The sequence below is a fragment of the Chionomys nivalis genome, chromosome 23 (genome assembly GCF_950005125.1).
Source record: "Chionomys nivalis chromosome 23, mChiNiv1.1, whole genome shotgun sequence".
Taxonomy (NCBI): Eukaryota; Metazoa; Chordata; class Mammalia; order Rodentia; family Cricetidae; genus Chionomys; species Chionomys nivalis.
The window spans coordinates 25,137,907-25,413,223 of NC_080108.1; the positions used below are offsets into that span (position 1 = coordinate 25,137,907).

General features: G+C 41.9%; 3 protein-coding genes and 2 pseudogenes across 16 annotated transcripts in view; 3 read left to right on the forward strand and 2 right to left on the reverse strand.

The window, feature by feature from the left end:
* Positions 1-30,808: 30,808 nt before the first annotated feature.
* LOC130865596 (U2 spliceosomal RNA) lies at positions 30,809-30,975 on the forward strand (annotated as a pseudogene).
* A 33,392-nt stretch (positions 30,976-64,367) lies between these two features.
* Mef2a (myocyte enhancer factor 2A) lies at positions 64,368-187,002 on the forward strand. 5 transcript variants are annotated; one of them, XM_057756538.1, is made up of 12 exons: positions 64,368-64,520; positions 90,607-90,656; positions 116,180-116,370; positions 134,892-135,095; positions 149,879-150,010; positions 150,075-150,212; positions 152,181-152,400; positions 153,639-153,698; positions 165,073-165,260; positions 177,752-177,878; positions 181,510-181,636; positions 182,935-187,002. In XM_057756538.1, exons 3-12 carry the CDS (start codon positions 116,317-116,319, stop codon positions 183,296-183,298), a joined length of 1,614 nt encoding a protein of 537 aa, XP_057612521.1. In that variant the 5' UTR covers positions 64,368-64,520; positions 90,607-90,656; positions 116,180-116,316; the 3' UTR covers positions 183,299-187,002. The 5 variants fall into 5 exon arrangements, with proteins under 5 accessions (XP_057612521.1, XP_057612518.1, XP_057612517.1 ...); XM_057756535.1 differs by lacking the exon at positions 150,075-150,212 and adding an exon at positions 174,359-174,382; XM_057756534.1 differs by lacking the exon at positions 149,879-150,010 and adding an exon at positions 174,359-174,382.
* LOC130865524 (oligoribonuclease, mitochondrial-like) lies at positions 126,877-127,512 on the forward strand (annotated as a pseudogene).
* Positions 187,003-193,765: 6,763 nt separating the features above from the next.
* On the reverse strand, positions 193,766-199,822 carry Lysmd4 (LysM domain containing 4). 10 transcript variants are annotated; one of them, XM_057756465.1, is made up of 6 exons: positions 199,362-199,778; positions 199,122-199,244; positions 198,510-198,799; positions 198,359-198,421; positions 198,148-198,173; positions 196,376-196,487 (listed from the first exon to the last, which is right to left on the reverse strand). In XM_057756465.1, exons 3-5 carry the CDS (start codon positions 198,789-198,791, stop codon positions 198,162-198,164), a joined length of 357 nt encoding a protein of 118 aa, XP_057612448.1. In that variant the 5' UTR covers positions 198,792-198,799; positions 199,122-199,244; positions 199,362-199,778; the 3' UTR covers positions 196,376-196,487; positions 198,148-198,161. The 10 variants fall into 10 exon arrangements, with proteins under 10 accessions (XP_057612442.1, XP_057612443.1, XP_057612441.1 ...); XM_057756463.1 differs by having other exon boundaries at positions 196,384-196,487; positions 198,269-198,421; XM_057756459.1 differs by lacking the exons at positions 198,148-198,173; positions 198,359-198,421 and adding an exon at positions 199,788-199,822 and having other exon boundaries at positions 193,766-196,487; positions 199,362-199,551.
* Positions 199,823-260,424: 60,602 nt separating this feature from the next.
* Adamts17 (ADAM metallopeptidase with thrombospondin type 1 motif 17) overlaps positions 260,425-275,317 on the reverse strand; it is a 300,342-nt gene continuing 285,449 nt past the window's right edge. Inside the window, exons 22-23 of the mRNA XM_057756616.1 lie at positions 264,264-264,441; positions 260,425-263,030 (exon numbers count right to left, since the gene is read on the reverse strand). Coding sequence (XP_057612599.1) covers positions 262,864-263,030; positions 264,264-264,441 — 345 coding nt within the window. The 3' untranslated portion in view covers positions 260,425-262,863. The remainder of the gene's footprint in view (positions 263,031-264,263; positions 264,442-275,317) is intronic.

Below are 275,317 nucleotides of genomic sequence, written 5' to 3' on the forward strand. Positions count from 1 at the left end.
CTCTCAAAAAGTAACAGGATTTTTTTTTTTACAGAAAAAGCCAGGATTCCTAAGATTATTTTTCTCTTCTATGTTTTAAAAACCGAATTTGAAAATCCCAAGTCAAAAGTTGGAGTCATGGGTCTGTGTTTATATTTTACATCTCATTTGCAAGGAAAGGAGACTTTTGGAAGAATCAGAGCAATAAGGAAAGTTTGCAAGGGGTAGATGGAGAATCTTCAACATTTCTTCCTGAGTATGGTTATACATAAAGCTGGGAAACACTTGTTCATGCTGAGGTGTCTCACCTCACTCCCTACTCACAAACCCTTACGTAGAGGGAAAAAGGGCCTAGCTCAGGATCAAGGGCAATGCCTAGGCCTGGTGACTGTGGTCTCTCCCTAGAGCATATGTCAACACAGCTAGAAAAGGCAACTTCCAACTGCGTGGACCCAGAGCAAGCTGGGGTGAGTTCCGTGAGTGGACCAGGCCTAGCATAGAACCAGAGTGTTTATGAAGGGTCCCTGCTGCATATTCAAAAGGAGGGGTAAACACCAAGAGCATAGATACTGTTCTACTCTGGGCCACATCCCTGGGCCCTGGAACAATCTGGAAAATGAGGGAACGAAGAAGCACAAGTAGGCATGTTCTCAGAGAACTCATTGTGAGGCTAAGAAAATCCGTTTCACAAACAGGGAAAGTTGGGGATCAGATGAAGCGCTCACAGGACTCAGCAAGCAGGGTTGCAGAAAGGGAAGGTATCAGTCAGTGGGTGGGATCACCGTGATGTCTGAAGTGGCACCCAGCTGAGGTGTGTCAAGAGTGGCCTCTGTGTGGCTTCACAGACACCCTCATGCCTTCGAGCTCAATCTTCTGTAGCTGATGTGAGAACGGTTCAAGGCAAGACTGACTTATTTGGGGAAAATACATTTTGAAGAAAATTAGGACAAGGAGAGAGATTGAAGGGTGTGCTCAAATCACACGAGATTGTTGCCCCAGAAAGGGGATTGAGAATTTCCCAATGGAGAAAAACGAGACTCTGGTGGAGATTCAAGGCCCTTGTCAGAGGTGGAAACAAAAGCAGGACAGGGCAGCAGGCACCTTGGGGAAGAACTTTTGCCAAGTAATGTGCTCTGTATAATGGCCCTTCGCCAGGCACCACTGAAACCTCGGTGAGCCATAAAAGGTCCCGGGTAGAGTGGGCTTCCTGCGGCAGCACTGGAGGTTACAGAACTTCTCATTCCTGCTTAGAGGAAGCTGAAATGGTCAAACGTGTGGCGTACTTGGCACACGGAACCTGTCAAGCACACTGAAAAGCTGTTGAATCCGAAGGCGTTCTGGGTGGGAGGAGAGCTGGAGCAGGGGCACTTAGTCAGAGTCTAGATAAACGGGATTTTGTTTTGCATTCTAATCCTAGGCTGATTCAGCACAATCCTTTCACTTTACACAAGTGCGGGCGCACACCTCATCTAAAACGCTACCGAGTTACAAAATGCAAATCAAAGTTTATGGTACTGACTGCACAATAAAAGCAGAAAGAGGCAGAGACTAAATGTCAAGGTTAACCTGCAACATCACCATGGATGGCAGATGATAGCGGGGGTGGGGGTAGGTTCCACGAGGACCCTGTAGAACTGTCTCACCAATTTCAGAGAGAGACAGGGACGTGGGGATAGGGAAAGACAACCCTTTATGGGGCGGAGGAACCCTTCAAAAGGGTTTAACCCTAGAAGCTGAAGAGGGACTCAGTAGGGGACGTGGTCAGGTCTAACAGCACAGCACCTTGGTCCGCTTTCCGCAGATGGGGCACAGCAGCCGCAAGGGCACGGCCAGGTTGCCTGACTGGGTCCTAGGTCGTCTGTGGAAAACGGCATGCTGCCCACGCTGCCATATGGAGGCTTGCTTGTCCCAGCTGGCTCTGCTACCACCCAGACTCTCGAGAACTGGAAGGGGTGGACTTTCTAGCCAGAAAACTACAGGGCACATTCCTGAGTCAACAGTACCTCTGCAGCCAGACTCCTCCTGCAGAGGAAATATCTCCACTGCTCTCTTCAAAGCCTGCCCCGGGAAGGGATCCTTCCCTCCAAATCCTCCTCATTTTGGCTAGAGAAAGGACAAAACTGAGCCCGGGGAACATAAGTTACAGAGGTACGCATCAATGTCCCTGCTTGTGGGAAGGAGCTGGAACTGGAGGGGCTCTTGCGCTTCGGGGAGATCGGGAGATGGAGATCTCTTATGCATGGGGGTGCAGGCGCATTGGGAAGGAGACCTCCTTATCATATGTGCGGGTGACCCGCGCCACATGGGAAGCAGTAGAAGCGGTCTCCTGGGTGGGCTGAATCGCCAAGGGAGTGCCGGAGTCGGTGCGGGGGGGGGGGGGGCGACAAAGCAGTAGCCTGCTCCCTTGACCATCAATTGCCTTCCAGCCATGTGTTTCGGGTGACTTCTCCACTTCATCTGGGTTCTCGAATTCCACATATGCACAACCTTTGGAGAGATGAGGGTGCATCTTTTCTACAGGCATGCCAATCGCTTTTATCTTCCCGAAAGCATTTCCCTGGTATGAGCCTTGATCACATTCCTGGCGAGCCTCCCAGGGCACACTTTGGTGGGTTCAAGTGAAGGGCCCTTCCCTTTCCTCTCTCTTTCAGGTGGTTTAGATTTGGAGCCTGATGTCAGGCCTTGCTGAGAAGGGCCCAGGGAGCCTGAGGAACCGCTAGATCTGCGGCTTCGGGATGTGCTGGATCACAGCTGGAGCCTGTGCTGGAACCCAGCTGGAGGCTGAGCTGGGTGGAGACATCTTCCCGAGGCTTCTGCCTCCTCTGGCTGTCTCAGACCTGAAGGGCTGTGCAATCAGGGTGGGACTGACCACTGTTCTCCCGCACAGTATCTAACCTGTTGAGGCAAACTCATGGCATAGGGGATAAAATTCTCCCAGGCTGTACCCATAGCAGACATTGCCAATGGATTGCTACAGTCTTTCTCAGAGGCCAGACTCTGAAGTCTTCTCAACCTTGTTCCCCAAGCAGCCACAACCCATGGAACACTGGTTGAGATTAAACCCACCTTCCTTGGCCTTCACTAGAATGTCATGGACAGACCACCCCTGAGCTGGAGATGGCCTGGAGATAATGCTAGGTTGTTTTGTGTTTTCCTCACAGAAAGTTTGAAAAGGTTTGACATTTTAAAATTGGGAATGTTAAATAAACATCCAGATGGCCAACTTCTCCCGAAATATTGGGGTGTCTGATGTACTGAGGTCACGATTGTGTTCTATATAGCCCTTGCAGGCAGTTGAGGCTGGTTCCCATAGCTGTCTCTCTGCCTGAGCCGGCTGAACATAGCAGGAGCTCCCTGAAGTCTGCCGGAGTTAGGGCCCCACTTCTGCCACCTATGTGTCATGTGGCTTTGAAAACGCCCTGTGTGTCTTTCCCTGGCCTTAAGCTTGCTCCTCTGTACACATGGATAGAACAGAACTTACTTCCTCAGCAGATGCAAAGATTCAATTAGTTAGAACAGTGCCGCACACAGGAATCGTCCAAGTCAGTCCAACTAGCAGTGGTTGTTCCCATAAACATTCAAGACACTCTCTAGAATGACACTGTAAAAGCTGCCTCACAGGTAAGAGAATGAGGCACAGAAGGGGTAAGCCGTGTCTCCAAGGATCCGGACAGGCCCAGACACTGCGTAGCCCTTGCCGGGTGAGAATCTCTATGCCTCACCCAAAACTTCAAAGTGGACCAGAGATGAGCATCTCCAACCTCTTATATGCTGATGAAGGCAGAGATTTGATCTCTGGGGAAGGAAAGAAAATTCTTGTATGGACTTAACTGCTTCAAGAATTTAAAAGATGGAGCTAATCAGAGTAGGCACGCTACAGTTGCAGGGGCCAAGGCCTCTCTAATGATAATCAATCTTTCTCTCTCCTCCCTCCCCCATATTCTCAGGCATTCTAGGCTGGCCTCAAATTCAGGATATAGCCAAGGATGCTCTTGGACTTCTGATCCTTTTGTCCGCCTCCCAAATGCCAAGATCACAGATGCACACAGAACACTGACATATACAGTCTTCAAGATCAAACCCTGTGTCCCATGCTTGCTGTAAAGCACTCTACGGACCAAGGCAACCCATACGCCTCTAATGCCAGACTTTAAAGGGGGTAAGGTTTTAAAGACTTATATAAGTTACTTGTTGTGGTAGTCAAATGACTGACAAGAAGACCCTGAGAGGAAGGCTCCATTTAAAAGACACCACTGGACGGTGGTGGCACATGCCTTTAATCCCAGCACTCAGAGGCAGAGGCAGGCTGATCTCTCTGAGTTCAAGACCAGCCTGGTCTACAAGAGCTAGTCCCAGGACAGGTTCCAAAGCTACAGAGAAACCCTGTCTCAAAAAACAAAACAAAACGAAACAAAAAAAGAAGGGACACAATCTATCAATCACCCCAAGGGAGACATTGCAGCAGGCCTGTAAGGTGGCTGACCACATAACATCTATCACCAGAAAACAGAGAGAGGTCAAGGAGTGGGCCTGACGCCAAGGACCCATTTCCTTCAGCTAACTCCTGTCTCAAGGCCTGTGCCTTGAGATGTGCCCCCTGGAGATGGAGTGTTCAAACATATGAAACTCTAGAAGACACTGTACCTTCAAAGCACAACAGAAAAAAAAAAGTAAAAATAAACAATCAAAAGCCCCCAGCTACTTTAAATATCACAAACACCATCTACTTCCTCCCCATTCCCCAGGCCACTCAGCAGCTTCCTTGCCTTCCTAGTGACAGAGGCTAACGACATTCATATTGAATGCCCTCTTGACCCCTAAAGCGGCCTGTTGGAGGCCAAAATCCCCATCCAGGAATAATCAGCTCCCCCTATATGATTCCTGTCACTCCTAGGAAATCCATTGCTGGGACTCAGAGTGTCCATATTGACCCTAAAATCACAGCTGAGATTGTTGGTGGGGCTATACACAGGGCAAAGACATGGGGTCGGTGGCAAAGGGTGGAACATTGGGCAGGGCATTGGATGGACACGAGGGTCATAGAAAGGAAGGTGTGTTGGGAGGAAGGAGCAAACCTCCCTGCCTTAGTGACCCGAACCTGCCTACATCAGAACCGTGGGCACTGTTCCTCTCCTTTGTAGAGTCAAAGGTGTCACTTGTCAAAACTTGAGTCACCAGGTCTTCAGTCCCCCCTCCAGCATGTCCCACCATTTCTTAGCAAGAATGAGGGTGTGGCCTGGATACACCAGTGCCTCAATGATTTTGCCCAAATGTCCCCTTCCTGAAAAGGCTCTAAGGGCCGTTTCTGTACCATGAGTATATGGAAAGTCTGGAACCCAAGAAGTGAGGGGCAGAAACGAAGACAATGGCGGAGATTTAAAAAAAATGGAGTCAGCATGGAAGAGGGCATGGACTCCAGGAGAGAAGGACCTGGGGAAGGAGAGTCACCATTTTGTTCTTGCCATTTAGTTCTTTCTGCTTTGAGGGAGAAAAAAAGAGGGGCCAGCAGAAGTGTCACAGGGTCCAGGAGCATGTTTGTGTCTGAGATACTGGGAGGATGTGAGTGAAGAGGAATCCATCTCTGACTTAATTTCTGTCTGTTGAATTGTGTTTAATCAGTACTCCTAGCCTGAGCCATGTGAGCCTCTGGCCTCTGCAATATTGCTGAAGTCTGAAGGGAAGTAGAGAGACACTCGAGAAGGAAGGACAGCAAGAATGGACAAGATATGAGGACTCACACTAGCCCTACCCTGTCCAGCCTTCTAAAAGCCCCAGCTGGTCAAGAGAAGAGGAGTGTTGGGAACACGGATGTGAAGCCAACCCATAGATGCTCCGAGCTCTCAAATCCCTGGCACCGTACCCAGGTGCTGCAGGGGCTAGTTTCCTCAGATTGGCAGCCGACACCCAGTCCAAGCCCCCTCAGGGGCTGACTCTGAGGTCACCTAGGCAACCACAGACCCGCCCTCATTTTCTGTCCTGTTACTGGTGACTGGAGGAGTGTGTAATGTCCAAATATTTTTCCTGGAGCAGGAAAAAGTGGGTAAGTTGAGTAAAGGAGGGGGGCAGAGGGAGTGGACATCGGGAAGAAGTCTGGAGGTGAATGGCTCTCCAAGGCCCTGGGCGGGGCTGTCGGCAGTGACTACATGTGCGTGTGGCTCCGTGCCCAGGGAAGAAATCCGAAGGAGTTTCCTCCAGAGTTGTGACTACTCCTTCTGGGCCCCACCCAGAGCTGAAGCAAACAGCTCCAGGAGCCAAGAAAATCGTGCTGGCATTGACTCCCACAGGAGAATGAGACCAGACGAAATCTCTTAGGCCTAGGTATTGGTAGTGAGTATAAAACTCCCAAGACTCGGATGTACAGAAAATGTAACCTTCCTTAATTTCTCCTAAACTTCACTTGCTAAAGAGTCCTGCTTTGACTTGCCAGACTAGGAGGGCAGGTCACACCTTAGGTATAAGTTTGACCGCTGTGGGAAAACGGAGAGTCTTTTAAGAAATGTTGTCTCTCCATAGAGACATAGAGCAGTGCCCAGGTACCCATCTGAGAAAGGGGCTGGATACTCCATAGGATATCACATACTGGCCTTCTTTGGATGGTAGGGGTAAAAGTTAAGCACCTTGCATTCTGGATTCCCAACCTACTGAGGTGCCTATCCGCCGCCCCCAGTGGTAGAGGTACATAAGCTAGACACTCTAACTCTTTCATCTTAACCCCCCGTGGGCCCCAGAATCCACATGCCACCAATGTCTCAGTGTGTAACCACATGGTAGACAGGGGGTAAGGCAGCCCACAGGGCCTGTGTTAGCATGTGGGCTTAACCCTCACGGCCCAGTCACCTTCTGTTCTGCTTAAGATTTTGCCAACTTCATGTAAGTTAGAGTCATGTGGAAAGGAGTTGAAAAAAAAAAACGCCTTCATCAGACTGTGATAGAGACGTTTTCTTGATAATTATTCATGTGGAATGGCTCAGCCTACAAGGGGGTATATGCCAAACCTAAGGGTGTGGCCCTTGGGTAGTTTGAGAATGATAGCTGAGCAAAGTATGAGGAGCAAGCTAGTAAGTAGCATTCCACTATGACCTTGGCATCAGTTCCTGCCTCCAGGTTCCTGCCTGTGGTCCTGCCCTGACTTCCCCCAGTGATGGAGTGTTACCGGGACATGCAAGCCCAAATAGTCCCTTTTCTCCCCAAGTCATTTTGATCATGGCGTTTATCACAGCAAGAGAAAGAGAAACTGAGACACTTTCCGAAGTTTAGATTAAATGCCTCCACCATGGTTGTTGGGATCTCAACATATGAATTAAGGCATAGGATACAAACACCGGCTTTTATCCGCGGGCAATACCTTTTATAATACCAGAACTGAAGGTTTAGTGCTGAACTCAGTTCTGGAATTAGTGCACTTAAGCTATGGAGTAGGTCTCTCTGATAGAGGCAATTCATGGAGGGCTTTCTAAGCTACCCCAGTGTTGTAATATGAGCGGCGGGGCTGCGTCCCCGGCACCCAGCCGCCAGCATGGCTAGCTTATGCCCCGAAATAATTACACGGAGGCTGTATTCTTTTAATCACTGCCTGGCCCATTAGTTCCAGCCTCTTATTGGCTAGCTCTTACATATTGATCTAACCCATTTCTAATATTCTGTGTAATACCACGAGCTGACTTACCAGGAAAGATCTTAACCTGCGTCTGTCTGGAGTAGGAGAATCATGGCGACACACTGACTCGGCTTCTTTCTCCCAGCATTCTGTTCTGTTTACTCCACCCACCTAAGGGTTGGCCTATCAAATGGGCCTAGGCAGTTTCTTTATTAATTAACCAATGAAAGCAACAGCTTAATACAAGACCCACCTCCATCACCCCAGAACACCAAGGAAGAGGTTGACTGTGTGAGAATGTGGAGAGGAAAAGTACAGAGACAGGAGGATAGTCCCACTGTGCTGAATCTGCAGGGATTTTAGCCGGAGACTGTTCGTGAGTCAGGGAGTAGGACAGAAGAGCAGAAATGAAAGTGGGTGGAGCCTCAAAGAGGCTGAGAGTGAGGCAGGGCCAACATGACTGCCCACTGTCAGCTGCCACATAGGCAGAGCTAGAAGGCATAGGGCTGGGAGATAGGTCTTGAAATTCTAGTCCTTGACCCCATCCATAGCCATGGCCTGGTGATCATTCAGAAACCCAGCTCTCAGTTCCCATAAGCAGCCATGGACATCCCTTCACCATCTTTAAGGAAGAGGGCATGCCTTCTGGGTCTCTCTGCCTGCCTTCTCAGCCTCCTCTCTCATCAACCCACTTTGTTTTCATCCTACCTCCAGTATCACTGCATGGTTCTCCTGTGACACCTGATACTGGCCCCAGAGGGAGGGGTAGTCCAAGGCCAGCAGTTCTTGAGATAGAGGCTGGCCAAAGCAACCTTACAACATGAGTGAACCCAAGGCAGGGTCAGGTCGTATTCCAAGCTTTAACCCCACAGACAGGTTTGGGGTTGGGACTAAACAGACAGAGGGTCAGAGGAGGGATGGGTTAGGATGCTGTCAGCCTAGGAATGATCCCCCACCAGAGCATTCCTTTTACTATGCTGGACCACAGATGTAGTCACCACAGGCCTCCCTGCCCATAGACCATAAAGAATTAGCTTCCCCAGATCAATGAGACTTCCCTGGACTCATGGCTGGACCTGGGAGACAGCACCTCCATTCCCAATATGGCTCATCCTCTATGTGGCCTATATTCTTCTATGAAAAAATAACCTCCCTCCTCCCCAGGGGTCCTTTGTCTACCAAGAAGCTGTTGCTGCTGACCCTATGAGGATATCATGGCACCTCCTGGCATCACTTTTCAAAAATATGATGCCTTGATTAATTCTTTGAGAATTTCAGACATGTATACAAATGATTTATATCGTATTCATCTCCTATTCATCCTCACTAATTCTTCCCAGGTCCACCCCCACTTCCTCACCCCCATTCCACCTTTTGTCCTCATTATTAAAATACAATTTAATTAATTTTTTTAAATAATCTGTTGGACCCTATATAAGCAGGAGTACGAGGCCATCCCCTGAGATGTGATTGATCTACCAGGGTTACTCACTTAAAGAAAACTATCTCTCCTCCAATAGCCATCAATAGACAATAACTCTTCAGCCAGAGGTGGGGGCTCATGAGCCCCTCCCCCTCAGTGACATCATTTCCTAATGAACCAACCTCTGCCTTGCTCACTCTTTTACTATTAGCCCATGTGGGCTAATACACTGTGTGTATCTGAGAAAATGTGTCAACTTATAGAACTGGTTCTGGGGACCCTATGTACCTGTCACCAGCCTGACCTCTGACCCCAGTTGTCAGTGGGCTTCACTCACTGGCCTTTTTAGAGCTGGCGTCTCTCAGGAGTGGGCCTCCCTGATGTCGTTAACAGCTGGAAGCAGTTCAGAGAAGCTTTGATCTTCAAGGACCTGGGTTGGACTCCAGGACAGCCTTTGGTGCACTTAGGGGACAACCCGAGCACAGAGCTGAATGGATGGGACAAGGATGCTATCTGCTTCCCAAATGAGGCTAAGAAGAGCAATCTGGAGGAAGGACAGGAAGGTCCCAACCTCACTGAGGTCATCTGCAGAACTGGAGGCTTGGGTTTATAGACTTCCAGCTTTGCTGACCAGGGCCCGCTTCTTGTCTGGTCATTGTGGTGTTAAAAAGTATCTGGAGAGTATGACTTTTGGAATGCTTCCAATACAGCGAGCAAGGGTTCAAAACCATTGTGATTTAGAAACTGATGTTGGATGTATTGTCCTGGCTGCAGGGTATGTGCATAGGCCCTGTGGGAAGAGTATCTCCCAGGAGACCATTTACACAAAGGGACTTTCCTTATAGACTGTCAGATTGGAGCAAGGAGCCCAGCAGCCATCTGGCTTTGGCAAAAGAACTTAGAAGAGAGTGACACACCTCAGAAAATGTGCTAAGCCCCGAGTAGAGTGTCCTTTGGGTCGGGTGAGCTCTTAGTCAAGTGAAGGCAAGGGTGATTGCTAAACAAGAGGTCACTGGAAAGAGGAAGATGGACTGGAGAGAGAGAGAGCGAGAGAGCAAGAGAGAGAGAGAGAGAGAGAGAGAGAGAGAGAGAGAGAGAGAGCTGCATTTGTAACTGAGACAAGAGAGGGAACTGCATTATTTATGAAATGGCCAAGCATGGAGCTAACGAGGAAGGAGGAGGCCTTTAGAGGGGAAAGTGGTTTCAAAACATCCGTATTTTGCTGAAAAACACTCACACACATACTATGATTTAGAGCGCGTTGAGGTTTAGAAGCGGAGATGACTCTAGAGCAGTTAGAGATCATGGGAGAGAAGACAAGAGTGTGCAAGGGGCGGGCAGAGGAATGGAGCGGAGGGCTGAGGCCTTCCTGAAGGCTGTGACGGAGACGCGCCTACTACAAGAAATTGAGCCAAACCTCTAACTTTTTAAAAAAGATTAACATAATTTGTTTACAATAAAATGCATAGATCTGCAGTGTTTCATTGGATGGGGTGGGCCAATTGCATGTGCTTGTGTAACCATCACTGGAAACAAGGTACAGCATATATTTATTCTGGAACATTCCCCCATACACCAACTACTTTTGAACTTCTTCATGGCTCCCTTTTGCTTGTTCTGGATTTACAGAAGTGGGATCGTACAGTCTGTGTTTTTTTTTTTTTTCTTTTTTCTTTTTTGCATCTGGCCTCTTTACTCAGCATTGTTTTAGAGATTCCCTCTATGTGGTGGATATAATGACGAGTCTTGGCAACGCTGAGCAACATTCCATGGGACGGGCAAACCACTTTCAGTTCTCATTTGATTGCCAAGCCTTTGGGTGTGCATCAGGGTTTCTATTACTGCTATAGTAGAACCATGGCCCAAAGCAACGTGGGGAAGGAAGGGGTTCTCTCAGCTTGCAGTTGTCAGATCTCCATCACCGAAGGAAGTCAGAGAAAGCATCCAAGCAGGAACCTGGAGGCAAGAACAGACGCAGAGACCATGGAGGAAGGCTGCTTACTGGTTTTTTCCATGACTTGCTCAGCCTGCGTTCTCATAGCACTCTGGACCACCCGCTTGCACTACCCACAGTGAGCTGAGCCCTCCTCCGCCAATCATCAACCATGAGAAGGCCCCACAGGCTTGCCCACAAGCTTGCCCACAGGCCAGTCTGGAAGGGGCATTTTCTCACTTGAGGTTCCTCTTCTCAAATGACTCGCTTGTATCAAGTTGACAAAGGAAAAAAAAAAAAAAAACTAAGCGGGCCAGACTGTTCCCAGTGTCTGAGTATGATGCTATAAGCACTCTTTTTCTTATTTTTAAATTTTATCTATTATTAGCATGTGTACTTGTACCCCCACATGCAAATATGCACACCTGGGGACCCCATGGTCTGCATTTGACAGGCAGAAGACAACTTTTGAGAGTCAGTTCTCACCTTCCAGCATGGGATTCAGGGACCAAATCCATATCACTGGGTTTGCGTGGCCAGTGCTTTTTCTCACTGATCTATCTCTACAGCCCTTACATTTTTTTTAAAAAATAATTATTTATTTATGTATTTTTATGCTATGATGCTCTTGTATACACACACACACACACACACACACACACAACTTCTGATCCTTAAGGCTGGTCACTGAGAGAGGGAGGGTGGTATGATGTGGTTTCTCTGAGCTGACCCCTGAAAGGAGCTGTTCCGTGACTCTTTACAATGAACCCACATGTCTTATCCTCCTTGACTTCTCAGCCATTCCCGCACACTGGTCAGCATTCACCGTGATATATGTGAGCTGCGTTTTATCGCCCCTTTAGATTCCAATTCTCTAATGACTATAGATACCGTGCACAATTTTCATGTGCTTTTTGGCCAGTTGGTGCGTCATCTTTGTGAAACGCCAGTGGAGTTTCTTCATCCATAAAAAAAAAAAAAAATTAAGGCTGTTCTTATTTTTGCTGTAACAGTTTTTATATATTGTAGGCCCACCAGAGGGAGGTTCTCACTTATTGATTTAGAGTTTTAATTATATCTAATGGTGAGTTTCACTAGGACATGCTCTTGCATCTAGATAGTGTATTTTGATCATATTGGCACTTCGTTCCCTTCTCTTGGGTCCCTCCCATGGATCCCCTACCAATTAATTCCCAACTAGTCCTCGACTTTCTTGATTTCTTTTGGTGGGGGCAGGGGGTGAAGCGATTTAACTGGGGTTACTTACAGAAGCACCGGTAAGGGCTTATTTACAGGACCAAGGACACACACCCATGACTACACGCTGAAGAAAATGCCCCCTCCCAAGGCTTTTGAAAGTAAAATGACAGTCACTGATCCTGCTACCACTGTCCTTGAAGCTGACTCACGGCCACTTTATATCATATCCGCTTGGGTGGTGTACTAGGTTTCAGCTGCGTAGTGACCCAAATGGCTTGAAACTCTAAATTGTACTTAATCAAACTCATAAAGTTGTAGTTCTACTGAAATTAAAATAAAAAAACTAAACAAGTGAACAGATAAAAGAAGTGAATGTTATGGCTTCTAAGTAAATTCTCTCTCATTTAAAACCTTTCATCCCCTTGGTGTCATTGCTCAGGCAATCAAGAGTTTAATTGAGTTGATCAAGGTGGTAGAGCCCCTTTCAAAGCAGTTTTCCTGCCCCACAGCGTGGCCAGGAAGTGGGTTCCACTCCAGCAGAACAAACCCCCACTCCAGGCTTCCCCATTGTCCTGGAGTTTCCACTAAGCACAGGTGGGCGGTATCCAGAGATCACCCTGTGAGGTCCCATGATGGTCTCTTACATCCCAGGGTAACCTTGTCTCCTACCAGCCCCACTCAGTCTTCTCCCTCAGACATCTTAGCACCAGCCCCCCACCAGCTCTCTACCACCTGCCCACACAGGAAACTGTAAATCTCACCGGAGCCCCACACCCACCCCACCCAGGGGAATGGGCCCCCTGTATCTCAGATTTACTCTCTAGCTAAATGTGCCATACCACTATTTCTTGAAATCACTCGACCTGCAGGTGGATGCCCCGGCAAGGTGGGAACCTGCGTGGACTTCTAAACGGGAACTGAAGATACTTTCAGGTCCTTCCTCGGCATCTGAAATGTCCACACCTAGAATGTTCACACACGCTCTCTGCCCACTTTGTAGAGTGTCTTCTCTCAATCTCCTCCATCGAGAATGTCTCTTCTCTCTTACCCATTCCCCATGCCAGCACAAGGAAGACTGGTCCTCTCCTATGGAGTTTACTATGCTGGGCTGTGCACCCTTTCCTAGACGGTGGTTTGTAATAACAGCTCCATGCCCACCCTCCAAGATTTTCAGATTTGAGGGAAATCTACTTTAAGGCCAGAATCACTTTAGGGCCGATACCTCAAGCTTAAAGGCTTGCTTTCAGTTCTGCTCTTCAAGGGCTTGCTCTGTCAGCAACAGAATATTCTTATGGCTTCAGCGCCTCCTTCATTCCAGCCATTCCTCACAGACGGTGGCAATGGAGGTGGGGTGACTGGGACAAAACAATGAGTAAGGGGGGATGAAAAGGAGAAAGCACATTAATACAACTCAAGGTGTTAATCTCCAGGTAAGAACTTACTCCCCTCTGAAAAATTATATCCTTCTTTCCTTAGACATCTTAAAATTTTTATATGCATGGTTTGTTTGCTTGTTTTATTTATTTTATCTGTATATGAGTATTTTGCCTGCATGTTTGTATGTGCATCAGAGAGTTCAAGATCTCTACGGGGATCTCCACATGGATGCTGGAAATCGAAATCCAGTCCTCAGGAAGAACAATAAGGCTCTTGCCCATCTCTCCAGCCCCTTCCCTTTGAAATCTTGATGGAAGCTAATAAGCCCTCTGAATGAGGAGATAATAAAATGAAAAAAACTGGCATGGAACTGTCGGGGTGGGGTGAGCTGCCCACTGGGAGCTGGAACCACACAAGGACGGACGTACCTAAAGTAATGGAGATCATGGGGCTTCCTGGCTTTGAGGCTGACTGCTCAGGGAATATCTCAAATTCCCTACCTCTGGCTTGTGAGAGGCAAAGGAGTGTCTGTGGTCCGAGTCACAGTACAGAAAGCAACAAATGCATACTGGGCAGATGCGATCCTGGCTATTGTGGAATCCAAAGCTGTCGTGAAAACAAAGCGTGTCCGAAAGAGATGCTTCTGAAATAACACAGAGCCAAAGGGCTCAGGAAAAGGATGGGCAGGATGCATGGAATGGGCATAGGGGTGGGGGTGGATTTCAGGTCCAGCCTGGTAGTCCCAGAATGCTAATCTTTTGGGGACACTCTTAATAGGCACTCAACAACCTTTAAACCTGAACTTCCAAAGACAGAGTCTGAGGTAGCAAAGGCAGATGGAAATGTATTGATTCCTCCTCTTTGTTTTGTTTTTTTTTTCTTCTCACCTTGTTTTAATTAAATGCAGCATTTGTTTTCCTCCCAGGAAATAAGCGAATTTCCAAGAATAAGAATCTTGATTTTTCCATATGACCAATGGGCACACATCACTTTTCAAGGCCAGTTTGTGGAGACTTTCCTTGACAGTGAGTTCAGAGATTTAACCACACATGGCCCTGGGTGGTCTCCTAGAGCCCCCGTCAATCCAGGGTGGTACAGTCAATGTTTGCAGAGCAGCAAGAGAACACAGATGTGCTGTAAGTTCAGACAGCTGAAATTGTATATTGGGTGCCCGTGGGTATTGGGGTGAGGGCTGGGCCTAGAGAGAGCATGCTAAACAAGTGCTCTCCCATTAACTACCCCAGCCCCACCCCTGGGATGCTGAGTTGAATGAGAGATGGTTTCTAACCTCTTATCTTCACCCCTCCCAACCTAGCCCATATCAAATCTCGGGCCATCCCAAGAGGTAAAGAGGGCATACATTTTGCTGATTCATTCAAGGGAGTAACTCACTGAAAAAAATTTCCCCATTGAACTGAACTAAGCTCCAACCCTCTATCCACATTACATCACTACTAACTCCTTTCCAATATACTGGATAAAAGTGGAATCGCTGCATGATCTTTTTCATTATTCTTTTCTCCCCTTCTTTCCAGATGTCACATTTAGGTAGGATGCCTTCTGGACTGAGAGGAACGGTGTAACCGTGACAGAGATAGTCAGTGTTGGGAGCAGTGAGACCCCAGATCCTGAATTTCTTGTAATCCCCTGATCTGAGTGCCTACAGCTGCTCTGAGCACGAGACCTTCAGGAGTTCCTCATGGCAGGAGAGTGGTTTCTGGTGGGTTTTCCTGGGGCGTGGCTATCTCTATATAATCTGACCCTGAACACAATAAAGGGGGCATTCTTGGGGAATTCAAGGATGATCCGTGTTGCTGTCTGTCTGTGTGTGTCTGTGTATTTTAACCTCCAGCACCCTTGCCTGAAGCTCGTGAACTGGGTGCCAGCGCACAGAGTGCAGACACGGGGGCGCGGTGCGCGGCACTTCAGTGCTCATTGGCTCTCAGACATTGGTGCCCACAGCCCTGCACATTTGTCTGTGGTCTGCCTGGTAGCCAGGTCAAAGCAGGTGCCACTGTGTCCTCTTACTCCATTATCAAGGCTTCCCAGCACATCTGTGTTCCCTTGGTGCTATGCAAACCTTGGCTGTGCCACCCTGAGTTGATAGGGATTTCAGGAGACCACCCAGGACCATCTGCTGAAGTTCCTGCCAGGGTGGCTACTTTCACTATGGCTCTAGAATATGCGTGGGCTTCTCCAAGAGGCTTGCACCCTTGTGGCCAGATTTGCGCCCTTTAGCTTTGCTTATTTATTAAAGAAGCCAAAACATTGGGTTATCAATGACTATTATAATTACTATGTAGTTTTTCTAGCCCCTCAGGCATTCGAGTGGATTTCTCTCCCTATCCTTGTATAGAGGAAGCTTGGAGATCCACAAAGAAAACAGAATGAAGAGAAGGGACTGTGATGGGCTTTGCGGCAGGGGGAGACAGGTGTTGCTTGTAACGGTTTTGAAAAGCAAGCAAGAGACACCAATTTGGACTTAATTATGGCAAAGGGAATCTTTCAAGAGGACACTAGGCAGCCGAGAGAACCATTTGGAGGTCAACAGCACAAGCAAGGAATCCAAGTACAGCACAGACCTGGCCTAACTGGTACTTCAGTACATCCACTCAACATTCTCGCTTCTTCTGTCTCCAGAGCTGGACCCAGTGGCTGCACTGTCCCTGCCACCACTACCGTCCATTCTACCATCCATTTCTTTCCAAGTCGGTTGCTAAAGTTTGAGCCTGGATGCAAGGCATTCTGGGAGAAGAAAGTGTTGCTGGACATACTACCTCTTGGATGGTTGCTGTGACTCCACACTAAGACTGACACACATAGACACTTGCACCAGCACCAGCATCAGCACCAGCATTAGCACCAGCACCCTTGGTAGTGGTGGCAGCAGCCTGGTGATTCTCCAAGCAAAGCACAGGGTTCAAATGTTGAGAAATCAAATAATCGCAAGGTTTCTCTTTTCCCATAAGACACTTGGGATGTGGTTGCCAAGGAGGTTCTCTGGGAGTCTGCAAGATGCTCCACTCAAAGATCCAAACCAAGTGACAAGTGGGACCTGATGCAGTCACAGTGATTCAGTGACAAGGAGGAAGAACATAGGCATGACCAGGGTCAAAGGCAGCACGAGGAAAGAGCCTATTGAGGCGGCTGGAGTAAGTCTGAGGAGTCCTACCTCCAGCACTGTGACCAGTGTGCCCTCCTGCCTAACAACGGAGCTGCTGAGTGACAGCTGCTCTTCCCACCCTGCCTCCCATTTCCCCAGATGCTAAGCGACACAGACTAGATTCTGCCACACTCAGTTCACACCCAGAGGCAGCAAGAAGGAGCTCAACTCTCAGATGTGACTGTCAGTGCCAGGCAAGCTGCCATCCGTTGCACCAGGAAAGACAGGTAGGGAAAGCAAGGGCTGGCGAAGGGAAGAGCCCTGGGTGAACCATGAAGGCAGCCAGTGCCCTGTTAGTTCCCATCGAGACCTTTTAGCCTCTTTTGCACCTAACAGTCATGTCCCCCAGGGAAGCAATTAGTACTGTGTGTGTGCTGGGGGTGGGGGTGCCAGCCAGCAGATGTCAAAGTAGACACAGACAGGAAGAGAAGCGAGTATTTCCACAGGCCGTGCTTATGATTTCCTGTCATTGGGGTTGCTCCGGTCAGCCTGACTGGGTGGCTCTTCCTGCCCTTTCCTGAATCTTCAACCCTTCTGTGTCTCCTGTTACCCTGTTCATGGATGCCTCAGACTTCCTTGGATTAGAAACAAACGGCCACAACAATTTGGGTGATTGTTAGGAGCCATTCAAAGAGGTGTCCATTGCATTTAACACACAAACAGGGTCAAAGTAAAGGCCAGGTAAAAAGGTCCAGGATAGTCATCTGGAAATGACATCCCACCATGGAACACAAATGTCATGTGCCCCAGGCCCTGACACAGGCAAATCACCTCACAGCATTCACTCCCTGGAACTCCAAACTCCCCACACTCAGTGGCCAGCTATTGCCTCAGACACAACCCATGGCCCTTGGAAAGGGCAAACCATTCAGGAGACCAGAGTGTCACAAGTCAATGGGAAACACAGGGGCGGTATCATCGACCTAATCTCTTTGTCCTGAAGAGCAACTCAGATTAAAATGCATCATTTCTAAAGCCCCGAGAAGGACCTGCTCTGTGAATTCTTTCAAAAGTCACCTTAATAATCCAAACCAGCCACATAACCAAGAAAGTATTTTAGCCTGGGATGGTTACAAACACCCCCAGGCAGGTGCTGGCTGCTTGGGGTAAGGCACACAGTTTTAGTGCCTTAGTTTTGGCAGAGGCCACTTGTTTGTTCCTGGCTGCTTAGACTGGAAATAATCACACAGAAACTATATTATTTCCAATACTGTTTGGCCAATAGCTTAAGTGTATTGCTAGCTAGCTCTTATATCCTAAACTAACCCATCTTCATTAATCTGTGCATCACCACAAGGTTGTGGCCTACGGGCAAAGTTTCTGTGAGCTCCAGCGGAGGCTATGACTCTGACTCTGCCTTCTCTCAGTCTGGTTATATTCTGTTAAACCATTGGCCAAAAGCAGCTTCTTTACTAACTAATAAAAGCAACACATATACAGAAGGACTTCCCACACCACCTCAGTTCCCAATAATGGAGGGGTTCCCGTTTGTCCTTTCATGGCATGATAACCCGGAGTGTTCTAATGTTCACTCGCACCTTATATAAGATTGAACAGACCATAAACACAACACAAGAGAAATCTGCAGATGAATAAGGAGGGTGTTTCACTACTCGAGTATATCAAAATCAGGAATGCAGCACCCAAAGGATACACTTAGCTAATAAGAGGTCAGAAGAGAAAGGTAGCCTCTCTTCCAAGGATAAAGTCATCCCAGAGGGGGTAGTTGGTGCTCTCAGATTCCCTTTCTGGGGGTTTTCACATTAGTGGTTCCCTTGCCCCCCTCATTCACACCATTGCAGAGCGGAGGGTTCAAGTGATCTTCAGATTCACACACATTCAAATGTGAAGGGTCAGTATGAAGTGGAGAACCAGCAGAGTCTTAAAGTCAAAAGAAGACACTCAGTGGGACCAGAGATGCTTATAGGACTGTCTGGATGGGGCAGCGGTTCTTCATGGCCATCATTTCTGGGGAAGGAGAGCATGGCCATTCACTGAGTGTAAGTGCAAACTGAGCTGAGCTTTCTTACACTTGCCTTGTCCGTGAGAATTTCTGCTGGGGGATGAAATGGGATCCTATGTGTGAAGATATCCAGGCACATCAGATGTTCACAGTACTGAAGGGTCCATTCCAAAACCTATGAGACTAGAACGCTGGTTTCTCCTGGCTATCATCAGAGCCAGCCATGTTCCATAGAAAAACCTTGCTCTGGCCCAGAGTATCCAGAGGTATATATATAGAAAGCCATCCCTACTCAGCTTCCAGAGCACCCCAAAGTTGTCATGCAAGTGTCTTCGGCCTGCAGGGGTGCTGAATATCAGCCTTTTAACATAGTATTTCTTCATGGGCCTTCTGGAATCGTCCCTGGAGGCTTTGGCCTTGGAAAGCTTCACAGTACCTGACACTGACTCTTTATTTCAGAAGCTATACAGGACATGGAGTTCCCATGTAATTAGCTCAAAATTAATTTAGCCATAATGGCTTATTATTACATTTAATTATAAATGAACCGATTCACCAGGGATGTTTTACTTGGTAAACAAGCACCTTGGAGTCTGCAGGGAATTCAGATTTTTTTTTTTCTCTAGTCGCTAGTCTCTGCAGGGTTTTCACAAAATAGTAGCCACCCTCTGAAAATGTCAGTTGGATAGAGCTTCGGCGGAGAATCTTCTGGTGTCCTGGCCTGGGATGGGATACTCGGTTCCCAAGAAGCCTGGGGTGAGGGAAGGTGTTCTTTACTTTTAATCCATTGTCCGCAAATAACCCGACGCCTCTCTGCAATCACAGAGCTCATGCAGCTAAAGCAGCCATTGGAGCAGAAAAGTTCAAACACAAGGTTTGGATTTTATGGTTTCTCCCAAACCCTTGCAAGTGGTGTATCTCAGGCCATGGCGACGCCACACCTGTGCTGGACAAAAATGATCACATCTAAGATTTCCAGTTTAAATGCTTCTGCATTCACCTTAAGGTGGAATACAATAAAAAGCATTCATCACTGCTATGATTTCATAGCAGTACACACGCAACTAAGCTAAAGGTGGCTCATTGTGAAGAAAATTATAAAAGGTTTTGAGAAAGAAGATTTAAGGTAAATAAAAGTTCAACAGGAAGCTAGGGAGACAGCTCTGTGGATGAGGTGCCTGCCACACAGGCCAGGGGATCTGAGTCTGGATCTTCAGTACTCGTGTCAAAAACTCAGGTGTATCTGTGTGAACTGAGCACTGGGGAGACAGAGGCTGGAGACGGATTTCCAGAGCTTCCTGGCCAGGCTATCCAGTCCATCCGAGAGTAACAGGTTCATCAAGAGACCCTGTCTCAGGAAACAAGAAGAAGAGCAATACAGGAGGACAATAACATCAACCTGTGACCTACACACACACACACACACACACACACACACACATGCACTCACTCATGCACATACAAATGCATATACGCAGCTAAACAAAGTCAGGTATGGTGTTATACATTTGTGATCTCAGCATTTGAAAAGCTGAGGGTATGAAGATCGTGAGTTAGAAACCAGCCTGGGCCACATAGTGAGTTCAGGGCCCGCTTGAGTTACAATGAGGGCCTGTCTTATCAAAACAAAACAGAAAAAAAATTAGCAAAAAGATGACATGTGACAATAACCAAGACTAAAGTATGAGAGATGGTGTCTAGAGCCCAGCTCCTCAGAAATGTGTTACCAGCCAGGTCAGGAGCATCCCCTGCAACCTTAGTGGGACTTTTGGATCTCTGCCTCATTCCAGACTTCCTCAGGTGGAATTGGCATTTTAATCATGTTCCTAGGAGCTTGGCAGGCTCTTTAGAATTTCAGAAAAGTGTTTAAGAAAACCCTGGGGCAGAATCCCCTGGCACAGTTTGGATTGCTTAACAGGCCCAAAGCAGCTAGCTGAGTTCACTCTGGCAAAACCTGGTAACATTTTGATTGTCTGTGCCCGGTTTCCACTCTGTCAGGAGCTCGGCCACCTCAGTGACCTTCCCTTTCCTGTGCATGAGCTCATCTGGCCCTAGAGCAAAACCCTAAGTCGTCTCACCTATGAGAGAACGGAGGAGCGTTGGGCAGAAGCAGGCTTTGATGGCCCAGAATGGCTTCCCAGCAGCTCATGGCTGAGCCTAAGGAGAATGCTGGAAGGACCTGCAGGGAGGGCTGCCAGCTGCAGGGGCCAGAAGATAAGAGTGTTAATTTAGCTTGGCTGCCATCCAGTAAGCTGAGCAAAGCAAGGCCTCCAAGCTCAGAGTAAAAATAAATAAATAAATAAATAAAATAAAAATAAGTTGGCAGCTGTTTCAGCTCCCTCTGTAACACGAGCTGCCCGGATCCTGCGCATCGCCTGTACCCCTCAGGCGCTGTCTCCGAAGCCTGGCACAGACCTTCCCCTGTCCCTCAGCACAACCCCAGGCAGGTTCGAGATGTCACCTCCATTTCACGCGGAGGGTAAAGTGGCTCTGGTCATCGTGATTTGCCTGTGGTCACTCGGCCCTCCACTCAACCCCACTGTTTTCTGCAGCCCCTAGGCAGGAAGCGGAAACAGGCTGGTTGTTTTCTAGGCTGCAGCCGGACGGACCTCTAGCAGATTCAGGGTTGAAAGAGGTCTCGTGTATCCTAGTGAGGTTTCAGAACAGGAAGTAGTGTCTTCATCATCCTCAGCTTGTGGGCACCGTCCTGTCAATCCCCCCTGAACTCTGATGCATACCGAGATGCACTGTTAGCCACGTGGCAGACTGGAGACTAAGCAAGTTGCCAAAACACCCATCTTAGGGCCGGTGCACCTGTGACAGATAGCCTATGTGGCTGTCCCTCTCTGAGACACCACGAAAGATGAAATGAGGTCATTTAAAGAACGTGCATCCAGTGTGCCTGACCCACGACAGAGCCTTGGTCTGTCTCCCTCTCTTCCGCCCCCCTTCCCTGTCCTTCTCCCCCACCCTGAATGTTCCGGGGAACATTCCGAACCATTTCTTCCATTCATCCCACAGATACCTGAGGGGTCCAAGTCAAACTCGGTCCAGATTGGAATGGATTCTCCCACTGGTGAGGGAATTGAAGAAACTTTCCCTTAAACGCCGTGTCTCAACATTTTTAATTCATCTACTTTTTTTAAAAAGGAAACATTCTGGGTCCTTCCTCAATTTTATTGGAGATTTCTAGAGGAATTAAATACTATGATTCAAAGCCAAAGAAATGGATTCTATAAATTTAATATATTTTATAAAACTGTCCCCACCCCTTGAGATTCTGAGATGGCCTTCCAGTAAAGACAGCCTGTTGCTCCCAGGTGATTCCTACTAGATGAAGCCTCTGTGTGACCAAGAGGGCAGCATATGGACAGCAAGACAGAGCTCCACTTCTGTCAGGGACTCGGTACTCCACACTGCCCAGCACCCTGTGAAAGAGTTTCTATCTCCTCCCTCCACGGATAAGGGAATGGTCAAAGGTGGACTCATCGTAACCTTATCTGCCCTTGGACAAAGTGATAGGCTGGGAGGTGGGCACGTAACACATCTGGACTGATCACAGAGCCTTTCATCTGTCCCTGGTTGCTTCAGGAGGTTCATCACGTGATCTCATCCCGCCTGAACTTCTTGCATTGTTGGTGCCTGGGGTGGCTAAGGAAAAGAAGAGGGCTCTACTCTGGTCTAGAATCTACAGCGCTGCCGAGTGGAACAGGAAGGAGTGGTCTCCATTGGCCCAGTGGATGCTGCCAACCTCGCTTCCTCGTGGCTTATCCGCATGGAGCAATGATTTCTCTTATTTTTCACAGTGATTGTTTAGTTAAGCTTCCCTTCATGCCCTCAGCCATCAGCGGGAACAACCTGGCTAAAATAAGGATGCTGAGGTACTGGGTGGTGTCCCTTGGTGCAGTGTGATTGACCTTGATCATTCCTGGGCAGCTATGGTTTCCTTCCTCTGCCTTTTCTCTCTTGGTCTTTCCATCCTCACACTTAAGTTCTTTTTAAACACATCCTTTCGTCCATCAGCATCCTGGGCCGTGTGTGTCTTGGCTGCTGGTGGGCACTTCCCATGCTGCTTTTTCGTTTGGGAAACCACGGTGCCCACAAGTGCTCCGCCACCCCCACTCTCTGGGCTCTGTGAGCTCTGTCTGCTGACCTGGCTGGACTTGGCCCAACTGCTTGAGGCACCCACACTGGCCAGATGTTCCTTGGTGGGTGGAAGGACTAAAGCCACAGACAACTTGACATATGCGCACAGGAAGCGGCCCCACTTCCTCAGAAGCTGCCCAAACTGCTGCAATACAGTTTTAGCATCTGGCTATCCAAGCAAGTTGGGCCTGATACATTTATAAAAATCATTGGCTGAAGAAATCAGATTCCAAAATCCCATCTGGGAGATTTTTTTTTCCCTCTCTCTCTCTCTCTCTCTCTCTCTCTCTCTCTCATGCCGCACGTGTTTAGGAGAAGAAGTCAGTGAAAATCACCACATTTAATTTTAATTTTCACAGAGACATGATGAGTCCCAAAGATTCAGGTGACAAATGCAAGCGCATGCAATTGGCTATTGTGTCAACCAAGGAGCCAGTGAAGCAGGAATGGAGTCCCATTTAGCTGCATCAGCTTGGCTGAATTTTAAATTCTTTGAGCATCTCTTTCCCTATCCAGAACACAGAAGCAGTGGAGTGTAAATCTGCAGTGCAGTTGGTCAGGGATGCATTGCTACTCTGGTCTTCAGCTAGCTACCTTTGTGTGTTTGCACTGAGTAATTGGTCAGAGGCATTGAATTGTACCCACAGCTCGATTGCCAAGTTTGAGTGGGGCTTGCTGGGTTCAGAAATGTTATAGACAGGGTTAAGATCCCAGTTAATCATATTGTGTTAAGTTATATAATGTTTGTTAAAGCTTGAGGGAATAGAAAGTACTGCCTGCCACTGTCATTCAGGCTACAACCACCACATTTGAAATGAAGAACTTTCTGAACTACTGGCCATCCAAGACGCGTACGAGCTTCCCATTGTGTGGGTGCCTAAGAAGCACGCATTCCTTCTGGTTATCCACTGAAGTTTGTACTGTATTGCTTTGCATATTAATGGAAATGAGTTTTAGAGCATTCCCAGTTGTCTAGCCAGAAAGGTAAACCAACTAATTTTTCATGTTAAAATTTGACTAGAATAAAGGTAGATAGTAAGACTACACTTTTCACTATGGAGGAACAGAAGGAAACCTCTGTTTTGCCACGTTTCTATTTAAACTCTTCTCTTTATTACTGGCTTAAAAATGTAAGTCAATTTTCAAATCCCAAGGGTTAGAATCCATAAATATATTATTTTTTTAAAAAAATATAATTTTGTGGTAAAATGACCAAATAGTTTAGGAGGAGAGAAGAATATGATCTAGTGTAAAACACACACACACACGCACACGACTTTGCTAACTCTTCTGTAAGGTCCATTCAGATGACTGCCTTTTCATGAGATGTGAAATACTAACCCACCTATGTACATCCGGATTCTATAAATACACACAGCAAGCATACCTCTAAAAGGAGCCTGTGTGTAGTGGGGGAGATGGCGGAACGATGAAGTCCTGAGAGGGGTGTGTTTGCTCAGGCTATTAAAGAAAGGTGGCAAGCATTCCCGAGGATATGAGAATTTAACATCATCCGAGGAAACGCTTGAATATGGTTAATGCTGCTGCCAAAAATCTGAGCTATGTTATGTCAGAATGTTCAGTTTGCAAGCTTCACTTTAATGAATGGAAAGACAGGGAAATGGTGGGAAGTTCCTGCATCGACACACAGCAGCCTTAAACAATCCAATTCCCAGCATTGACTCAGCTCATTCATTCAGGGATTGCACTGCCCAGGTGTCCGATCTGTCGGCTAACAATTGGGTCAACCAGTTGCTTACAAATGGGGGCACTGCGGAAGATTGAAACAGCCTGGCTGTCTCCTCATTCTCCTACTTAACATATAGATGGAAAATCAACTTGTTTTGCTCTTTCTGAAAAAGTGGGGTTCTAAGAAGAGCCAGTCTCTTCTTAGTCGGAAAAGCGAAGAAGTCTCTGCCACCCCACGCTGTAGGCTCGACTCCCCTTCTTCCCCGTGCAGCCTGCTTTCTGAGTTACACTGCTATTTTTATCAGCTCTCTCCAACCCAGCTGTTGCTTCATGTTAGCATGGCGAACGGTGTGACAATCCCAGCAGAGGCGCGTGAATCCCAGAGGGACCTGTCTTCTGTCACTTCTAGAACAGATGAAATGTCATGCGCTTCATTGGGGGGTGGAGTAAGAACATTTTACCACAGAAGCAACAAGAACATAGCTGACATTTAAGTGACATGGAATCCAGGGCCAGATTCCCTCCTTATTTCCAACCAGAAGCATGCCTTTTTTTTTTTTTTTTTTTTCTCTAATGGCTGCTAAGGTCACACACAGATCTGCACAGAACAACTGGAAGCAGTAGTCTCTCCCCACTCCAGAGTCAACCATGGCTGTCTCAGGTGCTAGACTTTGTGGCATCATGAGGTTGAGACAACTGAGCGGAGTCCAGCTTGGAGGTGACCCCAGAAAAACCCACTCGCTCTTCCTGACTTTAAATGTGACTAGCAATTTTCAGGTCACTCTTTGTATTTCCTCCGGGAAAATAACAGCGTTTGGCCAGGCTGTATGCAGAGGGGAAAGTGCCACATAAAACTCAGATGATTTAAAAATACAGCTCCAATTGCAGGTTTGTTGTTCCATGGTTTGGCAAATTAGGGGGCAAATCGGAGGGGCACTCGCAACTTGCCCCAGGCATGACAAGGCTGCTCAGTTACACAGCTGCTTCTGTGTGTGTGTGGGGGGGGGGGGTGTAAACGCTTTCAATGCCTAGGAAAATATGATTTTAGCCACTTCCTCCCAGAATGGTGAGTGTTTCTATAAGGGTGTGTTTGTGCGTGCGTGCGTGCGTGCGTGTGTGTGTGTGTGTGTGTGTATGTGTTATTTGGTTGTGAGCGCTCGATGCTGAATTTGAACTCCCAGGACTCCTCTGAAGCTTTTCTTTCCCTAGTTTTTGTATGAGGACAAAGTGAATGTTCCCCGGTTCTAAAATCCTCAGAGTGTGTTAGGCCTGAATGGGAGCAATCCCTTTCAGGACTTGTACAGTCTTTAGGGGTAAGAGACAGGGTACGTTTAGGTACCAACTTGAAGATAATTTCAGCATTATTAAAAGGTTTCGTGGAGCTAGTGGTGGGAGCACATGCTTGTCATCTCAGAACTTGGAACTTGGGAGGTAGAGGCAAGAGAATCTTGAATTCAAGGTCAACCTGAGCTGCATTGTGAGACTCTATCTCATCCCCCCCCCAAAAAAAACCCAAACAACCAAACAACAACAATACCACAAAAAAAAAAAACCCAAAAAAACAAAAAAACAAATGCAATAGCAAAATGCGGAAGAGGAGAAAGAAGAAAAAGAATAGGTGGGTGGGAAGAAAAGGAGAAGAGCAAAAAGCCAGAGGGAAAGTTGAGTGGGTACTGAGCACTGACTCCATTTTGCCTTTCAGTTTCAATGTGTGTACACAAGACTAAAGGTTGTCAACTTTTATGACTGTCAAGATGGCTCAGGGGTAAAGGCTCCTGTGCTGCCAAGCCTGATGACCTGAGTTTAACCCTGGGATCCATGTGGTCAGAGAACATCAACGCCTGCAAATTGTCTTCTGCCCTCCACACACGGGTGCAGTAACATGTGAACACCCACCCCTCTGTAAGTGGTTTATTTTTAAAGTTAACTCTTCCAGGTTCCCTTGCAGCTCAACTTTTGGATGTCACTCCCTTTGATCTATTTAATGGCCTTGCATAGTTTGGAAGACAGACGGTGCAGACCACCCCCTGTTTCTACTGCTGACTAATGATACAGAGGATATTTTGGATTCGGCCTTACCCAGCCCAGTTTCAGTAATTTCCTGCTCTGTCAGGACAGAGGGGGCTCCTTAACCATTTTTGTCCTTTTGCTTGTAGGCCAAAATCTACCATTCAGGAGCCAGCAAAATGGTTTGTGGTTAGAGTGCTTGCTATCAAGCCTGGCAACCTGAGTCTGGTCCCCAGAAACTCTATAGTGGAAGGAAAGGAGAAACGGACTTTTGCAAGCTGTCCTCTCTCCACATGAGACTCCACTTCTGCAAGATGTCTCTTCTCTACATGTGCATTCGCTAAATCCACCAGTCAATCAATCAATCATCAATCAGTCAATCAAGTATTAAAGTGTTTCTTTTAAAACTCCCCCTTGGCTTGTTAGCTCAGGTTTCTGTACTGGTTCTTGGCTCATAGACTGCTGTCTGTAGGTGGCCTGTCTAGCACAGTTCCTGGGTCCCCCCACCCGTCAGCAGCAGCCCCCACAGCTGTATTCGCAGCTCTTCTTCACCATCCTGAGGTCTGCGCTTGGAGCCTTCCAATGCTTTCTAAAACACCCATCCTTGTATTAAATCCTTTTCTGTTCAAAATAGTGTGGTTTCTGGTGTTTACAGTCTCTACCCTGACCTAGAAAATGGAGACTAAACTGGCTTCTGGTCTGAGCTATTTCCTTAAGAACTGAGATGATTGCCCTTCCTTGGCTCTGTGTCCCTCCACAACCACAAAGATCATAGCCTCCATCTTCCTGGAGGAAATGGGAATATTAACTCCTTCAACTTCTAACTTTCACTTGTGTCTAGACGAGTTCCTTGCATAAACAAGGAAGCAAATATGCCCACTTTTGGAAATCTTTCTAAGAGCCTGGAGCATTCCTCGAGAGTTAAGCTTAGGGGTCTTTCCCAGCACACACCACAGTCAGCTTCCATAAACCCTATTCAGGCATCTCCTCTCCTCCGTGGCCCCTGTGGCTCTTCCCACCATGTTCCACCTTCTCCATATGGCTCCTCCTAGACTCCAGAGGATGGCAATCAATTCTTTAGGACACTTCATGACACTAGACACCCCACTCAGGGATGTTCAGATAGGCCCTGAGCTTGACAAGGGTTTCCTGTCATTCTAACTGCTGTTTGTAATGAGAAGGTGTCTGGCGAGTGACGTGCACCCCTCATATTGTGAGGAAAATATAAATAGTCCAAGCTGTTTGCAAAATGTATGAGTACATACCTGAGTGGTCCCTGGAAACAAGCAGAAGAAAAGCAAGAGGATCTATCTATCTATCTATCTATCTATCTATCTATCTATCTATCTATCTACCTATCATCTATCTATTATCTATCTATCTATCTACCTACCTACCTACCTACCTACCTATCATCTATCTATCATCTATCTATCTATCTATCTATCTATCTATCTATCTATCTCTATTTACCTATTTATCTCTATCTGTCTGTCTGTCTATTTCTAATAATACACACACACACACACATATATATATGTGTTTGTGTGTCGTGTACACCTTTAATCCCAGCACTTAGGAGGCAGAGGCAAGTAAATCTCTGTGAATTTGAGGCCAGCCTGGTCTACATAGTCAGTTCCAGGACAGCCAGAACTACACAACGAGACCCAAAACAAACAAAAAATAATATTGATATAAAACTCACAATATAAAATCAAACATTTTGTATGCTGGAGCATGTGTAGCCACTAGAGGCCATGTTGAGGCCCACGTCTGTGCAGACACCAAGAACCATGAGTCACCCATGGTCTTGATACGGCCAAGGACTGTGCTGATGTCTGTGGCCAGTGTTACCACAGAAGGCCTGCAGATGCATGTGGCCTGGGCTGCCATCTAAAGTCACGTTGATGTCTGTAGGCCATCCTGAGCTGGCCCCATCCCTCTTCAGCCACTACTATTAGAGCCAGCTGTGGTATGGACGCAGGAGAGCTGGCCCGGACTCTCTCCAGCAGCCGCTTCATGGAGGCACAGGCAGTGGAATGCGGTGCAAGAGAGTTGGTCCCGCCCCTTGCTGGCATGGCATGGGCATAGGGTAGAGACAGCTCAGTGCTTCACCAGCCTCTGTATGGCTCTCCACAGTAGATGGCTTCTGTCCAGTGTTCAGGTGGGAAAAGATACATCTTTCCTTGGGACTGGGTGCGCCAGCCACTAAGAGTTTGAACTGCTCCAGTGAGTATATGGACAACACAAAATGGACTTTTTTTGGGGGGGTGTCACAGTTGGAGTGGGGGATAGATCAGGGTGCATGATGTTAGGGTTCCAAATAATCAACAAAACATTAAACATTTTAAAGTGAACTCAGGGGCATTTTATTACGTTTTATTTATGTATACATGTCTTTTGTATGTGCACGTATGTGTGTGCACGCGCGCCATGGTGTGCATGTGGGAGTCAGAGGAGAACTGTTGGGAATCAGTTGTCTCTTTCCATCCCACGAATTTCAGTATTGAAGTCAGGTTGTCACTTTTGGTGGCATCTCAGCCAGCCCTCAGGTGGTTTTTGATGTGTTCACAACACTGTAACAACCATAGCTTCTGCCAAGTTCCAAGCATTTCCATCACCCTAATATATAATACCAATACCGGTTAAGCAATCACTCGCGATGTCCTCTTGCTCTCAGCGCTGCTAATCCCCAGTCTGATTTTCCTCTCTAGGAACTCATCTGTTCTAGACCTTCATAGGAATGGAGTCATTCCGTTTGTGATTTTTTTTTTATGTCCGAATTCCTTCACATAGAATAATAGTCTCAAGACTCATATCCAACACAACACATATTAAAATTGTATTCCTACAATCCAAGCACTCTGGATGCTAAGGCAGGAGGATTGCAAGTTTGAGGCCAGTTTGCTCTACACAGCAAGATACCACTTCATGAAAACAAAAACATAAAACTGTTTTCTTTTTACAACTGAATCATACTCCTTTGGGTACATCTACCACAATCTATTTACCCATCTGCTGGCAGACAGGCGTTTGGGTATTTGCAGCTATTTGAATACTGCCACTATGAACACTCCTGTGAGAGGGTTTGAGTATCTGTTTACAGGTGTTTTTGAGCATATATCTAGAATATTATTGTTGGATCATATAATGATCTTAACATTGAAATGTTTACATTTTCTATGATTTTTCACCATGGCAAAATCATTTTAAAGTTTCATTAGCAATGCACAAGGTTCCGATTCCTCCATATCACTGCTCAGGCTTATTTTGCATATTTTTGTTATAACTGTTCTTGTGTCGATTGGTACCCAACGTAGTTCCATTTTTGATTTTTATGGGGGCATCTTTTTATGTATTTCGCTTCTTTATCTACTTTGGGAAATTTTCCCATCCATTATTTTAAATCTGGATTTAATGACCCTTGGAACTACAGTGGCTTGAGCTTGGATAGTTTCAGCTGGTTTGAACTCATGGGAAAGCAGAGTGATTTAATCTGGCTGCCACCCTGACAACCTTCAGGTCTGAGTCGCAGGTGATTGGCTCAGACAGCTGCAATTTAAACTAGATTCAAGTGTTACTCCATTTCACAGGAGCAGTCCTTCCTTCCACGACCCTTGACGTGGTTTATTAAGGAGTTTGTGTTTATCACTTGTCTTGTTTATGTGATCATTTGGTCTTTGAGGTCAGAAGCCATTGATGATCTTGTTCATAGCCTTGTTTCCAGAGCAGTGGGCCATGGGATGCCCAGAAGGGGTGTGCTATTAGTATATAGGAAAAATCCATAAACTGTTAAACAATATCTGGAGTTAATGCTGCATTGTACCTGGGACATGTTAGTGGGGAAGTTGTGAACTTAGCATGTGGGGAGAGAATATGTTGTGGTTATTTCAAACTGGGAAAACAAGACTGGCATTAAGAGAGTCAAGCAAAGAGCCATTGGCAATGCAAAGAATTATCTTGAGTTCCACATACCTTTAGAATGTCCAATGAGCAATAGATGGGAGAATCTGTAATTATCGGCCTTCATGACACTGTTACGTCCATGTGAGCAGAGAGTAGCATTTGATGAGATTTCATATGTGCTGAACTTCCCAAGAATGCAACACTCTCGATATTTTAAAAATTGCCTCTTGTTGGAAACGTCACTGAGAGTTGTTCACTTTTCAGATAAAACATTCTGAATTAGCAGCATTGCTCATGGTCTTTGTATCCTCAGCACAATAGAAGTGGTACAGGCTATGCTTATGTGTGGGCCACAAACAGATTGGATCATAGTGTCTGGGAGTCTAGATATACATACGAAAATGTGCATTGAGGTACATGTTATTATCGCTTCTCGGCCTTTTGACTAAGATCAAGTGTGGAATCTGTTCTTATCAGTTTAATATATGTTATTTTATTGAAATTGATTTCTTCTTTGTTTATATTAAGAGCATGTGGTGTTTTGAAAGACTTTGGCCCCCAAAGGGAGTGGCACTATTAGGAGGTATAGCCTTGTTGGAGGAAGTGTGTCTCTGTGGGGGAGGGCTTTGAGGTCTCTTTTGCTCAAGCTTCCCTCAGTGTGACTTCCTGTTGCCTCTGAGTCAAGATGTAGGACTCTCGGCTCCAGCATCATGTCTGCCTGCATGCTGCCATGATGATAATGGACTGAACCTCTGAAACTGTAACGAGCCACCCCAATTAAATGTTTTCTGTATGAGAGTTGCTGTGACTGTGGTGTCTTCAGAACAATAAAAACCCTGACTAAGATAGCGCACTATATTAGTTATTTCAAAATTCTATCTACAGGTTACCTGTAAATTTTATTCTAGAATATTAGACATTAAGAAAGGCATAGTAGAGACTAAAACTGCTGCATTAGATCTGTATTTCTCATCATGGTAATACAAATCATAATATAAAATTACAGCGAAATAGCCAATGTCACAGTCTTGTCTGAGGTGAATGGCAAAGGAAATATGTTCTTTTTTAATTTTATTCCAACACCCAATTTTTTTATTCTTGTTGTCAAAATGTTCCACTACACACACGAAGGACAATTTTCAAACTATTTGGCTCAGCAAGAAGGGCACTTGCCACCAAGCCTGATCACGCGAGTTTAACCTGCAGCAGAACCCACATGGTGAAAGAAAAGCACCGAGTCCCCAACTTGCCCATTGTCCTCCGCATGCGCACTGCAGCACCTGTGTGTAGGCTCTCACGCTCAAAGAAATGAGCGTAATAAATTTACCAAAAAATGCGTGCGCAAAGCATTCGTGACTCAAAGTAAAAGGGGCGTCTGAGAGCCCGTTCCATTTCCACAGAGCGATGGGGACATGGTGGGAGCAGCTGTGGAGACGCAAAGGCAGGCCAGCACTCCACAGGTGTAGGGGACTGCAGCGTGCCCTGGAGCTGGCGTGCTGGCTAGACCTCAGCTGGGGTAAAGGCAGGCCAGCACTCCACAGATGTGGAAGACAGCAGCATGCTCTGGAGCTGGTGCGCTGGCCGGACCTCAGCAGGGGTTCTGGTTCCATTCCTTAGTATCCACATTGCCTCAGTCTTACTGTTTTGTTCTCTGAGCCCCAGGTCCTGTCTCTGAAGACTTGAGTCAAGACAGCTGCCCTTCAGAGATGCTTTACCGCTGAATGTGACCAAGTATAAGCAGGAGGCTGTGTAACAAATTACGTGCTGGGGACTTTGTATTAATTTCCTTTTCAGAGGTGATCCTTTACAGCTCCCAAATTGGCCAAATAGTTTTTCAGCATAAACAGATACTATCCAGCATCTCTAAAGATGAAATCCTAAAGCAGCTCATCACAGCTTGGATAAACCAAGCTTAAGTTTCTAGTACTTCCTATATATATTCTGCTCCATTTAAATCTTTGCCTGAGGTTCCCACCAGAATCTTTGGGTGTGAATTTTCCATATTGTCTCTAGCTTTTAGACAGTTAAGAACTGTTTTAGCTATGTTATGTTGTTGTATCATGTTCAAATCAATCTTTTCTTTAATTGTGTTTATTTCAGGAAGAACACATGTACCATCAATCAGGTCCATACAGCGATCAGAGGACAACTTATAGAAGTCGATTCTGTTTCTACTGTGTGGGTTCTTGAGATAGAACTTGGGTCACCAGGGTCATAGCAAGTGCCTTTACTGATTGAGCCATCTCACTGGCTCTCAGCTCAGTCTTCCTGATAGCGACTTAGTCACTTTAACAAAAAATTGAATCTCCTGCTCAACAAATACAGACTGAATTCCTGATGTGGGAAGCATTAGTAAGTAGGATGCCCAGATGAGCAAGCTGATGAAGATAGGCTGGGAGTGGAGGAGGGTGGAGGATGGTGGAGGAGGATGGAGGAGGGTGGAGGAGGGTGGTAGGCTGACACTGTGAAGTTCTAAATATACAGCCACCTCCTGCAATACTAGAAAGAACCAGGATCTAAGAACTCTAAGTGGGCCAGATCCAGTCTGGGAGGCCCAGAAAGACTGTCCTGAGTTCGTAGGAATTTGGCTTGGCTGAATTCTGGTGGAAGGAAAGAAGTCATCAAGATGAAGGGGAAAGGCAGACTCCTGGTAGAAACAAGAAGAGAAAGGTAAGGGAGGTTGTGTGACCGTCACCTTGACCTTATATCTTAAAAGTCTATAATGATGACTCCGGACAGCTCTGTGTATACTGTTTGTGTGATTCTACAAAATCTTTTCCAGTTTTCTATGGGAAGGCAATGACCCAAATATTTCTAAATACCACCCTAGGAACCAAAGGGAAACAATGGCCTAGAGTTCATGTAGTTCCAGGACGGATGGTCATCTACGGGAGTATCACGAAGGCTCAAGGTGTAAGGGGCTCACTACAGAGCCTGGTGACCCGGGATGAATCCCCGGTTCCCGTGTGGTGGAAACAGGGAGCCCACTCTTGTAGCACTTCACACAGGGCTGTGGCACACTCCTCTGCCCTAAAATAAATCAATAAATCTAATTTTATAAAGTAGACCAGCTGTTAGTCTAAGGTAAAGACAGGGATTGGGGAGAAGCCATGTGTTGGTGTTGGGCTGTAGGATGCAGTGCAGGAGGTTGTCACCATTCCCAGGTGCAGACGCTGGGCCTCCCAGCTCTGAGTTGTATCTAACTTCCGGGACCAGGGATTCATGGACGTTAGATCTGAAAGAAGCTTCGGAATATTTTTCTTCTATTGACTTCTCCTCTCAGACAGATTTTTGCCCTGCCACACCATCTGGCTAAGAACTTTTTGTTATAACTTTTAAAAAATTGATAAGAGCAGTGCAATTGTAAGTTTTCAAGTTGGAAATGGTGCAAATGAGTGAAGAAGGTGGAGAGCACAGGACCCTCCCCAGGTCAGATTTCTCCACGGGATGTGCATGGGAAAAGCGAGGTGTCTCCACTGACTGGGATTCAGAGCTTTCTAGTTCATTAGCTTATGGTTTGATAGCTACCCATCTCATGACATTAAAATTGAATGTAATTCATTTGCTTTCAAACACTGGCTTAGCAAGAATTTATTTACTTAGGGGCTGGCTGTACTAGCGGCTAAGTCTAGAGCCTTGAACACTGGGCAAACACTCCACTGAGCCAGGAATCAAGTCCATTAAAGCTGGATTTGAACTAGCTCTATAGCCTTGGTAGGCCTTAAACTTGTAATCCTCCTGCCTCAGCTTCCTGTATTATATAGATCCTATATATTATATATATCTTAGAATTAGAGGCCTATAAATTCTCCTGTATTATATATATATATCTTATATATTATAGATATAATCTTAGAATTAGAGGACTATAATTCTTCCTGTATTATATATATCCTATATATATATATATCTTAGAATTAGAGGACTATAATTCCTCCTGTGCCACCTTACATTTACCATATATAAAATATGATATTTTCCATTCAATTCTGAATATTTTCTGATTTATGATTATTTCTTGAATTTTAAAATATTTTATTTAATCCCTAAATGTTTGATGACTTCTCAAGTATTGACCTATTGATTTCTAATATTCAGATCGTTTTTCTATATACTTATATCCAATTATAGACAAACTGATGTTGAAATTTCAATCGACAAAATGCCATCATCTACTTTTTCCTTTCAGTTCCTTCGATTTTTGCCCCATTAGTTTTGAAGCGCTCTTAGTTGCATGCACATCTGGAATTGCCAGGCCCCTGATTCCTTTGATCCTGCCTTAATTTCTGCTGCTGTGATAAAACACCACAAAGCAACTCGGGGAGGAGGTTGTTTAATTTCAGCTTGTAGTCCATTGCTGGGAGAAGTCAGAGCAGGAACCTGGAAGCAAAAACTGAAGTAGAAGCCATGGAGGAATGTGCTTATTGGTTTGCTTTCCATGGCTTTCTTGGCCTGATTTTTTTTCCAGACATGGTTTCTCTGTGTAGCCCTGACTGTCCTGTAACTTGCACTATAGACCAGGCTGTCCTTGAACTCTTTTTATGAGGCTACAATTACCCTGATGCCAAAACCACACAAAGACTCAATCAAGAAAGGGAATTACAGACCAATCTCAGTCATGGACATGGATGCAAAAATAACCAATAAAATACTGGCAAACCTAATCCAAGAACACATAAAAAAAAATCATCCACCATGATCAAGTCGGCTTCATCCCAGAGATGCAGGGCTGGTTCAACATACAAAAATCTATCAATGTAATCCATAATATAAATAAACTGAAAAAAATATGATCAGTTCATTAGATGCTGAAAAAGAATTTGACAAAATCCAACACCCTGACATCACAATCCCTGACATCAAGCTCTATTACAGAGCTACAGTAATGAAAACAGCTTGGTATTGGCATAAAAACAGAGAGGTTGACCTATGGAATCAAATCAAAGACCCAGATATTAATCCACACACCTACGAACACTGGATTTTTGACAAAGAGTCTAAAGTTATAGAATGGGAAAAAAAGAAAGTATCTTCAACAAATGGTGCTGACATAACTGGATGTCAACATGTAGAATAATGAAAATAGACCCATATCTATCACCATGCACCAAACTCAAGCCCAAATGGATTAAAGACCTCAAAATAAATCCAACCACACTGAACCTGACAGAAGAGACCATGATGGATGGGTTCATCCACTGAAACAGTTTACCTGAGCTAATAGGAGCTCACCAACTCCAGCCAGACTGGGAAGGAACAAGCATAGGACCCAAGTAGTCCCTCTGAATGTGGGTGACAGTTGAATGGCTGGGGCAGACTGAAGGGCCACTGGCAGTGGCTCCAGGATTTATCTCTACTGCATGTACTGCTTTTTTGGGAACCCATTCTCTTTGAATGATACATTGCTCAGCCTAGACATAGTAGTGAGGACTCTGGACCTTCTCCAAAGCAATGTGTCAGAGGATTGGATGGGGGTAGGGTAGGAGGGTAAGTGGAGGGAATGGGAGGAGGGGAGGGAGTGGAAACTTGTTTTGGTATATATAATGAAAAAAGAGAGCTTGTTTTCTTTTTTTAAAAAAATAAAATTTAAATAAAAAAAATAAAACTCTTAGTCATTTTGACTAAATTGCCAGCAACTCTTCTGTTATTGAAATTAATACTGCCTATAGCAGTCAGTGTGTGCTAGGCAGACACTAGTTAGGACTCACTGTCACGTTTGTTTCTAGTTTCTAAATCTATGCAGTGACTTCAGCAAGTATCTAGTTTAAAAGCATTTATTTTCCATTGAAAGCTTTTTTTCCCAAAGACTGTCTCATTTTTACCCATTAATGTCCCCCAAAGTTTCTTACAAGAAATTGTTACCCATAAACTTCAAATGCCCAACGTTGAAAATTAGACCTTCATCCTTTATTGATGCCTGTAAAATTTCTCTAGTCTGAGTGCGAGAAATTAACTAAGGACTGCGCACTCAAGCTGAGTCAGCACAGCAATGCTTCCGGAATCTCCTTCACACTGGGCCAGCCAGCTCCTTAGATTAATTAAATATCTTTTCGATATTTGCATGGGAAACATGCTATTAAAAAATATTTAGAAAACAATCACCAAAATGACACCCTGTATTGTATTGACAAATCTTTGGGTTTTGCGGGAAGGCGAGAGTTGGGAAGGAAGATCTTCATCCATAAAAGAATCAGATAGGACACAAGACCTTTGGTCAGACCTTTCTCGCTGTGCTGAGACTGTACCACAATCCTGCTCTTACAGCTTCAGTGTTCCTACAAACCACTAACTTACTTCTGTTGAGCTTAAGTCACTTGAAATGAACATTTCCCCCATATGAACAAGTTATCAGCTGACTGTAGTGTTTGTAAATTCATGTTCTACTTACTTCCCCCTCATTTTGCTTCAATTTATGTATTACTTTTAAATATGGAAGATATTCATGTAGATCAAAACACTGGGCTACTAAAAAGGAGGAGGGCCTTCTCTTGAATATGCCTCCAGGTGGCCCTTTCTGAAACTTGTGCAGTGTTCTTTGGGAATTAAACAAAGACATATGTACATTTTAAATCTTCCTTCTTCATAACACAAAAGGTGGAGAGCTGTGCTCGCTCTCCGGTACTTGCTTCTCTCGGGAGCTATTATCTGTTGAGTTCCCTCATCTGTAACATGGAGAGAACACTATGTGAAGATACGCAACAATAAACGCATCAAGGAGCAATGAGGGAAGCAGGAATCAGTCAGGCATCCTGAGTACCACCTTCACCTGTGCCCACAGACTGTTCCTGCTGCCCCGACAGAAGCACGGTGGCGATAACCCTCCCACTGTGCCCCTCAGAACTGTAGCTGGCAAAGTCCTTGAAATACTTAAGATACACACAGCAAGTTACCCAGCAAGAATAGTGTTGAAGCTTCAAACATGTGTTAGCAACTCCAGCCAGCTCAATGTTTAAGACAAGCTCTGAGGTCTTCAAGCCGATTCCTGACCAGGCCTCCTGGTAGAGCCCTGCACTGTCTCCCACAAGCAGCCACGTATCCAACTAAATTGCAATATGGAAAGAAACCAACTTGTGGCCAGTTTGCAGGATAAAGATGTCTTAAGCACTCCCTATTTGTTCAAATGCTCACTATGCCCTGTGCACTCTCTTGCTTGGCGTAAGTGCACTGTTGCATCTGTATCTGTTTCCTTTTCCATGAAGAATTTGCCTCTTTATTAGCTGCCTGTCGACTAGGACTCTAGCCTCTTGGCGCTTATTGGACATTTTGCTGCCTTTATTGAAATCTCATTTTGCCGAGCATAGCATTCTGTACAGACAAGACTGGCATTCAGTACTTGTCTCATTTTATAACACTTTGCCTGGTCTGTGATTAAAATTTGTTTGTCATGCTTGTCCCAAATTATCTATATGCAGCATGTTTTCCCCTCTGCTTCCTGGGGAAGATTAGCCTTCCCTTTCAAAGCAGTTGTTAGTTATCTATAGTTCTTCATCTAAGCGCAGGGTTTCATGAGGTTTTCCAATCCACACTAGGAAACCAACAGGTATTGTCATTGTACAGATCTTGTTCAAATAGCCATATAATTAAGATTCCATGACATCTCAACAATATGGCCGCTTAATATTTAAGATTCCTATTAATATTATGGAACATATTTTCCTGGATCTTTCCACAACTGATAGCTTCCTGAACACTGAGAATTGTGTGTTGTATTTTCGAAATAATGTTCATCATTTTTTTCGGACATGCAGGTAAGCTGGTTGGGACAGCTGATCCTTTCAAGTTCAGTTTTAGGGCTCATTATGAAGATGACAAAGACTTAAGATAGCCCCGTTAATACCCATTGCTCTGTGTCCTAAACACCCTGGTGAGTGGTGAGATGGCAAACCAGCCCCACTACTGTGTGATCTCTGGAACTGTCTGGTGCACTGCTATACTAATCTGTTTATCACTGACATAGCAAAATACCACAGGCTTGGGGACTTAAATTGTAAAAGAATGTTTCTTCCAGTTCTGGAGACCAAAAGTCCCAGTGCACAGGCTCTCCTCTTCCTGGCTTGCAGATGGCTACCTTTGTACTACGTCTCCACATGGCCTTCCCATATTATATGGACAGGGTGTGTTAGGAGGGCTCCCTTATTTCTCTTCTTATAAGGACACTAACTCTAGAGGATGAGAATTGCATCGTTAACATCTTATTTAACCTTAATCACTTTCTTATTCATGTACAGCTAGCTACACTGCCGTTGACTAGGCCTTTAACATGGAAGATACAAACACTCAGCCTCTAACCAAGTAATTTTCCTTTTGGTCTTGAGTGGTTTCTTTTCACACATACACAGAGGAAAACTTAGCCAAACAGTCAAGGGCACCCCCTCCATATTCAGGGCCTTTTCTCTATGTCAGCTCTGGAGATTCTTCCTCTAACTCAGCGACACCACTTGGTTCTCTATGGATTCCCTACCTTCCTCACACTACAGCCTGAAACCGGCAGACTGGGACACATGTAAGTGCTCATTGCATTTGTTTATCTTGAGAATCACAAGTCCATATCGCCCACTGGTTAGATCTTAAAACTGCTATTTCACATATCTTGTCTGATTTTTTTTTTTTTTTTGGTCATTTATGTGCAAAGGATACAGTACCCACATAGTCATGACCTGGAGTAGAACTATGTATTTTGTATATTACTATCATTAATAATATAAAGTATTAGCCGGGCGATGGTGGCGCACGCCTTTAATCCCAGCACTCGGGAGGCAGAGGCAGGAGGATCTCTGTGAGTTCGAGACCAGCCTGGTCTACAGAGCTAGTTCCAGGACAGGAACCAAAGCCACAGAGAAACCCTGTCTCAAAAAACCAAAAAAAAAAAAAAAATCATAATATAAAGTATTATTTCATGAATGAAACATTGGGGCATCCAACTTTCCTATCTTCAAAATGCCAGTTGCTATATGAAAGCACGTGGAGAGTGTCAAAGTGTCTTTTACTCCTCTTCGTCTGGCAGAGCATAGAGAACAACAAGGAGAAAATCCAAATCCAGCGTATTTTAGAACCCTGAAGTTTTTGTTCCTCAGATTGTCATCCAGCTAAAAATTATTATGTCATAATTATACCCATTCCTCATTCACCCAAAGAACTGTTATTCTGGATTAGAAATATTTAATTTTGTGCATTTAAAACGTTCTTTTAATTTAATTTTACATATGGGTGTTTTGTTTGCTTGTATGTCTGTTCACCATATGAGTGTCTGGTGCCCACATGGGATTCCAGGGACTGGAGTTATAAATAGTTGTGAGCTGCCATGAGGGTGCTGGGAATCAACCAGGAGTCCTATGGAAGAGCAGTCAGTGCTCTAAACCACTGAGCCACCTCTCCAGCCACTGATTTCATGCATTTTATGTTGTCACTAGAATATTGTAATAATTGATCAAAGCCTGTTGCAAGCCCCATATATCATACAGACAGACACTCCTTGGTGTTCGGGAGGGTTGAGTCATGAGAGACCCAGGGCAAGAATATTGTAAGTTGAAATGCACTCACTAAATCTAGTGTCCTGAGTATCATAGCTGAGCCACCTTGCTAAGCATGTCCTGGACACTCACACTAACCTAAACATGGGCAAACTCATCTAACACAAAGCCTGTTTTATTATCAAATATTGACAACCTCATGACATGTATTAAATATCTGTCTAAAAGCGTGCAGGCAATGAAGTGCACTATAGTACTGCTGCTCACTGTTTGAGAGCCGCAGCCCTCTGCTCCCGCCGGCCGCTGTTAGAGCATGCCCATGCCCAGATCATCGGCCAAGGAAAAGGAAATCCAAACTATGATTTCTACTACTGTACACAGAGGACATGATCTTTCCACATCACCATGAAGTCAGTGATTGCAAACTGAACCATCAAAGGTGGAGACCATTTATTTATTTCTTCCCTCCCTCCCTCCCTCCCTCCCTCCCTCCCTCCCTTCTTCCTCTCTCTCTCTCTCTGTGTGAAGATGAAGCCTTTCTCGTTCAACCAAATTGAATGGAAAATATTTGAAAAATCAAGCTGGCATAAATCAAACAAAATATGAGCATTAGACTTTATCTGAGAAGCACTTTTCCTCTTTTGGGCTTCATCCTAAGAAGGCGCCTCTAGGGTAAAACAGTGTTTACGAATCCATAGGTCATGAAGGTTTGCTCTCCCACCTGTCTCTGATTTCAGATGAAGCTCTTTAACAATCACACTCCTCTCTAGGTCTTTGTGCTTGGAAGCAGGATTTGGCTTTCTGAAGTCTTGGCTACTTACTCGACATTGATCTTTATGTTGGCCTAACCCATTCCACACACTCAGGCTGAGCAGGTGGATGAGTGAACTTCTCTGGTTGATAGCAAGGACGTTTGTCAATAACAAAGCTCACGCCTTCTCTTGGTCTACAGAGAGGGTGGCAGGCACCCAGTTGATTTGCAAGGCAATAGGAGGTGTTAGAGGAAAGTCAGGTGAGCAGGATGATGGAGACAGTGCCTCCAAGGCCTTCTACAGAAGTCCCCCTGACCCAGGGGCTTGCTGTCAACAGTCCATCACCAGTGATCAACAACGAGAGGGGAAGCCAGTACAGGAAGATATTCCAGAGAGTGGCAGTGATATGGTTCAGTGGGCGAAGGCCTTTGCTGCTAAGCCTGAGGACCTGAACTCACTTCCCAGGGCCCACATGGCGGAAGGAGAATACAAGCTACTGTAAGTTTTCATCTGACCTCCACATGTGCACTGCGACATATTTTCAGAGAGAGAGAGAGAGAGAGAGAGAGAGCACATTTGCTTAACTTATTATAACTGTCCACTTTTTATTAGCTATTGTTAATCCCTTACTGTAATAATTTAAACTTGATTTTAGATGTGTTTGTATAGGAGAAAACACAGCATATACAGTCAGGCTTTCTATGTATAGGTTGCATCCATGCATCTACAGGTTCCAAATTTTTTAAAACATGTCTGTACTGAACATGTGCACAGCTTCTTCTTCTCACTGCTCCCTAAGAACACAGTATAACAGCAATGTGTGAGGCATTTCCTTTATATTTGGTGTTATTACATTCAATGTTATTATCATTCCCCTTATACGCAAGTATTAGAGATGATCTGAAGCTTATGGGAAGATGTGCAGAGATGAGCAGCCATGGCCATGCTTTCTGGTTTACACGGGGCATGTGGAACCCTTCTCCCACAGATACTGAGGGGCAACTCTATAGGCTCAGTTCAGGTCCTGCGGTCAGCTGCTGGCAGTCTTGAAAGCCCTGTGGCTAGGGATACACTGGATTCTGCGCAGGGTATGCTGGAGGGATGGCTCAGTAACGTTAGAGAAGGTGACTTTCTCAGAAGGTAATGTCTAATGCCTTGACAGGAGCTTTTAAGGAGACAGCTTTCCACCCTGCAGGTGGAGTGCGGGCATTCCTTAAGGAAAAGGAGAGGGATATTAAAAACACTGGAGCCAAACCCACTCCATGGGATTGTGACCTCAGGACTTACTTTCTCTAGTTTTCCTCTTGCTCACCTAGAAACGGGATGAACTGCTCCACCTCGAAGAGTTTCCATGGGGTTCAGAGGAGATATGGAGTAGTGCCCGTTCTGGGCTGTCTTTAGTGAAAGGGCTCAATAAACAACAGGAAGTGTCAACATCGCTGTTATCAATAAAGAACGTCGAACCAGCCCACTCTTCAAGTTGCTTTTACTGACTACAATTTTATTAAACATTTTCTAAATGGGTTCATGAGGGATTTGAGTTTCTAGATTCTTCCTGGTTAATGGTCTGTATTGGAATGAGGGTAATGCTGACTTTAGGAGTCAGGATGTATTTCCTCTTCATTTTTCTGCACCGCTCTGTAAAATCTGATGTATAGCTTCCCTCGATGTTTACCAAGCCACGCCAGTGAAGACATCTGAGCCCTCGGAGTTTTTGTGTATATTGAAAATTTTTTAGCTATAGATTTTCTGTGATACAAAGGCCTATTCAGGCTGCCATTTTTTCCATGAGTGACTTGTAGCCTTAAGACAGCTGTCCATTTCATTTCCTCTAAGTTGTGAAAAGCATCGTCACAAATGGATCCTAGCATTCTTACGATCTGTGCGTCTATGGGAATATAGCAAATATTGTTGGAAACTTTTCCCTGCCAGTTTATCAATAGTTATGAGTTTATTGATCATCTCTAAGAACTAGCTCGTGGGTTCTATCAGTTGCTTTATGACCTATGTGTCATTGACACCGTTCAGATTGCAATACTCCCTTTCTTTTCATGACTTGGGCTGTATTTGCCCCTCCTTTTCAAGTCTATTTACCCCAAATGACTAGTACTCATGGTACTGAAAGGTACTCTGCATGCTATCTGCTGAAAACCTTTTGATCTACAAAGATGATCTGATTGCATGATACACTGGCAAAACAGTTATGGGAGTTAGATTTAAGGCTCAGTATGTGACATGAAACCTGCGTGCAAACATTGCTTAGGTGATCAAGAATCTGAGGCTAGATAGGCAGACCATGGATCCAGGAGAAAACTAAATACTATCATTCTACTAAAGGAGCATAGCAATAAAATGACACCTAATGACATCCTGATATACTTTTAGATCAGTGTCTTACTTAGCCACCCTCAGAGATGCTTCCTCATGCCATATGTGGGAACTGATACAGAGACCCATGACTGGACAAAGTGTAGAGAGTGAGAGAGACCTTGGAATACTGAGTCCTAAATGGAAAGTCGTCATCAAAGCCCTCTCCTCAGGGCCCAGGGACCTGTTAGAAAGAGGAGGAGGAAAGACTGTAAGCACCAGTGAGACTGGAAGGTACCAAGGAAACAGTGCCTTACAGACACAACAAAACGGACACCCCTATGACGGCATAGAGACGGTGGCAGCATGTACAGGGTCTGCCCAGGCCCTAGATAAATGGGGGACCAGTGCTGAGAGGGGAACTGGACACAAACCTCCGTTCCTAGTCCAGAAACTATCTCTCATTGACAACAGTTTACAAAGGAAAAAGCGGTTGTCTCCAATGGAGTCTCGCTGAGTATATGAGTCATACTGAAAGACAGCCCATGTCCAGCAGTAGAAGGCCAACACGAAACAAACACAGTGGTATTTGGGGAGATGTTTCATCTCATAATGACTTGTTTGGGCAATTTTAAACCTTTACAGCTCTTTTGCTTGTATATTATGGTTTCTAATTATGTGGTTTTTAGTGTGTTTGTGTGTGTGTGTGTGTGTCTAAATGTACGTCTCTGAGTGTGTGTGTGTGTTTCTCATGTTTTTTTCTTTCTGTTTTGTTTTATTCTGGTTTCAATGGTTTTTTTATTTGCCTATTTGTTTTATAAAGAGAGAGAGTGTGGGGAGGTGGACAGGTGGGAGGTGGGGAGGATATGGGAGGGCATGAGATAGGGGACACTGTGATCAGAATATATTATATATAAAAATTATGTTGAGAAAAATTTTAAGAAAGATTGATTCTTCAGCCCATGGGTTCTACAGAAACATGTTGATTAGCTTCCAGACACTGAGCACAACATCCATGTATCTTCTAATTCCTGATTTCTAACTTAGCTCCAAATAGATCTAAATTGTACTTTGTATGACTCGGATTCTTTTAAACTTACTGAGACTTGTTGCGGCTAGAATAGTGTCTGTTTTGGTAAATAGTTGTGCTTGAAAAGAATGCATATTCTGTTGTCAGGTGGAGTTACTTCTACAAACATTAATCAACTCAATGTTTGGAAGTAATGTTAGTCAGCTTTTCATCACTACAATGAGAGAACTGAGATAATCAGCATATAAGGAGAAGAAGGTGGTTTTGATTTTTTGTTTGGTGTTGGTCATCAGTTCTAGAGGCTCCATTCCAAGATTGGGTGGACTCGTTGCCTTGGGCCTTGGTAGGCACGCTGATAGCACCTGCAGGGAGTGTTAGCTGGAACAAATTGCTCAGCACAACATCAAGAAGCAAAAGAGAAAAAGGAATTGGCCAGGGTCCCATTATTCCCTTGGGAGGTATTTCCCCAAGGATCTAAGGATGTCCCAAAGGCTCTTCTTTCTGGAGGTTCACAACACCCTTAATAGCGCCGTCCTGGGACCCAAGTCTTAAGCCGTGGTTTTTAGGGACACTCAACATTTGCCAATGACTGTAGTGTTTGATAACATTGCTCGATTTCCTGTGTGCTCCATCAGTTCTTGAGAAAGGAGTTTTGATTCTCCGAGTACAGCTTTTCACTGTGTCTTTTCATTTCTAGCCAGCCTCTGTTTAATGGTTCTGCTATTAGATAGTGCACATTCCTCATTGCTATGTCTTCTTGATGCTTGATGAGCCAATTACTGGATCATGAACCAGCGCTCCTTTTTCACAGTATAGTCTTATTTCTGAGATCCACTCTGAAAGTAGTAGAACTTATCCAGTTCTCCTTTAATTACTATCAGCATCTTGTATCTTTTTTTTTTTTTTTTTTAACCTTTGGTGTTATCCCATCTGCTTCTCATATTTGGCATATGTTTCTAATAGGCAGCCTGGACCCAGATCTTATAATTATATCCACTCTGACCACCATTAGTTTATATTTAGTACCCTTACATTTAATGTGAATTTTAATATGTTTAGGTTTAAATTTTACCATATAGTACTTTTTTTTCTTTTTCTCATCAATTTTATAGTCCTGTTTTAATTTGTCCCTTCACATTGTTTTGTAGGACAGGTCTGCTAGTGAAGAGTCATTCAACATTTGCATGTTCTAAATGCCTTTACTTTGTCTCCATTTGAGAAAGATTTTTTTTTTTCTGGGTAAAGGCATCTGTTTTGAGCTGGGCATATAGCATTTGCTTAGTGTGAGTGAGGCCTCGTATCTGATACATAGTACTGAAATAATAAAAGGTAGTTCTTTAAAAGAGACTTATGCCGATAAATTGGGTAAGCCAGAAAAAAATGGACAAATTCCTACCAAGACAGTAAGGCAGAAATAGAGAACCTGAAAAGATCAGTGTGAGTGGATACACTCCATCAAGAACCAAATAATAATAATAATAATAATCTCAAAATAAAAAAGCAACAGTTCAGGATTGGGTGGCTTTACTTAGGACTTCAATCAAACACTCAAAGAAGAATTAAAGCCAACACTTCTCAAACTACATAGCAAAAATATAAAATCAACGAGGGAAATTGAATAAAGTACAAATAGTACAGTTGTACACACACACAGACAAATATATTACAACTAATACAAGCATACAAATGGGATAACATCATGCATTCATGAGTTGGAAAGAATTGAAACTGTCATACTGTCTGCTGGGCTGTGAAAATGACTCGGTGGTTAAGAGAATGTCTTACTCTTGCGGAAGACCAAGACACTCACAGATGTCTCCCAACTGCCTGTAGCTCCAGCACCAGGGGATCTGATGCCCTATTTGGGCCTCTGAAGACAACACCACACACACACACACACACACACACACACACAAATAAACAAACCTTTAAAGCATCCACCTTACCTAAAGCCATCTAGATTACAATTTTGTCAAATTCCTTTCCCTCCACGTCTCCATCAGGTTCCAATCACACATCTACAGGCCACAGAAGATTGTCCTTCAACTCACTGGCTCTGTCCCAGGCCTGTGTTGGAGTTTCTATTGTTATGTCTTTGAGTTTACTGAACTTTTCTGAGATGATACCTGACCCATTCCATCTTCTGGAATCTTCGTCCAGTGTATTTTTAATCTTAGGTAGGATATGCATGTGGCTGCTAATTATGCCCACTATGCCATTTGGGGTCTATTTTTACTGGGCTTTTATCACTGTGGGTCATATTTTCCTGGTCCTTTGAGAGAATTTTTCTTAGGAAGCCAACAAGTGTAGATTTTACGGTTTGGACACTGGGAACTTCTGGACAGTTGTTCTAAAACTCAGTGAAGGGACTTAAGACTTTGGGTTTTGTTTGTTTTGAGGCAGGGTCAGATTTTATAACTTAGTCTTGCTTTGATTACGGTGTAGTCTCCTGCTCAAATTTGTGATCTTCCAGCCGTCACCTCCTGAGTGTTGGGATTATGGCTTATGCCACCATGTCCAGTCTAATGCCATTCTTAAGTTTTTAACACAAAATGTCCTCAGGATGTTCTGGAATGCACAAATTAAAATAAAGGGGGGACACATTTAGTAGATATAGTTATCATAATTTTACTGAGTTAAATTTTACTATTTTAATCAACATATTTCTTAGTGATTGTAATAAATGACAAGCTCTAGCAATTACTGTAATATCTTCCATGGCTTTTCAAGTAGTGATGAGGATAAGCATTCCTATGAGATAAACGCAGCAATGGCACTGGGATTTGAACATGCCCACGCCTTCTGTTGATGACAGTGTTGAGGTTCTGTCCTAAACGTGAAATTCGTTGTCAGCATACTTTATGGGAGGAAAGGCTAAATTTGAGTAAGATATTAGTAACTCATCTGAGTCCAGGGACTTCTAACTCTGTCTGTGGACCCCTCAGTGATATGATGGAAACTGGATTACCTGACTATTGTACATTTTTACCCTATTGCCTAAACTTGTAAACTGGCAAGGATTTGATTTTAATCTGATATGGCTTGAATCTGAAATGTGCCCTGTGTCCTAGGTTCCTGTATTGATCACATGTTCCCCAGCTGGTAGTGCTATGTTGGGAGGGCTGGGGAAACTCTAGGTAACAGTCACTTGCAGGGGTGGGAGAAGTGGGTCATTAAAGACAGGCCTTTGGGGGTTATCCCCAGCCGCTGGTTTTGACCTTGCTCTCTGCTCTCTGGTCTACAGGGATGTGAGCAGTCTCCGCTGCATGCTTCTGACACCATGAACAGAGCTGCTCCCCCATGGCAGACTAAAGCAACTATGGAGCTATGGTCCAAAACAAATCTTCACTTCCTTGTTCTGTCAGGTATTTTGATCACGACGATGCAAACATAACTAATATGCCTGATATTATCAGGTGTGGTGGGAGGAGTGTGGGTGCAGAGACCAGAAAACAGTATTTGCAAGATAAGAGAGAATGTTCGTCACACCAAGATGGGTCTTTCCAGGGTCCTGAGGCCGAAGTAGTTTTCCCTTGATGTTGAGGAATCCACCCATCAAGTGCCTTCTTGGTTAACTCCTATTCTAGATCTCAAGACATCACTGAAAACTGAGAAACAGCCCAAGTCTGCTGTTTATTTTTGCCTCTGGTTCCTTGGCCAGGCCATACACTGTTGAATTTGCACATACACAGTTCTTTTCCTATCCAGTGTGTCCCAACCAGAATTCACTGTAATTTTTGGGTTTGTTCCCATACTCCCCCCAGATGTCATTAGTCATACCCTCCTTCCCATTGCTGCCATGAATAGGCAATCATTATGATGAGGCCAGGCTTGTTTCAGACTTCCATGAGAACCACAGTGTCAGGTCATCACAACTCTGGGGCTGGAAATGGAAAAGGCTGCAATCCGGGCCTGGCTGGCACCGTCTCTGTGAGTCACCGTGGAAACACTGTCCCCGGATGCTGCTGAGAGGGCCGGGTTGCTGATGAGCTCATCTGTCAGATGAGATCCTGACCCCCTGACATCTTAAAATGTTCCATAACACGTGGGACATTACACCTTCCCTCTAGTGATGCTAAAATTTGGGTTGTTTTATTCTATTTTGGGGTCTTTCACAGTTCCAATGTGTTAAGAAAAACAAAATACATTTTTTAAGGTTACAAAGCAATACATATTCATTGTACAGAAATTGAAAGAATGCAGAAAAACACACAGAGCAAAATTTTACCACCCAGAGATCCAGATTTTTTAAAAATGTATTGCGGTTTCCTTTCTGGTGCCCTTGCATTGTAGAGGATATAATTCTTTGGTAAGTTGTGGGATTTTTTTCTAATGAAAACAGTGTGACTCCCACAGTCTACATTATAAAATACGCAGTATTATATCATTTTTGCCCAAGAGGAGACTATATAAAACCAGCGAGTCCAACACAAACTTTCTAAAAATGAAAAGGCAAAAATCCCAAGGGGCGTGTAATTGCCCATGGCTCCCAGCTCATGAGCCAGAGTCTGAAATGGAAGCCCGGCCTATTGCCTCAGCATCGCACTGTCTCATGACCATCCCATTTTCCATCCCTGCGGGTTCATCTTCAGACAAGAGCAGGAGGGGTCCTGGCCTCTCTGCCTCCTGACCCTGGAGAAACGGAGAGGAGTTCCCAGGCTTGCTGAGCAGGAAGTGTGCCTCCGCCTTCACGCTGAAGTTATTTAACATCTTTGAAATGTTTGTCCCCTGTGGGGAAGCTTGAAATGTGAAGAACAACAAACAGTTCTTTCCCATGTAAAAGTTGTTTCTCATTACCGTGTGGAAATTAGGACTAGCAAATGGGCATGACTAGCAGATTAAGGACTGTGCGTACTCAGCTCTTCGGTAAAGGGGAAGCTCTGGAGAATGTATCTTTTCAGGAGACGCAAACTCGCTCCAGACAATAAAGAGACTGCATGGTGTGGATAGCATGGTACAGCACGGTATCTTTGTCCTAGCGTGTCATATGTGAGTGTGATGTGTAGGAAGGGATACAGTGCAGTATCATGGTGTACGGGAGAGTACATTCTACGGTGTGTGTCATGTATGGATACCCAGTATAGTATCATGTAGTGTGTGATATATAGCATTGTGTAGAGTGGACTGTGATGCACAATACGGTGTGATATATAGTATTGTATGATGTACATACATTATATTGTGACACATAGTGTAACACAGTGTTTAGTATGAATGGTCTACACTACAGTATGACATTCAGTATAGAGTATATTCCATCATATAGTAAAATAAATGTGGGTTCATAGTTAGGCAATCTGGGATTTAAATCCTACCTTTTTAGTAATATTGGGAACTAAAATTTTTTATACAAGAAAGTGAATATGTTAATCACAGAAGGAAATCAGATGGGCAATAAATCTGTAAAAACTGTATTACCTGCTTATTGATTGGTTGTTTATTTTATTTAGGTATTGGGGCTTGAATCCAGGGTTGTATGCATCCTGGATTAGTACTTTATTACTGAGTTATAACGCCAGGCCTTTTTAGCTGTTCATATTGAGAAAGAGTCTATGTTGCCCAGGCTGTTTGTGAACTCTCTTTATACTGCAGGAAAGCATTGGGCTTGCTTTCCCCTTGCCTAAGCCTCCCAAGTAAATAGGATTATAGACCTGAGTCACCAGATCTGGCTTGCTTCCTTATTAACAAGGAAAGCACAAAATTAACTCAAGAAGAGGTCTTTTGAAGAAGTAGAGATGTTAGAGTTTATGAATACCCAGGGTTGATGAAAGTGAGGATAAATAGCTCTTCTTTGTCAGTGTAGGCAGGATTATACAGTATTGGCACAACCATTGTCCTCCACAATTTAGAAGTTCAATTAAAGCTTTCGATGTATGTAATCTTCTTCTAACAATTACTACATTTTATGGAATTTAATAATAATGGGAAAAGGCTCTTGTCCCACCAGAAAAGAGAGAGACACTGGGTTTGGCAACACTCTTCCCCCTAGGACACCCTTCTTTTAACAAAGCCACACCTACTTCAACAAGGCCACACCTCCTAATCCTTCTCCAACAGTTCCACTCTCTGATGACTAAGCATTCAAACATGTAGGTGGACTTTTTTGTCTATTCAGCCAGCTCCCCAAATAACGGCACAGAGACTTATTAATTATGAATGCCTGGCCCTGGTTAGGTTTGTTACTAACTAGCTCTTATAACTTAACTTAACCCTTATTTTTCATCTATTCTCTGTCACGTGGTAGTACTTTCTTTCAGCATGACATGATTATCTTACTTCTCTCTGCTCCTGAAGACTCCCCAGCCTCTGTCCTTCTTCTTCTCAGTGTCTTTATAGTCTGACTCTCCTGCCCAATCTTTTCTTGTCTAGCTATTGGCCAGCCAGCTCTTTTATTAAACCAATCAGGAGGTGCCCTGTCAAAGACACATCTTCACAGTGTACAGAAGGATTATTCTACAGCACAAACATATAAGTCTACGGGCTCTCATTTGAATTCTCATTCAAATCAACATAGGTAGTATCAACTCCTACAAGTATCTACACTCATGCTGTGATACATACAGCCCCCCAGTAAAAATAAAAGTACATAAATATAAAAATGTAATTAAAATATATTTAATTTTTAAAATTCACAGGCCAGTGTGGTAACTCATGCCTGTGATTCCAGCATTTAGCAAACTGAGTGAGGAAGATTACTGAGGATTGGGGTCCAGCCTGGGCTAACTAGTACAGTCTAGGACAGACTGAGATATAAAGTGAGACCCTGAATCAAAACAACAAAAACCTCAACTGTGCCGATTGTTTTTGTTTTAGTCAACTCGACACAAGCTAGAACTATTTGAGAAGAGGAAACCTTACCAGAGAAAATGCCTCCATAAGGCTGGCCTATAAGCAAACCTGTAGGACATTTTCCCAATTAGTGAGAGATGTGGGAGGAGCAAGCTCACTGTAGATGGTGGTCCCAGGTGTTATAGGATAGCAAGCTGAGAAGGTCAGTAAGCAGCACTCCTCTATGTCCTCTGCATCAATTCCTGCCTCCAGGCTCCTGCCCTGCCTTCCCTTCATGAAGGACTGCGATCAGCACATGTAAAACTGAGATAAACCCTTTCCTCCCCAAGCTGATTTTGGCCATGGTGTATTATCACTGTAATAGAAATCAAATGAAGGCAAAACAAAACAAAAAGTATGTACAGACCAGCTGATGCTACAGGGAGAATATGAGCTCTCATTGCTGGAGGGAACGTATGATAGTGCAACCGTCTTGGAAAACCGTTTTGACAATATCAACAAAAACTAAATGAAGATGTTTGTAAGAATACATTATACAGAAAGTGGTAGGTATCTGCATCGAAAGAAATACACATAACAGCATAAGCCTTAGGAACTTAGAAACCTAAGTTAGTTAATAAATTATAATCTATTCATGCAACAGAAAATTCTTCAGTTATGAAAATGAGTTACCTAGCAATACATATGATCATACATAGTCATTTCATAACTATATTGAGTAGAACAGATAGTGCAACTGGTAAGAAAACTCCCAAAATAATCCTGTTTATATAAATTTTTTCTGGTGCATGCCTTTAATCCCAGAGATAGGCAGATCTCTGAGTCTGAGGCCAACCTGGTCTATAGAGTGAGTTCCAAGACAGTCAGGTCTACACAGAGAAACCCTGTCTCAAAAAAACCAACCAACAACAAACACACAAAATTCATAGACTAGCTAAGGTAATCTTTCGTGTTAACAATCAAGAGAACGGTGGCAATGAAGGAGTGAGGGGGTGATGTGGGAGGGTTTCCCTGTGGTGTCCGTGTCTCACACCTTCTCACCTCGAGGCTGTCCATCATGGATCCAGCCCCCACACAGTACTACACAGAGGTTGAGATTTAACTCTTGCTGGCTCACTATCGACAAGACGCAGACATCAGAAAATTGTGAGTGTGGGAAACCTCAACATCTGAAACCATTTTGTCATTAGGTGAGTATGTCCCCAAGTACAGGCTTGTCCCAGCACCTAAGTGGACTAGTGAGTACGGTGTTTAAAACTAAGTAAATATGTGTATGTTGTATAATTTTATTATGTCTTATGTGTCCAAACTTAATATTTGTTCATTCTTTTTTCATCTTTGAGGCAAAAGAATGACGATTGGACCTTTGAGAAACACAAGTATTCACCTACATTATATCAAGCAAATGTTCTTTCTACACCCTCTCATTTAAAAAAAAATGTTTGTTTTGGTTACAAAATTTTAAAGAGATGAGCCTGGAGATATAGGATGATAATCCTAGCTGAGGCAGGAGAATTGCAAGTCTAAGGCCACCCTGAGTAAGTTAGTGAGACTCTGTCTCGAAGGAAAAAAGATGAAGAAACAAGAGAGCTGGGTAGTTAACTCAGCTTGCTTATCCTGTTTAAGGCTGTGGGTTTGATCTCCAATACTATTTTAACAAAGTAAAGATACAAAAAAAAAAAATACAAGTATATATCTGTGGAGCATCTACCACCCTGGTATAACAGTTCAGTTCTCTTTGTTTGCTTTTTCAATTAGTTAGTCAATGAATTAGTGTGTGTGTGGGGGGGGGGGGAGTCAGGAGACAGCCTTTGGGTATCCGTTCTCTCCTACCTTCTTTTTTTTTTATGTTTTTAAATAAGCATTTATTTAAAATATGGGTAGCAGCCTAGCTTGGCACATGGGCTTGGTTTGCTGGCTTTTGCCCTAGAGTGTTGTTCTATGTAGCAAAAGCTGGCTTCCTACCCCATAGGTATTTTATTCCTCTGAAAGGAAGAAAGAGAAACTAGGTGGCAGGGTGGTATTGATTAAAGATGAGGGGTATCATGATTCACAGGCTCACTGGTAAGATCTTAATCATGTTGAATAAGAGACACAGAAACATAGTCTGTGCTAGGACTCCTGGATCTTTCTAAAATACGAAGAGCAGAGGCCTGGTGTAATGTCAAAAGGAAGTAAAAGGGGTAGAGCTAAACCATGTGCTAAAGTAGATTTGTCCCTGAACATCTTGTGATTGGCCAACTGTTAAGAGTCAGCTAACCCAGTATCTGACACACACGCATATCTAGTCACACGCGTACACACCACTACAAGAATCAAGGTCAAGACTTTGATTTATGTTTGTTGAGTAGAACAGAAAAATAGAAGTAGAGTGAATGGGTCCTGAAGGCTAAATGTGCCTTCCCCAAGAAGACACGGGGTGGAAACCATTCCTCACAGAGAGGACTCTCCTCCCTTGCTAGATGGGCCTTCCTCAAGAAGACACGGGCTGGAAACCACTCCTCACAGAGAGGACTCTCCTCCCTTGCTAGATGGGCCTTCCTCAAGAAGACATGGTCTGGAAACTCTCCTCCCTTGCTGTTGAGTGAAGCAATGTCTTTCTTACGGTCTCTGCCACTGTGATGTGTACTCTGGTCTTGGCTCATCCACAAGCTTTTGAATGACGTCCTGTCTCTGCGTCCCATATCACCCTAGGAGAGCTGGGACTACAGACGTACACCACTGCATCTGACTTTTTAAGAGCTGTGGGTCTTTAACTCAGGCCACCAGACTTGTGAAGCAAGTACCACCACCTGCTAAGCCATCTTGCTGGCCCCTTTCTGTGTGGACTCTGCATAAACTGCTTCGCTGAGCCCCTCTTTCAGCTTCTCCTTCCTCCCCCTTTATCAGTCTCTGAGAGGGTTCCCTGAAGTGAGCTTACGTCATCCCTGTGCTTACTTTAAACGCAACAATGTGAAGACCCAATTTAATTTTTTAAGACATTGATTCAAATCTAAAGTTATAGGCAATCTTGATTGTCTTTAAAATGCCTTTAATGAGTCTTGAATAAAATACCTCTTAAAACAAGGAAATACCCATTCTAGAGAGATTTTGGGGAATCAAGGGGTCTTGTCACACATGCGGCATAGTGTCTGAAGCTATTTCCCATATAAATAAACTACCAAGACCATGGCCCATCTATAAACCGACCTCAACTTGTAGCATAGGCACCATTCTCTAAACAACACATGACATATGCCTCAAATAATGCTCAACAGCTGAACGATCAAGGATCAGCTTCTGGGCCACAGAGGCTATGGCAAGCACTTGCTAGAGGCTGCTGGCCTGCCTGCCTGATGCTAAGGACAGCTGTGACACGCAGTTGGGGCTCCTGGGGTTATGCAAACCAAATGGCTGACCTCAGATGTTTTTGTGATATATCCAGGAGCTTGTAGCAAGTACGGTGATGGAAGTCTGAGCACCTGTTGGACCAATGACTGGACTATTGTGTGTCACCTGGTATGAGGCATCAAGAGTTTCCCTCTCCACCAAAAGGATTCCTGTCTTCCTGGAGTGGATCCTAATTCTACCTCCAGCCCCCATAAAGAATCCTCAGTGGGCTGTGAATATCCTAGCATAGCAAGGGATCTGCTTACTGCCCAAAGGAGTATTTCTTAGGAGCTCCGTGTGCACACCCACAGTACTTGCTATGGGAACTCCATGCACCCTACTGTCCTGTAGAAAAATGAGAACAGCTGTTCCCACCATATAGGCATGAGATGTGCTGAAGGAATTCAGATGAAAGGCTTACTTCTAGCAGACTCTCAGTGGAACATTGCAAGTGACCTGATGATCTTGTTCTCTAGTCTCCCATCCCCCATCATCCATGCTGCCAAGTGGGTTCTGCTCCAGCAGCTCTTGAATGGCCTTGAGTCACTCATCTCAAAGGCCTCTCAGGTACTCTCTTCCTATGTAGTGGGCAGTTCTGGCCTGGAATCTGCTCCCAGGTGCTCAGAGACTTAATCTGTGCCTGGATTGTTCTAGGTGTAATGTGGGACTCCTCTCTGTATGCTGCAAATGTTTTATTATCATTTGTTAATAAAGAAACTGCTTCAGCCCATAGCAGGGCAGAATAAAGACAGGCAGGAAATCTGAACAGAGATATATAGTGAGAAGCAGAGTCAAAGAGATGCCACGTAGCTGCTGAAGGATAAAGACACTCAAAACCTTTACTGGTAGGCCACAGACTCATGGTGATACACAGATTAATAGAAATGGGTTAATTTAAGATATAAGAGTTAGCCAGGAACATGCTCAAGGTATTGGCTAAACAGCGTTGCAATTAATATAGCTTCTGTGTGATTATTTGGGTTTTGGTAGCCAGGAAACAAAACACAGTCTCTGCTAACATAAGTGCTGACTCCTTCCAAGGTAGTTCTGGAATACCCTGAGATCTCATTCAGTATGTCTTTCTCTGATTGTTACTAGAAACTTCCTGCTTTGTGTGAGCCATCATTTATTTGGGTATATACAAAACCACACTTGCTTAATCCAGAAATGATGCTCATGTCAGAGAGTAAAGAAGGTAGAGAAAGAGTAGAACTACCAATGCATCAAAAGATCTGACTAATAAAGAGCGGTGGTCTCTAACTAAAACCTCAGTTAGCTAATTGGGTTGCAAGAAGAAACTAGAGCAGTGGTTCTCATGGTTTAGTGCACATCAAAATCACCTAAGGACTTTTTAAATGATGCCAAGGCTGTGGCCAAGACCATTCTGACTGGGTCTCCAGGTTTTAAAGTCACTGCGAGGAAAGGCAGGCAGTCAGCAAAAATCTACATGCTTTTCTATATTTACTTTTGGAATGAACAAATTCATGATGGTGGTCCTCTCTCCAGGTGACAGAAATGGCCCAGAAATGTGTGAATTTCAAATAGGTTTTCTCAATTCCAACTCATTCCGTTTCTCTTTACTCTTAGCAAGGAGAGGATCTGAGGCAAGATAAACAAATGCTTGTTTATGGGGCCGGCTGCTTCCTGATATGTACGCAGCAGGAGAAAGCTCGAAAATGCGCATTTGAAAACTGCTTAACACTGACTTTAAAAACACATGCGGAGAACACGCACACATGAAACTCCACCAGGGTACAAGGGTCATAGCCAACTTCCCTTCTCTTTAGGGAACCTTGTGAAAGGTTCTGTTAGCCTGAGCACTGATGACATGTGCAGGATACCTCTTTTCTGTTACTGCGGAGAGGCTATTTTGTGCATTCTAGAATGTTCAATAGCATCTTGGGCACCACCCCAGCAGAAGCCCGATGTGCCTCCCAAAACGACCTTGTTGAGGAACACCACACACTCCCCCTCCATCATAAACCATAGTTCCCCCTTATCTGAAGTTTTACTTTCTGTGGTTTTAGTTACCCGTGGTCTGAAATAGAAGTGGAAATTTTCAGAAATACTCAAATCCATGATTTGTAAACTGTGTCTTATTATGAGTAACATGAAATCTTGACGTCTCATTTTGAGCAGCTCGGAATATGACTTGTCCGCTTGTCTAGCGTATCTACATGGTATACGCTACCCCCCTGTCAGTTGCTTGTGCAGTTTTCTCGGTTATCAGGCTCGCTGCCACCACACTTCAGTGCTCGTGTTCCAATAATCCTTATTTTACGTAAGTCTGGCCTCAGATAGCAAGAGCAGTGTTGTGAAGGAGGTTCCAGGACACAGCACGTGGAAAGGGCAGCTGACTCTGGAACTGTGCGGCAGTGCTGTGCAGTATGTAGGAAAAACAAAACATGGTATACCCAGAACTCAGAAACAAGCCACAGTTTTAGACATCCACGGGTGTCTTAGAATGGAACCCCTTGTGTGACAGGGACCCTTGAATGTATAAGAGAAATAGTATTCTCTTATGTGTTTATACTAAAAATTGTGTACTCATTCTCACTTGGACAGGCATTTGTTTTTTGATTTGGTTAGCTGTTGTAAATAATTCTGTGATAAATACAGATGCGTCCTATGGAGAACATTTTTTGGTAGGTCAAGGGGCTGTGCATTTAATATGATGGCAGATATTAACCGGATGTCTTCTAAAGAGATTGCACTAATTTTTACTTTCCCAACAATGCTGGTTTCTATATACCCTTGCCAACTCAGCGTGTTCAAAACCAACAACAACAAAAACCTTTTCATCTTTTTTTATCGGGAAAGATGAAAACTGCCGACTTCTGGTAACCTCAGTTCTGCCACTAAACAGGTTTCTGGAGAGAAGCTGCTCAAAATGCACTCTCTTAGAGATCTAAAGGTCAAGACAGGGAACTCTGATGAAGTACTCAGACAGGGCTCTTAGCCCCTTTTCCTTTCTGAGGAGAGGAACTTCTTTAAGCTTCTGGCGATTGTAAATGATTCTCCAGGAGAGGACCTAGCCCTTCAAGCAGTATGCTTACTGTGCAGAACGTGCCAGAGCACGGCGGCTGGAAAGCCCTTCACATTCCTGTAGATGCATGTACGATAAACATGTTGTCGTTTTCGGTGGCACTTGCCCCTCTTGGTGCTGAGAGGTGCTGTCTGCTTTCATCTGTGTGCTGACTTACAGATATACATGATCAAATGAAGCCAAGACAAGAATCAAGGCTCATAAAAAAAATCTTGCCTACGGCATGTACTGAGAAACATCAACCGTGCCAAGACTGCACTGGCTGAGTGAAGTCAGGGGTTGTGCAATTACCCAGCAGAGGTTGAGATTTCTGACAAAAACAGGAACCTCATCGAAAATCTAAACCCAAAATGTAGCTCATTCTTTTTAGAGGCCATTTTGATACGAACATTGAAAACCATGACTTTCTGACCTCTAGGCTTTATTTCCTCTGTACAGCCCAGCATGAAATAGATTTTCCAGTCCTGGGTTTTCTGATGGCTCCTTTAGGTTCTGAGTCAAACCGAGTTTTTAAATAAGACCAAGGTATGCTTCCACTGACTGCTTGAACACACAGACTTTTCCTTTTTTTTTTTTTATTGAAAGCCTCCTATGCGCCAGATTATAGCGAAAACATTAACGAGAAAGGCCCCATGATGGCTGGTTGGACTTCTGCTAAAGGAAAGGAGTTCCAAGGAGAGAGCCTGGAGTCAAGTGTGTGTGGTAGTCTCTATCCTCCTGGAACAGCCATAGAAAGCGGTGATCTGATTGCTTTCTAGCCATCCTATGCCCAAGAAGAGATTCCCCTATCTTAATTAATATAAGACAACCAAACACAAGACACTAGGCACTGGAAAGATGAGCCAAGCAGCAGTCTGCTAGCTACAAATACTCCCTGGTAGAGAGGACACCACATACCATGTAGGGCTACGCAGGGATGGCAAACAAGAGCATGACTCAGGAAGGCCTACGTGAGACAGTGTTGTTTAACAATAGGGTGCACTAGTCCCAGTTCCTGCCAGAGAAAAGAAGAGATAGATTTGTCTGAAAATATCGCAGGTTGCAAAGAATGTAAAAGCTATTAGGTTGAGGACTGGGTGGGAATAAGAGCAGTAGTCAGACTTAGGGTTCTGTGAAGGGCAAAGATGTTATGGCAACATCTGCTGGGTTTCTTTAGATTTTCCTGTCCCTTTCCCAACAGGAGCCCAGGGTTAATGTCAATGGCATGGATCACATTTCTGCCACTTATAACCTAACAAGAGCATGCAAGAAGCACTTGCTGATTGACTTTTGTGAGACCTGCGTTCTTCTTGACCATCTGGCAAGCAGGACCTCATCCTTTGGTAATACCATCCTAATCTGGTGAGAATAGTTTCTCTCTCTGTCAGTCTACTTGTCCCTGAGGTCTGGGTGAGTTTGAACCCTCTCAGGACTCCAGAGGGTTAGTTAGTGACCAGATTTGACCAATCGGATCAAGCTATTACCCTGGCTATCGTGGTTGGTTCAGAGACATGCAGCCGGACCAGGCTCAAGTGGAACTTTGCTAATAAAAAAAAAAAAAATGAAAACTCTTCTTCGTGAGGGAAATTGCTAAGTAAGAAATTCTAAGACTAGAGTTACGGCAGGATTATATGGACAGCATCCCTACCTGTGAGTGAGAGCAACATAAAGAGGTACAGAAAAAGAGTGGGGAGATGGAGACAAATGGAGGTGCCAGTTCAGCTTCCCACCAGAAACAGGGGAACTAGGATTATAGTGACCCTCTTTATCTACAGACCCTCAGTGGGAGCCTCAACTGCAGATACAGCCAAACCTTCTATATGCTATGTTTCCTCCTCATCTACATGGATATCCTTGACAAAGTTTAATTTATAAATAGGTCAAAGCAAAAGGTTAGAAACAGGGTCTGGCAAGATGTGGATGTGGTGGGGTGTCTGGTATCTAGCCTGATGCCTGGCGTTCCATCTGTGGGTTATGGTGGCTTATGTTGGTCTGACTTGAATTTCTTACATCTAAAATAAACAAATAAATAAAATAAATGACTAATGGTCCAATAGGCAGGTGCCAAGCCCATTTTGTACAGTAAGGAAGGAGTTTGTATTAACCTGCTGGCAGTTTTGTCTCATCTTTTCTTCATTTTTCTGCGTAAGTAAAGGTGATGAACCAGTCTTCCCTGGTGGCTTTAAACATGGCCCTGTCTTACCTTTCATGCTTTGAACAGACTAACCTTGTTTGCTCCAAACAATTCATCCTCACTTCTGTTTGAATCAGTCTTTCCAAACTCTTCCGTTGGCCAGGATTTTGGACACTTGGCTTAAATAGTGCTGCCTCAGAGAAACCTTCCCTGTACCCAAAGCTAAAGACTTGGCACAATTCCTCTATCGTGATCGGGAAGTTTGTTGTCTTTATCATAGCCCTTATTGACATATGACAGCTTTTATGTATCTTTTATGGGCTATCTTCGTGACAAGTTCTACGAGAACATGGGCCTTCTCTGTACTTTCAGTGCATAGAACAGGGTCTTTGGAGAAGACCACAAAATCTATCATGTACTCACACGGAGAATTGCTCTTGGGTGGGGTATGAATGTGAAGCTTATTTAAGCAATTTACACAGACCACTCAATCCTCAAAATAACCTCAAGTAAGAATCCCTATTGCCTTATACATGGGGAAATTTAGGTTGCAGTTGAGCGATTTACCCAATGTAACACACCTAGAAAAAGTTGGCAGAGGAGTGACATAAGCAAAGGACTATTTGATCCCAATTTTTTTGTTTACATTTTTGGTGACTCCCAAATTTGTTTCAGATTTCAACACCTTAAAATTCTTACAAACATAAATAGACTGTGATTTGAAGTTTGAGGACAATTTGCAAATGTGTCACAGAGAGAATCTATCATTTTCTCTGGATGAGATCTTTGGGGGACATCTAGACCCAGAAGGGGTCTAAGTGGACATCCTAGTAGACACAGCCGAGGTTCGTTATGCTGGAATGCACTGTGAAAGAAATTACTGAGGTGGGACCAGAGGACAGGGACAGCCTTCAGGGGAAACATCTGTGACAGGAGCACAAAGGCAGCGCGCAATCATGTGAGTTTCATACGCAAGCCGCTGATGTGCGTGGGATGCAGAGGAGTCTATGTGAGATACAGCCCCTCTCTGGAAGGATACAGAATGTGAAAAGATAATAAACTCAAAGTTTGGAATGACTGTAATTGACATGTGAATCTATTGCCGGTTGTTGGAGAGCATTGCAAAAACGTGAATAAACTCTGCACAGAAGGAAAAACTACAATATAGCAAGATGACAACATATAATAGGAATTGAAAGACTCATCTGAAGTTCGATAGTGTAAAACACCCAGCTGTCAGAGATTCCAGTTTTTGTGTTTTTCAAGTTTACTGGATCTTTATGCAGACTTTCACGTGGAAGAATATTAACTGAGCCAAGGAACGATCTTTTATCCCCTTTTCTGAGAGCCTGCATTCATCCTTTTCATCATCAGTCATAGAAGAATAAAAGCCCACGAGATAATAAACGAAGAAAAGTGAAAGCAGCACCTCTAATGCTTCAAAAGGATGCATCAGGCGATGTTAGACATCCTGCGTATGGACGTGCCGGGTTCTGGAGTTTAGGAACAAGTGCATGGTGGACATGGAACTCCACTGATTGGTGCTGTAATTAGAAGCATTTTTAACACAATTTCCTATATTTTTTCCCAAAATACTCATAAACATTTACCAGTAGTTTTAATATTGCTCAAACTGAAGTAGCTTTACAAGTATATTTTGTGATAAAAATACTTCATAAAACCAGCATGTCAGTTCTATTCACTCCAAGAGTTATAGCTGGGGAACTGGTAACCTATAAAATACCAAAATGTTATCTTGTTATTCCAAAATTATTTTGTGTTAAAATAATTTTAGACTGATAAAACTTTTCAAAACGGCATAGCAAATTTAATAAATTCTTCTTTGAAAGTCACTTTATTTAAAATAAAGATATGATGATAAAAACTAGGAGGTTAATACTGACACAGACCTTAGTTAAATTTCACCACTTTCCCACCTAGATCTCTTTTTTTAGTACAAGAATTGAGTGTAGGGCCCAGTACCCTTTGCATTTCATGGTCAGTTCTCCTTGGCCTCCTCTGATCTCTTGGGACAGCTTCTCTCTCTTGCACCCCAATATACCAAATAGACCAAGCTCTCCACCCACTTAATGTCTGTTGGTAGCTCCCCACTGGCTTCAGTGTAAGAAGCAAATAGACGGTATGTTCAGGTTCTGCATCACCTCACTACCAACCATACTTCCGGTCTCATGTACCACTGCTTGGTGGCCCTCCATCTGGAGGGTGTGCCAAGTCAGCCATGGATCCTCTCTTGTGGCATGTTCAAGCCCCTACCCCCACCCCCAGGAGAACACTGTCAGCTGAAAGGCTCCTAAACATAGAACAAGGATTTATTTAGTTGTACTCCATGCCAAGCACTGTGGGTATATGAAGTAAATCAGCTTTTTTTTTTCTTTATAGGGTGCACTCTCTAGAAGGGAGGAGACAGACAAGCATAAAGAACAGCCTGCGCTTTCACTGATGCGCTGTCTTAGAAGAGGGCCATCGTACAGAGGCTTACCAGATACAAAGCGATGTATTCTTCTGATGGGAAAACAGGCTGGTGTGCACAAAGCAGCCATTAGGTTTCCTGAGTGGCGACTGTTAGGTGACAGACAGAAAGACTGTGACCAGGTGACCAGGGATCCTGTTTCCTTTGCCTTCCTATTAAGAGCTAGCGAGAGGGCCCTTTTATTTTTCTAGATTCTCTATGGGCATGGTCCCCTGTAAGAAGCCTTCCTTAATGATCTTCCTTCTGTAGACACTCATCTGCTCTGTCGCAGGAGGAAGTCCCTTTCAAGGTGACTGAGAAGCTGGACTGTCTTAAGCTGGATCATTGCTCTAGCCTGGCAGCCTTTTCAAAGGAAGAAGGGCTGTTCTCTTCTCAAGTCCATTGCCCAGTGCAATTAATTGCTGAGCCTCTGTAGCCTGGTTACTGCGGCTTTAAGAAGGCCAGACAGAGTAGAGGGACCAAGAGCTGCTCCTCAAGAGTTCCCTTAGAGTCAGCAGCACACAGAAGTGCTGGGCATATGGTCCACGCCAAGCTAAGTGCTGGCCATTGCTGGCTACTGGACTTCAGGCACAGGTTTCTGAGGTCTGTAGAGGCTTCACTGCCTTCCTCCACATACCTGCTTTAACAGTTGCGTGTGCACTGCTAGCATATTTTTACAATAGCTGCATTCTTTTCCCTATCACCCTTTATCCTCTTAACGCTCCTAATTCTTAGGCAATGGCATTGTGATGCAGGAGCCGCACTGAAGAATGGCTCTCTAAAACCATGCAAACATTTTGGTCTTGGCTGCACTTCTGGCCAAGTTCTGCGCCTGGGTGACCAAAAGCAGGGCCATTAGGCTGTGGGTGGGCAGTCTGGGTTGAGTCTTGAATGTCCCAGGAGCATTGGACACGGAGGGCAGAGCTGGGGGAGCTTTGAGAGTCAAGAACCTTTTGAAACCATTTATCCTCATTGCCCTTCCTTCTCTTCCCGGGTGAAAAGCTGCTGAGGAGGAGCCATTCCTCACCGTCCTTCACCCTTGGTTTTGAAGGAAGTCGTCAAACAGTCTTGCTTTCCTGGAGGAGAGGTGTTAACACAGCTGCTGTAGCAGCTCCTGGCAGGTTAAAACACACGCGTTTTCATATATGTTGCTGGTTTCCACCAGATTTAGGGTGTTTTAAAATCCTCCCTGCAGTCTGGGCTTGGGCCTTTTTCCTTCAAAGGGTCTGCCAGGCCAGAGGGGAAGATAACGGTTCCCTGCCATCCTCCTCCCCCAAACTCCCCTGATCACTGAAGAGAGGCTCTGCGCTTATTTTCCAGTGTCTGGTATCTGGTATCTCTGTAGTGCCTTTGTGTTAGACTCGCCCCAGCACATTGCCTTGTTGTCCTTGAGGGAGGAAGCCAGCGAGCCTACAGTTTCCTTTGTAACTTCCCAGTTCTTCTGTATGTCTGTTCACCCACCCCAGTGACTTGTTTTAAAGTACCGAATACAGTATAGAATCGCTCATCTTCGAATGAAAATATACGGTTGGGCCTATGTGCATTGCATGGGCACCTCTGGGTTTGGATACAAGCAATCCAAAGCTAAGAGCCTCTACAGGGGTGGCAGCTTTTGCGATGAGGACCAGCAGAGATTCATTTCTAGAAGACTTCTCTGGACAAAATCAGTGACCTAACAAAAGACAGCCACTGTCTCAATGACATCTTTTTCCCTTAGAAAAATCTATTCGCCCAGTGGTTAGGAGTTCAAGTCTTCATTGCCCTTCTCTGACGCTGTGTGGCCCTGCTTGCTCAGAGTGCTTCTCGCACTTTAGGGGAATGTGAGGATTAAGTGAGATACAGTTTAGCGCTGAAGCTATACTATTAACAACAGCCCAGATAGGCAGGTTGCTTCATTCCCCAGGTGTCTTTTGCTTTCCAAGCCCCCGCTGGAAAGGAGTGGCCAGGGACGGGGCCCAGCGGGGGTGACTCGGTCGCTGTCCAGGCTCGGACACAGGTGTGGCCCTGACCACAGTGAGGGCGTGGCGAGCTGACGTCTGGGCAGGCCCAGCACGCACGAGGCCAAGCACCTGGCCTCGGCTCGGAGCGTCTGGGTCGTCCCGCGGTGCCCGGACTCAGCTGTGGCCGTGGACCAAGCGCGGGGACCGGTCACGCGCCGCGACACCGGAGCCCGGGGGCCCGGGCTGGTCCAGGAGGCGGTGGGGGCGCGACGCCGCCGGTCCGCCACGCCCAGGCCCTCATCAAGTGACCGGTATCCCTTCCAGGAGAACACGGTCCTTCAGAGGGAAGAGCGCTCCAGCCTGCAGCCCCGGCGCCAAGCCGCCGTCATCTCCTTCCTGTGCCGGGTGATCTGTCTCCTCACCCAGCCGGAAAAACATAGTCCGCCCCTCATGTCCTTGTGAAACAGCGATAGCTGTTCACACGGCGTGACTCTCTTGACCTGTCCCCTTGTCTCGCCCATGCCAAACCCTTCAGGACCCACCGAGAGAAGAAATCAGCCCTAAAAGGGGACCTCGAGAGAGAGAAGAAAGAGAGGAAGCCGATAGGAAGGGAGAGGCAAGGCCGGCGGAGGGACACCAAGGCGTCTCGCAGTGCGCACGCGCGCAGCGAAGAACGAGTTCCGGTCTGGCCGAGGCCTGACTCCTAAAAATAGCCCCGGTGTGGGGATCCGTGCGCGGATGTCCCGGCGAGTCCCGGGCTGAAGGAGGCGGCTCCGGGCGGCGCGGACTGCTGTGGCGGGCCGGGCCGGGGCTGCGGCTTGTGCGCGCCCGCCGGCTGTAGCGGAGACCCGGTGAGGGGCAGCGGGCTGCGGGGATGTGGCGGCGGCTGGGAAGGGGGTCGGACCGCGTTGAGGTGGGGGGGGCTCTGGAAGGGGGGGCGACGCGGCCGAGGAGGGGCGCCCGCGGGGCTGCGGGCACCCGGGCGAGGCTGGGCTCGGGGCGGCGGGGCCCTCGGGAAAACGGAGGGGCGCGGCGGCGCGCGGTGGGGGCGGGGTGCCCCGGGGCGGGCCCGGGGGCTGCGGGCGCGGCGGCGGCGGGGGGCCGTGGAGGGGGGTTAGACCGTCGTGGGCCGCCTCCCCGAGCGCGCCACCTCGGGGGCCCCCGCCGCGTCGCACCGCTCCTCCCTGAAAGTTGACAGAGTTCCCAGGGGGCCGCGGAGCCGCTCGGTCCATTTCTGTAGCTTCGCGAACCGCGGGGTCCTCCGGCGCTCCAGACCTCTGGTGCGGGGCGGGGTGGGGGGTGTCCGGCCCTGTGCTCGCACTTGAAGTTCCCCCACTTCTGCTTCGGGGAAAGGTTGGTTCGCTGGGGCGGAAGGTAGGGGGCTGAACTCCGCCGTGGGGATGTCCGTGGCAGGGTGTGTGTCGGGCTGGCCCGGGCGGCGGCCGGGCTCCCAGTACCTGCGGGTGCGGGGCAAGGTCTCGGGAAGTAGGGGCTGCAGAAGGGACCCGCTCCCTGCCCGCTGCGGTCGAGTAGATCTGCCGCGCAGGGGGCTCGTGGTGAGATGGAAACTTTGCCTTTGGGTTCTATATCATCTGTTTTTGGACAGTTGAGGATTAGAGAGATAGGTGATCACGCAGACAAGTTTGGGGAAGGTGAGCATTTCTGAATTAGCATTTCCTCCCCTCTCCCCGAGAAAGTGTAACTATCAAATTCTTGCTCAGACCTTAAATAGGTTCCTAGCCTACTGTCATGATCCAGTAGGGAACCGTGTGTAGATTGAATACACGTTAACGCTAGTTTACTATGAAATTGGGATTCCAGCAACTGCAATTAGAAGACCCGCTGCGATGTGTTGACAACGGTATACGTATTTTAAAACTAATATTGTATAACAGTTTTCAACTCTGTAGCGCGCTGTGTCTCCTTTATGTCTTGTATCATCCATTACTGTGTGACAGTGAGGTTCTCTAAAGCAGTAATTAGGTGTATATTACACAAGAGTACTTTCCCTTTAAGAATCCAGCTGCGTTGTTTTGGCAACTGCTAAGTAGTCTAGTCAGTTTTAAAATCTCTGTTACCTTGGCAGTGCTTGAACAGTCTGTGGAAAAGGTAAACAAAGTAGTTTTTTTCCCCAAACATACAAAAATGACATTTTTTAAAAATGTGGATTTAGAAAATGAGGATGAAGCAACTATTATGCTATTTGTGACACTTGTATATCCACTTTTGTCTTGTTTTTGTATATTTTTGTATCGTCAGAGCTCAGACTTTATTACTTTGCTTGTAAATGACAACTTTTAGGGAGACAAGTTCCCCCAAAGATGATTTAGATGACAGCAAATGCAGTGCAATACAAATGGAGTGTTTACTGGAACATATCTGTATGTCGTATAAGATAGTACAATTACTTTGTGTTGTGAATTTATTGAACTTGAATTACTTTTAATTCTCAGTACACATTGTTGCAAAGATTGAGAGTTAAATAATGTTAAAATGGTGGAAACTGGCTATTTTTGTGCTTGTAGACTCTAGATTAATAATTCTTGTTGCAACAGTGTTGTGAGAAATATGTGTGTACTAAAACTGTCAATGCTTGTGAAGAACAGTGACCTCTCCAAAGACAACCATACCTACCTATCACCTTCCATTCATACTGTTGTTAGACATAAAGTCAGAGTCTTTCATGAAGGTAAACTTGCTCTTTATTCTTCTAGTAAAATATTAAATTGAAAAGTTGGAGGGAGATCAAAGGAGGGAAGAGCTGAGGCTTAAAAATTATTGTAACGTTAGCATGGAGAATTATGCCTTGAGAGTAATTTAATTCTCTATGTAGTTTTTATGTTTCCGCAGCAGGTATATGTGACAAAGGTCTTTTTTTTTTGTAATTGGAAATGCAATTTTTCTGTATTTTTTTCACTGTAACTTTGGATTTGAAGGTGATGTTTGCTAAGTTAAATCTTAGTACATGGTGTTCTGATTTAGGAGGGGGTCCACAATCAAATTTGTTTTTGGAAAGTAGCATGCTTGGCAATCTACTTGGAAAACCATCAGTTTTCCTCTTTCATCTTTTAGTCTGGTAAGAAGACGAATTCATTGTAACATACAGTGATGAAAATCATGGATTTTCTGAGGTATTTAAATTTCTAACATTCTGTATTACCATATCATACTCCCCCTTTAAAGATAAACTCATGGTTCATAAGAATGTTACAAAGTATAGTGTAAACTTTTTGTCAGTGAAGGGGCAACGAGAATACTGCTTTGTGTATTGAAAATGACCACTGTTGCTTTTTTACAAGATTAAAAATACTCATAAATGTGTTATTCATAAATTGAGAAGTGGATGCCTTCTCCAGTTTAAGTAGTTAAAGAAGAGTAAATAGGGAAATTGAATGAAGTTCTAAGATAGATAAGCTCATGCAAAGATTCTGATTTGCAAGCCTTGAAGGAAGGCTCTTTTATTTTTTTTAGTCAGATCTTGATTTTGATGCCAACTTTACTACTGACAAAACTAATGAGCTAGCGTCAGTAAAGTGGTATTGTGCCACCTGTCCCATGGCATTAGACTTTAAATGAGATGAATTCTTAGCTCACTGCTTGAGCCTTGGTACACAAAAGCATGTTACCTTGTTTTCCTCTTTCCTTCCTTTCATGTATCTTTTCCTAGGAAGATTGTTTATGTATGTCAGTGTGAGGATGCTTAGTGTTTGTGACACAAGGACTTGGTATAGGAGAGTGTTCTGTGCATGCTGGAAAAATAATAGTCCAGTGCCAGTTTACTCTCAGGTCATATATAAAATGTTTTCATTGGCTGTTTTACTTTAGAGTTTTGATCTGTGGTTGTGACTTGATTCTAATCTCTACTTCAGTTGTTTTAGAATTAGATTTGAATATCTTCAGTGAATTATGTCTTATATTAGTTATGAGAGTACAAGATATGGCCTTTAACATTTGAATTTAGAAGAAAAACATTGTTGACCTACCTGGAATAAATATGCTTGAAATAGCTTTTCATTAGTAAGTAATCTCTGTTTTTTTCATACTTCATTTTGCCTGATCTGTGAAGCCAAATGACTTCATCTGCGTTTACTTTATCTGTGTACCATATGATAAGCACACCCTCTGTCCAGTTTATTATGATTAAATAGTACAAGCTCATTGGTTAATTTGAAAGTCTTATAGCATAGGATCTGTGCTGCTTTAATTTAATGAATACTTTTATATTAATTTTTTACAAACTTTTGGCAATATTTGTTTTAGCTGGATCTGGTTGATAAATATCACATTTAATTTTAATATTGAGTGTCTTAATAATGACTAAAGGTGAAATCACATCCAAGTTTCAATCATTAGACTGTGTGTGAGATGGCACATCATATTTATACAATGTTGTATATAGTATTAGGTAATTTACTTCCATTGGTTAGAACTTGGTGCAGAAACCAGAGTGCACTTTCTAACATAGGTAAAAATCAGACATTAATCATATTTCTAACAAATATCAAGGCTTATTTTTTCTTAGATGACTGGGGATCAAACCCAGGGTATCATTCATGCCCAGCCCTTCAAGGCACATCTTTTAATGACTGTTTTGGATTAATGTTAGTTTTATTTTCTATGCAGAAATAGAAAAATTCACAAAATTTTTATGCTTTGAGTAATGTTTGATGGTGACTTTGTTTTGTGAGCTGGTCCTTTTCTCCTTGTTGTTCTTGTCACTGGCAGCATTCATATGCAGTATGGCTTGGATTTGTTTGAGATAGAACTTCTGACTCTTGGAGCAAAGAGCTACTTTCTATTTGACCTAGTAAGATAACTGGTAAACTGAGTTTTTTTTTTTTTTTTTTTTTTTTTTTTTTTTAACAAGATGCTCTGTCATTGTATAACGCACTGTATCTGACTGTCTCACCTTTTTGGTCCTTACTCTTAGAAGTTTATCTACTATTTAAGGTTAGAATTGTATTTCTAAAATTCAGACCAATATTCCAGTTTTCTCTTTTTAAAAATTTCTTTTATGTGTGAGTGTTTTGCCTGCATATGTATGTATACCACATGTACCTTGTATCCTCAGAGGTTGAAGAGGGTGTCAGATCATCTGGAATTGGTGTTAAGGATGGTTGTGGGCCACTATGTAGATATTGGAAACAGGAACAGATCCTTTGCAAGAGCTGTAAGTGCGTTTAATAACTGAGCCATCTTCAGCCCTACATACCAGTTCATTTAAAACCAAAAAACAAAACAAAACAAAAAAAAAAAACTTTGAAGGCACATGGAAGATACATAGAGGGGCTGTAAGACAGGGTTAAGAAATAGCCCTCTAAAATCAGACTGTTAGTGAAAATAACAACTGTACATGTGTTCTTTGAGAAGTCTTCTATCTGTTTGAGGCTGGTTCATTGTTTAAAATACCAACTATAACATTGACTCCATAGAGTTGTGAAGAGATTTCGTAAAATGTGTGTGTATGCCATAGTAGAATGACTGATTGCATAGCATGCAGTAATGTTTCCTGTACTGTTGCTGTTTGTTACTGTGTCTGCAGTTAGCAATGGCTTCACCTCATAAGATCGTTCCATTTTGATCTTTCCAGACTCACTGTCAGCCATTAACCTTTGGTTTCTCTGCCTCAGCTTAGACCAGCTGTGTGCTCTTTATTGAAATAGCCCTGTGTTTTCAAGGTGATGACTCCTACTTTTTAACTTTCTAGATAAGAATTCTGAGCTTGCTGTCTACTTACACATCCATTTGGAATCTCAAACATAATATGGCAAGAATGGAGCTAGATTTTCCTCTCCACTATTCTTTTCTTTCTTCCTTCTACAATCTTGTGTTTCTACTGGCCTTTCTCACCTTAGTACATGACTTCATTCAAGCCAGAAATAAAATATTCTTGCTTTATTCTCAAATCTAATTCATTCACAAGTCCTGTTCTGAACAATTTATCTTCAGCACATCTTTTAGTCTCTATTGTTTCTTTATTTTAAGTTATCATTGTCTTTTTATGTAATTTACTTCAGTAACCTCCTGTGAGTTCTCCCACCTTTGCACCTGCTCTCTTTTATGAGACAAGCCTAGGGTGGTCTAGAACTTGCTGTGTAGCTGAGGATGACCTTGAATTCCTGATTCTCCAGCTTCCATCCCTCAAGTGCTTGGAACTCATGACAGGAACTTGGAAGCAGGAACTGAAGCAGAAGCCGTGGAGGAGTGCTGCTTACTGGCTTGCTGTTCATGGCTTGTGCAACCTGCTTTCTTACACAGTATTGGACCACCTACTCAGGGGTGTCACCACCTGCAGTGGGCTGGGCCCTCTTATGTTAACCATTAATCAAGCAAATACTTTACAGATTTGCCCATAAGAAATCTGATGGAGACATTTTCTCAGTGGAGGTTCTTTACAGAGAACAAGCTAGTGTCATATTGACCCCCCAAATCAACCAGGACACTCACACATGGATTATTTCCTTTAAGACACTTCTGCGTAGCCTGATTTGTTCAGTTTTTGCTATATTTGTGGTCTTTTTGCCCCATTATCTGAATATGAATTCCACAAAGGCAGCGAGATCTTGTCAGTCACTCACACTACACTGCCTGCACTTGAAGATATAGAGTATTGGAATGAGTGATTTTGTATTTTTGTTCATGTTTTCTCCCATGATTGAAACGTTCCCTTGCTCATAGACTTTCTGAACTACTTACCTTTTAAGTCCTAGTTCAGATGTTATCTTGTCCAAGATTCCAGCTTTACTCTCTCTTGATGAGTTTTTCTCTCTGTTCTTGTATGCCTTCCAAAGCTCTAGGTACGTAGATTATCTGTGGAATAAATCTCATTTTAGGGTATTGTGATTGATTCCATTCTCCTGCTAGATCAGAGACCAGCTCACCTATGGTCTGTATCTACCGTCCTGTTGATAAGGAGTGAATTCTGAGGAAATGTTGAAGTTGGTTCCTCTAGTCAACTGAAATAACTGACATCCCATTTTCTCAATTCAGATTTTTAAAATTTTATTTTCTAGATCATAAACCCTAACATGCACTTTCTGTAAGTAGTTTCATCATCATTATAAAGGGAGGAATCTGAGAGCTCTTAAGGACCAGTGGCATTTCCTGAGAGTTGGTTTGCCTTCTCATAGGGTGATGGTAGCCCTCCTGACTAAAGGGTGTATGTATTTCTGTTTTGGAATGTATAATCTTACTGCTCCTTACTCAACCAAATTCTCCCTGCTTCCATTCTCTCCTTTCAGTTTATCCAGCTAATTTTACCTATTATTTCAGAAAGGTTCCAGTTTAACACAGTATTCAAGAAACACACTACTAGTTTACTGTATTACTAAGGAAAAATTTGAAACTTGTGGCTAACACTAGGAACCTACCCATCATTTGTAATAGTGAAAATTATTCCATATTGATAGAGTTGATTTAGAGGTGGGTTTTTGCAAATTGGGTACTACTTTAATATATGGTTTGTTTTGATACTGAAGACCTTTTTGTTAATGATGGTAGATTTAATTTGATCACATGAATTATGAAAGGGAGCAAAGAAACTAGTAGTTATTTCTTTTCAGATATGACTTATTTTTCCAAAATGTAAAATTTTAGTTTTGACAGAGACTTGAAAAATAATTTTGGAAAAATTTCCAGCTTTGAGAAAGTACAAGAGTAATAAAGTGATCTATCATCTAGGCTGGCCAGGTGTCAACGTTTGCCACGTTTGCTTTATCACTTCCTTTTTTTGTCACTCTCTGTGTTTACAGAACAACCACAGATCCTAGAAACATTATTGCTTTATTTACAGTTTGAAACTCCCTGATTACATCTTCTGGAGAATGCTGGGGATGCATGTTTATTTGATTAAGATCAGAAACACAGCTAAGACCAAACATACAGGTGCCTGTATAATAATGGCTGGAAAAGCTGCATGAATGTGTGTGTACATTGCTAACCAGGAAAGCACATAACGAACATGTTCTTAACATACACTGTACTGTGATGCCATAAACCTGCTGTATAGCTCTCTTTTTCCCCTCCCTCCCTCCCTCCCTCCCTCCCTCCCTCCCTCCCTCCCTCCCTCCCTCCCTCCCTCCCTCCCTCCCTCTCTCTTGCTCCCTTTTCCATTATTTTTATGATTGAATTGTTTGAAATTAAGTTACGCACATTGTGATTCTTTTCTCCTAAGTACTTCATCTAGTACCTCTTACTAACTGGAACACATTCTTCCATAATCATTCTCTGGTAGGTGTAAGAAATTTAATGTTGATATTATTATTTGACACAAATCATATTCAAATAGTCTCCAACTGTGCCAGTAAAAATTTTAATAGCATTTTTCCTCTGATGTTATGTCTTGCATTTAGTTGTTACTGCTTTTGCATTGTTTAAATCTGAAAGTTCTTCCACCATTTTTGGTCTTTCTGAACATTAATAGTTTTAAAGAATGTAGGGCCTTTATTTTGATAGGGTTGTTGATCATTTAAAATTTCTTCGTTTGCTTCTTCATAATTACATTCAGGTAATGTCCTTCTGGCACAATTTCATGTTAAGTGATGACATGTGCTTCATCACATCAGAAGGTAATTGAATGTCAGCCTGATGATGATTGTGCTGCTTACTGTGATTGCTCAGTGAAAGTTTTGCCTGCCAGGGTTTTCTATTATAAAGGGTGTCCTTTGTTGTTGTTGAAGCATCTGTTTCAGTGTACCCAAAAATGTTCAGGTAATGGTTTTGGCGTTCCTTGGTGATTTTTGCTTGAGTCAGGTACACACATAGTGATGGCAGATGGGGTTTTTCTCTGACTTTTACACTGTTTGGTGGGTACTCCATTCTGTTGTGAAAGGATTTTCTTTCTCACCTGTTTCATTGGTATCAATATGAATTCATAGATTCTCTTTTAATCACATAGGTTATTCTCTATTAATTTTGGTCAGTGGTAACTATTTGGTTTCATTCATTGTTTTGACATGTTCTCATTATTTTTGGATCATTCCTTATTTTATAGAACAATAAGATAGTCTGGACTGATCTTAGGATTTTTCTTGCTGCTATTCTAGAGTTAGTTATAACATAATTTTGTGATTTTTTTTTTTTTATTAAAAAAGTATTTTGTATGTACGAATGTTTTGCTTTGTATAACTTTGAGTGCCTGATGCTCACAGAGGCCAGAAGAGGATTTTGGAACCTCTAGAACTGGAATTACAGACAGTTGTGAGCCACTGTGTTGTGAGTACTGAAGATTGAACTGTGGCCTCTGGAAGAGCAGCCAGTGCTGAGCCCTCTCCTCAGCTACACTTCCCATCCCTTTAAGTAAATATGAGTATAAAGAAATGGAGAACTGGACAGTAGATAATGTCATCGAAGTTATATTGTTTTAGGGTCCTTTCAACTTGTCAAACTAAGGAATGTCTAACTTACATTGGTTCCTCAGGGGGTAGATTGTAGTTTGTTTTTCTATTCCCAGAACTTGGGAGAAAAAGTTCCCCTCTCCACCATCAAATCTAGGGGCCTGTTTACACGCAGGCCATTGCTATCACTAAAGCTTACTCTCCAGCCCTTTGAAATGTTAACAGTTTCAAGTAATGCATGACTCTTTGCTCCTGATTCTTCTACTTAATTCTTCAGGGGTTGGTCCTTGTTTTCCAAATTGTATTTTGAGCTTCCTGGGAGTAGGATCCTATTTCGTATGTCTCTATATGCTCAATAAGTGTGTTTTATAATAATTTGAACATGGTAGTTAGCCATATGCTTTTAATATATAATCAAAATGATTCAATGTTGTTTCATATGAAAATTAATGCTCATGTTTGTTATGTTTTAATTTTGTAGAATCTGTTCTTTTAAGTGAATTACTAACTCATGTGTTTAGTTTTATAACTTTGCTATATCAGAGTAAATGATAGCCTAAATTTTTTTGCTTTTAAACAATCTAATTCTTGTGATTAAAATATGTAATTAATGAATATCAATGTGTAATCTTGATATTGTTGCTTTATAATTTTCTTACCAAATTATAAAATGGGATTACATCTAAATCTTTATTAATTTTGTCACATACTATATACCTAATTAACAGAAATTTTTTTATGGAAGTAAAATTAAGTGTCACAATGTATGGTGCAAAGAATATTTGCTCTTGAGTTAGGAATCAGAGTTAGAATTATTTTGCTAATCATTCTGTTACTTCAGTAATTTTACTTTAGTTTTCTGTACCTTATTTGTTTCATTGAAGTGCTGGGGAATATATGTGAGCAAGGCTTGGCTTTTATAGTTAGCTGAGAATGTTGGAGATAACGTGTTTGTATTCCGCTTTGGCTGGTTGCTTGGTTTTGATGTGTTGAAGGCATACAGTGTGAAATATTTTGGAAACACATAGAAGGTACCATTAAGCCAGTTTCAAAAGCCAGGAATATTTAGCTCCAAGGAATTGATATCTGAATTCAAGCCTAATTGATAGCTCCTGCACACCAAGGCTCAGGGAACATCTAGGAAGAGGAGGCAGAAAGTTTGTAAGAGCCAGAGAACAAGTCTGCTGCATGTCTCCAAGACATGACAGGGAAGCTATACCCATGATACCTTAACAACATGGCTACCTAAACAAGGTCCAAAGAAGTACAAAACCAATAGACATACTTAACATTTCACAGGGCCTTACCCATTATGAATCTTTTAAATAAAGATATACCATCCTTCAAGAAAAACAAAACAAAAAATGTGAATGGAACTTAGACTCGTAAAGAGGGAGAATTCAGTTTGCTTTAAAGAAACTTGAGAGCACCATAGACTCAGTAGTGCTCCTTGCAGCACCAAGCTACTTCAAGAGGATGATGGGCATTGAAGAGGCTCCTTATGGAGTTGGTTAGTCATTTGGGCAGGAGACTGCTCTTGCCTGGACTGCTTGATGACCTGGATATGTGGCACCCGCAGGGAAATGACTGCTGAACTTGCCTAAAGGTCAGACTATCCTTTCAGCAGGAAAGAGTCTGCTAGACATTCTGCAGGACACAGAAGAAAGTGACTGACAGATTGCCAATATAGGTGGAACTGTCTTTGAAATTTTCTGCTCCATGGACTGTGGGACTGTGGGCTGAAGATTGGATGCCCCAGCGGTACAGAAGAACCTTGGGTGACTGTCCAGGCAGCGATACGTCTCTGTCAATTCTAGAGTTTTGGAAGTTGGCTTAACAATGGATTTATTGTTTACTTAGCTAATATTATATCCTTCTGGAGACTTTGATGGAGTTGAAGAATAGATAGTTATAGTTTTGCTTAGATACGATAAAAGATTACGTAGATATAAATGTTGTAACTGTAATTCTTGCTTGATAACTGTTTTGTTATATGTAATCTTACTATGTTAAAGTTAAAACCTTCCTTTTTGTTTGAACAGAAAGGGGAAATGGTGTGGGAGGTCCTTTTGTCTTTGTGTGGATTTTATTGATTAAGAATAGAGGACTGTTTTGAGCCTATGGCAGGGAAGAACAGAACTAGGTTGTGAAAGCTAGGCTGTATGCTGGGAAAAAGATGGGCGGAGTCAGAGAGATGCCACGGAGCCGCTGCTGGAGATAGATGTGCTGAAACTTTGCTGGTAGGCCATGGCCTTGTGGTGATAAACAGATTAATAGAAGTGGGTTAAATTAATATATGAGAGTTAGCCAATAAGAAGCTAGAGCTAATGGGCCAAGCAGTGATTTAATTAATATAGTTTCTGTGTGGTTATTTTGGTCTAACCTAGCCAGGCAGCCGGGAACCAACAAGTTCCCTTCTTCCAACAACTGAGTAGGAAGTGTAAAAGAGGGCATGTACCTAATAATAGTGGAAGATAAGGTTAAATAGGGACCAGGTTATGAAAAATCTTTCAGCTTTGTTAAGGTATTTGTACTTTATCCAGTGAATTTGAAACATCTTAAGCCCAGGAAGAAATTAGTCAAAGAAACAGTGCTTATGGGGTGGGTCTAACTAGAGCTCTTTCCGAGTAGAGTGCGTGTAAAGCCCTGGGTTTGATTCCCAGCATGGGGCGTGGGGGTGACATGATGTGCTTGCACTGTGGAGATTTGTTTCAACATTTGGAATGGTTGAGTTTGATGGTCAGAGAGAATGATTAGGAGGTTTAAACTGGAAAAGTAACTTGGGAAACAGTAGGGAAAGGATTGAAGAAATAAATGTATTTGACATATAGAAATAGGACTAAAGGAATCGGTGATGTGGTGTATAGTTGGGCAATTGTAGAAGGAATGGACTGTTAACTGGTAGAGGAAGCGCAGAGGGAGAGATTGCAGATGTAGTCAGAGAGCATAGTGTGTAACTGTACTACTAGAGGTGCAACAGATCTTGGTAATGACAGGGCTTAGGAATTCTGCCCTCTAATGGGTGTTGAAAGAGGAATGGAAACAAAGATACTGAGAGGTTAGGGAAGTGAAAGGACTTAACCTATTAGGGGAGAAAATTCTGAGGATGTGTCTGCCCTAAGGCGGGAGACCTGTCTTAATAATTTCAAGATATTCAGTGTTTGGCTTTGGAAAATAGAAGTGAAAAATTTCAGATGCTGTATTTTCAGCTTTGCCTTCTAAAGTGAAAACAAAACACCCTTTCCAATAAAGACATTTCCCCCCCAAACAAAGCAGATTATTTAATGCTCCAGACATTAAACATGACTACCCAGTAGTAACTAAATTGCTTCAGCTATTAAAACTGATATTAAGTAGTGGCTAAAAATTGTGAAACATCAAATTTACAAATGATTGGGGTAAATGTTTTATATATTTACATGTGTATAATTTATGCACAATAATAAAAAAGAGACCATGACTCTGAGAGGAGAGGGAATACATGGAAAGGGCTAAAGGGAGGGGAAATGAGAGATGTTGAAGGGAGAAAAGAGAAGTGGGGGAAATGATGTATTTATATTTTAATTAAAATTTTAAAATGAGGCGAATAATGTAATGGATCAGTGGACATCTTAGTATTGTCCTAATCATTATTTATAGTCTGTATTTTTAACTTGGACTTTTAAAATGACATATATATTACCAGGTAGTACATGATATTGAACTCTGCAATACTCATTTATGTTCCACAAGTCATTCTGTGCGTATATATTTTATTCTTTCTAGTACAACATATTGGATGTTAATTGGAACAAAGTGATGGGGTGCTGTGCCATTGATACATCATTTTGAATTATCATAGGAATTTTCTTAGTTTACTTAGTCTTTGTATAAATTGGACCAATGTATGTATTTTTTTAAAAGTTCTTCACAGCAATAGACAACTTTGATTGACTGTGAAATATAGTTAGGGGGGATAAAACATGAAAAAAATAGTGTAGAATGCTTGTGTAAAATAAGTTCTGAAGCTTCCTTTAATGTTGGACGTCTTCTAAAACTATAGTTTATAGTGTAACTATTGAAACCAGGGACACAATCATGATATGGTACCATTAAACTGTTTTATCAATTTGTCTATTAAGAACTCTTTTCTGTTCTAGGATCCTTGTGTCTCTTTAGTCTCCTTAAGTCTCTTATCTTCAGTCTTTCCTTGTCCTTAAAGATGCTCTTAAGGAGTTCTGTCATTATTTTGTATATTGCCCTGCTGTGTAGATTTCACTGATGCTTCCCTCATGTTTGGGATTTGGCATTTTTAGCAATAGTCATTGAAGTAACAGTTGTATTCCATTAGGAGGTATGTTTTGAGTCCGGAGTATATAATGTCAGTGTCCTATTACTGATATTATCTGTTCACTTAATTAGGATGGTGTTTGCTGTCTTCTCTGTGAGGGATGTTTTCTCTTTATAATTGATATATTGAAGATATATCAGGAAGATATATTGAGGCTCTGCTAATTTCCAGTGTCTCTTCACACTCTCATCCATTCATTTTTACATCTATCACTGAGAATATTTACCTATTGCTAATTTTGTAGTTTCTTTCTACCATAATTATTTATTCATTGATAACTGATGAAGAGTGTTCCTTTTCATTCACTTACATTTGATTCATTATTATCAGTGCAGACTCAAAGATGCCCATGTTATTTTATAGATGTTAATCTGGTGTTGTAGATCATGTTGCTCAGATTGTTCTAGTTTGACCACTGAAAAGCTTCTCCCTTTCTCCTGTGTTCTTCTGACATAACGTGTATTCTTTCTGAACACTCTCTTACAAGAAACTCCAGGTTGTCTAGCTCTCCATCTCAACCCTACAATCATTTTTAGAGATACTTGGCTTCCTGTTTTGGAGGATGGTATTTAAAAACCCACGTCTGGATACTGATGTGTTCGTTGCTACAGTGAGATTTACTTATTTTCTTCGTCCCTCCTCCCTTCCTTCTTCTCTCCCTTCTTTCTTCAGTAGATGGTGCTAAAACCATGTGTTGTACTGACTCACATGTACACACACAGTTTTGTACACAGCACATGTGTTCCTATTAGAGAACCATATAGGTTCATAGATCAGTGAGGTTAGGGAAACAAGCTCAGAAACTTTGCCAGTGACACAGGAAAAGAAAGGGTGAGTAAATAATGTAATTTCAGCCATGTTCAGTTAAGTAATACATAAGTACGTAAAATGTGGCACCTTACAATGGAAACCATTTGCTCATATGAATGAATGTCTCGAGTATTCTGGCTTGTGAGTTATTTTGAAGCGGTAGGAGAATCACAGAAATCAAGTGAAACAACACTAGATATGGATGCATGCATGCGTCTAATAAGATGTGGGGTGAGCTGTTTTTACTCTGTTGAGTCAATTCTCCCTTTTATATCTTGCTATTTGTGCTGCATTTCTGAACTGATTTGTATTTCTTCCTTACTTTCATCTATGATTTAACTATCTCCTTGATTTCTGCATGTATTTTATATATTTTGTTTTTAATTTTAATTGATTTCTAATTCATGGTGACTTTCATATCCTCTAAAGCTTGTTTACATTATCTCAATCCTGTTTAGAATATCGGTCCAATCACTTTTACCTTCTCTGAGGTGATTGTTTTGGGTTGAGAAAGTATTTCCTCTTTGATATATATTTCCTGATTTTTCTGAATTTTATTTTTAAATTTTTCATGTTTTGAGGGACTGTACTGTGTTCATAAGGTGATAATTTCCTCTGCTGATAGTGTGGAACTATTTTGCTGCTTTCAGCAATTATTTTTTATTTTTGTCTGTTTTAATAGCTGGAAAAGGGTTGTATGATCCCAGTTTTATGATTCTTTCTTTCTTGTACAGCCATGATTTTTCCCATTTTTTCTTTTTCTTTATTATACAATTTCCTAAGATACTTTTTTTCTATCTTCATTTTTGGCCTTGTTCCTCTGGGAGTTGTGTACTTGAGAGTATCCTTTTACGTGGCACCTAGACTCTTACATGACTCCTGTTTCTTCATAACTCCAGGGTTTCAGAATTTTTTCCTTTTATGTTCTTTTCTGCCCGGACACTATTCCAGTATTTTCAGATTTAGAATGGCTTTTGTGTTTTTGATGTTCTTTTAGAATGGCCCTCAGGCCCCTTTACTAGTCTCTTTCCTACAAAGCCTTGTATTAGTCCAGTGTGTGACAGCTCCAGAGATCATGTGCAGGGTTTTGAATATACCGCCTTCACTCACAGCCATTCTTCAGTAACAACACTCTATGCCAAGTTATGGTGTATGGTTTTCCTTTCCATTAAAAAAACTAAATGGAATATTTTAGAGTAAGTTATACTATCACTATTGCACTCTGAAATCTCTTATTTCAGGTAGGGAATCCATTGACTTATACTGTCAATTGCTATAAACTTTTTAGTTAGGAAGCGACTTTGGCATTCACCTACTGATGAGCCAGTGAGAGGCTCTAGAATGTTTTGGAGGAGAAATAAACAAATCAAAATTGAATATTCATGCCTTATTCTCACAGCATGTGCATGCTAGCTCTGGATTACTGTGAGATTATTATTATAGATTAGATTATTGTTAGAATCATTATGCTTTTTTTTTCAGGAAAAAACAAGGTTGTTAACTTAAAGGCTTATGTCCATAGTATAAATTGAAAATGCCTTGCTTTTACAAATATGTTTGTTATAGGGCCTACTATATTCAGCCAAGGGTTCCCTATGTTATTTTTTATTCTTATAGCAATCTAGTCTGTGGCATTTTCTGAAAAGGCAACTTCTGATGTTAAATTCTTAAAAATCAAGCTATACTGCTCCTTGCATATCCTTAATGAATAATAATATTTATTATTATTTACTTACTGACTATCCACGTTTTTGGTGAAATGAATCTTGTGCCTATTTTAAATTGGTTTCTTTGTATTTTTATCTAAGAAATCTTCATATTTTCATGATAGCTTGTGCTTGACACATATCTGTAATCCTATGCTCTGGATGCTGAAGTAGATGGATTGCCAATTGAAGGCCAGTTTGGGATACATAGTGAGACCCTGTTTCATAATAAGCAAGAAATTCAAAAAAGAAACTAGAACAGTTTCTGATAAAAAGCCTTTTTGAATTATCTCCATTGTATTATGGATAATTTTTGTTTTATCTTTAGTAATTTCTTTCAAAGAGCATCTTTCAATTTTGGTTAACTTCATCTTTGCCAAGTGTCCATTTAAGGTACCTGGTTTTAGTATTCAAAGCTAGGTCTTTTAGCAGAATTAGGAAAAAATTAAGGTTTGTGAAATATATACCCTTTTAATTTTCATTTCTCCTTACACACACACACACACACACACACTGTACAACCTGCAAGAGTTGGTTCTCTCCTTCCACCTTGTTGATTCCCGGTACTGGACTTGGGTTGTCAGGCTTGATGGCAAAGAGCCTTTATCTGATGCGCCATCTCACTGGCCCCCAGTTAGAATTTTTGCCCTGTGTTTACTATAATTTATTTTGAGTCAATGTTTGTAAATGGCAATTAATGTTATTGTCTGTCTGTTTGTCCAAGTATCATTTGTGCTAAGACTTTTCTTTCCCTGGTACCTCTGTTGAAGATTAGGTGTGTGTGTGTTTCAACTGATTTGTGTGTGTGGGGGGGTGTTTAATTACAAGAGCACAGTATTACATTGTCTTAAAATCAGATAGAATTAGCCCTCTTATTTTTGATTATTCATAAAATTGTTTTAGTGGTTGTGTTTTTGTTTTTTTTTTTTTGTTTGTTTGTTTGTTTTGGTTTTTTCGAGACAGGGTTTCTCTGTGGTTTTGGAGCCTGTCCTGGGACTAGCTCTTGTAGACCAGGCTGGTCTTGAACTCACAGAGATCCGCCTGCCTCTGCCTCCCGAGTGCTGGGATTAAAGGCGTGCGCCACCACTGCCCGGCTGGTTGTGTTGTTTTTAACTCTGAACCAGTAACTGGCAAAAGCGACAGAGGGAGGAAAGATTTGTTTTGGCTCATGGCTTGTGGTCCAGTGGTGTGGAAGATGTAGTGGCCAGATTGACTATTAGCTGTGGTACTAAGAGTATGGGGCTGCTTGCTCACTTCTGGGGAGATAAGGAAGGAGATGATAGGGCAGGAACTGGGGCTATAAGCCTTAAAACCCAACCCTTAGATATCCACTTCCTCCCAGTTAGACCTTGCTTTTCAAATGTTCCAGAGTCTTCTAAAACAGCACCACCAAATGGGGGTCAACAGTTTAAAAACATGTGCCTGTGAGGAACATTCTATATTCAAACCATAGCTTCTGTTTTGTCAGTTTTGAATTGCCTTGTCAGTTGTTTTCATTTTTTGTTTCTGAGCCAAGGTCTCCCTTTGTCACCTTTGCTGACCTTGAACTCACAGAAATGTTGTGATTAAAGGTGTATGCAGTGGATGGTTCTTCCCTCCCAACACATACATACACACTGGGCTTCTTTGTGTAGCCCTGGCTGTTCTGGAACTAATGCTGTAGATCAGGCTGGCATTGGACTCATGGAGATCCACTTGCCTCTGCCTCCCGAGATGAAAGGTGTGTATCACCATTTTCCTGCCGGTGTCAGTTTTTATAAAAATATTTGCTGGAATTTTGATTGCAAAATAGATTGAATCTGTAGGTAATTTGAGCAGACTCTGTGTCATCACAGTATTGAGTATTCAGATAAATGAGCATAGCATCTCCATTTATTTTGGATTTTCTTAGTTTCTTTTAGCATTTCTCAGTGTTCACCATGTTAATCTTGCACATGTGTTATTAATTTGTCTTTACATATGTTTTTGAGGCCAAAATAAAATGACGTTTTAAAATTTTAAATTTTAGGCCTGGAAAGATGGCTCAGAGGTAAAGAGTAGACTATCCAAGTTGAGTTCCTAGCCCCCATACTCAGTGGCTCACAAGCACCTGTAATTCCAGCTCCGGTAGCCTCTGACCTCCTCTGATACTTTTTCTTACATGCACATACATACCTATAGACAGAAACATACATGTTATAAAAATAGTAAAAATAATTCTTAAACAAATTTTGAATTGTGTATTTGGCATTATTGGTATATAAGCAATTAGTTTTGAGTTTGTGTCTTGCTCTTGCAAGACTCTAATTTTAGTCACGTGGTTATAATCGTTTAGCATTTTCTGTGTATGTTGTCATGTTAGGTGTGCACTATTGCAGTGATTAGGACCCCCCTCCCAAATGGTGACTAGAAATGATGAGACTGGGCATCCCTGTTTTGTTGCTAATCTTAAAGACAGAGGTGTCTGTTTCTACCATCAATGATAGTGTAGTTATAGGTGTTCTGTAAGTGCCCTTTCTGGATTGAAGAAGTTACCCCTTCATCCCTAATTTGCTAATTTCCACTCTTTTCTTTATGAGTGTGGATGTTTTATTGTGAATAGATAGCTTTTAATACATTCATTGAAATTAGCTGAATGGATTTCTCCCCCTAGATGTTAACGTAGTGAATTAATTTTTTTTTTTACTACTGAACCAACCTTGTGTCCTTGAGACAAACCTCACTTGTGTTATGTTCCATTTTATATATTGATGGATTTGACCTGCCAGTTATTTTAAAAGAACCTTTGCACTCAGACCTGCATAGGTCTATGGTTCTGGCCTACTTCCTTGGAGGTCCCAGACTTGCGCCGGTACCTGCAGAGGTTCTGGCTCAGGCTTACTTCACAATAACCACAAATAGCATACAATATCTAAGAGTAACTCTAACCAAACAAGTAGAAGACCTGTATGACAAGAACTTTAAATATTTGAAGAAAGAAATTGAATAAGACACCAGAAAATAGAAAGATCTCCCATGTTCTTTAATAGGTAGAATTAACATAGTAAAAATGGCAATCTCACCAAAAGCAATCTACAGATTCAATGCAATGCCCAGCAAAATTCTTCATCATCCTTGAAAGAACAGTACTCAACTTCATATGGAAAACCAAAAAACCCAGGATAGCCAAAACAATCCTGTACAGTGAAGGGACTTCTGGAGGCATCACAATCCCTGACTTCAAACTGTATTACAGAGCTACAGTACTGAAAACAGCCAGGTATTGTCATAAAAACAGGTAGGAGGAACAGTGGAACTGAATCGAAGACCCAGATATCAATACACACACCTATGAACACCTGATTTTGGAAAAGAACCAAAAAATATAACATGGAAAAAAGAAAACATATTTAATAAATGATACTGGCAAAACTGGATATCAGCATGTAGAAGAATGAAAATAGACCCATATCTATCACCATGCACAAAACTCAAGTCCAGATGGATCAAAGACCTTAACATAAAACCAACCACACTGAACCTCATAAAAGAGAAAGTGGGATGAACACTTGAACGCATTGGCACAGGAGATTGCTTCCTAAATATAACCCCAGTAGCACAGACATTGAGAGAATCAATTAATAAATGGGACCTCCTGAAACTGAAAAACTTCTGTAAAGCAAAGGACACGGTCAATAAGACAAAGTGGCAGCCTACAGAATGGGAAAAGATCTTCACCAACCCCACCTCGGACAGCGAACTTATCTCCAAAATACACAAAGAACTCAATAAATTGGTCATCAAAAGAACAAATAATCCAATAAAAAAAATGGAGTACAGACCTAAACAGAGACCTCTCAACAGAGGGATCTAAAATGGCTGAAAGGAACTTAAGGAAATGCTCAACATCCATAGTCATCAGAGAAAGGCAAATCAAAACAATTCTGAGATTCTATTTTACACCTGTAAGAATGGCCAAGATCAAAAACATTGATGACAACTTATGCTGGTGGAAGTGCAAACTGGTACAGCCGCTTTGGATATCCGTGTGGCGATTTCCCAAAAAATTAAGAAACAACCTTCCTGAAGACCCAGCAATACCACTTTTGGGTATATACTCAAAGGATGCTCAATCATACCACAAGGACATGTGCTCAACTATGCTCATAACAGCATTGTTTGTCATAGCCAGAACTTGGAAACAACCTAATTGCCCTTCAACCAAAGAATGGATAAGGAAAATGCAGTACACAATGGAGTACTACACAGCCATAAAAAATAACATCTTGAAATTTGTAGGCAAATGGATGGAGATAGAAAACATCATTTGTGTGAGGTAACCAAGACCGAGAAAGACAATTATCATATGTACTCACTCATAAGTGGTTTTTATTTATTTATTTTTTTAGAATAAAGAGGTTTTATTTTTTTATTTTATTTTATATCATTTTATTTATTTATTTATTTATTTGGTGTTTGGAGACAAGGTGTCTCTCTGTAGCTTTGGAGCATAAGTGGTTTTTAAACATAAAGCAAAGAAAACCAGCCCACAAATCACAGTCCCAGAGAACCTAGATAACAATGAGGACCCTAGATACATGGATCTAATCTATGAGGGAAGTAAAAAAAAAAAAGACAAGATCTCCTGAGTAAATTGGGAGCATGGGGACCATGGGAGAGGGTTGAAGGGGAGGGGAGCAGAGAAAAATATAGAGCTCAACAAAATCAATTAAAAAATAGGAATTTTTTTTAAAAAAGAACCTTTACATATACATACACACATATCAATAATTATTACTATATAGCTTCTTTTCCTTCTGTCTCTCTGCTTCATTTTTCTATGAGGATATTTATGCTGATCTTCACCATATTAAGGATCTATTTCCTATTTCTTTCCTAAGAGAGATTTTATAAGACTAGCATTAAAATGGTTAGATGTTTAAAGATTTCATGAATGAATTTACTGGGCCTGTTTGAACCTGGAATTTTCTCTGAGGTGAAAGCCTTTTGATTATGATTTCAATTTTTATTAGACCTGAGGTTATTAATATAGTTTGTTTGGTGTCTACTGTGATAATCTATGTTTCAAGAAATTTTCTCTACTTCTTTTAAATTGTCAAATTTATTGATACCAATAATTGTTCCTAATATACTTTTCATGTTTGAAGAATTTGTAGCAATATGCTTTTCAAAAAAAATTCTAATAGTAGTTTGTCTCTTTTTTTCTTACTAATTACTCTAGATAGGAGTTTTCAAAGAACCAGTCACCTTTTTACTCTGATGTGTATTTGTCTTCGTGTAGTCAGTGGTTTCAACATACCATTCCTTTACTTCTGATCTAAGTTTAATACCTTGTTTTTCTTAGCATATGGTGAGAACTCTGAATACTAATGGCAAACCTTTTTTTCTTTTCTAACATTAGCACTCAGGAGTTACAAATTTCCAAGTGTCTTTAGCTTTACTTTGTAATCGGATAGTTTAGTTATCTCTTAATTTTTTTCTTTAGGATTCTTTGACTTATATGCTTATAAATATTTGGAAAATTCCAAGTGACTTTTTATTATTAATTTTATTTTTTTGTGTGTGTTCAGAAGACATTTTCTGTAGGAGTTCAGTCCTTCCAAATTTACAGTTGTATGTATGTTTGTGTTGAATGTATCAGGAAACATATGTTCTTGAATACTTCCTTTTTTTAAACATGGTTGATTGTAGTGTTCAATTAATCTTAAGTTGGATGATAACATTATTCATGGGTTAGATGTCTTTACTGAGTTTTCTAACTACTAATGTACTGTTGTTAAGAATTTTGAATCTTGAAGTATAATTGATTTATCTACATCTTGTTTGATTCTGTAACGCTTGCTTCATGTATGTTGAAACTCTTATTGACTGCATAATCATTTATAATTACCCAGGATAGGCTCCAAAGCTACAGAGAAACCTTGTCTTGAAAAACCAAAAAAAAAAAAAAAAAAAAGAAAAAAGCTGATACTAATACTAATATAAAGTAATATAAAATGTCATTTTATTCCTGGTATCAGTACATCTCCTGAAATCTCCTTCTCCAGTGGAAACCACGTGGATGACCTAATTAAATTCTTTTCTGATAATCTATCTCATACACTGCAGGCTCAGTCCTATTTAAGCCCCAGTTTAGATGCTTACTTCAAGTTCCAGATTATGTTTTTATTTCTGAACAACTCCCTAAAAGCATGGGTTATCAAAGCATCATCACAGGTTTGATTTATTTGCTGGAGCAGCCCACAGAACTCAGGGGTACTTTTGTTGTTGTTGTTGGCCTGTTGTACATGTGAATATTTTTTATATGAAAAGCTTTGGCTCAAGTATTTCTGATTTTAGACTTTTGAAACTTTCATAATACTTGTATGAATGTAAGTCAGTATCTTAGGGAAGGAGATGTGGTTTGAACATAGAAGTCAGTGATGTTTGATACATACCTTACATAGCTGGAAGGTAATTTTATGTGCAATATTTTGAGTATACCAGTGTTATCACTTTAGCCTGTTATGCGAAGACTAGGTATGGAATTTTTGCTTCTAGAGTCATATCAGTGCTCAAAATACTTGTGGTTTTGAATATTTGAATTGAGTGCTAGTCTGTGATGGGTATTATGAAGAATACTGTAGAGAATACAGATAAACTGCCAGAGAGAGAAGATGCAGAGGGCACGGTATGTGGATAGGTATAGGGAACTCTCTGGTCCTGCTATCCTCCAGACCCCTAGTGTAACTATTTCCACCAAAAACTGCCCTTTGGGGTTTTTGAGGGAAGCACGATTAATAAAAACTCAGAGACAGATATTGGGGTTCAACCTGAAGATCAGAAAAGCAAAGCAGCCAGCCGCTGGCTCTTGCTTCTACCTCAGTCTGAAATGGTGATCCTGCCTCCAAGAATCTCAGACTGAGACTGAGACCTGTCTCCTCCTGTTTTATCATCTCTAGTTCTGGGATTAAGGGCATGCACCACTACTGCCTGGTTTCTCTGGCAAGCTACTATGGCTACTGAGATTAAAGGGCATGTCATGGTTGCCTTGTCTATAAGGCTGACCAATGTGGTTGTTTTACTTTTCTGATCTTCAGGCAAGCTTTATTAAAATACAGATGAAATACTACTACACTTAGGTATGATTTATTGCATTTTTAGCTGATGGTGACCAACTCATCCTTTATCCTTTTTCTATTCAGTTGTTGATAAGATGGGAGAAAATCAAGTTGGAATATATTTTAAGATTATTTAAATCATGATTCGGACTTATTTGGGGGACCAATCACATCTGGAAGCTATCTTAGGACTCCTCCCTTCCCCCCAGTGACCAACCATCTCATTATCATAAAAAGATCATTATCACTCTAGCTTAGTGGTTCTCAACCTTCCTAATGCTGTGGCCTTTTAATTCAGTTCCTCATGTTGTGACCCCCAACCATAAAATTATGTTGTTGCTACTTCATAACTAATTTTGCTGCTGTTACGAATCGCAATGTCAACATTTGATATACAGGGTATCTGATATGTGATCCTTGTGAAAGTTGAGAACCACTGCTCTAGAGAGTCTAAGAAGAGAAATTTTGGGCTAAACATTGGGAACAAAGAACAGAGATCATATTTATTTCTTAGTATATCATGGTGTCATTCCTTTTCATGTTATTAGCCTATGTTATCTTGTATAACTTAAAAGCTCTCACTTGCTTATTCAGCTAAGGCATTAACTATGATGTGGTTAGCAGATGGAGACTGCATTTTCATTTCCTTGCTGCCCAGACTTGAGTAATCACACAGAAACTATTAATTACAACATTGTTTGGCCAATGGTTCAGGCATATTTCTAACCAGCTCTTACATTTTAAATTAACCCATTTCTATTAGTCTGTGTATTGCCACATGGCTGTGTCCTTACATCATTTTCTACATGTCTTGTTTCCTCAGCGGCTAGCTGGCTGTCTTCTCCCTGACTTCGCCTACTCTCTTTATGTATCTCTGTTTGGATTTCCTGCCAGGCTTAAACAGCTTTATTTATCAACCAATAAAAGCAACACATATACATGACATCCCACATCAGTGGTTTTACATGGCAGTTGGAATTGTCCCTATATGTTCACCTGGCTTCACCACTTTACTAGTTGTATGACAGTTGCTGGGGGCTGCCTGGTTGTTCCTGGCTGCTTAGCCCCAAAATAATCACACAGAAACTGTATTCATTAAATCACTGCTTTGCCCATTAGCTCTAGCTTCTTATTGGCTAATTCTTATATTAATTTAACCATTTCTATTAATCTGTATATTACCACGTGGCAGTGGCTTACCAGCAAAGATTCAGCATATCTGACTTTGGCGGCTCAATGGCATCTCACTCTTGGCCTTCCTTCTCCCAGCATTCAGTCCCGTCCTCCCCCCCCCCCCAACCTAAGTTCTACCTTATCCAGGCCAAGGTAGTTTCTTTATTCATTTTTGGTAATCACAGGACACAGAGGGGACTCCCACGTCAGTATGACTTTAGAAGTTGGGTTTTTTTTGTTTTTTTTTTTTTTTCGAGACAGGGTTTCTCTGTAGCTTTGAAGCCTGTTCTGAAACTAGCTCTTGTAGACCAGGTTGGCCTTGAGCTCACAGAGGTCCGCCTGCCTCTGCCTCCCAAGTGCTGGGATTGAAGCCGTGCGCCACCACTTCCCAGCTAGAAGTTGCTTCATTATTATTTCATTTCCTCTTGAGGATAAAAAATAGGACAGTGATGAATTTTTGGACTTTTATCAGTTAATATATAACTGTTTCATTGTAACACGACATTGTCGTGTTATATTAGGCATTCCCTGAACATCTTCTCTGTAATTTCAGTTCCCTCCCTGTTAATCATTTCTTATCAGTGGTTTTCTGTTAACCTGCCACATTTATTTCTTAGGATTTAAGGTGAGAAAGGTGAGAATATATCATTAGAACTTAGAAAATGTGTGGAATATATTATAATCTCAGTAAATAAATTCTGGATGTTTTGAATTATGTGCCAGATATTGACTAGCTGCTGAAGACATAAAAATGGGTTGTGTACATAGATCTTTTAAAATGCCTATCAGTAGTCAGGTGGTGTTGTTGCATGCCTTTAATCCCAGCATTCAGAAGGCAGAGGCAGGTGGATCTCTGTGAGGCCAGCCTGGTCTACAACAGAGAGTTCCAGGACAGCCAGAAGACTTACACAGAGAATCCTTGTCTTGAAAAACCAAAACCAAACCAAACCAAAAAAGAAAAACCATATCAGTATAACAGTATAATAAGCTTATGCTTACAAAACTGTGATATTTTTACTCATTTGAAGTGATGATAATTGTGATGGTTTTTTTTCCTGGGGATGGCCTAGCTGATGGTATCATTGATCTGAACATTTATTAGGTAAATGGATACTAGAGGGAAATAGGGCTAGCAGTTACGGAAAGTGCAGGCTATCTTATTCTCAGCTAGATGAGGCAGTGAGTTTGGGGGTCAGTTAGATATTTTAGTGTGTTTCATTATAGATCATTATAAAAAATATGAAAACTTGGTTCTCAATGTTATCTTCTGAAATTATTTGAGAAGATAAAACATGATGAAGAACAGTTTTTCTATAAATTTGAGGAGCAAAGGTTTATGGACATATGAAGTATATTTTCCATTTAACCAGTTACCTACCTTGAAAGACATTGGTAAACCTTTATCTCCCCTATGACACACAAAACAGATACTAATTTATTTATTTTCTGTATTTTAATAAAATTAGGTTAAAAGCCCAAAATATCATTTTAAAGCAAGCTTCTTTCTACCTTTGCCTAGGAAAAGAGACTTTTTTGTGTGTCTTTTAATCCCGGAGTGTTTAATATTTAATTTGCTAATATAAAAAGATTATTTGGCAGTTTGTGTGATTCATTTAAAGGATGTGCCCCTTTTAGAATAGAAACAAAAACTATGACCTCACAACAAATAAAACGCCTGGGTTAGATTCTTAAAATTTGATTTCTGCGGAAACGTGATGCATTTCATTATTTAAAGTAGATAGACTTGGGAATCATTTGAATTACCTAAGCATACACTTTCTGTATCATTGTGTTAACGCCACTATATGATTTAACTATTTTTTTCCTTTTACCCAAATGACTTGTTACTGTCTCTAGGCAAGGTCAGGACCACAGTGTTAGTTATATATGTGATACATTGTGTGGTTTTTTAATTGAGATAAATTGTTGAAAGTGGTATTTTCATTTTTGTCCGTATGTATTCATTATCTTATTTTTTAAAATTACTTCAGAAGCTAGCCAGTGAAAGTATAGGTATACATCATATATTGGAGCACAGATACATGTTAGTATGATGCAAATCATTGCCTCTCATTCATTTTTTTTAAAAACAAAATATAGCATTTGAATTCTTTTAAACTAGTTTATTATTTTTTATTGCAGTTAATGAGTTCAGTAGGCTGTATACACAGTGCAGTTACTATTGGGGTGCCATCTGATAGAGAATAGGAAGATAGGGCCTAGGAGTTAAGTTTTGAATCACATACGACAATTATTAATGAGCATTTAAGCAATATTTCCTGAAAAAAAATGGGTGTGACATTAGATACACTTTACTGGCTGGCATTTTATTTAAGTAAAACAAATGTCTTTTGGCAGTTGAGCTTTGCATCATCAGTAAATATTTAGGGAGTTAACTACCAAGACTGGTATCGAGTATTTTATAATAATAAAACGTGTTTGATTTTCTAAGAGTCAAGAATAATAACCCAGTTTCCTTTCTTTTTTCTTTTTTCTTCCTTAAGGAATTGCATCTTGTGGAAAAGGAACAAAGAATTTTCTGCAAGGATCAAATGTAAGAGCTTTTGATGTCTAATAAGATATTTTTCCTTGTACCATATTATGAAATGTAACCATAGTGAAATGTTTACTAAAAATCAAGCTATTTTTGTAACCTTGGATGGCAGTAATTTTAGAGTTTATCTTGCGGGATTATGTTAGATCTATTATGGAAATTTGTAATGTCTCATTGGAATGTGTAATATTGAACATATATTGTCAAGTTTTCTTAAATTTTATCTGGCTTTCCTAAGATTACCTTAAACTTTTTATCTAATGTACTTCATGTAAAATGTTAATTAATGTATTAATTTTCATTTGAAAATACTAGTCTTCAGTTCTGTAGTAATAAATAGGAAAAAATAAGGTTAGAGTACATGAAATAAATATCCTAAGAAAATTTTTCAAGTAAAAAAAAAGGAGGTGTCTAGCCATGCCTCAGAAGTGAAGATCAGAGAGAAAAATAGGACACATTTTAGGGGATGTTTAGAGGATTGAGTGTTTTATGTGGCTTTGAAGTTGTTGCCTTCATGAGCCCATGTTTACAGAGTTATTGATTAAGCTATTTTGATTGCATTGGTCTAGGCTAGTGCTTAGAATAAGATAGTAAGATGTGGTCCTTAGATGTTCTCATTAGTAAAACCTCATTTGAATTTCACTTTTTATTTAAGTTAGGAGAAACATAAATTATGCTAATACTAGATTATTTAATAATAAGTAATTTTGAAACATTTAATCAGGGACTGAACTATTGTGGATCAGGGTAGTCACATTAGTTAAGTTTTGGGGGAAGGTTTGTTAAAGTGGGGCTTTTTTTTTTCTTTGCTTTTGTTACTGTTTTTTTTTTCTTTGTCATTTTGAGAGCACTTTTGCTGCTAGGCATAGTAGCACACTTTAATTCTACCACTAGGGAAACTGAGGCAAGAGAATCAGAAGATCCTTGCCAGTATTGTCTACATAATGGGACCCCGTCTTAATGAGAATACTTTGATGTTTAACAAAAGGTTTATTTTTTTGAATACTTAAATGTCAGAAAGAATTGGTTTTTATGTTACAGGCATATCAGTTTCTTATGGTTATATATTAATATATACAGCCTTATATCCTAACTGCAGAACAGCTCATTCAGTGATAGCTAGTGACCTAAGAAACTAGAAAGGAAATGCTTATTATTCCAACTGAAGCAAAATATCCTTCAGTCTAAAAGTTTCTTACATGCAGTGGTGTTATAATAATAAAGTCCAATTCTCATTTGAGTATAAACTCTGGGTAGTTGTAAATCTTTTAATGTAGATTCTCTCGTGTATTTTGTTTACTGACTGCTCAGAACAAAGTGATATGAGCCTCCTGTAGGAGTGTAGTCATTCTTGTGTCCATTCAACTTGGTGGTGGCTGTGTGGCTTCAGCCGTTACCTTTGACGTCTTCTTCAAGTTACATTCAGTGCTCTGCTGCTTCCTTGCAGGGTAGTGTGTCTTAGTCATGGAAGATTTCTGTGGCTCAGTGGGCTATATTTGAATTAAGACTTGCTTAGGAATTACTAAAATATTTATTAAATGGGAAATGCTTTAAAGATACATATGCTGACTTGAGAGCCTCAGAAATTTTCTCTTTAATTCTGCTTTAATTTTGAGTAGAAATTAGAAGTTTATCGTGGGGATTGACAAAAGTTTTAAAAATGGTTTATTTTCCCCTCATACCTTAGAATATTTTTGCAGTGTCATATTTAGGTTTGCAATAATTTTTTGGTTCTTTATGTGTACAGTGTGAGGTAAAGGGTGGGGTATCAGATTTTTCTAGCAACTTTTGAAAGAAAGACTTTTTTCCTTTTGAATTATTTTGGTGTGTTTGATAAAACTTAGCTCACTATTATGTGTGGGCCTGCTCTGGAATTTGCTCTATTCTGTTATCCTATTTTTTTCTCTATTCTGTTATTTTGCTCTGTTATTCTTATAATAATGCTGTACTATTTTGATTATTGTTGCTTTATAATAACTATTAAAACAAGGAATATTAAATGTGTGTAATGGCACGTGCCTTTAATCTCAGTACTGAGAAGTAAGAGGCAGGTGTGAGTTCAAAGCTAGTCTGGTCTACAGAGTGAGTTTCAGGATAAATGTAGCTATATAGTGAGAACCTGTCTCAAAAGCAAACAACAAAAAACTAATATTACTTCCCACCTTTGCTATTTGATTTCAAAATCATTTTGTCTACTCTGGTCCTTTCCAATTCTCTCTCTGGTTTAGTATTAACTTGTCAGTTGCTACTAAATGGCTAATGGAGTTTTGATTGTAAGTGCTTTTTACCCTGTGGATCAATTTAGGGAGAATTGACTTCATAACGATGTTGAGTCTTCTTCCATTTAAGTTTCCTTTCAAAGTCTTTCTTAATGTAAAGATCTTACACATTTATTTTCATTAATCTCTCGTCATTTTTTTATGCTAGTACTTCTTAGTTTCTAACAGTTTGTTGCTAATAACATTGAAGTATACTTGGTACCTGTATAAGATTTTGTAATTTGTCTTCTGTAAACTTGGTGATGGTAGATGCTTTAGATTCCTTCAGATAGTCTGTGTAGGTCATCTTCCCTTTTATTTTATATATCTGTTTCTTTTGCTTTCTTTATTTTTGTTGACTAATTAACTCAGCACAGTGTTGAATAGAGATGGTGAGAACTAACATCCTTCTCTTATTCCTGATCGTAGGTGGAACACCTTTAACCATTGTACCACGTCCTATTGATCCTTCTTTCCTTATTGTGAATGGGTGGTAGAGTTTTGTTAACTGTGTTTTAGTTTATTGTGATGATATTTTTGTTTGTCTTTTAAAAAATTTTTCAATGTGATTGTCAGGTGCATTAATTTTAGCACATTGAAATAACGATCATGAGCTTTTGATGTAATTCCTGTTTGATTATCTTTGTTTATTACTGGGTTCATTTTTTAAAGTTTTGTTAACTCTTTCTTTTGTGTTTACAAAAGACCTTGGTTTGTAGAGATTTTTTAAATATTTTTTAAAAGAAGTTTTATGTGTGTGTGTATGTCTCTGTGTATGCGCATGCATGTGTGTGTGGTTGTGCACATCTGTGTGCCTATTCAGAGGCCAGTAGAGATCATCAGTTGGCCTCCTCTGTCAGTTTATAGTTATTCATTTGAGGTAGAATCTCTTCACTGAACCTGTAGCTAGCTTGAGAAGACAGCAAGCTTCAGCAGTTCTACTTTTTACTTTGTGATGGCTGCTGGGCTTGCTGCATGGATGCTAGGTTTCGGATACCAGTCCTCATGATTTCAGAGCAAGTACTTATCACTGAACCATCTCTCTAGCTCCTATTCTTTATTTTATTATTATGTTAATACAGCTCTTATTTTCTTTCTGGAAATGTTTGTGAAGAATTCAAATTCTGTTTCTTTTTCCATTAAAGGAAATTTGGAGAAAAGATTATTACTTATAGTGCTAGGGATTAAACCTCACCTCTTGCTCTTGTTAGGCAGCTGCTCTACCACCCATCTACCTCTCCAGCCTATGAAAAGTTTTAATATAGATTTAAGAATAGGCATTGAGAAGGACAGAACGTGCTTGTGTATGAACGCACATTTATTCTTTCCTCTTCGTTTTTATATTCTTCCTTGTGCCACATAGTTAAAATTTCATTGTGAGTTTTTTTCTGTGATCTATTTAATTTCCAAATACTTATTTAAATTTTCAGATATATTTTTATAGGGCTCTAATTTAATTGTTTTGTTCCAAGAATATGCATTGTATGACATGATTCATTTAAACTTTTTGATATTTATGAAAAGGCATAGAAAATGGACAGTGTTGGTGAATATTTTAATGTGTTCTAAGAAGAATGTGTTTGAGTACATATTTTTAAAAGTGTTAATAGGTCAAATTACTTGTATTCTTTAATACTTGAAGCATACATCCTGCCATTTTGATTGATGTAGTAATTGAATATAACAAATGGATATGATTCTCTTTTACTTCTTGCTTCATATGTTTTGAAGCACAGTTATTGGATGCATATGAGTATGTAATGTTTTTTGTCTTTTATGAGGAATTGGGTCTTTTGCCATAAAATGTCCTTCTTTATCTCTGTAATAGGTTATAAATAGTTACAGAATAGTTACAGAAATAATTTGTGTAGTTCCTGACAGAAAGTCATTCATTCATTCATTTGGTTTTTTTTTTTTTTTTGAGACAGGGTCTCTCTGTGTAGCCCTGGTGCTATGACAAGGCATGCACCACCACTGCCTGGCTGTTACTTTCTTTTATATGCAACTTTTCCAAGTTGTGTTTTTTTTTTTTGGCTTTTTGTAAAACTTTTGTTTTACAAGATTTATTTATTTTTTTTATTTTATGTATATGAGGGTATGTAAGTATACTGCATGTGTGCCAGATGTTGAGGGAGGCCAGAAAAGGCCACCATATTCCCTGGAACTGAGTTGTGGATGGTTATAAGCTGCCGTGTGGGTGTTGAGAACCAGGCCCTCTGCAAGAATATGTAGTGTTCTTAACCACTAAGCCAGCCACTGTTCTAGCCTCCTGTAAGACTTAGAAAGAGTTGTGGTGACACACACCTCTAATCCCAGATATTGGGGCAGAGACAGTAAGATTGCTGTGCGTTTGATGTCAACTTGAAGTACATACTGAGTTGCAAACGTGAGACCCTGTCTCAAAGGGTTTGGGGGACTTCTATTGGGCTTTAGTTATTTGATTATAATTTATCTTGGATGATTTTCTTTGAGATGATTTTGCTTAGATTTTTAAAAATTAAATGTAAAAATGTTTCAGCTAATATTTCTTAAATACTCCATTTGTCCTAGTCTTTCCCCTGTAATTTCAAATGGTATGTATTTGAATTGTCTTCATTGCCACTGATATCACCACTCATCTTCTCTTCTCAGTGTTTTTTTCTTTCTGGATTTATTTGAATAGCAAATATGTGATTCTAAGATCACTGTCTTCCCATAGTAGAATTTAATCTAACTGCTATCCAAGATGTTTTTTTAAAAGTTACTAATATAGTTATTTTTTTCTTCAAAGTTTTTTACTTCTGTTTATCCTATCTATGTTCCTTTTATGAAAAGCCTTTTCTTTCTTATCTGTATGCTTCTGCATGTGTGTGCATGTGTACATATATATTAGAGGCCATCGGTCAGTCTTGGCTGTCATTTCTTATGGACCATCCACTCACTTTATTTTTCATTGGGACTTGGGGCTCACCTACTTCACCATGCTGACTGTCAATCAAGCCTCAGGGATCCCTTTTTTTTTCTTCCTCTCTTTGGATTACCAAAGTGAGCCACCATGCATGGTCTTTTATTTGGGTTCTGGGAATCAAGTTCAGATCCTCACGTTTACAAAATAAGCACTTTACCAACTCCTGAGTCCATGCCTTTTTGAGCACACTAAATTTCTTTATAATCATCTTTTTTTTAAAAAATTGTAAGGAGTTGGGGCTTGTATGTGTGTGATTGTATTTGTGAGTATGTTTGTCCTTGTGTGTACTTGCATAGAGGCTAAAGGTTGACATCAGTAGTCCTCTTCTATTACTCTTTTAAGATAGTTTCTCTTTGAACCTGGAGCTTGCCATTCTGACTAGAACAGCCATCTAGCAAGACCTGGACTCAGTTTGCTATAGCTTCCTTAGTACCAAGGTTCAGATGTGTGTTGCTGTGCCCAGCTCTTACATGAGTGTTATGGATCTGAACTCTAGTCCTCATCCTTGCACAACAAAGCACTTTACCCACAAAGTTACCTCCTTGCTTCCTTTATTGTTGTTGTGGTGTCTTTATCTTTCTAAGCTTATAATTTCTGGGTCTCTTTATTGACTGTTCTTCTTATATTGTCTTGTTGCTTTTTATTTTCTATATTTTGTTTGGATGCTGGATCTTAACGGTTTTGATGTTTTTGGATGAAGGATTATGATATCAGCTGAATTGTACTTTGCAAGTGCAATGATTGAGTCCATGAAATAAAACTGGGTTAAGCAAAAAGTAATCAAAAGCCTGGAAAAGGATTCATGTATGTATAAACATTATCTTTAGGACATAAATAATGACAGGGTAAAGAATTACTCAGTAACTAATAATGAAATAATTGATGATCCGTTAGGAAAAGAAGTACCTTATGTTCTGTAATTCAGAAAACAAAGACTGGTTATGCATTTTGACACAGAAGGCAAAACTATAAAAAGTTACAAGCTCCTATAGGAGCATATGGAGATAATTTTTGGATATTAAAACTTCAATAAACTCTCCATCCCCCCATAGATGGTAGATCTAGGGTCTTGTAAATGATAGGCCAAGTACTTTAACACTGAACTAATATCCTGCTCCTTTTTACTTTTCTTATTTTCAGGCAGTGTTTTACTAAATTGTCTATAAATTGTCTATGCTGCTCTTAAACTCACTCAGTATTTCAAGCAGATAATGAACTTCTTGTCTTTGTGCTTCAACCTCCAGAGTAGCCAGTAGCCCTGTACTACTAGACCCAGCTGTAGACAAAAATTTCTTCAAAGGAAATTAAAGCTGTTAACATAAAAAAAATAGCAAACTTTTGCTGTTTTGATTACTATATATTAATTATACCTAATAGATTTCATTATGATATATTCATACATGTAATAATATGTTTTGATAATATTCTTCCCCATTACCCTGTCTTGCCCCTTCTCACTCCTGTTGATTTCTGCTCTTGGTGACTCAGTGAGTTTGAGAAGGTTTGCTTATAGGACCAATGGTAAGAAGTTAGTTTACAGGAGCATGAAGACTTTACCTCCCCCGCAACCATTAGCTGTCAGTAGTTCCTCAGGGAAGGCTAGATTATTGTCTACTTCTTATTAATCCTGAGGGAGGGATGGAGCCTCCTGAATTCTCCCCTACATGATAGGTTTATGCAGGTAGTCACAGCTGCCATGTATTCAAGAGTATAATGGTTATGTCATGTCTAGAAGATAGTGTTCCACAGCACTCCATCACATCCTCCAACTTTAATGTTCCTTCTCCTCGCTCTTTATGATGTTTTTTGAGACTTGGAGACGGGTAATGCAGTTATATTTATGACTGAAGATTTGTAGTCATTTATTCTCAGCACTGTGGGTGCATTAATCTACAATAATTTGTGAGGCAATTTGAGAAAATAAATCTTGTTTTAGATTACTAAGAATAGACAGTTGAACTAAAGTGGAGAAGATACTTTCAATACAGTCAAAAGGGACAAGTCTGAAGATTCAGAGTACTTTTGCTAGTCATGGACAACCAGTGTAAAAAGGTAAAGAGACTTGGAAAAGTACCTCATAAGGAATGTAAATATTTATGAAGCATGCAAAGAGATGCTTAGTCTATTACAAATCTAGGAAATTCTACAAAGAGGTTCTTTGATAATGCCAATAGAGTGACTCAAATTAAAGTGATTTGTAATACATGCTTTATAATATGCCTTTTTCTAAAATTATTTTGCTGTTCTGAAAAGTATTTGGGTTGGGTATAAGTATCTGCATTAAAAACGAGTGAATATTACTTTTAAGAGCAAGTTGGTGGTAAGGATGAGAATTTCCCTTTTTGGACCTTGCCATTATGTGTATTTTTCCCACAAGAAGGCAATACATTGTTCTTTACTAGGCATAATTTGGGAATGAAAAACTATGTGTCGATGACCTTTAGGGCCATTAAGGGCAGCTTATATGTCTGTTTTCTAATAATGTGAACAACATTTTGCCTATTTGTAAGTACCATAAAGTTGCCTATGGTTATCCTCAGTTCTTGTACTTTCCTGTAGAGTTTTGAGCATATTACTATGACACTTTGTAGAAATGAAGATAGTAAAAGAAATGAAGTGAGTCACTAGCAATCATTGACACTTCATTGGTGTTTCTAAAAACGGTTGTTTTGTAGACTAATTATTCTGATAAGAAACTTAAACTCACGCCTTTTTAATTATGATTAATAGTTTATAGGTTTTAAATAAAATTTTGTTGTGTTTTAAGGAAACAGATATAAAATGATGTTTTATTTCTTTAACAGAGGTAGAGTCCATTAATTTTTCACTTTTAATCATCTGTAACTTTTCAACATTCATCTTTAAATATCTTTAGCCATAAAATGTAGAATTGAAACATATGACAGTATATAATCTATTATTAGAGATTTACAAATTTAAATATAATGATGCTGTATTTTAACCAGTTAAATATTTTTAATTTCTCACCTAACCAAACTTTTTTTTATTTAGATAAAATAAATTTTTAATCTGAAACTTAAGAAATACCTTATAAAAACTGATTATTTTGACATTTTGGAGTTTGGTCTCTTTTTGTCTCACTTTCATGTGCATGATGTGTCTAGCATTGTCTTATAGTGACCTTGAGTTATGATTTGTTTTCAGACCAGAATATTTGCTATAAGAACCCCTACAATCACCACTAATGAAAATATCATCCCCCTTTGTTTTCTATATTTTTATTGATCTTATTTCTTGAATCTATAGTGTTTTAATTAAAATTTAAGTTATAAAATTAAATTTATATAATTTTTTTGTGTGTGCCCTACTGTTTTTTCCTCCATTCTTTTTTTAGTGAAAATTACATAATCATTACTTTTCAAGCATATAGGAGTTGTATTCAAAATATAATTTTGTGTTTTCCGTGTGTCTTGGAGTGCTGATTGATAGCATCATTGTATTCATACAACAAACTTTATTTTCAGTGTGTAGTCATTGTCACTTAACATACTTTACAATAGAATGGAATATTTACTTAATTTTCATTCATTTTTCAAACAAGATTTTACAATCATCTTAGTTTAGAATATGAATTTTTGTTTGTATTTAATGGTAAATAGTAGTAAAAACATTCTTTTATTAAGTGAAATTGGAAAATAGTTCTTTAAGAGCAAAGAAATATTGGTTGTGTTATATATTACAATAGGATAAATGTGTCTGAGTATGTTTTGTATATTTTTTGTAAGAGACTATAGGACATCTTTTTTTTCCTATTTGTGGTATATAGTTGTATTCTATTATATAGAAGCTAGAATTAAGATCATTTGGTATTTGATTTTGATTATCAAAGTAGACCATTTCTCCCTTTTTAGTATGTAGTGCAGATGGTCTTTAATGTGGCTAAGTCTTTTTTGTTTTAAATTTTACAGGTGGCACAAAAGCGTATTCAATTACTATTTTTTCACTTTCTATATAATATTAAGTAAATTACATAAGGTACCTAATACTTCATTATAAAATAGCCTTTGTGTTAGGTGAGGTTTTTCCCAGTTGTAGGCTAATGTAAATATTTTTGGGGTGTTTGAGGATAGTCTAGGCTAGGCTGTGCTCTGGTCTTTAGCAGCTTAGATATATTGCCTACCATTTTTATTCAAACTAATTTTAGTTAATGATGGGCATATCAAGATTTATCACTTTGTAAGTTTTGAGTGTTTGCATTTAGAGGACCCAATAGTGCTTAATTGTAGTAGATTTTTCTAATGCAGACAAATTGCTTTAGGATAGATTAATAAAAGAAAGAAATGGGACATTAGCTAAGAGTGGTGGTCCATGCCCATAATCTCATCAGTGAGGCTCAGGAAGGAAGATCATGAGTTTTAGATCAGACTTGGTTATATTGAGAGCCTTGCACTCCTCAAAACAAGAGTGGAAGACCTTTATACTGAAAACCAAAAGCACTATTGTAGTATATCACTGAAAGAGGTTTAAAAAACCAGATAAATGCGATGAAAATAAAAATAGTCTTGTTCTTTAAAATGTAATATTTTTAAATTATAAAGAGTAAACAGCTGATGAAATGGAAGTATAGTCAGGAGTAAATTGGTAGCATTTAAATAATATTACATCTTAATCTTACTGAGTTCTCAGGTCTTGAAACATTTCTTCCTTCATTTTAAGACTATAAATGAAAACCTAGGGGATGAGGCATTATGCATCTGAACACTGTTAGTGTCAGTTCAAGATACATAGTTTAGCAGGGCTTACTATTGCCTGCTACATGCTGGTTGTAGTTGATTAAGCTTGCTTTGCCCATCTAGCTTATTTAGGATCTAGTTTTGGAATAATCCTTCCAGTAAATTTTTTTGCAGAGATACTTGCTTTTATGTAGAATTTTCTTTCTTTTTTTTTGTTTTTTTTTTTAATTATTTTTATTCTTTTTTAATTAAAATTTCCACCTGTCCCCGTTTCCCATTTCCCTCCCCCTCCTCCCAAGTATTGCCCCTCCCCCCACTCCCCTTTCCCTATTCCCACTCCTCTTCTCCTCCCCCCACTCCATTCCCCCTCCCTCTCGATACTGAAGAGCAGTACAAATTCCCTGCCCTGCGGGAAGACCAAGGTCCTCCCACTTCTATCTAGGTCCAGGAAGGTGATCCTCCAAACAGGCTAAGCTCCCACAAAGCCAGTTCATGTATTAGGATCGAAACCTAGTGCCATTGTCCTTGGCTTCTCATCAGCCTTCATTGTCCAAAATCACCTATTGTCTTACTTGCTTCTCTATTGCTGTGGATGATTTTTTTGATGTGTTGTTCTTGGATTTGGTTTGCCAGTATTTGATTGAGTAATTTTGCATCAATGTTCATGAGTGAGATTGGTCTGTAATTCCATTCTTAGTAACGTCTTTGTGTGGTTTGGGTATTAGGGTAACTGTAGCCTTGTAAAACATTTGTCAGTGTTCATTCTGTTTCTATTGTGTGGAACAGTTTGAGGAGTACTGATATTAGTTCTTTGAAACTCTTGTAGAATTCTGTGCTGAAACTATCTGGTTCTGGGCTTTTTTTGATTGGGAGACTTTTGATGACTGTTTCTATTTCCTTCGCGATTGTAGGTCTATTTAATTTGCTTACGCATTCTTTATTTTATTTTGGTAAGTGATATTTATCCAGAAAATTGTCTGTTTCCTTTAAGTTTTCCAGTTTTCAAACACCCATTCTAAGATATTTAAGTACAACTTGTTCCACGTGTATGTTACTTGTATGTATATTTTCAGGGCTGGCCATTTGGTATTAGATAATCAGTTGATGTGCTCTTCCCCTGAAGGTTGCTTTTCCTGCTCTCCTCTTTGCTTAAGTTGCCTGTAGGGTTGAGGCTTCCTAGGCTCCCACCCACATTAGCGTTGTCTATTGTTTTTCTTGTTCAACTCTTGTTTAGGCGATCATATTGGTGAGACTTCATGGTGTAGTTTTGGATATACCTAGAAGACACAATCTTATAGCAAACTTTTTATTCCTCTGGCTCTTATAATCCGTCTGCCTACTCTTACCAAATGATTCCTGAGCCTTAAGTGCTGTAATTGTAATGTAGATGTGTCCTTGGTAGTACCACAATTCTGCATTTTGATTGGTTGTGGTTTTCTGTTATGGTGTCTGTTGCAAAGAGAAGTTGGGAGCTGTCATTTTAATGACTTACTTATGTGTTCTTTATATAATCTATATTTATTTACAAGGAATATCTCCAGCCTTATTTACCTTTTGAAATTTTGACTTAATAGTCTTATCGGTGCTTAATATATTACTAGTACAACATTTTTGTGGTTAAAATAAAAATTACTGGATAAAGTGACAAACCAAGAAAAGAATATGATTTGTTATGAAAAAGGCCTAGCGAATTTTTTTTTTGAAGTATCTGTTATGTCCTCCTTTGGAAACAAATTATAATCAGCTGTTACATTTGCTTGTAGGTGTCAGGTTTTCTTCCCCTGAAAGTGTAGTAGAGAGGTTACTCAATAATGAATTAAAAAAAAAATACAAATAAATAAATAAATAAATGAGGATTTTTTTTTTATCATTTTCTTATAATGAGAAGAATTGTTAAAGTGGCTCAGGGTTTTTTCAACTTTGTCAATTTTTTTACATGTATGTTTTACTGTTTTGTTCTTAATTTGTTTTGCTGTTTAATACCAGCATAATCCTAAGCAATGTTTGGTTGACCTAGAACTTGTTTATGCCCAAGGGGGAGGAAGGCGAACAACCAATAATTAATCCTCGACTTCTTTACTTGGTATTTCCTCTAAAGATTGTATTTTAAATCGTTTCTTCTATTTATGTAGTTGTAACCATAGAAATAGGAATTGTAAATTTCCAGCAGTTTATTTTACAATTATATATGCATTGAATGAAATTAATATTTTAAAAGGCATAGTGACTATTTCTCCGTAACCAGAAGTTGTTGAAACTATATAAAGAATCTTATTAATAAATATGATGCTTATGAGTTGAGATGTAGTAATATGTTTGGTAGAGATTATAATTTTCAAATTACTATTTATTTAGAAAGTACCTTATACATGCTAGGATTTTGCATACTAAAAATACAGAGTACTTTGTAAGCACCTGGCACTTGGATTGCTGCATACCAATGTGTACCAATATGATACAGAGGGCACTGTTATTCTTATACCCAGACTTATAGAAGTCAAAGGACAGTTCGAAGGTCACAAAATAAAAGAGCCATGATAAAATGAATACTGGTTTTTATTGCATTTAAAATAAAGCCCCTGTCTCATGACATCTGAGCCCTGCTTCCATTTGCACTGTAACTTTTTTTCCTCACAGATGCCACATGATCAACCTCTCCCAGTTCCTTGTGTTTTTATGTTATAAGAGAGGTTAAAAATGCCCTAAAGAATATTATTAAGATAGTTAGCAAAAGCATACTTGCTGAGGGCATGCTACATATGTTCTTTTAAGGTATGCATAAATTTTAATTGTTATAATTGTTAGAGAATAGATTCTTAGCTGTGATGCCTGTGAACCACAACAAGGATCAGGATGGCAAGCTATACCTAAAGGTGCAGTAGTAGCACTTACATCTTTGTGGTGTCTAATTGGACTTAAGGCCTACTCAGTAGGAGGGAAACCATGCCTGATATTTTCCACTTTTAGCAAACTACCCATGGCTAGTGAGGTTATAGAGGAGAACTTACTATATTGCTATTTCTTTATAAATCAGGATAATTTCTAACTGTATTCTGTACCCACAGGTAAGTGTAGCTCTCACCCATCCTCAAGTGTCTTCACAGCTGATAGGGACCATACAGAAAGCCACAACTAATCAAATTGCAGAAAACAACTGATTGTGGGGTACCCAGCCCCAATTAATGCATCTATATTCCTTGACATAAGGCTCAAAGAAATGAGTTTTCTATATAGTTCTTGAGACTTTTTGTATATATTTGAGATCATATTATATTGATCAAATATATAAAAGTTATATTGAAAAATAAAATAAATTATTTCAAAGGGCTAGAGAGATGACTCTGTGGTTAAAAGCATAGAAGGAGAAGAGCATAGGAGTGAAAACATTATTAGCCAGAGAACCAGAATGTTTGCTGAAAGATTGTGCTTTCTAGATAGGACAGGAAAGCTACACTCATGAAATCTTAATAATATGGTTGCTTAAACAAGAGCTGAACAGTTGATACGCCAATGTAAATAGGGGAAATTGCATGGGACCCTACCCCTGTATGAAGAGCTACAGGAAATTAAAAACTGCCCAGTGAGAATTATTTTTCCCCAGAGATGAACCTCTTACATGGTTATCCAATCCCAAGTAGTCAGCCCTAAAAAGAACCCATACAAGCAATACAAAATAGACTCGTCAGGTTACATTGATTATTTTTTGCACATATGTATGCAGCAATAATAATTAATGAATAAGAGGCCACGAGTTTGAAAGGAATTTGGAGGGCATGATAATGGTTGAAGGAAGGCAGGGGAACGAGAAATGAGGTAATTGTATTTATAAAGTTTTTTTTAAGGTTATAATGTAATTATATCATTTCCCCTTCCTTTTCTCCCTCTTGCTCTTACTCAAATTCATGATCTCCTTTAATTGTGCTTGCATGAGTGCATGTGTGTATAAGTGTGTTTGTGTGTGTGCACGAGTGTGTCTATTCTTAAATATTTAAATACAACCTGTTCAGGTCTCTATAATGTTACTTGTATATTTTCAGGGCTGACCGTTTGCTATTGAAGAATCAAATGGTGTACTCTTTCCTTGGAAGATTGTTTCTCACGTGCAGCATTCCTTAGTCACCAATTGTTCTTTGTTTAGCATTAAGGCTTCATGAACTCTCTTCTTCCATGTTATCATGTCTGTTGTTGTTGTCCTTGTTCAGCTTATGTTTAGGTAGCCATGGTGGTGAAACTTCATGGGTGTAGCTTCTTGACTTTTCTAGGAGATACAATCTTATAGCAAACTTCCTGTTCCTCTGGCTCTTACAATCTTTCTGCCCCCTCTTTCACTCAGCAGGAGTTGTGCTGAAAAGCTTCCTTAATGAGGGTTGAGGTATACTTACCTGTGAGTATAAGGATAAATATTTAGAATGTAGCTAGGGATTGTGGTGGTTTAATAAAGTGGTGATTATAGGTCCCCTTCAAGATGCATGACTTCATCAGCCATGAATAGTTGGCTAGGTTTCCAGAACCAGACAAGATTTTCCTCTTGTTAACTGGGTCTTAAGTCCAATTAGAGAGCTGTTGGTTACTACCAAGGTCTGTGTGCCACTACTGCACCCTTGGGTTATCATGCCATGTTGGTTGTTGTAGTTCATAGGCATCATATCTCGGTAGGACTATTGGTTTCTTCCCTTTTTTGGAAACTTGAATTGTCTTTTCAGGTCAGATCCAGCTTTGGCCCTCTAGGTTATGTATACAAAGAGTATGATATCTTCAGCATCAGGGACTAACCTTCCCCCTTGTGGGTTTTGGGGGGGAACCAAGAGCAACAGCAATAGCCTATACCTTTTGTGAGTCTCATAGACAACCCTGACTAATGACTCAACAGAGTGCTTTTCATGTCTGGTGTTGGGATTTTTGTTAGATAATTTGTGGCTCTTAGGGGGAGCATTGTCAGTCCAGATGGGGAAATTTCATTTAAACTATGTGCGAGTATTTATGATCTGACTTTCATGTATTATTAGTGTTTTTAGGTAAATAGTTAATAGCATGATTCCTTATGACATAAAGAATGAGATGGGAAGTTTGATTGTGAGCATTGAATTTGTAAATAACTTTTGATAGACTGGACATTTTCACAGTATTAACTTTACAACTCATGACCATACAGTGTCTTTCTCTATTTCTTCCTTCAGAGGTTTAAATTTGTCATTGTAGAAGGTGTTTCACTTCCTTGCTTAGGTTTATTCTTAGGTATTTTATTTTCATTGAGGCTATTGTTCATTGCAGTGTGCCTATGATTTCTTTTTCTATATGTTTGTTGGTGATAATATAGAAAAAACTGTTGATTTGTGAAGTTGATTATTTATCCCGCCACATTGCAGAATTTGATTTTAGAAGTTTTCTGGCAGAATTTTGGGGAACTCCAATGTATAGTATCATGTCATCTGCAAATGGGAATTGAAGCACTATTAATAAAAACTCAAGAGAGAGAAATTGGAGGTTCAACCTAAAGACCCAAAAAACAAAACAGCCAGCCACTGGCTTTTACCTCAACTGTAGTCCTGCTTCTAGGAATCTCAAAATGAGACTGTGTGTTAAGAGCTGTTTCCTCCCCTTTTATAATCCTCTCTAGGCCTGGGATTAAAGATATGCACCATCTGTTTTCTATGGCAACTAGTGTAGCTACTGGGATTAAAGGTTGTGTTACCATTACCTGGTCTCTTAAGGCTTACCAATGGGACTGTTTAGCTCTCAGATCTTCAGGCAGTCTTTATTTATTAAAATAGAATTGAAATGCCACTACAAAGGATAGTTTGACTTTCTTATTTCCCTGTTTCTCTTGTTCCTGATTTCAGTGGTATCACTTCAAGATTTTCTTCCATTTAGGATGATGTGGGCTTGGGTTTCTCACATACAACATTTATTATGTTGAGGTCTATATACCCTCTAGTCCTGTTCTCTTTTGGACTTTTATCATGAGGGCTTGTTGGATTTAACGAAGTTCCCCCCCCCCCCCCTGTATCTATAGAGAACTTAGGTGATTTTTGTCTTTAAGTCCATTTATGTGGTTTATTACATTTATTGACCTGTGTGTTTTGAATTATCCCTGTAACTCTGGTTTAAAATCAGCTAGGTCATGACAGATAATCGTTTTACTGTATGTCTATATTATTGAGCGTTTTTGAATTTATGTTCATCAGGGATATTGGCCTGTAAATTTTTTTTTTTTTTTTTTTTTGGTTTTTCGAGACAGGGTTTCTCTGTGGTTTTGGAGCCTGTCCTGGAACTAGCTCTTGTAGACCAGGCTGGTCTCGAACTCACAGAGATCCGCCTGCCTCTGCCTCCCGAGTGCTGGGATTAAAGGCGTGCACCACCACCGCCCGGCTTTGGCCTGTAAAATTTTGTTGTTGTAATTTTACCTGATTTTTGTATTAAAATGATACCGGCTTCATTGAAGGAGTCTATCACTACTCTTGTTTTTATTTTTTGGCTAGTTTAAGATGGATTGGTTGTGGACGTTTCTTTTAAAGTCTGGTAGAATTTTGAGGCAAATTAATCTGGTTCTGAACTTCTTAGGTATAAGGCTTTTTATTACTACTTCAGTCTTCTCACTTGCTCTGGCTCTGTTATGTTGTTGTTGATGATATCTTCTTTGTTTAATTTTGATGGTTTTGCTGACTCTAAAAACTCATCCATTTCTTCTAGGTATTTCAGCTTATTGGAGTACAGGTTTTTAAATTATCCCCTCAAAATATACTGTTTATTTCTGATTTTGTTAATTTGGATCTTCTTTCTTTTTGTTAGCTGGGCCAAGGACCTTATCTATCTCCTTAAAGAACCAGTTTTTAGATTCGTTGATTTGTGTGCGTCTGTGTGTGTACATGTGTATTTTTGTTGTTTTGTTTCTATTTCATTAGTTTCTGCTGTTATTCTTAGTAGTTTTTACAGTGTACTGCATTTGGATTTGATGTGTTCTTGTTTTTCCAAATTTTTGAGATGTGCATCATTAAGTTATTTGTACTCTTCCCAGTATTTTAGTCTTGGTATTTAGAGCTGTATATTACACTCAAAGGACTGCTTTCACTGTGTCCTAAAGGTTTTGTTTAATTGTGTTTTCATTTAGTTCTAGTAATTTTTTACTTCTAATTTGAATCATTTGTTATTCTGTAATGAGTTGTTTAATCTCCATGAGTTTGTGTTTTTACTAGAGATTTATTTACTGTGAATTTTAAGTTTTATTGTATTATGATCAGATACGATACAGGTAGTTATTGGATCTTTTTGAACTTGTAAATAAAAATTTGTTTTGTGTCCCAGAATGAAGTCTGTTATAAGAGAAGCTTCCATGTGCTGTTGTGTAGAATTTATATTCTTTGGTGTTTGAGTGAAATATTCTATAGATAATTTTTAGCTATTTGATGTATGATGTAAGTTCTGATGTCTCTTTTTTTCCTAGAAGATCTGTCTATTGGAGAAAGTGGGATATTTAATTCTTGTACTTCTTATTAATGGGTTGATGTTAAATTGTGTGTTTAATTCCAGTAGTTCATTTTAAATGAAATTGGACACCCCTGAGTTTGGTGTGTATATATTTAGAATAGTAATGTCTTCTTGGCTAACCGTTACCTTGATTAGAATGAGTGCTGTTATTTATCACTTATGATTAATTTTAGTTTGAAGTTTATTTTGTTAGATATTAGGATAGTAACACCTGCTTGCTTCCTGGTTCTATTTAACTGGAGTATGTTTGTTCATTCTTTTATTTTAAGGCAGTGCCTATTTTTAAAACTAAAATGTGTTTTGTGTAGACAACAGATAGATGGGTTTTATTTCTTGATCCATTTAGTTATCCTGTATCTTTTGATTGGAGAACTGAATCTCATGATATTTAAAGTTGTTTTATTAAAAGATGTGTGTTGATTGCAGCCAATATGTTGTTGATTTTGGTGCTGTTTGTGTTTTCAGTGGTACTTCATATTTTAATAATTATGCTCTAGTATTTCTTTCTGCAGTCTCTTGTTAATTCTCATTCCTCCATCCATCCCCAAATATTGCTTCTGGTTATTTCTTTAGGTTTAGTATGTTGGTTATAATTGTTTTTTATTTATTTATTTATTTATTTATTTGTTTGTTTGTTTGTTTGTTTGTTTTGGTTTTTCGAGACAGGGTTTCTCTGTGGTTTTGGAGTCTGTCCTGGAACTAGCTCTTGTAGAACAGGCTGGTCTTGAACTCACAGAGATCCGCCTGCCTCTGCCTCCCAAGTGCTGGGATTAAAGGCGTGCGTGTTTTTTAGGTAGTTTATATCGTGGACAGTTTTTCTTTCTCCTTCAACTATGGTAGATAGTTTTGCTGGGAGTATTAGTGTAGGTTGGCTGTCATAGTCTTTTAAAACTTGGATGAATTGCTGCAGACTCTTTCAGTTGAGAAATCATATATTATTCTGATGAGTTTTTCTTTACGTGTGACTTGTGTTTTTTTCTTGTATCTTTCAACAATTTTTCTTTGTCCTGTATACTTAGTGTTTTTAACTATAAAATGCCTTTTCTGATCTTGTCTGTTGGTGTTCTTCTGTGTGCTTCCTGTATCTGTATGGGTATGTCTTCATAAGTTTGGGGGAAGTTTTCTTTTGTGATCTTGTTGAAAATCTGGCATATGCCATTGACCTGGGAGTCTTCTCCTCATCTATTCCTATGATTTGAGGCTTTTTTTTTTTATGGTGTCCCACATTTCCTGTATGTTCCTTTCCTTTGACACACACACACACACACACACACACACACACACACACACACACTTTATTTTATCTAGATCCTCTACTTTGTCTTCAACTCCTGATATTCTTTCTGCTGTGTAATTCATTCTACATTGAGGCTTTCCTTTAGGTTGTCTAGTTGGGCTGTTGGGTTTTAAATTCCCTCTTCACTTTAGCTTCAGTCATCTTCAGTATTTCTATCTCTTTATTGAATTATATTTTCAAATTCTGGATTGCCTTTGTCATTTTCATCATTTTGGGGTTTTGTTTTGCTTTGACATCATTCAGGCATTTATTCTCTTTGAGCTGTTTCTCTTTAAGTTCATTAAGCTGCTGCTTTTTGTCTTTAAACTCCTCCAATTATTTGATGAATTTTATGATTGTGCTTTTAAATTCTGTGTCCTGAGGTTCATCTAGGTAATTCTCAGTGGCAGGCATTTCTGTGGGACTGGCGGGTTTAGGGGTGTGATCCTGCTTTGTGCTTTCATATTGTTTGCATGTTTGTATTGAGATCTAGGTATGTGGACATCTTTTGTTAATTCTGTGTCTGAAATGGGCAAAGTAGGTTGGTGCAGAAGAGAGACTGTATAGGTTGTGTTGAACTTATAGGATGAATGTATGGCTTAGGTGAAATGTAGCCCAGTAAACAACACAGGGGACCGAGCTGATGTGCAGAATGTGCATTCAGATCCAAGCCTGGAGTTTGGTGGGGTAAATATGGGAAGAACTAGGCAAACTAGATCGCCCTGCTAGATCCTAGAGACCACTGTTTCTATTCTGGCTCTAATTTTTTTTTTCCTCCTGAGACAGGGTTTCTCTGTGTAACAGCTCTTGACTTGTACTTGTGTTTTAATTGAACTTAGAATTTTTTACTTATTTTTTTGTGTATACGTGTATGCACTTAATTGTATGTACCATGTCTACTAATTGTGTGCCTAGTGCCCAGGGAGGTCAGAAGAGCATCCCATCCCCTGACACTGAATTTCCAGAGCTGGAGTCACAGCTGAAAGCATCGGTGTGGGTGCTGGGACCAAACCAGTTGCTGAGCCATCTCTGCAGCCCCTGTGTTTTAATTGAATTTTTAAAATGAGTTTTCAGGCAGTGAGAAGACAGAGCAATGATTATATTACTGAGTGGAAAAAGCCAGTCTGAAAAGTATGTATTCTATGTGCCTTAAATGATACGACATTCTGGGGTTAGTAAAAATGATGAGTGGTTTCCAGGAATGAAACTAGAGAGGGAGAGATATGTAGACTAGTACAGATTTTTTTATAGTAAAAACTGTTTGTGTGATACACTGTAAATAGTGAATACATTCTATTATTTGTTCATACAAATCCGTAAAACACACAACACCAAGAGTGAACCCTAATGTCAACGAGGCGCTGTGATTGAAATAATATATCAATATAGGACCATCAGTTATAATAAGAACCCTAACTTGGTAGGTATTATTGATAATATGAAGGGCTAAACACATTGTGTACACTATATTGCAGAAAGCTTTGTATATTTCTATTGATTTAATTGCAGACTTAAAACTGCTATAAGTAGCCGGGCGGTGGTGGCGCACGCCTTTAATCCCAGCACTCGGGAGGCAGAGGTAGGCGGATCTCTGTGAGTTCGAGACCAGCCTGGTCTACAAGAGCTAGTTCCAGGACAGGCTCCAAAACCACAGAGAAACCCTGTCTCGAAAAAACCAAAAAAAAAAAAAAAAAAAAAAAAAAAAAAAAACTGCTATAAGTAATAAAAAATTAAACTCTAAAATGAAAAGGATAGATAAGCTAGATTAAGATCTTTATCCCAAAGTGTGGACAAATAGGATTTGTTCTGTCCTTGGCATGGCCATTGAGAGTGGAAAATGGAGGGAAGGGAAGTATCAGGCCATGACAAATCTGGAGCTTAAGTCTCTGGGGTTGGTATTCTTGACTTCTTTTCCTGCCATAAGCCAGTAGCCAGCTGAATGATTTCTGCCATAAGACTAGGGTTGCAGACTATTGTTTTGTTAGTCCTGGGCCCAAGGACAAAGCTGGTGCATGCTACTTGAGACTAGCCTTTCTAACTAATAAAAGGCTTGGGTTCCTTTGAAAGAAAAGGTTGTGTGTGTGTGTGTGTGTGTGTGTGTGTGTGTGTGTGTGATACGTGTGTGCAGGTGCTTGTGGAGGTGGAGGCCAGAAGAGGGCATTAGAACCTCAGGAGCTGGAGTTAACGTGGTTGTGAGCCACTTGAGGTAGATGCTGGGAACTTAAGTCTGTTGAAGAACAGCAAGCACTCAACCGCAGAGTCATCTCTCAATCCCTTTAGTTTCTGAACTTCTGCTAGAATGTGATGTCTGTGACTTTGAGGTAGCACTGCCTGTGCTACAGTTTCCTATGTCAATTTTATATAGAGGTTATGAGAATAAAAAAATGTTTTTATATGAACATACCATGAAAACATGTTAGAAAGGCCTGATAAAAGACTTTTTTAAAAGTCATTTACCATGCCTAGTTTTTTACAAAGTCAAGTGTGGTATCATATACTTAAAATTCCAGCATTCAAGAAACTCAGACAAAACCATTGTTAGTTTGAGGCCGGCAGGACTCAACAAGGCTGTTATTTCAAAAACTTTAAAGAGTCTTTTAACCAAAATGTCTGGCCAGAGATAGATGGAGGTAATACCTGTTTCCATCCCTGTAAGGTAATTATAAACTGTGTTTTCTGATTTAGGGAAAGGCTCTAGAAATCATCTGAGGCAGAAGTTCTAAGTGAAAGCTATTTTCTTGATTTGGAGTTAATTTTAGTATTCTAATCTTACAAAAAAAAGTTGCCCAAACATTTCCCATCTCATGCGTACATTTTCTTATAAATCAAGTGTTTGGATTTGCTATTGCTGTTAGCTTTAATTATGTAAATATATATGTTATACATTTTTACTGTGTAATTGTGGTAAGTATATCAAGATATACACATAACTAGTAAATTATTGCATTTTGCTTTAATTTAGTTACATTTTTATTATGTTTGAGGCTATATCCTACTGTGGCAAATTATAGTAGTTTTTATTTTATAAAAGTAATATATTTACTAAAAATAAAAGAGGAGATTGATATAAAGAAAACAATAGAGTGGATAGTAGTGCAGAATAGTACATAATTTGGATAGTTAGTATACTGATGATTAGAAGTTTGGGAATAACTGCTAAGTTATTGAATATTTTAATCACTAAGTTCTTGACATTTTAACTGAAAATTTGGACTGGTAAATGACTGCAGATTTCATTTTCTTTGATAAAGGAGATGTAATGATTTCTAAGATTGAAAATAAAAAGGTATTTTTAAAGGTAACTTTATTGATGTTGGAAAAGGGTAGACTCAGATTAAAGTAAGTCCTAAAACAGTATTGACTTAGGTAGCACTCTTTCTTTCCTTATGATTTGATAACTTACGGTAAATGGGACCTTAAATGAAAGTAGCTGTTTATACTTAAAACAAAAAATTATATATGTTTTAATATAGTATTTATTTTTAGTTTTTTGTGTGAGGTTTATCACTTTTTACATACACAGGTTTTCTTCCAATTATTGAAAATAAATTATGAAGTGTTTTCCATTTCATGCTTTATTATTTCCATTGTATTGGCAAAGAAATATTAATACTCATTTTGGTTTGGGTCATAAATATTTAATAACATGTTATACAATAAATACATTTATAGTTTTTAGTCATAATACCATATATTTGGATTACATCACCCCAAATATCTGAGAAGTTTTGTAGCCTGTGTGGTGCATATAATGCATTTACTTTCAACTTTCTTATTAAAAAAAGTTATTTTCACGTAGAAATTGCCAAGATCTCTAGCTAGTTTAATGGTATTATATGTTTTAGGCTAGTGGGATCTGGGTTTTCTCATTCAAGGTGTGGTACACACTGTCTCAGTCAGATAACGTTATGAAACTGTAAACATGTTAGGAAACTGCACAAGGTGCTGGAGTAGAAGCAGCATTTTGATGATGTTTAAAGTTCATTCTTAAATGCTTTTTTTGTTTGTGATCAGAATTTTTTCCTTTCTAAATTTTAAATGCAGCTATAGTTTTTGTTTGTAGTATTTTTTTCTCACCACTGAAAAAATTTCCCAGAAGTTACTAATTTCAGTTTCTTCATTTATGTCATTTATTATTTTTATCTTTTGTCCACAGAATTTAGAAGGAAAAGTAGAATTTTATTTTCTACAAGCAAAAATGTATTGTGAGCATATGCTGCTCATTGTTCAATCCTTTTCATGACAGAGAGAGGGAGGGGGGAGGGAGGGAGGGAGGAAGGGAGGGAGGGAGGGAGGAAGAAGGAGGAGGAGGGAGGGAGGGAAGAGAGAAGAGAGACAGACGAGACAGACGATGGGTTTGCACATGCCACACTGAGTGCATGGAAATCTGAAGACAATGGCAGTTATTTCTCACCTTCTAACATTTGGGTACCAGGGATCCAACACAGGTCCTTGGCCTCACCCTTGTTTTCTTTTTCCCTTTTTGTTATACTTGGGAGTGAACCTAGGGTCTCCAGAATGCTAGACAAATGTTGTTCCTTATGGCCCTAGTGCTATTGAGCATTTTATCGTTATGCTTGATTTGATGTCTGGGAGTGCATTTATTGTGGGAGAGTTAGTAAGTTATCATTGTAGCGGGTGTTACAGCTGTATAAAACAATAAATGAACATGGAAGATCAGTAAGCAGGGAAACACTGGTGCTAGGAAATGAGCCCATTGCATTTAACCAGACCCTGAATTTGCATGATAAAGTTGAAATATTAGTCTGGATTTCAATTTGATAGTCAAATTGAATCTTAATAGATGAGGTATTCATTTAATGTCCAGAGGAAATGGTATTTCACTTAAATGCGTAATAGTGTAAAGTTTATACAGTAGTATCTTTGTTGGTTTTTTTTTTTTTTGTTTTGTTTTTTGCTTTGGATTTTTTGAGACAGGGTTTCTCCGTAGATTTTTGGTTCCTGTCCTGGAACTAGCTCTTGTAGACCAGGCTGGCCTCGAACTCACAGAGATCCACCTGCCTCTGCCTCCTGAGTGCTGGGATTAAAGGCGTGCGCCACCGCCACCCGGCACAGTAGTATCTTTGTAGACTGATGAATAGTATTAAAATTTGGCCATAGGATAAAATGATTTAGAAGAACTTATAAGGGCAAATATTAGTTATCTTTTGCAAGACGGTCATCAAGAACAATAAAGAATATTGTGTGTTGCTGATTATAGAAGGTTCAGGATTCTGATTTTGAGAAGTGTTATCCTATAACATGAACGGGGCCGGGCCTGCTTGTTGTTTTTTTTTGTCCTGCCCGGTACCCCCAGCTGTTTAGCCCCAAAGAAAATCACACATAGATCTCCATAAATTATAAGCTGATTGGCCCATTAGCTCTAGCCTCTCACTGGCTAACTCTCACATCTTGATTAACCCATTTTTCTGATCTATGTTAGCCATGTGGCTCAGTACCTTTTTCAGTGAGGCAGATCACATCCTGCTGCTTCGGTGGTCTGGGCAGGAGTGGGAGGAATCAACTTCCTCCTTCGCAGAATTCTCCTGTTCTCATTACATCATTTCTACTTCCTGTCTGGTTTTCCCGCCTATATTTCCAGCCTGGCCAGTCAGCGTTTATTTATGACATGATTGACAGAATACAGACAATTCTCCTGCACCACTTCCCCCTCTTAAAAAAAAAAAAAAAAAAAAAAAAAAAACAAAGGAAAATATCCATAGTCCATTTTTTGGGAATGTGGGCGTAGTATTCTAGGCTACTTCCAGCTGGTTGGGGGAGCTGATAATCTTATGGGGACCTAAAGAAAATTTAGAGTTATGATCAAGTTCTGACTGAAGTATCCTGTGAGTCTCAATCATCTCAGACAGCAGTCTTGAACCTGTTCTGGATGAAGAACTCAGACATCTGGGCCATCCGTTTCTACTGGAGACTTCTCTGGTGGTCTTCCTTGATCAAACTTGATTTTTCTTAATTCTGAATAAATCCACAGCCTCTCATTTTCTGTGGAAACAAAAGCAAAATCTCTCCTCCAAAGTAACATACCTTTTGACTTCAATTTTGAAGCCAAGGTATTTTCAAAATACCTATCTTGGATTAATTCTGCAGCTTTTATAAACAAATATAATTTAGCAGCTGTTGCTTCTTCCTCAGCATTTAAACAATTCAAAGAAAGCATAATAACATACAGTATCAAGGTTCTCTGTGTATTTTCCATCTTTACGTGGCTTTATTTTAACCTTTATTTCTTTTATTTTTACTTTTAACTTTTGGCTTTTTGAGACAGGTTCTCTGTGTATCTTTGTCCTGGAACTCCCTCTGTAAACCAGGCTATCCTTGAACTCACAGAGATCCGTCTGTCTCTGCCTCCTAGGTTATCCCAATGATTGCCTCTTTATTGGGTGACCTTTTGCCATGTTACTTAATTTTTTTTTCTGTGTCTCGGCATCCATAGTCTCCTTCCATTTTTACAAAATAGAAATAATAAAGTCTAACTAAAGAGATTCTAGGTAAGAATGAATAAGAATGGAGATTTTTCCATACTTAGATTTTTCTCTTATGCTGGGCATTTTTTTTAAAGTAACATTAACTATTTTAAGTTGTTGTTTCTCTTGTTATTATGTACATTGTGAAAACCTGGAATACTGTAACTGCATTTGCTTAGAGATAAAGGTACAAAGAGATCCAGGTGAACTTTTAGGGGTAGTTAAAGACGTCACCTGCTTACTTTATGTCTGTAACTAGAGATTCCAACCTAAGACTGCTTACTGTGTCAGTATAAAAGCAGATTTGAAATTTCTGTAGCATTTAATGATTTACAGGTTGTACAGAATTGACATTTTTTTCATTTGTATTTCTTTTAGATTCTCAAGAAAATTTCAGCGGTAGCCTTGGACTAGAAGGTTACGTAATAGAAACTGTGTACAATGCATTAGGATATTGAAGGAAATTAGCTTCTGAATTAATTACTTGGAATATAAGGAAGAAAAGGTATCTGAAAATGGGGCGGAAAAAAATACAAATCACACGCATAATGGATGAGAGGAACCGGCAGGTAAATGAAATTTTAATTTATTTAATTTGTTATCAGATTTTTAAAACAATATAGAATGTCAAATCTTTCTTAAATTTGATTTCAACTCTCTTAAATGTTTAAAGTTCCAGAATAAATGAAAAATATTAGATATAAAATTGTGCCCATCATGTAGTTTAAAGAAATCTTCAAGTATGTTTTCTCCTGTGTGCAGTTGAAAATGAAATCCTTCCATTTTTACCCATATGGTCTTCATGCTGTGCTTAGTCTTTGCTGGTCTTTGTGGTTGTTGCTAGAATGTCTTCTCTTGTACTCAGGAATGTATGATTTTATAAGTTTGCAGTTACCAGCGAATGCTTTCTGGTCACTTACATTTTGTGCTTAGCCAAGAAATAGTGAACATGGGTTTGAAGCCTTATTATCTCTCATACTTCTGAAACATGTATGTATCATATGTCATCTTTAATTGATGAGTTTGTAGTACCAATATCAGTGAATTCTTTCAAATTCAGGATAATTTCAGTATGATTCTGATATGTGGAGTGCAGTTGTTGTATTTAAAACTGATTGACAATCTGTTCCCAAAACTAGCTGCCTGTTTTTCCAAGAGTTATTAATACCACCATACCTATCCATTTGTATACTTTCTAACTATTAACTATTGAGTAGTCAGTATAAAACTCTATGGCCATTAGGCCCTAAATTTGATGTTGGTTGTTTTTAGAAAAGTTGACTGGCTTCTTAATTTAGAGAAAAGAAGAAAAAATTTCAGAAAATATTATAGTAAGCCACTTATTCCTTATGTTCGATGCACATTAAGTAGGGAGAGATGTTATCTCTGGGGAATTTGTCAGGGGTTTGAAGAACAGTTTCTACAAAGCTCAGCAGGACCAGCACAGCACTAAAAATGTGCTTTCTCAAGGTCAGTGTAGAAGTTTACCCTTCCCTCTTTTCCTCTTCTTCCCTGCCTCTCCCTGTGGTTTTGTAAGACAGGATTTCTCTGTGTAGCCCTGGCTGTCCTAGAACTCACTTTCTATCTAGACCAGGCTGGCCTCAAACTCAGAGATCTGAGTATTGGGATTAGGGCGTGCACCATCGTTAATATGAAATATTAGAAAGATAATTGTAGAATGGGCTATAATTAAAGCTTAGTAACTAGAATTAGCCTGTTCCTACCTTGGGCTTAGTTGCTAAGTTGGTGGTTTTGTGAAGCTATCAAGTAGATAATGGCTGTCCATACCTCTCAAATACTATCTCAGCAAAGAAGGAAGGAGAAAAAATTAAATATGGCAATTTGTTTTTTAGATTAGCTCTGGTATAAGTGCATCTGTCATAAACTAAAATGGTATCTTAATTTTACTTTTTAAAAATTTTTTTTAATTTTACTTTTCAAAGAATGAATTATGAGTTAAAGGTTTTTCTTTCTTACATTAAAGGAAAAGTAAGTTTCTAATTTACCCAAATCAAGTTTTAGGGGGCTAAATTAAATATTAAAATCATTTATATATATATTTTCTATCTAGAAGATTTAGATATATAGCATATAGAAGTAAGATCAGCTACTAGGAGAGTTTATATAAGAATCCATAACTCAAAATGGGATAATTTAGGAAAAGACAGAAAAAGCTATTAGCAAGTCGAGTTTTGAAGTGTAAGTATGAATTAACCACATTAAAAAAAAAAACCCTACACTTAAAGTCTGAAAAAATACATGGAAAAATCTTTGTGACAGTATCATGTACTTCAAGAAAACAGCTGTTTTACTAGCAAAATTTGTGTTTGTCCTGTTTGTATTAAGGTAAAACATAGAGGAGAAGTTCACAGATCTTAAATGCATGATTCAATGAATTTTAGAAGAAAGAACATGGCCTTGTAGCTAACGTATCCTACTGTACCACCCCTGAGCTGCTGTCCTGTTTTCTGGTCTCCTGCCTCATTTGTCACCATAGATTAGATATACCTGTTGTTCTCATTTATTTGTACGGTATGTGTTCTTTTGAGCAGTTCTGTACTTGTGAAATCCAGTAATGTTTACACTTGTGTATAAATGTGTGTTATTGTGTTTTTATATTTTTATCAGTGTATAGCTGAATATAAATAACATAATTTATGTATTTATGTTTATTTGTTGGAAATAGACATTTGTGTTTTTTCTGCTTTGATACTGTTTTAAAGAGTTCTCTTTTAATTATTCTTATTTTGTGCACATGAACACTTGGTTATGTATGTAGCTGAGTTAGAGGGGTTCATCTGATCAGCTTTTGTAATGGTGGACAAAAGCTTGCCTGCCTGTCTGCCTGCCTTCCTCCCTCCCTCCTTTCTTTTAAACAAACACACACACACACAAAATAAACCAGTAAGACAAAAATAACAAAACACCTCAACCTCCAGCATACTAACATGGAGTTCATTTTATATTGGCCAGTTGTTTTGAGGTATGGGAGTTTGCCTAAGATTGTGGTTGAGAATACCCAGTGATGCCCCATTGGAGAAAACTGATTTTTTTTTTCTTTTCCAACCATCAGTTGCAGATAGCTTGTGGTTAGGAGTTGGACTTTGCATCTTCTTTCTAACTTCTTGGTGCTGGGATCCTATCTTGCTTAGGTCTTATATGTGCTGCCATAGTCTCTGTGAGCTTGTATATGTATCAGTTCTGTTGTATCTGGAAGACACTGTTTCCTTGGAGTCAACATTTCCTTTGGCTCTTATAATCTTTGCATCTTCTCCCCAAATCTTGAGGGGAGGGGTTTGATGAAGACATCCCATTTAGGATAGAATGATCCTAAATCTCTCATTTTCTGTACAGTCCAGTTGTGGGTCACTGTGTTAATTCCTGTCTACTACCAAGAAACTTTTCTGATAAGGGTTGAGGGAGGTACTGATCTATGGGTATAGCATAATGTCAATGGGAACCATATTATTGCTGTGTTCCTTTAGCAGAATGATAGTAGATTATTCCCTTTAGGCTCATCACCTATCTAGTCACAGGTTCTTGTCTACTTTAGCAGTGTCAGGTATGGGTTCTATCTCGTGGAATGAGCCTTAAATCCAATTTTTTAAAAAGTGGTTGGATACTCCCATAACATTTGTCCACTGTTGTACCAGTATATCTTATATATGCTGTAGATTACAGGATTTGTAGCTCAGTGATATGAATGATGATTACTTTTTCACTTGTGCTAGCTTGTATAGTACCTTCCAGCACTGTGAATGCTAATTGGTAGAGGTGAAGCTTCTAGTTAAGAGCCAGTTCAACTTCTCCATGTTCAATGGCATGAGTAAATAGATGTCCTCAGCAATAGGGTCTTCCCATCAGGTTGCAGAGAGCTAACAGTAGCTTTGGCAGTACCTGTAGTGTTTGAAGTAGAGGTCCAAGAGATCCATTTGGCCAACAATTCAGCAAGATGTAGCCCATTCCGGGCACTGGAAATTTTACTTAGTGGCATAAGATGACTAGTTGTGACACTATTCTTCCATAATATGGTGACTCCATTTACATTTCTTTCAGTTGTGTATATTGTAACTTGTACAGTAGTAGGTTCCATATGGTTTTCAAAGGCCATTACTGTTAGTTGTCCCTTCCCGTATTCCTTCCTTTTCCTTGCTTTTCCATTCCATGTCCCACTTAACCTTCTCTTCTGGTATCCCCTTTATCTGTTCTTAACACTGTATTCTATTTATCCTTTCTTGGGAGGTACCTCCTCTGCACTGGTCCCTTACCTAAGTACTTAACCTCTGTGGTTATCTGTATTTGACGAGAATTTACTAAAGTGTTTCTGCTTAATTTATATTTAGCTAGTAGCATAATGCTAGCTGCTTCAAATCTGTATTAGTACTATTACTAGGGATTACCCTTTCCATTTGATCCACTCTAATATACTAGTAGACAAGCAATAGTAACCAGGTTTAATCTGAAGTTTCAGTGATGTCTGATGAAGTTGTTTGCCTTTTTGTGTTTTTATCAAATTATCAAATGAGTTTCATTAGGGTTGTTTACTTGAGCATGGGTGAGAGGTTTTTGTTTTGTTTGTTTTTAAACAGGAGAAGAATGGCTTCTTTACATAAGAAAATATCTCTTACTCCCTCATCAGCCAATAACTGTGCTAACTACTTACAAATTATCAAGAAGCAGGGAACCCCTCTCGCTTCCATGACAAGGTGTTGTCAGGCTTAATCTTAAGCAGGTTTTGTGTAGATAATCTGAGCTGCTGTGAGTTCGAGAGTCCAGCAGCCATGTCATGTTCAGCCAAGTCATGTTCAGCCAAGTCAATATTGCATGCATCCTGTATTAGTCTGGGTTCTCTAGAGAAACAGAACTGATAAAATTGCATATATTGATCCAATTAAAAAAATCTATCATATGTATACCCAACAGCTTGGGTTTTGGTTAATTCCAGGTGTAGTCATGTTGACAATCAATAATAGCCATTATACCCTTACACACATGTTAATGTTTTTAATTTTTTAGGTTGAAGGGGAGTCTTACTAAACTGCCCAAGATGGTCCCAGATTTGAGTGTTCAAGTGACCCTCCCACCTTAGTCTCCTCAGTAGCTAAGACTATAAGTGTAGAGAACCACCGCAGCTAGGTTTACTTTTTTTCTTTCCCTTATTGATGATGGCCTTTACGTTGTATTTAAGAACTTTCATTTTCCACAAGGCAGTGAGTAAATTTTTTTAGCTATAAAAGGCAATCTGGATGTTACATGTTACTCCATTTAATCACCAGAGTTCATTGAGCTGAATTGGCTGTCTAGACAAGTGTCTCCTCCCACCTTACCACTCATATGTGCCTGGCCAAGAAGGTCATGTTCCCAGTAGAGGAGGACTGTTCCTTGCTCAAACATTTATGAGTAGCCACACTCCCTGCTTGGACCTCCAAATAAGGCCTGAGATAATTATTCTAAGGTTTCTTTTCAAAGTGTTTTGTTTTACTTTCCATGTTTTAGATCTATTCTCTATTGGAATTTATGTTTGGAGTTGAAGTGTCAGAATCAGATTATTATTTTCCCAATTGGATATTCAGTGACCCAGTATAATTCATTGCATTTCTTTCCTGCCTGAGTTTGAGTCAAATAACAGTGTATTTGTGGGTCTATTTATGGACCCTGTATTTTGTTTCATTTGATTATTTATTTGTATATCCTTGCTCAATTCTACACTATTGCAATTACTATAATTTGCTATCTGATAACATAGTTGGCTACCATTGTATTTCTGCAGAACAGGCCGGCTGTTCTTTACTTTAAATTTCAAAATGAAACTGTCAAATCAGTGTTCACCCAAAAGCAGTCAACCAAGAATCTTCCTGGATTTAGGTATCCCCTACTAAATGTGTGCATCCATTTAGAGTCACAAAAAACTTCATAATATTAGGTCTTATCACCATTGAACATACCTATTTTTCTTTTGGTTTTTTATTAGGCATAGGGTTTGAAGCTTATGAGCACATGGATCTTAGACATTTTTGACTTATTTCTAGATATTTGATCTTGAAAACAAAACAAATTTAGAATAACCCCTGTATTTTATCAAATTTCCATGGCTTAAAGTTAGAATTCAACAACAACACTAATTGCAGAAAACCTGCAAACTTACAGAAATTGAACAATGCTCAACTGAACCCACCATTGGGTCAAGGAAGAAATAAATTAAAGACTTCCTAAAATTCAATGAAAATGACAGTACAATGTACCCAACCTTATTGGGCATGATGAAAGCAGTGCTAAGAGGAAAGTTCATAATACTGAGTAACTACATAAAGAAGTTGGAGAACTCCTACACTAGCAAATTAACAGAACAACCAAAAGCCCTAGAATTAAAAAAAGCAAACTCACCCAAGAGGAGAGACAGGTAGAAATAATCAAATTGAGGGCTGAAACCAACAAAATATAAACAAAGAAAATAATACAATGAATCAAATAGCAAAGAGTTGGTTCTTTGAAAAAAATCAACAAGATAAACAGACCTTTATCCATACTAACCAAAAGGCAGAGAAAGAATATCCAAATTAATCAAATCAGAAATGGAAGGGTACATAATGACAGACACTGAGGAAATCCAGAGAATCATCAGGTTATACTTTAAAAGCAACTGTATTCCACTAAATTGGAAAATTTAAAATAAATGGACAATTTCCTAGATAAAGTATCACATATCAAAATTAAATCAAGACCAGATAAATATTTAAATAGACATAACCCCTAAGGAAATATAAACAATCATCAAAAGTCTCCCAAACAAGACAAGCCCAGGACCAGATGGTTTCAGTGCAGAATTCTATCAAAATTTCAAAGAACTAATACCAATACTTCTCAGATTGTTCCACACAATAGAAACTGAAGATTTGTTACCGAACTCTTTTTATAAGACTATAGTTACATACCCAAACCACACAAAGACACAATTAAGAAAGAGAACTACAGACCAATCTCCCTCATGAACATTGATGCAAAATGCTCAATAAAATGCTAGCAAACTGAATCGAAGAACACATCAAAAAAAAAAAAAATCTGCCATGGTCAAGTCAGCTTCATTCCAGAGATGCAGGGATGGTTCAGCATATGAAAATCCATCAATTTAATCCACCACATAAACAAACTGAAAGAAAAATAAAACACATCATCATCTCATTAGTTGCTGAAAAAGTCTTCTACAGAATCCAACACCCCTTCATGATAAACATCTTGGAAAGAGCAGGGATACAAGGAACATAAACATCATAAGGGCATTATACAGCAGCCAACAGCCAACATCAAACTAAAATGAAGAGAAACTCAAAGCGATCCCACTGAAATCAGAAACAAAGACAATGCTGTCCACTCTTTCTATATCTATTAAATATAATACTTGAAGTCCTAGCTAGAGCAATAAGACAACAAAAGGAGATTAAGGGGATACATATTGGAAGGAAGAAGTCAAACTTTTCACTGTTTGTGGATGATATGATAGTATACATTCGTGACCCCAAAAATTATACTAAGGAACTCCTACAGCTGATAAACACCCTTAGTAATATGGCAGGATACAAAATTCACTCAAGGAAATTATTAGCCCTCCTTTATACAGATGATAAGTGAGCTGAAAAAAGAAATAAAAAAAAAAAGACATTACCCTTTACAATTGGCACAAACAACATAAAATATCTTGGGATAACTCTAACCAAACAAGTGAAAGACCTGTATGACAAGAACTTTAAGTCTTTGAAGAAAGAAATTGAAGAAGACACCAGAAAATTAAAAGATCTCACATGCTCTGGAATAGGTATAATTAACATAGTAAAAATGGCAGTCTTACCAAGAGCAACCTACAGATTCAATACAGTCCCCATCAAAATCTCAACACAATTCTTCACAGAACTCAAAAGAACAGTATCAACTTCATATGGAAAAACAAAATACCCAGCATAGCCAAAATAATCCTGTACAATAAATGAATTTCTAGAGGCCTCACTATCCCTGACTTCAAATTCTTTTTTAGAGCTACAGTAATGGAAACAGCTTGGTATTGGCATAAAAATAGACAGTTGGAGCAATGAAATAGAATTGAAGACCCTGACCCGTGAACACCTAATTTTTGACAAAGAAAAACAAGGAACCACTTCCTAAATATAATAGCACAGACACTGAGAGCAGCAGAATAATAAATGGGACCTCCTGTAACTAAGACACTTCTGTAAGGCAAAGGACACAGTCAACAAGACAAAAAGGCAGCCCTCAGAATGGGGAAAAAAAAATCTTCACCAACCCCACATCTGAAAGAGGGCTGATCTCCAGAATATACAAACAACTCAAGGAACTAAACACCAAAATACCAGATAATCCAGTTAAAAAATGAGTTACTGATCTAAACAGAATGATCAACAGAAGGAATTCAAATGGCTGAAAGACATTTAAGGAATTGCTCAACATTCTTAGCCATCAGAGAAATGCAAATCAAATATCATTGAGATACCATTTTACACCTGTCAGAGTGGCTAAGATCAAAGTCACTAATGACAGCTTATGCTGTAGAGGATATCGAGAAAGGAGAACACCTACATTGCTGATGGGAGTGCAAACAACTGCTTTGGAAATTAGTGTGGTGAGTTGTCAGAAAATTGGGAATCAGTCTGCTTCAAGACCCAACAATACCACTTTTAGCCATATGCCCAAAGGAGGCACACTCATACTTTAGGGACATTTGCTCAGCTATGTTCATAGCAGCATTACTTGTCATAGCCAGAACCTGGAAACAACCTAGATGCCCCTCGACTGAAAAATGGATAAAGAAAATGTGATACATTTACCCAGTGGAGTACTACTCAGTGATTAAAAAATATATAACATCTTAAAATTTGAAGACAAATAGAAGGGAGTGGAAAAAACCATCCTGAGTGAGGTAACCCAGACCCAGAAGGAGAAATATAGTATGTAGATACTCATAAGTGAACATTATGCATAAAACAAAGGATGTTCAGCCTACAGTCTACAACCCCAGAGAAACTAGGTAACTAAGAGGACATACATGGATTTGCCTACGAAGGGGAAATAAACATGATCTTATATAACCTTTATCTAATAACTGATGAAAGCAGATGGGTAAGATGCAGATGTAGAGTGGTTAGTTGTGGAACTAAGCACTAGACAGAGCGCCCGAGTCCTATCAAAGAGAGGGATGAGTGATATGAACAAAGGGGTCAAGACCAGGATGCGGATACCTATAGAAAAAGCTCACCCGAACTAGTAGGAGCTCACTGACTCTGGAGAAACAACCAGGAAACCTGCATAAAACTGATCTAGGTGGCAATGGGGGGCTTGGGCAGTTTGTATGGCCACTGACAGTGGGACCAGGAGCAATCCCTAATGAATGATCTGGCATTTTGGAGCCCATTTCCTATGAAGAGAAACCTTACTCAGCCTAGACATGAGAGGGAGGGCCTTGGTCCTGCCTCAGTGTGGTGATGTGACAGAATTTGTTGACTCCTCATGGGAAGTCTTACCCTCCCTGAGGAGCAGATGGGGAGAGGTGGGGTGACGGGAAGGTGTGGGGTGTGGGAGAGGAGGGAGGGGGAACTGGGGTTAGTATGTAAAAAAGTAAAATAAAACAAAATATTAGGCTGGGCGGTGGTGGCGCACGCCTTTAATCCCAGCACTTGGGAGGCAGAGGCAGGCGGATCTCTGTGAGTTCGAGACCAGCCTGGTCTACAGAGCTAGTTCCAGGACAGGCTCCAAAACCACAGAGAAACCCTGTCTCAAAAAACAAAAAAAAACAAAAAAAAAAAAAAAAAATTAGGCCCCCTAAATTTATTATTTATTATTACTTTGAGTGAATGCATGATTTGTTTGTGGAGAGGCACGTGAGCTGCAGCATGGTTGTGGAGGCCATGGCACAATTTTGCAGAGTTGCCTTTTTCTACCTGTCTTTGGTGGGTTGCAGATATTGAACTCAGGTTGTAAGATTTGGGTGGTAAATGCCCTACTGAATCCAGAGGATCTGATGCCCTCTTCTGGCCTCTGTGGGTACTCTGGCATACATGTGGCATACACTCACACAAGGTAGTGGGGATGGCAAGAGAAAATGTGGCTCAGTGGTTAAGAGCATGTTCTTCTTTTTGCGAGGGTCTGAGTTTGGTTATTGGCACTCCATTCGCAATAACCTGTAACTCCAGATCCAAGGGATCTGACACCCACATCTGGAGTCCAAGCACTACATTCATATCCCCATCCAGACATGCGTACATGCATACAATTAAATATAAATTCTTTAAAAAGTAATATTGATGTGGGCAGTGGTGGCACGTGCCTTTAATCCCAGCACTCGGGAGGCAGAGGCAGGCATATCTCTGTGAGTTTGAAGCCAGCCTGATTTACAAGAGCTAGTTCAAGGTCAGGCTCCAAAGCCACAGAGAAACCCTGTCTCAAAAAACAAAACAAACAAACAAAAAGTAATTTTGAAATATACAGATACCTGACATTGATCCCTGTCCTCCACAGGCATATAAGCCCATGTACAGGTATGACACACACACCATACACAGCAATAGAAAAGGGCAGCAGAAATATTATTTTTTATACTGATTATGAGCATTTAAAGGAAGATTTTCTTTAAGCTTCCCTAGAGCATAATTTGAAGACATATTCCTTGTCTCATCTTTAGCACTATCATACTGATTTTGAAAATATGTGTGGAGTTCAAAATTCCATTGCAGCTAATACATCTAGGTACATCAAATCATAAGTGGTTTAATTTTAACTATTTTGTTACCATACACATTACGTTTTATTATTTTTGAGATAGTATATTTAATAAAGGTGTAATGTAATGCCAGGATTCAGAAAACCTATATTCATTGTCTGTAATAAAAACTAAAAATTGAATTTGACTTGATGGTGCTTGCCTTTCTTCCTAGCACTTGGGAGGTAGAAGCAGGAGGACAGTCTGGTCTACAAAGTAAGTTCTAGGCCAGACAGACCTATATAGTGAAACTCAGTTTAAAAACAAACAGCAGGTGCACAGGGCCAATGGGACTGGGGCCTTCGCAGCTTGATCCCTGGGTCCCAAGCTGTTTCAGGGTGTGGGTGGCAGGTACTGGCAGTACAGGCTCAAGGTGTCAGTGAAGGTGGTACAGCCATGGCAGCAAGGGAAAACACGGCTGGGTGGACGTGGAGATGACAGGATTGGATATTGGGAAGTATCCAATGATTGAGATAGCCTGTATGATAACTGACTCTGATCTTAACATTTGACTGAAGGTCCTAACCTGGTTATCAGACAGCTGTAGGGAGTTGCTGGAGAGCATGTGGGAAGTCTGATCTTGTCAAGGCAGTGAAAGAGTGTACAATTGTATTGCAGGAGGCAGAGTATGAATTTCTGTCTTTTTATGACAGCAAACTCCTCTGGGAGCTCTGTCCACTTACAGGGGATTCAGTCCATGCAGATAAGAAGTTTCTTGACAAATACATGCCCCAGTTCATGAATCATCTTCATTATATGTGAACACTGTCTAACAGTGCAGACTCTGCTGTGCAGACCCTGCTAACCTGAAGAATATGAATTTGCTCTGAAGAAGGCTGCTTACTGAAAGCATCAAAGGGCTTCAGTTTTAGTGAAAAAAAGAAAAAAGAAAGGCGAAAAGAAGAGGAAAATGATAGAAAATGGGGGAAGTGAGAAGACTGTGAGTTGACGCCAGCTCTCAAGCTGCATAGCCCACCTTGTTCTCCAGAAGCCACTTTCGTGTCTCTCTTCTGCTGATAACTTAGCAGAACATCTTTTCTAAAGCTAAAAAAAAAGTTAACAGTCAACTTTGCTTCTCCAGACTCTTCAGCCAAAACATCACTATTTGTGTCTTCTAATGTGCTGTTTCTCTTACGACCAGCAACTCCTTTGTAAGCTTCAGGCCACGCCCACCCCTCAGTCTGTATTGCATTTTCTTATTGGCCATTCTTTTTGTTTGAAAAATAAATAATAATGTTAGTTCTATTGAAATGCAAAAACAGCATTAACAACAAAAATCTTTTCAGTGACAATAGTATAGTAAGTTAATACATGAATGAAAAAAATTTAAAGACATTTATAAAGCAGTAAGTATCTGCGTAAGAATATTTTAGATAAGTAAAGGATAAATTATATGATAGGAAGATGATAAGAGATGAGTAGTTTTATAAAGGAAATCTCAAATGAAAACAGATAAAAAGAGATTGCCAAGTTATTACAAATACACACTAAAAAGATAGTTATTCATGCCTGTTATTAACAAAGATTAAAAGGCATAATTATGGCAGTATGAAATATGAAGTTGTTTGAGAATACCATAGAGCTATTACCCTCCATCTTAATGATAGTTTTGTGAGACAGAAAAATTTCTTATATGTTTATACAAATATGTCTATATGTTTGTGATCTCATGCAGAAATATAAGAGGGAAACTGGGCAACAGGTTAATTTTGTATTTAGATGATAAGGAATATTTTCAAAAGTTAAATGATTTTTTTTTTTTTGGGTAAAGGAAAGCAGCTATTATGGAGATGTGTTTTAATATGTATTCCTCAGGCAGGGAATATAATGAAGTTCCTAAAGTGAAAAATAGCTGTTGTCTAAGGAACATATATGTACACACATGTATAGACATACCTATGCCAATCAAGTAATGGGTATAGGGGAGATGGATGGGCAAAGAGCTGGAGAATAGATCAATTCTATTGTGTGTTGAGTGGGGTTGACATTATTTTCACTGCAGTGAGTAACACCAGCTCTCACTTAAACAGGCTGAATATTTCCCTTTGGTTGTTACTTGGCAATATGGAGTGTTCAGGATGAGTTGCAAAATCAACTAAGATGATTATATAAGTTATGTAGGTGAGAGATAATGAAATTTGAGTGATAGTGACATAGACAAGTGAAGATACGATGTCTATTTTAGAGGTAGACCCGGCAGTTTGTGATAGTGTAGATGTTAAATAGGAGTCAACCTAAATCTTAAAAGGGATAGATTTATTTATTTATTTATTTATTTATTTATTTATTTATTTTTGAAAAAAAATTTTCCGCCTCCTCCCCGCCTCCCATTTCCCTCCCCCTCCTCCCGCCCCTCTCCCCCTCCCCCCAGTCCTCTTCTCCCTCTCCAGCCCCAAGAGCAGTCAGGGTTCCCTGCCCTGTGGAAAGACCAAGGTCCTCCCCCCTCCATCCAGGTCTAGGAAGGTGAACATCCAAACTGTCTAGGCTCCCACAAAGCCAGAACATGAAGTAGGATCAAAACCCCGTGCCACTGTCCTTGACCTCTCGTCAGCTCTCATTGTCCGCCATGTTCAGAGAGTCCGATTTTATCCCATGCTTTTTCAGTCACAGTCCAGCTGGCCTTGGTGAGCTCCCACTAGATCGGCCCCACTGTCTCAGTGGGTGGGTGCTCCTGCCTTCCTTGCTCATGTTCTCCCTCCTTCTGCTCCTCGTTAGGACCTTGGGAGCTCAGTCCTGTGCTCCAGTGTGGGCCTGTCTCTATCTCCATCCATCGCTAGATGAAGGTTCTATGGGCCACTGAGTCTATAATTTGTGATCCTAAAGAAGCTAAGTAAGAGGGTGAGCCCAAGGAAAAACATATAGTTATCCTCCTGGCTATGGGAAGTAGACAAGATTGTTGGGCAAAAAAATTGGAATCTTGGGGGTGGGGTGGGATAGGGGTAAGGGGAGATGGGGAGAGAAAAGTGTGAAGGAGAGGATGGGGGGAACTTGGGGAAACGGGATGATTGGAGATAAAGGAAGGTTGGATAGGTGAGCAGGGAAGCACATATCTTAGTTAAGGGAGCCACCTAAGGGTTGGCAAGAGACTTGAACCTGGAGTGGCTACCTGGTGCCAGGGCAATGTCCCCAGTTATTTCCTTGGGCAGCTGAGGATAGGGAACCTGAAATGACCCTATCCTATAGCCATACTGATAAATATCTTGCATATCACGATAGATTCTTTTAAAACCATGAAAAAATGTTTTGGCCTCAGAACTACCTCAATTGGCAGATTTTAATTAGAAAAATAGTAAAAGAGATTGATGGCTTTGCTTTTGTTATTTGAATAGATGATAATCATTTATTCAAACAGATAAGACTGGAAAGAGTTTTTTTGCATTTAAAATCATGATACAACCACTAGTCAATATGTGAAGATTAAAGGGAAAGGAGCCATAGTCAAGCCTATGGGCACCTAAACACATGAAGTCTGGTATCTGGGAGTAAGTGAGAGGAAGAGAATGTAAGTAAAGGCTGAAAGGAAGCAATGAGTTAGTTCATAAACAGCTGGTACAGAAATGTTTAAAGAGCATGGTCAATTTTGTCAAACATTGCTGAGGTGGAAAGTAAGATAACCAGTGATCGTTGACTTTAATCACACAAATTCTAAGTCACTTAGGCATTTCTTTCAGGTGCTTTTATTTTAAAGTAGAGAGAGAGGGCTTGGACTGGAGTGATAAGGTAGAGTTGGAAGAGATGCCAGAGCATATTTACATGATAGTAATATTTTTCTAACAGAGCAGGGATAAAAAAAAAGAAGAGGTACGTCTACAAGAATGAGTAAGATTAGACATTAGTAACAGCAGAGAAGGAAAAATTAAGAAAAGTGTGGATGAAGCAACTAAAAGCTGGTAGATCTGGGGATAGAATGATGGGTAGTTGTTTTGTTTTTTTCCTTCTTTTGGTCCAATGTGAAGTAGTTTTTTAGGAGATTGAAGTAGGAGACAAGATGATAATACAACAAACATATGGATTTAGGAGAATTATGCATTATTGCATGTGACAGTGAGATTTGTCATAGTTCAGAGATACTAGGTGTGTTCATGTGTATTTGTTGATATACACATGATTATTTGATAATTTGGTGTATGTTAGAAAGTTAGTTCTTGCTTGGGTCTGTGTCATGAAAGTATGTTAATGAGAGAAGAGGAAAAGATTTATGTACATTTGAAGGAGTCCGACAATAATAGATCATCAAACCTAAAGAGTAAAGAAAGTATGTAAAAAGAGATACAGTTATGCACCTCTAATCTGAAAAATCCCACATCCCCAATGTCTTCAAAGTCTGAAATATTTTGGGTTCCGACACAATGCCACAGTGGAAAATCTCACACCTTAACTTACGTAATGGGTTGTAGTTAAAATGTAGGTACACTAAAAATAATGTTTGGAGACATAACAACAGAGATGGAGGAAATCAAGAGAATCATCAGGTCATACTTCAAAAACCTGTACTCCACAAAACAGGAAAACTTAAAGGAAATGGGCAATTTTCTGGATAAATATCACTGACCAAAATTAAATCAAGATCATATAAACAAATTAAATAGACCTGTAACCGCCAAAGAAATAGAAAAAGTCATCAAAAGTCTCCCAAACAAACACAAAAAGCTCAGGACCAGATGGTTTCAGTGCAGATTTCTACAAGATTTTCAAAGAAGGTTCAATACTCCTCAAACTGTTCCACACAATAGAAACAGAAGGAACATTACCAAACTCTTTTTATGAGGCTACAATTACCTCAATACCCAAACCACACAAAGACATTACTAAGAAAGACAATTACAGACCAATCTCACTCATGAACATTGATGCAAAAATACTCAAATACTGGCAAGCCGAATCCAAGAACACATCAGAAAAATCATCCACCATGATCAAGTTGGCTTTATCCCAGAGATTCGGGGATGATTCAACATGCGAAAATCTGTCAGTGTAAATCCACCATGTAAAAAAACTTAAAAACAACAACAGCAACAAACACCTCACATGATCATTTTCATCAGATGTTGAAAAAGTCTTCTAAAAGTTCAACACCCCTTCATGATAAAAATCTTGGAGAGAGCAGGATACAAGGAACATACCTAAACATAATAAAGATAATATGCAGCAAACCAAGAGCCAACATCAAACTAAATGGAGAGAAACTCAAAGCGATCCCACTGAAATCAGGAACAAGACAATGCTGTTCACTCTCTCCATATCTATTCAATAAAGTACTTGAGGTTCTAGCTAGAACAATAAGACAACAAAAGGAGATCAAGGGATACAAATCGGAAAAGAAGTCAACTTCTCACTGTTTGCTGATGATATGATTGTTTACATAAGTGACCCCAAAAATTCTATCAAGGAACTCTTTCATAAACGCCTTCAGTAATGTAGATACATAATTAACTCAAAAAAATCAGTAGCCCTCCTTTATACAAATAATAAATGGGCTGAGAAAGATACCAGAGAAACATCACCCTTCACACTAGCCACAAACAACTATTATAAAATATCTTGGGGTAACTCTAACCAAACAAGTAGAACACCCATATGGCAAGAACTTTAAATCTTTGAAGAAAGAAATTGAAGAAAACACCAGAAAATGGAAAGATCTCTTATGCTCTAGAATAGGTAGAATTAACATAGTAAAAAATGGCAATCTTACCAAAAGCAATCTACAGTGTCAATGCCATGCCCATTAAAGTCCCAACAAAAATTTTTACAGACCTCAAAAGAACAATACTCAACTTCATATGGAAAAACAAAAACCCCAGGATAGCCAAAATAATCCTGTACAATAAGGGAACTTCTGGAGGCATTGCCATTCCTGACTTCAAATGCTTTTATAGAGCTACAGTACTGAAACCAACCTGGTATTGGCATAAAAACAGAAGGAGGACCAATAGAATCGAGTTGAAGACCTGCCTGGATATCAATTCACACACCTACGAACACCTAATTTTTGACAAAGATGCAAAAGATAAAAAATGGAGAAAAGAAACCATATTCAACAAATGGTGCTGGCATAAGTGGATATCAACATGTAGAAAAATGAAAATAGACCCATATCTATCACCATGCACAAAACTCAAGTGTAAATGGATCAAAGACCTTAACATAAAAACAACCACACTGATCTCATAGAAGAAAAAGTGGGAAATACACTTGAACACCTTGGCACAGGAGACCACTTCCTAAATATAACTCCAGTAGCACAGAGAGCAATAATTAATAAATGGGAGCTTCTATAAAGCAAAGGACACATTCAACAATACAAAATGGCAGCCTACAGAATGGGAAAAGATCTTCACCAACCCCACATTGGACAGAGGACTGATCTCCAAAATATACAAAGAAATCAAGAAATTGGTCATCAAAAGAACAAATAATCTAATAAAAAAATGGGGTACAGACCTAAACAGAGACCTCTCAACAGACAAGTTCAAATGGCTGAAAGACACTTAAGAAAATGTTCAGTATCCTTAGCCATTAGAGAAATGCAAATCAAAACAACTTTGAGATTCCATCTTATACATGTCAGAATGGCCAAGATCAAAACCACTGATGACATCTTATGCTTGGGAGGATGAGAGGTAAAGGAAACACTACTACGCCATTGCTGATGGGAATGCAAACTGGTACAGCCCTTTTGGATATCAGTATGGTAATTTCTCAGGAAATTAGGAAACATCCTACCTCAACACCCAGCTTGTTGGGTATAGATGCAAAGGATGCTCAATCATGCCACAAAGACATGTGGTCAACTTTGTTCATAGCAACATTATTCGTAATAGCCAGAACCTGGAAACAACCAAAATGCCCCTAGAATGAAGAATGGATAAAGAAAATGTGGTACATCTATGCAATGGAATACTACACAGTAGAAAAAAATGATATCTTGAAATTGCAGGCAAATGGATGGATCTAGAAAACATCACATTGAGTGAGGCAACCCATACCCAAAAAAATATCATATGTACTCACTCATAAGTGTGACTTTTAGACATAAAACAAAACAAAAAAAAACCTACGATTCACCATCACAGAGAACCTAGACAACAAAGAGAACCCTGAGAGAGATATACCTGGATCTAATCTACATGGGAAGCAGTAAAAGACAAAATCTCCTGAGTAAAATGTGAGCATGGGGATCATAGGACAGGGTAGAAAGGGGAGGTTAGGAAATGAGGGAAATGAAGAAAAATATGTAGCTCAATAAAAACAATAAAAATAATGTGTGAAATTGTCTTCAGTTTGTGTGCATGAGATATATATGAAAGGTAAGTTCATTGTATGTCTAGTTCAAGGTCCTGCCTTTAGGATAATTCACCATGAACATGCAAACATTCCATAAATACACAAAACCCACAAATCTGAAACACATTTTGGTTCTGAGCATTTTGGACGAGTATTATTTGACCTGCATTAGCAAATTGGTAAGATAAATGAATCTGAGGACTTGATAAGGTAAAAGAATGTCTGCAAAGAGGGTACAAAAATAAGAGTTGAACAAGAAGCCATCAGAGTGAACTCTGTGACATTGAGGATTTTAGGTGATAATGATTATTGGTGGTGGTAGCACTGAGGATGTGACACTGGGTGATTAGGAGCAGGACTGGGAAAAGCAGTCAGGTGGTACTGCTTTAGGAAAGTGACAGGATTATGTGTCACTTCATGCTTACCACCAGTTATTGTATGTTATGGTTTCATGTTAAGAGCTTGACAGTTCTACATAACTGAGACTTTTGAAGGAAAAGAAGAGAAAATAGGGAGAAATAAAGGACTTCTTTCAGGAACTTTTAGAATAAGGTATATATTGGTTTTAAAGCCATAAAAAAAAAAAAACCAGTTTTGATCTCAGAACTACGTCAGTTAGCAGGTTTTAGAGAAATAGTAAAAGAAATTGATGGCATCAGATAATTTTGCTGGTTTTAGACTGAATTTTAGTGGAGACAGTAAAAAGACTTGGCAGGGAAGAGAAGCATAAGTTAGTTTAGTGATGTTACTTAATCATTTAGGAACTGAAATGTAGAAGTGGTTGGTTTCTGATGGTACAATTTAAGTTGAAATGTAACCTTGCCTTCGGTAGCAGTCATAGCCAAGGATGAGAGAGGAATGCTCCCTTTCAGAGCCTTTGGGCACACTCAGTAAATACAGGACTGCAGTGCTGTGCACTGTGGAGGGGAGGATTATGTGGAGCACTGACTCAGTATGAAGAGAGACTTATCATTAAGGAGACTGTTTTTCAAGTACAGGTAAGCATTTAATAAAAAATAAATAAACCTCTTTTTCTTCGTCTAGGTCACTTTTACAAAGAGAAAGTTCGGACTGATGAAGAAAGCCTATGAACTCAGTGTGCTGTGTGACTGTGAAATAGCACTCATCATTTTCAACAGCTCTAACAAGCTGTTTCAGTATGCCAGCACTGACATGGACAAAGTTCTTCTCAAGTACACAGAGTATAATGAACCACATGAAAGCAGAACAAACTCGGATATTGTTGAGGTAACACATACTTAGTAATGTGTGAATTGCAAATAATATTTTAAAAATGACATTAATTGTCATGTTTCTTTGTATTTCTAAAATATTGAACTATTTCTTAGAAGGACCCTACATTTGATATTTGATGTCTCAGCTGGACTATAAAACTTCCTATGTATTCAAACAAAATGAATTAAGCTTTATACCATAAAAATTTAACATTTAAGTATGTATTTTTAAACCAGTGATTACTTATTTTGCTTAAAAAGCAATAGCCATAATTTTAGTACATCTTAATTATTTCATTATACTATATGTTAATGATTACTCACATTAAACATAATGCAAGGAAAGTAAATTTTCAACCATACCTTTGTGTAAAGGAGTCCTTGTCTTATTTGTCCATACTTCATCTCGTGTCTCTCATAGTTTTGTCATCCTGTTTAAAACAAAGAAAGAGGGTTTCTGTTTGATTGTATTTTTAAGGCAGAGATTTGCTATATAACTTAGGCTGGCCTTGAACTTGCCACCGTCTACCTCACCTTCATTAATACTTTGATTACAGGTGTAAGCCACCACACCCAGTTTTCTTGAATGTTTTCTGACATTTTAAGTTAATGTCACAATTACCTTGGGGGTATTTTTATGTTTATTCTTTATATTTAGAGGCTTTGTTCCATTTTAATTTTTGAAGGGAATATTTTCTTTGTTTTAAAAGTACTTTCATTGAGCTGGACAGTGGTGGCACACACCTTTAATCCCAGCAGTTGGGAGGCAGAGGCAGATAGATCTCTGTGAGTTGGAGGCCAGCCTGGTCTGTAAGAGCTAGTCCGGGACAGGTTCCAAAGCTACAGAGAAACCCTGTCTTGAAAAACCAAAAAATAAATAAATAAATAAATAAATAAATAAATAAAAAGAAGAAGAAGAAATGCTTTCATTGGCTTAGTTATGTAATATTAGAAAGAAATCACTTAAAGTAGGCATTTTCTTGGAGAAAGTACTGAAACCATGTAAGGATGACACAGAACTCAATGTAAGAGAACGAATGCAGTCTGAGTTTGGATTTTACATCTGACAGTTGAAATGCAGTTGAAGATAATTGTAACTATCATCTTGTGTCAGAATCAAATTTATTCACCTTTAGACTTAACAATAAAGTTAGGAAAATGCTTTTAATTTTTTCCCTGAATCTTCTCATAATGTGGGTTCTTTTTTGGATAGTGATTTAATTTATTACTGGGGGAAAAAATCTCTTTATTTTAAAAAGTAACATGTTATAGTTATTAATGAATCGTTTCCAATGATAAGTAAAAGCATAGTATAATTACAGCTATGATCAATTTACTGAGATTTAGTTAAGGAGTCACTGCTTTGAACCTCCCATGAAACGTGTTTAAAGTTTTTGGGTTTTGGGTTTTTTTCCAGAGATGGGATTACAGGGTTTCTCTGTGTAGCCTTGGCTGTCCGGGACTCACTCTATTGATGAGCTCTGGTCTAGATCCACTTACCTCTGCCTCCTGAGTGCTGGGATTAAAGGCATGTGCCACCACTGCCTTGCCTAGTTTTTTTTATTTTACTTTTGTTAATCTCTTTGAAATGACTTTAGGAACACTCTTTAATGCAGTTATGTTTATGTCCTTTGACAATTACTGTTAGTTAGCATATATGTCATATCTTAGAAATTATTTGCAAATCTTATACAGTTTTCCCTATTAGACTTCATAAGCACATTTTGTATTATAATTTGATAGACTAGATCATTTTAGTAAGTTTGACAGAGACTTTAAATTTACTTGGAGTGTAAATGTCCCTAATATGTTTCAAATGGCTTTACATTTTAAACATCTGTAAGTTTTATCAAAAGCTCCACAACCTTTCACTGAGCAAGGGAGTAAAATTATGAGCAAGTAGGTATGCTGGCTACTTTCATTGAAGAAAACAACCTCCCTCATAATCCTAACTACTCTACTCTTTCATTGCAGCAGTGTTGTTCTTGGCCTCTGGAAATTGAGGGTACTTCGCACAACCTAAAGCTAACGTCTTTAGAGACTGTGAAGAATATAATCTGGTTTATACTTCTCAGAATTTTCAGACTACCTCATTCTTCATCTCTATTGTGGTCAGCAGTCAAAGTGTAAGAGAGTAAATCCTGAAAATTTTTAGCAGTCTCCTATGTCACGGTCTGCTTCAGTATATTCAATAAGAGAACTTTGGCAGTTAAATTGCATTTACTAGTATTTTTAAGTGGTGTGTGCATATATGTGTATTTGCATGAATTTATATGCACCACATGTGTGCAGTCCTGGAATTAGAGTTACAGATGGTTGTAAGCTACCATGTAGCTGCTGGGCACCAAACCCAGGTCCTTTGCAAGAGCAATAAGTGCTCTTAACCTCTAAATTATGTCTTCAGCCTTTACCCATTGGGATTTTGATGTTTTCTTTTTAAATGTAAGCCAATATGAATCTAATAGTCCTCTGTAAATTATAATTGTATCGGAGTAGCTATATTATAAACATTATTGATTTGTTGTGGTAGGATAAACTTGTGAAGTTTGTTGTTGTTGTCACTGATTTCTCTTTTCATACCATTTCCTTTCAAGCACTTGTAGTTGTAGGCAGGCACTTTGGTGTTCATTTACTCCTCTGTCTAAGGTATTTGAGGGTCTTCTGTGCTGAGGGCTCTTCAGGGAGCTGTTTAGAAATTTCTGATTTGAACCACAAGAATACTGTGCTTTTGTAAACCAGAGTTACATCATATAACTAAAGGTTTTTATATAAATAAACTTCTAACAAGTTGACAGTGAGGTTTCAGATTTCTTGGCTATCTCATGTGGGTGAATAAACAAACAGTTGTACACGTTTATAAGTTATCTACTGTAGATGTGTTCTGTTCTGTTGCATCCTTGACATATAAGCCCTTTTGAGCTAACTATGGAAAGAAGGATGGGCACACTGTGCTATTAGCCACACCTGCATATTGCTACTTGAGATTATGTGTATTAAGTTAGTGGGGTGAGAGCAGATATCCTTTCTAAGAATACTACAAAATTATGATTATACAGGGTAAGCACCAACTAGCATGAAAATCTGAAATGCTCTTAAATCTGAAGTATCGGGCACCAAATATTTTGGATAACGGTAGTTTATATTTGAATATTTAGTTTTATTTAACTAAAAATATTAAAAACTAGCTCACACATAAAATACTGATTGTTCTTCCTTATTTCTTATGTCTGTTTTATAACTAGTCCTAATATTCTAATTTAAAATGAAAATTTTTTAAGTTAATAAATAAAAATTTATTTTTCTATAGATTTTTTAATTGACATATTTAATTAAATTCATTTAGGGATAAAATAAAGCCTACAATGGGTAGGTTATACATACATACATGCATGCATACATACATACGTATCCTATCCCAAGAAAGTTGAATGCAGATGCCCCTTAACTTGCAACATGACATGTCCTAGTAGCCCAGAGATTGAAAATATTGTAAATTGAAATCCACCTAACTTACCCAATGTCATAGCTCAACCAAACAATGTACTGCAGAGTCTACATTTTTTAATCTGATGATGCCAGATTGACAGTGAGCTGTAGCTCTGCCCCTGCCAGAATACTGTACTGTGAATCACTCGCCCCAGAAAAGGTGACAATTCAAAGTGCATTTTTTCTACTGAATACATACATACACATATAACATACACATATATGTGTATGAGTGTGTGTATGTATTTGTGTTTACATGTATGTGGGCATATATGTGTATGTTCATGTTTATGGGTAAACATGAGGATATCAGAAGTTGACATTGGGGGTCTTCCTTGATTGTGGAGGCAAAATTTCATCCTCAACTAAAGTTTCTCACTGTCTAGCTGATCAACTTGCTATATAGATTCCCTGTCTCTTCCTCCCCAGCACAGAGATTACAAGCTGGGATTGTAACTGCCCATCTTTTAGTGTGATTGCTGGAGATCTGAACTACTATCCCTATATTTGCACAGCAAGCAGTTTGCCCAGAGCTATCTCCCCAGCCATGAAAATGCCCCTGTTTTAGTCTTGATTTTTCCTACATTCAAATTACAAAGCAAACTGGAACTAATATATTAAAGAAAAAATAGAGAATCATTATAAAATGCATCTATCAATTAGAGAATACAAATGGTCTTGGAGACAGCTTAGCAGTTAAGACTGCTTCATGTAGAAAATCTGGTTAGATTCCCAGCACCAGCATGGTGCCTCACAACTGTCTGTAACTCTAGTTTTAAGTGCTTTGACACATGAATACATAATGAAAGAAATCTTAATAAAACAGATGGTGATAAAAGTGACTGGGCTGGGAATATATTACTTAAAGCCAGTAGTTCCCAAAATGTGATAACCTGATTATGAGTATTAAATCATCAGAGAACTTTTTCAGAAATGTAGTATTTTGTGCCCCAACCAGACCTAAAAGAAAATTCTTGAAGATGAGGTTCAAGAAATCTTGGTTTACTTGTTCTAAGTAGAATTGTAAGCCATCAGCTTGAGGTAAACAGACTTTTTTGATACTGATTATCAAGCTTTTTTCAAACATTTTATCCTCCAAAATATACCCTGAATTAATTTCAGACAGGGAGCAAGCATGAATCATAATTTTAAGAAATCTTCTCAAAATTTAAAATAGTATACCAAATATTGGTGTAAGTTGCCATTATATAAAGAATTAAAACTGAATTTGTAATACTGTAGGATCTAGAGAATTTGCAGTTGACCGATACTTTGATTTTATAAACAACAGTGCTGAAAATGCCACTTCACATAAATATGAAATACAAAACAGAAGGACTATGATAAGAGCTGTTTTAGAAATTAGAATTCTGCCCTCATCCCAAGTCAGCTTCATGATACAATTTGCACGTGTGTGTGTGCATGTGTGTGTGTCTGTGTTTGTGTGTAAGTTAGCAACTCAAGCAACAGTTCTTCACCAAAACCACACTAATTTGACAAACAGTAACTGATGACAGTAGAAAATAATTGTTTTTCATGAATTATTATGTTTCTAAAAGTGCAGAAAACTTTACATATGTAATAAAAACACTGTACTTCATAGTGAACAGCAGACTTAAATAGCAGGAATGTTTCAACATGCTCATTGCAAAGAATAAGTTCAGAACTCAGGCTGCACCCTGATCTCAGCTACTATCCCCATATTTGCACAGAAGCACTCTATGTTTTGGTTTGATTTTGAGTGTTTGTTGAGGCAGTTTTCTGTAGTTCAGGTCCGCTTTGAATTCTCTCTGTAGCAGAGGCTGTTCTTGACTTCTGATCCTCCTGTCTCCACCTGCCAAGTGCTGGGATTACAGCTGTGCATCACTGTGCCCAGTTTACATGTTTAATAAAAAATTAATTTTTGGTTCTGGCATGTTCATAAATTTTTTATTGTTGCCATTTATATTATTATTATCATTATTACAAATTCCACATCTATTTACTCCATTTGGGTTTGTGATCACATCTTTCAAAGTGAGCAAAGGAGAAAATAGTTCAGTGGCTATGTTTTCAGGGATCATCTGGTATGAACAATATAGCAATGGAAGGAAGATATGGTTCCATTTGGGTTTTCTGTAAGTCTAACATTATCCTCAAAGAGGCTCTGGGAGCCACTACCCCTCACCCACCTCCACCTCCCCACAGCATAGATGAGAAATGGAACAGACCGAAGAGTATTTAAGTGGAGTGCCTAATGTTTTACAGGGCAGCAGTTTGAGCAGCAGGGAAAGGGAAACGTAATGAGACATCTGAAGACAGGATAAAGCTTCTCTCCAGCTCCACCCCCTCCCTGGGACTCTTTTATTCCTTACAGAGCCTGAAGCAGCAGGATTATGACTCACAGGGTGAGGCACAGTCTTTGCAGCCCTGTTCCTTCATGTCTCCCTGTGCCATCACATCACACAGCAGGCACCTAGTTCTTGGAATCTCAATTTTACAGTTCTTATTGTGGTATCTGTTTGACATTATTATTATTATTTGATACTATATTGTTTATGATACAGTTATTGGCATTTATTTATTTAGTTTTTTTGAGGCAGAGTTTCTCTGTATAACAGCTCTTACTATCCTGGAACTAGTTTTGTGGACCAGGCTGGCCTTGCACTCCTGCCTCTGCCTCCTGAGTACTGAGACTTAAGGCCTGTACCACCATCACCCAACTATTGACTTTTAGTTGTGTACTCTTTATAAGGAACTATACATCTCTAAATATATTTTCTCTTGAGGTTGTATTTATTCCACGAGAGATTAATGTTGATACAGGGGAGGAAACATATGAAACATCACTTTGTAATGGAACTCATATTTCTATAAGGCATGTTTTTGTGATTGCTGATTAATTTCTGTGTGTTCTTTTTATGTTTACATGTGTCAGATTGAACATTTTAAGTTTTAGTCATGTAAAAATGTTCTTTATTTCTTCTCTGGAAGGTCTACAATATGTGAGTGGAATCTTTGTCAAAGTTAGAAGAGGAGGTAGTAAGGACTGGAAAAACGGTCAGAAAACGTTACCAGTCCGTTACAAAATATGCTTGGGGAAGGAAATGAATTTTGAAAAAAGAGAGGGAAGGCAGAAGCATGTCAAAAAGGTAGTTTAGGTGGAAATTAGGAAAATGTAGTTGGCATGTTATTGTAAGTTGATATGAGCTAAGTATAGCTGAAGTATGGTGTTAACAGGGAGATAACTAAGACTCGAGAAGCAAGCCAGATCCTCATGACTTGTGTAAGGCTCTCTTTATCTGGAAGTTTGGCTAGCCACTGAAGTAGTGCAATAGAACAGCTGCCTAGGTTTCATAGCTTGGACTTCTTCCTTGGTGATAAGTTGTATTGGAATTATAAGATTACTTTAAAGGGGGGGGTGCAGAAAAAGATAGAAAAGGGTAAAACATATTAAATGTATTATTTTTGTATTTTTAATTTATTACACTGGTATTCATCATACTGTATGTCACATATATTGTTAAGATACTATGATTAAAGTGTTAAATAGCCACATTGCTGTCGTTATCCTAACAAGATACTGCTGGCTATTTTATTATCTTAAAACTGAATTATTTGTATTGTGTACTCTTTATTGAAGTTTCAAAGACTCTAGACTGATGTTTCCCACCAAATATTATTTATCGCAGTATGTATATTTTATTACTTCTAGAACTAGATGATTATTTTAGCTCACTGGTAGGTGTGCCTAACCTTTTGATGTTGCAGAAATGACATCTACAGAATTGAGAACCATTTGACATTAGGTAACCCACCTTTCCCAAATTATAGGGGAAAGCTCATTTTTAAAGTAAGCTTAAGTTTTTGTTTTGGGCTACATTGACAAATGTCCTTGACTGTGCAGCAGGGCCATAGGTAGACATGCCTGTGTGCCTATAAAATATAGTTTAAATGGTTTAAATGTAGTTATATACTATTTCAGTTCTTTTACGTAATTGGCTAATGCAGACATACAGCTTTAGAAACCAAGCCCTTCAAATATATAACTTAAAATAAAAGTGATAATGATACTTTCATATTTTAAATTATACCGTGGCTCAGGTCTGAAAGGTTATTAGTTCCTTGACTATGTAGGCAGGAAAGTATCTTTTCTTGTGTTGATTAGCTTTGGCTTTTGATCTTATACACTAGCTCTATATCTATAAGACATTCCAAATGATAGTATAACATTTGGATACATTAAAATATAAATGAATAACATAACTTTTGGGTTTCGTTTTATTTGACTAACTCAGTTTCTTTAACATGTATCCTAAGGGCATTTTGTGAAGAATCTGACTCAGTGGCTAAGAAATGGGTGAGGAAGTGTGTTAACTCATCCAAAAAATGTTTCTTGTAGTTCTCATTTTAAGTTTTGTACAATAAAACATCTGATGGTGAACTTTTTATATTATTCTTAAAGGATAGCAGTTTATAAAACTTAGTAAATAAGTAAATACACTGTGTGTATAAGCCTTCTTGAATATAGCAGGTTGATTATCCATGTTAGAATTTACCTTTTATAATTCATTGGAAAATATTTTCCTGCAGTGCTTTTTTTTTTTTTACAGAATCTTTATTTTCACATTTTCTAGATTTAGATTGTTATTTCCAGAATCTACCTTGAAATCTTTAAAATGTATACATTTTTAAAGTGTACATTTAAAATGTGTACAACAACAGCTATTATTTGTATAGGAATTTGGAAAATCAGATTGATTTTTAAAATTCCATTACTATTCATGTAGAATCACTGTATAATAGATAATTAAAAGTCATATTGGTATTTCTATAGTTGACATATTTAAACATACCATACCGATGTAAGATAGTAGAAAATAATGTTTTCCATGAGTAGGCACTTAGATGATGTTTAGATGTTTCAGGTTAGACTTTTTGTAGGCACAGACTGCTTGTTCATTCTGGTCGCCCAGATCCGAAATAATCACACAGAAGCTGTAGATTACAATACTATTTGATCAGTAGCGTAAGCTTATTTCTAGCTTACATCTTAAATTAACCCATCTCTATTAGTCTGTGTATTACCATGAGGCTCTTGGTTTACCGGCAAGGTTCTGGGGTGCATCTGTCTCCTTCGGCAGCTACATGGTGTCTGACTTTACCTTCTTTCCTCCTTTATCTGCTTGGAATTTCTGCCTTACTTTATTATGTCCTGTTGTAGGCCAAAACAGCTTTATTCATTAACCAATGGTAATAAAACATATTTTCACAGCATACAGAGGGGACTCCCACATTAGCTTTTAAAACTGTATTTGATCTTTCATTTGCTACTAATTAAGAGTAAATTTTTGTACTTAGCATTATGACTAATACTTTAATATTCTAATAATTTATTGAGTTTTACCACTTACTAAACTCAGTGTTTAATAGACAAGGGAGAAAAGTATTAAAGTTATAAATTTTATGGACTTTAACTATTGACTGAAATAATGCATTTAAAAGCATTGAAAACTATACCCTTTCTTAGGCTACCTCTTGTTAAAAACTGAAGACACAACTAAAATTGCTTATTGAATAGTAGGAATATTTTTATATCACATAACAGAAACTTTAGCAGAATGGTAGACTTTAGGTTTGTTAAGCAGACTAGGGCTCTGCCTTGCTCTTTCATCAGCTTTATCTTCCTGCTTGGCGCTTCATGATGGCAAAGACAGCTTCAGGCCTTGATACACATTAACATTGTCATAGGACTGTCTAACAGACTTGATAGAAACACTCTCCATCTGGGCTGGCCAGTCTGCTAGCCATTAGCCCCAAATAGTTGTATTTCAGAAGTATGCTAGTATAGCTGAGCTAATACATTTTTAATACTGCTCAGTTCCAGTTTAGGTAATCTCACAATGGTCAGTGACTAAGCACCAATCTAAAGTATCAAAGATAAATCAGGACAAATATTTCTCTGCAATTTTTTTAAAATGACTTAGTTGTACTGATTTTGAACACATGCCTCCCCCCACAGTCCTCTTTCAGGTTTACTAGTCATGGTAGTAGAGAAAGGATGGAATGTGGAGATGAGTATTTTCTAGCCAGATATTCCACCGTTGGGAGGTGGTTTCACTGGAATCCAGACAGTATGATATAGTACTAGACATGTATCTCAGTAGAACAGATTAATGTTCTCAGAATGGATATCCCCACATATGTGGTGCAGAAGTCTGTTACAGTATGTGGCTAGAGAATTAAGTGGGTAATAGCTCGTAAGGCAATGACCTTTGCCCTGTACACTCTGGACACCCCTAGGAGGTATCACACCATTGTTGTAGAATATTAACCTGGCATGATAACCAGCATTTTAAGAGAAAGTGACAGCTTTAAAATATATTCATCTGAGTAAAAGGTTGCTATTCTGGAGCTATATAGACTAGGGAAATTGTTTTCCTTAGTGTCTTTGAGATATAAAGAATGTTGTCTTCATATATGGTTCTGTTGACTGGTCATCTCCGTGTCTTTAGTTATAGTACTCAGTGGGTATAAATTCCAGTGTGATAATTATTCACAATCATATTCAATGTTTCTAAAGCTTTTAGTAACTTATATGAAGAACTACCATACTACCTGGTATCTATAAACTATTGTCCAGAGATATCCCTCACTGTTAATAAAATTGGGCGCATATTTTAATTATTTATCAAAGTATTTAGGCATACTTAAAATTAATCCACTAATCTGTTTTCTCTGCCAACTAATTGCCTGTTTGGGCATTTCATTTAAATGAAGTCATACAGTGTATCATCTTTTGGAACTTCTTTCACTTACATTGTAACATGTATCAGGACTTCTCTGACTGAATAATATTGCATCTGCTGCTTTGAAGTTTGTACAGACTTCTTTGTTTGGCATGTGTTTACATTTCTCTTGATGTCTAACCAGGAGCAGAATTTCCTGGGTTATATGGTAAGCTCTGCTTTTTTTAAAGCTACAAAATTCTGGCTTATATCTAACTGAAAGAAAACATAGTAAAAATATCAACAAAGAACTGGATTTGGATTTCATGAGAAAATGCTTCATTTTTTATAAAATAATGACAAAGAGAAATTGGAAAGCATTAAATTCTTCTAGTCATTGAGAAATGCAAAAAACAAAATAAAGAACTCAGTATACGTGGTGAGAGTGGATTTCTCATAGCTGCAGAGAGAAGTTCTGAACTGAATGAAGAAATTTTCTGTAATTCAGTATGAAGAGTTAAAGAGAAAGAAAATATTAAGAGTTAGATTGTTTTATAAGATTGTTTAACAAGACCTAACAGCCCACTTGAAATTGGCATTCTAGAAGAAAATGATGCCTCCATCCATGAGAATGAATATGAGGTGGAGGAATTATTTAAAGTGATAATGGCTGGATTTTCCATGGTTAGTGAAGGTTTGTTATCTGCAGACATACTAAGTCAAAACTTAAATACTTAAAAAAATAATAGTGTTCACATATGTATCATAGCAAAAGAAGATGTCAATAAGACTAATTGATTATCTTCAAAATAGTGCTGATTGTCATTAAACAACAACAGATTAAATCTGGAATCATTAAAGTAGCACCTTCATCTCCTATACTTTAACTCCTCTATTTGGAGAAAAAATGTCAGGAAAGAAGGTTAATAAATCTGTAAACAATCTTTACAACGAAACCCTGTATGCTTTGACAGAAGTTACCAAGACCAAATAGGGTTGCCCCCATAAAATAGTAGTGGCCATTGGGTGACCACTGCAGGCTTCATATGAACAATGACCATTTTTTCCAGCAGTAAAAAGCCTAAGGAGATGTTCTTAATAAATTTTGTTGTGTAAAAAATAAAAAGGCAAAGTTTTTAGGGTTTGTTTCCTTGCTTGTTTTTTAACTGAGAGGAAAAACAAAGAACAGACAGATCAAGAGTTAGAACTTAATGTTTGTTTGTTTGTTTGTTTGTTTGCCTTTTGTTTTTGGTTTGGTTTGTTTTGTTTTTGTGAGACAGGGCATCTCTGTAGTTTTGGAGCCTGTCCTGGAACTAGCTCTTGTAGACCAGGCTGGCATTGAACTCAGAGATCCGCCTGCCTCTGCCTCCGAGTGCTGGGATTAAAGGTGTGCACCACCAATGCCCAGCTTCTTTGCCTTTTTGAACTGTGCCTCGGTATGTAGTCATAGCTGACTTGAAATTTAGTATCTGCCCAAGACTGGCCTTGAGATTAAATGCATGAGTTACCTTGATACGACTTTTGAAGATACTCATTTTTTCCTAAATTTTTATGTATTCAAAATAAGCTTTATTAAAAGAAAGCTGTAAAATTATGTTTTCTCTGAAAACAAGCTGTGCCTGATTACTTAGTGTACAGATCCTGGAAAACAAGACCCCCAAAATGGTTGTTATAGAGGGATATGGTAGGGAAGAAGTGTTACTATTGTTTTTACAATTCTTGCAGTGAAACCTATCATCATAAAACTAAGACCTTAAAATTCAAAGAAGACAAAGCCTGAGCACCACCTGCTTCTCACTGAGGTAGATATGTATAGGATCATCGAAGAACTGGGGAAGAAATGTGAAGACATGCCCAAATTAATACACAATAAATGTCCCTTCAGTGGTTAAATGATAACTCATCACAAGCCTCTGCCTGTTCTCACTTCTATTTGTTGAGTAATGGCAGTTGTCGAACTGCTTAAGGAATACAGCTGAGTGGAAAGTAGACTGAACATCGGAAAAGGTAGATGCTAGCCCTGGTTCTGCTATCCACTAGCACCATGGTGAGCTAGAGCTATGGACACTGCTAAGGACATTGAAGCTGGCTGACCTCTTTGTGCCTTGACTGGCCTTATTAATAGATTACAGCATTCCACTTGTTAGTACCAGAGACAGGAAAGAAACTTTTACTGCTATGCTGTTTGGTAATGATAAAGAGAGAAAAGGTCTTTTTATGGTAGTTGGGTTCTCAAAACCACTCTTCATGCTTGGTGATAAGGAGAAGAGTTGGCTGTCAAAGCTGTATTAGCTTATTATCTACAAAGCTGATACTGCCTCTTAAATTCCCTCCTTGTGCCAGGAACCCATCTGAAATGAAGACTTGCAGAGCTGGAGATGCGACAGCACTTTACTTCCTCATAAGAATCAATAGGGTTAAACCTCCTTTCATAAAATTAAAAATTGCATATAATTTTAAAGCAGAGTTGTGTTGTGTTGCACTGTATATTTAAAAATACTATGAGGTACATACTTTGAGGTTGCTGTTTATAGAAAACAATGGTAAACAATTCAGTCTACAAAGAAGAACAAGGCTAATTGACATGTGCCTGGGTGTGTGTGTATGTGTGTGTGTTTGTATGCGTGGGTGTGTGCTCAGAAAACTGGAGGTTAAAGTTGGTATCTTTCTGGGTTGCTTCTCTGGCTTTTTGAGACAGAGTCTCTTATTGAGCCTTGTAAACCCTAGGCATCTTCCTGTCTCTGCTGCCTCACGTCTGATGTTGGAGGCATGGACCACTACACCCAACATTTTCAAGGGAGTAATGGAGATTGAGTACATCCTCCCTTTACCAACTGAGCCATTTCCCCAGCCTGGAATTACGAACTGGTTAACATTCATGAAAACTGGGGAAAAGTACCCAGAGATTTAAAGTTAAATGATCAATTTCATGATGAGATTTATGTATAGATTTATATATTCTTTTTTTTAGAGCTGTGTAGATTTTAAGGGTTCAATGTGTTCCGTTCTTAGTGTTAATATTTTCACTACTGATAGCTACTATTTTAGAAATTTGGCAGGTAGAACTTGGTACCATGGATAGTGAGGATAATTGGACAGACAATAGGACATTTTTTCGCCTAAATACAGATAAATGTACTTTTGATATAGTTAGACTGTGAGTCTATAGAGCTTAAGGTCATTGGGGGAATAAATGTAGTGTTTGTAACATGCTTATGTTTAATTATTGTAATGAGTTTCAAGAGTTGTGTGTAGAATTCTTAACATATGAGAAGCATTTGGAGAGGCTAGCATGACTGGCTTATAAATTTTAATATGTAAAGATAAGCCATACTGAGTAAGGTAAAATTTCAAAATCATTTGAAGAAACTTAAGAATAAGTTCTCAAATCATAATGTTCTGTGGATACATTATATTTTGAGGAAAAAGTTTTAAAATAAATAATCATTGCAAGTCAAGTTTTGCAGGGTACTGAGATCATTGGTATACATCTAAGTTAATCACTTGCTGGTGACATGCCTGGCATAGCTCTTTTCTGCTCCAATAATGACAGGTATACTTAGGACATTTTACTCTAGTGCTGTTTTTGGTCGTGTTAGAAACTCAGCATTGTTCAAAACTGTCTTGAGTGGTCAATAGTTCCGCCTTAAACTGAGTGAGATACATCAGAGTTTTAAAATGGAATTAAGCATTCTAAAGGTAAATTGATATTCTATTATCTTCAAGTCCTTAGGGTTTTTATTCTTTTAAAAATCAGATAAATTAGATCTTATTTCATGATACTTTTTCTTAAAAGAGAAATCAGAAAATTAACCGTCCATTATATTTTTACTTCAGAGTAAGAAAAAAATTAATGTCGTCCAGGAGAATACTTCATAGACACTCAAGAAAGTTATCTAATAAATCAACTTTAGATTAAAGCAAACTGAAGGAACTCTAGAGAAAAGGCTAGCAAAGGAGAAAAGGGATTATTCTGAGCAGCTTTTCACTACAGATTTTTAATGTATATAAAGTCACTGAGAATGTTGACATTCATCATATATAGCAAAGATACATTGTTGATAAATTAACATTGGTTTGAGGTTTTTATATTTTAAGAATATGGGGAGATGATAATATAGAAGAGAACAAATTAGTAAATTATTGGGGTTCTGGGCTAATTCCTAATGAATAGGATAAATCATGATTGTATCGATAGAAAGGAATGCCAGTAGATAAATTGGCAGACATGACCTGTGCTTAGAGATACGTAATTTCTCAACACATCATTTTGATAGATACTTGTTACATTCTTATTATTTTACTAACCATATTCTAGCTGTGTCCCAGAAAATGAAGTGATTTTAGCATCCTCTAAGCACTTGAAAAAGGAAGAGTCCAAACAAGAAAATACTCCATTTTTCTTACTGTGCATTGAGGGAGCTCGTTTGCTCCTATCTTAGGCTTATGTACTTGGAGAATGCAGTATATTTGCAGCCATTTGATACATTCAGTGGCTCTTAAATAATGCCGTTTATTCGACCTGTGCTCTCTTAACACATTTTACACAAAAACTCATGGAAAGTTAGTATTCTTTTTTGTGAATTTTCCAATTGTATTTCAGACTTTAAGAAAGAAAGGCCTTAATGGTTGTGAGAGCCCTGATGCTGACGATTACTTTGAGCACAGTCCACTCTCGGAGGACAGACTCAGCAAACTAAATGAAGATAGTGATTTTATTTTCAAACGAGGCCCTGTAAGTACTTTCACTTTACCGTTGCTTTTTATTTGTTGATCCTTTTTGTTAACTTCATATTTAGGCTCTGAACAAGAAGGAACACAGAGGCTGCGACAGCCCAGACCCCGATACTTCCTATGTGCTAACTCCACATACAGAAGAAAAATATAAAAAAATTAATGAGGAATTTGATAATATGATGCGGAATCATAAAATCGCAGTGAGTACTAAAGTATGGTTTGTGCTTTTATCATGTGCATGAAGAAATTGACCACACATCCTACCTCATTTTTAACAAAGGATTGGTGTCACTAAGTATAAGAGGAAAGAAGGTGTTTATTAACTCTTTGGTTTTACAGAAATTTGAAATGCCAAAATCTTGTAGTAACAAATGTTGAGTATCTTAAATGTAGAAATGAAGAGAAAATGTCCTAGTTCCGGTTCTGCCACTAATTGTCCTTTATATCTTTACATAAGCTATCCATATATTCTGAATTATAGTTGTTTGATCTGTGAAGTAAATGAGTTGGCTCACATAATTTTAAGATTGTTCTAGTTTTAAAATTTCCTTGATTTTAGTATAAAGTAAGGCATTTATAGAAGGCATTTCTGTCTTTCCCATATATACACACACACACACACACACACACACACACACACACGTATGTGTGTGTGTATGTATATACCCATATAGTTGATCCTAAGGATGCTAAGTGTTAATTTAGTTGAGCTTGTTGTAAGTTTTCATGCCTCTAAATCATCTTTACCTATTTTATATAATTATATTTATTTTAGAAGAACTGAGCTGACTGTTGAGCTCTTTATACTATGACCCAAAGCACTGACCCAGCAACAACATTGACTATATTACTGCTTTTTTCTTATACTCTTCAGCACTAAAGAAGAGGGCTAGATTTTCTTTAAGGACACTCTTATCCTTAAACTAATCACATAACAAATAGTACTGTAACTTTCTGTGCACACTTATCTAACCCTGAGAAATAGTCCATTTTGAGCTTACTGGACTTGTGTACCTGGCTGAAAATACTGAAAGATCTCACTGGACTGTCCAGTGAGATCCACCTGGGTCCATTGCTGTAGATCTGCTCTCCAATTCTGTGTATGTAGATATAGCTGTTGTGGAACAGGCAGATTCCAGTGCTGCCATGTTGGTGCTGGTGTTTTTCATTGTCATAGTTGAATCTCTTGAATTATGCCCTGAAGAATGATATGCATTATATGTCATTTCTTCAGAGTAGTTCTGTAGGAAGAATCACATGAAAATAGCTTTAAACCAATTTTTAAGCTAATACCATTACTTTTAAAAACAGAACAGTAGCAAATAAAATTTCTCTGATCTCACAGGGATGTTGTTCCCAGAGTTATGCTTTATTTGTTTCTTGACTTTCCACCCACAACTTTTAACTAAGGAGAAGCCTGCTGTCTGTTATGGTCAACAAATGTATTAAAATTGGTCTCTGGAGGAAATGCCAGAGGAAACTAGGAAATGCCCTTTCAGAGAAAGCATGAAATATTTTGAAAAAAAGATAGCTTTTATAATGTTTATAATTTAATCTTTATACAATTTTAAAGATACCAAGACTATTCTAACTTGGCAGTAGTTAATCTTATTGTGTAGGTGATTTCCTTTTTATATTTTATTACATAGAAATTACATTGTGTTATAATTACTTGACTTTTTTAGTTTAAAAAATGCCTGTCAGTCAAATCATACTGGACTTATTCATAATACCCTAAAATTGATGTATTAAGTTAATAATGTATACACACTTTCCCCTTTGGTTATGTTTGGGTTCCCAATAGCAATGTAATGTTAAATTAGTTTGCACTGGAGTTCTAATTAATGCTTACTTGGTACCTGATAAATTTTGTAATGTCTAAATTCAACAATATTATTTTAATTTCAGGTTTTAATTTTTAATTTCATCTCTGAATATTTGAAACATACTGTATAGTTACATTATCATATATGTATCAATGTAAAATTGAAAATAAAAAAGTTCATGTCAGGTATATTCATGTTCAAGTATAATTCTAGAGAATATAGCTTAACACTGCAAATGAAGAAGCTGTCCCCATACTCTGCTTTTAATAATGAGAGTTATTTAGTTAAAGTCATTTAATGTTGATAAAATGGAAACCAATAGTTTTCTCTTGTTCTTTACAGCCTGGTTTGCCACCTCAGAACTTCTCAATGTCTGTCACAGTCCCTGTGACCAGCCCTAATGCTTTGTCCTACACTAACCCAGGGAGTTCACTTGTGTCACCGTCTTTGGCAGCCAGCTCAACATTAGCAGATTCAAGTATGCTGTCTCCACCCCCAGCTACGTTACATAGAAACGTATCCCCTGGAGCTCCGCAGAGACCACCAAGTACTGGCAGTGCAAGTATGTTGTGAAGTATTCTGTTCATTCTTTGAAAAAGAGGATGAGAAATGAATTGTTGACAGAGAAAGTTTATTCTCCTTAGTCTTTATTGTCAGGCTGGTGTGGTGGTGCACGCCTTTAATCCCAGCATTTGGGAGGCAGAGGCAGCCAGATCTCTGTGAGTTTGTTAACAGCCGCCAGGTCTACATAGTGAGTTCCAGGACAGCCAGGGCTATATAGAGAGACCCTATCTTTTTTGTTTTTTTTACCCTGCCCTGTGGGAAGTCCAAGGCCCTCCCTCCTCCATTCAGGTCTAGGAAGCTGTGCATCCAAATAGACTAGGGTCCCAAAAAGCCAGTCCATGCAGAAGAAACAAGTCCCAGGGCCATTATCAATGGCTTTTCAGTCAGCCCCCATTGTCAGCCACATTCAGAGATTCCGGTTTGATCACAGGCTCATTCAGTTCCAGTCCAACTGGATTTGGTGAGCTCCCATTAGATCAGGCACACTGGAGAGACCCTATCTTACAAAACAAAAATATGCAAACAAAAAACCCACTTTATTGTCTGGATGAACAAGAATCACTGCTCCATAAGTTTATCTTAAGTATTTTTTTTTTAACATCCGTGGGAAAAACATTGTTGGGCAAAGTAAAATAGTATGGATAATGTGCTGTTTATAATTTTTCCTTATCATGGGAAATCCATACTGTGACAGGCAGAGAATTTAACTTAAATGTTGCAAGCAAAGATTTAAAGTTGAATGTGAACCTCACATTAGAAATAAGGAATGAGCGTATTCTGTGCATCTATTCCTACTGAGTTAGTTCAGTAGTTCATCAGCAGTTCACAGTGCATTTGCCACTTTAGTCTGTGTAGTTTAGTACTGCCTTCCCCTGAGTCCTAGGCTTAATAGTGCTCTATGGGGACTTTCCTCATTCTTGTCAGTATTGGCTAGTTAATAGTGATGCACAGGATGGCGGGTATTTCAAAAGCTTAATAGGTAAATTCATTTATGTGTATACTATACATAGACCCCCACAGTACATGTGTAGTTAAACATGTTACATATGTGTGTGTGTGTGTGTGTATAGTGTGAATAATATCAATTATACATTAGTGCAAACTTTAGGCTGAGCTAGTTGTATTGACTTGAGTTTTAGGAATAGAATGTGGGTTATAGTGGGATGACCTCATTTGACTGTGAAATAAAGAAAGCCAATTTTTATTCATTCTTTGTTTTCTCTGTAACATTGTTAGGTGGGATGTTGAGTACTACAGACCTCACAGTACCAAATGGAGCTGGAAATAGTCCAGTGGGTGAGTGAATTCCTATTGTTTAACTTTGCAGATGTCTGTTTGATCTGAGCTACTACTAAGTATTGCCCTAAAACAAGGCCTTCTATCTCTGAGGGACAGTTTAATTATCAATCTTAGCATTTTCTACAACAGCCCTGTATCATCACTTAAACATTAACTAAGTTCATCCATCCATCCATCCATCCATCCATCCATCCATCCATCCATCCATCCATCCATCCATCCATTATGTATTAAGTACTTCCTCTATACCAGGCATTATTCTTTCCTGTTTATGCACATGCACATGCATGCAAGCGCGTGCGTGCGCGCACACACACACACACACACCATATTCTTGCCCACATGCCCCTTATTTCCTGATACTTCTCTGTGCTCACATACCCTCCTTCTACCTTTTTTTTCTCTTCTTTTTTTTTTTAAACTTTCCACTGAGTTCCATTAGTGCTGTCTGCTTACCAGTGAGTGTGAGACCATCCACCAGAGCATAAACACCATGCCAGCAACTACAACCCTAAGGAAAAATCACACACACACACACACACATACACACACACACACACCACATAGCTATTAACTGCAAATACCTCCTTAGCTAGAGGAGGAGTCCTTCCCTCATCCGTGGTAGAATGTTGAAAGGCTTGATCTTGGGCAGGTATTCATAGCTTCCCTTAGTTGGTGAGAGTGATGGCCATGTCACTTCTGGAAGACGGAAGACAGCAGACAGCATTCCTCAGCTTTCCTCCCCATCCTTTGGTTCTTACTTACATTCTTTCCACCCCTTCTTGTATGATGTTCCTGAGCCTTGGTGGGAGGGTGATAATAAATATCCCATTAAGGTTGAGTACTCAGCAGTCACTTATTCTCAGCACTTTCATTAGTTATGAGTCTCTGCATTGACTGCTGCCCACTGCAGAAACAGCTTCTCCTTCTAAGACTGAAAGCAGCATTACTCTATGGGTGCAAACACATATTTAGAAATCAGTTTGACAGCTGCCTTTCTGTAACTTCTGTCACCACTAGAGTTAAATCATTGGGAAAGTACTTTATTTTAAAACAGCATTAAATGTTTTCAGAAATTGGAGTACTAAGAAATGTGTGCATACTACTCAAGTTAGAGATCCAAGTGATTCTCTTGGGGATCTGCTTTGGTGATCATACGTAGAATATTCATGGTTTGTCATGGTTACAGCCAAATAGACTCTTTCACTTTGGGATTATTCCCAATGTGTGTGGAGTGATTAAATACAAAGCCTCACACATGCTAAAAAACACTGTTGAGTATCTATATTCCCAATATACTATGCACAACAGGTCCTAAACAATAGATTAGCACCATCTAGTTAAAAAAATAAAACAAAAAAAATGCTATGATACAAATATGTTTTTTGTATATTTCTGGTTCACTTGACTTCTAAGTCTTGATGGTTTAAAGATATATCATAATGGAGCTGGAGAGATGACGCAACAGTTAAGAGCACTTGTTGCTTTCTTGGTTCAGGTCCTAGCACCCATGTGGAGGCTTACAACTCCAGTTCCACAGGATCTAATGCCTTTTGACTATGCTGGTTACCAGGCATACATGTAGTCACATACATGCATGTAGGCAAAACACTTATATGCCTAAAATAAATAATTCTAAGATGTATGTCTTTTCAGCCCTGGCATGTGGTAAAGATAATCATTTTGATATTGTATGTGCACCGCATTAAGTGATATTTTAGTGGATTTAAGTGGTTTAAAAAACTGCTATAGGGCCAGGCGGTGGTGATGCATTCTTTTAATCCCAGCGCTTGGGAGACAGAGGCAGGCAGCCTGGTCTACAAGAACTAGTTCCATAACAGGCTTCAAAGCTACAGAGAAACCCTGTCTCAAAAAACAAACAAAACTGCTATGGGGACTTAAGAGATCAAATATAGGAAATATATGAAGGTCTTGCTATCAGTTATTTATTAGTACTGCTGCACTTAGTGCATGTTTGTATTCAAATATGTATGGTTTATTTAAATACAACTCAGTTTTATTGTCTGAATCCAATGTACTCTTTTCGTGTACACTTACACTTCTCCTCCTGACACTAGCAAGACAGTATGTGTAAAGTCCATCAAGATTAGAGAGCCTTGTATATACTCATATTACATTGGGCTGAGACTGCAGAAGGCTAGAATCTTTGTAAAGTGAACCAGAAATAAACAGTCCGTAACTACACTATTTGCATCATACTTTTTTTTTTAGTAATTCTGTGATATTGATCTGTTGTTTGGGACCTGTTGTGCATAGTAGTTTGGGAATATAGGTATTCAGTAATGTTTGTTTAGCATGTATGAAGCCCTGAGTTAAACATTGCACACACAATGTTTTAGTCAGAGTTAATACCTTGGTGTGAGTGTGGGGCATACCTGTAACTGTAGTACCCCAGAGGTCATATGGGACAAGAATCCTGTATTCTAGACCAGCCTGATCTACACAGCAAACTGTAGTAAACCTGAAATTCAAATTAAAGTGCCAAGAATACATATGACTTTCATTTGCTGATTCCCATCTGATACTCCCTTTCATTGGGACTCCCAAAAGGTGTGAAGCTGATGGTCTTTATATATGCTTTTGATACCTTGTAAATTAGTCTTGATATAAAGGTTTGAAAGATTTCAGTGGTTATAAAATGTCTGTGCCTGTAAACGGCTAATCCCATTTCTGAGACTTTGTCTAAGGAAGTAAGCTAGGAGAGGTGTCTTAACAGTTAAGAGCATTGGTTGCTCTTGCACAGGACCTAGACTCAGTTCCCAGTATCCACATGGAGGCTTATGCCCATCCATAACTCCATTGACTCCATTTCCAAAGGATCTGATGCTTTCATTTGGCTTCTACAGGTTACCAGGCACTCATATGGTACATAGACATTTATGAAGGCAAAACACTTATTCACAAAAAGATAAATGAATCTTTAAAAGAGGAAGTAAAATAGCATATGTGATAACTTAGTTGTAATGAATAATAGACTGAAGTCAGCATAGTCAGCAATGTGAAACGTAGGTAAATTTCAAGGGAGTTTTTTTTAGTTGTGATTTAACTGTATATAGAAAATAAGCATATAGAGAAAATGTAAGGAACCCTAAACTGTTCTAATATGGTGATAAAATAATAATGTTTCCCCTTTCTTTTAATTTTTAAATTTTATGTGACATGATAGTGATGATGTCCCTAAAGTCATAAAGTTTTTATTGTAGCAAATTGGTTTTCTGGTTGTTTTTCCTGTGTTTTGATTTATTTTCCACCTGTCACTATTGCAAACTTAAACTGGCAGTTGTACATACTATAATTTGTAAAGCTCTGTCATGGTGGCAGTCTATGTTTATGATTTACTACATGCATTTCACTGCTAAGAATATATAATAAGCTTATACTGTAGCTCAGATGTTTGTTTAAGCATTGGCCTATATTATAATGTCAAGAATGAAAAAAAAATGATATGTCTAGTACCTTCACTTAAAAAAATTTTGTGTGGGGTGGAAATAGGGTGTGTGTGTGTATGTTTTGTGTGTATGTACATGTTGGTAGGTGGGTATGCACATGGTACAGAGGCCAGAAAATGGGCATCCAGTTTCTTCCTCTGTCACTCTTCCACATTGTTTATTCAAAACAGGGTCTCTCACTGAACCCAGAGTTTATTGGTTAGCTAGACTGACTGGCCAGCAAACTGGGAATCCACGTCTATTGTACGCCCTACTGCCTTCTCCCATGCTAGGGCCACAGGTGGTTGCCTTGTCACCCCATGTCAGGCCTTGTCTATGTGAGTACTTTGCTGAGCACCAGCTCCCCATCTCCCCAGCTCGCAGTTTCACCCTTTAGAAGCATGTTGAGAAAGACAAAAATATATTGGACTGGAAATAGAAAACCTCGAGAACCTTCTGTAATTGTTAAATGTTAAATAAAAGTGGGTTGGGGGTTGCATGGTGCTAGGGCAGCAGCAGCTAAAAAGATGGATGCGGAAAAGATGTTTCAAAGGTGAATGAATTAAATTTCATTGGATGGATAGTTTTATGAAGCCAGCATAGGAATAATGAAGGGTGACATTGAGTACAGGTGTTTAAAACATTGTCTTGAGATGATAACACCTGAAAAAAGTCGTCCCTGGCAGTTGAATTTGGACTAAAAATTACGGGAAATGAAGCAGAAATTTGTAACTCCCATTGAAGCCTTATGTGCTTCAGTCATCATATTGCATGAGAAATTATGATTCTCTGGCAGAGGAGAAAGCTGTGTTTTTAGTGCTGTCCACCCTGGACAAATTGAGAAGAAGAATATTTTTTGGAAAGTAGGGCACAAACATTGTTTTAATTAAATATTTTTTAATAGGATTCATATTGTCCACTAGGTGAGAATTGTTATCAAACTAAATAAATGTGTCATTGGTTATTTCAGAAATCATGGTCTTTTTTGTAGTTTAAGAAATTCTGGGCCTGGAGAGATGGCTCAGTGGTTAAAGGTCCTGAGTTCAATTCCCAGCAACCACATGGTGGCTCACAACCATCTGTAATGATATCTGGTGCCCTCTTCTGGCCTGAAGGCATGCTTGCAGGCAAAATACTGTATACATAACAATAAAGAAAACATTATATAAAAAATAAATTTTGTTTTGTTTTTTTGAGATAGAGTTTCTCTGTGTAGCTTTAGAGCCTGTTCTAGAACTAGCTTTATAGCCCAGGCTGGCCTCAAACTCACAGAGATCTGCCTGCCTCTGCCTCCCGAGTGCAGGAATTAAAGGTGTGAGCTACAGCTTAAGCTATAGCCCAGCTATAGTTTAAGAAATTTTTATTCTTCACATAAATGATATTTTAAAATTTTTTACTAGCATTTTTTGCATATTGATGGAATAATCTACTGAACATGCCAGTTTTATTGTTTGTCACTGTGAGTTTATTGTGTAGATTAGACTGGCCTCAAACTCATGTTGATCTGCCTCTTCCTTCCAAGTGCTAGAATTGAGGGCGTGTGCCAGCACTTCCACTTTGAGTTTTTAAGAATTCTCTGAAGTTTGCTTGGCAGCTGAACTTCAAAAGTGGCTTCATAGTAAAACATGAATGACATTAATCATCTACTATTTAATGCTAGATGAGTAGTGGCCCCCAGCCCCTGGAATAAACTTTCCATCCACTTGAATTTATTGCTTCAGTGATAGGATTTATGTTCTGAAATACAAGCTGAACTGATATAATGGAACAGCATACCTTCTACCTATAATGCCATAATTGAAATTAGGCCTGTTAAATTTCTGGAGACGTAGGTGTATGCTTTACTCAAGAGTGTTTTTGTTAAGAGTAATAAATTACCGTGCAAACTGGAAACATGTTTTAACAATAATCACACTAACATGAGTTTATTCAATTAGAAAAGACATTTTCATTACTAATTTGTAACTTATGGCAAGGGGAGTTATGTAACTACTTCACAAATCATTCTGAATAGTGTCTCCATAGAACTTAAACAAAAGCTAAGAGGCATGCAGGGATGCAGTCTAGGAAATAATAAGCTTGCACTTGAGATTAGCTTCAGCTTGGCAAGTTGCCAGACACTTACATCATCCTGTAATCAGTATCTGCTGCAGTGCCCTGATGGAAGACTGAGATACTGTGCTTTTAACCCCTCTTTCACTCTTGTAACTTGATTCTCATGGGTTACTATGGTCTCATATAAGATGCATCATGGACTTCACATGGGAAAGCAGCATTCATGCTTCTTGATGATGGATGGCTCTATATTATGTATTTGCACCATCTGATGATAATACTGAAATATTGGTTTGTTTGTTTATTTAGACTTTAGTACAAGTTGTGAAATAGTCTTTCAAATATTGGAGACTCGGAACACACATTCTTGCCATTATATATTGAGAGAAACCTCATTAATCTTATTGATCTGCAATATAAAGTCCTATTAAATTCTTCTAATTTTCAATATGTTACTTGCAAAATATTTTTTATCTTCCAGACAACAAAATCTGGATTAGTTTATGAGTGTTTTATTCTACAAGGGGTTAAGAGCATGACCTAGAGAAGAGGTGATTTTTTTTTTTTCTCCCTTCAACCACAGTACTTTCTGAGGCTTAGGAGGATGCAAGAAATTGGTCTGCAGAGTGTGGAAAGCAGATTGAGCCCAGACTGAATAAATTCCTTCAATTGAATAAATTCTACTTCAGTGAAAGCAGAATTTAAATAGCCTCACAAAATTAACTAAAATAACAGTTCCCACAGCAAAGTAAAGTAAGACACAAATAAATTTGGTGTGTCACATGGTAAAAAAAAAAATTGAGAAAGCAATATTGAGAGAAAGAGAAGCCAGGAAAAAGTGTAGTTGTCACCCGAGAGCACCGCACCAGTAGATGTCCTAGATGTCCTAGATGTCATCCTTGCCTTGCTTGTCTTTGCCATTGGTATTTGGGTGCCAGGCTTGGGAATATAGTGGCTAGGATTCTGCAGAGTTGATTATGTCACATTTATAAATGTTAATTTTCCAGTTTCTCATACAAACAATTCATTTTTATAACAGTATGTTTTTCAAACAATATTTGTAAGCAGATACTTATATTAAGGCCTCTGCTTTCTTTAAAATTTTACAAACTTTTAATGTATTCCTAATCATGGTATTTGATTATTTAAATTTTTATTATTTTATGTGTATGGGTATTTTACCCACATGTATGTCTATGTACCACATATATGCCTGTTATCCTCAGGCCAAAAGAGGGCATTGGATCCCCTATAACTGTAGTTACAGATGGTTGTGAGCTGCCATGTGGATGCTGGGAATTGAACCTGGGTCCTCTGGAAGAGTAGCCCAGGTGCTCTTAACCACCAAGATCTCTCTTCAGCCCCCTAATCATTCTTTTTTTTTTTTTTTTTTTTTTAATTTTAGAATTCAGGAAACTAGCTCAACAGGTAAAGATTCTTGCTGCCACATCTGGTAGACTGAGTTCAATCCCAAATTTCACACAATTGAAGAAAAGAGCCAACTCCCACAAGTTGTTCTCTGATTTCCAGGCACATCCCTTCTCCACAAATAAGTGTAATTTAAAAAAATGATACAATTCATATGTCAGTTTATCATTTAACTATATATTACTTAATGTACTTGTAATTTCTTTATAAACCTCCCAAACAGTATAACAATTTTAAGTGAGTTTTAAGGAAGCATACCTTTTTTTTCAAGAAATTCTGTAGTATTAAAATTAGTGTGGTGTATGCATGTGTGTATGCTACTGTGCTCAGCCGTGCAATATTGACAGAGTGTGATGTGTGATATCTTCATGAGTCTCTCCATCTTATTTTTGGAGGCAGGGTCTCACTAAACCTGGTGCACGCAGTCCAGCCAGACAGGTGTAACTAGCACTTTACACCACTGCCACCACCACCACTACACTGGGGTTGCAGTCATGTACCATCCTACCTGGCTTGCTTTTGTTTCTTTTAAGATTTAATTTGTGTATGTGTGCCGTGTGTGTGTGTCAGCAGCTAGGTGTCTATAGCTGTGTGACTTTATTTCCAGGTTCTATATTGTATTCTGTTGATCTGTATGTCTTTTTGTGCCAGTTCCATGCTGTACTCGTCACTTTGGCTTTGTAGTAGCTGCAATAAAGAGATATATGCTTTCTGCCTAAGATTGCTTTGGCTATCTGTGGTCTTTGTGTTTCTTCATGAATTTTAGATTGTTTTTCTAATTCTGTGAATAATGCTTTTGGAATTTTGCTGAGAATTGCAGTGACCGTAAGGATTAATTTTGGTAATTATAGCCATTTTACAATGTTAATTCTGCTAGTTCAGGATTATGGAAGTTCTTCATCAGATGTACCTTGTCTTCCTAGAGCTTTGAGGTGCATTAGGTTGTTTACTGGAGCTCCTTCTGGTTTTCTTCATCTGAACACTTTTCCTCATAGGACTGCTCTGGCTGGATCCCTGGGATTCTAGTGGGTTGTGCTTTGGCATTCATTTGATTCTGAGAGTTTTACACAACTTCCTCCCTGATTTTTTTAAGATGAGATTTGTTTCATTAAAAAGGTATAGTTCAGTCTCCAAGTACTTATGTATTTTCTGAGCTTAATCTTACTATTTCTTGTTTCGCTTCACTGTGATATGATAAGATGCAGGGAATCATCTCAGGGTTTTTGTGTTTATTAAAGCTTCCCTTGTCTGAAATGTTATCAATTTTAGGAGTGGTTCCATGTGCTGCTGTGAAGCTATGTCTTCTCTCTCTTTTAATGCTCTGGAGAAAACTATTAGGTCCAGTCGATTTATTGCATATAGTTTAAGTGTGAAGAGTTTTTGCTGATTTTCCTTTAGACCGGCTTGTGTGTGAGAGTGGGTAATAAAGTCCCCTGCTGTACTGTGTCAGGACCTTATGTGGTCTTTGTGCCCTTTAATGCTTATTTTAGAAAACGGTCAACGAAAACTAACCAGAACAACTGCCAACAATCAGTGATAATAGCAAACCCCTCTCAATTATTACCTAATGCAAATTACTAATTCATCATTTAAAGATACAAGACTAACCAACCATGCTTTAAAGTGAAGTCTAACTACTCAGTTGTTTGTAAGAAACTCAACCTAACTAGAAAAGATCCAAAACCTTAAAGGCTTCATATTTGTTGTGTAAATATTTACAAGAGTTCTGCCCTGTTGAAGAATTGTTTCTTTTGTTAACATATAGGGACTCTCTTACCTTCTAACTAGGTTTGGTTCCAAGTCTTCATAATCAGATGTGAGGATCCATAGGTCAGCTTTTTGGCAGCTTTCTGTTGCTTGGTAGGTTGATTTCAACCTTGGACAAACTCTTAGGTGTTGGATCTCTTTTAATTACATGAGTTTCTTGAAGGCAACAAATAAACCTCATTTTAAACACAGTTGGTTAGCTCTGTCTTTAAATGGTGAATTCATGTTATTGAGAAGGTTTTGCTATTGCCATCGATTTTTATTGGCAGTTCTGGTTGGTTCATTTGTTGTTGGTTTGTTTTCACAGTAATATTGAGTGTTTGCTGGTTTGGAACCTTATTAATTCTGTCTCTGTTAGACTTTGTTAATCCTTTGTTTGCGTTCATGAAATGTACTCTTTCCTGTGTTGTGAGTAAACCGTTTAACTTCTTTGTGTTTAGTATTCCCTTAAGCATTTTCTGCATTGCTGGCTTAATTGTCACAGACTGCTTTAACTGATACTTGTTTTGAAATACTCTTGGTTCTCTATCAATTTTAATAGGTTATTTTTCTGGATTTGACAATAATGGTTTCATTAGTTTTTTTACTTTTAGTTCTTAAAATCTACTATTCTTTGTTTTCCTGACTTTAATATTTCTGCTTCTGTAACGTTGCATTTTTCCCTCACAACTTTTTTGTTTGGGGTGTGTGTGTGTGTGTGTGTACAGGTACCATGGCATATGCTTCAAGATCAGAGAACAACTTTTAGGAGCTAGTTTTTTCCAAAGATCAAAGATGGCTTGTCCTGCCTGTACTCAATCACATCTATCTACTGAGACATTTCATTGACTCTGCCTTGTAGCTTTGAGTATTGTTTCTTTGCTTGTATTTTTTGTTTTATTTATTTATTTGTGTATATGTGTATGGGTATGTGCATATGCCTCTACAATGTGTGTGGAGGTTGAAAGACAATCTGCTGGAGTCAGTTTTCCTTTCACCGTGTGGGTCTTAGGGATTGAACTCACTCAGATGGTCAGAGTTTATGGCAAAGTTCTTTACCCACCTATCCATCTTGAAAACCCTTTGTATTTTTGGCATCTTGGCTCAGATGTATCATGGGTTCTCTGGTCATGTCTGTTTGACCTATATGTCTATATGATCATGTCTAAGTATTTCCTTTGTTGGATGTCTATTTCTTTCTGTTGGTTTGGGAAATTTTCAGATACAATTTCAGTGAATAGGTTGTCTGAACCATTAACTTATTTCCTTATATAAGCCATTATCTTAGTTCCTTTTCCTTTATTATGGATTCTTAGATTTGGTTTCTTGGAAATTTTATTTTCTTTGCATTTATCTGTATGTGTTACTGTCTTAACCTAGTCTTTCATCCCCGAAATTGCTTTCCTGATTCATCTTGTTTGTGGATACTTTCTGCTTTTGATTTGACTTGATTTGATTGATTGGTCCTTTAGTTTCCATAATTTCTAGTTCTTTTTCAGCTTCTCAATTTCCTTACTGAATTTTTCGTTCACATCTTAAAGGTTTTCCTCCGAGTGACTGATTTCTTCAGTCCACACTGGTTAACTTTCTTGTATGAGTCTTCAATTGAGTTTGTAACTTTCTTTTCTTGAATTGAGTTCCGTATTGTTTATTTGATTCTGTGGTCATTGACACATTTTGTAAGTAGGACTCACATCTTCTCAAAGCTCAGCTGTCTCATCATCTTTTCTCCAGTCCTGAAAAGCTGCCTTGTTTGAGGCACTGCCTTAATTTTTTTTTTTTTATCTTCTTTGTTGTGTGATAAGCATTTGTTAGAATTTGTGTTCTGCTTTCTGGTTTATCTCCCTTTTTCCTCACTGATTCTGTTTGTGAGTCCTCTTGTTCTGTTGTCTTTACTTGTGTAAATGTTGGGAAAGCTAATTGCAGTAGCAACTATGATGGTACGACAGCAGTCCCAGTGTCAGCTGCAGAAGACGCTGTCCTTCACCGGTTTCCCCACTGTAAGGTGGGAATGAGTGCCACGTTGAAGAGAAGGTAGTTTATTGTTAAGATTTTTGCTTTGTTTTGTTTTTAGAGCTTTCAGTGTTAAGGAGTGAGGGAAAATTTGGGGTTAGCAGTATGAAAAGCAGTGAAGTACTACTGTTTACAGGTTCAGAGAAAAGTGTAGACTAAGAGCCTTTTCCAAGAATAAAATACAAAAGTATACATATAAAACAAAACATTATGTTTTAAAGTATTCTTTTTATTCTTTATTTATTTGTGAGGGTCATGCATGATATTAGGTGCACATGTGACGGTCAGAGGACAACTTATAGGAGTCAGTTCTCTCTCCCTCGTGGGTCCTGCAGATCAAACATAACGCTTGGTAGCAAGTGACTTTGCCCACTGAGTGCCATCTTGCTGCTCTCCCCTTTAAGATTTTAAAGTACAAATACAAAAACAAAAGTAGAAAAAATTTAAAATATAAATACTAAATGAGTTTTTGTCAGCATAATAGTATAATAATGGCTTTGTGTTTTATTATAAATGGTAAACTTTATATGTCATAAACAAAATTCTTATATTTTGTTTATAAAACTAATCATTTTTAAAATAGATTTATAAATGGGCAGTTAGCATTATTTTAGATTTATTAATTAAATATTTTAGTGATGCTTTACATGTTAATAAGCACTTTTTTTCCCCTTTCCCAGGGAATGGATTTGTAAACTCAAGGGCCTCTCCAAATTTGATTGGAAATACTGGTGCAAATAGTTTAGGCAAAATTATGCCTACAAAGTCTCCCCCTCCACCTGGTGGTGGCAATCTTGGAATGAATAGTCGGAAACCAGATCTACGGGTTGTCATTCCCCCTTCAAGCAAGGGCATGATGCCTCCACTTGTAAGTTGACCCACTCTTCGGCTCTCTTCTTAAACACAGTTTATTATAGGCTGCATCTTTCTTTGAGGTTTGCTCAGCCTCCATAGTGTCTATTTGGTTTTCTTAATGAATTCTCTATTCAAAATTAGGATTTAAAGAGGGAAATCTATTTTAAGTGTTTAAAAACCAAATTACAGAAATAAGGAGTAAAACTGCTTAATGGTATTTAAAATAAAAGTTGAATATGCAGAGGTTAATTACACTCAATTTTAATTTTGCCAGGCTAAAACTTTATTTAGAGATCTGATTCCAGTTTATGAATTAAACATGTCATTTCTGTTCTCTACTTGGCATACTTTCAGTAATATATTACATGCTTTTTTGTGAGCCATAATGAAATTATTTGTTAGGAAATTCTGTATACGAAAGAGAACTATTGTAGAATATCTAGGGAAGATGTTTGCGAACTGGAGAGAATTATTCTCTAAATAATTTTCTGTTTATTTCATTCAAATGACCCTTCTCATTCGCCAGAGAACAGTGCTCCCTATTGCACCTCTTGGCAATGTCTTTGCGGTTCTGGTGCCATTTGCTTTTGAATTGTTTCTTCCTGTGAAGAACAGAGGGTGTATCTTCCTTAGCTTCTTATAGAAAATCTTAGAATATATATGCAAGTTTTAAAGACATTTTTAGTTCATCAGCAGTTTGACTATTACCATACTAAATGATATGCCAGGTGCACATTCTACTGTGCCATTTGTGTTTTTGTTAACTGGAAGTGATGCTCCAGGCTCAGGTAGTGATTCTACATTTGTGTAATTTTTCATAGATTCAATGCATTCGTAATTTGTTTGGGTTATTTTCTCATTTGATTCTCAATCAGATTATGATCATGGCTAGATAGAGATGAGAAAATGGAACTAAAATTTACCACTTGTCCAAAATAACAGTGCACATACCCAGGACCTTTAAGTCATAATTTGTTTAAATCTCAAACTCAGACTTTTTTTTAAGTGTTTTCATTTGGAAAAACAGGAAATTTAAAATTAATTGCTTTCAGCTTTAGACTCGAAAAAAATGCTTCGCTATGTAGTAGGCTTCCCTTTCCTTGAGCCCATTTTAGTGCTACTAATTCACAGTGGTCAGACGGCCTGGAGACTAGAGAGAGAGGGTTACTGTTGAATAAGACAGCGGTGCTGTTGTGACTAGTGAATTGCTGGAGGGCGAACATGCACCAGCAGAACCTCAGGAAGTTACTGAAGCCTTGGTGTAGGATGAGTCATCATCTCTACAGGCTTTTCACTGTGAACCCCACTGAGTGCACCATATCAAACAAAATATGACATGGAAAGACTTCCTAAAAACCCAGCTGCCACTGCAGTGAGACAGGCTTTATCTGACTTTCTCTTTTCCATTAAATAAATACTGATGAGGTCTTACTGTATCTGGAAATGGAGAAAGGGCAGTATTTCTGCCAGTGGTTGAGAAGCAAGAAGACACGGTGGGTACCTTGAGAGTGACAAGGTGACTGAGGAGGCAGACTGGCACTTCATAGAAGAGATGATAGAATGGGATAGTCACTGGGGAAACTGGCCTACCCGTCTCCCACCTTTAGAGGGGTTTGGATGGAAGCATTTTTGGTAAATATACTGAAGGTACCCACAGCAACAAAAGCTTTCAAGCCCGGTCTAGTTCCTGAGAAAAGTAACTAAAACTTTGCCATGGCAGGCCCACAGTAGGAGATACGAGAAGATTCGAAGCCAAGCAGTATCTGAGAGCTGCAGGACTTTAGCATAGTGCAACATGTCTGGAATTTTAGTTCCAAAAAGAGAACAGTAGGAACAATGTTTCAAAGGAGGTAACAAACATTAAGTAGAATAAATACTTTCATTGTGAATGTGCACACATATACACATGCACATTCAAACTGCTAAAAGCAAAGAGCAAAGAGAAATTCTTAAAGACAGTTAGTGAATAGAAACACATGGCTTACAGACCAAAGATAGGTTATTACTACCATACTTCAAGCTGGTTAACAATGAACAATAATAAACCCAAAAAACTCAGATCTCTGTACTCAGCAAAAATGTTTTTAAAAAATAAATGCAAAACCTTTTCAAACAGAAAACAGGAATTTATTGCCAACAGAACTATTCTACAAGAAATGTCAGAGTCTTCTTGAAGAAGTCGTAATAGCCGTATCTTGACTGTATGCAGCGAAACAGAACAAAGGGAATAAATGAATGGAATAAGCAGTTTATAAACCTTTTACTTTAGAACAACTTTTGATTCGTTTGAAAGATTGCTAAAATCATACATACCCTTTTATACATAATTTAATAGTTTATACTATTATGGTACAGTTATTAACATTAATGACAATTATTGTAAATTATTATTATTATTAAGTAAAGTTCATAGTCACACACGTTAGTTTTAAACTTCATCTCTCTATGCCAGGAGCCAGACTAGGTTACATGACATATTTCACTCATTAATCATGTCATCTTCAACTCTTCTAGGCTATGAGGCTTTGCTTGAAAGACTTTGGCATTTTTTGAGGGGTGCTGCTTACATGTCTTAGAATGTTCTCCAGCTGAGATTTGTTTGATGCCTTTTCAGATGAGCCTGGAGTTACTGAGTTAGGAAGGTAGGCCACATAACTAAGGTGTCTTTTTTTATATTGTTACAAGAGATGTTTATGGAACTGTTTACCAAGACGGAACATTCTATTTCATAAAGTAAAACTTAGAAATCAGTCTTGGAAAGATACCAGGAAAAAGAATTCTTAGTTTAGAAATTTAACAGTAAATTTACTTTTAGGAAAGTAATATTTTCATTAATTCTTCAAGAATTTCATACAGTGTATTTTGATCATATTCACCCCCTCCTACCCACCCAAATTTGTATCCTCTTTTTTAAAAAAACAAAACTTATAGAGTCTAGTTTGTGGTGTCAGTATGGGAACTGTCCTGCAGTGTGACTGACCTGGCAGGAGCCACACCCTTAAAGGAAACTGACTCTCTCTTTCTCAGCAGCTCTCAGTTGCCAGTAGCTCCTCAGCTAGGGATGTACTGCCAGGATTTTGTCTGCCTTGAACGTGTACAGATCTTACACATGCCACCACAGTCACTGAGCTTTCCTGTATAAAACTGCTCTTCCTTGACGTCAGCCACCACCTCCAACCTCTAAAACCTTTCTGCCCTCTCTTCTATTAGGATCCCTGAGCCTCATGTTTTTAAATAATCTGTGGGCCACAGAAAAAAAAAATCAAGAGAAATTTAGCAATACACATAGCTAGTAGTCAGTGGTTAAGAGTGCTTCCATGTTTCAGTGATCTGGACCTGTATCAGGTGGGTAACTCCAGCTCCAGGGGATCTGATGCTCTCTTCTGCCCTGCATGGGCACTCGTATTCCCGTCTGTAGGCATGCACACATACACATAATTTAAAGTAAAACATTTTTTTAAATGTTAGAATAAGCAAAGTAACTGCTAAGAAAATAGAAACAGTATCAAAAGTCTCCCAAACAAAAATTCCCAGGACCAGATGATTTCAGCACAGATTTTTGAAGAAAAACTAATACCAATACTCGTCAAATTGTTCCATACAATAGAATCAGAAGGAGTGTTGCCAAACTTTCTATGAGGCTACAGTTACCCAGATATTCAAACCACAGAAAGATATTACTAAGAAAGAGAATTACAGACCGGTCTTATCATTAACATTGATGCAAAAATACTCAATGAAATACTGGCAAACCAAATCGAAGAGCACATCCGAAAAATCATCCACCATGATCAAGTAGGCTTCATCCCAGACATGCAGAGATGGTTCAGCATATGAAAATATATCAATGTAATCCACCATGTAAACAAACTGAAAGAAAAAAAGCCACATGATCATCTCATTAAATGCTAAAAAGGCCTATGACAAAATTCAACACCCCTTAATGATAAAAGTCTTGGAGAGAGCAGGGATACAAGGAACATACCTAAACATAATAAAGGCAATATATAGCAAATTAACAGCCAACATCAAACTAAATGGAGAGAAACTCAATGTGATCCCACTGAAATCAGGGAAAAGTAAAACATTTTTGAAGTACACATCACTAACTGAAAATGAAAATACAGACTACCAAAATGTTGAGGAACATCCAGAGTACTGCTGGAACTTTAATTGCTTATATTTTTTGAGGGGAAAGGTCAGGGATTGTGAGATGGCTTAGCAGTTGTCTTTGTTAGAGTTTCTATTGTAGTAAAACACCATGACCAAAAAGCAAATTGGGGAGGAAAAGGTTTATTTGGCTTATACTTCCATATCACTGTACGTCATCAAAGGAAGTCAAGACAGGATATCAAACAGTGCAGGAACATAGATGGAAGCAGCTAAATGCAGAGGCCATGGAGGGGGTGCTGCTTACTAGCTTGTTTCCCATGGCTTACTCAGCCTGCTTTCTTATAGAGCCCAGGACCCACCTGCCCAGGGACGGCACCACTCGCAATGGACTGGACCCTTCCAATTAACCACTAATTAAGAAAATACCCTACAGGCTTGCCTGACATTCAAAGTTTTGGAGGTGTTTTCTTAATTGAGGTTCTTTCCTCTCAGATGACTTCAGCTTGTGTCAAGACATAAAACTAGCCAGCACAGCACGTAAAAAGTCACCTGCTGCCAAAGTGGACATCCTGATTTCAATCCTGAGAACTCGCATGATAGAGAGAATCGACTCCTGCACATTGACCTGCACATACACCTCTGTGTACCTTCTTAGAGAATACACATTTTTGATAAAAATGAAAAGATCGTCCTGAATCAGTAACTACAGCTTTTAGTTTGAGAAAAACAGCAAATTTAGTTAACCCAGAGCAGCAAAGAAAAGGGGAAGATAAAGAGTAGAAATTAAGGAATTTTTAAATGGTTAAAGAATAGAGGAAGACAATAAACAACAACTCCCCCCCAAAAAAACTTTTTTTCTGATTAATTGATAATTTTCTAGCTATTAAATCAAAGACAACAAGACCACCCAAGTATAAATACCAAGAATGGAAAGAGGTGCAAAATTCAAATGATATGAAAAGATAAGGGAATGGCACAGACAGACCTGTTCCATAGATTTGATGGCTTAGGAAAAAAACAAATTCCTTGAAAGATACAGACTACCAAAAAATTACTCAGCTAAATAAGAAATTGAATTCACCGTTTTAAAGCCTTTCAAAGTAGAAATTCCAGGTCTAGATGGCTTCAATGGCAAATCTTACCAAACATTTAAAGAAGAATTAATAGCAACTCCCAAAATCTTTCAGGGAAAAAAACAAACAAACAAACAAAAAACTAAAGAACACTCTTAATACAAAGTCAGAATAAGGCTTTATAAGAAAAAATAACTGTAAACCAGTGTGCTTCATGGACACACAGAAACCTCCAACAGTTTTTGGCAAATCAGTGTATCTCTGTATAAGAAGGATAATCAGTGACGACAGGCGAATTTCATCTCAGAGATGCAAGAGAGATTTTGTATTTGAAAATTAGTCAACACAAATCACCATATTAGTAGGATATGACATTTCATGATACAAAGCAAAAACCTATGAGTAGAGTAGAAAAGATTTCACTTACCCACAAGGTCATCTCCAAAACTGCAGCACACAGCACCTGCCTTTGTCCAGTGTAAGAAGCTAGTCAGTTCTTGTCTGCCATCACGGTTCACATTTGTGGAAGCCTAACCAGTGTAGTTAAAAATGAAAAATAAGGTGTATTAATGTGGGGAAGGAAGAAAAGTACAGTTTCTGTTTATAAGGGACTCAGTCTTCCAGACTGAAAAGCATGAAGAACCCACCCAAACAAACAGCACTGGTGCATATCTGTAGGGCCTGCCAGTGAGTTTAGCAAGATCAGAGAACAAGGCCAGTATGGGCAATCTGTTGTATTATGTTAACAATGAACAAGTAGAATTTGACATTTGAAATAGTACAAATCATTTCTAAAATATATATGAAAAGGTGAAAGACCTAAAATACAAAAGACACTACTTGGTTTTTCCCTGCCCTCTCTTAAGGAGGGAGGGGGAGGGAGGAGGGTGAATGGGGGAGCCGGAGGGGAATGGGAGGAGGGGAGGAAGTGTACATTTTTGAGTGGAGAGAGAAAGAGAGAGAGAGAGAGAGAGAGAGAGAGAGAGAGAGAGAGAGAGAGAGAGAGAGAGAGGAAAAAAGACCTACTCTAATGCCTCAGCAGTTCTAAATGTGGTATTGACAAAGGAGTAGGCAGTAGGCTATTAGAGCTGGGCTTGGCAGAGGGATTGAGTCAGGTCTATGGAGAAAGGGTACTTAGTCTAGCTTGTGGCATTGAAATAATTAAATACCCATTTGCAAAAAATAAATAAGGAAATTTGATTCATATTTATGTTTCATGTAAAAACTAATTCAGAATGGATCATAGACTCAGTTAATATGTGAGACTGTAAAATACAGGAGAAAACCATACAGTGAGCCATAAGGGAAGAAACTAAATATTAGAATTCACTGGAATTTAAAGTTCTCTATAAAAGGCACTATCCAAAGAATTAAAAAGACAAGTGATAAATTAAGGAAAAAATATTTGCAAATCACATATCCAGATAAGGGTATATTTCTAGAATATATTTTAAAGAACTCTTAAAACTCAAAAATAGAAAATATACAGTCCACTTTTTAAAATGAGTACAAAATCATTTTTCAGCCTGCTTGAAAGTGTTGATTTGGGGTTCATTTGTACTGGAGGCGAATCTCTGTGAGTTCGAGACCAGCCTGGTCTACAAGAGCTAGTTCCAGGACAGGCTCCAAAACCACAGAGAAACCCTGTCTCGAAAAAGCAAAAAAAAAAAAAAAAAAATTGTGCTGGAGGTCATAGGAGCCAGGCTATCACCAATCACACAGATTTTCTATGCATACACATAACTTAACAGCATGAATTTCCTAGTTCTGTCATCTATTATCTCAGTGGGCTTGGTGCTGTGATTGTAGCACTGTTCTCTAATTCAAAGACTAGGATTCCTTGGAGAAGTGGTGGGCTGTAGAACTGGTGTAGGGAAGCACAAGATGAGCCAGAGGGGCCGGGGAATACGGATGTAGTTAGCAAAGGGTTGCAGGGACCAGTCTCCCGAAAAGACATCGCAGCTGCCAAAACTAGAAAAATTTAAATTGCAGTAGTTTGAGGTTATAATCCAAGGAGTAAGAAATGCTGACTGTATCATTCACACAAATACGGTTGAGTAAATAAAGAAGGTGTGACAGCTCCTCCTCCTCAGCAGATCTCATTAGTAAATTTGGAAGAATAGAAAGAATAGTACAACAAGCATAATTGTAGGCAAGCTAGTAAGTTTAAAGTGAAACATTATTTACATAGCCTCAAATTGTATTTCCCTAAATTTGTGCTGTTTACAAAGGAGAAAATTGTGATTTTTTTTTTATAGTGGGGAATCCTGGAGGGCATTATCTTAATTTAGGTAACCAGCCTAACATCACTAGTAGTCAAATAAAAAGATGACATCTGCCTTTTGATAAGGTCAGGTATTCTTCCAAAAGTTAATGTGTTCCATTCCACCAATACCGGTGGAATCTTAGTGAAGTGCAAAGCCTTACAAATGCAGTGTAGTCACTAGCCTCAGCTGTTTCTTTGGAATGTTAGCCTCAGAGTAATGAAATGCTAAGCTGGGTAAAGGGTATGAAGGTGCTCTCTTTGCAGGGTAAAACAGAAATGTGCATAACAGAGAATATGCCTGACTGAAAAGAGCAACCATTTAGCATGGTTTTTTGCTCACCTTGCCAGTAGGCAGTACCTGCTAGGAACTTTCAGAAATTAAAAAAAGTCACTTAAAGCACAGAAACGTGTTCTAGAAAGACCCAAACTACAATTGAAAACTGCTTAATAAATTTACATCTAGTCACAGAAAAAGGAAACAAAACCACAAAACTGGAAAATTAAACATTTGTCTCATAAACTTCTATCTATCTGTAGAATCAAGTATACACTGTATTTCACACACACAAGAGTTTGGCGTTATTTTGCTGTCTGTTGGAGATACTGAAATGATAAGTCTGACAACAGCTGAACTGCATTTTACCCACTTGTGTGTAAGACTTGTTTTGTTGAGTAATAATCAACCCCCCTCCTTCACTCATTCATTGAAGAGAACCCTGCATTAAGGTTATGGCTTCTGAGCTGGGCAGTGGCACTCTCCTTTAATCCCAGCACTCAGAAGGCAAAGGCAGGCACATCTCTGAGTTTGAGGCCAGCCTGGTCTACAAAAACTAGTTCCAGGTCAACTAGGGCTGTTACACAGAGAAACCCTATGTTGGAAAAACCAAAAAATAAAAAATAAAAAAAAAAATTATGACTTCTATATCAGTGAGGCTAAGGACACTTTCAACTTGGAAGAAATTTGACTTAAATAAAATGGAAAATAACAATAAGCAGTCTCTAGCATATTAATGTTTCATAAATGCTTAAAAAAGAAAACATGTTCTTTTTTTGCTATTTGTAGATTTTAATTTCACTTTTCTACCCCTTTATTTTTTTTCATATGCAAGGTTTTAATCCCTACGATAGTTTTATTCATGTGAATACAATGATTTACAAGTGTTAAGCATATATTGTTACTCAAAACTGGAACATTTATTGGCAAAACATGTGCTGAGTTTTATAATGCTGTGCTGGCCACCGGAAAGCAAAGCACAAACAGTTTCCTAAGAGCAGAGTCTGGTAGGAGACAGACATGTAGACTGTATGGCCAGGGGGTTAGTAATGCAGGGTTTAAAATATGTACTGTAAGTACAGCGCTGCACTTGGAAGTGTCCCGGAGGATTTGCTGTGTAGGAAGGCCCATGCAAGAGTAGGCAGGGTTAGGGGGTAGGATGGGGCTTTAAATTTTTGGCTAGAGAATTTAAAAGAACTTTTAATATTTTGAAAAAAATCAGCTATAATATAGAGGCAAGTAATTGACATTTGTTATGCATGTAACCGCTGTAAAGTTCCCAGCAGCCACTAGAATTCCATGTCATGTTTTTCTAAAGAAAGATCTTGTTGCAAGTACCAACAGTCTTAGTTAACTCTCTTGTCCCTCTTATGTGCTGAGTACAGTCGGAGGAAGAGGAATTGGAGTTGGTGAGTGTGGTTTCCTGCTTGAAGGGAGTTGGAAAATATATGAAAAGTACTAATTATTTTAAATGTTTTAATCTAACCAGTGTTTTTGTTAAACAGATTTTTTTTTGTTTTCCGCTATTCAAATATTTTTAATTAAGAAAGTCATTCACTGATACTACTGACCCTAGTTTTTTTTTTCTTTATTGTTGTATATATTAGTCCATTTTATTTTGGGGGGGCAGAGGGGAGACATATTGAAATAACTTATAAAAACAATAGCTGCCCCTGAGTACAACATACTTTTTCTTCTGAGGAAATACACAAAATACCTTATGTTGCTCTCCAAATTATTAAAGTATTTTTAGAAAATGACTTCACCCTCAAAGTCCCTCAGATTGTAACACAGAATCTTGTGTTATGTTTCTTTCAAAAAGATTACATCATTTTTGGTGAGGTCACCTTTTTCAGAGTTGGAATTATTTCATCCTGAATGAGACAGTCTGAACCACAAGGGGGTTCCCTGTTTACAAAAAGAAATATCTGTAATTAGCATACACAAATTTACTTTTTATCAGAAGATATATGGTTCTTAAAATCAGCTTTTACCAAAACAAGCATTTCTGTTGTCTTTTCTTCTGGAAAATAAACTTGACTAAAAGTAACTTAGCTCTTTGTTGGTTACTAAAACCCAAACGTAACAATTGTCCTCATATGCATTCCAAGTGAGTTGCTAATTATATGACTCTCATTTAAGGGGAATGAAAACTTGTAAGTGCTCAGGTTTTAGCATGGACAGGTTAGTGCATGAGAGCATGGTGTATAAAGGCATCCATTGGTTTCATTTCCTTATTACTACGTGTTTATGCATGCTGGTGTGTTTTGCACAGTTGGTTTTCTTTTCAAATAAGGTTATCTGTTCTCTATCTTTGCTCTGTGTTTGCTTGTTGGGGATGTCATTTTGTATTGGTATCTGAAATACATTGATTAGCTAGATGTGATGGTAGATTATACAGTGAGTATCTTTGGGGGAAATGCTTTAATGGTTGCAATTATGGTTCAAACTGGAATAATTTATCTTATACTAAATTCTACTGTTTAATCTTAACTAGTTGTCCTAAATGCTTTCCTTGATTATCTAACACTGTGTTGCCCTCTAGTGGTTCTGAAAGTCACTTATTCATGGGATACATTGCTGCAGAGATTTGGTGGGCAGAACCCATATAATGGAGTGTCACCCAAGTCTTTGAAGTCGTACCAGGAGGTTGCCGTGAAGATGAAGCCCAGAATGGGGATAGCCCACACCAAACCATCTCAACACTATATTTTTTTCACCTAGTTTGGTTTGAGACCCAATTAAATCCAGAGTAAATCCCTCCTCTCCAGCTCATTGACATTGTTGACTAGATGCTGAGACGAAAATGTGTCTCCACCTGTCATGCCAGTGTATGTCAGGGTATGACTTTCTGTCTTCCTTGAAGTAACACATAACTGCAGAATCTCAGAGATAGTTTCTGAATGTATTGAAATGTGGAAATCATAAAAATAAGAAAGATCACCAGAAACTGTTGGCCATTCACATTCCTAAGCTAGTTGAGACTAAAAATTAAATCAGTTGAAAATGCAAAAAAGAACCAGAAATTCAGTCCACTAGAACTTAGAAAGTTACTCAAAACGGTCCATGCCCTAGAATAATTGTTTGCTGGCTCTGATCCAGAGTGGAAGGACAAAAAGCAGCCCAACTCCCAGACCTGTGTTGAGGGCTTTTTTTAACTTTTACTTTATCTCATTTTATCATAAATCACCTTATCTCATTACAGATTAGTGGAATAGCTATGGATAAGAGGAATATAAATATATTTGTCTGTTAAAATCACCAATAACGTAAAACTTTTAAGTACAGAACATGTCTGGGGACTGTAAGAATGCTGTCGTGGGCCCTTTCCTAATACTCTTTGATTGTCAGCAGTAGCACCGGAAGCCAGGCAGGACAGGCATGTCCCACTTCCCTCTGTAACCAGTTAAAGAGTTAGGGAAGGGAAGTGATTTTTCTCCAGACATAAGAAAGGATGACTAAAACCCTGGTAGGATACCCACTCGTTATATAGTATTTCAGATGATTTATAGAAAATACAAACCACCATGAACGAAGCTGGAGTCTAGAATTCTCTTCAAAATACCACATTCACATTTAGCCGATTGTCTTCATTCATCTCATGGCATTCTGAAATCAGTGATAGAGAACCTCTGGTCTCATTCGGACTCTTCAGAACCTGTGGGCACCACACAATACTTTTACTGTTGTGAGAATACAATCATCAGGCTATGACTTCGTTCATAAAAACAAATTATAGTTGTCCTTTAGCTTTCTTGTATACAAACTGGAGTGATTTCTGTTCTCTGATCCCTGAGCTTTGTCCACTTTAGGTCAGTGTGGAAAAAACTGATGCTATCATACTCTTAATGATGGAAGACAGGGACTGTCCTAAATAGTTTCATCATTTAAGAGGTGACTTTTTTTTTTGGCCAGGCTTTTAATATGCAGGCCTTTAATCTCCCAAGTAAGGAGGCAGGGGTAGATGAATCTGTGAGTTCAAGGCAAGTCTGGTCTAGATAGCAAGTTTCAGGCCAGCTAGGGCTACATAGACCCTGTCTCTCCCCACTCCACCCCCCAAAAAAAAGAACAGTTGATTTTATTTATTCCCACCTTGGCTAAAATAATACTATGTAGATACAGCCAGTCAGTAAGTATTTAATAGCACTCCATTCAAAGCCCTTTGACAACTATATTATTTAAAAACTTACGGCCTTTTCTTTCAAAACGCTGGAAGGTCAGAACAACACAGACCTGAATGTGCTGTTAAAACCTAGGTCCCCCGCAGGATAAGCAGGGGAACCCAGGACACGGCTGCATGGATAAGCCACAACTTAAAACATTAGTGTATAAGGGCTGTAAAGGAAGTAGTTTTGCTTCCAGTACGCTTAGATTTATAATCTCATGTATTCAAATGACTTTGCCTGCTATCAGCCTTTAAAACCTACACAGACTTGTAATGTAGCCTGACAATACTTGCAGTGACATCAAGTTCTCATTAAGCTAGCACACAAAAGTGTTATTGCCTGTAAAGTAGGTTTCTATTTTAAGACAGTGCATCTGGTATTTTTAAGGGGCAAATGAATAATTACTATAAAAACAGATATCTTAAAATTAAATATTTAGTTATTCCCATTAGTATCTTTAAGATTTTCATATCATCACTGCTTCAGGAAATAATGGCATTCGCATAAAACTGTGAAAAGTGTCACATTCAAATTGAAAGCTATTTTTAAAATATTCAGTCTGAACATAAATACCATATAATTACACTTAATCTTTTTTCTGATTTCTCACAGAATGCCCAAAGGATAAGCAGTTCTCAAGCCGCTCAGCCTCTCGCCACCCCTGTAGTGTCCGTGACAACTCCGAGCTTGCCTCCACAGGGACTGGTGTACTCAGCAATGCCGACAGCCTACAACACTGGTGAGCCGTCGTTGGGCTTTGTTCTGGACTCTGTTTTTAGCATTTTCTAAATAAGATGTACTTTTTAAAATTTTTAGCATGTTTATTGAGAATATTATCTCTGGGTTTTTTAACTTAAATATATATTTTAAAAATACTGAACCTTTAAAAAGTTACATAAAATGAATTGATAATAGATATAAGCTATTGCTCCAATGTGTCTTTTTAGTGCTTTTTGTCTTATTTCGGTTTGGATTTTTTGTTGTTGTTTTTTATTTAAGACAGGGTTTTGGTGGTGGTGGGATAGTGTGTGTGTGTGTGTGTGTGTGTGTGTGTGTGTGTGTGTGTGTAACAGTTCTAGACCTGACTGGTCTCATTCACAGAGATCCACCTGCCTCTGTCTCAAAAGTGTTGAGCCAATGCCTGGCCTTTTACTGCTTTTTGACAAAGAACCAAGTAGCTATTGTCAAGTGTGGCCTGAATTCAGCCAAGGGTGGTAGGAGCCAATTGCTTAGCTGCTTTTATGTAGTCTCTTATTATACAGTATCTTGTCCTTCCACACTTTCAAAATCAGATTGTTTGTCTCCATGCTGTAAACCTGCTTTGGGAAAGGACAGAGCTCCCTTAGGGGTGTGGCTGATGCTTTGCAGTGCCAGGCAAGATGTTTTTCCTCCTGTAGCTACTGGTTTGGTCTGTTTTTGTACCTGCAGATGAAAATGATCACCTTCTTGATTTCTCCCCACTGCCAGCTTCTGCTGCTGAGAATAGGTTTTCATTCGTTAGTTTTTTAGACTTCATCTTAAACTACTCTTAAGATTGTTAAGGGCTGTTAAGAAAGTTTGAGTGTTACAGTGGTGGGGGAGGGGCACTGCTAGCCAAATGGACCATATGGAGAACTGGTGTGCAGTTGGTTTCCTGCTGGTTTACCATTCTAAGGCAGGCAGGAAGCACATGTGGTTTCACTTTCTCCCTAGCTCTGGGAGAGCTCTGGGAAAGCTATAAATTACACCTTGTCAGTCATTCAGAGACTGCACTGCAAGGAAGTCACTCCTTTATGATGCTCATAAGTGGACTGTGGTGGTGATCTCCTAATTTTAGAATACAGGGTAAGTGATTTGGCACCAGCACTAAAACTGTTGTGTGGCTCTACCTGGAGGGACAGGCAGTGTATACATTTGATTGGCACTTTAATTCCAAGTGCTAGTCCTTTTCAAACAGCAACAACTTGTCATGGGCTTGTTGACAAAGGAAGGCTTGAGGATGCCCTTTACCTTCCCAGCCACCAATACAGAAAAGACCCTGCCCCAGTCCATGAGATGTATTATATGTGAATTATAATTGTAGCCTGTGAATTATAGCCCATTGTTTGCGTGTTACACAGAACTAATTCCAGAAAAGGCCAGAGCGTAAGCATTTATAGAAATTCTATTACAGACCATCAGTCACTTGGTGTATAAGAGATTCTGAGTTAAGGACATAACTTTTTTCCAAATGAGGAGACAGTTACAGCTTAGCTGGTAAGCATGTGTAGTAAGTCCTACACTGTTGGATTTTCTAGTTACACTCTTGAATTGAGAAGATAGGGAGGAAGGAAGCTTGAGAGTTCAGATGCTCAGATGAGTGAAACTGAGAAGACCAAGTTTGGACTGGGTGTCAGACTTAAGATTGCAGTCTACTGAGTGTCTCATTGCAGGTGTTCCAGTGTCCTTGAAATTCTACTTCAGTACTCATCTTTATAAATGCTATTCGTTTCTAAAGAATGTGTATGCCTATAAGCATTTTAAAATACAGAATACATGTATTTTTACAAAGTCTCTAAGGAATTACTAAAGCACATGAGTGGAGTCAGCCTCCCTTAAAACCATCTGTCTCTTTCTAATCTTCAGTCCCATTTCATATAAGGTCACTTTTACTCTGCTTCTTAGAATGTCTATTTTGTTTAATTTTGCCATGTTATTGTGTATATTATTTTCCTTTTTCTATGTACTTAGTGTCAAGCCTACATCCCAGGCAATAAATAAATAAATTAATGAATGAGCCTCTTTTTAAAATAAAAATAAAGTAGCTTGAATCCCATAGACACTTCCTCATGCCCACCAGTAACATCACTTGCAGCGTCAAGATGTTGTTAATGTATTCTACAAATATGTATTGGACATGTATGATGGGTACCCAAGCAGCACTAGGAAAGACCTCTTCCTGTTGTGTCAGGTTCTGTCTATCAGCAAGGACACAGGCAGGAGTCTACTAGGGAGGGTGGATGTCACAGCAGGGCAGTTAGAGCTGAGCTGGAGAAGGGGATTTGTCGGGTCTGTTACTGATTGCTCATGTTGTCGTGGGAGCATTGGGAAGCAGAAGAAAGTTTATCAGGAGTGTCACAGTCATATTTGTTGTTTTCAAAAATGTCATTTTGGCTCCAGTGCTTGTAGGAGATGGTTCTGTGGTTAACACTTGGTGCTAAACTTGCAGAGGCCCCAATTTGGACCCCAGCACCCATGTCAGGTGGGTCCCAACTTGCCTGTAACTCCAGCTTCAGGCGAGTCCAGCACCCTCTTTTGGCTTGTGTGGGAACTTTCACTCATGAGCACAGACACACATACACATAATTAAAATAATAAAAAACAAAATCTTTTGTTTTTTAACTGAATGCCAATAAGTCATAGAGAGGTAGTTTAGTGGTCCAAGTAATAGTTTTCTTTATGGAGCCTGCACTAGAGTAGTGTGCACCCACAGGAACCCTGACCAGCTGGAGAGATGGCAGGTAGGATTGACCAGGCTGAGTTGTTGATGGTGCTGGAGTCAGAGAGCAGCAGGGAAGGAGCGTTAATACTCAGTTAACACCACTGTATGAGCCATTGGTGTGTTGGTGCAAATTACCAAGAAAAGAAGAGCAGCTTTTAGGAGAACATGAGCCTGGTGGAGGTTGTGCCAGAATTAAGGTGTCTGTAGAGATAGCCAAGTGGGACATGTCAGATGGGCGTCTGGACAGGCCAAGAAGTCAAAAGAGAGTTGTGGACTAGAAGTGTCCCTAGGGCAAGCATCCAGCCTCTTTGGGGATGGCTGAGACTTTCTGGGCATGTCAAGTATGAAAGGATAGCCACCTAGAAACCTTAGTGCCAACTACAGTGTCTCAATTCAGTCTTTTTTTTTTCCCTTAATTCAGCATGAAAACCAAATGCTTTAAACACCTTTCTTGAGACATGAGAAGAAAGTTAAAAGTAGAAGTCTTTGCCACCTTTTCTCTGAACTAAATGGAAAACCCAAGTGTTAATGATGAGCTGATGTGACTTAATTTAAGCAGGATTTAATGTCCTAAGCCTTGGTTGCAGTAATTTATGACTGAAGCATTCGTAGAAAAGGACTTGTGTGTCATAGAAAGATATTCATGAACTTGAGGTGATTTGTGCAGTAAGGGAGCCATTAAAACAAATGTAGGTCATTGTGTCATGGTATAAGTTCAATGTCTTTGTTCTAAGCCTGGCACATAAGAAAGCTTGTCTCTGCTGTCTTACTTAGACTCAAGATGTATTGATCCAGGTTTAGTCCAGTGCATCTCTTGGTCCCAGAGGGAGGGCATATTTATCTAGAATAATAACTGGAGAGGAACACTTCAGCATGACTGGCTTGTAGTAATAGGAACCTTCTTTTGTAGATTACTCACTGACCAGCGCTGACCTGTCGGCTCTGCAAGGCTTCACCTCCCCTGGAATGCTGTCTCTGGGGCAGGCTTCAGCCTGGCAGCAGCACCATCTTGGGCAAGCAGCCCTCAGCTCTCTAGTGTAAGTAACTGGAAATTTCCCTGGGCTGTGCACATGGCCTGCATACTCTATTGTCAGCTGGAGTCTTTTGCTTTGCAGGCTGTCATGAACAACTCTGTCATGATTCCCGTTTATGTAGACACAGTGTTGGGGGCCAGTATTTTCTTAACACAGCTGTAGACAGTAGCATGGTTGCTAAGCAAACCCGGCTTTCCTTAAGGGACTGGGAGAGCAGAACTTTTCCTTTTAACGTAGAGAGTGTTGAATGGTATCAAGGGATTCCCAAGGCCTAGATGCTACCTGTGTGTGCCCCTTCTTTCTCACTGGCAGGTGAATAAGCCATTGCTTCCCAGCGTCACCTGAATCTGCTCCCTAAAGAAAGGCAGCTGAAAACACTCAAGCTCATCTGCCTCCCTTTCCTCTTTCTGCTGTGGAGAAGAGGGCTCAAGCTTGTGCCTTTATTTTCTCCTTAAATCTTAGTAGAGGAAAAGGAGGATCAAATTCCCTGTGCTTAGGATTCGTTTGATTGTTTCTAGCCCAGAACACAAACTGTTCCTTATGGGCATGGTGTGAGGCAAAGAGCATTTACAATGGTGCGCAGGAGAGACTGGGCTCCCTGAGCTTTAGAAGGAACCAGTAGAGGAGAGCATCCAGAAGAGGGGCAGCATAGCACCAGCTGTCTGCTTTGCACCTGATCAGGGCTGGGACACCTTAACCTCCTGCCCACCGTGCTGAGAACCAGCACTTGTGTAGTGAAAGAATCCCACAAGTAGATTCCAGTCAGCAGTGCTCTGGAGAATTATGCTATGAGTGAAAGCGCCAAGTACCTTAGGGAAATGTTTTGCCTATATAGTATTGAAGCCTTAGGGTTGTTTTGAATGGAAGTGTTAAAAATGGTGGATTTGAAAGCTGGGCATTTGGTGCTGCCTAATACCCAGCTGCTCAGGAGGTTGAGGCTCAGGAATTGAGGACCAACCCTGGGCAACATTGGGAGATGTAGTGACAAAAAAACAAATAAATAATATGCCCCAAGAAATAAGTGGTAACGGCTTAAAGCTTAGACATAGAAGGCAAGTCTCGTCTTCCATACTACTAACCCAAGCAGGTTTCTGGCCTTTCTGAAGCTATTTGCTTTGTGGAAAATGAGGATGGTTCAGTTTACATCTCTTAGCTGTTGTGAAGAGATGACATGTGCCTGTCATGGGGCCCCAGTAGAGAAGATACTAAGGGACAGGAGGCAGCGGACAGAATTCAAGGTCTGTATTGTGTTATACAGATATACTACCAAACCATCTTACCTCTTTTGTTTTTTTCTACAGGGCTGGAGGGCAGTTATCTCAGGGTTCGAATTTGTCCATTAACACCAACCAGAACATCAACATTAAGTCAGAGCCAATCTCACCTCCCCGGGATCGAATGACCCCATCAGGCTTCCAGCAGCAGCAGCAACAACAGCAACAACAGCCACCACCTCCACAACCTCCACAGCCCCAACCCAGGCAGGAAATGGGGCGCTCCCCTGTGGACAGTCTGAGCAGCTCTAGCAGCTCCTATGATGGCAGTGACCGGGAGGATCCACGGGGTGACTTCCATTCTCCCATTGTGCTTGGCCGACCCCCTAATACTGAGGACAGAGAAAGCCCTTCTGTAAAACGCATGAGGATGGACACATGGGTGACCTAAGGCTTCCTGGTTCATGGTTGTTCTTTGTGTTACTGCAGTGAGCTGCCCTACATATCTTAAATTGGTGAATAAGGACATGAGTTCAATATATTTATATGTACATACATACATATATATCCTTTTACATATATATGTATGTGGTGTGAGTGTGTGTATGTGTGGGTGTGTGTTGCATACACAGAATCAGGCACTTACTGCAAACTCCTTGTAGGTCTGCAGATGTGTGTCCACATGGCAGACAAAGCACCCTGTAGGCACAGACCAGTCTGGCACTTCCTTGGACTACTTGTTTCGTAAGATAAACAGTTTTTGCAGAGAAACGTGTACCCATATATAATTCTTCCACATTAGCCTGCAGAAACCTAGGGGGCCCCCTATTTGTTTTATTTAATTGTGCGGTGACTGTAGTTACTTCAGAAAAAAATGCTTTGTAGAACAGAGCAGTAGAAAAGCAGGAACCAAGAAAGCAATACTGTACATAAAATGTCATTTATATTAGTAACCCAACCTGGCATGGGTCTATTGCAAAGGGGTGCATGGGAAAGGGCTGTTGATAGTAAACAAACAAACAAATAAATAAAAGCCCCACACATAACTGTTTTGCACGTGCAAAAAAAATGTATTGGGTCAGAGAAGTGATCTTTAGCTAATAAAAAGGGAGAATAGAACATACGCATGAAATATTCAGAAATACTAGCCTAGAAATATAGAGCATTAACAAAATAAAATTAATATATTAAGTTATAATTGGAATATGTCAGAAGTTTCTTTTACATTCATATCTTTAAAAATTAAAGAAACTGATTTTAGGTCATGTATATTTTATATGAAAGAAAACACCCTTAATGAATTGATGACTATATATAAAATTATATCCACTACTTTTGAACACATTCTGCTGAATTATTTATATAAGCCAAAGCTGTATGTTGTAACTTTTTTTTTTAGAGAATAGCTTTATCTTGTTTTAACTTTTTAGTTTCATTTTAAGAGGGGAGAAAAAAACAAAAATATCTTGCAAGCAGAACCTTGGAAAAAAAAAGCCATGAACACTTATTATTCTATATGTAAATTAAAAGTTGAGCCAAACTCTTTGTGTATATAGCATCTTAAATATATTATCACCTTTGATGTAAGTACCTATGTATTGTATGGTCACCAGATTATAAAGTATATTTTTGTGGATTGCCGCCAATTTGGGGGGAAAGGCGAAGTCCTTAAGTAGAGTATTCACTGTTTAATATTTACTATTTTGTTAAATATACTGTACTTTGGATTTTAATTATTAGCCCAGTTTTTCAAAGGATTGTGTAAAGGGGTTTCCCCTCACTGGTGGTGAATGTGTGATGTTCTGTTGTAATCTTTGTGCTGTATGGGGTGAGCATCATTATATATTTTATATGTGTACATAAATAGCAAAGTGGCAAAAAACTGGTGTTAAGTTCATCCTGCATAAATATAAAATGTGTTGTAACAGATTTTATAAGGCATTATTTAAAACTTGCCTTTTGTGAGAGAAAAAAAGAGTAGAAAGATGACCTAATTGAACTAATACTAGAGAAGATGGCAGGATAGTGGAAGAGCACAAAGGTTTCATAAGTGGTAAATAATTAGGGAGATATTTGTGGGGAAAGGGATCTTTTTCTCTTTGACTCTGAAAATAGAATGATGCAGCTGGTTACAAAATCCACGAGGGTTTTTAGCTGTCCCGTGGAAAGGCAAGGGCGTGTAGGGAGCAGCTCTCTAACGATGCCGTTCCGTGACACGATTCTTGCTATCCTGACGGAAACTGGTGCCGCCCTCAGCTTGGATTTTGAACAAGGCCTTACTTACAGGGAGACAACTCGTTGGTGATAGCAAGTTGATCCGTTTACTGGGCTTGTGCCATGAACAAAATTCAAAGTCCTGTATATCTTTTATCCTAGATTTTTAAAAACTCCTTTTCCTGAAAAACTTTAAAAGGGTTTTAAATGGCTGCTATTTTATATTGAACAATGTCAAGCAGCTGCCTGCAGTTTTTACTTGCATTTTGCTTTTCCCCCTAAATTGTGTTCCTTTCAGCGTTCCCTCGTCTGCCGTTGTGACAGCTCACCAGCCAGGCTTCCAGACTAGCACACAGGGACTAGGTACACGCCCCGCGGTGAGCACGGGCCGCGCAGAAGAGAGTGCTTCACTGGCAATGTGGGTGGCACATGGTAGAAGCCAAAAAAGTGAGGATGCTGTTTTGTGTCCTCTGTAGTGTCAGCATTTGGCTCTTACCAGCAAAGATTAGATTTTCTTCTTGAAATGTACTGAATCGACTCACAGGCACATTCTTCATAAGGTCATACCTAATTAAAACAAGACAGTCTCCCAACACTGAATTTCCAAGATAACACTTACCACTTTGTAAACCATTTCTAGCTTTGAAAGTGTTAAGTGGCCCTTTCGTTGTTATTTATGCATGTTCATGGACTTCTGCTGTGTATTGGAATAGGAGTTAACACAGTCACATTTACTGTCTATTTTCTTGTGTGCCTTATGAGATGGCTTTTCTGACTGTATCTCAATAGTCTTTCTTTCTATGCAGGTTTATAATCAGTACAACTACTGTTTTCTAAAGTGATACTACACAAGGCTCGGAGTTTGTATTTAAATTACACTGACCAAGTCACAATGTATTCCATTTTCAGGAACTGAATATCTGACTGTTAATCTTTCCCCATGTGCCCAATGTGGTTTGGAGCATGTGGGCTTGACATCCTTCACCCAGACACTCATGTGTGAACACATCCACATCCACAGCTCTCGGTGGAAGCCAGCCTAGAGTGGGGAGGACACTGACCTGACGGGGCTGCTTTAAAACTGACTTTCTTACCCTTTGAGACTCGTGTGTTTTGTATGAGACACCATCACAGGAGAATTTTATCCCTTCAGATAACATATTTTATTATTAAAAACAAAAACAAAAAAAGCTTAACTTGCACTGGATACAGGAAGTCCCCACCAGCTGTACTTCCTCAGAACTCTAAGTGGTTCTACACTGAGAGTGAACGTCACCATTGTGTGAACACAGGTGGTTCCAGTCGAAACTCCATCCTTTGAGCCCTAATTACATCCATTGTGTTATAAAACTAAATCAGGGGTTTGTTCTAAAAGAACAATACATGTTTCACCATTTCCTTTCAACTTGTAAAGACGACTAATAATGTTTGAACATAATTTCTGTATTAACCATCATGCGCACAAGAAATACATAGTAAATACGGAGCCTGAAAACTCCTGGCATTTGGATCATAAAAAGCTAGATGATTAGAATGTGAAAAAGACTTTACAAATGTAACCCTTTTATTTCTCTGTAGAAACTTTCTTCACTTTGCTGTGCAAGAGGACACTGCTTTGCTATATTTAAAATGGCTTTTTTAAAAGAGAATTTATGTATTTGGTAAATGTTTGTAGTCAACAGTTCACAAAAGAAGCTGTACACGGTTTGATCATGTAAAACCGTTTGGCGGCACAAGCTGGACTTTGTTGCCATCCTTGAGATGAACCTTTTAAGAAAAATAAGTTAATCTCAATTTTTCCCTGAATGTGTTGTTTTTTCTTCATTATACAATAAATATTATAGTGAAGTTTTTATCAAATGGTAAGACAATGCTAAAGGTCGTTGTAAGCTGTTTGTCTCCTGCGCTCACTCCAGTAAAGATGGCCTGGCTTTGACCACACACCCAGACTCTGTCATGTTTGCCTAGGGGAACAAACAGTAAGTGCTGGGTTGGCCACCAGGCATCCCTGCTCCCCCAGTCTCACCTTGTGGCATCTAGACAGCCCTGGAACCTGTTGGAAGCAGCCGGCCATCTGCTGCCAGTATCAGCCTGGCTATGTTGCAGCTCAGCTCAATCCACTCGTTCTCTAGAAAGTACCCTGAAGTGTTGAGGGGTGGACACTAGCACTCACTGTCATATCCCACTTACCTTTAAAGTTTATGATGTGAGATTCATTTCTTTCCAGATTGCATACACAGCACTAAGGTCGGGGCAGCAAGAAGGATAGCTGTCTGTTACAGCATACCGATAGGCCCTTCCCGCTAGTCACTTTTCTGATCATAACTGAGGCAGGAAGCCAAAGAAGCTCCAAATAGTTGTTCAAACCCACAGTAAAAAAATATCCTCTTCCTCTCCTTTGCCTTGTGAGCCAGTTCCTAGCTAAGCACATTCTTGGTGTCAAATTAAGTTAATTTTTTTGCACTGGTTTTGCTTGCTGGCTATAATGGGGCTCTTAGCAGATTTTGAAAGCTGCTCGAGTCCTGTTGCTAAAAATATTCTAATCGCAGCTGCAGCTACTTAATATCAATTCACTTGCAGTTTCTAGTCAGCTCCCATGGGTGGCTTGTTCTAGCCTTTATCTTGGTTTTAAGCTGATTTTATGTCTGAGTGGCACCAGCCGAGAAAGTGATTTTCAGAGCCCAGTGCCAGCTGGGGGGCTGTAGCCACCCCAGCCACCTGCCCAGCAAAGCGCCACCCAGTGGTGAATAGTCTAATGGTGCTACATCTAGGCAAGAATAACCCAAAGTGATTTGTCCTAGTTGGTTTTGGAATTGATGGTGTCACTGTGCCTCACTGCCGGTGACTGTCCTTCACTGGGGTGAAGGTTCTGGAGTTGATGGTGGCTGTCCTTTACTGGGGTCACTAAATTGCTGTCTTCCTTTTGCAACTGGTTAGTATCTTCAGGTAATCTGAATACTAGGTTTCTCCAACTTTTACCCACTTTACATCTTGTACTCAGCAGCTGTTGGTGCAGCTGTTGCCTGTTTTTTATGATTCATCAATGGAGATTAAAACTGAGATGTGGCTGCCCTGCCCACTCGGTTGCATCTTTAGGGATTGACAGCAGCAGTGTCCTTTAGTCTCGGTTGCATCTTTAGGGATTGACAGCAGCGGTGTCCTTTAGTCTGGGTTGTTCCACAAGCTCTTCTAGTTTGGGCCTTTAGGAGTACCATCAGGTCAGCAGGCCACTTCTCCAGCACTTTCTGTCCAGGCTTCTGCACACCCTTGCTTCTCCGACCACAAGATATTCCATACTTGTGTTTTCCCTCTCCTTGCCCTAAACCAGGTGCCTCCTCGAGGCTTGATTCGTTTTATCAGAGAGTGGCATTCTGAAAACAAGACCTAGACTGTCGGTGTTCTCATAGATACTGGGGTGTTAGCAATGTCGGGCTCTGCACAGTGGAAGCTGTAGGGATGCTCGCTCTCATAGACATGCCTAAGGCTGCTGAGTCCACTTGGCTGCATCCTTGTATTCAATGTATTGTCACTTTTCAGCTGTAGCTTGCTTGCTTCACTTCTGGGAAGAGCCCCTGCTGCTCTTACCTATGGTCTTCCAGCATACTCTATTCTAGTACATACAGAAACTAGTTGCAGATTTCCCATCCCATGCCTTCCTGGGGAATGCACATTCACTGGCTATATTAGAGCATGTGAGCGATTGAGGTTGGGGGTTCTTTGCCCTAGCTTTACATTATCCAGTCAAGAGCATGCTAAGCAGTCGCTTTGTTCCTGCCCCCTTGTGTAGGCTTTTTTGTTGCGGATTTGGGCTCACCTGTAGGTGTTTTGGTTTATTTTGTGTGCCCTTCTTCCCTCATAGTTAGCTTCATTTATGGATTCATGATTTGGATTTGCAAATGGCATCCTAACCTTTTGGAGGGCAGTGTTGGGGATTGTACCCAGACCTTGTACATACTAAGCAAATATTCTTCCATTGCTCCTCCTCTTCGAGCTGCACAAAAAGATCTCGGAGAAAGGTCGTTCTGGTACCCTGTTCCTGATTCACATCTCCCATTAGCCAGCATTGAGAGCCAATCTTTAGTTTCCAGCCTGCTTTTCTTTTGTACAAATATACAAGTCCTTTGATATATCTGAAGATCATGCCATCAGAGTAGGCAGTTCATAGAAACCAACATCATTGTTCTTAAAGCATCTTAGCATCTGGTATGTGGATTGCCTTAAGTTCACAGTTTGCACCTATAGAAGTTTACAGATGTGGTGGTATTTAGAAATGAGTCTCGGGCTGGGTGGTGGTGGCGCACACTTTTAATCCCATCTCTCGGGAGGCAGAGTCTCTGCGAGTCTGAGGCCAACCTGGTCTACACAGCGAGTTCAAGGACATCTAGGACTGTTACACAGAGAAACCCTGTCTCAAAATGAAAAAAAAATGATTCTCAAGCCAGGCAGGGGAGAAACACACCTTTAATCCCAGCACTTGGGAGGCAGACACAGATGGATCTCTCAGTTCAAGGCCAGCCTGGTCTAGAGAGCAAGGTCCAGGACAGTGGCACAGAGAAGTTGCACAGAGAAACCCTGACTCCCACACACACTCTCGAAGAAATCCTCAAAAGAAGCAATGTGATTCTAAGTAACTACCCCAGAGCAGAGCATAGAAGTGTGTAATAGAAGACAGCAAAATACAGCATCCAGTAATACAATATAGTACTGCCATACTAGACTCTAACCAAAAATTCCCAGGCATCAAGGAAAACAATGAAATCTATAACTAGGGGTGGGGAGATGGTCCGATGGAGAGATATACTTAGCAGATGGGGGTTAACACAGTTCTTAGCAACAAGTAGATGCTGGGAGCATGAGCTCAGTGATGGGGAAACGGGAAGGTATAAAAAGTTCTAGGAATTGAAAACACCTGAGATAAAAGATGCATTTAATGAGATGATGTCCTATTAGATATCACAAGAAGAAAAAGTAATCAAAACCACACAAACAGGAAGGTTGAATGAAAAATGAACGTAGTCTTGATGAGATTTACAGCATCAAACCACTCTCCACGGGTAGAGAAGAATAATCAGGAAAATTTAAGGATGACTGCAATTTTCCAAATCAGATGAGACTGTATGAACTTACAGATGTAAGAACAAAAGAATTAGGAATAACGAACATAGTAAGTAAGGAAACTCCATTTAATGGTGGTGGCCTCCTCATGCCATGAGTCACTTCTAATTTCCCTGAAATAATGCCAAGTCCTTAAATGTAGAACCCAGGTTGTTGCATGTCTGCCTCGTTTTGAGACATTCCTACAACATTTCCTCAAAATTCTATTTATACTCCCTACACACCTGGTCCCTGGCTACTCAGTTTCTGGTGTGAATAGTCCCCACATTCCACCCTCTAGTCCTTTAATCACACTTAAAACGCGACTGTCCACTGTGTCGCTGATTCCCATTGCCCCATGAGTGTAGCTAAGCAAATGTCAGCTCAAGTCATCTAGAGAACCTACTGTGACTCTCCGAGCTAACACATTACCCAGCCCCCTCTCTGGGGCCCAGAGCCTTTGTCACATCCCCTCTCCTAGTTTATCAACATCTTGAGAGCAGGGGACGGGGGCCTGTCTGGTTATTACATCTCCTCTTGGTGTTCTGAAAGGTTAATGAAGAACTCAAGCATATGGGTGGATGAGTGGATGGGGTGGAAATAAAAAGGAACGTGTTTCCTATTCAGGGCAATGAACTGTTATCTTAGGATAACCAAACAAACGCAGCCAGCTGTGAAGGGGGTGGTGCTAAGGAGGCTAGGGCAGGCCTACTCTCCAAATTATAGGCCACGGTTGTCTCAAAATCAATTGAATTATTTAATTAAGTAGCCAAATGCTTTCTGAAGAGCTGGGGAAGTCTCCCCTGGACCACGTTAAGGCCTGAAGAGGTTTTAAGAGGCACTACTATCAAATAACCCCAGAAACCAGAAAGTTATAAAGGGACCATTGGCCATGGGGTCGGGGAAGGAAGACAATAGGGGGCGGCTGATATGAAGTGAGGAATAAAATAATGGGGAGGGGACAATGACAACACTTTCATAAATGTTTTCTTCTTTTGAGAAATCTCCGGTCAGTTTCATTTTTATTACGATTTTTGTTTTTGATATTTGATTTTTTGTTTGTTTTTATCTTTTTGGTTCTTTGTATATTCTGCACACTAATTCTCCATCATCTCGTGAAGATTTCCTCCCTTTTTGGACTTCCTTTTTAATTAATTGACTGTTTCCTCGGCCGTACAAAAAATTTTAGTTTTATGAGATCCTGTTTGTTGATCTTATTTCTCGAGTGACCAGAATCTGATCCAGAAAGAACTGTGACTAAGTGTTGCAATGGACTCCCTAAATTTTTCCTTTAGCAGTTTGAGTTCGTGGTTTTATGCTGAGGTCCTTGATTCATTTGGCGTTGATTTTTGTGCAGGGTGAGAGCCACAGTCCTCGTTTAACTCTTCCACATGTATGCATCTAGTCTCTGCAGCACCATTTTTGAAAGATGGTGTATTCTCTCTGATGTATGTTTTTTATATCTTTGTCAAAACTCAGGTGGCTATAGTACATGGATTTTTTATGTGGGTCCTTCATTCTATCCCATTGATAAGTGCATATGTTTTCTACCAATACCATGCTGGTTTTATTAAGATGAATCTATTGTATTATAGCTTGATAATATTTTTCAATGAAAGAAATTGTGTTAGTGCAAAAAGAAAAAGAAAAAAGAGGCACTGCTGTGACCCATGGCACTGGTGGGGCAGTCTCTGGAACTTTATGCATCTTTGAGCAGGGGTAGGAAGGGGCACAGGGCTGATGCTGCCAGCACCATGCTGTGCCTTCCAGGGGCAGTGAGAGACCAGAGACTCGCCTCACCTGTCCTCAGCTGCGTGCAGTCACCTAGCCTTGCAGGCCTATGCACACTTTCCCCACCGTGGTGCCCCTGCTCGGCCTGGTGAAGCCGTCCACTGGGAACGAGCATGAAAAAGCCCTCCTCCAGCACACTGAGCACCAGGAGGAGGCTCTTACCAACACCAGCGGGGCGACTCTTTAGACAAGGGAGGGGTCTGGGTCTATATCCAGTGAGGTTTACACCGGCGAATAGGAGGGGGAGGGAACTAGGCCAGGGGGTGTGGCTAAGTGATAGAGCACTCGCCTAGCGTGTGCGGAAACCTTTCCTTTGATTTCTGGGCACTGGAAAGAAGAAGTAAAATGAACAAAATAGGGGCCAGCTAGGAGCGCACCTCAGTAGAAGAAGAGATGCTATGGTGGTGGGGGGGGTCAATCCCCAGCACTCTCCCTCCCCACAAAGGGAAAATGGGGTGCACTTCAGTGGTATCCACCGTTCTTGAATCCCTGCGCTGGACGACTCTTCCCGGCACTGGCCAGTGTTCCTGCGGACCAAACTGTCTACTTCTCCCCAACACTCTCTCCTGAAGCCTCGCCTTGAGAGGCCACAACTACTGGTGCTTTCATGGACACCGGCTGCCCCAGGGTCTGGACACCATGCAGGTCAGCAGAGCATCTGTCAGCCTCACCAAGAGCAGGCTGGTGGGTAGCAGGACAGAAAGGTTATAGGACAGGAAGAGCACAGACACTGAGATTGCCAGCTGGGGCAGGTCCCCCCGTTTGTCAGCTGCAGGCTCTTAGATTTCTATCTGTAAAGTGGTGACTGTCAAGACCAACTCATAAGAGGAGTGGAAAGGCGGGATTTCCTGTACAAAATGCTTGCCCTGAAGGCACCCAAAGAACAAGGAACTCCAGTGGGTTATACTTTAGTGTGTTTTCCTCTTGCCTGCAGCCATCTTTCGCTTGACTTCAAGCTTTCTCTACTAGGTAGGTATGGCCCTGGGGGTCTGTTCTATCTCACTTGACTGTCAAGTCTGTGCCCCCCCCCCCTCAACGTCTCTGTCCCCTGCTGTTCAGGTAGGCAGTGCACAACCCAGCCTGGAGCCTTATCTCCCTAGTGTAAAGTCAGCACATCCAATACTAAGAATTCCTTAGTGTTCAACAGGAAGAGATGCCCAACCAAAGAGATGGGCTATTTCTTCAAAACATTCACTTTAGCAGGGCGGTGGTGGCGCACGCCTTTAATCCCAGCACTCGGGAGGCAGAGGCAGGCGGATCTCTGTGAGTTCGAGGCCAGCCTGGTCTACAAGAGCAAGTTCCAGGACAGGCTCCAAAGCTACAGAGAAACCCTGTCTCGAGAAACGAAAAAACAAACAAAAAACCATTCACTTTCTTGGGGACTGGAGTGACAGCTCCGTTGTTAAGAGGGCTTACTACTCTTGCAAAGGACCCCAGAGTAGTTGTTAGCAGCACAGCAGGCAGCTCACAGCGTGGGTCCTACGCTCTCCAGAGTTCCATGCACAACCCCGCAGAGACACAAATGCACATAATTTTAAAAATCTTTTCAAAAGCACCCCAGTCACCAAAATGCAGCAGATTAGCAGGAAAGGAACTCCCTGGTAAGCCTTCCACAGACCTAACTGAACTGTGAAGCATGTCACGGAGGTCAGAGTGCACTGGTTACTGCTCGGTCTGTCCTTCCCTGGCCGTGTTAAGCAGTGTGAAGCAAGAGCCCAGCAGGAGGCACGGGCCACTGCCAGCTTCTGCAAGGCTGTCCCTCAGCTTTTAACTGTTACTAATACCCACATATGAAAAGAGGGAGTCGTGTTTCCTTCACAGAAGAAATACTTTATTCCACTTGAGAAAAATACAGAAATACAAGTCACAGCTGTAACTTGCGTAAAACTCAGTGACATACTGATACTGCCGCACAGCACCTTGGTCCACCCAGACACAGAGGGCGGCTGTGCCAAGCCCATCCCCCGCCCTTGGCAGGCAGGGTCACTGTGACAGTCATTCGATGCCATCCAGCTCCAGGAGCACTGACACTGCAGGTCCCTTGTTGTGTTCTACTTAGGAGCCCACACACGACTGTGCACAAGCAGTCACCATCAGTCCCTACTGAGACAGAATAAAACACAGACATTCTTTGTCTGGCCAAACGGTTTTCCCATGGGACTCTGAGCCCTGCCTGCTGAAGTTAATGGTGACAACACTGAAGAGAAATGTCACAGAAACAATGGTATGAGCATCCAGATAGAAATCACCAAACACAATGGACGTTTACTGTATCCAGATTCACAGGTTCAGTTTTGGCCTCAAAATATTAAATTCTGGAGATGTTTTAAACTTGCTATGTGTGCCCTGGGCAGATTGGTTTTCAGAACAACTGAACACCCGGCTCAAGAACTGTTCAGCTCCTCTGGTCAGATTTCCAGGCCTAAGTGTCAAGTGGCCCAAGCATCCCCCAAGCTTATCACTGGAACTACCCGCTTGCCTTCTGCGCTCCCCGACGCTGAGCCCCCAGCCACCTCAGCCCTTTTCTGCGGTCCAAGGTAAGCTGGCTTAGAGCCCTTTCTCCCACACCCCTTTCAGCACAAGGATGGCTACTGACCCCAGGGCGTGACTGAGAAAACCTTGGGTGTCTCGCACTCTCCAGTGTCTGGTGTTCTCTTTTACAGCCTGAGTCACATTGTTGGGGTTTGGATGTCCCTCAAAGGCAAATATCATCTCAAAGGCTTGGTCTTCACCTTGGCATTGGGAAGGGTGCAAATATTAAGAAATGAATTGTAGTGGGAAGAAGTTAGGTCACTGCTGGCATGACCTTGAAGGTGACCCTGAAACCCAAGCTCCTTGTCTCTCCCTCTCTTCCTGGCATACGAACACTTTGTTCCACCACACTCTCCTCCACAATGAGTGTCCTTCCTGTGGACGCCCTCCAATCAGGTCATGGATCGAAACCGCGACCCAAAAGAGCCCTTTCCTACCTTAGATCATTTTGTACAGTAGCACCAAGCTGACTGACGTCGTGTCTGGCTTTACCACTGAGTCGCACAATCTGGAAGTTTAAGGACAGCGCTGAAAGAGTCGAGTCAAGGAGGCAGCAGGGAGAACACTCGGCTCCAGGCGCACATGGTGGGGTGGGGGTGGAGGCCACTGGTCTTGGCAACACTGGTCTGACAATGGGTTGGCTTCTGAGGTGCATGTGCTGGGATCCTAATGGCAGATGTCGTCCCTTCAGACCACCTGCCGATAACAGCTGCTCCCAAGATGCAACTGGAAAAACCCAGGGAGCCATCACCACAGAGGTGTCCCTACTGTGAATCAGAGCGGTGGCCCTGGGTCTCCATGTGGGAGACCATAAAGCTCCATCAGTGCGAGGGACCGAACTGCAGCTTAAATCAAAGGATGGCAGTATGGATTTGGGGCAGTCTCACTTCTGAAGTGGCATTGCCTCAGCGGGGCCAAGTGAAGAGGCAAACACACCAGGCTGTCACAGCTGTCATCCGTCACTCTGAAACTCAATGACGTAGGGCACGGCACCTCGGTCTACCCAGATACAGACCCACCTCCACCCTTAGCAGGCAGGGACACGGTGACAGTCATTTGACCCCATCCAACAATGGGAACGCCATCACTGTAGATCCCTTGCCGTGTTCTACTCAGGAGCCCACACAGAGTGGCTGCATAGGACCTCACAGCCTGCCCCTACATGTCTTCAAAAAACAGCCACTGGTTTCATGTAAACATCTCTCTTACTGGGACGATGACGTCTGGGCTCCTGCATCCTTGTGTTAAGCCAAGCCCTTCCACAAGTCCGTACAATCCAGACTGACGTGGTAACTTCTTTAGCTGTCCACACATTCCAGCAAAGTGCAACATTTCCAGGAAGTAGCCAGTGACAGCTACACACACAAGAGCCAATAGCCAAAGCATCGCCAATCCTAGAATAAATGAGCTTAGGCCCCTGCCTGGGTGGTTGAGCTGACCTGGATGTCTGAAACGGGGAGGGTGGGCACTGGAATTGCCAGACTGGGGGCTTGCCCTGGACCTGAGCTTAGTGTCAGGGAGCCATTGGGGACGGTTGCATTCAAGCCGCCTGCGGCGTCCCCGGTGGCTTGTATTTTAAAGTAGACGAGATAAAACACGGGCAACACGACCCCAATGAGAAGCATGAGGAAGACGGCATTCCACCACTGCATTCCGCAGTCGGCACCATAGGCTGCTGGCTTCTGCGCTGTGGGGAGGAGTGGCTGAGCCTCCACAGAGCAGCTATCGCTGTGGAAGACGTCAGACTGCACGGCCCGCTCAATGTTCTCATCGATTCCCTTGAAGAAGTCCGTCAGCTGGCTACCCTGAGCAGCAGCCCCAGCGGCATCTTCTTCTTCCGGCAGTTCGATCAGGGTCACTCTGGTCTCAGAGGATGGGGTCCGCAGGGGGGTTAGCTCTTGGTGGGTCTCTGTGAGGATCCCATGATTTCTCACTGGAATCTTGATGGACTTCAAAGCATACAGGTCTTGTTCTCGGATGAAGTTGTTCACTTTCTTGATATCTGCAACCTAGGGAAACCGCACATTATAAATATGCAATGCTCCTTACGAGAGTACCTGCCCCAGCAGAGACCCCCAGCCTGCCTGCTGGTGTCCCAGTGAAGCCCATGAAGGTTAGAAATTGCACCCACATGATATTTATTGGCTTTTTATTTTGGAATTGGAAGGATTGAATTTTAAGGCTCATACATGCTAGGCAAGTACTTCGTTGCATTTCAAGTCCAAACAATGCCCTTTATTTGTATAAAGTACTCAAAATAGTTCCCGTGGCTTGAGATGCAATGTGTATATCTTCTGTGAAAATCGTATACCGCAAGATAATTTCATGATGGTGCTGAATATTTTATTGTATACTTGCTGTCTTCAAAACTTTACAGATTAATCCTGTTGTGTTAGCTCAATAAATATCTACTTTTAAGACTTAAAAAAAAGAAAAAAAAAAGAAAGAAATTGCACCCACAGCCAGCTTTGCTTTGGCTGAGTCACCTGAGCTTAGATTTTTTTTTTTTCCTTTTTAGGTCTTTGGTTGTTAACCTCTTAATGAGTTAGAAATCAACTGTTAAGGGCTGTGACAACAAGCAAAGCTCCAGGGGAGACAGGGCCAACACTGTCAACCTGTCTGTCAAGTTCTGTGGCAACAGTGCCCCCCTCACACCAGAATCCAGCTGAGCAAGTGGCCAGACAAGCTCACCAAAGCCTGCGCGGGCCCTGGGCACACATTCAAGGGCTTCGCCACCTGATGGCTCCCTCAGGATGCTGCCTCAGCACTTTCTCAGAAGTGTAGGCACAGGGACTTATTTCCTGAACAGAAGTGACTGGAAGTTAATCCACCCTGGGGAGGTCCTACTTCTCACCAGAAGCAGGTGAGGAAACCAGCAATCAGCCTAGGCGTTCCGGACTCAGAGTTTCCACTCCCAACTACAGTCTGTGGGACGTGACTGGGTTTTATTAAGTAGCACAAAGCTTCTAACAGAAAAGGAGGGACAGGAGACCAAATTTTAAACTCCCCTCCCAAGCTACTTTTGAAAAACTTATCTGGAAGGTAAGTACAACCCACAGAGTTTATTATTCTGGTCCATTCTCTCTCTGTGTGTGTCTGTGTGTGTGTGTGTGTGTGATTATTTGATTCAGCAACCACTTTTAGAGCCTCACTGACCTGGCTTGAGTGAGCTTTTTACTGTGCCCTGGAACTGGACGGCTTTCACTCTTGGGCACTAACCCAACAGCACGCGTATGTGTCTCTAATAGGAGCTGGGCTTGTTAGTGGAGGTACGGACTATCCATTCTGGAGTTGTTAGAGACCATCGCCCTGACAGACCTACTCAGTTTATCTTTTTCAGCCCATGGTCTGTAGGTCCTGCCCACGGACGCAGATTATAAGATCCAAACACAAGGCTGATGTAATGGAAAGATGCTGTGTCCCTGGAGACGAGTTTCTACTACGTTGGGACAGACTCCCACACCCGCACGACCCTTTTGCTCATTTGGATCTTGTTAGCGAAACAATAGACAATTTAGGAGGTAAAGCTTTTTCTTAAATTGGGCAGCTGATGCAGCCTTGGAGAAAGCTGCTGTCAGTATATATATATATAGCTTGGGGTCAGCAGCGTGAAACAGGTTGTTTTGACGCAGGAGAAAAGAGCGATTCCAGAAATGCTTTCCTACTTACTTTGCCACTGTTAATCACTCTGAATGCTAAAAACATAATTAAAGAGAAAGAGAAGGTTATACAAGTGCACAGCACAGAGGCCAGACCATGCAATTCTAACAGAGAGAAGGAAAAACTCTACCGGTCAGTTAGCCAATGTCAAGAGAAGGTCAGAAGAATACAAGAAATGAGAAGCAAGCATGCCGAAGACACTTAGGTAAGCTCCACCTACATCTCCAGCCCCTAAGATCTTCAATCCAGTGCGCTCAAAGGACCACACAGTTTCATAGCGTCGCTGAAAGTCAGGACAAATGAAAACACACCCTTAGCTGAGGTTCCCAACTAACTGACCATCAGCTTCCTCAGGGACTGAGTCAGCTTACTTTGCAGCCATACTGGAGAGCCAGTTTGTTGAGGCTGTCCTCATGGGCCAGCTCCCGCTGCAGCAGAACCATGCTGCCCGCTCCGGGCTGCTGAGGATGTTGGATGCTGTTCTTCTGGCGCTCCTTGCCCCGAGGTCGTAACACCCCATGATGGGACTCTTCCTCGGAGGAGTCCCCGGAGTCCCCACTGCCATTCTTGAACATGTAAACGTGGCTGTTTGGAGTCCTACAGACAACAGCTGGGCCTTGGAAGGTCTTGGCTAACACTTCCGTCTGCCTCATTTTCTTAACTGAAAACCAAACCTGGGGTTAATTCCATAGAAACGCTATTCATTTGCCTCTGACTTCCTAAAGAGAACTGTCTCATTAGGAATTTTCTAATATTACAAATATTCAGCAAGCATCAATAGGGCAGAACAACACCACCCTCACACTAGCCCACTCGCGACTTAGGCAGAATAAAACCACGCTTTCCCTAATTGTGTACTATGTACAAAAAACCAAGAGTCCCGGCCCTCTTCCCTATTCACAACCGTGCCTCCCCCAGCCCCACACAGAACCCACTTGTGGCTCCGAGTACTATACTCAGCTCCCGGACACTGAGAATCTTACATTCGTAATCTTTGTACAAAAACCTCGTGAGGCGTTCCAAGGTGTCTTCAGGAAGGCCAAGGACACAAGCTGGGAGCAACCATGGGTCGCCAAGTCTCTTATTTTGAGCCTGGCTAACTTGACCTGAGAGGAGAGCAATGGAAAGACGCCTGTCAAAGTTCTCACGGTCACCCTGCACTCATCACACCCCCACCCTCCTTTTACTGTCACCTAGAGCCAAACGCCAGAGCCATAACTAACCTCCTTTCCCCTTCCAAATGGCTCGAATGGGACTCTAGACATTCCTGGCGGTGCCTTCCGAGAGGCCCTTTAGGGGGAGATGAACAACCACCCTCAGCGCATCTCCCTCTGGTCTCGGATTTCTGAGCCCCTGACAGTCGGGGCGGCCAGAAGAGGCCTCCGTTTCCCTTCAGTGGCAGGTGGGGTGTCCCTAAATAGGAGATAAAACAAATTTGAGGCGGCCCCACCCCTGGGGCCTACGCGGGCCGGGCCCCAACTTTCCAGGGAGCGCACATCCTGCCACCTCCTCAAGCCGGCATCAGCCCTCCGCGGACGCGGCCACCGGCCCTGGAGTAGCAGCCCAGCCCCGAGCCCACGGTGACAACAGACCCCAAAAGCCCCGGCCCCCCAAGTCAACTCCGCAGCCCTTGCTCCAGATCGGGGTACCTCGCTCCCAGACTCCGCCGCCGCCGCGCCCGCCGATTGGCTGCGATAAGCAGCTCTTCCGGGGGCGGGGACTGAGAGTCAACCAATGACTTCAGAGGAGGGAGGGCACTGACGGAGACGGAAGGTGCTGAGAGGTCAGAACTCTCTCTGCTCGAGGGGCGGGCCCCGATGGGCGGGGTTCCAGCGCGGCCGGGGGTGGGGTGGGGGAGCTGGACTTTGACCCTTCAGCCAGCTTGCCCCAGCCCTGCCCAGTTTCCACTTCTGAGGCAGGCGTGGAACTTGGCCTCTTTGGTAGTAGCCTTGGCTTTCTGCTCAGCCTCGCTCTTTTACCCGGCAAAAGAGACCTTTGATCCGCGTGTGTCCTGATCCATAGCCAGGAGCGTCCCCACTACTGCAGCCCGACTCTCTATCCTTTGAGAGCCCGGATAATTGCTAGCCCCCGCCCAGAGATAAAGAAATGTCCAGGAGTGTGAAATATCAGCGTGACAACAAAGACCAGATTTTAAAAAGGAAGAATTTATATCCCCTGGCTAGCCAGAGAGGCCCTATTATCCAGAAAGGAAAGGAAAAGCAGGTGATAATCTGTGGCGATGTTTGCAACAAACACAACCAAAGACTAATATCCTTAATGGAATAAGACTTATCCAATAAATAAGGAAGACACTAAGTGTCCTGGGCCGGCAATGCACCAAAGATGGCTGGCTGGCAGCTGGCCAAGGTGTTAAGCCTCTCTGGGAATCAACAAAGAAGCAAGAGCGCAGAAATCCTTCCTATGGCTTAGAATAAAACTAAAAATCTTATTCCAAATGTCTAAGGCCAGGAGGGCACTGGGCTATGGCCCTCTCTGCCAGCCATGGGATTGTTCTATCTGGCTTTAAGCATTTGGTGTTTGAGGCTAGACTTGCTAATATGCCTAACAGTTCCTTCTCTCTCTCTCTCTCTCTCTCTCTCTCTCTCTCTCTCTCTCTCTCTCTCTCTCTCACACACACACACACACACACTCGCAAGTGCCAGTGTATTTGTGGTTTGTGACAGCTTCCCCAGCCTGGATGAGGCTGCATGAGAAATATGAAGGGAACGACCCGCCCATCAAAGTGTGCCGGGGCCCAGAGGCAAGAACAGGTCCATTGCTCTGATCCCAGAACTGTGAAGTTGAACCCCGAAAGCAGAGGAATCCACTCAGATCTCCTCCAACCCTTGTCAAACATGTCATCCCCTCCCAGGTCTGGTCTTCTCCTGGGAAGGAGGATGCAAGGTGGCAGGGGCCAACTGTTTAGCTTCCAGGATATGGCTCCAAACTCCAGGACTTAGCAGCGAACTGCAGTAGAATTTCCTGAGCTTTGTCTTTTGATTTTGTACAGAGAAGTTACAGAGATACAGCAGCTAGTGGTAGTCACAAGCCATGCCGGGAGAGAAACAGAGACTAAAGCCAGTTGTACACTCACCAACCGTGACCGTGACCCTAAGCATCCTGAGCCTTGGTCCCCTTCTTTTGCTGTGTTGTCCCTGATGCCTGGGATGACCCCCACCCCCCCAAGATCTAACCTGGAACAACCACAGAGGATGTCTTTTATGTAAAGCCACTGTCTCAGTGTCCGGACATGCACTGCACTCCTATGCAAGGCAATGTGTTCATGGTCTGTGTACACGGCCCACACTCCCCACGAAGCCCAGCGGATATTGCTAGTTCTTCATGGCCCAGATGGCTGTCAGTAACCGAGTCAACCCTGACCAATCAGCCGAGATGGTCAGGGTGGTAAGAATGATCCATCGTCTCAATTAGGTTACTTCCACGATGTGCTCTCTCGTGGCTCAGGGAAATCCAGTGGCTGCTGGAACACAGCCTCCCTTCTGTATAGGGGAAGGGATGAAGCGCTCTGCCACGTTAGAAAAGAAGCGTGGCTGTGAGAGGCAGAGGGGGCAGCACCACGATGCTGCCAGTGTTCATGGCAGGGTATGAGCAGCGTGAAAGGAATGTGTTGTGTTTTATACATAAAATATCATTCCAAAATTAAGGAGAAGAGGAGATGCTCAGTGGGTAAAGCACTTGCTGCGCAAAGTCCTGAGTCTAAATCCTCCAAAGCCCTTTTCTGGATCTTCAATCCCCCTGTTCCAGTGGCAGGATGGGAGGGGTAGAGAAGAGAAACTCTGGAAGCTTTGGGGCCGGCTAGGCTGGTGTGCTCAGTGGTAAGCACCAAGAGATTCTATCTCAGACATGTTGGTATGCGTACAGGCCTCTGAGAGAGTTCTTCAACTGCCGTACATGTGCATGACCCACGTGTGCCTATCCTCACACATATGAACATGCTTGCACACGCGCACACACACACACGCACAGAGCAATTTAAAACCAAGAAAATTCAAATAAATTATCATGAATTGTATAGAAATGTTTGTCATCTTTGATATGTTCATATCTTTAATATATTGAAAAAAAGCATTCACATCTAAGCAAGAAAAGACACTCCCTAGAAAAACTGCCAAATCATATCAATAACTCTTTAAGAGATACGGGCAAAAACAAGTCCCGTTGCCCTTACAGTCAAATACAAGTAAACTCAAATGGCTTCAAGATGTTCTTTATAGGCAACAGACAAGGGAAAGGTACAACATTGTCATGTGTATTGTGTGGAATATGGTTGGGAAAGTGACAAAGGACTAAGTCTAAATGGGAACACTTATAAGATCAGAAAGCAGTCACTTTTACACGATGTCCTGCGAGAGTCTGATTCTGAGCTCCCATGCTTAGGGATTGACAGATGAAGTGGTTAGGACTGATTAAAAGATTCAGCTACCAGAATGCTTCTAATAGCGAGGAACAGAGGAGAGAATTATTTAGCTCTTTCACGGAGTGGGATCAAGATACTCATTAATCTTGAAGCACAGTTATTGACATGGAAAGGCTATTGTGATTAGGAAGAATTGTCTTAACCAATCTCCCAAAAACCATACAAAGGGGAAAATCCCCACAGCACCACCCTACAGAGACCCAGGGGTAGCAGACGCATGCGCACGACAGTCTTCTTTAAGCGACTTGAGCCTGAGTTGTGTTCATTTGCCTTCTTCGTCTAGCCTGCTATAAGCATCTGTCACAGTGGTTCAGATCACGTCGTCTCTCCAGTTGAGGAGTCCTACTTTGAAAACACTCTCGCCTGTGTCTACAGCAAGCGTCTTTACAGTTGAGTTTCCTCACCTATAACCCGGCGTTTGAATAACCCCTGCTGTGGTGAAGGTTAAACGTTGCGGGATGATCCCTGGCGAGCATTCAGCAGGCTCTACTCATACAGTAAACGGGGCATGCTGGTTACATTAGCCTCAAGAGGATATAATTAGAAGCACAGAAGTTCATTTTTCATTAAAGAAATTCGTAGTCAGGCTCGCCGTGGACTGAACTTCTGTGTCCTGGTCCAGAGCTGTTGAAACCCTGCCCTCCCGGATGCGCTTTTAGAAGACCGAGCCTTAGAGAGAGGAATGGGATCAGTGCTCCTGTGAAGGGGACGGCATGGCCTTGCCCAATTTCTACCACAACACACAAGAGAAGGCGACAGCCGCAACCTGGATGAGAAACCCCACCCCACCCCGCACCCGAGAACCACACCGCTGCCACCACCCTGATTCAGGGTTTATTGCTCTCGGAACTGTGGGAAATGAGTCTGAGGCACTTTGTCAAAGCAGCTGAAATTGACGGCCACTGGGCTCAGCCTTACACAGGAACAGGTTTGTCAGGTGAAGCTTAATCTCCCTCATCTGTGAGTTCTTTTATATCGCATTCAGTTGTCTCCAGAGCTGAGGATGGGAGGCGCCTGGAGACAGGAACCTGTTGGGCAGGGTAAGCTGTTCTAAGTAGACGTCATTTGGAGCCACTGCCCTTTAGACTCGAGGATCTTCCTTGGGGAGCACGATGCCTTCTGGAGTGGACTGGTTTGGAGATTTCCTGTGGGCCATCACAGGCTGCTTCTGGCCACTCGCTCTTGCCTCTTTCAAGCCAGGGCTGCTTGGAGGTCTTCACCTTAGGGTGCAGCTCAGTTTCCTGAGAGTCTCACACACATTCCTTTTGTATGCTGTGGGTGAGCATTTAAAGGTTTGAGAGGTGGGACTTGACACCCCACTTTGTTCCTGTGAGGAGTAAGACCTCATTCCCCAAGGTCTCCCCTCACCCCATTTTTTCAATCCTTCAACTTTCTCTGGTTAACCTTTGAACTGAGCTTTGGCATTTTGGAATTTTGTCCAGGTTTGGAAAGCCTCATTCAACATCTCCAGGACCCTGTCTCATCCCAGGTTCGTCAAGATGGGTCATCTGCCATCCTCCGCTTCACTCCTACTCAGATCCGCTGGAGAGTCTATGCAAGGTTTCAATTTTCACATCTTCTCAAGTGCTTCTTGGTGATGCTGCAAAGACCTGGGGTTCTTGAGAAATTGGGCACACTAATTCCACTGTTGGGATTTACCCAAGACACAAAGACCAGAACAGGAAGAGACACAGGTGTGAGATTCACAATCATCCGGATCAACCCCTGAATGGTGAAGTTGATGATGGCACTTCTACAATAAAAATCCCCCAGGGATGAGAAGTAACCCATGATGTATGTGGTCCTCTGAGCAAATCTCAAAAACTTGATGCCAAGGGAAAAAAAACTAGATGCTTTAAATGACACTGTTGAGTTTGCAAGATAATGGGAGAAGAAATCAGGGGTTGTTAGAGGAGGAGGTAGAGGTCGCGTGAGGAAGTGGGATTTGTTTATAAAGCAGCTCACATAACTTTCTGGAAAAACAGCAATGGTCTAATCTCAAGTGCAGTAAATTACTTTCCAATAACCTTAAGTTATTGGGTGTGAAGCTCCTCAAAAATTTCAGTATAAACTTAGATGATCCAGTCCACTTCTGGGCACATAACAGAAAGTATGGTCTGTACACCAAAAAAAAAAAAAAAAAAAAAAAACCAACAACAACAACAAAAAACCCCGATATTACTGAGCCTTGAGACGGAATAGAAAAGGACAAAAACCCTAAGTGTAGCACAAATTCTAATCGGTCTTAATAAATAAAACCCGGAGTCAGATATTAGGGGGTACAAGCTGAAGGGTCAGAAAAGCAGTGCAGTCAGCCACGAGAGAGACCTTTTACCTCTACCAATGCTCAGACAAAGGGACAATCCTGTCCTCAGACTTCATCTCCAGACTCCCTCTGTCTCCACCTTAGGCATAGTAGGCAAGTGTCCCATGCACTAAACCATGTTTCAGAAGGACTCCATATGCTCTGTGTGAGTAGTGGGCTTGCCGGTTGCTCATGGTGAAATGAGTGTTGTGGAGGCAGCCATCCCATCAGGAAATCCCCACCCTGTCAAGGCAGCTACTCACCAAGTGGGTCCATTGAACCTTTGGAAGTGGACAGCTCAGACTGAGGTACATTCTAGTACAAACTTCACACCAGATTGTCGTTGTTGTTGTTTGTTTTTTGAGACAGGGTTTCTCTGTAGCTTTGGAGCCTGTCCTGGAACTAGCTCTTGTAGACCAGGCTGGCCTCAGACTCACAGAGATCCACCTGCCTCTGCCTCTCGAGTGCTGAAATTAAAGGTGTACGCCACCACCACCCAGCCACACTAGATTTTTTTTTAAATTAATACTTTCATTTAGTATGTGTGTATCACAGTGCATACGAGGAGGTCAAATGACAGCTTTACTTGAGTATGTTCTCTCCCTGCACCATGTGGGTACCGGACTCCACCTCGGGTTATTGGTACCTTCACTGCCGAGCTGTCCTCCTGGGCCCACACTGGGTTTTATGTAAGTGCCCAGTATACAGAAAGGGTCTGAAGGGCCTTTGGTATAACTTAGATATTTTGCTGTTGAAATTAATCTCACTAGTTTGTTGTGGTTTTCCTTACGCTGTCTAGGAGAAAATAGAAACACATCTTGGTGCATATTCTATGGGATAGCCCTACCAGGGGGCCTCCCTGCTGGACCTCAAATCCAGAGTCCGGGACTTCGCTGACTGGAGGCCTCCTCTCTAAAGAGCCTTGTTTAACAGGAGGAGATGGGACTATTGAAGTCAGCAGGGACTCAGGCCAGGCAGGGGCAACTTGACAGAGACTGGGACAGAGAATAAGGGAGCCAAGGGTGCGGTCCAAAAGACACCCCTCCCCCACGCGCCTTGCCACCCCTGCCTTTCTTAGCTCTGGTCCTCTGCCCCGCCCCTGCCCATCTCCTCCCCCTGGTGGTAGGATCGGGCACAGCAAGAAACGGAGCAAGGCTGGGGCTTTTGAAGTTAGCTGAAGATCAGGGGCCCCTCTACTAGGAAGGTAAGGGTTGGAGCTGCATTAGTGGTGTTTCTGAGGCCAGAGTGTGAGAGGGTCACCCAGACTGAGGGCCAGATGGAAGCAATCTGCATAGCCAGGGACCGGGGAGTGACAGAAACAGAGGTCACAGGCGGTTCCTGCATCCCACAAAAACTACTCAAGGTGTGCGGTGGATTTCTGTTTGCAGGGCTTGTTTGGGGGAAGTTCTAGGTTACCAAAGGTGGGCCAGCCTCCTATTAGACTGTAGGTGGCGAGTTCCTAGCATTTCCCAGGCTGTGGGACGTTCCACTTACACATAGGAGCAAGCTCCCCAAAAGCCATGGCAACTGTTCCTACCTTGGAATAGACACCAAGTTCATGTATCTTATGTACACACATAAGAACATTGTCAGCGTCAGATTGTTTAGAACTTGAATGGGGCCCAAACAAGCCAGGTTGGCCAGTTGTCCTCAGTAGATCTTTAGAGACAGGCTGAAAAGCAGAGAGAGGGGATTTATAATTCAGCACAATGGGACGAGGAACAGGGGAATCTGGTAATCCCAAGTCCATCTTCAGGGTTCTGACACAGACTTAGATTAACATAGAAGGCAAGAGGTATGCATGGCCAAGGAGCCCATGTCAAGGTGTGGCCCTGCTCACAGTGACTCACAATTGTCTCAGCCCCTTGCTCCTGGGCTGTCCTTCCAGTTGTCAGAACAATGTGAAATCCCTTTCTGGGAGACAGGCTCTCTGACTGTGGTCAAAGCCCCAGCCTTTCCTGTTTCCCAACATGAGACTCTGGGAAATTCCAGTTCCTTTGGGTTCATTGTCTCAAGGGCCTGGTGGTGGAGGGAAGGGGCATGGTGTCTTTCTTTAGAACGGCTCCCTGCTCCATGGTTACAGCACCACACCTTATTAAATATAATGGACTCGGGTGACCACAGAGCAGATGGAGAACACGCAATCCCTCCTTTCCTGAGGAGCTGCTCTGTCCTGGACCCCCAGAGCCTCACAAGACTTCACAGCCCTTGGAAAGTTAGGTCTCAGGGGGCAGACAGGGTTTATCTAAGAACAGTCCTGGGATTGGGGTCACAGACGTGGAGAAGACAAATAAAGGTGGCACCGGAATAACCCGGAAATAAATAATGGCTGGGACCACTGTTGTCTCTGGGAGGCTGGGTAAGGACATTGCCATAGGGGTCTAGGGACACGCAGAAGTTTAGTGACAATTAGAAGTTTAGAAAAGACCCAAATGCTGTGGCACCGACTCAATGCTATGAGAAGGAAGTCTTGGCCTCTACCTGTTTCTGTAAACTCAAATGTTTGCATCACCCACTGATAGGGCCGTCAGGGCCATCAGGGCGGCTGACCAGATTTGGGAATCACATATACCATAACACACACATGCACGCATACACACACACATGTACACACACACTCACACACACATGCATGCACACACACACTCACACACACATGCATGCACACACACGCACACACACCACTACTCACAAACACTGAAACCAAAGGGCAGTGGCACAGACTTTAGACTCTTCCACACATCCAGTTAACAAGGCCTTACATCGACTATTTCTAAGGAATGCCCTCTGGGACAGGGTCCAGGGATCATCTTCATCATCCGGGCAGTACTGGAGAACCCTGGGTTTATATCAAGACTGCAGCTTTCTCTGAATTTTAGAGCCATTTGTGCAGTCTGTGTGAACAGCAGGACTTCAGCTCGTGCCTTGTGAGCCCCACCATCTATCTGCATTCACTTTTTTGACTTTCATCCAGATCCATTTTGAGCAGGATAGCTTGTTGTGATGACTCCTAGGTGTGGGGAGGAGGGCCCACCCTAGACCTGGCCCAGAGAATCCATCCCAAGGAGGATGGAGATGTGAACCTAAGGACTCTGATTTAGTCCTAGTGGTGGTGGGAGGGATCTATGAGTAAAACTTGGCTCAAATCCCTTAGGGAAACATTGGGGACCCCGACTGATGTCCTGTAGGTGACATTTAGAGATATTGATTAGACATGGCTTTTATTTGCTTCATGTATGAAAAGTTAAACCGTGGAAGTAGAAATGTGGGTGTCTGTTGGAACTCACGGAAAGGGAAAAACACTCCCCATCCACCTAGCCCTTTGCAATACTTACAGCAAAGAGGAGACTCCTAATATATTCAATATGTGAACACTTTACAATGACAAATAAGGGAATATGCTAATTATTCATTTATTTATTTATTAAAGATTTCTGCCTCCTCCCCGCCACCGCCTCCCATTTCCCTTCCCCTTCTCCAATCAACTCCCCCTCCCTCAGAAGGCCGAAGAGCAGTCAGGGTTCTTGGCATAAAAACAGAGAAGTCGACCAATGGAATCGATTAGAAGACCCGGACTTTAACCCACAAACCTATGAACACCTGATTTTCGATAAAGGAGCTAAAAGTGTACAATGGAAGAAAGAGAGCATCTTCAACAAATGGTGCTGGCATAACTGGTTGTCAACCTGTAGAAGAATGAAAATAGATCCATATCTATCACCATGTACAAAACTCAAGTCCAAATAGATTAAAGACCTCAATATCAGTCTGAACACACTGAAGCTGATTGAAGAGAAAATGGGAAGTACTCTACAACACATGGGCACAGGAGACCACTTCCTACATATAACCCCAACAGCACAGACAATAAGGGCTAATCATTTTTTTTTAAATCACTGTGACATAAAAAACCAAAGAAAGAAACTTACAAAGAGGAATGATGTTTGTTGTGTTCATGGCTTCCCCGGCCTCGTTCCTTGGCTCTGCTGCCTTTGGCCTGTGCGTGGTGAGGCAGAGCACAATGGTGGGAACTGATGACGTAATGAAATGGCTCAGTTCATGGTGGACAGGAAGCACAGAGACAGGAAGTGGCTTGAGAGAGGCTGGAATGCTCTTGAGCATGCTCCAGTGGGCTGCTTCCTCCTCCTAGTCACACTAGCTCTCACCACCTATAATGCCAACTATAGTCACAGATATTGTGAGCCTGCCAGTAGCAATGAGGAGACACAGCCGAGCACCTGCACCCAAGACCTGAGATGCTCCAGTCCCCTCAGCCTGGACAACACTGCATAAAAGATTCAGAATGAGTCACTGGGACTTTAGCCAGTTTATTTGGCATTTAGGCAGAGAGACACACGGGAAAGGACAGTTCCCATTCCCAACACAGTCCTGCTTTTCGCTGTTTACAAAGGCTATGTATTATGTGTTTATACAATCCTGTGGCTTCTAAGTTAACATTCCTTGAAGGATGTAGTTTATGAGTTTTAAATATTAAGCAAAAATTAAAATTTAAGTAAAGGACATTAGCAGGTTTACTTAATTTTCTTCAAAGACTTTCTGGTTGTAAATGAAATACTGTGGTTTATGAGGTGTATTGTTATATTGAGGGGTAGGAGAGGAGTCCCAACAGGGTCAAAGTAAAGAAGACTAACATTTGGCCCAAGTAAGTATAGTTTATTGTTGTGTTTTGTTTTGATGCACACATTCATGTGTGCGTACATGTGTGCGTTCATGCGTGCATGTGTGTGTGCATGTATTCTGTATATGTGGACACAGTAATATACAGGTGTACTTGTATGCAGAGGCAGGAAGAGGACATGGGTTATTTTTTTTCTATATAACTCTCAACTGTACTCCCTTGAGATAGCATCTCTCCCTGACCTTGAAGCTCACCGTTTCACCAACTTCCAAGATTCGCCTATGTTTTTCCCACAATGGTGGGATTACACAAAACCATGTCTGGATCTTATGTGAATGCTGGGACTCTGAACCCAGGTCCTTATGCCTGAGCAGCAACCTCCCCTGCCCACTGAGCCACCTCCGCGGCACCCATTTCATTTTCTTTTCCTTTTTTTTTTTTTGGTTTTTCGAGACAGGGTTTCTCTGTGGCTTTGGAGCCTGTCCTGGAACTAGCTCTGTAGACCAGGCTGGTCTCGAACTCACAGAGATCCGCCTGCCTCTGCCTCCCGAGTGCTGGGATTAAAGGCGTGCGCCACCACTGCCCGGCCCCATTTCATTTTCAAAGTCTTGTTTTGGACTTTGATTTTTTAAGTTATTTGTGTTCCTATTTGATGTGTTTAGTTTTGTGTTTCTCTCTCTGCTTCCTCTTCCCTCCTCCACTTTTCTCAAATTGTTATCCTCTGTATGTCTTAATAATTCACAATCAAGGCAAAGCCTTTCTAGTTATCTACTGGTTGCTAACTTCCTGCTCATGTTTATGGGTAACAAGCCAAAAGGCTTCTTGGATGACCAAAGCCTGGGGCGGCCTGGATACAACTTCACCTCCTCTTGGCATTGACATTCTGAACTGCATTGTCTTTGTTGGGATGGAGTTCTGTCAACCTAGAGTGCTTAAGAGCATCTCTAAGTACAACAGAGAACACAAACATTCTCTGCCTTTGCCCCCAGGCATTCCTAAATGTCCCCTAGGGGCACAAAATCACCCCAGCGGAGGACCACTGCTGGGCATGGAGGCGCTTTGTAGTCCTGAATTCCATTCCCAGAGTCACAAAAACAAGAACAGACAAAATCCTTGCTGTGGACTGGACCCAACACAAGTGAACCCTAAATATCCCCAGTGCATCTTCAAGCTGTTCCTCTGGAATGTTCTTTCCTCTGTCCTCTTTCCAGTACAGATTGTCTTTCTCCTCCAACTGGTCACAGCCAGCATAGATGCAACCAACTTGGGAACTTAGGAAGTAACTTCATCATGACTTAAGCTTGAAGTGTCCTCCTAAAGTCTCAGAGGTTGAAGGCTTGATCCTTTATGTAGTACTCAAGGTGGGGCTTCTGAGAGCCAGTGGTCCTTCATCAGTAGATCAATCCCTTGCTGGAGGCGACAAGACAGAAAGATGGCTCATGAGAAGGAGAAGAAGTCCCACACTAGGATCTGGTTTATCTTTCCTGCTCATCTGGGGCTGATGGGACTGAAGCTGCCGACAGAGAATGTGTGTTTTCCTAAAGACACTGAAAACAAGGCTGTTAAAAGCAACACCTGGGAGGCTGAGGTAACAGACCAGCGGGCAAAACGCTTGCTATACAAGCGAGGACTGGGTTCAAATCTCCAAAGCTGAAGTAAAAGCTAGGCAAAAAGTGCTCATGCCTGTAATCCCAGCATGGGGAAGTAGACAGGAGAATCTTAGGGGCTTGCTGACCAATCAGTGAGCTCCAGGCTCAGCGAGAGATACTGCCTATAGATGAAAAGGGGAGGGATAGAAGACATCTGATATCTGCTTTTGGCCTCCATATGCACATAGGCATATACAGCATATATGACCAAAAGTTAAAAAGATGAAAGTAGAAAATTTAAAAATACTGAATTTTTTTTATAAAGTTGAGAAAATATCTCCAAAAGTAAGCAAAAATCAGAGATGGAAGATGTGTTGGTCTGAAAAGAAATGACCCTCATATAGGCTCATGTATTTGAATACTTGGTCATCAAGGAGTGGCACTCCTTAAGAGGGATCAGGAGGTGTGGCCTTGTTGGAGTAGGTGTGGCCTTCTTAGAAGTGTGTCACTGGGGGTGGGCTTCAGGGTTTTAAAAGTCCAAGCCAGTCCCAGTCTCTTTCTCTTCCTGCTGCCTGTGGATGCAGATGTAAAACTCTCAGCTACTTCTCCAGAACCATGTCTGCCTGTGAGTCGCCATGCTCTCTAACCACGATGACAATAGGCTAAATCTCTGAAACAGTAAGCAAGCTCCAATTAAATGCTTTTCTTTATTAGAGTTGCCTTGACCATGGTGTCTTCTCCCAGCAACACAACACTAAGACAGAAGATAAGAAATGGAGCCGGGCGGTGGTGGCACACGCCTTTAATCCCAGCACGTGGGAGGCAGAGGCAGGTGAATCTCTGTGAGTTTGAGACCAGCCTGGTCTACAAGAGTTAGTTCCAGGACAGGCTCCAAAGCCACAGAGAAACCCTGTCTCGGAAAAAAAAAGAAGATAAGAAATGGAATATGAGAAATCAGAGGACCAATCCAGAAAAGTCCAGTATCAACAGGTTATTGAGGGAATGAAGGATTTTTAGAGACCTAACAGTTGTGACTTCAGGAAAAATAAAAGCTAGCAATGACGGACTGTAAGCAGTGTTACAACCTCAGTCATAGCTGTGGTTAGTAGTCAGGGAGCAGGGCTGTTGGCGGTCCTGATGGGTAGATAAGACCCCGCTTCCTACTCTCACACCTCCCCTGACACCTGACAGCCAGTGGCATGAGGTTTTATACAGTAAAAAAGGAAAGCTTCCCCTTGAAAAACAGGTCGAGTGTTGACCTCAGGTACTATCAGGATGCGACATTATTTGGGGTCAGTGTCTTTACAGTAGCAATCAACTGCTGTTGAACTCTGTCCTATGGACACAAAGACCACTATCATATTCATCAGGAGTGGCCATGACTATACACGGGAGACCCTAAAGAACTGGCCCATTGGCATTTCCCCAGAGGAAGGAGTGGGGAGAACCCAAACCCGAGAATCTAGCCCTCCTGAAGCTCCCTGACAGCTGTATGTAATTCTGCCCAGCTGAGCATGGGTTTGGCCTCATGATCTCAAGAGGTGATAGGCTATAGGCTGATAGCTGAAGGGGGCCTAAGCAGCCATGGAGAATTGTCATTCTTGCTAGGGATGAAACTTCTTGGTGGGACAACTGCTTTGGGCTCACCCGTAGTTTCATAAATACTCTCTTGCCCGTACTCTGTAAGTCCAGTAAATCCATTGGCTTCCCCATTGAGCCTTGGTGGAATTGTGACTTTAATCTGTTTTTGGTACCCTATCTGATGGGGATGGGGTGGGGTTAGGGGTGTAGGTGTTTATTAACATGTCTCTGAGAAAAGTTTATTTAATTCCAACTAAAAATGAGGCTTTTTTTGGAAACTGATTTTTACATTTATTGGTTTGTGGCTGCACACACTGTGGTGGACTTGTGGGCTTGCAGATGCTTCTCCCATCATGTAGATTTGTGGGACCGAACTTAAGTTGTCAGGTTTGGTGGTAAACGCTTTTATCCACTGAGCCATCTCACTGGCCAGGGATCCTCTACACTTGGGAGTCACAGGTGTCCTGCTTATGTCCAGCTTGATTTATTTGTTTGTTTGTTTGGTTTGCAGAAGACATAAATAAACTTTATCCAGTTTCGTGGTTGGTCTGCCATACGCCACTCTACTTAATCCAATTAACAGCAATCCACCGAGGAGCAAACCCAAATGACAAACGCAGAGAGATGCTCAGACTTGTCAGCAGTGCAAATTAAACTGCACATCACTCACGCTCATCAAACTTACAGAAAATAACCTAAATGCTAGTGATCCAGGGAGAGGGGGTTCTTGAAAGCATTGCTGCCAAAACATAAATTCTTAACATTTTTGGCAAGTAATCTGGAAACACCTATTTAAATTCAAATTCATATACCATCACTCTGGCAAGCCCCTTCCAGGAATCTAAGAGCATGAAAATCTCTCTTTCTCGCTCCCTCTCTCTTTCTCTCCCTCCCTCTTTCCCCCTTCTCTCTTCTCTCTCTTTCTCTGTGTGTGTGTGTGTTCACGTGCACACATGTGCATGCATGCATGCATGTTGGCTAGTTTTGCATGGAGGTTTTCTGCAGCAGAGCTTGTGTCAAAAAAAATATGAGAGGGAAATAGATTAATTCTGGGCCATTGCCACTGCATCCTAAGATTTGAATTGTATCGCTTACTTGTTCTTTACACATAAATGCTCCACTGTCTTTGATTTAATTTTTGTCTATTGTAGACACAGAGCCTAGCTTGGGAGCCTTCTACCTAGATAGGCAGTTGTGCCACCATCCTCGGTGAACGTTAAATCTGCACCCACAAAAGGACCTATGTGGGGGCTCGTTGGATAATGGGAACTTTTCTATGAATGATTTGACACCACAGAGTTCCTCCCCTCCCTCCCTCCCTCCTCCTCATGACAGCTATACACACAGAGAGAGCCTCCAGGCAGGTGGCTATCCATCATAGCCATCCATACCCTATTTCCTGCTAGTCTGTTTACAGACCTGGCCTGTGTGCCGTCACCGGGTGGTCCATACTTTCGGGTGCTCTGAAAGTCACCCCCCGCCATGCCTGACTTGCAGGCTCTATGCTGGACTCATTGTAGGAGGCTAGGAGGCTAGGAGAAGTTGAACATTGCTGACTACACCCACCCTGGGTGGTTTCTGCATTGCAGCAAGGGAGGGTGTCCCAGCCTTTTCTATGCTCACCATTTGCCAGGCACCATTCTAAATCCGTGACATGTGCCAGCTCCCTGCCCCCACCCGCCCATACACACTAAACAATACAGTTCTTTTCTTTTTTTCTGTCTTCTTTTTAAAATTTATTTTTATTTTGAGTATGAGTGTTTTGTCTATACATATGCATACCACATGCATACCTGGTGCCCACAGAGCCAGAAGAAGGTTTTAGTTCCCCTGGAAGTAAAATAGCCAGATGGTTGTGAGCTGCCTGTGGACGCTGGGATTACACCCACAATTCTCTGCCAGATTCCAAGTAATAATCTTAGTTGCTGAGCCATGTCTCTGGCCCCAAGGGACAGGGCACTCTTACAGAGAGGGAAACTGAGCTTTGAAAAATGGAGTCCCTACCTGAGATCACTTCACCCCTGCTTCCCTATACTGGCAGAGCTTGGTATAGGGACCAAGAGGCCTGCTGTCTCCTGGCTACTGTAGTGGGAATGCAGATGGTTGGCATGGGGTCTTCAGGTCCTGTTAATCCCAGTGGTCCCAGGCTATTGTCTGAACCTGACGTAGGTTGCCAGGATGGAAGGAAAAAGACAAAAACGTCAGGGCATCAGAGGACCCTAACTGCGTCCTTGAGTCTGTCAGGTAGATAGCAAGCAGGGGAGAAGGCCAGAGATGTAGCAAGCTGGATTCAGGGCATCTCCGCTATAGTGGCTCCAGATGCCCTGCTTCACTGGCCAGAGGCTGACCTGCCATCTCCCTCCCTGATAAGGCTGCATCCTATGAGAGACAGAGCTCTGTGAGTCAGTCCTGAAGTGGCCCTCATGTAAGCATGTCACAAGGACAGCTTCCTTCTAGTCTATCTCCTTAAGGAAGTTTGTGGAGCATAAGGCCTCGGAAGGTAGACAGGCTGTCTCTTGCTATGGAGCAAGGGTGGATTTATTTGCTGTTTGGGAGAACAAAGATGACGTCACCCTCTGTGCAAAGCTTGGCAGATGGCTCGCAGCTCCCGGAGAGAATGTGGTGAATTGTAAGTGTGTGCTGTCCGTGTGTCTTACCATCACCCTATGGGATCTGAGGGTGTGGTGGGTGGATTTATGTCCTCCCAGAAGCTATATTCTGGTTTTGACCACCTTGGGTACTTAGTTGTGTGACCTTTGTTGGAAATATGATCTTTGAAGATGTAGTTGGGTTTAGATGAGGTCCCGTTGGGTTAGTGTGGCCCCTCAGTCTAATGGTTGCTATGGTAATAAGGAGAGACAGGGAATGCTGGGACACAAAGCCATGTGAAGACACGTGCACAGACTGGAGTGATGGAGCATCACAGGCCAGCACGGGCCAGCACAGGCCAGCACGGGCCAGCACAGGCCAGCACGGGCCAGCACAGGCCAGCACGGGCCAGCACAGGCCAGCACGGGCCAGCATAGGACAACACGGGACAGCACAGGCCAGCACAGGCCAGCACAGGGCAACACGGGCCAGCACGGGCCAGCACAGGACAACACAGGCTGGCACAGGCCAGCACAGGCCAGCACAGGCAAGCACAGGACAACACAGGACAGCACAGGCCAGCACGGGCCAGCACAGGGCAACACAGGCCAGCACAGGGCAACACAGGCCAGCACAGGCCAGCACGGGCCACTCTCAACTCAGAAGCTGGGGAGAAGTTTCATTCTGGGAGGAGCTGACCAATTCATATTCTGAGTTCAGATTTCTGACCTTCAGAACTTTGATAGCATACGTTTCTGCCACGAGAAACCATCCAGAGTTTATGCTGATTTGCCTGGGAGCCCTGAGAAGTGCGTAGAGGGTCAGGGAGCAGGGTGACCTGGGCAACGCAGCTCCTATGTCGCTGTGAAATTAGCAACAAAGGCCCCGTCCTCTACCCCAGGCTTCTCGTGTGTCTCACACCAGCAGTTATGAAATGGACACAGACTGACATAAGAGTGAATGCCTGTTGAGTGTAGACTCCCTTACACACTCACGTGTGAATCTCCTGTTGAGTGTAGACTCCCCTACACACTCATGTGTGAATCTCCTGTTGAGTGTAGACTCCCCTACACACTCATGTGTGAATCTCCTGTTGAGTGTAGACTCCCCTACACACTCATGTGTGAATCTCCTGTTGAGTGTAGACTCCCCTACACACTCATGTGTGAATCTCCTGTTGAGTGTAGACTCCCCTACACACTCATGTGTGAATCGCCTGTTGAGTGTAGACTCCCCTATACACTCATGTGTGAATCGCCTGTTGAGTGTAGACTCCCCTACACACTCACGTGTGAATGCCTGTTGAGTGTAGACTCCCTACACCCTCATGTTTTTAGCTCTCATCCTCCACCTTGTGACACTGTTTCAAAGGCTGTGGGTTTTAGAAGGTGGAGCCTCACTAGCAGAAGAGGTCACTCGGGGTCTTTGAAGGTTGTCCCTGCTTCTGGTTCCTGCCTACTGTCAGAATATGGTGAACAGCACACCCTCTCCAGCGTGGTGCTGTTACTACCAGGATGAACCGAGATCCCTCTCCAACCGTGAGCCAAGACTAATCTGTCCTCTCCTCAGTTGTTTCTGTCAGATACTCGGTCACCAAGGGAAGAAAAGAAGTGAACAGGAGCTGGCTCAGCGGTTAAGAGCTCTGGCTGCTCTTCCAGGAGACTGGAGTTCAGATCCCATTACCCACATGGCGGCTCACAACTGCCTGCATCTCCAGTTCCATCAGATCCAACACCCTCACACAGACACATATGCAAGCAAAACACCAATGCATGTGAAGTAAAAATAAAAAAATTAAAACTAGAGAGAAAAGAGGATGGTACAGACAAGACTTAGGCCCCTCACAGGTTAGTTCCTGACAGGTATGAGCGTAGACGCTGACAGGATGTGGCTTTCTCCCTAGGAGGGACGTGGACTCTGGGCTCAGAATGTGCCAAGACTCACTGGAGTCTGGTAATATTCTCTCCCAAGACATGTGAAGTGCGTCCCCCACATATTAATGATGGTTCATGTTAAGAGGCTGAACAGCAAGCGGTAAGGCTCAGGCTCAGGCAGGCTGCTGCTGGCTCTCCATGTGGTCATGAGGCCTTCCACCCTAGGCGGAAGTGAGGCAGTGAGGACCAGTGGCTGCAGAGCAAAGTCCCTGTGACAGACAGTTTTCGTCACTGTAACAAATAACAAGATCATCAATTTAAAAACAGAGGAGTTTTGGGTTGGCCCTGGTGGCACAGACCTTTACTTCCAATACTCAGTAAGTAGGCAGGGACAGGTAGATCTCTGCAGGTTCAAGGACAGTATGGTCTACAGAGCAAGTTTCAGTACTGCATATAGCCCCTGTCTCAAACAAAAACAAGCAAATGACCCAGAAGAGGTTTATTTTGGTACATAATTGTGGAAGTTCTTACTAGGTTTGGTCTACCTGCCATAGCCTTTCTCCCTCCATTGTGGACTCTGTAAATCCCACTGCTCTAGGGAAATAACAGGCAGACTGAGAGAATCTTCCCTCCCAGACATATCCTTCTGGAAAGGGAGTGTCCCTAGCTCCTAAGCCATCTGCCTAAGATGACACACCCTATATATGATGGACACACATTAACTAAATGGGAAGCTTCCCTCTTCCCCTGGGGCCCAGGACTCAGACAACCTGACTGAAAACACATTGGCCTACTCATCACCTGCACACCTGTGTAACTGAGGCTGCCCTGAAACTTGCTCTGTAGACCTGGCTGGCCTCGAACTCACCAAGGTCTAGTCTCTGTCTCCTGAGTGCTGGGATTAAAGGTGTGCTCTACCGCCGTCCAGCTCAGTGCCCTTCTTGAACCTCTAAATTTCCAAGACCCTAACTCTTGAGAAATTTTCTGTTGTTATTCTTCTGAAAATGTTTTATATGCCTTTAGGATGATGAGATTCTTCTTTCTTCTTCTTCTTCTTCTTCTTCTTCTTCTTCTTCTTCTTCTTCTTCTTCTTCTTCTTCTTCTTCTTCTTCTTCTTCTTCCTTCTTCTTCTTCTCCTTCTCCTTCTCCTCCTCCTCCTTCTTCTTCTTTCTCCTCCTCTTCCTCGTCCTCCTCCTCTTCCTTTTCCTCCTCCTCCTCCTCCTCCTCCTCCTCCTTCTATACCCATTAGCCATAGGTTTTGTCTGTTCAAAGTGTCACACGTGTCTTGACATTCCCATTGAAATTCTCTCACTTTAATTTCATCCTTTTTGGACTGTCTTCAAGCTCAGCTATTCTGTCCCCTCCTTGATGCATTCTATTGCTGAGACTTTTCACCAAACTTTGTATTTGACTCACTGAATATTTATCTTCAGTATTTCAGATTGGATTTTCTTGAGTATTTTTATCTTTGTTGAATTCCTCTTTCATATAATTCATCACCTTCCTCATTTCATTCAGTCACTTGTGTCTGTGAACGTACGGAAGAGCATTATTCTGAGTTCTTTGTCTGGGATTTCATTTAATTCACTCTCATTCAATGTTATTGTAAGGTTAATAATTTTTGGAAGAGTTAATGTTGTCTTGTATTTTAATGTGTATGCATGTGTGCATGTGGCTTTTGTAGGTTACTGCATTGAGATTTTATATATCTGATATTGTTTCATTGCTTCGCTTATATTATTAAGTATTACATTGTAAGGTATTCGCAGTGCTCAAGTGGGACGCGGATGTGGTAGAGATGAGTGTGTAGTTAAAAAAAAATCCTCAGTCTGGGAGCTCACAGTTCCTGAGTAGGATGTTAGCTGGGAGAGCAAACACAGCCGTTGGATATCACCATTATGCAAATATTGAATAGTGACCCCTGTGACTTCAGCAACTGTTGGAGAATAAACAATCCAGCATAGCATGGAATCGCATCAGAGTTATTTAATAAGATTAGGCATGAGAAGGACCTAGTATCTGTAAGGACAAGCATTAAATACTAGGTTGACTTTGAAAAGAAAATCAAAGTAGTAAAAAAGGGACAATTGGGGTGCTGTAAGGATCAATAGATTTTTAGTTATAGAAAGTGATAATTAAGTTTATAAAAAGGGAGAGGGTACAGAGGAGAGAAAGTAGGAATAAGGGGAGGGCCATGCGATATAGCTGAAGAGCAGGGTGCCTTTCAGAACACTGGATGGAGGGACAAACAACCATCTTGAAAACCTAGCTGAGTGGTACAAAGCAAAAGCAAAGCCAACGTGAGACCTACTCAGGAGTGGAAATTAGTAGGAAGTGAATCCTTACCGAGAGAATTGCCGCGCTGAAGGGCATTTCTGTTGAAAGGTGACGTGCTCAGATCCCCCTGGCTCTGGGAGGCTCCACTTGGTGTTGTGTGGGGAAGGGGCGAGTGCCGGCCATCCATCTCTGCAGACTCAGTATCTGTGGGATTCTGGGTGGAGTATGGAGGAGGGGAGGCTCTTCCGGTGGAAGACACCTCTGCAGTCCACAAGGCCTCTTCCGTCCCCAGGTCCCAGGTGTAAGGAACAGTTCTTCCCTCTGGTTCTCCTGCTCTCCTGTGTAGCTTTAGTCTGCTGGCCAGTGTGGAGCCAACCGGCTTCAGCAATCCTTTTCTGATGTTAAACAGTCATTGCTGAATGAATCTCATTCCCTGCAGCCCTAACACAGCACGGATGCTCTGGACAAAGGTGTGATTTGCTTCCCACTGAGGGAGGGGGGGGGTGACATGACATTTCATGCGCAACTTAAAACACACACGAGTTGTTTGCTTGTGCAGTTTTCTATGCAATGGAAAACCGTAGGATCTCAGGCGACTGCAGGTAACTGAAACCACACAAAGTAACTCTTCACCAAGAACGTTTCTTCTGTTCTTCTCGAGAGAAGTAGTTAGCTGAGACACACAATTCAGTAGTTTTATTTTAGCAAAGCAAGACATACACTCCAGCGGAAGAGCCAGTGGGCTATCCCAAGGGAAGGAGTAGCAACTCCCTGAGCTCTGCGCTGTGAATTTTAAAGAGATTGTTATGAATATTTATGAGATAGGCGGTATGTTCATATTTTTCTACCCTGTAAATCATGTTGGGACCAGATTTCCCTCTTAGGGTGATTCTTCTCATCTCTGAGAAAAGTTGGCAAAGGGTTGGGGGTGTGCGTCAAAACCATAGCATAAATAATATCACAAAATAACAAGCTAACGTCCTTGGAGGCTGCAAATGTTTCGCGCATGCGTGGGGCTGGATTGGGGGTAACTGGGAAAGCATCTGGTGCCTTCATTTCCGACGGTGGGAAGAACTTAACCATAACTTCGCTGATCTTAACTTCAAAGGGGTGTGCAACCTTCGGGAGACACCGACACCAAGATAGAGCTGCAGTTTTCTTGGTTACTCTATCGGGAACTCCTGGCTACCTGCTCTCAAAGACACAGATAGGAGACCTCACGCCACACATTCATTCCAGGTCCTCTATGGCCCTAGCTGTCCTACAGGCACCAGATAGCTGGTATCTCTGTGACAGACCCCTGGGAACACTTGGAAACCCCGTGCTCAGGAGAGATTCCTACAAGGTCTCACAGCTGACGTCACCTTCCATCTGCCCTCGCTCCATTTCCGTTTTCCCGTGTTTCTCCCAAACAAGGCTCTCTTGGGGACTCACATGGTGCATAGAGGGGTTTGGTACCTAACTGCTTTATAGTTAAAAAGCTGCCTCTTTACAGCTCAGTCTTCTGGGTCAAGTGAACTATCCCGAGGCGACTTCGAGGCCCTCCTTCTCCAATTTACCATTCGGGCAACCTTCATGTGTAGAAAGCCCTCCGTGGGACGCTTCTAACAGCATAAGGGGCTGAAATTCCTCTGACATGCAGCAGAGGATGGAATCTTGGCAAAAGCTCTATACCCCAGTGAGATCCATGAGCAGCTGTCATATCGGTAGAGGCCCTTCTGGGTCAGCAGAAACAAACCCCACAAGATCCCCAACTGTGTGATAGGCTCTGTCCCACTGGCAAGCCTAAGAAACGGCTCGTGCCAGGCCACTTCAAAGAGATAGTGCGCGTGTCGATGGGGAAGGGTTGAAGTCGTGGACATCTGCTTGGTGAAGCGGTAACACAAGACAGAACCGATCAGGAGACACCACATGGCATATTATTAAGTAAAATTTAAGACTGCAGAACTGCACAGAATGCTATAACTTGGTGTATTACGTTTTATAAGCCAGGCATGGTGACTCACGCCTGGGAGGCGGAGGTAGGATTGCTGCAAGTTGGAGGCTAGCCTGATGTACGTACTGAGCTGCAAGTTGGAGGCTAGCCTGATGTACGTACTGAGCTACAAGCCAGAGAGTGCCACACAGTGAGAACCTGTCTTAAAGAATAAAAACAACAAAGTAGGGGGTGGGGTGGAGAGATGGATGGATTGTTAAAGTTCTTGGCATGCGAGCAAGCATGAGAACCTATGTTTAGATTGCCAGCGGCCGTGTGAAAAGTCAGGCCCGGTGGTATAAACCTCTAAAGCAAGAGGTCTATCCTGCAGCTCTCGCTGGCCAGCCAGCTGAATTGTTAGCTCTAGGGTCTACAGTCTCCATTTTAACGCACAGGAGTTAACAACTGTTCAGTTACAGCAGGAGACATTGGCCTGCCACGGGGGCCCCTGTGTACACTCTCGGTCCTCAGCCAGGCTGGGTCTTGATGCCTCCCTCCACTGAGACATCATCCCCAACTGCCCTCTGGTTACTTCACAGGATACTCTCTGACCTACTTGACCTCTAAATTAGACCCCATTCTTTCTCTGCAGAGGTCACCTTTCCCAAGTAATGGGGCTAGGCAAGAAGAGGGAGTGGTCCTCATCTTATGGAGGCCAAAGTCATTGTGAAGAGGCTCCGTTTCCTCGCTCCATGGCGAGAAGGGAATAGATGGGTGGGAGTGAGTTCACAGCATGGAGACGTGTGCCTTCTTGGTGTGGAAGTTCCTAGGGGAAGGTTCACTAAAGGGCTGGACCCCAGGGTCTGGAGGATGGGCCCAGCAGTGTCTTGGGGAACTGATAACTCATGGACAGAGTGTTCTGCAGAAGGGATGCTGAGAGAGAGGAAACAAAGCCAGTTCGTGTATCCATTCCACCCAGGAGGCCTCCTAGATCTCAGGCTTTGCTGGAATGACAAAGATAAGTGAGATGAAGATACAAGGCCCTGGGACAGGTGTGCGCGCCCTTGCCCCAAGCTCCTCCCACCCGAGGGGCTACCCTACTCCACCTTCAGCTTACCCGCCCCTCTTCTCTGCCTTTCTACTGTCGTCACTAGCTCTCTGTACTAACTGAAATGTTCTAGAGAAGCAAAGCCTAGAACACACACACACACATGCACACACACATGCACACACACACACACGCATGAACACGCACACACAGACAAGGTACCACATATAAGCTTATTCTATGGAATTGGTTCATAGAGCCATGGAGGCTGAGAGGCCTCAGATTCTCCATTTTGCTGGCTGGAAACTCAGGAAAGATAATGGCGTAATGTGACAGACCTGAGATCCAGTAAGACCCAGCTCTTCCCTTTGACTTTGACAAGGGAAGGGAAACCATTGTGAGGACCACAAGGCAGGAGGGCCTTGTTCTTGCTCATTGAAGCCTCACTCTTCATTGTCTGTTGGAGACGCCAACTGACTGGATGAGGCCCATCCACACTTAGGAGGTCTCTTTCCGTCTTCAGTCACTACTGACTTAGATATTCATCTCTCCCAGAACATATCACTTATGCATCCAGAATCATTCACGGTCAAGTCGGTGGTGTCCCACAGTCCAGTCAAAGTTACATATAAAATGAACCTCACAACTTGGGCTGGATACTTTTATGTCAACTTGACACAGGCTAGAGTTATCTGAGAAGGAACCACAATTGGGAAAATGCTTCCATAGATTGATTGGTCTGTAGAAAAGTCTGTGGGGTATTGTCTCAATTAATGATTAATGTGAGAGGGGGCCAGCCTAGAGTTGTATAAGAAAGTAGGCCAAAAAAAGGCCAGGAGGTGGTGGTGCATGGTTTGAATCCCAGCACTTGGGAGGCAGAGGCAGACCGGTCTCTGTGAGTTCGAGACCAGCCTGGTCTATGGGGTGAGTTCCAGGACAGCCAGGGCGATGAAGAGAACCTCTGTCTTGAACACTGCACCCTCACCAAAAAGAAAGGAAGGAAGGAAGGAAGGAAGGAAGGAAGGAAGGAAGGAAGAAAGAAAGAAAGAAAGAAAGAAAGAAAGAAAGAAAGAAAGAAAGAAAGAAGGCCAAGGAAGCTGTGGCCAGAAGTAATTAGCACTCTTCTGCGGCCTCTGCTCTAGTTCCTGCCCCGGCTTCTGTCACTGATAAGCTGTAAAATGAAATAAACTCTCCCCCCTCAAGCTGCCTTTGGTCATGGTGTTTTATTGCATCAATAGAAACCCTAAGTAACTGAGGCACAACCATGACCAACAACCGAAAGCAGAGCCACAAATCAAGACAAAGCCCTTCCCATGGTCTTGGTTTCCCACCAGCCCCTCTGCTTCTGTTTGCTCCTGAGGCTTCTGGGTGGGTGGTGCATCCTTGCACCTTCACCTCCTCAGCCTACTCACCTTGTTCTGCTTTGGATCCTTGTTGCAGAAGAGTCGTTTATACTGTAAAGATGTGTCTCTGCCTAAGGCACCTTCTGATTCGTTTAATAAAGAGCTAAATGGCCAATAACTAGGTAGGAAAGACTAGGTGGGACTTCCGGGCAGTGGGGGAGAAATTAGGAGGAATCTAGGTGTGTGATTTCTCCAGCAGTCTGGGAGCAAGTCGGATATGCTATACAAAGAAGTAACGAGCTATGTGGCAGAATGTAGATTTAAAAAACATGGGTTAATTAAGTTATAAGAGCTAGATGGGAAAAAGCCTAAGCTAAGGTCAAGCTTTAGTAATTAATTATAAGTCTCCAGGTCATTGTTTGTGGGCTGGTGGACTAAAGATAATCCAACAAGAAAGCTTGCTACAGATCTTGTCCTTTTGGCTTGTGGGACCATCCCTAGGGCTGGTGTCCTTGGTGCCGATTGTTCCTCTGACTGCTTCCCATCTCTCCTGCTGACTCCTGTTTGTGTGTTCATACCTTCAGCACTGATATTATCAGATGCTTTAGGTTCTCTTTCACACCCCTTCCTCCTGGTAGGACATAAGTACCACTGGCTCTGCCTTGTCCCACATCCTTGGTCAGTCTGCCCATGTGCGTCTGTCCACATGTGTCTGTCCATGGCTGTCCACACTGTGTCCAATCTGTGTCTGGTAGGCAATTCCATTTGGATGCTTCAGGGTGCCTTGACACACACGCTGCCCTAACCTGAGTTTCTCTTCCCTACCCCCATTTTTTTTCAGGAGCGATGGTAGATCAGCCAGCTGGATCCCTTAAAGCCTCACTTCACTCCAATAGGAATAGCCGCCACCAGCAAAAATACATTAATAGATAAAAAAGAGCTTCTTTATGACCCAGCCATCCCATTCTGACGCTCATCCACCAGGGAATGCCATCAGTGCGTTAAAGACACACCTGTACTCCAAACCACCATGGCTGCTCTCCAGCATCACATCTTGCCTCCCTCTCTCCCCTGTCTTGCTCACTTCCACACATAGCTGGACCAATCCTGCTAAATCACAGCTGCACAGCTCAGTTGTTCCTTGCTCCCCCTGGCTTTATCTTTTCCCCATATCTGACACTAGATCCAGGCTTCTCCCTAGGGGAGACGAGACTCTTTGCAAGGCATCCTTGCCTCTGTCTCCCCAATTCTTCCCCCCAAATTCCATAGCTCTATTACCACTGACTAAAGTGCTCACCCTACCTCTTAGCCATGCCCCCGCCCCAGCCCATGAAGCCCTTTCCTTTTATTTGCCTTGTGGTAAAAATGCCTGGCAACAATGGCTAGAGCAGGGGACAAACAAGGCTGAAGAATGGGGAAATTTAATAAAATCAAAAGGGAAATGTAATAAAACCAAAAGTTGCTTCTTCGAAATGATCAGAAAGATAACAGGTGTTTAGGGAAGAGGGTGGAAAGGGAGGAGGTGGGGAGGAGAGAGAGAGAGAGAGAGAGAGAGAGAGAGAGAGAGAGAGAGAACGCACAGGAGCTGTGGGATCCTGTACACTGTGAATATGTATTGCTCTCATTGGTTGATAAATAAAGCTACTTTGGCCATAGTGTTACCTCATTTTCTATATATCTTGCTTCCTCACCCACTAACTGGCATCTCCCAGATTCCACCCTTCTTCATCTGTATCTCTGCTTGGGTTTTCCACCTGGCTCTATCTTGCCTTGCCATAGGCCAAAGTTGATTAGTAGAAATGGGTTAATTTAAATGTAAGAGCTAGCTAGTGATATGCCTGAGATATCGGCTAAACATTTATAATTAATATTAAGTCTCTAAGTGGTTATTCGGGAATTGGTGGGTGGGAGAGAAACTTCAGATTATGAGAGCGAGTGAGCGAGCGAGTGAGTAAGTAAGAGAGAGAGAAAAAAGAGAGAGAATGAATAAATGAAAAAATGAATATTTAAATCAGGACCATTCAGACCATGTCTTCTTTACTTTGCTTCAAACACAAACAAGATGCTTGCATAATAATTGTAACTTCAAGGGCACCAGAATAGAGAAAACAGCTTGAAGACAAGGTTAATGGACACATAATTCCCTGCTTCAAAGCATACTGCAAAGCTATAGTAAAGATACATAAACACAAACCAAACAGGGAAGCAACAAGAACATCCCCATAGACCGATGGGCTTGAGTTGCTAAGGCAGAACAGTCCTTACAATGAAGGCCAGTGGAGCTTTGACACTCAATAGGCAAAATACTCTTTTCTACAAACAGCACGGGCAAAAGCTGATTTCTAGGTCAAAAGAAAAAAACAGAACAAAAAACAAAACAACTGTGTTTATAGCATGCATGGCAAGGAAGAAATTGCCCCACGATGGTTTATTTTACTTGTGTTCTTATTCTTCTTGGGGTTCTGGTGTGCTCAAATCTATGGTCTAATGGGTTACTACCAGTTTTTGAAAATTATCTTCTTTGATCTTCCCATATAATATTCTTGCCCTATTCCCTTTCTCCTCTCTCTCTTGACTCCTAATTATAAACATGATAGACACTTCCGGGGTGTCCTGGATACTTCTTATCTACTTCTAGTCCCCAATTTGTGAGTATCCGCCACATATCTTTCCCTATTCCCTTTACATCAGCCATATATACATATATATATACACACATAGATATATGCACATATATTTATATATAAATACATTTATATATACAATAAATATATATGCACAAAAAGATATATACAAATAAATAACATCATTATCAATGTGTTATTTGTCTCCTTTGATTGGCCTCCCAGTTTCCAATTCTTCAACTGAGTTAAAATTGCTGTTGAATTCATCTATTTGAATTATAATTTTTAGTTGTTTTTCTTAGTTGTAGATTTTATTCAAAATTACTATTGTGTATATGTGTGTGTATGTATGCATGATGTGGGGAGGTGTCAAATACACCACCGCACATGCGTGAATGGCAGAGGACAGCTAGGTCTCAGGTCTTTACCCTCTGAGCCTTTTGGCTGGCCCCAAGTTTTGATTGTTTTTCTTGATATTCTGCGGCTGCAGTAGGAGCAATGTGTAATATTCCAATGTGACGGAAACCCACTTAACTATATCCAAAATAGTTCATTTCGTTTTCCATTTCTATTTTTTAAGGATCTGGAAGGGACTTTTGAGCAGACAAGGTGTGACATTTTGCCATATAAATCTCACCATTTGTTGGACTGATTTAGTAAAAAGAATTAAGGCACTACAGACAACACTTGCTTGTTGTCTCTGTTTTATCCAGTAACTAGTATTCTAGCAGAGTCCTGAGAGCTGGTCCACTGAGACATCGGCCAAACATTTACAATTAATATTAAGCTTCTAAGTGGTTATTCAGAAACTGGTGGGTGGGAGAGAAACTTCAGATTATGAGAGCGAGCAAAAAATGCTCTTTTGCCAGGCATTGAATTGCTACACAGAAGCCACTTAGATTCTTTATCTTGGTTTTTAATGCTGTGAACTGTGGAATTAAATCCCTAGTTTTAGAAGATGTGGGAAATCAACTAGATTACCAAATGTGAAGTCTCTGAGGCCAGTAAGCATCGAGTGGGCACTTGTGATGTGTAAGGGAACTCAGTTCAGTGCTAAGGATGTAACGCTCAGTAAAAGATTGTGTGTGTGCCTGTGTGCATATGTGCATGTGCGTGGTATGAAAAAGAAGATAATAAAAATAAAATATGTAGGATTTTAGGTGGAAAGGGCTATGCACCATGCAGAAGTAACCAGGGAGACAGAAGCATGCTTGAACCACATGTGTGTGTACTTGTCACATCTGCATGCTAAACTACAGAAAGCAAGCGGCTCAGAACGGCAGCTCAGGAAGCCTTTGAGAGATTAAACGAAAAGCTGTGAGGACGCTTTCAGAACAGACGTCCACCCTTAATGACGCCTCTCCCCACGTTCAGTTGGCGGCAGGCGGCAAGTGTTTGGCTTTGGAATTGCTCGGATGAACACTGGGGTAATCCAGCTCCCCCTTTTCCCACGTCCACCCTCATCCCACTGTGTAAGTTCACTGAAGAGCCTCCCCTGCCCTCAACCCAGGAGCATTGTCCTGCAAGGGTACGGGACAGAGCTGATATCTGAGTCCAGGATTTTCTTCTCATAGACTTGGCACGCTTAGGTCTTGCTCAGGTGCTGGTGCTGGAAGGACTACAACGGCCTGAGCTGCACGGGAGGCTCTAGGCCAGCAGGGGGCACTGCGGCGCCGCGTGAGCCCAGACTTATCTAGCTGTTCTCACCTAAGATCTAGCAGCTGGTGAGAGCCCGAGTTTGCTTTTATACTCAACACTGATGGTTGAGATGAAATTTCCCAGTACCCATGACTCAGTTTCCCTGAATACAGGATGCAGCTTCTTAGAGAGAGCGCCAGGAAAGTGTCTGTTTCAGATAGAAGCCATGATGGTAAATAAAAAAAAGAAATTCACGAGGAGAAAGCCCCTGGTTTTTCTTACTTTCTAGCTGGTCCTTGTCTCAGGACGTAGAGATGGTAGCTCCACCATTAGTGTCACTTTTCCAGGCCAGGTGCCCTGGGTGCCCTTGGAAGCTGGTACCTCAGAGAGACCTGAAGACTCAAGCTACGAACACCCTTCCCAAATGGACCTTCTCCCTAGGGGCATGCATGGTAATACAGTGGGGTGAGCAAGAGGAGGTTCTAAAGGGAGATTCAATCCGTCTTCCCGTCCAGCTGTCTGTCCCTTTAGGGTCTTCCAATCTCAGAAGCATACACAATCCCTGTGGGCCTGAAAGTGCAGAGGAAGTAAGGGACGCTAGGATTGGCTGCCAGAGCAGGAGGTCCTGGGGAGTGCCTGGGAGAGCTTCAAAACCCAGTCCCTCTTGCTATCTGAGGCAGAGCTGTGTGTGTGTGTGTGTGTGTGTGTGTGTGTGTGTGTACCTGTGCTCCCGCGTATTTAAACAAGTGGGTCTCTGATTCTTGTGCCTTCTCTTGGGGCTCTTTCATTTTTCTTTTGCCTCGTCTTATCCAACTTCAGTATGATAGTTTTTGTTTTATCTTATTATCTTTTATTTTGTTCCACTTGGTTGTTTTCTCTTAGAAACCTGTTCTTTTCTAATGAGAGACAGAAAGGGGGGTGGATCGGTTGGGAGAGGAGGTAGGGAGGAACTAGGAGAGAGGGTAAATTATATTCAGATTAAATTGCATGAGAAAAGAATCTATGTTTAATGAAAGTCTGAAAAGTTATAAAAAAAATTCCGCTTATCCGCGGATAGACACTTAAATTGCTTCCATTTCTTGGCTATTGCGAAGAGGGCTGCAAAGAGCTTAGGAGTGCAGGTGTGTCTTTAACACACTGATGGCATTCCCTGGTGGATGAGCTCAGAGTGGGATGGCTGGGTCATAAAGGAGTTCTTTTTTATTTATTAATGTATTTTTGCTGGTGGTGGCTATTCCTATTGGAGTGAAGTGACTTCTCAAGTGATTTTGATTTGCATTTTCCCAATGTCTTTTGATACTGAACATTTTCATACATCCATGCCTTTTTTTTTAAAAAAAAAGAAATATTTATTTGGACCTACTGAGCATTTTAAAATCAGGTTATTTTAGTTTGTTTGCTTGCTTGTTTGCTCCTCTTTGGATGCCGAGTTCCTTACAAGTTCTGACTATTACCCCAGTCTGAGGTTTTCTTTGCAGACCATTCCTTCTGAGCCGTGGGCTGCGTCTTCACTCCGCCGACTTTCTCTGCTGTGCTGCAGGAGCTTGGGCATTTCTGCCTTTTCTTTCTGTGCATTTAGGGTCCTAACGAAAAGGTATCCCCGGTTTCAATGTCCTGAAGCATCTTCCTTCTGCTTTTTCCAGCAGTTTCAGTTTCAGGTCTTAGAGTTAAGTTCTTAATCCATTTTGAGTTGACTTTAAAAAAATTCATTTTTATGTTTTTTTTTAAATTATGTATATATGTGTGGGTATGCGCATGAGTGAAAGTGCCCATGGAGGCCACAAGACAGTGTGGATTCTTTTAATCTGGAGTGACAGATGGCAGTGGCCACCTGACATGGGTCCTCTGGGAGATCAGTATGTTCTCTTAAATACTGAGCCATCTCTCCAGCTCATGGGTTGACTTTAATAACTAATGTGAGAGAGGTCTACCATCATTCTGCATATGGATGTTCAGTTTCCCCAGCATCAATTATTGAAAGACCATCTCATCCCTTCTGAACATTCTCTAGATTGGGTTGGGCATCTTAGCAATAATAAATCCACGAACTCAAGGTGTGCACTGGCTAATCTTATGTCAACTTCATGCAACCTATAGTCATCTGAGAGGAGGGAACCTCAACTGAGAAAATACCTCCACAAGATCCAGCTGTAGGAGCTGGGTGATGGTGGTGCAAACCTTTAATCCCAGCACTCAGAAGGCAGAGGTAGGTGAATCTCTGAGTTCGAGGCTAACCTGGTCTACAGAGAGAGTTCCAGGGCAGCTAAGGCTACACAGAGAAACCCTGTCTCGAAAAACCAGAAATCAAAACAACCAAAACATCCAGATGTAAAGCATTTTCTTAATTAGTGATTGATGGAGGAGGACCCAGACTGTTGTGGGTGGTGCCATCCCTGGGCTGGTGGTCCTGGGTTCTAAAAGAAAGCAGGTTGAGCAAGCCATGTGAAGCAAGCCAGTTACCACGCCTCCATGGCTTCTGCATCGGTTGCTGCCTCCAGCATCCTGTCTTGCTTGAGTTTCTGCTCTCACTGCTTTTGATGATGAACTGTTACATGAAACTGTGAATGAAATCAACCCTTTCCTTCACAGATTATTTTGGTCAAGGTGTTTCATTGCCGTAATAGAAACCCTAACTAAGACAGGATATTACTCTATCATCTCATAGAGCTGCTTTCTCTCTGGTTAAATTTATTCTTGGATATTTTATACCTGTTGTGAATGGAATTGCTCTTTAGATTTCAATTTCAAATACCTTTTGCTATTGGCACAGAGCAATGCTGCTTCATTTTGTACATTGAGTTTGTGTCCTGCAACTTTGCTGAATTTATTAGTTCTAATGGGTTTTGCTTGAGCCTTTGGGAATATATACGTATATATACATGCGCACACACATATATTTATGTGTTGTGACCTGCACAGCTTTAGGTTTGACCTGACTAGAGTGATAAGGGAATAGAGGAAGGGCAGACACAAAAGCACATACATGTATAGGAAAACTGGTGTTGGGTGAGCTCTCCACTCTGATGGAGATGAGCCAGCAGCCTGGGAATTCAACAGGCTTATAATAGCACTGATCAAAGAGGTGGGCTTATTGTACACAGCTGATGGAGGAGCGGGGTCAGCTAATCTCACTAGGAGGCTCTGTAAGGAGCAGTTTCAGGCTGCAGTCATCCGAAAGGAAGGAGCCTGGGATGGGGTGGGGGTAGAGAGTTTCTCTTGGTTTTAAATCTGTTTGTAAATCCCTCCACAGACAAGAGGAACTTGTTGGAAGGAGGGTTGGTGGGCATCGGAGGGAATTAAGGAAAGTGAATGTGATCAGGATGTATTATAGACATGTAGGAAATTATCAAAGATTAAATTAGTTAAAATTTAAAAAGCCTCTAGACTTTTAACCTGGACCACACAGTTTATATGTTTGATGTCACAATGTACATGTTTTTATATAAGAATATGAGCTGGGTGTGGTGAGGCAGGAGGATCTCTGAGAGGCCAGCCTGATCTACACAAAGAAACCTGGCCTAAAAAAAAAAAAAAGAAACAAATAAAACAAAATAAAAATGTTTTTGGCATTTTGGCAGTTCTGGGACTTGAACCCAGGACCTTGAATATGATGGGCAAGTGTTATATTTTATTTCCATTCCTTTATATTATATATTCCTTAACAATTTCCTGTCGCTAGAATTATTTTTGATTGTTTTAACTTTTAACCTTTGTATTAAAGCTATACACAATTACAGAGACCATGAGACTGTTGGAAGTTTCAGGGCTTGGCTGTCTTTAATGAATGCATTCTATACCTTCTGTATTTCTATGTAAACAATTAATTAGCATTCTTTCATTCCAACCTAAGTTTCCTTAAGATTTCTCTTAAGAGTTTTGTTTTGTTGGTGATGACTTCCCTCAACTTTTGTCTGTCTGGGGAAGGCTTTCTTTCTCTTTCATTTCCGAAGGACAGTTTTGCTGGGTAAAATAACTGTCGGATAGCAGGTTTTGGTTTTGGTTTGGTTTCCATTCCAATCTCTCCTGGCCTGCAAGGTTCCTGCTGAGAAATCTGAGACATGTTCAGGGCTCCCCTTACATATAACTTGATATCTTTCTCTTGCAGCTTTTAAAATAAGTTGCCTTTAGCTTTTGACAGTTTACTTACCTGCCTTGGGTAGAACCCTTTTAGGCCTTGATGAAGGAGGTGTGGTCTTGATGGAGGAGGTGTGGCCTTGATGGAGGAGGTGTGGTCTTAATGGAGGAGGTGTGGCCTTGATGGAGGAGGTGTGGCTTTGATGAAGTGTGTCACTGGGGCTTTGAGGTTTCAAAAGCCCACACCATTCCCAATCTCTTTCTTTACCTACAATTTGTGAATCAGATATAAGATTTCAGCTACTGCTCCAGCACCAAGTCTGCTTGCCCGTGGCCATGGGCTAAACCTCTGAACTGTAAGCAAGCTCCAGTTAAATGCTTTCTTTTAAATTTGTGTTGGTCATTGTGTCTCTTACACAGCTGGGGTCCAGGGATTAGGGTCCTTGGGTATAAATGCTATCTATGAGATAATCTGATGCCGATTCGTAGGATGACAGGCTGGAATCCATGATCTTAAAACAGCCCTTCAGAAACAGAAGGATGTCAAGGCAGAGGAGGCCAGTTCTTATTCCAGTGTGGTGTAGTGCAGTAGCTTAGTAGGCGGTGGCTGCGAGGCACAGTGCTGGAGAGGTATGCAGCTGTGGAGACTGGAGCCACCTCCCTCAGCCGGCCTCAGTGCCTGAGAGGACTGAAGGTGTCCAGGGTGGTGCTGGGGGCCACTTGCATCCTCTTGCAGGGGACTTTTCAGGTTCAAACCATAACATAGTCCTTTAGTTACTTTTGTTTGAGCAGAGCTGCTTAGTCACTGTTTTGGCTGTATTTGGTGGGAGGGCAAGAGCTGAGGGCTTCTGCTCAGCCACCTTCTTGCTCTCACTCCTGAAGCTTCCATCTATTCCCAGTGTACTCAATGTTTTAACCATGAGATAGTGTGGTATTTTGCCAAGTACTTCTGAAGTTATTGAGGTAATCACGTGTTTTCCCCTTTTGTATCATATCTAAATTTATTGATATGCATAATAGTGCTACTATTCTATTGTTATGTGGTATGCAAGTTTGACCCTTCATCATTTTAAATGTTCCTCTGTCTCTAGTGGCAACTTAGGTTCCTCCCTCAGTTTTGTGTGATGCTGGTGTAGCAACTCTCTCTTTAGGTACTGTTTGCATGGTGTATTCCTTGCAACATTTTACATTTGTGTTTCTGGTGCTAACGTGGATTGTCATATAGATAGCATACAGTGTGATAGTTTATTTAACTGACAGTTTGTGCCTTTTATTTTATTTATTTATTTATTTATTTATTTATTTATTTATTTTTGGTTTTTCGAGACAGGGTTTCTCTGTGGCTTTGGAGCCTGTCCTGGAACTAGCTCTTGTAGACCAGGCTGGTCTCGAACTCACAGAGATTCACCTGCCTCTGCCTCCCAAGTGCTGGGATTAAAGGCGTGCGCCACCACCGCCCGGCTCAGTTTGTGCCTTTTAATTGGACAGTTTAATGCATTTATATTTAATGTGATTATAGATAGGGAATAGTTTCCATGGATTCTGTTGGTTTTCCACAAATCTTCTACCTTACATCTTTATTACTATCTTTTTTTATGTGTGACGATATAGTCTTATTTTAATTCTTTGTTGCTTCTCTGTATGGCTTTAAATTATATTCTTAGTATTTGCCTCGACAGTTTCCATTAACATCTTAACAACTTAATGTGTATCACAGTCTAATTTGTAACTTAATTTTAATAGTGTACGAACCTCTTGCTACCACACAGCCTGGTTCTTTCATTTTTCTTTCATGCTTAAAAAATAACAAGCATTTACTGTATCAACTATATTTAACAAACTATGAAATAGTTCATTCTTTTTCTGGGTGAAGTGCAGCATGGTAAATTGTACAGACGAACATGCAGGTATATAATGGTAGCAAAGACAAGGAAATTGGTTTTTCTGGATGAGGTGGCATAGGAGGTTTAATGTGGTAATATTTTACAGAACTAGCTTGTGTTTGCCAGCTTTCTTGTTGATGTGATGGGGAAGGTTGTTTCTTCACTCGTGGTTTTAGATGCTTTAGCTTGCAGCTCCTCACCTTGCTGATTCGGGACCTGGAGTGTGGCCACACAGAACTGTAGGGGAGTTACGTGGTACAGTGACCAGGAAGCAGAGCAAGGTTCATTTAGATAGTTCATAGAGGCGAGACCTCTCTGTGCAGCCTTGGCTGACGTGGCACTTGCTATGTAGATCAGACTGGCCCAGAAATCACAGAGATCCACCTGCCTCTGCCTTCCCAGTGTGGGGATTAAAGGTGTGCGCCACCATGACCGGCTCCTCAGTTCATTCTTTTTTTTTTAAAAAAATATTTATTTATTATGTATACAATATTCTGTCTGCAGGCCAGAAGAGGTCACCAGACCTCATTATAGATGGTTGTGAGCCACCATGTGGTTGCTGGGATTTGAACTCGGGACCTTTGGAAGAACAGGCAATGCTCTTAACCACTGAGCCATCTCTCCAGCCCTCCTCAGTTCATTCTTAAAACAGTCTTAAAGTTAGGTATGTTTGTCTCTACCTCAGAGAAGGTAAAATTGGCAGAGAATATGACTGGATAACATCTCTCAGGTGCCATTGTTCTCCAAAGCCACGCCTGAGGTTCAAGAGCAGATTTTCCGACTCCATGATTTTTTCTATTTCTTAATTGAAAATCTATTTTTTTTATTGAAAATGGAGCTTTTCTAAAGAACCATATATTCTGATTTTGTTTCTTCTCCCCCAACTTCTCCTAGTTCTTCCATATTTCCCCTCCATTCAGAATCCACACCCTTTTCTGTCTCTTACTAGAAAACAAACAGACATTGAAGGAATAATAATAAAATGAAATAAGTTAAAACCAAAACAATCAAACAGAAGAAAAAGAATAAAAGGAAAAACACAAAGAAACATATGTAGATGCATAGATACACATATTCTTACACACAAGAATCCCAATAAAACATAAAACCTGGCCCAGGTGGTGGTGGTGCAGGCCTTTAGTCCCTGTACATGGGGAGGGAAAGGCAGGCAGATCTCTGCGAGTTCGAAGACAGCCTGGTCTACAGAGCAAGTTCCAGGACATCCAGAGCTACACAGAGAAACCTTGTCTCAAAAAACCCAAAAATAAATACAAACAATCATATTAAACCAAGCAAACCCCCCAAAACAAAAACCCAAAACCCAAAAACCTGTAAAAGAGCCCCCACAAACCAGAAGCCATGGACCTGTAATTTTTTGTTGTTGTTGTTTTAAACCCTGACAAACACTATGAGACCCAGGTTCTCCAAAGTGCCATAGAGCACGTTTTGTCTTAGTCATCCACTGCTGAACACGTCACCTGCCCTTAATAGTGGTTTCTAACCCAGGGAGACTCCACTGGAGAAAATTAATTTTTCATTTGCAAGTGGTTATCAGTCGGAGCTAGCTTCTGGGCTAGTGATGTTGGCTTGTGTTCATTTCCCCTCTCCCTCAGGGCTGGGACCCCATGTGAAGCAGACCCACGCAGACCCTGTGTATGCCGCCACAGTTTCTGTGCACCAGCCATGCAGTGTTCAGAGGGCCCGGTTTCCTTGGTGTCCTCCGTCCCCTCTGGCTCTCACGCTCTCTCTGCCTCTTCTTCTGCAGGGTTCTCTGAAACTTGAGGGCAGGGATTTAATCTGACTCTACTAATTTTTACCATTGGCCTTTGGCCATCAGCCTGCCTCCTCTTCTGTCTGCTCTAACAAGTGTGCCAGGTCTGTACTCCTTGCCAGCCTGGGTGGGACTGCCAGCCGCCTCTTGCTTGTGGACACTAAGGAGTTTGGTTTCAGTGAAAGGGCAGAATTCTGCAGCTGATACAGACTTCTGTGGTTCAAGGCCTGTGCTCATCTGTCCTTCTCCGGTAGTTTCTTCCCATCTACTTTCTATTTAATAGAACTTTATAAAATAAGACTCGAACCAACAAAGAATTATAATATGATGTCCAGCAGGCTGTTTCGAAACATGTACACATTATAGGATTGTTATATATGTTGATCATATCTATCCTCACATCTTCCCTGTTTTTTAGTACTGAGAAATCTTAAAATCCGTTCTTCCCAAGGTCCAGTTGAAGAGCAGGAGGGAGAATATGAGAAAGGAAGTCAGAACCACAAGGGGTTGGCCCACCCACTGAGACAGTGTCCCTGAGCTAATGGGAGCTCACCATATCCGGCTGGACTGGAACTGAATGAGCACGGGATCAAACTGGATCCTCTGAATGTGGCTGACAATTGGGGCAGACTGAGAAGCCAATGATAATGGCCCTGGGATTTGTCTCTACTGCATGTACTGGCTTTTTGGGACCCTAGTCTATTTGGATGCATACCTTCCTAAGCCTGGATGGAGTGGGGAGGGCCTTGGACTTCCCACAGGGCAGGGTACCCTGCCCTCTGTTAGGACTGGGAGGGAGAGGGGAGGGTGAGTGGGGGAGCAGGAGGGAAGTGGGAGGAGGGGAGGAAGTGGAAATTTTGATTGGTATTATTTATAAAGTAATAAAAAAAGAACAAAAAAAGAAAATGTTATTATCGTTATTACTACTATTGTTGTTGTTGTTGTGTATGTGGCATTAAACTTGGAATTTCCTACTCCCCCCCCAAAAAAAAATCAGTTCTTGTGCATCAGTCTAGTCACCATGCTATTGCACGTGATCTTCCCTCTTACTCCTCTTGTCTGAATTTTGTGTCCTGTCCACATGTAGCCACATTACTGACTCACTTCCTGGTAATTACCATTCTCTGCTTTTGTGAAATCAGTGTTCTTATTTCTTTGTGTGTGTGAGAGACAGGTGTATGTTACGTACATGTTCGTGTTCGTGTGTGGATGTGTACGAGTGTGCACGTGGATACTTCTGCATGCGTGCTTCTACATGACACATTTTGAGCTTGAATTGCTTCCTTCTACTTTTTCTGAAGCAGGGTTCCTCTTGCTGTTTGCATTGCTGTGCTGTGAGCATCTAGCTGAGTGCCCAGTCTCTCCTCCCATCTTGTCCGTAAGTATGCTGAGATTACAGATACACACCATTGCATTTGGCCTTTCACGTGGTTTCCAGGGACTGAACTCAGGATGTCAGGTTATCAAGGTAATTTCTACTGTTCTGTGAGCCATCTTGCTACCTGTCTTAGTCAGTGTTCTAATGCTGTAAAGAGACACTATGACCACGGCAACTCTTATAAAGAAAAACATCTGAAGTTTAATCCATTGTCACCACGGTGGGGAGCATGGCAGCATGCAGACAGACATGGTGCTGGAGAAGTAGCTGAGTTCTACATCTGGATATGCAGGCAGCAGGAAGAGAGAGACTCTGGGCTTGGCATGGGCTTTTGAAACCTGAAAGCCCATCCCCAGTGGTACACTTCCTCCAACAAGGCCACACCTCCTAATCCTTTCAAATAGTGTCACTCCTTGGTGACCAAGCACTCAACTCTATGAGCCTATGGGGGGCATTCTCATTCAAACAATCACACTCCTCCTAGCCCACCTTTGTTTATATCCCATATGTTAGAGAGATGACATGGAGATATTTTTTTGTGACTGGATTATTTCACTTAGCATAGTGTCCTCCAGGTTCACCCATGCTGTTACAAATATTAGGATGCCCTTCCTTTTAAAGATAGAATCGTATGCCGTCATATCTGGGTCCCACAGTGTGGTCCTGCACTGTAGCTGGACACAGGGATTGCTTCCACATCTCGGTTACTGTGGGTAATATTGCAGTGAGCAGCATCTGCCAGTCTGACACTAATTTCAATTCCATGGACTGCAGTAACATGCCAGCAAAATGTTTTGCCTTCTGAGGACTCCAGACTGTTTTCTATAAAATCTGCCTTTGCTCTTTCACCAACAAGTGGATGGGTTCCCTTTCTTTACCTCCTGGCCAACGCTTGTCATCTTTAGGTCCAAAGGAAACTCCAATTCTCCAAACTCCAAAAGGCAGCCCAAATATCCAGAAATGGGCTCAGACTGAACTATAGGGGGATTTCTGGCAGCTAGATAAAAGTCAGCATTCCTCAGAAACTTGTGAAGTTATTTCTTTCTATCAAAAGGAATCATTTTCCTCATCACTGGCAGATGGGACAAGTGGCTTCCTGTGACAACCATCAGCATATCAAAGCTCACTCTGACCCTGTCTCCTTCAGTATCACAAGTCCCGGTTACACATTTCAAAGTCCAGGCTGGCATCTGAGCCCTTCTCACCTCCTTCCCATCCCGAATTCGCTCCAGCTCACAGGCTTTCCTCCCCAGCTACTCATTTTATTATAATCCAGTTAGTGTTGTGGAATATGATCTTAAGGCATGTTACATTTGTTTATGCTGTGGGGCATTTGTTTAATGATGCAAAGATGTGTTCCTTTTGTTTATGCTGCATTTGTTTAACTCTGTGAAGCTGTGATTCTTTGCCTGCCTAAAACACCTGATGGTCTAATAAAGAGCTCAATGGCCAATAGCAAGGCAGGAGAAAGGATGGGTGGGGCTGGCAGGCAGAGAGAATAAATAGAAGGAGAAATCTGAAATAAGAAGAGTAAGAGAACAAGGAGAGGAGGATGTCAGGGGCCACCATTCAGCCACCCAACCAGCCAGCCATGGAGTAAGAGTGAAATTAAGATAAACTGAAGTAAGAAAAGGAAGAACTCCAGAGGCCAAATAGATAGGATAATTTAAGAAAAACTGTCAAGAAACAAACCAAGCTAAAGCCAGGCATGCATAACTAAGAATAAGCCTCCGTGTCATGATTTGGGAGCTGGGTAGCAGGCCTCCCAAAAGAGTCAAGAGTAAAAACAAACAACGTGCTATTTTCAATATGCTCCCCACCTCAGTGTCTCTATATTCTGCCCCTGCTTCTCTTCTTCTCTTGCTGTTTTCTCTAGTCTCTATTGCTGCTATGACATGTCCATAGTGGTCATGTCCAGTCTACTGCTTTCTCTCCTTGCTCTGGACTCTTCCAGATGCTTTGAATGTTCTCTCTCTCTCTCTCATCTATAATAAAAAACTTTCCCCTTAATCATACCATCATCTCATCATCTTATAAACTTAGCTTTCATATTTTTGATACCTGTTATAGTAACAAGGGCAAGAGACATTACACTGTCATTTTTGATTTGTGGTTTCTTTCTTTCCTTCCTTCCTTCCTTCCTTCCTTCCTTCCTTCCTTCCTTCCTTCCTTCCTTCCTTCCTTCCTTCCTTCCGTGAATGTGTGTGTGTGTGTATGAGAGAGAGAGAGAGAGAGAGAGAGAGAGAGAGAGAGAGAGAGAGAGAGAGTATGTATGTGCATGACTCCTAACTAATAGAGATCCACCTATCTCTGCCTCCCAAGTGCTGGGATTAAAGTACATTTTTTTTACGCGTACTTTTGAGAGGTGACTACTGGGGCCCCTTTTGCAATTTAAATCCAGGTTCTTTTGGTCGGTATTAAGTAAAGTAAATAAAGCTAGAGGCATCACACTTCTTGACTTCAAAATATGCTGAAAACATACCATAACCAAAATATGTTACTGCTATAAAAAACAGATAAGCCAATGGACTTATACAATACAATACACGGAAACGAATCCCTTTGGTGTTGCACATATACCACACATGTACATTTTACATGCTGTCTCATTAGATGTCCATCTTGGAGACACCCTTTTGTTTGTTGCAAACTAGCTCAGAATTGAGTATATATAATAAAGGCTTATTTAGGGGTAGACTCACAGATCACAGTCCTCTGCTCAAATGGGGAACAGCAACTGAATCCAGCAGCCAGAAGAGACAGAGAGGACACACTCACTTTACATTGGCATTTATAGTATAAGAGGCCACACCCTAGTGGGTGGGTAACTTAAAGGCTACTGACTGAAGGATTTCCTACAGCACAGCCCCCTTTTTGTTTAAATAAGAGAGTTCTAAGCCTAATACAATAATAAGAGCAAATATCAAGTATAAAAATTAGAATTACAGCCAGCATAAGCAATATCAAGCAAGAGACATGTGATAAATGTTTCGATAATTATCCTATCCTAAGGAGTCTAAGTCTTGTACTATAAATAACTTGGCCAAAGTCATGAGAGGAAAATCGTGACGACTATCTAGTCTTCAACCCCATCAAAGACCCACGAAGGGAAATAATATTACTTGAGTAAGCAGGAAGTGCCAAGAAGAAAACAAGCTCCAAGTGGAGTATCTTTGGTGCTCAACATTCTCTCAAGAATAGATCGGTGCTGCCAGGAGCAATGTCTCACGTCGACAGAACGAGAGCAAGATAGGTTGGAAGGAGGAGAGAGAAGGATGAAATGAAGTAATTATAATACAATCTTAAAATTATAAAAATGTAAAATCCAATGAGAAAAAGAGTGAGTAAAACTGACTGTAGTCCTTTACACTCCCCTCCAGAGTGATTAGGGCTGAATATTTCTTTGCGTCAATTCACACATCTTTGCTACCTTGCTTCCACGCCTTCCTTTTCATTGCTCCTCAGTGTCTTCATTCCCCATAGTTTCAAATGCTCTTTCACCTCCTCCTGCAGACTTGTAAGAGTGTCGCTCCATCCCACACAGCCACTGGCTTTGGCTGCCTTCCAGGGTTCCTGGTCACAGGTTGTCGTCTCTCCAAAACTATAGGAAGATGACCCTTGTGGAAGCAAATGACGCTAGAAATGTCACATTCCCTGTCTTATCTCCAGGAGGGTGAAGCGGTAACTTCTAGAATGTCTACTTGTCTCTAACCAATTGCACATAGTTAGTAACAGTGAAATAAAGCTCTTGTCCCAGTGAGCAGACCCCAGGCTCCAATGGAGAGGCTGTAAAACACCAGGTAGATTTAGTAATGGGCTTCTGGTAGAAGTAGACCACCAGGGCTAGCCATTAACACCACACTATCCAGGGCCATTGTTAAAGACTCATCAATTGTGAATTAGAGTTTTGAGCCATACATAACTCTTAGTGGCATGGTGTCACCATTAATCAGGTTCTATAATCCTGAGAAAAGACAGGAGTGAGCCAAAGACTGAAGGTTTAAGGTTTCTCAGAACCAAGTTTGCTTTAATGATATTCAAGAGTAGATGATGTATTGTGGTAACCAGTCTTTGGTATTAGTCCAACTCCATGGGTGATCCCAGGGGCTAGATAGCTGTCCAGATGCTGAGTTTTCTGGAAAACAGTACTTAGTATTCAGTGAGAGTCTGGGGAGAAGTCATACACCAGCACATTTTATATTTTCAAAGCTCCAAATAGAGACCAAATGAGAAGCAGAGGTCTAAGATTTCCACATAAAATCCAAAAGTTGCATTAGGCTGAGAAGGGAGGCCGCGTTTCCTAGCAGCTTGGGACTTCCTTAAAGTTCTGTTAGTATTGCAGGCTGACTTAAGGAGGAAAGTCAGCTTTGGAGGCCAGGACACACAGCAATCCTGGAGCTACAGAGACTTCTGGCTTCCATTGGTTCTCCAACACCATCTTCCCGGTTACCATCGCTATCACACACAACAACAGCAATGCTCTCATGTCTTTGAGCTGTGCGTACCAGGCACTGCCCTAGGATTTTACGGTCACTAATATGCAGTCAAATATTTCAGAGTAGCCTTTCGTGGTAGGCTGTATCACCCCTACTCTACAAGAAAGCTGTGCTCCATGTACCTGCAGCACATAAGATACACCAGCCCCAGGGTCAAGGTGTCCCAGGGAGCGTGTTCTTGCTGCCTTCTCACTGCTGTCATAAAGCCTTTCAGGGAGCCTGGCTCCTCCTCTGCTCCTCCATGAAAACTTTGGCCCCAAGAATTTTCTGGACTCTCCTAGATAATAAAAATAGTTCTCCAGCTACTTTGTCAAGTCAATTTTAGTTGCAAAATATGGCCCCAATTCGGCAATAAAAACATCTATTTCCATGTCACAGTCCAATTCTGAATTTCACTGAACGTTGATTCTGCCCCTCCTCCTGCCCACAGGAATAATGGTCTTAGGGCTTTCCCCACTGGGAATTCCTCTTCCATCAACTTGGAGAAAGTATAGGTGGATAAGGAAGAGGAGGAGGAGGAAAACACCTACCCAAGGGCAGCTGGTCCCGTGTCCATGGGTTCCTCGCCTGCAGATTCAGGCAACTGCAGATTGACAATATTTGGAAGAAAACATCGTATCCATAGTGACTATGTGCAGACTGTTTCCTTGTCATCATTCTTAAACCGTACATATCATCAGCTGTGTACACAGCATTTACATTGTATTGGGTATTATAAGTCATCTGGAAAGAACTTAAAGTAAGAGAAGGATAGCATAGATTTTGTACAAATACTATGCCAATTTACATGTGGGGCTTGAACATCTGAATAAATAGCCTTGGAATTCTCAGAACCAAGGCCCATGGACTCTTAGGAATAACTGCACTGCTGTGGCCATCGAGTATATAAGCATTCTGTGGGCCTTGCAGGTGTTGACTTTGCTTCTAGAGCACTTTCATGGGTTATTTGGTGATAAACCCTGATGTGGGATTCCCCTCTGTATGCTGTGAATACCATTGGTTAATAAAGGACTGCTTTGGACCTATAGCAGGGTACAACAGATCTAGGCGGGAAAAACTAAAACTTCCAGCTAGGCTGGAAGAAGGAAGGCGGAGTAAGAAGAAGCCATGGAGCTGCTGTCGGAGACAGATGTGCTGAAACTTTGCTGGTAGGCCACGACCTTGTGGTGGTGCACAGATTAATGGAGATGGGTTAAATTAAGATGTAAGAGTTAACAAATAAAAAGCTAGAGCTAATGGGCCAAGTAGTGATTTAAATAAAATGGTTTCTGTGTTATTATTTCGGGGTTGAGCAGCCAGGAACCAACAAGCGGCCCTCCCTCCAACAAATCTCTATCTCCCCATCATCTATAGGGATCTCAACTTATAGGGTTATATGGGAAATACACTTCCCTCCCATGTAATGGTGCATCTTCCTCAGCTGCTGGGATGCTCTTTGGCACAGCTGGCAGGACCTGATTGTGGTACCCCCACCACACTGTCCTACTGAGCACACAGCAGGCCATGGACACAAGCACATTCTCATGTGTGGCCCACTCTTAAGTCCTGATATGCCCTAGAAATGTAGGCTTATTCTGGCAAAATGGCCTCTCTTTTGCTCTGCTATCAGAGTAGCTAGTCTGCCTAGCAAGGATGGCTGACTAGCATCCCTCTCAGAGATGTATGTTGAAACCCTAACCTCCAATGTGTGTTTGGAAATAGAAGCATATAAAGAGGTAAATAAACATTAAACAAGTCACAAGGGTGAGACCCTGGTCCTATGTGATTAGTGTCCTTATGAAAAGTGATAGCAGAGCTTCTTCCCTTCCCTCTTTCAGAAGAGAGAGCAGGTCAGGACAGCAGCCACAGAGAAGTCTGAAAGAACCTGAGCTAGGAACCAAATCCTGCCAGACTTCAGAAGGGTGACTCTGTCACTTGAGCCACCCATTCTGTTACTTCTTCTTGTGGCATCAAGAGTAGACTGAGGACTTTTCTAGTCTCAGGTGTGTGCTCCACAGATCTTGGCCTGACTAGTATTGGCATGTCTCAGCTCTTCCCAGAGGAACCCTGCTCTAATCACCTGAGCCTAGCTCTCTTAAACCCAAAGTGGGTGAGAGGTTTTGGTCTGAGACTTGGCTTGACAATCTGGACTGCTAGTATCTCAGGCCTGTGGTAGTTGTCACCTTGAGGTGAAGCCAAGCTTCCATTTTCTGGTAGGTAGAGACTCACATCTAGAATTCAGTCTCTCTGGCTATGATTAACGGTCTTCCTAAACTGAATTGCATAGAGCCTCTGTGGTACACAAGTGGCAGACTGGAGGTTTCTCATCCCACCTGGTCCTGTAGCTGCTTTTAAAATAACCACTCAGAGGCTTAATATTAATTACATACTGTTTGATCTATTAGCTCAGGCTTATTATTAACTAGCTCTTAAACTGAAATGAACCCATTTCTATTAGTTTATATTCTACCATGAGGCTCGTGGCTTGTTACCTCACATCTTGCTCCTCCAGCAGCTGCTGGCATCTCCCTCAACTCCGCCTTCTTTTCCCCTGTATTCCAGCCTAGCTATATTATGCCCTGCCACAGGTCAAAGCAACTTCTTTATTAATCAACGGTAATAAAACAGTCACAGCATACAGAGGGGCATCCCACATCACCAGGCTGTAAGTTTGTGTGTATTTACCAGAGTGTTCCTTGGTGTCTAAAGCGCTTCGCACAGTGTTCAGACTCTGTTCTGGCAGAAGTTACCACACAGATGGTAACCTGGAGAGCGCCTGGCATCTGGTGAGGCAAGAGGATGGGGGAGGGGTGAGGTCCTAGGAGAGAACAAAGACCTTAGTTAACACAAAAGGGACAAGTTGTCAAAGGGGAAGACTGAGTTGCCCAGTTAAAGACAACTCAGTTTCCACTGGAGCAGCACTGAGGTACTCCAGGGTGCCTGCAGGTGACCCATGGTTCATTCGTCCCAAAACACACACTGGTAGGTCAAGACTTAAAATGCTAAGGAGACATGTTGTAGGTACAATGACACGTGAACGAACGTGTGTGTGAGAAACCTCACGTTGTACAAATGAGAACATAAAGACATGCCTTTTGCATAGCAGGGCCCTTTGAGCTATGAAACCATCTTGGCTGCGGCCAGCTCCTTCCTCAGAAGAGTGTTTCTTAGTAGACCACCACTGCTTTTGCTGTAATCACATGTCTCTGGCGGTTCCTTGTTCTGGAACCTCTGCCTTTAGGCCTGCTCACCAAACCCTGATATCGACAGATATGAAAAACTCAATAAATACTGAAATTGTTGAGTGGAATAGAGGCCCTGCTTTCGCGTGTCGGGAGACCGATGCCGAGGCCTTGAGGGGAAGAAGGTACACTCGGTAAGGGAAGCTTTATGCCCATGGTGGGAAATGCTACCACTCAACTGTTCCCCACGGGGGAGGGCAGGCGACATCCAGATTTGACGGCTGTGTCCTTACCCTTCTCCTAGGCATGCATGAGCATCTCCTTTTCCGACTTGGCCCCCAAGGTGGCAATCACCAGAGACAGAGTCACACTGCTGTGAACTAGCTTTAGTCCCCAGAGAGGGACAGCATCTCGATGTCCTAGAAGAGAAGACCTATCGTAGGCTTCAGAGTCGGAGACAGTGCAGCCCGTGGTTGGGTGGGTTGGCCTCGGTCCTTGGCTGAAGCAGGAGGAAATGAATCAGGGAGAGGCACAGTCGAGGCTGTGGGCTGAGGGTCACTGCTGCTTCAGCATCACCCCGGGTGGATGTGCTGTGTGACCTTGGCAAGCGCCTGTATTCTCTAAACAAGCCCGGTGGGGGAGTTTGTTGGCTAATGCCTTGCATATGTATGCTGCAAGGATAATAAGGCAGGCTCCATGAAGCATATTTTGTATTTTGTCCTTGGGGCACAAACAGTACAAACTATTTATTTTAAAAAGCAAGACTTAACCGGCTCATCCAGCTTAGCCCTAAAACACCCCTGGTTATCTTGGCTGTGGTCTCTGCGGGAGCGGCAAGACCCAATTAGGTGTCCTTTCGCGCCTGGAGCCCAGTTAGCCTTCTCCCAGGCAGAATGCTGTTGGCCTGGCCTTCTGGGTCCTGGGTTTTTGCAAACTGTGGCCTCTTAAACTCATTCATTCATCCAGGATACATTGCTGAGCCCCGTATTTGCACCAAGCGTGGTGGAGAATTCTTGGGCCCAAACCGGAAGTACGGCGCTCTGGTTCTACCTACGTCATTCCGTAACTCAGCTCTCATGAGCTAACAACTTCCCCCACCCTCACTGCCTTGCAGGCTCTCACCTTTATTGCAGAATGGCTTTTTCTCCCTTCTGCTTGCCCATCCTTCTCTTTCAAGTTGCCCTCTGTGAGATTCTCACGGACTCTGTGACGCAGAGTGAGTGGCAAGCTCTTTGAGCCCTGCCCCTGAGAGCTGTCATGTGGACAGAGAACTCCACCCCCGCCCCCATGCCGCCACACCCTCTTCAGCTTTCCCTGTTGATTGAGGGGGGCGTACCCACTCCATACAGTGATGAATGCTTCTGGATCATTCAGGGAGACTGATTACTCAAAGCTAAATGGGATCTCATTTTTAGGTGTTTTCATTCCCACATTGGCGTCAGGTCTCAAATATGGTACGCCAGAATTCTATGAGGCCTCTGGAGGACAACTGGAGTCCTGGTAAGTTATATGTACTGTGGTCTTACACAAATCTGGGTCCAGGGTGGAGAGAGAGAGGTGCTGAAGACCTCAGGAAGTGTACATGACTATGAGACAAGAGGGATAAATATTTTAGTGTTTGATTTTAGTGTTTTGTCTTTCAGAGGAGAGCCAGGAAAAAGCAGCCTCACTTTCTAACTGAGGAGCATAGTCGCAGAAGGCTGGGCTGCTGAGTGGGGAAGGGTGTGAGCTGGTCGCTGACCCCTCGCTTAGACAAAACCTAATGATCCATCTGCTCCCCTCTCGTGGGAGAACCAAATAGGTATAGGTGTCTGCCTGTGATCCTGTCTTCAGCCCTTCGGAGAGTCTTGATCAGCCCGCGCTTTGCCTCTTGCTTTAGAATAGTGCAGTCACAGAAAAGTCGAGGCTGGACAGGAGACAACTACCATGGAGAGGGCAGTGTGTTACAGTCCCCAAACAGAGGACTTTCTGTCGGGGTCTGTGCATGTCAACACTGGAGGACTCTATCAAGAGGCAGTGAGGGCAGGAGCGCAATGTGCATAAGAGCCTGGGAAGGGACAGGTGATCCAGGGAATCCGGTAAGCAGGCTGGGCTTCTGCGGTAACCTCAGCAGCCCTGGGTACAGGGGCTCTGCAGGCTGGTTGGCACCTGCTATAGAAGTGAGTAAGGCAGATGGATAATGGAGGTTTGGGAGGAGAGACTCTAAGTGGGCTGCTTTGCATTTGAAAGTGGAATTGTTCCCTGGATAAGCAGGGGTTGGCTCTGGTGAGGCATCCGCAACAGATCTCCTGGCCTGCCCAGGGTGTTGCTCTGCACTGGGCTCTGGCTTCTTGTTCTTGGTGGGCCTGTGTGGATAGGCATGGTCCTCATGTCCCTTCCCAGTGGCAACATGGTGCCTTGAGCTGGCCACACCTATGGTCTCCTCCAGAGAGCTCTGGAGCATGGGAGCAGCCACCTGGAGGCTACTGTGGGCAGGGGTGTGCTTGGGACCTCAGCACAGAACACTGATGACTGCAAAGGATTCATGATTGTATTCAAGGCACGGGAGGGCAATTTTTCTCTGCTTGGAAATGATGACACTCTTCTGAAAGAGCCACTTTGTATGGACGTGAAAGCAGATCATATGTGATTCTCTGGCCCACAGGAGCTGCAAGTATTGCATCCGAAGTTACTTGAAGGCTTTTGCCAGATGCAATGATGTGGCATGGCAGGGAATGACCCCGGCTTATGCTGGCCAGAGAGGAACTATTAAACAAGACAAAAAAGAGGGACAGAGATGAACAAGAAACCAAATCTACAACAGGGCCAAGGCTTGCTGGTTTTAACCGTCTTTGATCCTATCATATCCCAAAGATTGACACTGAACACATTGGAATCTGCAAGGACTAGCAGTGCTTTCAGTAGCAGTGCTGGTGGCAAGCTGCAGCCTTGCTGAAGGGCCAGACTGAAGAGGCGTGCAAGGCTGCAATGCCTCGTGTCCTTACGATAGCAGAGAGGAGCAGCATCCCACCTGGAAGTAGCGAGACCAGTGCTCTCGGCTCCCTTCAACAGAAAAACTCACATTGAAAAAAAAAAAAGAAAGAAAGAAAAACTCACATTGTCACAGATGAAAGATGCTCCCCGCCTCTCCCTGAAGCCATGGTTCTCTTATTCATCCACCCAGCCTACCACAAGTAGACTGTGCCCCAGGAAGCCAAGGGAAATCCAAAAGAATCCATGGCCTCAAGGACTGAACTGGTCATTTTCTATAGGAGGACAGTTTGGTAGCTCTCAGTTTTGAGGATTCAAGATCATGATACCGGAGTCATCTGAGCTCTGTTTAGGTTCTCCTAGGCTGTGCTATATGGTTGACAGTATCGTGGCTTTAATATATATGAGGGAAAGAAACCACTGGAATCCAGAAAACAAGGAGATAGCTGTTCTAACATACTTGTCTTGAGGGGACTGACCAGGGTCCTATGAGAACTACATCAGTTCCTTCTGAGATTGGTGCTCCCATGTCCTAAGTACGTCTAGGCGCCTCCTCTATGGATCTACCCAACAACATCACACTGAAGAGCAAAGTTCCAACTCACGATCCCTTGGGGGACACTCAGAAGTATATTTAAACTGTCCCACAAGGAGATAGCCTGACCACCATGGAATGGACGCAGTATGAGGTGCAGAGCCTAAGAAATGAGACCACCTCAGGGAACATTGTAAAGAGGAGGAGAGGGGCTGTGAGATGCCATCTTGTGGCAGAAATCATGATCTCCCCAGAGCTGCAGTTGCCTGCACTGTGACGACGAGGTTATCAATGGACAATCATGGCTAAACGAGGGGACTGCAGGACCCTGCCCCTCATTGCTACCGATAGATTCTGGGGGAGGGGTCGTCATTGTCTTCTGGTATGTGTTGTTGATTAAAATAGTCTCACACTAGCCCAGAATGGAGTATAATAAAGATTTTCTAATTTACGGGTAGACTCACACAGATCAGTAGTCCTCTGCATGAGTGGGGAACAAGGAACAGAATCCAGCAACCAACGGGCAGTGCCGCACGGTAACATCTGTACATATAGAACATGTGACCACGCCCAGGTGGGCTGGCATCTTAAAGGTAATTGGCTGAAGGCGTTCCCTCAGCAGGTATATATTCACTAGTGAGCTCACCAGCTTCTAGGGCAGCGCTTCTCAACTTTCTTATCGCTGAAACCCTTGAATACAGTTCCTCATGTTGTGGTGATTCCCCAACCATAAAGTTATTTCATTGCTTCTTCCTACTGTCATGAATTGTAATGTAAATATCTGATATGCAGTATATCTGATATGTGACCCTTGTGAAAAGGCCGGTCAACCCCCAGAGGGGGATGGGACCCACAGGTTGAGAACCACTGTTGCAGCGGATGGCTCCAAACCCAGGGCCACATAAGCTGCTCCACTTCAGTTGGTCACAGAACAAAACAAGACGGCTGTGGGAAGGGAACTTGTAGGGAGGACGAAGACATTAGTGGGGGGAGGGGAATGATCAGAAGACACGATACACGTGTGTAAAACGATCAAGAACAAATTCAGTTGAAGAAGCCTGTCACTTGTGGAGGCCTCTGAAAGAAGAAGTTAGCCATACCCAAGTAGGTCTGTGGGATGACTGAAGGTGAGGTGGACGGAAGCCAGGGTGGCCTCTCAGCATTTGAGAGATGCTCCTTTGTGTACCTCTGTGATTTCTTGGGGGTAGTGTCTTTCCTCAGCAACATCAAAGTGTTCTCTTTGCTCTTAGTCTCTGAAGCGTCACTATGATGTGTAGCGTGTGGATTTACCTGTTTATTTTTTTTTACTGTAGCTGTAGGTCCCTTTATCCATGTTTGTGCTTTCAATAGATCTATAGTCCAAAAGTTATTAATTCTAGAAACAAACAACTCATATGGTCTAAGTTGTGTTCTGTTATATGTAGCATGATAAAACCTCCACAGTATACAACTCCGCTTTGCTTAGGATGGGAGCCATCCCTTCGGCGCATCCATACTGTGTATGCTAGCTACCCATTGATCACTTAATGGCCCTCTCGGCTTTTAGATGTCTATGGTTGGCTGATATATTTGTGTCGAGGTCACCTTTATTTACTGGTCCCCCAAACAAAGCCAGAGTGTTGTCAGCAATTCAGATATGCCAAAGAGGAACCAAAAAGGACTTTCTTTGAATAAACGTATTCTCAATTGTGGAAAAAATTATATGCTAAGGTTGAAAGAGTATTATAATTATTCTATTCTTATTGCTATTTTCTTACTGTGTCTAATTTAAAATTACCCTTAATCATAGATTAGCATATATGCGGGAATAGGAAACAGTTTGAATAACATTTAGTTCTGCACTCAGCTTCAGACTTCCCCTAGGGACTGGACATGCTCCCCTCACCCAGCGGGGGAGCTGCTTTGTCTGCAGAGCCATTTGAGGACTCATGTCTTTGGCTCTCCGACATCCTCAGCCATCCTGTCTTCAAACAACTCCTCTGCCCTTTCCTTTACTCTGCTCTCTGGAGTGACCATTAGACAGAAGTTGACAAGTTTCAAAATATCTTCGCTCTTTCTCATCCGCACTTTCATTTTTTAAAATTCATCTGTCCCTTTGTACCGTTCTCTGGGTAAAATCCTTCACTATTATCTTTCAATTCGTGAATCCTCTGTTTGATTCCTTTAGTCCTAGATTTCATCCGCTGCTTTGATTTTTGCATTTTACTGACTTTGCTTGTCAATTCTGACTTTTCTTGCTGGATCTTTTTCTTATCTCCTTGATCTTTTCCCCGATTTCCTGTTCTTTTAAAATGTGTGTTACCCTTTATCTCTTTGAACACCCCAAAATAGTTACATGAAAGCACAGCCCAGATGTGCACCTGGCTGCGTGCAGACAGGTTGTGTCTATCTCTTATGACCTCTCGATAGATCTTCAGAGAAAAGCCGGGGTGTGTTCTTCAGCATGCCTGACTGTCACCATGTCTGTGAAGTACTGGCAGTGTTGTTGTGTGGCCAGAACAATGTCAGAGGTGCAGAGTTCGTCTGAGGGCACTTGTGAGGGAGGCAGTCAAACTTACTGGCCTTGCTGGGCTAGATCAGAAGGGCAGCAGATCCTATTTCTCCGTGGGCAGAGTTTTGTTTATCCTGAACTCGGAGCCAACAGCCCTATTAGTTTTGAATGGACTTAAATATTTTTCCACATTTGGACAGAGCCTCTTACTTGACAGAGAAGGGCACAATAAACATATTGTTATGACTGTCTCAGGATGGGGGCTGGGACTTATTCATCTTTTACCCCTCCACCCTGAACCTATTACACTGCTCAATAAAAGTTTATTGATTTGCATTGTAAAATGGATGGTTAAAATATGAGTCATGATGGCAATAAATTTTATATACCATAACTTTTATCTTCGGATGGGTGTTGCAGCTCTCCTGGGAGCCTCTCCTCTTGATTGGCCATGTGATTATCGCTTCCCAGTTGATGCTGGGACCCTGGTAAAATTATCCTAGGGCTATAATCACAGTAAATTATTCCATGTCAACCATGTGGTACATTGCACATATGCACTAGGTGTGTACAGAGGTATATATACAGAACACAGTTGTAAATTTATGACGTAATACATGTGCGTATATGATCTGTTTGCTTTGCAAAAGAAAGTATTAGCAAAGACCATTAATACATCAAACCGACTCCATTGTAACATTGCCACGTCCACGTGCTCTTCCTCTTCCTGAGTCCTCTCTAATAAAATGGCATTTGGTTTCCACTGAGCTTTCAAAATCTGTCAGCATTTGACAGGCTAACCGTTATAATGGTATGTTGACTTTGCAATATACTATTTTAACGACGTGTTAATATATAACAATCTTTGGACAGGACTTCCAGAATTGCTGTTTTATGACAATCAGCTGGCATGTTAAAAACTAACCTCAGTGGCAAGAAAGCCAGTTGCAGGAGAGGCATCCTTAGTTGAACGTGTGATTGGCACACACAGCTATAAGCTGGGAGTGAGTGCCCAGAGACTTCTAAAACTTCTAAGGCACAGGGAGATTTCAAGGGTCCTGGGTAAGCAGCTGCAGAGTGCCTTTTTTAAAAAGGGCTTTTGACATCATAAAGGCCTGGAGGAACACCGTCCCGAGAGGTGCTCCACTCCCTGGAGACCAGTGAATGAGCCTTTAGTGGACAGGTTTGCATCTGCAATGAAGTCTAGTCAGGGGCCTTTGATCACCTGAACTGGAGAGGGAGGGGAAGGAGGGAGAGATGTTAGTGAGACAGGGAATGGCAAGGCTCAAGAAAGAGACCAACAGAGAGCAAGCACTTGAGAGACAGTGGGTAGGGGGGAAGGGGAGTGAGTAGCTGAGGCAACCCTAGTCTGTCTTTTCCTGAGGGGAGGAGGGGATGAGTTGACAGAGCCCAGAGGTGTGAGAGTGGCCTTGCTTCTGGGAAATCCCACAGGGGGCTCATGTCATGTTTGGTCCTGGCCAGTTACGTGGCCTGCCCCAACAGCACTGTGAAGCCATGTGCTTGGCTTTTGTCTTCCAAGCAACCAGTGGTGGCATATTGGTGAGCCTACCTAAGATCCTTACCAAGCCACAGGGTTTCTTTGTCTCCCTGACCGAGGTTTCTTGTTCTCCTGACCGAGGAAGAGAGAAAATTTTGATGGCCACAGCAACCATCTGGAAACACCTATCTGTTTTGCCAAGAGGCGGCTAACATGGGGGAGAATTTGAAAAATGGCAAACATCTTTTTTTCATTGACTTAAAGCTGGTTGTCCAAATATTTGTATCACTTAAAGTGTAAGCCAAAAAAAAAAAAAAAAAAAAAAAAAAACCTTAGTGAATTTAGAGTACATTTTCATTACTCTTGTACAAACATCTTCTGGTACATTCTTTAATTTATCTTCAAATAATATAAACAACAGACATTGGAATTAGCAGAGGGCAAGTGTGTTTATTTAATGTATGCATTGCAGCACACTGGGGGCCCAGTGTCGTAGAAGAGGGACATGATATGATGTCTGTCCCCGTGCGACCTGCTTTTCTAATGTCCCCTGGAGTTTATGGCAGGTGCTGAAGATGGTGGCAGCCAGCCTTGGGAAGCCACATTAAAGAGATTCCTCAGGGAGTGTCGATCCAAAGAGTCACACTTGAGTTGCAATGCCAGATGCAGGTGTATTAGCCTTGGGGAATACTGCAGGGCTGGGGAGGAACATTGCCAACAGCCGGGACATCTGCTTGGGCTCAAAGGCAGAGGTGAGAGTGAAGGCTTGCAGGGCACAGCAGAGCTTGCCTCTCTGTGCTCTGTGTGTGGGAAATGCAGGGAGGGAAGGGAGGATAGCAGGAGGAGGGCAAGCTAGGAGGAGGTTGGATAAGAGGAGGGTCTGTACTTTGCTTTATGATCTATATTTCTATATATCTATATAGATACAGGTATGTATAGTTTTCTTCAAATAGACCCTGGCTGTGATACGGAGAATGTCTTAAAGGGACCAGGGAGGAGCATGAAAGGCTATGTGCTCATGTTTGCAGTCCCTCAGATTTCATGTGTTGACACATGATCCTTGGTGGGGTTAAGGGGTGGGGCTTCTAGGAGGAGGAGATTGAGCCATGAAGGTAAGGCCTTCAGGAACAGGGCTCATGGATCTTTAACAGAGAGGCCTAAGAGAGTTTGATCTATTCTTTTATCAAGTGAAGCTAGAAGCCACTGTCTGTGTAGCAGAGGACCCCTTGGCTGATGCTGGGAACTCGAACCTTCACCTTGGCCTTCCTTCCCTTGCCCCAGGACTGCGGGCCATAAGCATCTGCTGTTTATAAATTATCCTTCCTAAGGTGATTAAGACGGAAGTTACAGCAGCACCACAGCAAGGAGCCTGTGGTGGCAAAGACAGAAAGGAGCAGACTGGATAGAAACATCTGGAGACAAACCAGCGGTGTCTGCCAGTGGTGCATTCAAGGCCATGCCGAGCCTCACTCTATTGCGGTGTTCTGGTGGGGACCTCCAGCCCTGAAGTCTCCATCCGGAGACTGGCTGTTGAGACCCTAAAGTTTGGGGCCTAAATGGAGGTAGTTGGTGCCATGTGTAATCCTGGTAAGCAGGATTTAGGGTGGCAACATCTGGATACAAGGGCTCCCTGAAGGACAGAGGCCTCTATGAGGGCAGTGGCTAAACCTTCCCTGGTGGTGCATTCGCTCAAGTCTTTTGAAAGGTGTGAGGAAATAGAGATGACCAGGCAAGGATATAATGGCTCTTGCTAAGTATTAGGGATGAGATGAGAGGCGCTGCCATGGATTCATCACGGATTGAAGTGAGGAATGCCATCAGACAGCTTCCTTGGCAGCAGATGGAATCAAGTTGCCTATAGCTAGAGGACTGGGGTCAAGGGTTTTGTTTTGAGACAGAGTTTTTGTACATAAACCCTAGCAGTCTTGGGACTTGCTGTGTAGACCAGGCTGGCCTTGAACTCAGAGATACACCCGCCTCTGCTTTAAAAGTGCAGGGATTACCCAGGACTCAGGAGGGAGAAGCAGGCAGATCTCTGTGAGTTCAAGGCCAGCCTGGTCTACAAGAGCTAGTCCCAGGCCAGGCTCTGAAGCTACAGAGAAAGCCTCTCTCCAAAAACCAACCAACCAACCAACCAAACAAACAAACAAGCAAACAGAAAGGTTCTGGGATTGAAGGTGCACACACCACATCTAGCCAGGCCACATTTCTTTGAACATAATGACCAGGGAAGTGACAGAGATGAGCTTAGGAGGAACCCACCACAATAGAGGCTGCTATTAGTATTTTAAGTGTATAGGTGTTTCGCCTGCATCTGTGACTGCACCACTTTCATGCACTGCCCATGAGGCCAGAAGACAACATCAGATCCCTTGAGGCTGGGGTTACAAATGGCTGTGAGCTGCTGTGAGCTGTGTGAGCGCTGGGCTCTAGCCAGGGTCCTCTGGAACAGAAGTCAGTGCTCTTAGCTGCTGAACCAGCTCTGTAGCTCCTGTACAGTAGTTCTTTTTTTTTTTTTTAAATATTTATTTATTATGTACACAATATTCTGTCTGTGTGTATGCCTGCAGGCCAGAAGAGGGCACCAGACCCCATTATAGATGGTTGTGAGCCACCATGTGGTTGCTGGGAATTGAACTCAGGACCTTTGGAAGAGTAGGCAATGCTCTTAACCTCTGAGCCATCTCTCCAGCCCCCTGTAGAGTAGTTCTTTTTTTAAAATTTATTTATTTATTATTTATTATGTATACAAGATTCTGTCTACGTGTGTGCCTGCAGGCCAGAAGAGGGCACCAGACCCCATTATAGATGGTTGTGAGCCACCATGTGGTTGCTGGGAATTGAACTCAGGACCTTTGGAAGAGCAGGCAATGCTCTTAACCACTGAGCCATCTCTCCAGCCCTGTACAGTAGTTCTTAACAGGGAGAAACTGGGAGGTGTAATTTTTAAACTGAGTGGAGGTGTCAGAGGGGCATCAAGAGGAAGGCCTGGCCTTCAGAGAACCCTAGAGACAGTTAAGAGATCCATCTGTTAGGGCAAGATGGTGGGGAGCTCAGGAGGGTTTGACTCAATTTTATACATTAAATAGAAGGGACAGCTGACCACAGAAGTCATAACATGTTCTCTGATTTCCACCCTCAGCCAGATTTCATGCTTAGAATCCATGGACTAAAGGTGAAGTTGGGCTCCTGGAAGAAAGCTAAGAAAGTTGTCAGTACCAGTCTTTTCCCACAAAGGAATCTTCATCCATTTGTCTTGTGGAAGGTAACGCAGATGTCAAGATTATTGCTGCATACTGGATCCACGTTGTAGCCAGAATCCAGTGCACCACCATAGTCCCCCTTTAAAAGTCAGATAATGCATCGAGTTGCTTCAGGACCATTTTGGTTCCTAGTGGCTCACGTGGGTTCATGAAGCCTCCTTGACTCTGAATGTAGAGTTAGAAGGGATGGACCTGGTCCTAAAGAGCCATTATAGTGTCAGGCTAGGGGGAAGCCTGTGAAACCTCCTCCTTATCCCTAAGAACAGTAGAGAATTGTGACATTTAATGTCATAAGAATGTCAATATATTTTATATTATATATTATATTATATTTGGAGCTGAGGATAGAACGTAGCACTGTGTGCATGCTAAGCATCTTCTCCCCTACTGACCTATCTATGCCAACTCCAAGAATAGCATATTTTAGTGTTGCTTCAAGATGTAAGGAACGAGGTGGGACATGGGATTCCCAACACATTCGTATGCAATGGCTATCTTGGCCTCAACAGTGTAAGAATCCTGTTTGACGACAGTGGATTCCCACAACTTGTAAAATTACATTTATTTGTACATGTGTGGGGGGACATGTGTGTGTATGACATGTCATGACAAAGCATGACACATGGACGTCAGAGGACAACGTGGGGAGTCAGTTCAGTCTTTCCACTAGGTGGGTACCAGGATGGAAAGCAGGTTACCAGTCTTAGCAGTAAGGGCCTTTGCCCTCTAAGCCATCTCCCCGGCTCTGGACTTCCACAGTTTTGATCACAAATTAGCCCCCCAGTGAATGGCTCTGGGTGCTTAAGATCTTTGTTGGAACACCATCAGCATGGTTCAGACACAAGGAGGATGATCACTGATTATGCACTTAGGAGGGGCACAGCTCCCCACTATGTTCTGAAAGAGCCAACACTGCATAGAACCTCTGAGGAATCATATTGCTATACCACATCCAGGGCATGACGATAACCAGACCAGATGGGAAGATGTTGCAGGCTATACGGGTGGCTACAGTAAGGAACATACATCATCCAGCACAGAACGGGAGCCTGGCTAAGCCAGACACCAGTCACAGCAGTAGAGCAACGGCCCAGGACACTTCGGGATAGAATATCACACCGTGCTGCATCCTGCTTCTGCTGTCAAGAATAAATGACAAAGCTAAATCTGGCGGCACAGGTTTCTGTAATCCAGCTCCTCGGGAGGCTGAGGCAGAAGGGGTGGATTACAGGTTCAAGCTCTGCCTGGGCTACAGTGTGAGTTCAAGGGCAGCCTGCCCTGAAATCTTCAAAAGGTCCGTGGGCCGGGGATGTTCAGTGGTAGAGTGTTTGTCTAGCACGAACAAGGAAGAGCCTAGTTCAGTTTCTAGGTGGAGTCCTCTGGGTGCTAGGGTGGTCCGCAGAGAATCAATACTTAGTAGCAGGGCTAAGCCTAGTGGTGCCCACAACCGGTGCCCAGAGGGGACCTGAGAGCCACTGTGCAGTGACTGTGGAACACTTCCTCTACTGGCGAGCCTTCACCTGTCCCAGCGTTGGCGAGCCTTCACCTGTCGCAGCACTGGTAAGCCTTTGCCTGTCGCAGCACTGGTAAGCCTTCACCTGTCCCAGCGCTGGCGAGCCTTCGCCTGTCCCAGCGCTGGCGAGCCTTCGCCTGTCCCAGCGCTGGCGAGCCTTTGCCTGTCACAGCATTCTCTTGGGTATTCACAGATACAGAGAAAGCACTTAAGGGTTGTACCCGGGACCAGCCTGCAGGAGCCACATCTGCATGTGCATGAACTGATTTGATCTAGGAGCTGGAGCCTGAACCAGATGCTGAGACTGGATGGGACTCCAGGGGGCAGAGCATGGGAGCTTCACATGTCACGATGTATGATGATTTTATGTGTCACTTTACCTGGCCAGAAGATGTCCAGCTGGCTGCTAAAACATATCTGGGTGAGTCAGTTGGAACCGACAATTGAGCAGAATGGACTGTCTTCATAAAATGGGCGGGTACCTCCAGCCAATGGAAGGCCCTGTAACAGAATGTAATGGTTCCCTCCAGTTAATAGAAGGCCCTATAACAACAGGGTGGATGAGCTGAATTTCTTCTTCTGGCACTGGCACACCCCAGGCCTGGAGCTTCCTATGGGACTGATTACATCTCTTGGGAAATTGTCTGTAAGTTCAGGAACTCTAGGGACTAAGGATGCTCATTTGGGAGAGATACCCTAAATGCTTACAGCGTTGGGCCTGGGTGAAAGGCAGTTATAGGCTGAGCCTAAGCTATGCCAAAGTTACCCCATCACTTAGAGAGCTAGTGGGAAAGTAGGGAATGTGGTGCTGCAGGCTGCGGGGGGGGGGGGGGGGGGGGGATGGGAGCTGTGGAGGGGGAGGGGGAGTCACAGGAGAGTGCCCTTGGGAGCTAGAGGTCTTCAGTTGATCTAAGCCACCTGACACTGGAAAACCATTGGTGACCATTAAAACCAGTGTCAGGACAGAAACAGGGCATGAAGATTGTTTGGTTGGGGCCTTCACCCCAGCCCCCTGGCATCCATATGTACAAGGAGTCTAAAAATGTTTAGTTAAAAGTGTCACCTCAGACCGGGCGGTGGTGGCGCACGCCTTTAATCCCAGCACTCGGGAGGCAGAGGCAGGCGGATCTCTGTGAGTTTGAGATCAGCCTGGTCTACAAGAGCTAGTTCCAGGACAGGCTCCAAAACCACAGAGAAACCCTGTCTCGAAAAACCAAAAAAAAAAAAAAAAAAAAAAAAAAAAAAAAAAAAAAAAAAAAAGTGTCACCTCAGCCCCTAACATCCTTATCCAAAAAAAGCCTGGAATGTTTGGCTGGAGGCTTCACCCTAGCTCCTGACATAAGCTTGCTCCCCTGGGAGTTGCCTCAGTCCAAACTCCACCTCTGAGAAAGCCCACCAAATGGCAACCCCTCCCCAGGGAAGGTCAAGACCACTCACTCCCACAGGCTATTTAAACTGCCTCCCAGAGAATAAACACATGGTCTCCCTGTTTTCCGTGGCCTTTTGGTTCTCTGTTCCCCCTCTCCGTGTTTCCCGGGGTGGGGGGCACCCGAGAGTGTTGTCATCCGTTAAACCTGGATGTTTTAATTTGGCCTGATTTGGTCTGATTGTGACTACTGCATCAGCGGAGAGGTTTGTTGATCGGAAAATAACAAAAATCAGGGTGGAGACTGCAGGGCACCAAGGAGACAGCACAGGGGGCAGAGCTGTGGCCTTGGAGGACGTTGAGCACTGCTTCACTCTCAGAAGTAGAACCAGATAAAGCCAGATTTGTGCCTGGTTGGGGGAGGGGGGGAAGCAGGCTTTTTGCTGGGGCCCTTCACACTGCTGTCCCTGCTGTCCCTGGTGGTCTATGTCCCTGCGATCAATCAACAGCCCCTATGGTCCTGACTTCTTCCTTGAAGTTCCTGTGGCTTGTGTGTGTACTTCCTGTTGTGTGCTCTTCTAGGCTGATCTGCAGAAGAGAACTGTGGGGCCCCAGGAGGCTGTCTGCTCTTCTGTGTTCTGGACTGTTCTAATAAATCCTCACCAATGGGGGACCATATCAGCTTTGTCTAATGAACCAGAAACACTAAGGCTACTCAGTGTTCAGATAAATCCCTTGCTCAGATCTCTGCCACCCACCCTCACCCCTCCATGAGTCGGCTCTGAGGAAGGAGAAAGTTCTCCCAAGGATAGGGGCAGGTGAGGGATGCTCCCCAGTGTGACCCCTATCTACACATTTTCTGGAGCTGGGGTATAAGCACGGTTTGTCCCTGAACTCATGCAGAAGTAAGTCTAATCCTCAGGTCAGAAAGGCAATGCTTTGAGAGGGTAGGACTGTGGTGTTCTGGGCATTAGGGCCTCTGGGAGGTGGTCAGGATTAGATAAGGTCACGGGGCAGAAGAGGGAAGAAGGCCAGAGGAAACACACACACCTGTTCCTTATCTCACCAGGTGATGCTCCGTGCTGCCTTAGGTCTCTGGGGGCAGGGAAGCCATTATTAACTGTAACCTCTTGACCTTGGGTCTATTGAACCACGGACCAAAATAAATTTTTCTTTACCTGCCTCGGGCATTTACAATAGCAGTGAAAATTGGGTTGGTAGACCCAGTGAAGGGCGTGGGGGGCAGAGCAATGACTTTGAAAGCTTTTTGGTGCACATTTTGGATGCTTTTCCAACCTTAATGGGGGATATCTCTCTCCCTCTTGAGATGGAGTGCTCCTCTCTCACCCCAGCTGTGACACACTTGCCTCCAAGCAGACCCAGGCAGGATCCACATGGGTGTCCCAGTTGTGAAGACATGGTACGTGCACTCTGTCCATGCTCTCAGAGCCGCTGGTAGGGCTGGCAGCAGAGGAGCGGGGGATTGGAGGTAGGGTGTTGGGAGAAGTGAGCGCGGACAGGATTTGTGTCTACGCACTGTCATTCACTCCAGAAGACGAGAGAGGTGGCTGGACCTCATTGGCACTGCCAGACCTTGGCATACTCAGGCAGGGAGGAGGCCCGGGACCGAAGGATTTATTCGCATTTCCTTGGGGAGACACAGGCCTCCACCAGCGTGGCATTTACTAGTGATCGCTGTGGCCACAGTTCCCCACAACCAGGTCTCAGGAGCACCAGGCTACTGCCGCAGCAGGGGAGGACATCACCCCCTCCATCAGTCCCAGAGGACTGGCTTTTGTCTTACTTTCCAGAGAGCTTAACACCATTGTGGAAAAACATTTTATTACGCATGTTCAATTGCTTCCAATGAAATGATGAATTTTTCACGTACGATGGCATCCTCTTTTTTTTTTTTTTTTTTTTTTTTTTTTTTTTTTTGTCGTCTCTCATAACCAGCACCCAAAAGTAAAACAAAACGGAACAGAGCCCACAGGCACAGTACTGAGTGTAAGTTAACTAGTGGGAAGTATATACATTTTACTTTAAAATGAAAAAAAGAGCAAAGGTGGGGTTGCCACCAAGGCTCCTTTCTTGTGCTGATCTAGCGAGCCACAGACAGCTGCGAGCAGTTTGTCTTGCACCGGTATGAATAGCACCATAAGATTGTGAGACGCTAGTGACACATCTGTGTGACCACAAAGATACAGTACTTGAGTGACAGTGCGGGTTTAACACAGAAGCATCACCGCTGTGAGCCCAGACCTCTGGTGGCTCTGGGTGAAACAGAATGGAAGTGTCACGGTGGAGCTCAAAGTGACCAGCCAGCGTTTGCTCGGAAAGCGTGAGCGTGTGTGAAGCACGGAAGGGCTTAACATTAACGGTGGGGCTCCTTCGGGAGACAGACAGGTGGCCGTGGGGCATGAGGGACAGTGCGTACCTCCGGGGATGTGCCCACACTTGCTCTGCCTAGGTGGGCCTCTGCAGACACACCAGGAGGACTATGTGGCTTCCTGAGCTGGCTATGCTGGCGATCTCTTTGCTTTCTGGCTCCAGAATATAAATGTCTTTGGGTAAATTAACAAGATGTTGGGCTGAGGGAAAATTGGCAGCACCTTCCCCTCAACCCCCCCAAACTCCCTGGAATCTGTGGGTGTTAGAAACAAGATGGGGAGTCTGCTGGTGAGCAGACATGAGTTGGGGAGCAGTGTATAGCACAGCATCGGGGTGATGACTAGTGGGTTACTTCATCCTGACAGTCTCTCAGAGCACCTAAGGAGGTTTAACACCACTCCTTTTCAATTCAAGTGGAATCAAATAAATTCCCTGCCACCCCTACCACGTCTCTGTGATGGGCTAGTAAAAAAAATAAACAAAAAAACAAACAAACAAAAAAAAATAAAAACCTAAGTTAAAATAGAAACAGCACCAATAAATCAAAAAGCACTTAGAGATGATCCCATAGAAACCGGCCCAAGAGCTTCTATCAGACACCAGGAGAAGACGGGCCTCAAGGTAGTTCCAAACATGAGCACCCACGAAACCCAGTCAAGATGAGAAGCAAGCCTAGCCAGCCACAGCATCCAGGAGACTGCCAGCTGGTCTGCTCTCAGAGAGCTCAGTCTGATCACTTCTCTGAGCTCCTGGAGATAGAAAAGTTCTGTGGTGGGAGTGAAGGCATGGGGACAGAAGAGAGGACCTTCTCCATCTGTTCAGGTCACATCGGAATGGGTCAGCGAAGACAGCTGTGAGCCTCGAAGAAGGGTACCAGGTGTGAGATCTGGGTTAGAGGACTCGATGAACGGGCAGCAATTTCAGCCAGGTGGTGTTCCTCCCGGCACACCTTCCTTGTGCCCAGATACTGAAGTTCAACTCTTATGCTGCAGAACCCAGGACTGACTGCTGTGTGTCCTCAGATATCCTGAGCGGCATCCTAACTCCAGAAGAAAGACCGATGGAAAGCTACTGGGCCAAGATGGAGCGTGTTTTTAATGTGCAAAGCCTTATTGAGTACTGGCTAGAGTGGATATGCCTGGAGGCAGGTGGGAGCTGGCACACCCCCGAGGGAGCTGAGGGCACCTTTACGTCAGGTACACCGGTATCCTGTGCACCATGTGCGCCTGTCCCATTTCATAGCACCTTGAGGAAAGGTTCCCCCCTCTTTCCCTGTGGGGTATACCTCTGAGCTCTGAAAAGTAGATGGCTTCCCAAATCCAGCTCTTCGGGGATGCCCCCCACACAGGTGGGTTGCAGAGTTACATGGCACTGGTATTCTTGTTGGTCTACTCAGATTTTAAGCTCTCAGGGGCAAGGTTTCTAAGGCAAGGCTCAGAATTTTGAGACTATGTTTTTGAGGTGGGCAGAGGCCAAGTCTTGATCCTTAGACTCAGGCAGCATAGCCCTCTCCCAGAGAAGCCGTAGCTGAGGCTGGTCAACAGGGCATTGCTGGCTTCCAGGTCAGAGCCTCTTCCAATCTTATTTCTAGGATATTTCCACAAAGCGACATCAAGCCAGAGGAATTCAAATGTCAATGGAAAGCCAGGACAGAAGCACTAAACACTCTTGCTTAATCTCTCTCTCTCTCTCTCTCTCTCTCTCTCTCTCTCTCTCTCTCTCTCTTTCTCTCTCTCTCTCTCCTCTCAATAATTGTCTGCCAGAGGAGCCCCTTTGAGGTACATAAGATCTTGGAAGTTAAAATTCTTTTGTGACTCTTGTGTAGTTTTTCCTTGGGAAGCCATCCAGTGGCCGTTAACAGTGTATTACGTTCAGGACGAATGGTAAGGTCAAGTCCACTCTCTAGCTCTATGCAACTGTATTCTCGAGGCAGCCTTACTGCAGGCGCAGAGCAGTGCTTTGGGGGTCCTGGCTGCAGGGCTGGTGTGCTTTTGGGTGGGCTGAGGGCTCTCCACTCACTAACTGCCAGACCTCAGATCTTGAGTCGGAGCACTGGGCAAGCACCGTGCTATATGTCATGAGCTTGGCGGAGAGAGTGGCTGGCGTATCTTATTTGCATAGAAGTCCCTACAGGTCTGGCAGCAGCGCTGGTACCACCGCATGTCTTGGCAGAGGTTCTTCTCTCGGATGACCCGGCAATACACTGTCCACTGGTCTCGTGTGCATTTGTAGGTCAGAGCAGCTAAGGGGACAGCGGAAAGAACACAAAAGTGCCCAGAGGTTAAAGCCCTGGTTAAATAGATGGAAGCCACCCATGACTATATTGGTTTCTCTTATCTTCAAATACGCATTAGCCTTACATAAATTCATGGACATCTAGGGCTACTTTCTCCTGTGAATCCACTTCTGCATCCAGCCCCTACCCTTGTTGCCTTTTCAGAGCAGGAGACACTAGCGAGTTTGTTCCTGAGCTCGGAGGAGCTGGTTTGTGATATACCATACTGCTTCTGTTCGCACTTAGAAAACACAGGGGCATGGAGTAGTGAACAATAAAGGGTCCACAGAAGCATGAAGTTGAAGCATAAACAAATGGCTCACATTTCTCTCAGGGTCTTAGTCCTCTAGAGAGAAAGCCTTGCACCCAGGACGCCCCTGAAGAGATACCATGTAGACTGATACTGGCGACAGACATGGGTGTCATCTCTACAAGCTCAGCGGCTCCCCCGACTCACATGGAAGCTGCCTAGAGAGCTCTTGGTGGCAGGTAAGGGGCTCTGCATAGGAGCGTGGATGACTCAGGTGGCAAGGCTCTGGGCACGCCCATCAGGAATTAGCTAGAGCAGGTTAACTGAGGTTGGAAGACCCATCCTGAGAGTGGGTGGCTCTTGTCCCATAGCCTGGGGCCTTGAAATGAATAAAAAGGAGGAAGGTGAACACCCGCGCTCTTTCTCTCTACTTGGCCATTTGTCTCAGTGTCATGACCTCCCCAGGAGAGCGGACTGTACCCTTAAAGCGTAGCCCAGCAACCCCTTCCACAAGTTCCTTTGGTCAGTATTCTGTTGACGCATTAGATGGCCCTCATGTCATCCCATCACTGGCTGGACTATGGACGCGTAAGCAGTCTTGTTCTGAGCACCAAGAACCGAACTGCTTATAGGAAGACTGTCACCTCTCCAGCCCGTCTATGTGCAGCTCTGTCATGGCACAGAGGACCCGGACATTTATCCTAGTGACTGTTTCCAGAAGGAAGTATGGCTTTCACTCCCCACAGAGAAGGGGGTCAGGGTTGAGGCTATCCTGCCTTGGCAGAAGAGTGAGAAGGATGCCCCAAGGACTGGGGGGGATAGACAAACACCTCTGAACCTTCTTCAGCCCGAGCAAATACTGGCGCCTCTAGTGCTCAAAGAAGGTGGCTTTCTGGCTTACAACAGGGGGACAGTGGCACCCAGAAGCCAGGGTCAGGGGAGGTACTCACCAAGGCGAGGGGAGGTGATGGTGTTCACATTAATCTTGTCATTGCAGACCTCTTGGTGGCACTGTCTGTAGGCTGCTGGCTTGGACAGAGTGGGGCACTCACTGCCATGGCGTCCAGTCACCTTGTGCATGCATTGTACCACACGGGACTGGAGCCCTTTCCCGCACGTGGATGAGCACTGCCAGAGACAGGGATAGCCTGAGCTAAGGGTCTACGAGATATCCCTCCCATAAAGCCGCTCCTGGGCATGCCATTCCCAAGTGCCTACAATGTCTGCAAGTCAAGGATGCTCATTGCCTGCTAGAAGCATGCTGCAAGATGGCATGCTATGTCTCACAGAAGCATACACCGAATCCTTGGCCCCCAGAGGCTGGGACAGGCCCTTGAGGCATTGGGCAGTCAATGGTTCATCTTGACTGCTGACTTGATGAGATTCAGAATCACCATGGAAACAACTCTTTGGGCATCCCTTTTTGGTAATAATGACTACATTGGGCTGAAATGTGAAGAACCACCCTCAGTGTGAGTGGCACGTTGCCATGGGCTGACAGGTCCTGGACTGAATGTGTTGAGCACCAGCAATCAGACTTACCACTTCTTGACTGTGGGAGCAATGTAACCAGCTACCTTAAGCGCCTGCCTTTCCCACCATGAAGGACTGTACTGAAAACCTTAAATAGAAATTGATTTTGTCTGGTATTTTGTCACCGCAATGTCACTGATACAGAGGTGATCATCAGGAGGTAATGAGGGCAAGGTGCCCAGGATGAGATTAGTGCCTTTATAAGAAGAAGAAGACTAGAATGTTCTAGCCATCAAGTGAGGATGATAAGATGGTGCCCTGCAGACCAGGGGACATCGGTCCCATGTTTTGGCGACCCTGGCATGAACACAACTGCTCGACCAGTCTTTAAAAACACAGCACAGAAGTCTGAGCAAGATGAGACACTTGATAACGACAAATTATAATGATAATGTGTGTCCTCAGCCATATCTCCCCATCCCCACAACATTCTCTCTGACTCGAGCACAATCCTCCTTAGAGAAGGACTGTCAGTGACCCATGACTGCAGCATCTGCTGACTGCACGAGGCATCCGTGGATGGTGCCTTTGGCCCTCGAAGTTTGGGAACGTGCATCCCATGTTTTCAAGGGCTAGTTTCCCTAATGGTGCTTTTCTGAGTCCCTCCCATGCCAAGTGGCTCCAGACTGTCTCTCAGGGTAGCTTAGTCCTCTCCCCGGATTTGGCTCCCTGTTTTTACTCTTCCCAGGCCCCCATAAGTCATTTCTCCACTAAGTTGGTTTCCTCCCAAGTAGAGACCCACAGCCACGTGTACACCTTGTTCAGCTGGTGTCCCTAGAGCACCCCTCCCCGATTTATGGGGTCCTGAGGACACTCTGCAAAACTGTAATATAGCCCAGACTGCACAACAGCCCAGATGGAGTTAATAACAGCGTCCAGGTAGGGAGAGAAAAGGACTGTCCTTAAAATGCGGCGTGCGCAGAGAAAGCCAGGTGCTATTCTTAGCCCTGTTTCCTTGAGTCCCATCTGGAATAGGAGGAGGGCCTTCCTGGGAGGTGATGGGGAGTGGTCACAGGCCCAGTGGAGGCGCTAGTGTACCATGTTGCCCAGGGAGTCATTGCCAACTCCCTTTCAGAGAGATTTCTGGGAGTAGGGACTTTGCCTTCCTGTCTAACAAGCAGGATCATGCTGTGGAGTGTAAACATTCAAGGGCATGCCGTTTGGAAAGATCACCAGTCTTCAATCACAAAAGAAGGCAGCTCCCCACCAGGGGCCCCTCAGCATGTTCCAACCAGCTCAGACTCTCTGACGTGCAAGGCTGTCCCTAAGCCTGGCTTCGTGCCCAGGTCTGTGTCCCAGATACACCCACCAGGGGCTTCCCGCCACCCAGAGAATTCAGCCGGCATTGCCAATGCAGATTTCTAGGTGCCAACCTTAACCTCAAGAGTCCATATCAGGGTTCATAGATGTCTGAGGGCTGCTGATACAAGGAAGTTCCCACTCATAGGGAGCCCTCAAACATGCTAAAGCAATGTGAATTTTAGGGGTGTCTTTTAGGAAGCTAGAACTGGCTGCAGAAGTAACCTGGTGAGCTTTGAAATAAAAAAATCCTGATGTCTCAACCCCCACAAAGAAGTACATCAGGGAAGGCCAGGGACATCACTCTTTGTTTTTAAGATCGTCAGGTGGTTGCAGTGGCTATCTGGGATTGAAAGCCCCTACTTAACCCGCATTTCTGTACGCTGGAGAAGTGCAGAGAACTCCTCCCACGAAGCCATCATGTATTTCTACGCAGCTAAGCATGGTTAAGCTGGAATGACATCCAGCTGCAGACCCGTCTGCCGGGTTTATGCAGAGCTGACAGGTGGGCTCGGACGGAGGAAGCAGCCACAGCTCCCATTCAAATAAATGCTTCATGTTTTTGTAAAGAACAAAACTGCTCTGAGCTCATGGGCAGCGAGGCATGCTTTCAAATATTTTGTAGCCGAAGTAGCGTTTGGGAAAACGCCACTCATCTGAATAACCTCAACCATGGTTCGTTATGGGTCTTACGGAAGATGGCCCAGAGGTTAAAAAAATGAAGGCAAAAATTTTAGCTACTGACTTCTAGAGACAGGATTTCATAGTTACAAAGGGGGTAGGGGGGCGGCACAAAATGTATAAAGACCTACCGAGTCCACCTACCGAGTCCACTTGAATGAGGTCAGTGACAGAAAGGTCAGTGATATTGTCAGAGCAGTCACACCAAGGAAGAGCAAAGCCACACTATCTGGTACAAAGCCATTATCAATGCAATGTCACACTGACTTGGGACCATCCCATCAGGTGAGGAAACGTCAAGCCACGCCAGTCAATGAAAATCTACACGAAGGTTTATGCCGTGAGGCCCCGAGGGAGCATCCCACTCAGAGGCTTCTCAGTGGCCCTGCTAAAAAGCGTGGGTGTCTCAGGAGATGATGAAGCCGATAACACCAACATCCCATCGTGATGGACAGAACTATATCATTCAGTGGTGAGTTCATAAGGCTCAATTTAAAACTTGTAGAAAAAGGAAAGGGCTATGTCTAAATCCAGATGCCTAACACACAAGTTTAAATAATTGGGGCCAGCGGGATGGCTCAGCAGGTCAAGGTGCTCTGGTTAAGTACAAGGAGAGAACTAAGTTCCTCCCTAAGTTTCCTCTGACCTCATAGGCCTGCTATGGTATGTGGGCCTTAGTATCCCATACTAAGGGCTTCTTGGGAAATAAGAGCGGAGAATTCCCACTGATGATCCTTCTGCACTGGCTGTGTTTTGGTTTGAGCCTGCCCCTAGCCCGAGACACACAGCACACAGTCTTGTTGGAAAGGTCGTTGGGTTGAGTTTATCATATTAGGGAGTGGCTGGTGGGAGGTGAGCCTGTCGGCACCCTGCGGAAGTCTGGGAAATTACGGGCCTCAATAAACATGGGAAGAGTTATCACTATTAACAGCAAAGGTGTGACTGAGGATAAAGCAGGAGGCTGCAGGAGGCACACCAGGAGGTGGCTCTCTTCTTTAGTTCCAGCAGGCTGCTACACTGTCACTAGAATCTAGCTCAGGGTTGATCTGGCAGCCAGATCTCCAGGAGCACAATTGGCGAGAAGGCACCGTTTTTGCGTGGCACCTTTCTGGGACCCCAGGCTCGAGTTACAGAGAACAGAGGCATACTGTGAATTCCATTCTGTGGCCTCCCCTGAGGCCCCAGCCCTAATTAAACAGTGAGGAGTTGACAGTGTCTCCTGATAGCATCGGATTCTGCCCCGGAGCCTTGCTGGGAAGCCATTCTTCAGGCTTTTACAGCCTAAGCAAACACATCTATACAAACAGATCTGGTCTTGTCTGAAGCTCTCCCATGGCTGCTCCCACCCCTTCTGTAAAGTGGCTTGGTCCATCAGCATTTACTGTGGCTCCCTAAGACTCAGTTAACCCAGACAGAAGTAAACCCGCCATAAATTCATGAAGGAAAGCTTATGTCAGGCTAAGTAAAAGACACTTTCCTCCCTGTCCTTTTGGGAGCAAATACCTATAAAACCTTTTGTATTCTGCCTGGTGACCATGCAGCCCCAGCACCCTTTGCTTGAGCAAGAAGGGAGAATCAAAATCAAAGACACCTGAGGCAGAGGTGCCCTGGGGGAAAAACAGTGTGAAATAAAGATTGTATGTGGTTCAGTGGTTGAGCACTTCCTTAGGTGCCGGAAGAGAGACCCTGGTTTACAGCTTCATTCACAGCAGCACAAAAACAAAACAAAAAATAAACAAGCAACCAAGAAACTAACAACGCCCCACCTACACTAAAACCAGTCAGGATGTAGACTCAGGAAGTACAAAAACAGAGATTAAACTTGGATTTTCTCATATGCTTTTAAAAGCAAATTACCAAGTGACTAGGAAAAAGAGATTGTTCCCTGGTTGGAGAAGTTTAGGCAAACAGGAGGAAACCGGTTGTCGGGGCCCTTGTGACACTGTGCATCAGTACTATTGCCTGGCATCTCTCAAATAACAGTAATTATAATAGCCATTATGAGCAGGATCTGCCTGTTACTGTGTCCTGGGCTTACCGATAGTCTAGTTCTCATGCTAACAGTCACATGGTCAGTGTGGTGCTTGGAGCACAGTGGCTGATCATCTGTAGGAGACCAGGTGCACCTTTCATAGCAAGTGTGAGCCTTGAGCCTTATGATTCCAGACTTGAGTCTTGACCACCCCCAGAAGGAGGAGCCAGCCCCCTCCTCCCCATTGCTGCCCAGAGGCTCTGCCCTAAGACACCCTCCTGGCAAGAAGGAATTGTCTGTTCTAAGCTGTAAGAAAATGTAAACACTAAATTCTAATGGGATGTTTTCAGGATTTAATTATAAAAATATGTTATAAGAATCCTGTGAGAGAAAAGGTATCCTATGAGAACTTGTTTTTTGGGGGTAGAGGAGTTCAGATAAGGCTACCTTGCCTGTACTGGGACTAGGTAGACTGAGACAGGAAGGAGCTCCCAGGGCAGCAGGAAACCACTCCTAGCCTCTTGAGGGAATCTGAAAGCCAGCCTGCCTCTGGTAGTTTCTGGATAGGAGATGCGGAGAAGTTCTGTTGGTCAAAAGGTACCTGGCTGGTGAAATGTCATTAGTTCCTCAAAGGCTTTCCTGACAGTTTTCCCTCCAGACTTGGCAGAAACAGAACAAACCTGGGCAGCTGTTGAAATCTGAAAGAGCTGGTCTGGACAATAAAGAAAACCTCCACAATGTCCTTGCTAACTCTGACATGGAAGAAAAAGTTTGACTCAAACATGCGCATGCACACACTCCTTCCCCCTTCTGCTCTCAAAGCCTTTCATGCAGTCTTGGCTTGGTGCTCAGAGCCTCTCCTTCCTCTGAATTTGCAACCTCACAGCCCTGATTCAGGTTGGTCTTTATAGCCAGAGAGCCAGAGAGCATGGCACCCACTGATGATCTGTCTGCAAGGGCTGGTGATGTGGGAGTTCCCTCTGTAAGCTGTGAATACCATTGGTGAATAAAGAAACTGCCTTGGCCTGTTGAGAGGGCAGAACTTAGATAGGCGGGGAAAACTAAACTGAATGCTGGGAGAAAGGAGGCAAAGAGAGAAGCCATGTAGCCCCGCCGGAGACAGATGCCAGAACTTTACCAGGTAAGCCACTGCCATGTGGTGATATACAGATTAATGGAGATGGGTTAAATTAAGATGTAAGAGTTGGCCAATAAGAAGCTAGAGCAAATGGGCCAAGCAGTGATTTAAATAATATAGTTTCTGTGTGATTATTTTGGTTCTGGGCAGCCGGGATGAACAAGCGGCCTTTCTCTAATAGGCTGGGCATCCTCAGAGGATTGGCATGGTGGAGTCTGCAAGGGTGGCTCTCAGTCCCTCCCTTGAGGGCAGAAGATTCTCATCATCACTTTCCTCTCCATCCTGGTAGTGCCGAGCCATGGTTTGCCAGGAAAAGCTGCAGACAGGCTAAGAACTAACGTGAACCTCTATTTCCTCATATAGAAGACTGGGACAGAGGGTTGTGAGAATCAAATGGGGGTCACGCGAATGGATGCTCTTTATCATGGATTCCACCCAAATGAGTATGACCTCCCACCAGCACCTCATCTGGGGCTCTCAGGGTTACATGGTACTGACTTCACACTGCTCTTAAGGCTTAGCAGACCCTTGTGCTGGCCAGGAGGCCCAGGAAGCACATGGAGCAGTTTGCCATTTGCATCTCAGTGGGTGAGCATGCCATCCGCTGCCAATCAGCAGCTTAGGCAGGGCTGGCTGAGAGTCACAGTAATGTGGCGAGAGGCCCACAGCCAGTGGTGATGGCACCACATGCAAGCAGAGGCTCTGAAGTGGCACCGGGCAGAAGAACACCCTTCACATGACATGGTTGGCTCTTTTTTAAGACCATGGCACTCCAGCCCTCATCACCCTGTCAAGAGCACAGCAAAGTGTCCAACAGCTTCATGGGAGCATCCTGACCACAGCGCTTGTGTGACCATGATGGCATGGGCTTTCCTTCTTCCTCCTTAGCTCACTGCTTGTGCTGGCTAGTCTTATGTCAACTTGACACAAACGAGAGTTATCAGAAAAGAGGAAGCTCTACTTGAAAAAAATGTCTCCATGAGATCTGGATGTAAGGCATTTTCTTTAGTGATTGGTAGGGGTGGGCTCGGTCCACGGTGGGTGCTCCCATCCCTGGGCTGGTGGTCCTGGGTTCTATAGAAAGCTGAGCAAGCCATGGGAAGCAAGCCAGTAAGCAGCATCCCTCCATGGTCTGCATTAGCTCCTGCCTCCAGGTCCCCACCCTGCATGAATTCTTGTCCTGGCTTCCTTGGATGGTGAACTGTGCTATGCAAGCCTGAGCCGGATAAACCCTTTCCTCCCCGACTTGCTTTTTGGTCATACTGTTTCATTGAAGTACTAGAAACCCTAACAAAGACACTGCTCAGAGATACGTTCTGCACGCTGTACTTTCTGTGCTGCCATTTCCATCCCACAGACAGGAGGAGCCCAGGCTACTTGCAGACTGGTGAAGAAGGCTCCCTTGGGGCGTTTTAGAGGCCCTGTAAGTCAGGCCAGCTCCTTCTAAGGGTTCTTAACTACTACCAGGAGATCAATTGTCATTTTTTGGTAGGAGAGACATCAGATTTCACCTGTGTTAGTTAGATCTCAGACTCAGGACAAACGGCTAACCTAGGTGCCTATTTAACATATCAAAGTGGACTCTGGTCACTGCCCTCCCTCAGTTCTACCTATTAGAGAATCACCCTAGCATATTCCACCCCTACCCTAAACTCTCCAGCCCAGGGACTGCACTGGGCCCCTTCCCCCAGCTCCTATTTAACCCTGCCATTTTGGCTATTCTGATCTCTTGGTCTCCCAGCTTGCTCCTGACTTCTTGGCTCCTCTCTTAGCCCACCTGTCCTCCCTCCCCCTTTCTCCCTCTCCCTCTCTCCTTTTAAAACACCATCATTCTAATCCCTTTGCAGCAATTCATTTCTCGTGGGGAAAGTCTCACCATTTCAGTGGTTGATGGACATGTGTAATCTTGACTAGGAAACATTTCAACTTTAGATTCGCAGTCATACTAAAGAACCGACCCTTGTCCTGGTTTAAGTGTCCAACACCTCCAGGCTGAACATAGGCTCTGCATTTAATGGGGTGCAATGAATTATTGGAAAGTTCTGTTGTGTCCTCAGAGGTAGACAGAGCAGGTCAGAGCAATGGCAGTACCAATGGCAGGGAGGGGAATATGACTGTGTTCCTTGTACATGACTCTAGCAAAGGGTTGGCTGCTTGTTGGAGTCAGGATGCTAGAAAGAGATCCTTGCTCAGTTCTCCAAGGCTCTGAGCATTGAAGGCTCCAGTTACTCCCAACAATGTTGTACAGATATCGAGTATTAGGTTCAAAGTGGATCCCCAATGGCAGCGCAGTTGACAATGTCCTAAATGACAGTCTGGGTTCAAACTCAGGTTGAACTCTGGCTGGGTAAACAGAAAGGTTACCACTTTAACAGCATTCCTCAAAAACCTTGTGAAGCAGGTTTCTCTTTGTCAGGAAAAGCCATCCCCCTGCCACCACCACCCTGCAACTGCGTCTGACAACAGGACCTCTAGACCTAGTTCCCTGTTAACTCAAGCAAACCTGTAATAGATCAAAGTCACTACTCTAGGTCCTAGGATGTTCTGATGTCCTCAAAACTGGGAAGGCTTTCCTCACCTTCTGCTGTTCTCTCTGTCCCTAAGACATAGCCTGGTGGTTTTGACTCCTCAACAAACCTTTCTTTCTACCTAGGGAGTGGGCTTGTTTGGTAGTTTCACTGTGCCCTTGTTACATTTAGTACCGACACCTGGGAGGTACAGCCTGCCCCCCTTCCCTAGTCCTGGTTCCTCCTAACTGAAACAAACTGCTATTTGACCCTCCTGGGAGTGTATCGTTTGCCTATGCTGGCTTCTGTCACTTACCATATTCCGTCTAAATGGTAGAGCCTACCACTTCAGCTGCTTCTCTTCTCCACCTGCTTTCCCTGTTTCTTCCTGCCTACTGGGGTGGGTGTCCTCTCACAGCTGCCTGTGCTCTGTTTCTTGCTCATGGGAGCCTGCCATGCACTCCTGGGCACCCATAACATGGTAAGGGATGCCTCTCCACTGAGATCCTGGGCAACTCACTGACAAATCTCGATCCTCTGGGGATAGCCTCAGGGATTTCAACACTGTTCTATGGCATTCACCCCTTACAATGTCTCCCTCCCTGTGCCTTTGGTCCTTTGCTTTTGGGATCCTCCTTCTGGCGGGACTCCTACTTATGGAGTCTACCTCCTATTTGCTTTGGTCCTATGAATTCTTTATTGCCACCTTTTCTTCAAGGACCATTCCCTTCTTCTAGGTAACCATGGGCTCTTCTCATTCAAGCTTAGACTATTGGACTCCTCTCCCCTGCCTTCTTTAATCTTTTCCCCTCCTTGGACTGAGCTATTATTAAGTCTCATTGTCTTAATTTTACTGAAAATATGGCTTGGCCCCCATACAAGCTTGACAGTCTCAGTGGCCAGGAAATGACACATTCAATTTCCAAATTCTCGCAGATTGTGACAACTTCTGTCATGCACAAGCAAATGATCCAGAAACTCTCATCTCTAAGCCTTGTTTGTTCTCCCCTCTCGCTTTCTCTAAGCTGTCTTTGCTCTCTGCTCTCAGGCCTCCATCTGATCAATGGGTTCAGTCTTACAGAGATTCAAATGTCTGTTGTGTACGAATAATATTGGAAAAGTCATCTCATGCTGTTTTAGTCTACTAAAAAGCTGGCCTTGGAGATGCCCACTTTAGATCCAAGCATGTTGTTGCCAAAGTCTTTGTTCTGGGCCAGGATAGCCACCTGACTCTGTGACAGGGAGAAAGAAAACAAAGCAGAAAAACCCAGTGAAAAGACATTTTGTTTTTGAGAACAGCTAGGAGGTAAGCCATTTCCAATAGGAGTTACTGATGGCTAAATATAGTTACATCACACCTCTACGATATTTTTGATAAGGTTTATATATTCCTAAGGTTATAATGGTCTATTTAGATTAACAGAAACTGACTTAAAAATATGTGTCTAACCATTCTTGTCTTTCCTAATATTGTTAATCTTTAGCTATTTGAAAAAACTGAATCATAAAAATGGTTATTCTGTAAAAAGTACATTATAAAAGAATCAAGAAAATGATGTTCCCAGTATCTCCATGGAATGTATTTATGGTTTAAGGTTTACTTTGATATTTGATATTAAAGGTTGTTTATTCAAAATTCATAAATTCTAAGACACAAATGTAACAGGTATAAAATTAGGAAATCATTATAAACTGCTAAAGATTCTTAAAACATAAAAGTTAATGGCTAGTCACCTTATAAGTGATCAAATTCTTTAATGTACTCAGAACTATGTTTGTAGTTATGCTAAGTATTTATGTAATTTATTTAGAGGGACATGCTTGGAGAGAAAGACCAATTTATATCCCCCATTATACAGACTTCTGTATATGCTATTAAAGTTAAGCCTGAGGCAAGTAACTAAAAACAAGTTTAAAGTAAACTTAAAGCTTGCTTAATGTAAATGATATTCAAAATCAGGCATATTAAAGAACTTAAGAGGCCAGTTGACAGCCCTCAAACCCTCAGAGAGATTTGAATATGGCATTTAAGGTGTTTAATGGGAGGGAGAGGCAGGAAAAGATAGAAAAGGCTTCTCAAGACAGAAATACCAGCTTCTGGCAGCAGCTGAGGCTACCTGCAGAGAAGACAGGGTACCAGTGGATTTTACCTGGAGTCTGCTCCAAATGTGGCAATACCTGTCACTGAGCAGAGAACTTCCCTTCACCTCAGCCACCCCCAGGAGCCTGCACAAACTGTGAACTGGCTGGGCACTGGAGGGTCAACTGTGCCCCTTTGCCTTGCCAAGGTAGGTCAGGCCCCCAAGTTCCTCCTCTACAGAAAAATCTCTCAGATCTTCTGGGCCTGGCAGCCAAAGACTGATGCTGCCCAGGGACCTTGGCCTCAACACATCCACACAGGAGTCCAGGTTAACTGTTCAGATTACTGGGTAAGTCTTTGCCATTTTAATTGATTTGGAAGCTACAAGGTCCATAGTTCCTTTTCACTCTAGTAAAACCTAGCCTTACCCAAGTCTTTTGAATAAAAAAATACCTCAAAACGGAGGCTCAGTTACCTGTCCCAGGTACCAATCCATACTTGGTTTCAAGTGCAAAAGTCAGGCAGACCTTGCATCTCCCTGGAGCTAATAGGCTTCCTGCTGAGGACAGGTAGACTCATAATCAGGTTTCAACCAAAAAAGAAAGTTCAGAACTACCATGCTGTTGTTACTGACTTTAAAGACTTTTTTTTTTTTTAAAGATTTATTTATTTATTATGTATACAGTGTTCTTTCTGTCTGTATGTTTGCTAGCCAGAAGAGGGCACCAGATCTCATTACAGATGGCTGTGAGCCACCATGTGGTTGCTGGGAATTGAACTCAGGACCTCTGGAA

Bases quoted from the DNA above. Each gene is read 5' to 3' on its own strand.
- Lysmd4 (XM_057756459.1), bottom strand. From the start codon at position 198,791: ATGAGGCAGACGGAAGTGTTAGCCAAGACCTTCCAAGGCCCAGCTGTT. The intron at 196,488-198,509 runs GTAAGCTGACTC...CGGTTTCCCTAG, and splicing joins CTCTCCAGTATGGCTGCAAA to GTTGCAGATATCAAGAAAGT.
- Mef2a (XM_057756538.1), top strand. From the start codon at position 116,317: ATGGGGCGGAAAAAAATACAAATCACACGCATAATGGATGAGAGGAAC. The intron at 165,261-177,751 runs GTAAGTTGACCC...GATTTCTCACAG, and splicing joins AGGGCATGATGCCTCCACTT to AATGCCCAAAGGATAAGCAG. The intron at 181,637-182,934 runs GTAAGTAACTGG...TTTTTTCTACAG, and splicing joins GCAGCCCTCAGCTCTCTAGT to GGCTGGAGGGCAGTTATCTC.